We start from the raw sequence: 288,358 nt of genomic DNA, 5'->3' as shown, positions 1-288,358 counted from the left end.
TTTTTTTTCCCTTTTCCAGCTTCTAGAGGCTATCAACATTTTTTTATTCATGGTCCTCCTTCTTCATCTTCAAAGCCTAGTAGTATTGCTTCTCTTTGTTCTTGTATAGTACCATCTCCCTCTGACTCCCCCTACCTTATTCTTTTTTGAGGACCCTTGGAATTAGATTAGACACACCAAGATAGTCCTGAAGAATCTTACTACCTTAAATTTCATAAATTAATTACATCTAAAAGTCCCTTTTGCTGGGTAAGGTAACATATTCACAGGCTCCAGGAATTATAACATAGACATCTTTTGAGGGGAGGGGAGTTTTCTGCATATCGTATATGGCAATAAAATGATATAAGCATTCAACCTCCTCTTAAATTTAATAATTATAAAAATTAGTAGTTTAACTCTTATTCTAGATTTCTTGATTATTTGTTTTCCTTAAATATTTCTTTTGACTGTGGCCTTTAATATTCCTGTTCTTTACTTTGTAAACTGACTTTTCTAAATGCCCATCTTTGACTTTGAAATCTGGCATTGATTTCAGTTATCTTCTTCTGAGTTGGAGTGAGAATAGACAGTCCTGTGGGAGGACACTATATAATATCAGACTCCTATGTAAAACCTAGAGATAGAGATAAAATTTAACTACCTATCATTACATATACTCTATTACCCTTAGATGATTTATGTGAAAGAAGGGAACAGGAGGTTGGTATGAAAAGTAAAAGAAATTCAAGAGAGCCACACTTTGAATATGACAAAAGTAAATACAAACTCCAAATATAAATGATAAGATTATTCTTAAATTTTCAGTTGGTTTGGTCTATATTTAAGGCATTAAATCATGATTTCTAATACCATCTGTAACTTAAATTGATAGAAAAATATGTATGCATGTAAAACAGACACATATTTATACATGGATATTCATATATACTATGAATATATAAGTTATCAAGGAATAAATAAGGTTTAGGTTCAGAGAAGCTATTAATTGAAGCAGTTTTTCATAAGCTATTGTTCAAAGGGTGGAACTAGGAGGAACGTAAATGTAAGTTATGCTTGAAAACTTGCTTTGGCTAAAACCCTGAATTCTTTTTAACTGATGAAAGAAAAATGGAATTACAGTAGATATTTCCAATCCAGTTTTTTTTAAAATAGTGTTAACTTCTGCCTGTTAAAGATCATTATTTGAAATCTAAATCTGTTGATATTTTTGTTGGACATTGATTCATTAGAAGAAAATTCACAGGCAAGCTATTTCTGCCAGTTGTCGGAAAAGCAAACTGAAATAAATTGGCATGAGAGGTTTTAGGCAGGAATGAGAACTCTGCTTCTTGCTGCCTTCCAACATGTATAGGAAAAAAAATTGTGACATTATTTCCAAACTGGAAATTTTGGTCAGACTATACCCAGGCTTCTGCATTTTAAAGAAGTAGATCTGAAAGGAAAGTATCGACAGGGTTTTTAAACTATTACATGTATTTTAATAGAATATATTACTGGAACTATTAAATTTAAAGCCACACTTTGTAATGAACTCCAGGTACTTGTGACTGAGGTGGTGGGAACCATGCCATAAGACAAATGAGCAAATGAATGGGAAAACTTTCATTTGAAGAAAATAAATTTAAGAAGAGCATGGAACAGATTTATTCTGCCTCATTTTCTGAGCTACATGTCTCCTGATTGCCACTTCACAACCACTCTACCTTTCTAGACCCCAGGGCCTGCAATTGCTAAAATTTCTATCCTCTACGACTTCTAGACCAGTATAAGCAACCTTGTTCTATAAAGAACCAGAGATTAGATATTTAGACTTTGTGGACTATGTGGTCTCTGTCATGAATAATCACCTCTGCCATTGTAGCACAAAAATCAATTACAGGCCAACATTTTATATATAGAGAGAGACTCAATTTCCTACAGGGAGTTGTAGGTTGGAGTCTAGAACAGGAATGTTAGTCTGTGAAATTAAGTTTATATATGACTAGCCTTGTGATATGGGGAGAACTCAAGAAATCAGATTCTTAGAGTACCAGGGAAAAAAATTTTGTAATAGTACAAAGGCAGAGCTCCATTTTAAATTATAAGTTAGCAGACCTATGAAAAGACTCAGTTGTAGAGAAAAACAAGGATTCATTCTGAGGAATCCTTTTTTAAGCTTCTAAGATATACATATATTTAAGAAATAAGTAAAAAAAAAAAAATAAAAAAAAAAATAAAAAAAGAAGAAGAGGAGGAGTAGGATCCCTGACAAAGCTTCATTTCCAAGGCTGAGGGACACAAGGCCTGCCTACAAATGAGGCCTGAGCAGGACAACAGAGAAGCCCACTATCACTGCTACAGTAAATTTAGAAGATACCAAGTAACAGGCAACAAATTTCTGTCCCTGAAAAAAAGGTAAGAGAGTTGAGACTCCCACAATGAGATGCAAGCACAAAGAAAAGGCTGAAGGCTAAGGGTAGAGCAAGAACATTGAGGAAAAATCTTCTGGAAACACAACTCCCAAGATAACCCTGAAGGAAACAATAGTAGCAGCAAAACTCAGAGACTAGATTGACTCAGTCTCCCACACAGCTGATCAGAAGAGGAAACCCATTTCCCAGCATAACTATTATTTGCCTCAGTGCCTACTTGTGGCATTACACAATCATTGGCACTTAATTAAGCAATAAATATACATAAGACACAACTGAGAAAAAATAACCCACTATCAAGAGGCAAATCAAATAACAGAACCAGACTCAGAAATGACACAAACACACACAAAAGACACAAACGTTGGAAACATCACCTCAGAAATTTTAAACACCTATCATTAATAAAAAGTTATAGTTTTTAGCAAAAAAAAAAAAATGTAGGCAGTAGACCTAAACAGATAAGGAATTTAACAAAAAGATGAAAACTATGAGGAAGAGTCAAATAGAAATGCTAGAAAGACCTTTTAAAAATGATGAATGAAACAAAGTTTTTAAGACTAAGGATAAATCAATATTAACAGATCTGCATCACAAGAAATTTAAAACGAAAAGTCTTTAGGCAAAAGGATTATGATATTAGACAGGAACTAGAATCTAGACAAATATTTGCAAATGAAGAACTCTAGGACTGGTTAAAATGAAAATAGGTATAAAATACAGTTGATCCTTAAACAATGCAGAGAGTAGAGGTGCTGACCCCCTATGCAGTAAAAAATCCATATGTAACTTTTGACTACCCCAAAACTTAACTACTGATAGCCTACTGTTGACCAGAAGCCTGGACCTTAACATATTTAGTCAATGAACACATATTTTTTATATGTTCTATTCTTGTGAATATTCTTACTTTAGTAAGCTAGAAAAAAGAAAATGTTAAAAAAATCATAAGGAATAGAAAATACGTTATAGTACTATATTTATATTTTTAAAAATGTGTATATGTGGACCCATGCAGTTCACACCATTGTTCAAAGGTCAGCTACACGTTTTTCCTTATTTTACATGCTCTAGAAAAATAATTAAATATTGAAAGAAAAGTTAGTAGCAACCCATTAGGGATTTATAACATATGTAAATGTAAATGGATGGCATCAATAGCACAAAAGATGGGAGGGAGGAGTTGACTGTGCTGTTTAAGAATTGCACTCTAAATGAAGCAGCCTAATATTTGAAAGTGCATTGTTAATAATGACATACATGGAAAACCCTGGGGCAATCACTATTTTTTTTAAAAGGTATATATAAGCTAATCATGGGGAGAAAATAGTTATGTAAATTAATAAAAATTAAGCCAAGAAAAGGAGACAAGAAAGAACAAAGAACAGATGGAATAAATGGAAAGCAAATAGCAAGATGGTAGATTTCAATTAAACTATATCAATATTTACACTTTATAAAAATGGTTTAAATACACTAATTAAAAGAGAGTATTAGATTGGATAATGTCTTAGTCTGTTCAGGCTGCTATAACAAAATACCATAGATTGGGTGGCTTATAAACAAAAATTTATTTTAGAGACTGGGAGTTCAAGACCAACAGACTGTGGGATTTGGTGCGTGGTGAGAGAGAGCACAGTCCATGCCTCATAGAATAGCCGTCTTCTCTCTGTGTCCTTTTCTGGCAGAAGGTGTGAGTGAGCTCTCTGGGGTCTCTTTTATAAGGGCACTAGTTCCATTCATGAGGGCAGAGCCTACCTCCTAATACTATCACATTGAAATTTAGGCTTTCAACATATGAATTTGTAAGGGACACAAATATTCAAGCTTTAGCAGGTAAAAATCAAGATCCAACTTTACTTGTCTAGATGAAACCAACTAAGTAAAAGGAATAATGTAGAGTAGAAGGAAAAGAAGTCAAAAGTGATACACTATGCCAACACTAATTAAACAAAGCTGGAGTGACTATATTGATATCAAATAGACTATATATCAAGGAAAACTACCAAGAAAAAAGAGGACATTACATAATGATAGAGAGTACAATTAAACAATAAGACATAAATGTGTATGCATTTAACAACCAAACTTCAAATTACATGAAATAAAAACTGAGAGAATTAAAAGAATTCAACATTTCCACAGTTAATTTTGGAGACTTCAGTGTTCTTCTCTCAAAAATCAGTAGAAGTAGACAAAAAAACCAAAAGGATACACAAGCCTTGAAAGACACTGTCAATTAACTTCATCTAATTAACATTTATAGAACGCTCCATCCAGTGATAGAGTAAACATTTTTTCCAGTACTCATGGAACATTCACCAGTATAAATCACATTCCAATGTGTAAAGCATATGTTAACACTTTTAGAAGAATTTAAATCATATGATAAATTCTCCATAACAGGATTAAACTAGAATCAGTAATTGAAAGACATTTACAAAATATTCTAATATCTGGAAATTAGATAACACTCTTTTGAATAATCCATGAGGCAAAGAAGAAATCACAAGGGAAATTACAAAATATTTTGAATTTAATGAAACTCAAAGCATGTCATATCAAACTTTGTAGGATGTTGCTTAAGTGGAGCTTAAAGAGAAATTTAAATGTTAAATGCTAATATTAAGGAAGAAAAAAGATCTTAAATCTTTTACCTAGGTTTCTACCTTAAGAAATTACAAAGAGAAGAGCAAATTAAGTCCAAATTATGTTTAATCAGAAACATAAAAACAATAAAATGAAGACAAAAACTATTTTTGATTAGTGAAATGATAAAATTCTAGCCAGGCTAATCAGGAAAAAAAAAAATACACAAATGACCAACACCTGGAACTGTAGAAACAGCAAGTATTAAAGGGACAGTAATAAGCTATTAGTTCTATGCCCTTAGATTTGACAACTTGGAAGAACTGAAAAAATTCCCTAAATAACACTACTAAACTATACTGAAGAAGAAAGAGATAACCTGAATGCTGTGATATCTATTAAATAAATTAAGTTCATGGTTAAGAAGCTTCCAAGAAAGAAGACCCCAAACCTAGATGATCTCACTTGCAAATTTTATCATGTTCTTAGAAAGAAATTATGAAAATTCTACAAAAACTTTTCAAGGAAATGAAGTTAAAAGAACATTTCCATCTTGTTTAATGAGGCCAGTATTACCCCAATATCAGATAGAGACGGTACAAGAAAAGTACAAAATAGCCTTCTTGAACATAGAGAAGTTCCAGAACCCAATGAAATCTAACTCAAGAATGCAGGGTAGTGCAACATTTCAAAATGAATCAAAAAGGCAAAGCTGTATTGGTAGAAAATTGATCAGTGGTTGCCAGGGGCTGGGCTTGGGCTTGAGGGAGGAGTTGACTACAATGGAGCCTGGAAGCATTTGGGGTAGGAATGAAACTTAATGGTTGTGGCAGTTACATGACTATATGCATTTGTCAAACTCGTAGATCTATATGCTAAAAAAAAAAGGTGACTGTTGTTGCAAGTAAATTATGCCTCAGTGAATCTGGCCTCAAAAAAAAAAATTGTCATCTTACATTCAAATGAAATAAGTAAACAACAAATTTATTTCTGCAAGTATTTATTGAATGTTTGCTATGTAAATAACACCATTTGAGGACTATTATCTAGATACACCTTTTTCTTTCCATTTTCTTTTCAATATAACATGAATTGTATGTGACATGCTGATTTTTTTTCCAGTAAATTTCCTCATCAACATCAAATATTACCTTAAAGGCTCGATTAAAGTGTTATTTAAGAAAACTTTTCCTGCTTTTTCTTTTAGTCTGAACCCCTCCTTCTTATCGTGACAAATTTTAAACAGTTATGTAAAATCACAAACATAACTGACACCATTTTATTTGTTTTAAAAACTATGTCAGAAATTCACAGTGAGGTAAATGATGTTTTAATTCTTATTCTATTATTGGAAAGGAAAATTCTTATTCTAACCATCATTTTAAAATTAAGATAGATAAAGCTTTTTCTATACAGTGCTTTTGACAATTAGCATACTATCATATGGAAAGAGAAGTAGGAGTATAAACATCAGAAATGATGCAGGGATTTTGAATTACTCTTTTTTTTCCATGCAGTGCATTGTTAAATCATTCATCTCACACAATAGCCCACACTCCATATACTATAAAACTCATCACCATGAATTAGAAAGAAGTGAGAAATGTTAGTTTATCCTTTAAGTGCTAATGCTGTAATACTTGGCATCATTTTAATTAGTTGCCTTGTAACTTATTCATCATCTAGCTTTCACTGAAAAAAAAAAAAAAAAAGATATCTCCTGTATTACCACACATTGAAATAGATACAGAAGAATCTTTGGAAATAAAGGAAAACTCTATGTAGAATTTCTTTCTAGCTACATATTTGGAGTCACAAATTGTATGAATTTCAAGTTAAAATGTATTTCTAGAAGAATATACATGTTCTCATGCCTGAAGCCCTCTGTGCCATATGTTTTGGCTGATGCAGGCTGAAATTTGTTCAAAAGAAGGTAAATATGTCTAATATTGACTGGTGTGAATTGGGTCATCTCTGCTTCACAGTCTACAACTGATCATCCTATCCGTTTATAATATTACAGCTTTGCATGAAAGGGAAGAAAAACTCTACAAATTTTCATTTATTTTTATTTTTGTTTCTTATTATACAAATTATTTGGAAATTATAATTAAACACCAAATAAAAGGACAGCATTTATTCATAACCCTGTTACTTCAACAAATTAAACTTTTAAATTTTTCATATCCCTTTGAAACCCTGACAATTAGCAATAAAAATTTTAACGTAGCAACAAAGCCATTTATTTATCCATTCATTTGCCAAATGTCGATTAAGTGCCAGCATCATTTCAGGAGTTCACGATATATCAGACCAAAACAAATCTCTGCTTTCTTGTGGATTAAATTCTGGGGGATTGAAGACAACAAAAAAAGAAGTAAATTTGTGTTAACTCTTAGAAGATGAGAAATACTTTGGTTAGAAAATAGAAGATGAGGGTGTCTAGAGTCCCAGGGCAGGGGAGGGACATTATAGTTAGCATAAACGTAGTAGGTCTCCTTGAGAAGGTGACACGGGAACAAAGACGTAAAGGAAGTGAGGTAGTTAGCCGTGTGGCTTTCAAGGATGAGAGTGTTCCAGACACAGCCTGAGACAAGCTAAGGATTTGAGGCAGGAACAGGACAGGAGGCCAGTGTGGCTGAAGTGCGGGGAGCACTGGGGAGAGGCAGGAGCTGAGGTCAGAGAGTCGATGTGGGGAGGGCTCAGGGTAGAGCTTTGTGAGCCACTGTAAGGCCTTCAGCTCTTGGGTTGTATAATAATCTTTGATTTTGGTTGCTTATTTTTACCTACTTACCATCATATCAAAAGTATTTTCCATATCATTTTTCATCCTCTTCAACAGCAAGTATATGGCATGATAGAAAATAATTCCCTGAGTTTTATTAGCCTGGCCCGTGGAGTATAACCAACCCTCTACACAAAAAGATAGATGGATGAATGGATATAGATATATGGATTTATATGTATCTATATAAAGCAGAGAGATTCTATTTTTTGGAATCCCTCCTCTTTCTCCCAATTTATTTCAATTTATCCTTTCCCATTTCTGGTACCACATATAGGTGCCTAGAGGGGAAAATGACCCCTTCATGTATTAGAGACTTGATATTTCATGGGTTGTTTTTTTTGTTTTTTGTTTTTTGTTTTGTTTTGTTTTGTTTTTGCGCTGATATTGTTTTCTATTTTGGATGTGGGAGAAGCAATACTTAAAAGGAAAGTTCAAAGAAAGAATGTCAGACATTGGAACCTTCTGCCGTCATGTGTAAGGAAGACCCTGTCTGAGAGGCTGCTAATATGAACACAATAATTGTTGACTTAATGGAGGAGTCCTTAGTAAGCCAGTGTGTTTCCGTCCTATGAATGTGTGCAGCTAGAACTAGAATTCAGTCCAAAGGTGACTATTTAAAACCATACGATTTTGAGTCATATATTCTTTCTGTTATAGGTTTACAGAATTCCATCCTCTTCCCAGGAGATAAGTATTAGAATTGCTCTGTCTCACACCAGTGTTTCACATGTCTGTGCTAGCTATTCTGAGAGCTTTACTCATTTTTCCAAAACTATTGTCAGTATCCTTTGTATATGCAATAAATAGAAACCAGAGCCTACTCATTACTATGAAATGCTTTCATGATCTCATATTATTATTTCTTTTTAGATGCAGCCAGCTAAAATGTGTTTTTGAAATGTGGCAATTAAACAACAGATCCCAAATTTCCCTTTTCACTTTCAAGTGACTGGTTAATTAGATGATTTACTATTTAAATGCTACCCAACCTATGTGACTGTTCATTATATTTATTTCCAGCGTAAATATAAACTTAAAAACAAAACAAAACAAAAAAGCTTAGGCTAAGTATTGGTTACGTAAAATTGAATGCCTTCATTTCATTTTGTTATTTTGGCAATTTCATGTTAGATGCGTTTCCATGCAGAAGCACATTGGTTAATCGAATTAATTTCCTCACGTCTTCATCATTTATTCTTCATAGAAATCATCATTCCCAAGGAGTACAAAGGAAATATTTCAGATTTTGTTATACTTGATAGCCATGGTATATTTAGACAATCGTTTCCCTTTTAGTGCTGTCACAGCTGTCAAACTTGAGATACTATCAGTTTGTAAAAATATAGTTTCTGTTTCTAAATAGGTCTATACTTTATTCGTTGATAGAAATGCATGCATTTCAGTACACTTAACACTTGTCAGAGGCAGAATTATTTTGCTAAACAGAATAGGTATCCTCCTTTTTCCTCATTTTTGCCCCTAAAACATTTCTCCTGCAGTGATGCCGCCTTCTTTGAAGTACATTTTATCAGCCTTTCTTCTTCCTTTTTGCTGTCACCTACCAACTCCTGGCAACTGTCCTCCCCACCTGGATCCCATAGCTCCTAGTTGCTTTAATACGTGACTCACTATAATTGTCTTCATTCTGGTCATTTATTATCCACAAGAGTGACCCATCCCACACCTGGCATCTGTTCCTTGGCTTGCCCTCCTCAAAGGATTTTTTCCCCTTCAATAGCACTACTTTGAAAATCTCAGTTTCAAGCATTCCCCTCTCTGACCTTCAGCCTTTTCAATTCTGTTGTTCTGTGCTTGCCTTCTGGCAACCCTGACCACATCAGGTCCTCCAGTCCCTTCACCAGACTACTCTTCACCTCCAAGTCCTCTGGCCTGTCCCTATCCAGCGTGGATTCTGGTTCAGTTAAAATGAACGCACCTTTTCCCTCAATACCTTTCTTTGCCGCTCCATAAATCCAAAAATTACCTTACTTTTTAACCTACATCCCTGAATCTTAATGGCCATTCATACACTGCCAGGCAATTATACTTCTCTAACAAGCTGTCTGCTAGTCTCTGAAATGAATACTTCAGACCTGTGTCTTCTCTCTCTCTCTCTCTGAATTTCTGATCCCTGTCCTCAATCATTGGCCGATCATTGTCTCAGATTTAGAGAGAAAATCTATGCTATCAGATGAGAACTGCTTCCTCCTCCCATAACCCAAATTCACACTACATCTATACCCAAATTTCCATTGAAATGGAAGACATGTTTTTCTTCCTTTCTAATGTGAACCCTCCATTTGGGTTCTGGGTTAACCCGCCCTTCAGTTTTCTGAGGTGGTACCATGCAGTCCTTAACAGTGAAGATATGTTACTTGACTTGCGTGCTTTAGTTTTCTCATCCATGACTTGTGGACAATAACAGTACCTCACTCAAAGTGAGTGAAGATTAATTAGGTACGTGCAAAGTAGCTAGATTAGAGCCAAGCATAGCCAATACTTTACCAATGTTACCCATTCTTATTTTTTCCTCAAAGTTTTGTTCCTGCAATTTCCCCCATTATCCCCTGCATCATTTTCTCACTCTCACCTAGATCGTCCCTGTCACTATACATAGGTAACTTAAAAACTTCCTCTAGATACCAAAAAGCTCTGCTTCCAACTATGCCCTATACTCACCATATATATTCACTGTCTACGCTCCCTTGCCTCTACTTCCTCATTTTCAATACTCTCTTCAATTCTCTTTAATCAAGCTTTTGAACCCAGCACTGAAATAAATCTGATGAAGGTCATTATAACAGCACTTGACATGGTCAACTTCTCCTTGTATCTTCAAACTCTCCGTTTTATAGGATTTTCTCCCTCTATATTCAGTAATACTTCTAATTTATTTCTGTTATCTATTTCCTGTTGGGAAACATTCAGCACAAGCAGAGGAACTGCCTGTTTTCATCTCATAGTATTTTTTTCATGCATTTTTGTGTAGCAAATAGATGGTGTCTCTCCCCAATACAGAGTATTATACTACCCAGTATATATATTTTTTAAATGTGTCTCTCTGAGGTGGGAGTAAAAGAGGCTTACTGTCCATTGGAAAGATTTGAGTTTCCTAATTTCACAGTTCCTCAGTGTGGCACAAAGCCACTGCATGTACAGCATCCACCAGGACCTGTTTGCGTTACCTACCATGAAACTTGGGAGAAAGGGAAAGTGCTGCTAATATGCTGATGCTCATGCTCCTTGCTCTGTTTTGACTAATAAAGCTCTTTGGTTCTGACCCAGCAGCCTCATGTGTTCTACAAGGATTCCTGAAACTTTGTGAAGCTAACTTGTTAGCTTTCAAGAAGGGCAAATCTCAGGCCTTTCACAATTCTTGCCACTTCTTAGTAACCAAGTCTTCTTCTATATATTAGAATGTTTTAAGCTTAGCCCTTGTCATTTTCTTCTCTCTCCTAACATGTTCTCCGAAGTCAATCTTGCTTTAAGTCATAAGTCAAATGGTGCTGCTCCTTGCTTACAAATCCTATTTTATTCTCCGTAGAATAAAATCCAAATTTCTTACCTTGAATCATATGTAATTTGAAAACCTACAGGCAAGTATACTTAATAACTATTTCCTTCTTTTTTGATACTTTTGTTCATGGACTATATCATTTATAGGTATAATTTTACCTCTCACTTTTTAAAAAATTTAACAGCATTAATATAAGAATTCCCTCATGGGGCACCTGGGTGGCTCAGTCAGTTGAGCATCGAGCTCTTGATTTCAGCTCAGGTCATGATCTCAGAGTCATCAGACTGAGCCTAGTGTCAGGCTCGCACCTGGTGGGTAATCTGATTGGGACTCTCCCTCTCCCTCTGCTCTTCCCCTTCTCAGGCACTTGCTCCCTCCCTCTCTCTCTCTCAAATAATTTTTTTTTTTAAAGAATACCCTTAAAGTGCTTTATGATTCACAGTTTTAATGACAGCATAATATTCAATGATATGAATGAAACATAATTTATGTGACTAATATCCTAATGTTGGACATCTGATTTTCCTGAAGTCAGAGAATAGGATCTCCAACTAGAGATCTCTAACTAGTTAGACTTACTGCTAGAGTCTTGTGACACTTGCAACTCTTGCAAGAATATATATTTTCTAGCAGAATTAGGAAAATGGGAGGTATAGGTTTGGAATGGGCCATACCTAGATAACTAGTTCCCAACTGAGGACTCTCTAAATAAAGTTTGTTTACTTCATACACAGTCAGTATATGTATCGAGTTAAGTAGTTTTTATGGCATTTAAAATAACTGTTCTAATATATTTTTGAAGTATTTTAAAAAGAGGTGAAGCAATAAGAGGGAGCTGGGTGGATACATTTCTGAGGTGTATCCAATGTAAGACCTAAAGATCTTTCACCAGGATTAGTGTCTAAGACAGCAGAGCCTGCTATCACACTCAAATCAAATCAGGTCAAAATTGGGATGGTTTGGAGGAAAAGGATCTATCAAATATCTATACTGCCCCTAGACTTCAAAATGTATGGTTCACTAATATTGGCAAAGAATAAATTGTTACATTAGTATCATACTAATCCAGAATTTAGCAGTGATAGTAACAAGGATTAGTGCCTTTTGGCAACCTAGATTTCTTTCTTGATTTCTGATTTTAATAAAACATCTGTCCTGGAAATGCATATATGTATAAAAATGTAAACTTTTGTATACCCATTTAGGAGATCCAGAGATGCTTTAAAACAAATTAATGTTTAATCATTCCAGCTTAAAAATCACAATCAAGAATGAGTAGTATTCAGAAGCATTCTCATAGACAGAACCAAGCAGTTTCTGTAGCCTATTAGTGAAGGAAGAGTAAAAAAAGAAGGGAAGACATCTATAAAATAATCACAAGACCTCAAAAGGCATGGGAATTCATTGCAGTGGCAAACAGCTCTAAATATCCCACGTGAGAACTCCATGGTTGTTTAGTTGTACTTAAACACTATTATGACAGATGTTCACAGCACACTCCCTGAGTTATCAAGAATGTCTAAATCATCTCTCGAGTTTCTCTCTAAAAAGGCACCTCAGCAAAGGTTCCAGCAAAAATGACTTAGTTTTAGAGATTTTAAACATCACATGCTTAACAATTCCTCTGAAGAGACCCTTTCATTTCCCAGCGATGCCAGATAAATAAGTTGCTACTATTGGCAATATCGGTCTTTCAACATTTTAGCTCTTTCCTCACATCCTTAAAGTCTTTTCCTATGTTACTATATCCTTTCAACTGAGAGGCATTCAGGGGATCACCTTCTTATAGCTAAGAAATCTTTATAACTGTGCCAAAATTAAGATTTCTGTGATAAGGGAACCCCTGGGTGGCTCAGCGGTTAAGCATCTGCCTTCGGCCCAGGGTGTGATCCTGGAGTCCTGGGATTGAGTCCCATGTCAGGCTCCCTGCGTGAAGCCTGCTTCTCCCCCTGCCTGTGTCTCTGCCTCTCTCTCTCCCCGTGTCTCTCATGAATAAATAAATAAAATCTAAAAAATAAAAAAGATTTCTGTGATAAGTTACAGATGAACAGGAGAAGTCATCATTTAAGGAAGTCCTATGGTCGGCAACTTCTTCAAAAAGCTAAGCACGAGAATTTCACTCCCAGGTATCTGCCAGGTATATGCCCCAGGTAAATGGGAAACATTTATCCACAAGAGAACATACATGTGAATGTTCATACAATCAAAACATGTTCATAATGGCAAAAAAAAAAAAAAAAAAAAGGAAACAACCCAAACACTAGACAAACCTTGCTATGTCTATGCAACGGAATATTATTCAACCATAAGAAGATTCATGCTTCAACATAGATAAATTCAAAAACATCTTATTAAGCAAAACACGCCACACACAAAAGGACAAATATGTGATTCTATTTATATGAAATACCAAGATTATGGGCAAAAATAGGTAAATCCACAGAGATAGCGAGTAAGGTCATGGTTTCCAGAGACTTGGTAGGAGGAGGGAATGGGGAGTGACTGCTAAGGGGTGTGGCGTTTCTTTCTGGAGTCCTGAAAATGCTCTGAACCTAGAGGTGTTGGATGCACAACTTTGTGAATAGCCTGAAAATCACTGAATCTTACATCTTAAAATGTTATACATAGAATTATATCTCCAAAAAAAGTCATTTTTAAAATAAATTTAGATATTTCATCCATCAGCTCATGAAGTAAGCCACATCCACGTTTTATTTTTCCTGGTGTATGACACTTTGTAACTGAATCCAGGCACCTCCAAATAAAGGGGTAGTTATTAAAAAAAAAAGAAAGAAAGAAAAGGGACAGTAATTTTAAGGACTAGTCATAACAAAATAACACTTAGTAAATTGTTAGATAAAATATCTGAGAAGAGTAAAGACCCAATTAAGTCAGCGCCTCCTGTTCTCTCTCCCTCCTCACCCCCCTTCTCCTCCCCACCCCCCTCCAATTACAGCCTCCTGAGGGATATTTCGGTGGCAAAGTAAACATCTCTGCCAAGAAGTTGCAAGAGGGAGCTAAGCACTTTCTTTGGTACTCTATTTCTTCCTGATTTATGCAGTTCAAATTAAGTATTTGATCTTTTAGCTACAAAGCAAATGCAACCCGGCCTGGGGATGCTGAAAATTGTTAATTAGGAAAATGACAGAGGGAAGGCAAAGAAATTTAGCAAATACACTTAAGCTTTATATGCAGAAAAGTAATAAACTTCTACATAAACATCTGTGGTTTATGAGAACACTATATACTTTATTATTAAGCAAAAATCATGAGGCAGCAGAGAATACACTAATGATGGCATATATTTGCCAGAACTAGATAAATTGCCTGAGAATAGAAAGGTTACATTTCTTAATAAAAACATCATAAGATTATTTTATTATTTTCCCTCGGGGAAGGATTTTTCAATATTTTACGGAGTGTAAAGGATTCCCTCTCCTCACTCACTGTTTCAAAGACCTTGTGTGTTTTTATCTAATGGAAAAATAACACTCATTCAACGGCATAAACTATTATATAAACTCTGAGGCATTTTCCTCCTGGGCCTTAGCATCTGAACCATGTGTAATTTGTAGCTCTGTCATCAAACTACTGAAAGCGCCTCTCTTAATTCTCAGTTGACATGAGTGGACCTGGAGAGTTCTGGGTAATTGTCACATTGGAATATTGCTTCTCTTATGGAGTATTTTGCTATAATAATGATATGCTTGGTTACAGGGCCCAACCTATTCATTCTAAGTTCATCTGGGAGACATTTCCTGTTAGAAGAAAAAAATCACCTTTGTGAATCATTGTATCCATAAAACTTTGATGGTTGCTTGTAAGATGGTCAACATGATTCAGCAAGTTATGTGACAGTGTTTTGTGCTTAGATGTCTGTAAGGAATTATAGCCACGGTTGACATGCCTGAGACACGGAAATCACAATACAGAACTAATTTTAAACAGAAAGATGAGAATTTATTCAGAGCATCACTAAAAAGTTCCATATTTAGAAATTAAGACATGTAGTCAGTATTCCTTAAGGAAAGAGAATGTTCATTAAAAAAAAAAAAAAAAAAAAAAACAAGTACCACTGCATAGCTGTTTTGTCAACTCTATTTCTGGCTGTAAAGGAATGTGCACATTTATAGATAAAAAGTGTTTCTAAGTATAGAATGGAGGATTAATGGGATAAAGAGGGTCCCTGGAGGGGGTCAGTAAAATATCAGTATTTCATAATGTTAGTTCACATTAGTCATGGTTCAATAGAAGGCAAACCTGAGTTTACCAAATGATTAGGCTTGACTTTAGAAAAGGACAGAGATTTGGTATCTTGGAAATAGATACTGTGATAGTGACAGATATGGGAACATTTAATGTTAGTGGCGGGTTTATAGGACACATATTGAGGCAACAGAAATACCTCTCACTGATACACGAATATCAAGATTTCAATAGTGCTTTCTCCAATTTCTGAAACAGTTCCCACCCTCATTTCTCTAGTCATTTCTTTTCAGGCTCCTCTCTTTCTGCATGACTCAGCTCCATGATCAGCATAACTGCCACAGGCTACTTTGAACAGCCTTATTCTTCATTATACGAATGTGACCACGAATTCTTCTGATGTTGACAGAGAGGATCAGATACCACCAGGTCTCACTGCATCTAGTCAATGTAATAACCTGTGAAAAATGATGACAGGGTAATACTTATGTCAAATATTCTGTGAGCTACAGTCACAGTTCTTTGAGTACCTATGAAATAAAAAGGTGTATTAGCTTAAGACGTCGGTGATATTATTATTTATATCATCATTACTTAATATTAGGTGACTTCTCAACACTTTCTACAGTTTTATCTTTTTAGGTATGACGGGTTCTATTATCTTTTGAATGACGATTTTTATGTCACACCAGATGTGTGATCCTTTGAAAATAAGGAAGAGTAAGCAAGATATATTCAAGGAAAATAGTCCTAAAATAAAATACTATATTATGCCATTGGAAGTTTGAAAAATTATTTCTTAATGTTTTCTTCTGACGATATTTAAATCTATCCAAACTTAAAGTTTCACCCTGGTTCTTTAATATTTTCTATTTAGTCCTCCTTATCTGCTAATTTGCTTTAAGCCTCAGAGATGTGTGAGTTTGTTTATATTTTTGAGTTGATATCAAGTACAGAGTTGAGTTAGTTCTATCTCTCAGCTCTTTGCTCATTGTCATCATTGGTCAGTTTAAGGCTTCACACTAGTATTTTTTGTCTTATTTTTTTTAAGATTTATTTATTTATTTGAGAGAGAGAAAGAGAATGTGGGAGAGGGACAGATTGAGATCATGACCCGAGCCAAAATCAAGAATTGGACGCTTAACCAACTGAGCCACCCAGATGCCCTTTTTCTTCTTCTTTCTATGACTCTCATTCCCCATCTACTCATGGCTGCCACCCTATTTGTGATAGGAGTCTATGCATATATCCCTGTAGTACTATTTTTTAGGCAAAGTACTATATTTTTATTTATATAAAAATATATAAATTTTAAAATTTATATACAGGGTATTTTGCTGTTAAGCTTGTCCTGTTTCCTACTTTTCATATTTAACACCTTTGAAGTCACTCCACTGTGTGGTATATACAATCAGTTACTTGTTGTTTGTAATAGTTGGTTTTTCCATTATCTTCACAGTTTATGTTTTACATGTGCTTGATCAGCAGCAACCCAAGTGGTTTCCACCTTCTTGGCATCACATGTATGAATATTGTTATACACGTTCCCTTAGGAAGCTGTGTGAGAATTTCTCTGGGTACACATTCAGGATTTGTAATCCATGGGTTCTAAGGCAGATGGATGATTTATTCCAGTAAATAAAATACCAGTTTGCTTTCAGAAACATCTCAACCAATTTATATTCCTAACAGCAATACATGAGTGTTTCTCTTTCTTCTCATCTTTACCAACATTCGTTATTAAATGTTTTTATTTTACTTTTCTGATGAAAAATGATACCTCATTAATAGTAGCATTAAACATCCTTTCATATATGTTATTGTTAGCCATGTGCCTTCTCTTTCCATAAATTGCTTGTTCATCTCTTTTGCCCATTTTTCCTATTGAGATTCCTGTCTTTTTCTTACTGACTCATAAATAACTTTCTCTGTATTCCCTCATTCTCTTGACTTTGTCTATGTAGTCCTTCACTAGAAAGAAGTTTTTTATTTTGACGTACTAAAATCCGTTTTTAATTTTGCTTGATAGTTTGTATGTTTTGGGTTTCAAGAAATGCTTTCTATGCCTAGGTCACAAAAATATTTTCTACATTTTTTTAAACAATTTATTTTTAATATTTACATTTTTAACATGTTTTTAATGTGTCATCTATGCTATGATAATGTGCAAGTTTAGCTTCACTTTTCTTCATATATGAACCTGTTTTTTTAAAGATTAATTTATTAATTTTAGAGAGGGGAGGAGCAGAGAGAGAAAAGGCAGAGAATCCTAAGCCGACTTCATGCTGGGTGTGGAGCCTGACACAAGGCCTGATCCCAGGACCCTAGGCTCATGACCTGAGCCAAAACCGAGAGTTAGATATTTAACCAACTACACTACCCAGGCACTCATAGTGAACCTGTTTTCAAAATACCATTTATTTAGAGGGCACCTGGGTGGCTCAGTGGGCTCAGTGTCTGCTTCAGCTCAGGTCATGATCCTGGGGTCCTGAGATCGAGCCCCGCATTGTGTTCCCTGCTCTGCTTCCCCCTCTCCCTCTGTGTTCTCTCTCCCTCTCTTATATGAATATATAAACAAGTCTTAAAATAAATAAATACCATTTATAAATAATCCTTTCCCCCATTGCCTTGTGGTGCTATATTCTACTTCCAAACTCTATTCTTATCCATTGGTTTGCTTTTCTGTTCTGAAGTTAAGACTTTGTTAGTTTTTATCACTATAGCTTTGGTTCTGTCTTATCTGGAAGGGAAGGTCCTTACCCTGCCACCCATTCATGCCCCTTGTACCTTCTTTTACCTTCTTTTTCAAAGCTGACTTAGCTATTTATAGACTTTTATTCTTCTATATAAATTTTAGTGTGAGTTTTCGAATTCTTCCCCTCCAAAATCTTTTTTTTTTTAATTTTTATTTATTTATGATAGTCACACACACAGAGAGAGAGAAAGAGAGGCAGAGGGAGAAGCAGTCTCCATGCACCCGGAGCTCGATGTGGGACTCGATCCCAGGTCTCCAGGATCGCGCCCTGGGCCAAAGGCAGGCGCTAAACCGCTGCGCCACCCAGGGATCCCCAAAATCTTTTAAATATATCTCTTAATGATCATATATGGAAACCTAGTATTACATTTTATACAAGAAGCTCTTTTCTTAAGCCTTTAGGAAATGTTATTCCACTCTACACTCAAGTGTGCTTTTTTGAACATGATGCCAACATGACTTGTTTTCCTTTATGGATAGTCTGCTCTTCTCTCAAGAAACTTATTTTTTTTGTCTTTAATATCCATACATTTTACCATAATGTTTCTAGGTTTGGACATCTTATTCTCTATGCTTTTTTATTGTGAAGCCTTTGAATATGAAGTTTTCCATCCCCTTTCAGCTGGGGAAGTTTTTGGGTGTGATTTTTTTTGAAATAGTTTCTTTTGTGTGTATCTATACATTTTTTCTTTCCAAATGGGAATTCTTAAATACATATTTTAATATTTCTCTTGCTGACTTTATCTTGTGACTTTTTCCCCTTTTCTCTTGTTTCCATATGCTTTTCTGGGAAAATAGTCTAGCCTACTTTCTAGTACCCTATTTTATTCTTTGTATCCTTTTTTATTTAATACATTAATAATTTATTGAAACTCACATATTTCCCACACCAAGTATACCTACCTGTTCTTATTTTAAAAGGTGTGCTTCTGCTTCATATTCCAACTATTTCTTAATTCTCTGAAAATTTTCATTAGTTTTATTTCAAGTAAAAGAGAATGAATAAGCAAAAACTAAAAGCTGGTTCACTTAGTGTTTGCACTTGAGTTTGTTGTTTTTGTTTTGTAGCAGGTATGCTCCTCAGATATCTAGTTATTTTTTTCTTTTGTACTTGTTTCTCTCCACTGATTTTGTAAATAGGGAGTCCCAGGTTCGACCTTTTGTGGTTTCTGAGAGTTGAATGTGACTGGGAGGAGGATGATCCTGGGCAGAAAGCCCACCATACCGCAGTCTGGGCTTTACCATCCTCACCAATGCTCTCTCCTCACCAATCTTACCTACCCCCTAGTTGTTATTAGCTAATGGCAAAGATGCATTTGGTGAGGCAGTGGGATTTGCTATAATCACGGGGTCCTTTTGTTATCTCTCCTATCCCAGTTCAATCTCCTGTGCAGCCTGAGTATTATCTGCTGATCCAGTGTCACTGGGTAGGCACTGCTTTCCCTTGAGCTATCCTGTGGCCAGGATAGTTAAAAAAAAAAAAAAAGCTTAAAACTCTCCCCATCTTTTCCCTCAAGCATGGTACCTTATTCCTCAGCCACATCTCTATTTTAAAGTATTTCTGTCAATCTTTGTCTTTTTTCTTCAAATTCACTTTGTTTTACCTCTGGGACAACATCTGAGATGAGATGAGAGAAGAATGCCAACATGAAGGCTAATTCTCAGTTTTGTTGAATCCCATCCATGTTTGTTTTTAAATGATGAATATCAAAATAGTATCAACTTCAGTTGAATGCTCTCTATGTGCTAGGCCTATGCTGTGTTTTTATATGCATGATATCATCTCATCCTCACAGACCCTCTAGGAAATGGTGCTTTTATTATACTCATTTTACAGATGAGAGAATTGAAGTCTAGATAAAATACATCACACAGCCAGCAACAGAGCCAAGGTACAAATTTAGGTTATCAGATTCCAAAGTCTATTTTTTTAGGCTATATTGCATTTCATATTTTGATTTAAAATAGGTTTGTTTTGGATGAATGCCTTCATGATGTCCAAGAACCCCCTAAAAGTATGTTCAAAATTTTGTTAGTACATACAAGATAATTTTTATTAGATGTTCAAAGGCATCCATGAATTCCCTCCAGATGAAGAGCCACTTTAGGTAAAAACTTACATGGGGGCTTAGACTCTATAACTAAAGGCTCAGGAATACAAAATATGGTGCATAGTGATTTACCTCTGAAACTTTCTTAAATGAACTTCATATTATCTAGATTGGGCCACTGAAAGCTCAAAAGCACAAGAATCAATAGATTATTGATTTCTTAATATTAATATTAAGAATTAATATTTCTCTTTGCTTTTGGTACTGGTATTTCTTTTCCTGTAGCAGTGGAAAACAAGTTACTTTGAAATTATGATGGGGGCAGAAAAAGAGGATGTAAATAAAGGCCTCTCTATCAATAAATTTGTATAATTTTTCTCATTATTTCAATGTTCATGTAATGGAAGGTAACTCCAAATTGAGAGGGGAAAAAATGGCTCAATATCAACCTGGTGTGAAGAATAGATAAATAGTAATATGTTCAGTGTCTGGTTCTCCATGCCCTAAAGCCTGTGAAGACATCTACCAGTCCCAGGAGTTGTCAATTTGACCTTCTTGAGTACCCAACTGACCTTATTCACTCTGGTCAGAATTGGTGGATTTTCCATTCATAGACTTTCAGGAGAACAAGGCCTGTTATAAAAACTACTGACAAATTCTTTCTGGCTAATGAAATACTCTCTGATGAGGCTTAGATAACAATCTCCCTAAGATGTCAGAGGCTCAACTTGGCTTAGCCTCAGAGCTGACCAGAGCTCACAGGGCTCCTTTGTAGCAGGCGTTCCCCCAGTTCGATTTTCCCAAATCCATTTCTGAGCAGCTGGATGATCTATGCTCAAGGGAAGCCTGAACTGAACTGCCCTCTGGAAAGAGATAAATATACTGGGCAATTAGATCAACCTTTGCTCTTCTGAAGGAGGCTGTAAAGCACAAATGTGTTTCATAGAAAAATACTAATGTGATAGACATCTAGGTCTCTTAAAAATGTATTTCATATCAAAAGAGGGCAGCATGCATGATTTCTTTAATGGAAAGAGAGTACAGTATGCTAAATAAAATGAGAAGATGAGCTAGTTTACATGTCTATTTCAGAAATTGAGAGGGTAGAAAATGTCAAAACTTACTGTATGCTACTTTCAGAACTCAATCATGCATTTAAAATAATAGTGATTTATAATACTGGAAGAAAAGGGGGAAAAATGTCTGCCAGTTTCAGTCTTGAGATATTTTGTGTTCTCCAGAAAGTGTCAATTTATTGGTTTTAGTTTTCTGGTCCCACATGGACCTTAAATAAAACTCCTCTGTGAGATGTTAGCCAGTAGCTTGTAGAAAATGTTTTCTTGCCAAAGGCACAGAACGTGGATCTTGAGTTGTCCCATAAGGAGTAACTGACTCTGAAGGTGTCAGGAGTAAAATGACTCCATTTTATAATCTCTCCCAGAGGCAAGGAGCTTCTCACTTCCAGAATAAATTGATGGTGAGATCCATTTTCTAGCTGGCAGGATGATGATCAGCAAAGCTTTCACTCCAGCTTGCTGACAAGGGAAAAGTGCCTGTCCCAATTGGCAGGTGTATGAGATTTGTGAAATGGGAGGCTTTATAACCTGGCATGCACGATGGTTCCACTGAAAGTCTTTATGTGTTATAAGCACAACTATTTGCAAATTGTACTCGCATGGGGATACCACGTCCCCCTCCTGTGTGTGTGGGTTTGATTCTTCCTTCCTGCAGTTACCCGATGTGACACTGTCCCATCTGATAGCCTCTATGCATCTCATTCCATTCAAAATCCCAAATCTGGTGTTCTCATGCACAAACCTTAGTACAGCTTTGCATAAGCTGTAAAAGGCTTTCACATTTGTTTTCTATATCCATTTAATTCTGAGTAAATATCACCATCTTATTTTACAGCTGAAAACACAGACACACAGGATCGGAGCTACCATCATACAACAGGGGCTCATTTATCCCTCTATTGTTTTCACTATTTTCTTTAGTCTGGAGTTCTCAGACTTAAATGTATATAGGACTCATCCACACTGTTTGCTAAAAGTAATAGGAATGATGATTAATTCAGTACTTAATATGGGGGCCCCTGGGTGGCTCAGTCAGTTGAGCATCTGAGTCTTGATTTCAGCTCAGTCATGATCTCAAGGTGGTGAGATCGAGCCCTGCCTCAGGCTTCACGATGGGCTTGGAGCCTACTTAGGATTCTCTCTCTGCCCCTCCCCACCCCACCTCCTGCCCCACCTGCTCAGGCACATGTTTGTGCCAGTGCCCTCTCTCTAAAAAAAAGTGTGCATGTGTGTGTATATATATACATATATATATGTATATTGCTTCATACATACCAGGTGCTTTTATAAGCATGTAACACTTATCACTGGTTTTTTCCTCATAGCATCTTCAGTTTCAAAGGAAAGAAGGTAGAACTACAAAGAAGTTTTATCAGTTGTTCAAAATCCAACAGTGAATAGAGGCTGGAACTAGAATTCAAACTGAGGCAGCCTGGTTCCAGAGACTGTGCTTTTAGCCACTCTGCAGTGCTAAGAGGCCCCCTTCTTCCCTTTCCCAGAGATTTGGGAAGTAGAATATCTGGGGTGGGGCCCAGGAATCTGAATTTTCAACATACACTTCCCCCAGCCCCCAAATGACTCTGATAATAGGGGTTTTCAGACCATGCTTTGGAAAGCACTGACTTTGGGAATCCAAGACATGGTTTGGTCTTCAATGGTCACCTATTGCAGTGACAATTCCCCTATGAACTGATAGTTTGCAAAGAGTAGAGCAAATATAGGTGGGGCGGGGGATGGGACCTGGGTTGGTGCAATGGTTAGAAAAAGGTAAGAGGCGTCAAAGGAAGAAGACTATTGATGGTAAGAAAAGCCATGAGGGAAAAATAGATATCACCTACCTTATCATTTTCCTTTCAGATTTGCCTAAGACTGCTCAAATCCAAGTTTGGAAGTTAGTGTAATATTAATATAAATTTTTTTCAAGTGCTTTAGAGAAAAACCAGTGGAGATAATGGCAGAAGGGCTAATAACTAATAACTAATCTAGTTATTTACTAACTGGTAACAACTTGGGTTTCCTGCTTTGTAGGATCTATAGCTGCCCTGTCCAAAATGATAATCACTAGCCACATTATTTAAATTAGTCAAAATTAAATATCATTTAAAATTCAGTTTGTCAGTCACCCTTTGTTATATATCAAGTGTTTGATAACCACATATGGCTAGTGGCTACCATATTGGGCACCAAACAGATCTAGAATCTTGCCATCTTGGCGGAAAGTTCTGTTGGACAGTGCTGATCTAGAGATCTTTTCCTAAATGTCCCCATATCCTTTGTCTTACCATTAACAAAATCTTCTGTGTTAAAGTAATTGATGGACATTTAGCATTTACATTTATGCGTGTTTCAAGAACACCCAAAGGTCTAATGTGTAACTTTGCAGTGGTCGTCACTTAGCGTTGCATCTCAACAGGGATTTATTTTCCCACTTTGTTTTATATGGGGTTACATGTTTTATATGTGGGTTAGAAGGATGGTGGTCATGTGAGAATTATAAACCATGTCAGGGTTCCCTCAAATGTGAACAGGCTATCTTCTATGCAAATATCACAGACTGCAGGAGTTCCAAATGACATATATCCTAGAATGAATGTACCAGAAGGGGTGAGGACCACATCAACACAACGTACATGGCCTCTTACATTTCATATTTAGCTTGGATATGACTTTTCACTTTCAATTGTTATTGAAAGTCACAGATGGCAGATTTTTAAGATTTTCTGTCCTGATATAAGTCAGGAGTGATTTTTATTAGATTCACATACACAACCCACTGTCACACAAACTAAAGCATCTGCTGAATACTCCATGTGAGGGCTCTGGGTCTTCAAAGACTCTGAGCAGCAGGTTATTTTAGTTACAGCCCCCTTCCTCCCATCGGATAATGAGCTGTTGGCCATGATTCAGCCTCCCGTGGCTGGATGGCTCTGGCCTTGAACTGGACCCTAGAGCCATGAAATTGTTGCAGCACTGGCCTGCTATTTCAGGGTCAGATTCCTAGTGTTATTTTAGACACTTTCCTGGAAGTGTGGTTTAGCACATACATATCTGTTCTCTGGAGTGAGTTTTACAAGAGATCTGGTTAGCCCTAATACAGTAGACTCTGTGACTGGTGGCATAAGCAGCAAATGATTCTAGTAGACTTTGGTAAGGAAGAGCTCTTAGCTGTTAACTACATCAACACAAAATAGCTTTCCTTTCAGCTTCAAATATGAATTATTATACATGCAATTGTTAGCAACTGTTAATCATCCTGACCCTCCCTCTATCATCTTAAATAGCCCTAAATAAAAACTCAAAATCACTGAAACCTAGAACTGGAAGGGAATTTTGAGATTAACTACTCTAACCTCCTCATTTCTAAACAAGGAACTGCACCTCTAAGAAATTACCCAAGATCCCCAAGCTAATTAAAAGAATTAGAGCTGCCAACACATCTCTTAATTCTTGTTCAGTACTGTTTCTACTGTGTCATCCTTTTCTATGGGTAGAAAGACTTGCACTATCATGTAGATAGTATGGAAATGAGGGAAGATGTTTAGATCCCAGTTCCAGAAAAAGTACAGTTTAATAGCAGCTAATGCATATATGGCACTCGGTATATGCTAGGTACTGTCCTAAGCACCATGGATATATGATCTCATTTAGTCCTCATGACAACACTGAGATCCGATTATTATTCCCATTTTCCAGAGGCATGAGCTGAATCATAGTGAGGTTAAGTAACTTGCCTGAGAGCCTGTCACCAATACTTGGCAGAGTCTCAATTCACGCTCAGGAAATAGAGTTCTAGATGCCATGCTGTAACCATTCCGCTTTGCTGCCTATAAAGGTCATATCTGAGATCACCAACCAAAATGAATAAATACATGCAGAGGAGGTTGGGGAATAAACCTCTATCTGCATAGAATACTAAGTTCTAAGGCAAAATTTTGATAATATTTTATAATTAACATGAAAAGTAAAGGTGTTATTTTCATGAAAACATTTATTATTGAAGGCAGTGGGGTTTTTGTTTTTTAACTAAAACCTTTCATTGATCTTAATGTGTCCAGTGACCAAGGACACTGGGACCAGCACTGCAGACTAACGTGTTCTCGGCTCTCTGGGGTGCAGCCCTTCAGAACCCAGACAATCGGGAGGGATTTCCATTTGCAATGGTTCAGAGTTGTTAGGTGGGAAATTCTATTCCTGTTACCTGTGAATAGGTGTTGATATAACAATGAAGAGGGACCAACTATTCTGATAAAAATGGACTCTCTTATTTAATGTAAACATGCTGATTCATACATAAGGTAAGTCCTTGGGCCTTTCACAAAATAAGTTTTTAAGCTAGAGATTAAGGAAAAATGATTCCCAGGATGAGCCCTTGCGCAGTGTGAGGTATGTCATGTTTATAAGACGGTAACATGAGTATTTGACACTTTGAATTAAATAAACATAAAATGTGGAAAGGACAGTCTGTCCAGATTGTGAACTCCTTGTTGATGAGGATATGTGTCATGTTTCCTTGCTCTCTGCCTACCACCACACACAGACCCCGGCTTCGGTAGGTGAGAGGGACACATGGTTGAGTGCATAGGATTAGAGCCAGAGATGGAAACCCTGTAAGGAGGGAGAAGTCATAAGAATGGTTCTTCCTTGTTTATTCTTGGCTGTGGGTACAGAAGGAAGCTTTGACCCATGGTCTCATCACTGATTAGCTCTCCAGTATTTACCCAGATGTTAATGTCTCTCGATCTCAGTGCTCCTAATTAAAATGCTTATCCCATTAGGTAGTGATAAAGAAAATTTGTAAAATTCTTTGTAAAATCTGAAGCTACATAGAGGTTAAACTATTATGAAATCCTTTAATAATCAGATAATTAATGGAAAACAAAACTAATGTGATTAAGGAAGAACATATCTACCTCTAATTGCCCCCCACCCACATTGTGACTTTCATAACCCTGAGCACCTCATATCTGCATCTCTGCCAAGGCTTAATTATAGCCCAAGTTTCTTCTCTTCATACCTGTTCCTGTCGTCCGTCTACTCCATCTTCCAGAAAGGTCATGTATAATCTTCTGAAATATGTATATTTTTTCTCAGAATATCACAGAGAATAAATCTTGCATAAAACCCAAGTGACCAAATGTCCATTATCAGACTTTAATCACTTTCAATTATAGCAGCATTCTGTTTGCCAATCAGAATCACTAAAGAGCCTTGATAATATAGAAGGGGAGAAAAGTTCTCTGGGTAGTGAATTTTTAACCACACAAGTACTTGTGAAACTTTAATGTTCATACAAATCACCCCAGATCTTACTAAAAGCCAGAGGCTGAATGAATTAGCTCTGGCATGGAGCCTGAATTTCTAAACTCCCCAGGTGATGTCAGCACTGCTGGTCAGTGATCTACACTTTGAGTGACCAGAACCTCCATGGTGATTTCTAAGATTTCCAAGTATGAGGATACCCTTGAAAGTCTACATATTGGTGTTATTGTGATTACAAGTTTTAAAATACCTAGAAGCAAAAAAATCATAATCCCACTAACCAAAGACATTGACCGCAACTCAGTTGGCTTATCTATGGTATATATTGATACCAAATCAAACTTGACATCTTACTATTCACATTGTTTCAAAGCTGGCTTTAAATAACTTTAAAATTACTCAAATAATATATAATAATTTTAGAAAATTCAGAAAAAAACAAAAAGAAGATAAAAATCACGTGTCATCTCATCACTTGGATACAAGACACAAACAATATTAACATGTTAATCCATTCTGTTCCCTGTGCCTAACACCCAACCCCGACTCCATGGCGACTGTACACCTTGTACCGACATCATGGTAAGATTGATAGATAAAGACACAGCTAGGTAAAATTGCTTGAATAAATGGTTAGAACAAAATGTAGGAGATTTTTAAATGCACAGACTAGGGCATGAAAGAGTTTGCAAGCTTCTCAGAGTCCCCTGTGGCACTTACCGAGGATGGAGTTTTGTTAAAATTGAGTACTATTGTTTGCCATATCTCGTGATGTTGGAAGTTTCGCCTGCGAGGGGAGCATGCTGGGGATTTTAGGTTGCCTTTTCAATTCAGGGCATGTTGATGGGTACATGCTACTGTGAACACTAATGGCTTTTCTGACTTCAGATTTTACACATTTTCTTCAACAATGTAGTTATAGATCAATGTCAAGATAATGAATCACATCATAATTTTATGGAAAAGTAAGTGAGAAAAACTTACTGGAAGTGGTATCCTATGGGCTTAGTGGTTGGTTGCTACCATAATATGGCCTGCCGGAGGTCAACATGGGTTTCCCCTTATCCCTTCCCGGAAGTTCATGGTAATTGTGAAAACTAGCAATAGGTATGACAATAAGACATTCTCTCACTAATTCTAATTACTTTAAATGGAGGTGAAACAGCCACATCTTTGCAGTTTTCCAATTGAATCAATATCCATCAGGAAGTGGGAAGCCAACTGGGCAAATTTTCCTAAGTCCTAATAGCTAAATAACCCTCTATTTCCTCATATGGAATGATTACTTTTGATGCTCATTACTACTAAGTTGCTCTGAATTGGAGATAGGGATTTGTACTGATGAACAGATGTATAAACTAAATTCATACAAAACACAAATGACACGCGTACATTCACACCCACATTTATATGCCAACTCTTGTACAAAGGAGAGTTAGAGCCTTTTCTTGGCCCCAGAAATTTTCATGAAGCATTTGAGTTCTTGTGAACACCAGAGCAATACATTTGAGGTAGAACAAAAAGGTCCTAGAACCAGGATTCTGATGATCCAAGTCTAGTTTCATTTTTCTTTTTCCATTTTAGTATGTCACCATAATACTTCTAGATTTTCTAGCTCACGTGCTTCTCGGTCTCAACAGTGGTAGTCAAAGTGTGGTCTGGGGCTATTGTCCCATGTGAGGTTTGACTGGGGAAGCCTCCACTTCTATGCTACCATGGTTGTTGGAAGCACTCAGTTCCTTGTGGATTGCCAGATGGAGGGCCTCAGTTTCTTCTTTTTGGCTGTCAGTCAGAGGTTACCCTTGGTCCCTTTCAGATAGGCTTTTCTGTCATGGCCATTTGCTTCCTCAAAGCCAGCAAGAGAGGGACACTGTCAGCAAGGTGGATACTGAAATCTTATGTAATGTAATTATGGGCATGTAATGACATATGTCCCATCCCCTTTCTTAGTCACGAGCAAGTGTCAGATCCTGCCCACACTTGAGGAGACAGGATCACACAAGTTAGGAATACCATATATTTAGATATATGATTATAAATATAAAGAGGTTGACCTTACAGAATTGGCTCGTGAATTGTTGGGAATGGCAAGTCAGAAACCTGTAGGGCAGGGTAGGCTGGCAGGCTGGCAACTCAGGCAAGACAAGAGTTGATGCTGCATTTTTGAGGCAGAATTTCTTCTCCGGGAAACTTCATTTTTTGCTCTTAAGTTCACCTGATTAAGTGAGATTCACCTCATATATTTTTTTAAGGTTTTATTTATCTATTAATGAGTGAGACAGAGAGAGGCAGAGACACAGGCCAAGGGAGAAGCAGGCTCCCTCCAGGGAGCCCAACGTGGGACTCGATCCCAGGACCCCGGGATCTCACGACCTGAGCCAAGGACAGACACTCAACCGCTGGGCCACCCGGGCATCCCAAGAGATTCACTCATATTATCAAAGGAAATCTCCTTTACTTAGAGTTAACCACATCTACAAAATACCTTCATAGCGACACTAGATTAGTGTTTGATTCATAACCCAGGCAGACTGGCTGTATCCATTTGCAAGGGCTGCCCTAACAAAGTACCACTAACAACTGAAATTTATTCTCTCACCCTTCCAGAGGTCATAAGGCTGACCTCAAGGTGTTAATGGGAACACATTCCCTCCTCCAAAGCCTCTTGGGGAGGATTCTTCTCTTCTTCCAGCATCTGGTAGCCTCTCACATTCTCTGGTTTATGGTAACCTAACTCTAGTCTGTATCCACATGGCCCTCTCCCACCTGTGTCTGTCCCAATATTCCTCTTCTTATGAGGATACCAGTTACATGGGATTAGAGCCCACTAATCCAGTATGACTTCATTTTCACCTGGTTAGATCTGCAAAGACCCCATTTCCAAATAAGGTCATATTCACAGGTACCAGAGATTAGGACTTCAACGTATCTTTTGAGGGGGACACAGTTCACCCCATAACCTTGATCATCACAGACATTCATACACCATATCCCGCTTTGCACCAGTGGAGGACTCCTCGCAAGGCTATTAGCTCTGGCAATTCAGCTTGGCTTTTGAGTGTTCTACGCTTACTGAGGCCAGAGAAAACTGCCAGGAAGAGCTTGCTGACAGCCCTTAGCATGTATGAGAACAGTGAGTGCTGAAGGGATAAGAGCATGTGAGTAGAGCGTGAACACTATTCACTGCCCATGGAAGAATCGGCCAGCAAGCCTCCAGAGGTAACATCTACCAAAACATTCACACTGTGTCCTCACTGAGTTCATCAATGTCACAACAGCTAAACAAGGGCATGAGGTACCTTACACCCTGAAACTCAAATGACTAGAGAGAAGACAAGCCACTACTCTACAGCTCCTTTCTGAAATGGTATGATGAATTCCACCTGGGGAAGAAAACTCTTTTATTTGGGGCGAATGATCTAAGGGGCCTCTTTGGTTATACACAGATAAAGCCATGCCTTATCTTGTAATGATGAGGGTTGAGACAACTTCTCTCATTATTATCAGAATTACATCTTAACAGAACTCCCTTTGATCTTGGCTGTGAAGTAGAACTTATACCAGCTATAGAGAAAGAATATTTTTTCTTCTAATCTCTCATAGGGTATACAAGAAGGTTGGCTGTGCGGCCTAGACAGTAGGTAAGGAGAGCCCAACATCCCCGCTACAGAGAGTTACAGATTTATCTCTAGGTGATATGTCCTCTTCGGTGCAGTAGCAGGCTGGGGCCCAGCATGCAGCAGGACCTATGGAGAGGCCGAGTCTGGAAGGAGCTATAGTACCAGTACGCGTTTGCTAGGGCTGCTGTAACAAAGTACTGCAGACCAAGTGGTTTAAACCAGAGGAAGTTACTATCTCACGGTTCTGTAGGCTACAAGACCAAGATCAAAGTCAGGGCCCTGTTCCCTCTGGAGGCGCCAAAGGAGATGTGTTCCAGCTTCTTGCCCAGCTTCGGGTCATTCTCTTGGCCTGTGGGCATCCAACCCCAGTCTTCCCATGGCGTTCTCCTGGTGTGTTGGTCTCTGTTCAAAGTTTCCACTTTTTATGAAGACACCAGTAGTAATGGATTAGGGACCCAGTCTCCTCATACATAGCTTCATGCTAACTGATTACATCAGCAACAACCTCATTTCCAAACACAGTCACATTCTGAGGTACTGAGAGCTAGGTCTTCAATAAGTCATAACACTATCTTCATCTCATGACAATGCTTTCATGCAATTTTAGGAATTCTTTCCTTTTCAGTCTTTTTTTTTTTTTTTGGTTCTGTTTCATAAATGAGCCCATATCTTTAATAAAGTAAAGTAGGTTTGCTGTCAAGCCTGTGCCAGGCCTGTGGTGATGCTATAGAGGAACACCTTCCTCAGAAGCATGATAGCCTTGGGTAGGACACACAAAAAGCAACTGGCAAAAGAAACCTGCTGGTAGGGAGACAGACCACTGACAGGAATGGTAAGTGATAACCAGGACAGGTTTTAGGACTTGTAGATGTTCCTCAGAAGCTAAGAAGTACTCAGAGGGGGGAAAAGATGGGATCCCCTACCAATCAGGCAACATAGAGACCGGGACTGTTGTTATTTGCATTTTGAAAGGAAGAGTGAATCCGAAGTCTGGGACACTTGAGGGTATGTAGTTTTAAATGTCATCTTGCCAGAGTCCTTAGAAAAAATCCATCTCTCAGAGACAGACTCATTAATAAAGCTCACTGAGGAGGAGGTATATGTCAACTACAGTGTCAAATAATTAGCTTAGAATTACAATTACAAAAAGTACAATGTTAGGCAGACTAAAATACTTGAGTTGGCCAATTGGTGCATATACGCCCTGAGATTCATTTCTTATAGGAAGCCCACCAGATTGCAGATTTCCTTGTTTCCAAAAAAAAATATAACCCTGGGGAAGTTGGGTGTTGATGTCAGTCTTCCCATTGCCTTCTCTCTTTCTGGGCCAAAGGATGCCTGCCATGCGCAGACTCAGAACAAGGCAAGTGGGTATTATCTGATTGGACACTTGGGCTCCAGCTCTCAGGGCTGACCTGCCAATCTTCACAGAGGGGGATGGCTTTCACTCACACTCCCAGAACTCAGAACTGGATAGATAAGCAAATAATACAAATCTGTGTGGCCTTTCCTGATCTATCTTCCAGGGTAACTCTGCGTCCTCTGTTCACACCATTTTCCCCAATTCAGACTCCTTGATGACTGGTCACACCCTTAGTGTGTGAATTTTGCTTCTTTATCTACCAGAGAGCATCATGTCCTTCCACTTCAGGTCCTATAGGAGGAGAACACCTGCCTGTGACTAGCACATTCTAACAAGATTCTAGACATTGGAGCTCTCTGACATATGTACAGAGTAAGGAAGATCTTCTAAAGACTCAAAGTGATCTTGTGATCTAACCAAACCCTCTCATTTTACCAATCATTACTTGGGAAAGGTCTGTGAGATACTCACACACACAGAGGAAGTAAGTGACAAGGCTGAAGCAGACCCTGGCCTCTCTGGCTCCTGCCTGCTGCCTCCCTGTTTCAAGCCGCCTGTGGCTGTTGGGCTCCCAGGTTTCAGTTGCTTCTTCCATCTACCTAAGTGTTCTCACCGATAGCAATCTGTCCTTTCCTTATCTGCTGTTTTCCTTCTTCCCTTCACACAGGATAGAATGTCCCAGAACCAAATCACTGAAATGTAAAAACATTTAGAGGATTTAGCTATTTTCCCCCCCATTTCTTGTCTGGAGAAGAACGCACCTCTTTGTCATCAAGACAAAGTGGATTCTTTAAGAGGATTGTTTTCAACAAGCCTGCTCTGTAGTGGATATTGGCCATGACCTGCTAGAAAATGAATTGAGCCATTCAAACATGTTAGTGGCCTACTACTGAAAATTTATTTTCTCATTCTAATGAAAGATGATGGCTTCTTCAATCATAAACCTAGTCTGGCTTTATTTAAATATTGTAAGTGTCATCAGCATAGGATCTATTGTGCTGAGCTCCTGAAGAGAGAAGCAAATAGTCACTTACTGAGCTTGATTGGGCCTGATGTGATGTGATGTGACATGCAGGGTAATTTATTCTTTGCTTTAAGCCTAATTCAGGGGAAACAGTCCCCAAGACAGCAGAGGTTTTGATGACCTGGGTTTGTATGGATTACAAAAATGTCTTTTAGAAGGAAAATTTACTTTTAGATGGTCCATTCCACAGCTTGAGTCGGAAAAACAATTATTCTTAGAAAATGTACTGTTACTGATAAATACCAGAAGTCAGTTCCTATCTTTGAGTTAATCACGGCAACTGTAAGGCTGAATGCTCAGCCATCTTTTACTGTTCCAACAAGCATAAAATGTGAGAGGAGAATGTGATATCACAGAAATGGGGGAGAGCGTAGTTCTGGGGCCACACGAGCTGAGTTAGGATTTTACCTCCATCAGTGCTCAGCTGTGTGACTTTGGTAAGGTACTTGACCTGTCTGGACCTCAGTATCCTCATCTGGAAAATAAGGATGATGATGGGCTGTGTCCACTTTCAAAGTTGGTAAACTAATTGAATATTTTAGCATTATTATAGACAAGAATAGTGCCCGCTATTAATAAGACTACATAAACATCACCAGTACAATAATTGTAGTCACGTGTCACATTGATAATAGGTACTACTCAATCGGAGGCCAAAGTCCAATATCATTTAGGTGAGCCAGTATGAATCCTATAACTTCCTTTAACAGTATCGAAGTAACTTAAAATTGATTCAGGTTTTTATTTATATTGACTATTGATTTGCATTCATGTAGTAGACTTGCAGTTCAAGGGTCAAATCATGGCTCCCATTCACCATCTCAGTGACCGAAGGTTAGCACTATTGTGCCTATGTTTCTCTCTACAGAATGGAATAAGAATACTTGTCCACAGCTAATATTTACTGAGCGCTTACTACATATCAGACACTGATTTAAACACTTTAGATGTAAGAATTCATCTTAACAGCTACGCCTTGAGAGAATAAGCCCTTGTTCCAGTTCATACAGTTAATAAATAGCAGAACCGAGGTTGAAATTCAGGCAGCTTGATTCTAGAGCCCAAGCTCTTAATTAGCGCATGTATAATGCATTCATTCATTCCACAAACATTTATTTCATGCCTCACATGAAATAAATGGTGGTTTGGATATAGCAGCATATAAAATAGAGAAAATAAACAAACAAATGCCTTCTGACGAAATTTAACTCTCCGTGGTGACGCCTGAATTAATGTAGAAAGCAGCATGGTTCATTTGAAGTATAACATAACACAGCAAAGGATACAGTCAACAAAACTAAAAGACAACCTACAGAATGGGAGAAGATATTTGCAAATGACATATCAGATAAAGGGCTAGTTTCCAAGATCTATAAAGAACTTATTAAACTCAACACCAAAGAAACAAACAATCCAATCATGAAATGGGCAAAAGACATGAAGAGAAATCTCACAGAGGAAGACATAGACATGGCCAACATGCACATGAGAAAATGCTCTGCATCACTTGCCATCAGGGAAATACAAATCAAAACCACAATGAGATCCCACCTCACACCAGTGAGAATGGGGAAAATTAACAAGACAGGAAACAACAAATGTTGGAGAGGATGCGGAGAAAAGGGAACCCTCTTGCACTGTTGGTGGGAATGTGAACTGGTGCAGCCACTCTGGAAAACTGTGTGGAGGTTCCTCAAAGAGTTAAAAATAGACCTGCCCTACAACCCAGCAATTGCACTGTTGGGGATTTACCCCAAAGATACAAATGCAATGAAACGCCGGGACACCTGCACCCCGATGTTTATAGCAGCAATGGCCACGATAGCCAAACTGTGGAAGGAGCCTCGGTGTCCAACGAAAGATGAATGGATAAAGAAGATGTGGTCTATGTACACAATGGAATATTACTCAGCTATTAGAAATGACAAATACCCACCATTTGCTTCAACGTGGATGGAACTGGAGGGTATTATGCTGAGTGAAGTAAGCCAGTCGGAGAAGGACAAACATTATATGTTCTCATTCATTTGGGGAATATAAATAATAGTGAAAGGGAATAGAAGGGAAGGGGGAAGAAATGTGTGGGAAATATCAGAAAGGGAGACAGAACGTAAAGACTGCTAACTCTGGGAAACGAACTAGGGGTGGTAGAAGGGGAGGAGGGCGGGGGGTGGGAGTGAATGGGTGACGGGCACTGGGGGTTATTCTATATGTTAGTAAATTGAACACCAATAAAAAATAAATTAAAAAATAAATAAATAAAGTAGTCCTTGACATCAAAAAAAAAAATGAAATATAACATAAGCTGCAAATGCAGACCACATGTGTAATTTAAAATTTTCTAGTAGCCACACTATGAAAAGAAACAGGTCAAATTAATTTTAATAATATGTTTTATTGAACCCAAGTATCTAAAATATTATCGCTTTGACTTGTAGCCAATATGAAAAATGATTAATGAGGTCATTCTTTTATTATATACTAAATTTTTGCACTCCGATGTGTATATTCAACACAGCACAGCTTAATTCATGCTAGCCACAGTCTCAGTGTTCCATAGCACATGTGGCTAGGGGTGACTGTACCGCACGGAGCAAATCTACGGGATAAGCATGAGCCCATGAGAAGACCTTAGCGCAGAGGCTCTGAGTGGGGAAAGGGCTTTGTACTCAGGGGGGCTCAGGGCAGAGTGAGGAAGTGCGACAGTGGTCCAGGGGAGGTTTGGAGGCGAGGCAGGGGCCAACTCGTACAGAACCTGGTAGGTCATGATCCAGGTAGTCACCTGGGAAGAGGCAGGGATTCCTTTGCCCTGGGACTTGAAAGCACAGTTCCCTTTATCTTTGAGAGTCTGAGTCCTGAACCCAGTGAGTGTATAATGAATAACTAAGTCATCGCCAAATCTTGTTAGCAAAAAATTGTTTGTGGTAGTGTTCTTTTCACTGCGCTTGTTCATTTTATCAGGCAAACTGATGCCTCATTTCATCTGAGTTATAAGTGGCTGTAATACTGACTTCCAACAGAGCTTTCAGTGTGTGAGCCAATCAAGTTTCACCTTTGCAAACAGCATGCATACATAATCAGCTGTGAGATTTAATGTGAAATGAAGCATCTTCATCCAGGGTTGGTTTAGTTCATTAAAGCTGGCTTTGATTTAAATTCCAAGTGATACTTTCAGCTCCTGAAACGGTTAAAATGGAACGAAATTATCTGATTCTAAAGCAAGCTTCATCCCTTACTTTCAGTAACCTTAGACTCCAGTAGGTGTGTGGCATCGGGTCACATACAGTGTGAGTGTTTGTCAGTACAAGAATGGCATGATTCCTGTGTGATTTTTCTTTTAAACTTACGCAGCATGTTCAAGTTCATGGGTGACTTTGAAATTTTATATGCTGAAGAAGCTGGAAGCACTAGAGTCCACAGAATCTTTAAATGCTAACCATAAGCCTTAACTAACTGCTCGACATAATTACAGGTGCCTCTCCATAGATTGGCAAGAAGCATTCTTTATTTTTTTTAATACCCAATTTCTCATTGAGGCTTTTATTTTTTAAAGATTTATTTATTTATTTATGATAGAGAGAGAGAGAGAGAGAGAGAGGCAGAGACACAGGCAGAGGGAGAAGCAGGCTCCATGCCAGGAGCCTGACGTGGGACTCGATCCTGGGGCTCCAGGATCACGCCCTGGGCCAAAGGCAGGTGCTAAACCGCTGAGCCACTCAGGGATCCCCAAGAAGCATTCTTTATAAGCTATATAGATTTACAAAGCTCCTTACATCTGTCTTTTTGCATCCTTCGCAGTCTACTACCAAGGTAAATACTTCAGCATGGAGAGATTTTTATCTACATAAATGTAATGATGATGAGTTAAATATCAACACTATCCAAAGACCTATTCTCTCACTGGAAAATGCCGATTCCTGTATTTCTGTTTTAACAAAAGCCCGCCTATGCATTCCACTCCTACTACACCAGAGCAAAGTCTCCTTATGTAATTATCAGAAGACTGAGTTCAGACCTGCAGGTAGGAAGTGAAACTATTTGGGAGTCTGGTTTTTGCAAATGGACAAGTCGATGTCTTTCTCCTCATCCTTGCTCTCTCCATGATTCATTTATTCATTTGTTCATTCATTTGATATACATCTATAGAGCTTTTTATTATTTACTTACCTAGGTGCTGTAGAGTGTTTTTTGGGTTTGTGTGTGTGTGTGTGTGTGTGTGTGTGTGTGTTTGTTTTTTGTTTTTTTTTTTTTTAGTATCAGTGGCTCCTCATTGAAAATGCTACATATGGGGCAGCCCCGGTGGTTCAGCGGTTTAGCACCACCTTCAGCCCAGGGCCTGCTCCTGGAGACCGGGGATTGAGTCCCATGTCAGGCTCCCTGGATGGAGCCTGCTTCTCCCTCTGCCTGTGTCTCTGCCTCTCTCTCTCTCTCTCTCGTGAATAAATAAAATCTTAAAAAAAAAAAATGTTACATATATAACATGATTGAGAGCATGCTGAATGTCTCATAAGGTAAATACAAAGTGATAAGAACTTTAGAGAAAGGAGGGACTCCTGGTAAGATTCAGAGGTGTAGTTACTGAGGTTTGTTTTCAAGAACGTGTACACTTTCAGTAAGAGGATCTCTGAGGCGGTAGGCATTTGAGAGAGGAAACCTGTTCAAAAGAAGGATCACCATATTCTGTTTTTAGATGAAGCCCCCAAAAAAGGACGGTACGAGGGCAAGAATGGAAGGCAAGGCAAGCTGGGGTGTGGTTTCAGAAATCCTCAAATGGCAGCTAAGTATCAACCCAATTCAGTGGAAAATAGGAAGACTTTGAAATTGTTTCAGCCAAGAAACTACTATTCTTGAGACCTCTTTTTTTTTTTCCTTGCAAAACATTTAGGATGAATTGTACAGGAAATGGACAGGAAACAGACCAATTGCAAAGTAATTGTAACAGTCCAGTGGGAAAATAATAGAGGTTGAAGCCACCAATCTTAGTGACATTTTGGAATTTTAATCTCAAGACCCAGATCTTTCAGACAAGTGAGTGGAAAATGTTGATGATGACACATAAATTTCTAATCTGGCGGGTGTGAGGAATAGCAGGGTGAGTGAGCGGCTGGTTTATGTGGAGCATGACGTGTTTTAGACAAACTAAATCTGACAGTCTATCCATTATCCTCTCTAGATTGCTGACCCAGAAGCCAAACTGAAGTGAAAAGAGGAGTTGAGGAGAAGAGGCAGAGACATGACGTTCTAGAGATAAGATGTAGAGATCCATGACATTCAAACTCTTCCTCTCTAGATGAGACTAGGCCTGTTCTAACATAATTCAATACAGACCAATTTCAAATTGCAGCTGTTTTCTTTCTTTCTGTGATATTATGATTTACAGTAAGAATTACCTGTATATTTGGTCTTTGTGCCTGTTGCTGGCACAGAGCTCCCAAAACCCTTGGAATTTAAGAAGTGTTGAGAGTAATTAAGGTGTCTTCTGTTATGTTAAGGAGTGGCTTTTGGACCGCATCTAAGAATGAGGACTGGTTGCCGGTTGAACCAACCATGTGATTAGAAGATTGGACCTTTCAGTCTTTACCCCCTCAAACTCCCGGGAGGGGAGAAGAGTTGGAGATGGAGTTCAATCACCAAGGCTCACTGACTTAACAAATCAGGCCTATGTGACGAAGCCTCCATAAAAATTAAAAGGACAGGGATCACGGATTGGAAAGCTGCTAGGTTGGTGAACACATGGATACTGGAAAGAGTAGCATACCCAGAGAACATGGACATCCCACACCCTCTCCCTGTGCCCTGGGCATCTCTTCCATCTCTTCCATATGGCTGTTCCTAAGTTTTGGAAAAAACAAACAAACAAACAAACAAACTGATGATCTAGTAAGTACAATGTTCTTCTGAGTGCTATGAGCAAATCAAACCCTGGGGAGGAGTGGGTGATGGGAACTTCTGACTTATAAGCAGTCAGTCAGAAGTACAGGTAAGAACCTGGACTTGCATCTGGCATCTGATGTGCAATAGGGGGTCATTGAAACCCTCAGGTTGGTCAGAGGCACAGGTGACAACTTGAGTTTTCAACTGGCATCAGAGGTTGGAGCAGCTGTCTTGCAGGACTGAGCCCTTAACCTGTGGTTTCTGCTGCTATCTCCACCCCCCACCCCCCACCCCCGGGGTGAATAGTTTCAGAACTGAGTTGAGTTCTCCTTGAGAAACCACCCTGCTGGTTTCTGAGAAGTGCTTGGTGGTGTGCAGGGAAGTCCCCCCACCGGCCCCCGCCACAACCACACACCCTGGAAATGGTCTAAGATGACCAAAAGACATCCCTCATAAAAAAATGAAATCATTTTATTGCTTCAGAAAAATTTACACATACAAACTGCTATTTGTAGAAGATTTGGACATTGAAATCACTGACCTCAGTTTCTTTCTTTAAGCAGAAAAACTTTTCTTTTGTGACTAGAAGTGCAGTCTATGCATTTGTCCAGAGAATGGGTAGTGCACCTCCTCTATCAGAATGAAAGAACTTCGATTCCTTGGAAGTGATTTTAAGGTTATCCACTGCTGGGCAGCCCCAGTGGCCCAGTTGTTTAGTGCTGCCTTCAGCCCAGGGCGTGATCCTGGAGACCCAGGATCGAGTCCCACATCGGGCTCCCTGCGTGGAGCCTGCTTCTCCCTCTGCCTGTGTCTCTGCCCCTCTCTCTCTCTCTCTCTCTCTCTCTCTGTCTCTCTCATGAATAAATAAATAAAATCTTATATAAAAAAAAGATTATCAAAAAAAAAAAAAGATTATCCATCTACCCCGGTCGACAAATTGCCACCTCTCCTCTGCCTCTCCAAAACCTAGCCACTCTTCCAGGTTACGTGTAAACATACCTCATCCATGAAGCAGCTTCTCATCTACACTCATATGTTTTCTGTTCTTTTTTCTTTTTCTTTTCTTTTTTGCATTTTAGGATTTTATCTATTTATTTGACAGAGAGAGAGAAAGCACAAGCAGGCAGAGTGACAGTCAGAGGGAGATGGAGCCCAACATGGGGCTCGTTCCCAGGACCCTGGGATCATGACCTGAGCCAAAGGCAGCCACTCAACTGACTGAGCCACCCGGGCGCCCCTGTTTTCCATTCTTTAAATTCTTCTAGCAATAGCTGTATTGCCACTATTGACATTTACTTAATGATGTGCAAGTTCCCCTGTTAGAATCTAATATCTTTGAGAACATAGACCATCACTCATTTTCCCAACCTGCAAGTACCTTGCACATAGTGAAAGGTTAATAAATAATTGGTGAATTAATGTACGTGTCATCACCAAGTTTGCTGAGGACATTCACTATGCCAAGCAGTGTTTTAAGCACCTTGCCCATGCTACCTCATCTCACCTTCGCCACAACCCTATGAGGTAGGGACTGCTATTTTGCCTAAATAAAGGTGAGGGAACATATTTACTTACTGGCCATTAAGTAGCAGAACCAGAATATGAATTCAGACAACCTGCTTCAGAACCTATAATCTTAGTTATTGTGTATTACTGCTTACAGGTAGGACAGCTCCCAATTTGTTTACCATATACAGTAGGAAAGACAAAGAGGCAAGCGATGTTAGGACACTGACTTTGTAATTATGGATACGTGACTCTGCACAAGTTGTAAATGAACTTCTCAGGCTCTTCATAGAAAATGGATTAAGGGTAGTATCTATTTTACAAAATCGTTGTGGGCATTACATGAGGTAATGCACATTAAAAAAAAAAAAAAACGAACTTTTGTGATGATGGGGAGGGTATTCCACAGGTGTGATTCACATCATCTCCTTCCAGCTCTGGGAGTGATATTGCAGCATCTGCCTTTCTGTATTTGGTGCTATACTATTTGTCCCAAGAACAGTGATTTCTAGCCAGGTTGAAGCTACCCAGTAATAGTTGTGAAAATACAGAAAGTAGCACGCATGTACCATAGTGAGAATATGCAATAGGCCAAAAAGAAAATTAAAAACCTTATAATTTTATAATCGAAATAAATCAGGATGCCTGGGTGGCTCAGTGGTTGAGCATCTGCCTTTAGCTCAGGTCGTGATCCTGGGGTCCTGGGATGGAGTTGCGCATCAGGTTCCCTGAAGGGAGCCTGCTTCTCCCTCTGCCTGTGTCTCTGCCTCTCTCTGTGTGTCTCTCATGAATAAGTAAGTAAAAATCTTTATAAATAAATAAATAAATAAATAAATAAATAAATAAATAAATAAATAAATATCTTCCTCAAATGTTAAATTGTGAACATCTCTTAACGTCTTCTTACTGAATGATCATTAACCCAATAACCTTGTACTTCACTCAGTGTGGTAGTACATTGATACATTTTTCATTTTCTTTTCTTTTTTTTTTTTTTTTTAAAGATTTTATTTATTTATTCATGAGAGACACAAAGAAAGGCAGAGACAGGCAGAAAGAGACGCAGGCTCCATTCAGGGAGCCCGATGCAGGACTTGATCCCAGGACCCCGGGATCACGCCCTGGGCTGAAGGTAGATGCTCAACTCCTGAGCCACCCAGGAGTGCCTACGTTTTTCATTTTCAAGCAAACTGTTAGGTTGTATGTTGTCTCTAGCACTTGGATACGAAAGAAAGGTCATTTTAAAAAGATATTTTTGGGGTTTGTTTGTTTTAAAAAGACCTTTTTTTCTAGTTCTTTGAGATTTTTCTGAAAAAAAAGAGGTACATCTTCTCAAAATTTCAAGGAAAAACCGAAGATGTTAACTTCACTAAAGGGGAAGAGATTAAAGTGGCTTAAAAAGAAATGTATGCTGTAACTCTCTCTTATTCCTCAGATAAAGTAATGTATCTAATGCTAATATATGTGCCAAGCAATGACAAAAGAAAATAATCATTTTATTACAGTGGATCTTTATATGCAGAATTTAAGGGCAGGACCTATTCTTATCTTGGAGGGGTGGGGGGAAGTATCTGATTTATGATATCTACTTATCTCCTTAGAAGAATGTCTGGTGTAATGCTGGCAAGCCTCTGCATAGCATATTAATGACTTGAGAGTCAGGGTTTGTCAAGAGGTCTGAGGTTCATATTAGTTTTTCTATAACTTTTTTCTCACTTCTTCTGAATTATGGACATGGGAGCAATGTTTTAAACTGTTTGGTGGGCCTGTCACTGTTCATAGTCGCATTTGCAGTGTACGCCTTGAATTTGAATGTGTATATATGACAGCCTCAGCCAAATGGCCTAGAAGATATTATTCGTTTCTTTACACAAAATCTGCTAGGATTTGACATTTTGAAATTTCACGGTATAAAATACAAACTTTCAAAATATTAATTGAAACTCAATGGGAAGCGATGTAGCATATAAGAAGCATAGTGTACTGCTTTGAGTCGCAGTCTTAATAAATCTCACTATGCTAAAATGATGACTCTTGTATTTTGCCTGCATTAAAATCATTTTAGAAGGTAATTGGTTTAGCTTATTGTAATACTGCCTGATAATATTTCTTTTGTTTTTCAAGAGAAGAATAAGGTATCATTAAATTATTGTTGCATGGAGAAGTCATGTATTATAAATGTTAGTGAGTACAGAATATAAAACAGACTTGCAAAAAAATAAATACACTTCTTCACACGGGAGACTCACTACAGGTTTCACTGGATTATTTAACTCATTCAAATATATTTCTACTTGATAGACTAGAGTTACTTCATAACTCATTTTAGTTATTTTTATTATTTTTAATTTACTAATCGGTAAATACGTACGAATACATAAAGCATTAAAGGGCCTGTTTTGAAAAAGTCACGCGATTCTGCTTGAGTAATAAATGTGTCGTTACAACGTTTTGAACGTTTAAAGAGCAGAGTATATCACAGCTGTTTTGTTGATTCACCTGAAGAGAGAATGCCTAGGTTTTTATAATTTTGATGTAATTTTTTGAACATTAGAATTTCTGTAACCAGAAAAATTAAACTATTTTATTTTTTTTTTTATTTATTTTTTTTTTTTTAGAAAAATTAAACTATTTTAAAAACTGAAGGATTCTCATAAGTTATTTATAGGTAAATAATATATGGGTATCTATTTATCTATATACACACACACACACACACACACGTATATATATGTATATGTAATTGTATTTTCCAGTGATGGCTTTTTTAATGACTTAAAACAGAATGCTCTTCCGCTAAGCTGAGTATGTTTTTAACAATAGAGTCATCCAATCAGCTAAACATTTTCCTTCAGTACAGATTCAAAGAAAAAACATCAACAGCCTGTTGCTTTTTTTTTTTTTTTTTTCAGGCTGAGGTTAATTGGCTGAAGTGGCCAGTTCTGAGGGACAGGGTGGTTCCTATAAAGCTATAGTCCAGAGGCCTAAAGTTTCCTTGGCATCCAGCTTGATGTCACGCCTAGTGTGGTACCCAGTCTTGAATAATTCTAGCATGTGCTTCTCACTTAACCTGCTATTTCACTACATTACCCAACTGTAAGTTGGGGGCCAAGTGCCTTATGAACTGTTGGCAAAGTCTCAATTAGCTGAGCACACGCAGCAGTGTAGATATGTCAGAAGAGATATTGGATGCGCTGATGGATGCCTCCCTAGCAGGGAAAATCAGAAGCTGTTCTTCAGCTGGACAGACGAGAGAAATGGAAAGCAGGACAGGTTGCTCTGAGCTGGAAAGCAGTAGTCTAGCTGAAGCAAAGAGTAGTGGGTAACAATCCTGGAGGTAATTTAATGGCTCCCTACGATCCTGGAGGTAGTTGAAGGGCCCGTCCATAAATCTAAGCAACTTACCAGCTGGAGATGCTTGGGAAGGCAGAGGAATACAGGTCACCATACTTTTATTGCAACCTGGGTAAAATGAATGTTTAATTTTCAGAACTGATCAAAGACTACTTTCAAAGACTACCAGCATCTGCCATAATAAAATGATTACATATGTGAGTATCATACTCTGTTGGTTTGTCAGGTTGTGGAATGTGTGTGTTGGGTTTTAGGAAATTGGGTCGACTTTAAGACTGAATAAACTAAATATCTTGGTACATGCACATTTCAGAGCTAATTTATTTGTAACAAATAACACAGCCAATGCCTCAATCAAGAACCAGGAGGAAATGTCCAAAAGCTGTAACATAAACACGTAAAGCGCGTGCAAGGTATAGGAAATTTTAAGGGAGTTGGACATTTCAGTTGATAAGACAGAAAGGATGACAGAAGCCAAATCAACTTAAGGCAGAAAGTTCAAGTACCAATTAAGAGAGGGCCTAATAGAAACTATTTGTCAGCTATTAAGTGACTCTGCCGACAAGGAAAGTCTATTTGCTACAGAGATTTGTTCATGCTTTTAACTATATTTAAGTAAGAATTCTAAATATTTTCAGATTTCAGCTCAATAGGACTGTTAGTGGTTAGGATAAAAAAATTACTATTATAAAATTTAATTGTCTAGGCCTTTTTTTTATTTATACAGCTTTGGTTTTCTTTCTAAGATTCCGTTATTTTATATATAGTAATTATTTATGTGGTCAATTCTAAGTGCAGTCTTTCTTAATTATTTACCCTAATGAATGAAAGCAACGACATCAATAATTGGACCCCCAGTAACTGGATAAAAACAGTCCAAAAATATTTTATTTTGATATTTATTGTTACATGTAGAAAATTTGCCTGATTTTTTTGTGCACATATACTGCATATCTAGAAGAAAAATTTTTATTGCATACTGTATTTTGTCATCTCTTGGGTAGATTGATAGATCTCTCTCTCTCTACATATGTATATATTTAGCTGACCATGACAGTTGTAAAAAAAAAAAAAAAAAAAAGAAAGAAAACGTTGGTCCTGCCAGTTATGCCCTGGACTTGAACCAGATATCCCAACTTTTAATACAACTCCTTGCCTTGCCACACATACAGTCTTGATGAAGGCATTGAGTTTTCTGAGTCTCAGTTTCTCCATTCACCAAAATGAAGTGAAAAATGTCTTATTGATCTTGCCCTGAGGAGCAAACGAACTACGGTATATTACTCTACTTTGATAAATATATGAATTAGAACTCAATGGGCTACAGAGAAATATGTTCATTAAAACTCAACAGGCTCCATTTTAAATAAAATCCTAAAACAGAACAGAAAAGAAAGCAGAGTTTATTTGAAGGGATTAGATATATCTAATCTCCTCTTTCCTTGTTTCGTGGAATTCTTTTATTTTCTGGTCAGGAAAATAAATAATACTGTACACAAGCTTAAAGACTTTTGACAGAAACCCCTTGACTTTTTCATTGAGCAAGTTTTATAAATACAGAATGAATTCAAGAAAAAAAAAAAAAGATAAAATTTGCTGAGCATCTTTATCTATGGCAGTCACAGTGCTGGGTTTAGCATACATCGTCTTATTTAGTTCTCCTTACCTTGTGACCAGCCTCTGAGGAGCAGTAGAACATGCGTGGATGGAAGTACATTCTCTGGAACTAGAATAACTGGTTTAAATTCCAGCTTCTTCACTTTCAAGCTCCATGACCTCAAATAAGTCATTTACCTTCAAATGTGCCTTAGTTTTCTCACCCGAGGCATGTTGAGGGTATAAATAAAATGGTTTATACCTGGATTTGCAGGGTTATCTTGAAGATTAAGTGAAGAGATACCTGTAACGTCCCTTAGAATACTTCTTGGCACGTGGTTAACAGTCAATAAACAATAATTGCTAGCATTTTTGTGGAGCAGTTATCAAATGTTAACTCAGAAAACAGCATCTCCCTAAGTCTTTTGCCCAAGTTCCCATAGAAATAAAAAAATGGAGCAATGATTCAGGTCTCTCTGAATAACACCCACTGGCCTTTTTGGCTCCAACACTTTATTCTTTAAACACCTCCATGCTGAGCTGTATGAACTTGGACTCTACTGAAGGTGTAGGTGATGGAGCAGGTTTCTATTGCAGCGTTGGAACCAACTAAGAATGCAGTGTTTGATATTTCTGTGCTAAAAATTACTTCAGCCTCCCCAAAACTGGAAACTTCTCACTGAACATGATTTTATGCAATCTTGGCCTTCTATCATATTCTCTATTATTTCTCCTTTTCTCTCTTTTCTTGTCTCACTATTCCTCCTGTCTACTGTGATATCCCTTACCTTTACATTCCTGATCATTTCTAATACAGAGTGGTTTTGTTTCTATAGTGTTTACTTATTCTTTTTTAGGCCAATCTTTAGGACTTTATCTTCCACTTTGAAATAGTTATCTAAAACTTTATACAAAAACAAAAATAGTCTCTTAGGTTAGAGAAACTTTGGTATTAGCTGCTGGATATCTTCCACGTATTCGTGACCATTTTGCCTCCCTTCTTTAAAAACCTGGAATATTTTTGTTACATCCAGAATAAAATTTTAGGTCCTTCGTAGGGCATTAAAGACCCTTTGTAATCTGTACCATAGCTATTTTTTTTTTACTGTGACCTTCATTCATGTTTAAAAAAAGTGAAAAAAAAAAGATAAGAAAAGTGAAGACAAAATTTTTTAGAAGAACCCCTAGTATCCACCACCCAAAGATAAGCCATGTTATTTCTTCATTGTGTAGCCTTAGAATTACATTTTATGTATATAGATACATATACTTTTATTTTATAAGCATTTAAACTTACTTTATATACCATCTTATGACCTATTTTTAAGAAATGAACAATAAATTTTTCCCTAATGTCAATAAATATTCATCAATAATATTCTTAAGGGCTGAAAAGAATATTGATAGATTCCCAACATTAATTTTACCAATCTGTATTAACTAATATTTAGGTTCTTCCCAAGTTTTTGATACCATATGCAAGAATGTTATATGTATTCTTAGTCAAATCATTGCTTATCTCTTTATAATTTTTCATATGAATTTACAAATGTAGAGTTGGTACGTCAGTATATAGCTGCCAAAACTGTGTTTCCCTCAGTCCCTATAGGGTAGAGAACAGAGGGCTGTATGTTTTCAAATCCCTGGGTGGCTCAGCGGTTTGGCGCCTGCCTTTGGCCCAGGGCGCGATCCTGGAGACCTGGGATCGAGTCCCACGTCAGGCTTCCGGCATGGAGCCTGCTTCTCCCTCTGCCTGTGTTTCTGCTTCTGTGTGTGTGTGTGTGTGTGTGTGTGTCTATCATAAATAAATAAATAAATCTTTAAAAAAAAACAAATTGTAAATATTTGTCACTTTTTTTTGTGAAAATTTTATCTCATGACTGCAACCAATGTTGCATAACTTTTTCCTAGTGCCTAGCACATTTAGGTATTTATTCACATATATTTAAATATTTCATTTTAAGCTGAGGAAAAATGTTCTTACATATAGCACTTATGAAAGCCAGTGATCAGTCAGTGCTCACTTTGGCAACACACATAATAAAATTGAAACAATACAGAGAAGATTAGCATGGCCCCCTGCACAAGAATGGCACACAGATTTATGAAGCATTCCATCTAAATTAAGAAAGAAAGAAAGAAAGAAGAAAGAAAGAAAGAAAGAAAGAAAGAAAGAAAGAGAAAAGGAAAGAATCATACTTTTAAGAGAACAATTTATAGTTGATCACAACTAAATACAGATATCAGAAAATAAAACTGTTCTTATTTAAAAGTCTGTCTTTGTGACAGTCTCAAAAGTAATTAGAATTCTGATATATATATTTATGTGTAATAATAAGTTAAAAGTAGAAATTTTTTTTAAGTAGAAAATTTTTAAAGTTACACCTTTCTTCATGCTGAAATTAATTTTAGAATGGGCAAAGAAATATAAGAAATATATAGCATTTTCATTAGTCATAATCAAAAGGTCTCGGGTCATTGACATTAATTATAAACTAAGAACTGGTGGTGGTCACATGAACGTTAGGTGTTGGTCCATTCAGTGGCTGGAGTTGTAAGTTGGAAATAATATTATGTGGATTCTTACAGAGCTAGTGTTTTATCAGATAGAAGTATATCATATGGCTAGGTAGAAGGCAGTACTCTAGGCCCTGCAAATGATCTCCTCCTGACCTCCCTGGGATGCTGGGAGTACTGGGACTAGTTGGTAAGACTAGGCGATCTGCAGTCCATGGTCATCTGTCTACCCTCCACCATGGTCATCTGTTTACCCTCCAGGGTGAAAGCTCTGGAACAGTGGATCTGTCTGAGATACTTGGTAGGTTGGAAATTGTGATTGTGACCAGCCCATTAGGAAGGTCTGGAGCAATCAGTTGTATTTAGTCACTGTATTAGCATACACACCCATCCTCCTGAACATCAGGGTCCAGGGTAGCCTGCGTGTTACTGTGGCCAGAGCATCAGTCTCTGTCATTGTACATGAGGCTCTTCAGGAGACCCAGGACCAGCTCTAAGTGCCTCTAGAGTACTCAGTATATCCCAGCCATCCAGTTGGGAGAACTTTCCAAAAAGTCAGGGTAGCATCCATATCTTTTCTTTATTCCCAAACCTCCCTCAAGGTGTATGTGAAGCTCAGTTTCCAGTTAGGAATGCAACTGTTATCTAGGGGAGGACCCTAGATGTGGGCTTCTACCCTCTTTCCTGTTTTTAGTATGGGGGCAGGACGTGAGGTTCCACCCAGAGCTCATATTAGCTAAGTAACAGGCTTGAAAGTGGCATGAACAAAATCTTTTTAATACTTTAATTGTACCGCTCTTATGGCACTTCAATATTGCATTTGATAGACTTTAGACTCTTTAATATGACTGATAAGGACTTGCATTATGTGGCCTTGTCTCAGAGTGGGTTCCCCAGAAGTAGACACAGAAATAAGGATTTGAGCCCATGATGGAAGCACTGGGAGAGAAGTAGGGAAATGAGATGCAGAAGAGAAGTCAGCCAATAAGGGGTATCTTGTCAAGACAGTTGCCAGTGAAGATGATTAAAGCTTAGTCCACTGAAGACAAAGTAGCTTCCATTCTATGTGCCTAAGACCTAAAGGAATGTGGACAGGTCTCATGGTATCTGCCATAGGTCCCTTCTTAGGTCCCGCACCTCACTTCTGTCTTATGCCACATACTGTAAGAATTTTTACCTGCTTGCTTGCTTACATTACTCCGGGCATTTCAGAATGCATACGATGTGCTAAGAACTAGATACTAGGGATTTCAAGGGAACAAGATAGACATGGTCTGTGAATTCAAGGACATGACACTCTTCCTTTTTTCTAAAACACTCTTTCTTCCCTCACCCAATAAACTTATTATAAATGACTCTTCACCTGTCTCTACTCCCCCGCAAAAAATGAACGCTCGGTGGAGGCTGAATTCCCAGGCCATGCCAAGCTCTTTGGCATGAGTATGTGTTCAGTATATTTCTGTTGACTGTGTTGTACTATAGATAGCTATAAATAAGAAGATTGGCTGAGCTAGAGGAGGAGCCACTCATTTGTACCTTGTTCTGCTTTGTATCTCTGGAATCTAGCGTGTCTCTGGCACATAGTAAATATTCAGTATTTTGTAACAGAGTTGAATTAAGTTTAATCAGAGCAAATTATTGTTCAGAATACATTGACCCAGATATACTAGCAACTTGACATCAAATTTCATAAAGAATTATTGGAAGAATTGGCAATATTTCATACGAAAAAGACATGAGAAGGACATGTACTTGTCTTCAAATATAGGAAAGACTGATAAGGAGAGACACTGGGCTTGTTGTATCTGTCCCAAAATAAAATAGATTGTAGCACTGAATTAGGGAGAACTATCAGACTTAGTACGTTACTGACAAGAGCCATGTGTTGCCCATCATTGGAGATGCCCAAGCAAAATCTAGGGGTGTAGTAGACAAAATTTAACACTGATATATATAGTTGATGTAAGTGCCTAGGAAATGAGATTCCATGGTTGTTCTAGATAAGTACAAAGTAATATATTTCTTCAGTCCTTAATAATTTTATGAAAGGGGATCCCTGGGTGGCGCAGCGGTTTGGTGCCTGCCTTTGGCCCAGGGCGCAATCCTGGAGACCCGGGATCGAATCCCACGTCGGGCTCCTGGTGCATGGAGCCTGCTTCTCCCTCTGCCTGTGTCTCTGCACCTCTCTCTCTCTCTCTCTCTGTGACTATCATAAATAAATAAAAATTTAAAAAAAATTAAAAAAAAAAATAATTTTATGAAGGGTGTTCTGGAGGTAAATTATATCTCTTTATCTCACAAGAAGGTCATGTTTACAATTAATAATTGGATTGCTTTATACTTTACATGTGGCCTTCATATAGTCCTTGCAAAGATCCTTTGAATAGGTAGACCAAGTATTATTATTTCCATTTTACACAAAAGACAGAGGCTGTATAGATTAACTTATTTGTCAAAGGTCACACATGTAATTGATGTCAGTAGAACTTGATCGCACACCTCTGTGCCTCTTTCTTCAGAGCTGTCTACTGCACCATGCCACTTCTGTTATGACTGAGATGAGAGAGGAAAGTCAGAACCTCCTTTGCAAGTACTAATGCAGATCTTCCATTACAGAAGGACTCTGACAAGCCCCCTGTAATTTACAGTTAGCCTAAGTTTAAGTGGTATGATCAAGAGCAATGGACAAAGAGAAATAAGATCCAGTTAAGAACCCAGGGCTCTTACCCTATGTTGCTATTTGCCTCGCAGAATCTGACTGTTTTTCCTGAGAAGGAATTATAATGATGCTTTTATGTTCCTGGCCAGGAAATGTTTATAAATCATAATGTACCATTTGCAAGTGATGTTACCTTATGAATATTAAAAGATTAGGAAATGACATTGGCTTTTGTTGAAAACCTTGAGTGACCCTGTAAGCAGACACAATAAATGATTGCTTTTATTGCAGTGCCCTCTAAATATTATTAAAACTCTTTATAGTAGGCAATAAATAATGGCAAACGAATGCTTGATTTATAGCAATTACAGTACAGATGAGTTGGATTCATGTGCTGCACTGTAATGAAAATAATAGCTCAGAACACACGAGAAACAGTCACTCAGTGAAATATGAGCTGATTTGCATGATCCACGTCCCTTGAGTAACCTGTAATTGGCTATTATGAAATGGACTAAGGATGATTTGGTCTGCAAATAAGAGAAGTGGTAACAAATTACCATATAATCTGTGTGGATATCTTTTATTTTCAACACCAAACTATTTGTGTGGCACATCGGATCTGTGCTCCCATATCTAACATGTGTGAGTATTCAACAGCTAAGGACCAGTCTTCTCTAACTCCTTTGAAATGTTTTCTTTGAGGGTTGCTGTTGCTTCAACTTTATCCAAAGGAAACAAACAAACTTGCTTTATTTTAGATCCAATGTGCCATGAAAATAGTACAACATTCTTTCCTACCATCCCTTTTAAGAATAGATTTTGGTAGTGAGGCTGAAATAGCATCATGGAATTCTTAAACAAAGGGATTCAGAGTATATGTGTGACTTGTTTTATTCAGTAAAGCACATTTAGTTAACTCATGTTAATATTTTAGATCTCAGGAAATTTCTAGAGACACTTGGCTTTCCCAATTTTTTTTCTTTTTCTTTTTTTTTTTTTGGTGCCGGGGGGAGGGAGAGATATTTGCCTTAGTCTCTCTTTGACTCCTCCTTATAGATAACCTCACCAAAATCATAACAATCCACATGAAACTTATTATTTTTTTTTTTTTGGTGGAATAAGCTGCCATTTTTCAAAAGCAGTGAAGGGAGCTGTGCCAAAACAGTATTTCATGCCTAGACCGTCTGTCATGCTCCTGAAATCTCATTCTCATTATCACACAAATAACCCAAGGGATAGAGCTAGTCCCACTGGCAAGGGGGATCATCAATGTTTATCCTAAGCTGCTGTTACAGTGGCCATAATGGGAAAAGGTATACCATAATTAAGAGCTATAGCCAACTAATTAAGTCAAATTACATCTAATTATAAATCCAATAATCTATGCCAAAACTAGTTGTTGATAGCTAAGGGAAAAATATACAGTTTTAATTAACCTTCATTATGGATTGGTGTTTAAAGGCATTTTTTAATTCAAAAAAAAATTTTTTTTACAAAATAAATGCTATGGTTCTCTTCTACCTAATATTTTGATTTAGGAATGGAGCAACTAAGAAAATGGAAAATCATTTTAGCAAAGAAAAATTGGCCTTTAAAATTTATAAATTATGTTAATTATTAAACATTCCTAGAAAATTTGAAAGAAAATTATAAGATAATACTAGTGCTGGATAATTACTTATGCACTATAATAAAATATTCCTAAAACAAATTAAAAGGATATATAAAAACTGGAAATGGCCAACAGTGGACTTATTAAATAATAAGATGGAAAATAAGGTGCACATAATGAGAAAAATTGAAGCTATGTAATCTCCACATTAAGTTAACTAGGGACAAATTAATAACTGTCTTCAAATAAATGAAAAGTATAAATAAGGAAATAAGAAAACTGCTGACAAGCAGTTTTGATTTTTCATCTTGCATCTGAACAAAAGTACATTGAAAACATTAGTTTCACATAAGGGACTTACTGATCATAAAGGTGGTTAGTGTTATATAATCTCCTGCAGAAATCTATGTTTTATCTATGGATATCTTTAAAAATAATGTGTGTGCCTATACATACATACATATACATGTATATACATGAATATAAATAATAGCTCTAAATGTCTCTCCCTTCTAGTGTTGCTTGATAATTTAAAGAAAAAAAAATTGTAGACGTTTTTAACTTTAAACTTAAAATAATTTAAAGAAAATAAAACTTGCTATTTGGCTTATTGTGTATTCATTTAGGGATAAGTTGATTTTGAAATGCAGGTGCATGAGACTGCCTTCTTCTAGGTAAAAAAACAAAACAAAAAAAAAAACAACAAAAAAACATGATAGCATAACCACAGAAATCTAAAAGAATGTGAGCTTTCTCAAATGTTTGTGCTTCACTACTCCTAGGATATGACAAGGCTATTATCTTGGGACCTGGGATTTTGCAACTGAGTTGTTAGAGCAACTTTGAGCATAATGACGCATTCTTGCATTTATTAAATAAATATTTATTGGCCATCTACTACATGTCAGCCATTATGCTGTGTAGAATACAGAGTTGAAAAAGACTTAGCTTTTGTCCTCAATTAACTTATGAAATAGAAGGAAAGGTAGGATTGGTATATAAATTAGGAAAATAAAAAAAAAAAAAAAACAGAGGTATTATGAGAGAGATACCAACAAAGTTCTGTGGTTTCAAGGAGGAAATAACCATTTCTTGGAAGTGATGTATTGGGAGGTTTTATAACAATTATGCTATTTGATGATCATAAATTAGTGGGTAGGCTTTTGATAGAAAAGAAGGTTGATCAGGATAATTTTTTGCAAATCTAGTGAGAGTGATGAGCTTAAAGAACTTTATAATTAATCATTGTCTCTTTTGTTATTATTGTCCAATTCAGTCCCATATGTTTTTACTATATGCCAGGCTCTAAAACAGAGGCTGGAAGTTTATAAATCCAATTTTATCCTTATACAGAGCTAACCTTTATTGAATTATGAGTTTTGTACCTGTGAGTCTTTCCTCTTGAAGAGCATAGACATTTTCTCTCTTCACTCTCTCCTCTTTTCTGATATGATCCTATTCAGACTTGTGACTTTTATTATCATCCACAAAGCTTGTGAATTTGTTTCTCCAACCTAAAACTCCCAGCCATATACCATATGCCTAATTGATATCTCATGCACCAAACTAAATCTACTTAAAACAAAGTTTATAATCTTGCCCCAAACCTGACTTTCCCCCTGTATTTTTTTTAAGATTTATTTATTTATTTACTTATTTATGATAGACATAGAGAGAGAGACAGAGACACAGGAGGAGGGAGAAGCAGGCTCCATGCTGGGAGCCCAACGTGGGGCTCCGGGATCGCACCCTGGGCCAAAGGCAGGCGCTAAACCACTGAGCCACCCAGGGCGCCCCTCCCCCATATTTTCTATCTCAATAGGTGACACCAATATCTATTTGGTTATGCAAATCTGAAACCTAGGGATCACCCCAACTACTACCTCTCATTATATGCCACAGTAAACTTACCAATCAATTCCAATAATCCAGCTTTACTATTAAAAATCTCCTAAATTTATCCATGAGTCTTCCTTATGTTGTCCCACAATATGTAAACTCTCATTACCATTTTCTTTCATATGGACTATCATTACAATACATTATTTCCCGACATTGATCTTTGTCTCCTTCCAACTCATCCCCCAAACTGCAACTGGGAAGATTTTTGTAAAGCAAATCTCATCATGTAAGACCTCATTTCTAAGTAAGTGTCCAAAGTCTTTCATTATCTGACCTCTGTCTAGTTCTTCAACCTGTTCTCAAAAGTGGACTGTCCTTCTGTCCTGAGTGAAACCTTCCTTCGGGTTGTCCAGTGCACCATTCTCCCTCCCCCTCTGGGGATTCTCTGCATATGCTTCTTCCCAGCCTGGAGTGCTTCCTGCCATGTCCATTGCTTTACTTTCAATTGATTTAACTTCTACTTATTTATCAGCTTTCAGCTCAAATACCACTCCATTAAGAAAACTGTCTATCACCACCAGTATTTTTCCTTTGTGGTCTTTTTAACCTACTCACATACAACTCAGGTGAGAAGTAGTATTAAATACTATGAAGATGGATTTTTAGTTTAACAAGGTGAAAAGCATATACATCTATTTCTTCTCCAGCCTCCAACTTCTCATCCAAAATGTATAAACACACAGGAACAAATAAAATAGAACATGAATCAATAGTAGACTGGAGAGTTAAACCAATTAATTAGAGACTGAAAGTGACCTGGATGAGTAGAATCTATTTTCAAGCAGAGCAGGGCTGACTATCACCTAAAAGATTTTCGAGAAAAATGCCAAAGAATGATAGATTACTTGTCATCCACAGAAATCCAGAAAGTCTCAGGAATTGGGAGACACCAAGTATCATAGAAGCAGGGTAAGGTGAGTGGCTGAAAACAAAGTCTGCCTGAAGAGTGTTGGGCAACAAAGATACGACTTCTTTGCCGCAAGCACATTAAGCTGCCAGATGATGAAGCCACTCTCTCCCTTTAGATGAAACCAGAGAATTATAGTCTAGAGAATGTAAACCAGAAAATCTCTAGATTCAAAACCACCTGATACTCAGATCTAGGGGATGAGGCACTACACTGGAAGGAGTTAAATAAGAATCTACACATGAAATATTGAGAACCTTGTGCCCTCTTGTTATATTCAGCCCAGAGTATAAGCAGAAGTGGAGAGAAAAGAATACTTATCAGGCCAAAGATGAGAACTGATCAGCTCCAGATAAAAAGCCTATAGATAGTGATGTTTGTGGATTCCCAAATAAAAGAACTTTGTCTCTAAGCAATCACACTGCAGAAAGCTCACCAGCCACGTCATAACCATGAATACATAGCTTCTAATCAGCTCTTTGATGCCTTACTCTTCAAGTTGATGGATAACTAAGAAAACCAAATAATTAAGGAATGTCTATAACATGAAAGGCAAAGAACAAAGAAAGGCATTCATAGGAAACAGAAACAAAGCAGGCAACAGAAGAGTGTGTTTTAGAAAATCCTCTAATTACTGCAATGAAGACTATGCTTTTGCATACGAGAAACAAAGGAACTCAAGGAACATTTTGGGAATGGCAATGTATTGGGTAATGAAAAATATGATACCCAAGCTGAAAAAATCAATAGAAGGTTTGGAAAATAGCCAATGAAATCTCCAAGACTCTAGAATTAAAACAAAAACAAAAACAAAAACAAAAGAACAAAAAACTGTGGACAATACATGAGAAAAAATTAAATTGGAGAATCCAGGAAGACTAACATCTGGCTAAGAGGAGTTCCAGAAAGAGAACAGAGAAATCGGAGGAGCAGAAATTATAAAAGAAATAATTCAAGACTATAAAAGTGTTTTTCTAAACTAAAGAATCTGAGCTTCCAAGTTAAAATGGTTCACCAGATGCTTGGGAGTGGAGGATGGGTGGAGGCCTTAAAATACTTTGTTCACTCTGTAGCACCACCACACCCCCCGCCCCCCCCCAGGGTGACCGCCATCCTGGATCTTATGTTATTTCCTTGCTTTTGCTTATAATTTTGCCACCTAATGTATGATTCTTTTAAAAATACATTAAGTTTTGTTGAAAAACTTACATAAAACGGAATCATACCATTAAATTAAAGCCCTTTATAATTTCAAAATGCCAGGGAGAAGAGAAGTTCGTAAAAGCGAGATCACAAAGAATTGTTACAGCCTCAGGTACTGGCAAGAATGAGGGCTAATGATTAAAAATTACCCCCACTTTATTTCTTGAACTAACCGATAAACAAGCAATGCAAAGATACATACAGGACAAGGATACAAATAAGCAAATATGGTTTGTCTGGCTCAGAAAGACACTGAAAGTTATGTGGGCAGGGCAACCCACAAGAGGGAGGAGAACCAGGTGAGAGGAGCTCAGCAGTACAGGCTCACTAACGTTGCAACGTTGGACTAGAATTGGGCCACATGAGCACTCAAGGGGCCATAATTAATAGCTAGTAATGCGTGATGGAAGTCTTGCTCTGCCATCATCCCACACTTTAGTGTTCCATTTCTTGTTCCTCTTTAGGCCCACTTCTGGTCTGGCCATGGCCTTCCAAACAAATGAAGGCACAGGCATTGAATAACGTCATCTCAAAAAAAAAGTATCTGGAAGAAAAAAGGAATTGAAGCAAAAACTTCAAAATTCTAAGAGAGATTGACCTCTGACCCACACTTTATAACCAGTGTGACAGGCAATAAAGTATGAAAGTAGAATAAAAACACTTGCAGACTTGTGAGTCCTCAAAAATTTTATCTCACATGAATCCTTTCTCAGGACGCTGAGGATATACTCCACCAAGAAGCAAGCTTCGGGATTTAGACAACCAGGGATCCTACACAGAAAAGAGCCAAAGGGATTTTCCAGGAAATATCAAAGGAAAACCTCAGGACAGACGAGAGCTGTGTAAAGATTCTGGTGTGAGGACAGAAGGATTCGGGAATAAAACAGAACTGATTGATCACCTAATTAACTTGGCCTTGTGGAAAATAGTACATACAACTGAAAACATTTAAAAGGCATTTTCAGTTTCAGCAAGAGTAAAACAAAGTAGAAAAAGGGAATGTAATCATGTCATTTCACTAAGCAGTCAATGTTATTGAAACTGTCATAATATTATAAACATTGGGATAATGAGTAAGAGGTCATAAAGCATAAGAAGGCCAAATTCTTGTCTTCTGAAATATGCATTTATCCTTTGACCCTGTGATATCATTTCTAGGAATCTGTTTCCAAAAATATATATTGCAAAAAATTTTTAATGACTTATGCTCAGGGTGATTTACTCTGACATTATTTCCAATAGCAAAACAAGGGGTATGATCCAGTAAAGAATTCATTCAATACATGATGGGACATTCTCACAATGAAATATTATGCAGCCGTAGAAAAAGAATAAGGATGATCTCCTAGACCTATTGTTAAGTGACAAAAATTAAGGTAGAGATGTCATTCTTCACAGAACGATTATGACTAAAAATGCAGGGCAAATACCTGAATCACACTTTTGTAATTCTCCATGGAATAAACAATTCAGGCCAACATCATTGTCCCATGAAACGATTAGAAGAAGGTTGTGCATTGAATTTTACAGTGGAGAGATTAGGCTGTCATCCCTTACATCTGAGTTTGAATCATCGTACCTCCTAAGACTGGAAAGACCAGATCTCCTCCAGACATTATATACCTCTGGAGATCTGGAAAGAAAAGCCAAAATTGAATCTTAAATTCAATTTTTTCGACTTTTATTTATCTTAAAATTTTCATATAACTAGTACAGTCGACTCTGTAATATGTGCACTTGTTTCGATAGAGCGCTATCACGGTTAATTACCTGCCACGAGCAAAAGTGATGCTCCAGAGATATGCACTTATCTCTTCTGTTGTTTTTCATACATGTTTTAGCTTAAAGTTTTTCACCATCAACTCATTAGCCTGTGTTAAGTGGGAAAGGGGGAGGAGGCAGGGAAAGGGAGGGTAAGTGGGAGGGGACTCAAGGCGGTTTAGGCAGCATTTCCAAGAAGTTTGGTGATAAAACCAGAATTGGGGAGAGTGTCTAGGATGATACTAGGAATGCCTTTTTTGCCAGGTTGCTTTTATTTTAAGACAAGGAAGACATAATTAAGATTGTTAGCAAGTTAAAAAAGGTAAGTGGAGAAATAGGGTCTGACAATGATGGGGCACACAAACAGTAAGAAGGAAAAAGAAATAGAAGAGAATACAGAAAAGGTTGCTGAAAATACAGTAACCTGGTAAGGTGATTATGGAAGGCAAATATTTAGTCAGCTTTTCAGCAAAAAAAAATAGGTGGGACTCACTGCTATATCCAGCTCCTAAACTCTAGTCTAGAGTCTCAAGAATTAATTTACCTTTCTGTAGACAGTCTTAGTCTATTTTAATTTAATTTCTCTGTATAAAAATTATATTAACCAGGGGATCCCTGGGTGGCTCAGCGGTTTAGCGCCTGCCTTTGGCCCAGGGCGTGATCCTGGAGTCCCGGGATCGAGTCCCACGTCAGGCTCCCAGCATGGAGCCTGCTTCTCCCTCCTCCTGTGTCTCTGCCTCTCTCTCTCTCTCTCTCTCTCTATCATAAATAAATGAATAAATCTTTTTTTAAAAATGATATTAACCAGCTTTATTGAGTGCTTACTATGGACCAGGGACTAAGTGCCATGGATGTAATTAACTCACACAAGTAATATTGGGTAGTATTTGTATCTCCAGTTCCTGGGTTAGAAATGTTGATAGATCAAACTTACACAAGTCAAACATTTAATAAGTTGTAGAACCAGGATTCAAACACAGATATCCTGGCTCTGGAACTTGCATGTTTAATCAACCCTAATATGAGCAGTCAGTTTTGATGACTTACTTATGCATCATCATTGTGAAAATTTTACAATATTGTTTTCTGACTTCTAACACATCTTTAAAACAACACCAACCTGAAGCAAATTGAGTAAAATTAAAACCAATTTAAACCACTTTTTAAAGAAAAAAAATTAAAAAGAACTTGTATTTTTAATGAAGAATAGACCTTTTTTTTTTTTTTTTAGACCGGGCCATTCCTAAGAGAAAAACAATACCATTCGTGTGTGGTAACTTACTAATATAAATATAACTGGTTAATCTCAGAATTATGCAAGATGACTGGTCAAGGTCCTAAATGATCCATGGAAAATTAGTTTCACATATAAATTCAATTGTGTTAATAATGGTCATTAATCAGTGTCAACAATGGCAAGTGGAATAAAATTGGCGAGTTCTATTAATAAGTAAGCAAAAATTGGTATTTTCTATTACTGAACAAAGATTATGTGAAACATTAAGTTGCAAAAACGCTTGTGGTCATAATATACATAGTTTTCCATCTTACTGGCTTCCATACTTAATGATAAAAGGGCTGATACTTATAACTAAATATGTGGTGGATGTAGTAAACACTCTGTTGTAAAAATTTATGGCACGTATAACTACAGACATTATTTAAGAGAAGTTGTTTTAAAAGATTTTATTTACTTATTTGAAAGAGAACACGAGCAGAGGGAGGGCAGAGAGAGAAGCAGGCATCCCGCTGAGCAGGGAACCCTACACCGGCTTCAATCCCAGGACCCTGGGATCATGACCTGAGCCGAAGGCTGCCATGGGGCTAAGCCACCCAGGTGCCCCTTAAGAGGAATTGTTTAATTGCATTTTAGACATTTTGCTATTTGAAAAAGAAAAATCTTTTTACTTCCTCTTTTTTTCCTTAGTGTATGTACTAAAAGCTAAATTACTTAATTGGGTGGAAAAAAAAGTACACAGGAACCTTGATTTCCTTTTAAATAGAATAAAAAGTTCATATCTTCTATAATGGTGCTATCAACTAAATCTCCTAAGAATAATATAATTGAACTGACATTTAACTTGGCAGTTAAGGAAATTACCATAGTTTCATGTCCGATGTACATTGAGAAGCTGATGTTTTTAGGTTAACTGAGAGTTGATATTTTAAACGGTGGCAAACTTCCAGAGTCCAATGGATTCATTCATGCAAGACTACTGCTTCAAGCTGGAATAAACTAGCATAGAGTAGATAAGAGGTCTACCAGAAATCACCAGAAAATGTGGATTTATCTATCTATAAATATGTATGAAGATAAATATAAACATATTTATCTATAAGTAATATATATTATATAATATGTATTATAATATATTGTGCTATATATTAATATAATATCAAATAGTATTATATAAATAAATAAAATTTATTTAAATATATATATATTTAAAGGATGACAGGGCTTCTGAGGCAAGCAACCCTTGAAAGAGTAAGATCCTAGAGGAAGGAGAACAGAAAGGCGAAGCCACTTTTTTCCTGTGAGCGTCTGCATATCTTGGCTCTGATTTAGAGACTGAGTCCAGGCAGAAAGCCATGGGGAGGTGTAGAGACACCAGCAGAGCCCAATCTCACACGACAGGAGAGAGGGACAAATGTTGGGACGTCAGGGTGCTGTGATTAGAGGGGCCAGGATGCTGGTGAGATGGGAGGCACAAAGTAACTCCGAACCTCAGAGGTTTTTCCCTCTAGACATTCGCCTGTTTTTAAGCTTCTCAGAGAAAGTAGTAAGAAGCTAAGGAGAAACCCACTGAAAAGCAGAGTGGAATTTGAAATCATAAAATTTACAAATTCACTGGATACAAGATTTATCAATGAACTCTTGTGTTATGGGGTGAATCGTGTACCCCCACGAATTCCTCTGTAGAAGTACTAACCCCTAATACCTCAGAATGTGACTATGTTTAGAGACAGTCTTTAAAGAGGTACATAAATTCAAATGAGATCATTAGGGTGAGTCCTAATCCAATATAACTGGTATCCTTATAAGAAGAGAGGATTCGGGGGCACCTCTGGGGGCTCAGTGGTTGAGCGTCTGCCTTCGGCTCAGTTCGTGATCCGGGGTCCTGGGATGGGGTCCCCATATCAGGCTCCCCACAGGGAGCCTGCTTCTCCCTGGGCCTATATCTCTGCCTCTCTCTATGTGTCTCTCATGAATAAATACATAAAATCTTTAAAAAAAAAAAAAAAAAAAGAAGAAGAAGAAGAGTAGTACAAAGAGACACACAGAAGGAAAAAGCGAATGAAGACCTGGTGATAGGCCAGCCATCTACAGAAGAAACCACCCCTGTGGCACTTCGATCGCATATTTCCAGCCTCCAGAATTGTGAGAAAATGAATTTTTGTTGTTTAACCATCTGTGCAGCTTTGCTTTGACAGCACCAGCAAACTAATACATCTTATATGCCAGCAATTAAATAAAAATTGTAAATTCTAAAGCAATAATTTCAGTAACACCAAAAATCATTAAAACCTAGGAATATAATAATTAAACCATTCTTTCCTATGTGTGTACTCTACCTCATAGTCAAAAACTACTGTCTTAATCCTGCTTTTTGGGGGGCATTTTATAATTCTAGGAGCAGTCCTATGTGAAATACATCTTCATCAATTCACTAGGCTTTCATTCTTCCAGAAGTTCTGAGTCACAGAAAATTGAAATTGTTCATATAATGGTCAGATTTTCCAGCTTCTTTTCCCCAAACAGTAATGACTATAACATTCTCCAGGGTTAGTTTAATGGAAATAGTCCTTGACTAAATGTACAATTCTTTTTTAAAAAAATTATTTATTCATGAGAGACACAGAGAGAGAGGCAGACACACAGGCAGAAGGAGAAGCAGACTCCATGCAGGGAGCCTAATGTAGGACTCAATCCCAGGACCCTGGGATCATGACCTGAGGTGAAGACAGATGTTCAACCACTGAGCCACCCAGGTGCCCCTAAATGTACAATTCTTAAGAAGACTGAAAGCAAAAATGATAAAGATATTGAAAGAAAATACAGAAAACTGTGTTCACGATTATCATATAATATTATTATAATATTGTAATAATATTATTATAGTAATATCTTCCTAAACGAGAAATGAAACCGTTATGGAAAATATTGACAGATTTGGCATCATGAATATTATTTTCTGTGCATCAAAAACAAAACAAAACAACAAAAACACTTTGAACAAAGTTAAAGGCAAGTGAAAGAACAGCGAAGAGTATTTGCGATCTATACCAAGAGTTCTAATACATGAATAAGGAGACTCTCAATTCTCCATATCGGATGCAGTGTATGTAGACAAGATATGATATTCGGTGTGTTAAGTAAGCTCTGAGAAGCCAAAGAAAAATAAGGCAGAGTCATTGTCATCCAGAGGCAGATAATCTGCTAGTGGAATATTTGAATAAACAGGTGTAAGACGGAGTGAACTGTTAGACGTTCAGGAACAAATTGTTATGGGTATAGAGAAGTGGGAGGGCCTCACCTGAATTGGGGTCGGTGCATTGTGATGTGGAGTAAAAAAGCAAAAGGTGAGGGATGATGTTGCCCTGCAAAGAAGACATATCAGCAGTCTCCCAGAGGTGAAGGAAGAAGAAACGAGGAGGGCAAAAAGTTGAAGGGAACCTGGAGCAAGGCAATAATATATGAATTGAGGAAAGACATTTCAGACAGAGGGAGTAACCAGCAAAATATCAAGTGTTTTGGGCTGTTTTGGAGGGGAAAACATGCAGAGATTTCAAAATAACTTTCTATCACAAAACAGAGCAAATTTTCATATCCTGTGTGTAGGAGTACGGGCCTTCTGTATCGTCCGCCTCCACTGACGGTGAAGAGCTGGGATCTGGCATAGAATATTCCTGTGATGGGTGGACCCATACAGGCCTTAAACTGATGAGGATTCATTTCTGATATTTATTTATTTATGAGAAACACAGAGAGAGAGAGAGAGACAGAGACACAGGCAGAGGGAGAAGCAGGTTCCCTGGGGGGAGCCCGATGGGGGACCTGATCCCAGGACCCTGGTATCATGACCTGAACCAAAGGCAGATGCTCAACCACTGAGCCACCCAGGCACCCTAACCTGTTACTTCTCATGTTACATTTCTTCTTCTTTAAGTACTGACCCATGTCATCTGTTCTTCAACCTTCAGCTCCAGCCCTGTTTCCAATAAATGGGGTATTAAATACTGTGCCACTTACACACACCCTGGGAATCTACATCTTTGGCAGCACAGGCAATTCTTTCAAAAAGTCACAGCAAATTTTTAGGGTGTTTTCTTAAAATGTGTCTACATAACCACAACAAACTGCATTTTAGAAACACAAGAGGAAGAGGAATGGCAATTATAGAAAGATTTTCTTCGTGCTGTTTCAAAATGACTCATCCTGTCTGGTTAAGTAGACCTCAGAGAGGCAGACTGGGTCATTGGTTACTATCCAGTGGAGTTTGTTAAATGGTCACCACCGCCTCCTCCTCCTCTTCTCTTGTGGCACAATGTTTTCTAAAGTTAAATTACAATATGATTAACTTCCAAACAGTTACTTTGTGAGATCTAATCATAAGCCTTTAATGATAAATTAAGTATTTACATCCTCCATAAACAGCAAATTATGGCTCAATCCAAAATTTTAATGGATTAAATCAGTATATTTCCTACAGTTTATATTCTATGTTCCATGGTGTTTGTAATCACCCAAATTATAACACAAAGAAATAGGAATTCAAAGATTCTCATAAAATTCTAGTGACCTAACTTTTTAGTGAAAATGCAAAGCCCTAAAATTGATTTAGTTAACAAATATTTGTTAATTATCTTCTATTGTCATTGGAAAATAAATCCCCTAAAAAAGACATTTCCTTGAAGAATAATAAACATAGTTTATATGCAATTTCCTTTTTCTAAAAACACAAACATAATCAACTTCTTAATATTGTATCCGTGAAGAATTCAAATTGGCTAATTTTAAAATGTAAAATTCAACTATATAAAAGAAAAATGGTTATAGTATGGTAAATTTTTAATCTTTTATTTTGATGTATAATCAAAATATTACATGTACTTGAGCATGTGTTTTCTGTGAAGAATACGGTACACAACATAATAAAATCTGAATTGACCAAATGTTACATTATTCTACCTTTATTTTATAAATGGAGCTGTATTGTCATATTATCATGTTTAAAAGCGAAAGGTGGCATGGCAATTTAGCTGATTATCACCTATCAAAAAATGAATAATGAATATCAATTTTAAAGCATCCTAACTCATTTGCATGATACTGTGTGTAGTTTCTCTTAATTCGCTCTACGTGTGATTTTATGTCCACTAGAGCTATAAATTTTGTTAAATGTCAAAAATGGATTTCGTAGTAATTTAATCACTAGCAAGTCAGTTTTCCAAATCAAATTAACTCCAACATATTGGAGTATGTACATTTAAGGAATGGTTCTATTGACAAGAACCAAATCATTTTTTTGCTTCAAATTCATATACATTGTTAGCATCAGTGAATTTAAGCCCACATAAACATATGGTCAAACACAAACATAATTTATCAAATATCACAGTAACAATAAACATATATTTATATCAATGTAAGTAAATTCCTTAAGAGGATTTTGAGTGTTTGAAATTCATTTTCGAATTGAATGAGTTACCATTTTTGCCTCGGGAAATGTACTCAATCTCTAGGGAAATGTAGGCAACCCAAGGTACTCTGTTTGTGCCCAGCATAAAAGGCAGAACTGGTACTTTCTAATCCACCTTGTTTCTGTCGCCGTGCAGCAAACGTTTTTAAGATGGTCTATTATGGCCAGGTGAGCTGGGGAGGCCCCAGGCCCTCAACACAGCCACACCCAAAGGAGTCCCTGAGGGTTCTCGGTCTTGTCACAGGAATGACTTGAAGGATAGAAACGCAGCATGGGGTGGGGGGACGAGTAACACAGGTGGGAAAGTTTACTGAAGCCACAAGTATTCTCTTGAGAGCAAGCAAGCTCCAGAGGGAGAAGAGGAAAGAAAGAGAGAGACAGAGCTTGGGGAGCTGCACACCTACAGGTTGGGTTTCTATCTTTTATTGACAGTTGTCATCAAGGTGGCAAAATATTTATTACTTGGGGTGAGGATTCTTGGAAACAGGGTTTCCATACCTTTTCTTCTTTATTTGGTCAGGGCTTTCCTGTCATGGAACCCGCCATCTTAGGCCTATCTGGTTGGATCTGGTTTCTTGGTGAAGTGCTCCCAGGACAGGCCCCCGACCTTCCTAACGGCTGCCATGGTTTCCACATTGCTAGGCTCCAGGTATCCTGTTAGAACCTAACCGCCTACTTGAACACCGTCCTCGCCAGCAGAGCAGATACGTTTTCCTATAAGTTAATAATGACCAACCTCAAATGGACCCTCAGTACAATTCAATTCTAACGTTCTAGTCACCTTTTTTCCCTTTTTCTGGCAACTCTTTTAACTGATTGCCCTTTCCTCAAACATCCAGCCTCCCTGTGCCTCACCTTTCTTTCTGTATTGTCTTAGCAAATAATCTCACCACCTGTTTTACTAAGAAAATATTGGGCCACTTGATGGGTGTTCCTTCGTCTTCAAATATGCAAGCTACCTGTATCAGCATCTCTTTTATTTCCTCCCTAGCTGTTGCAGGGAAGGACATTTTCCTCCAGCTACCTAAGGCCAGCACCTGTCACCATACTTCGAACTCTCCCACTCTTGCTTTTCCAAGAGTTCACAGAAGGTTTTCCCTTCTGTCTGTGGAATGTTTAGCCCCTACTCTCCACTTTGATCCTTCCCTTCAAGCTTTTAGACATTCTCCTATTAAAAACAACAACAAAAACAAAACTAAGCTGAACCTTCCCTTGACCCCATAATCCCTTTTCTCCCATCCCTGCCAACCTTCCTTAGAGAGCTATCTACATTCACGACCCTGTTTTCATTTCCTCATACCCCACACCCTCCTTCAACTCCTCTATCACTCCATCCGAAGAGTTATCTCCAGATTCACTGGTAATCTCTACATTGCTTAATCAAGAGGGTACTTTTTGGTCTTCATACTTCAGTCAACATCTGATAATTACTTATTGAGCCCCTGCTGGGTTCTAGGAATATTCTAAACACTTTGAAACATATCAGAGAACAAAAGTAAGATCCCTACCCTTGTGGAGCTATATTCTTGGATGTGTCATGAGCGTGACATGAATGCTCTAAACCACTCACTTCTTCTTGAAGCATGTTCTTCCCTTTGTTTCCTTAAAGCAACAGTCTGGCACTTTTCCTTCCACTCTGTTGCCCATTGTTCTCCTGGTTTATCCTAGTGTAACAGATCAATAAATTATGAAGTTCCTCAAATGTCAATTCTATTCTTTCTGTCACACTATTCTCTTCTCTGAAATCTGGAACCATCCATCCAACTGTCAACTTGATATCTCTCTCGGATTGTTGAAATTACCTCAGATTCAATAAATCACAAGTTGAACTGATGATACTTCCTCCCAAATCAGTGTTTTCTGCTCAGAGAATGGCACCACTATCTATTTATAAAATCTTGTTATCTTCCTTTCCAGTCCAAGATCAAATTCTTCCAATGATTAAATTGTATTCTTAAATGATTAAATGTCAAATACTTAAATAAGATTGTTTAAATAAAGCTGAAATTTAATTTTGAATTTATCAAATCATATTAAATAACATAAAAATGAAGAAGTTGCAACTCTCATATTCAATGTCCATCTAATTACCAATATAAAAAAATTGTATTCCACTTTCTCTACATCTGTTTAACACTGCAAAATGTTCCTCAGCCACCATTTGCTACTTTTGCATACATAATGCTAAATCATGAGTACCTCTAAATCATAAATTTAGAACACAAAGAAAAACAGAACAAAAAGAAAAATAGATGGAGTGCACTACTGGGAAATGATACTTCATTATGCAAGAATGTATTGTATTCATGCTATCTGGGAAGAAGGATTTGACAAGTTAATTAATTTGACTTTTCTTTTACCTAGGCATTTTCATGGCTCAGATTCTCCCCATGTCTCCTAACCATTTCCATCTCCACGAACGTTGCGGTTTGAATGAAATCTTTCATTTCAGGAGCATAGGGCAAGATATGTGGAAAAGACTGCCTGGTTCCTGGTTGGTGATCGGACCTGATATTTCTGATCATAGATGGTATTAATATTATCCTAATGCTGAGTGCAAGGCAAGCTCTTGAGTCCCAGGGGGCCTGGGAGTTTAATAAACATGTGCACGTGATTGTGTGCAGCAGATGTGAAGGGCTCTCTCAAGAGGCTAGGGCAAAGGCCCTCTTCTTTCCATCTAAGGCCAGGGAGTGAGTGTGAAGTCTTTCCTTAGAAGGGTGCGGTTAAAACTGGTACGTGAAGATTAACTAAGTTGACTCCATAAAGAGGTGGGTGGGGTGGAGAAGAACAGCTTCAACAGAGTGAACACCAAGTGTGGCACGAGAGCTCATGCTTGGTTCCAAGACCCGAAAGAAGACCAGGGAGCAGGTGCACAGAGAAAGAGGAGCATACTGATACTGATAGATGCGCAGGACCAGTCTTCACTGTTCAGAAGCAGCCAATGATAACAAAGGTTCTGTGGTCCTGTCAGATTTTCCAGCCTTTATAAAGCAAAACTGAGCAAATCTCCAGGTTCTTAGACTTGTGGGGAAAAAAGAAGGCATGTTCTCAAGATAGAGATACTAGATTTCCTTCTAATAATGTGGTGGGGCTTAGAGTGACTGATTTGGAAAATTTAAGGACAGATGGCCATCATTGTGCCCTGAGCTAGTGAAATGGTTCATGATGAGTCCAGAAATTTATTCTAAAGAGATTCCTGATAAATAAAAAAAATAAAATAAAACCTCCCTCCCTCTATATGGATATTTGGCACAGTGTTGTTTATAATGGTGATAAACCTGGAAACAACCCAAACAAATATCCATTAATAGGATTTCAATTCTTTGAACCTCCCAATGGCAAATGAGTAAATCCTGGACTTTCTTATCCACTTGCCCAGATGTGGGGCAGATGGGCAGGGGAGATTAGCAGAGCTTGAAAACCGTCAGGAGTGAAACATCAGAAATCAGACTTTTTGCTACAAATGGAATGCTTAAAAATTACCATGACTATACTTATATTCGCATGGATAAATCTAAAAAACAAGGGCAAGCAAGCATACAAAAGAGATTTGAAGAATCCTTGAAGATTTGAATAATTTGTTTGAAGCATGATATAGAGAGACATAAATGTGGGATTTCCAGCAAAAAAAAAAAAAAAAAAAAACATATGTTAAACACATTAAAACCGATACTGTATACTGTTTGTGAAGACATGCGGGCACAGTAAAATTACAGGAATATGTGTGGGAATGATAGACATCGGGAACGAAGAGAAGGGGATGAAATTAAGGGTAGTTAGGTTACGAGGAGGTCTTGAAAAATGTATCAGTAAAGATTTATTTAAAGAATGTTGTGTCAGAATGTTATAAATGTTGTAGTTTGATAAAGCTGGGTAGTGGGTAAGAATGGTTCATGATATTATTCTTCTCTATATGTTCAATTTTTTTTTATTTAAAAATTGGAGGAAGAAACCTTTTACACTAATGAGAATGGGAGGCTTTTGTAATCCAAAGGGGGGAGGGTCAATCTAGCCTCCATGCCTCAGTAGAGCTACAAAAGGGAGTTGATCCAAGTACCATTGCTGCTCGGGGCCGCACGGTCTTGCCACAGAATCTGGCCCTGCTAACAGACTGCTACAGTGAGGTCTCGATGGTTCAGGTACCGCATGGATCCCTCCCGCCAGGTACCAGTTCCTCTCTTTGTGCCAGTGTTCTGTTTTCCCCATCTGTACACTTTAATTTGAACGTCTTTTGGTTCTATACACATCTACTCTCATGGGCACCCAATGGCTTCAGGAACATTAAGTAGGGAGTTCTGGTATCCTCCATCTCGTAGACCTAAAACCGTCATCCTTCTATCTTTCCTTGGAATCCACGTAGGACAAATTTCCTTTTAAACCTTCAAAACGCTTAGGCCGTAATCGTTCCCCCTTTAATTCCTCCCAAAGTAAATGACCTTCAGTAATTCTTGGAGCCCTCCCATCAATCCTCTGAGTGTACGACCAATGGATCTAAGGGGAGTTGCTTTCTTAGGCAAAGTCCTCAATAAATTTCAGGACTTCTTGACCTGCCCTTGACAGCTCCTTGCATTTTATATATATATATATGTGTGTGTATATTTAAGATTTTACTTATTTATTAGAGCGCACAAGCAGGGGGAGTGGCAGGCAGAGGGAGAAGCAGGCCCCCCTCGGAGCAGGGAGGTGGGGCTGGACCCCAGGACCCTGGGATCATGACCTGAGCTGAAGACAAAGTTAAGCAAACTGACTGAGCCACCCGGACACCCCGTTCCTTGCATTTATTCTAAAGTGTCTCTCTTGCTCCAGAGGAGAAAAGAACCACGTTCAATCACAAGCAGAGCATTATCAAAAGTATTTTAACCATCATGAAAGTAAAATTAAAATTCTCTATGTGTTTTTAGGGAAAAAAAAAATTAAGCTTTCCATTAGCCTCACGGGCACTCTTCTCAAAAGGACACGTGCACCTGTACCACTTTGCTCTAAACCTTTCTTAGTCCCTCATCCCTGTCAAAGCTGCAGGTTCTCCCGGCTTGACCAGTGCCTTTAATCCCAAATTGCTGCAATTCCAAAATAAGAGTGTGTGGCACTAAGATTTGAGCAGGAAGCCCAAGAACATAGTAATATCTTGGGTCTCCGATTGAGGTTCCAGGAGAAAAAAAAAAAAAAAAGAATTGAAATGTAAGATGCAAATCCAAGGAGAAAGAAGGGGGCAGGAAGCAAGGGCTGGAAGCAGGAGCTGGAAGCAGAAAGAAGATTTGGAGGAGCGTCCAGGGTGCCTCTGCTGCTCGGGCTTAAGTCCATAGCGTGCGCCCCGCAGTGGAGGCCTGGCCTCGTCCATCACGGCCTGGCTGACTTGGGAAGCTCTAACTGCGACTCTTCTTCGGAAAATGAAACAGGGACACACTGACTAGCTCAGAATCTGAAGGTTAAGATACACCACCACCACCTCTCGAGGCTGTCTTTCCATCTACTTCCCCGTGTTGAACCGCACTGGGGGAGATACCTGCGCATACACTGGGAAGGCCTCGGTGGGCATCTCCAGGCAACCAGGGCACGCATGTGACCACCAAGGCAGGATGTTCTCTGCTTGTTTGTGGATGCTGATCCTTCCCGCCACCAGATTAGTAACTAGGTTACCTGGTTGTGAGCAGAAGGCTGCAGGGTGCTCAGTAAAGGGATTTACAGCCCCAAAGTCTCTTGTGAACTGTTTTTTATATGTGAGACCAGATGCTGAGAAACACACACACAGGGACAGAAAAAAAGGTGTTTTTTTGTTGTTGTTTTTTTTTTTTTTTTACTCAAAAACAAAACTTGTCTTCTGCCTTCCAGAGGTAAAGGTTTTTCTTTTCTTTTGAAAGAACTATTTTCTTTCTAAATTTCAGAGATCTTTATTCCATCTCTCCTTTTTAAGCTTTATGATGAGTGGGTTTCCTTTCGGAACGTGGATCCTTCCCTGAGACTTTTCTGTTCAGATCTGTGATCTTGGTCAGTAAGTTTTGAGATTGTCAGTATCTCCCCGTGTCTTTTGAAGCTCTCGGGCCTCTGTCTCCTGCTTGGACTGTAGCATTTCTGGATCTTTTGGCCCAGGATATTGTACTGTTGACTGGCTGCTGGCAGGGAACTCAGCGGTGTGATGACTGATGCTCTGACTACTGGCCCGATGCAAATGTTGACCTCTGTCCATCCTTCTGGGCACACTGTCTCCAAACTGGGACTGTTAAGTCCTTCTTTTCATCCCTTCTCCCTCCCTCCCGCTTTCACATAGGATTTGGAACAGACACTTGAAGGAGCCTCTATCTCAGTTCATCGGTCCAACATAAAAATTCCTTCTGTCAGTAAATTTTCACATCATTTTGACTTAATGTCATACGTAGACACCTTGCTTCCAAAGCGATGCATTCCCATGTCTGCTTAAACAAATTATTATTCTCGTCTCAAAGGACTCATGTGCACAAAAATAAGTTTTCATGCCAAAGTGTGACAGACCCAAACAACTCTATTGGCCAAAAAGAAAACACACACATACAAATCGTGACATGTGTCTCTGTGTTTCTTGCTCTTTTTTTTTTTTTTTTTTGGGGGGGGGGGCAATGTGTGTAGACCTGATCTGACATTCTGTTTAATACAGGTGGGGGTACCCAGGTGGCTCAGTGGTTGAGCATCTGCCTTCGGCTCAGGTCATGAGCCCGGGGTCCTGGGATGGAGCCCCGCATCAGGCTCCCAGCTCAGTAGGGAGCCTGCCTCTCCCTCTACCCCTGCTCCCTGCTCAAGATCTCTCTCTTGTGCTCTCTCTCTCTCTCAAATAAATACGTAAAATCTTAAAAAGTATATACATGTGCCCTGGGAGTGCAGAGCTACAAAGGACAAGTGATGGCAGCTCTAATTACACAACACGCAGAAGATAGACTGGCCAGGCCATAGCAGAAAGGGAGGGCGGCGAGAAACATTTGACAATTTGCGATTATCACTGTCTGCGGTATCATTTTATTCTCCCCCTTCCCTTTTTTATTATTTTTTTGATTAATTTATTTGAGAGAGACAGAGACAGTATAAGCAGGGGGAGGGGAGAGAGGAGGGAGAAAGACTCTCAAGCAGACTCCTCCCTGAGCACAGAGCCCTGCAGCCTCGTCTCACCATCCTGAGGTCCTGACCTGAGCTGAAATCACGATTTGATGCTTAACTGACTTAACTCACCCAGGTCCTGCTCCCCCTTCCCTTTTCAATCCCCATGTGGTATCTTTTTTTTTTTTTTAAAGGTCCTTTTCCTCCCTGTCATCCCTATAAACAGTGCATCTGGCATAGCATGGAGTATTACTGGAATATTAATACCTTCGTTTGACCTTTCTCATAGCTCTAGAGGCTGAAGTCCAAGATCAAGATTTGGTGTCTGGGGAGGATCTAGTTCTTGGTTCATAGAGAGCTGTTACCTCCCTGTGTCCTGACTTGGCAAAAGGAGCAGAGTTCCCTAGGGTCTCTTTTATAAGAGCGCTAATCCCATTCATAAAGGCTCTACCCTCATGACCTAATCACCTCCAAAAGCCTCATCTCCGAATACCATTACATTGGGCAATAGGATTTCAACAAATAAATCGAGGGAGACACATTCAGTCTATAGTGAGCCCCCTCAACTTCCCATTTCCCTTCCCCCACATTAGCAATTGTTTGGCTCTAACTCAGTTGCCTTCAGGGAGGATGATGTCAGCAGGGGTCAGATGTACAGGGAGTTCCCCAGGCTATGCTCAGAGGAAGGAAAAAAATTAAGGATAAGAAAAAAGTCACTGTCTGAGGCAGAAGCAAAGGAGCAATTTACTCCCCCTTGAATGAATGAATGAATGAATGAATGAACACACAGATCCATCCATCCGTCTATCCATCCATTTTTTTTTAAGATTTTATTTATTTATTCATGAGAGACACAGAGAGAGAGAGAGAGAGAGGCAGAGACACAAGCAGAGGGAGAAGCAGGCTCCATGCAGGGAGCCCGACGTGGGACTCGATCCCACGTCTCCAGGATCAGGCCCTGGGCTAAAGGTGGCGCTAAACCACTGAACCACCCAGGCTGCCCCTATCCATCCATTCTTAGGGGAGGAAAGAGGACCCTGAGGCAAACTTCCTCCCGTTTGAACAGATTTGAAAGTAGAAACGAGACTCTTTCAGGTTTGCTACAGGAAATACATGTATTTTACAGAACACAGTAAGGCTAATCATAGCAGTCATGGTCACATTTGTGAGAAATTCTCTGTATGCCTTTCACTTTGCCTGCATCTCTTCTATCTGAGGGCATGAGCAAAGTCACACCTATCATAGTTTTCCTGTATTTTCTTTAATTGTAATGTTATAACATGAAGTACGATCATCAGCCACACTATCAATGTGTGTTCTGAACTCTTCAACCCAGAAGGCATTATAATTAATTCAATACCATTGATTTCAAAAACCCTTACACTTAAGGCAAAAAAATCACTAGTTTTCAGAATGGCAACATTCCCTTTTTTTATTATACTCAATTTTCCCATGACCTCCGAATGTTCCGACATGCATCTGACTACAAATGGTGTGCATTTGATTCCTTGACCTCTAATTAAATTCAAATATTTCCAGATTGTTGGCAATACAGGAAGAAATCATTAGGCATTCAAAAGAAAGAGTTGTTTCTTTTATTTTAGATAAGTCCTTTATGAACATCCAACAAGGCTCACTTTTTCTGTGAGAAAACACATGATGTATCAAGCTCCTTCTCTTTTTGAGGTCAAAACCGTGCTTTTTCTATACCGAGCTGAACCTATCTACCTTCCTATACACGTCCTCTCCTGCTGGCATAATGCCTAACTTCCACCCCTGAAACAAGGTAAATAATTACAGCTTACAGAGGGCCCTTTCCTTACATGCTGATAATCTGTTTCCAAACCTTTGTGATACTTGGTTCTTCTCCATACTATAGGAATATTCTTGTTCAAGACCCCTTATCAATTAAGCCTGGGTACATAGCAGTTCTATATCTAAAAACCTACATAGCTAGGCTTCTTTTCACTTACCTGTTGAATTATCATACATTTCAGTACTGGGTGTTATACCATATGTTGGCAAATCGAACTTCAATAAAAACAAATAGTAAAAAAAAAAAAAATCATTTCAATTTGGGTGGGGGGAGGCTCATTCTTTCCCAATGAAATGGGAACAGTATTTTGCAAATATTCAACTAATGTATTTTTATGTCTCCGGTATATCACATTCCTTGTTGCCTTTGACCTCCATCGCTGAGCCGTGATGTGACCTTCTCCAAGGGAGGGCAGTGACAAGTATCCACAGAACAAAGAAGTTACTGTCAAATGTAACAAGACAATAGTCTTGAAAAAAGCTTATTAGCTTTGTGGAATTAGAAAACATATTCCTAAATTTCAGAGTTCTTCCTTTTGTGTAACAAATGCCAGGACCTAGAGGATTTGGTTATTGTTATCTCAGCAAAGACCCAGCCATGTAAGAAGTGGAAAGCCTCTCCCTTTTTTCTTTAGGAAAGGTGAAAGGGAAGCAGCCAAATTAAAGGTAGTAGCAGCAAGTTTCCCTTGCTTTCCCCCCTCTTTAAATGGAATCATCTATACATATTATATAAAAAGCTAAAAAAAAAAAAATCTACACCCTCCTTTTTCTCCTTTCCACAATACCTTGGAGGGAGGGGACTTGGCTACTGGAACACTTCATTGTTTTGCCATAGAAAGTTTACCAATGGCCTCTGAGCATTTGAGGAATTTGAGGAACAGCCCCAGAGTGGCAGTGGATTTAGTCAGAAGCAAGCCTGAGTCAGTCCCTGTGGCTCTGCCTGGTGTGTGTGGCCTTCAGGAATTTAGAAGCGCTTCAGTAATGGGCCATACAAGGGCTGAGAAGTTCGGTGGGTTGCACAGGGACTTTGTGCCCTGGAGGATACTGCCTTAGACCGCCTAACTGAAAGGCGGATCGTGGGTTTTTCATCCTATCTGAGGGCTCAGACAGCTTTGAAGAACCAAAAGCTGTTCTGACAAAGCCAGCTTTTTACCTTGTCTTAGCTCGCAGAAGAATGCTAGGTGAAGGCTTCACAACCCTTTGAGACCTCCCTTGTCAAGCTGCACAGTGAGGACACATCAAAAGGCTGGTATTGTCAATTATAAGTGCTGACCTGGCTCCCTGACTGGAAGTCCATAAACTAGCCTACTTCTGCAAAACTCATTTTTGACCCTAATTGCCACTTCTGTATTTCTGATCCCATATAAGTACACCCATTGACAGGTGATTCTAGACATGGGAGCAGAAAGACAGGATTGATGACTCAGAAATAACCCTATGACTGACCTGGGGCTTAGGACCTAGGTACCTGCTAAACATCTTTAATTCCTTTGAGAACCAGAGGCTGCTCACAATGTTCTTCTCTATTCGCCGCCACCCCTCTCTCCATTTACATGTGACTTAATCTTCAAGACTTGAGACACATGTCATCTCCTCTAGGAATTCTTACCCGATATCCTATACCAACTGTGACTTAGGTGCCAAGCTCTCTTCACTCTATGCCTGTTTCTATAATAGCACTTAATTGTACTATAATTGTCTTCAAATTTTCCTGTCTTCCTTCAAGATTTACAGAGAATGGGTCTTTTATCTCTATATCCCTCTCTATATATTAGCAGAGTGCCTTGATATTATTCAGAAGCCTCCATGCAGATTGTTACATGACCATACGATTCAGTGAACCAATAATAGGAATGTGCAACTGTTGTGTCAATCCAAACATTGGGAATTCAAAATGCTATGTTAATTTGGAAGAAGTTTTCATTTAAAAGCATGAAAGGATGTGATCATGCAAAAGACTCCCCTATGCACATTATTTTGCTTGAAGAGAGCTTCAAGCAAAGTTGGAGATTAAAAAAAGAAAGAAAGAAAGAAAATAATCACGAATTAGCTTCAGGTACATGTTAGTAGTAATACCAAATACAAGGACTAAGACTCTATGTATCTTATTGGAACAAATCAAGAGAGGTAATTTAATGGTCTGCTGAGTTGTATGTCATCTTCCCCTGGTGAGGTCTCCTTTGTGGTGTCATTTCATTACCTTTACCTGTTCACTCTTTAATCAATTGTCACAGAGCTCCAGGGCTCTGTGGAGTGAATATAAAGCTATCAAACTAATTCTGGGGTCTGATCCTATCCAAGTAGACCCCTTCTTAACACTGCTGTTAAGTCCCAAAGCAACAAGGCTTTGAAAATGGGGATTTGGAGATGAGAGGGGAAGGTTAGAGTTACTACTTCAAAGATTATACAGAGAAAGGTCTTCCTATAAAGTCAGTGGGTTATCTTGGTAGCAGTTTCATTATAAATGAAGCATTGCTTTAGGTTGTTTCTTGGGATGTAAGGGCGTGATGCTTAAAAGAACACCTAGTGGAAATCCTTTCTATTATGAACTATATACCACTATATAGATAGATGACCATAGGTGAGTTATTCCTATTTTAAGCTGTCCTAAAAAGTATTTTTAATTTTAATATCGTTTAAAATTTAAGCCAATTCTATTTAAAACATCAATATAGCCATAGCTTTTATCCCCTCTTGACACATTATACATTTGATAACTATTTGTTTACTTTCTCTGCTCACTAGAATTCCAGTTCTATGATATTTTGTTGAGTATCTAGGAATAGTAATTTTTCAATAAATAGCTGTTGAATGAATGGTACTTTTTTAATAATACGTTTTTACCTCATCTTTCTCATTATTTCACTTTCTCCCTCCCATCCCTCTACCTTCCTTACGTTCCTTTCCTAATGTTCAGTTTTCAACCATTAACTTCCAGATTTGTCAGTCATGCCAACAAGAAACATTTCTAAGCATGATTTTTTTTTACTTAATACCAAAAAAATATCTGAATATGAGGCACTTCTATATATTGTGTGTATTCAGTATCAAACAACCAATTGAATGGAAAGTAAATTGATCATATGGCATATTGTAGAAAAATTCTGCTCCAACATAAGCATGCATACGAATACACGCCTACTCCCTTCCAGTTATTTAATTTTCTTCTTATACTCTTTTTTAAACAAACCGTGTTGATATTGCATAAAGACTGATTCACTTGATCAACATTGGGAATTTCATTTCCTATGTAAGGAAATAACTAGAGTTCCTCAGCCTGTATCCAATGAAGTCTTCTCTCAATAAGATATTAACATCAGAATTTTAATATGCAGGACTTTAGAAATGATGGCTTTTTGAACCTTTACTATTCCCTAAATTCAAACAATACAGCAAGGTTGGTACTAGTCCTTGAGGACATACTAGGTCCCTAGGCACTTGACACTTAGAACGCTGGAAGAGTTGACAGGGTATTTAAGCAGTTGGCACAAGCTGATATGAGAACTGCTTAACTTGCAGAGTATCTAGTGGAAAGTCGAAGTCTGCTGAATTGGATATCAGAAATCCAGAGAGCCAGGAATCCTATTTTAGTTCTGGTTCACACCGTGAAAAGCTGCATAGCCCTAGGCAACTTGGCACTTTCTTTCGCCAATAGCAGAAATGCCCACTGATCTCAGATGTGTGGTGATAGTTGATACTTTGGATATATCTTGAGGTCTAGACACGTATGTTTTGCTGCTAGATGTTTTTTTCATATATTTATCAATCTTAGACTTCCAGGCAGAAATCTTTAGACTTAAAAAATTATTTTTGTGTCCTTTCTCTTTCCTCTCCTGCATTGATCATTTGTGGCTGATTTACAAAGACAGTATTTTCCCTTTTATTTCCAACAATCTTTATGTAGATGTAGACCTGTTAGCTCTTTTTATCCCCCCCCCCTTTTTTTGTTTTTGTTTTTTTGGCCTGTCAGGAATATTCCTGAAACCCACATTCTAATGAACTTTACAAGCAGCTGGTCAGCATACCCTAATTCTAGATCACCCCAGTTAGTTGTTGTCTTCCCAAAAGCCCTTAAAATATTTTTAAGTTGACATGAAGTGGGGGAGTGCCTATTCAGAGGATAGGCATTTGACACTGAGTATGAAGAGATACTGAGAGAGGAAGAGATCCATCAGCTATCCCACACTGAAGGACCCCTTTGGGACTGGAGCTGTGCTGGGGTCATCTCTGTATAGTACTTGAGACCTAGCATAAACTTTTTTTTAGTAGGAGAGACTTAAAAATGTTTGAAGTCACTTGATTTAAATAAATGCATGTAAAATACTTTGCTTTCTTTGATGATCCGTTAAGATTTTTCAAATATGGTTTTGAGACTTTTGAAAATCCTAGCACAGATTATGTGAATGAATCTATTTGTGTGTATAGAGTATAGATGATTATTCTATTGCAGGAACTGACTTATAGTTCTTTTTTGATTTACAGCTCTTTTCTGCCTCTTAAGCAACTATAATATCCCTTGGAAATTCTAGATTCTGCCCTTTAGGTATTGTTTTGGAAATAAGACTATCCTGTTTCATGAGTTTCTCAGAGAAACCAGTAGGTCTTCTATATATGGACTTAGGAAAATGAAAACAATACACTAGAGGGAGGTAATGTTGATTTAGGTCTTAAAAGACAAAGATTAGAATTACAGTTAGCAGAAATGTAGCATTTCCTATACAAAGTTGAATTCAGATTAAGTTCAGTCCAGGAAATTACTATTGAAAATTCTTATGGACACATTAATCTTGTTCTAAATCAATCTCACATCCATGAGGATAAAGTTTTATTGTACTATAGCCGTATCTGGTCAATATAAAGTATTCAAAATTATAATATATAATCCATGTTACCAAAATATTTTTCTCTAGACTAGTTGTGCTGTTATATTAGAATCAGTTGGTTACTCTAGACTTAAAGGAAATTTTTTAAATATTATTTTTAAACATCTATATAAAAAAAAAGTTGGTGTATCTATCTTGTGGATTTTTAACATAATCAACTTTTAAAAAATGTTAATAAGTAGGGTTAGTATAACTGTCTTAACTCTACCCCAAAATTCCCCAGGTACATCAAATTTGATTGATTATCTGTAATTTGAGCAACACTGCCCTATAGAGAAGGACTTGGCTGAAGTAGGCAATCAGAGTCCATTAAACTGTGCCTTTAAAAACCTGCTACTCATTCATATGCATTCACGTCTTTCTCTCACTAGCTTGTAAGCAGTAGAACTCCTCTTTTCCCTTTTCTTTCTTTACCCCTCAGACCCCAAATCTGGCTGTACCAAACTACTTGCCATCCAGACACACGCTAGCTAGCCTGTTTCCCAACAGGGAACATTCGCATGGCTTACCTGTTTACTTAGAATGCTTTCTATACTTTATTCATAGTTAAGTCCAGTGGTCTTTCAAGGACATTAGACATAACCCCCTTGGAGAATCCTTCCCAGATTTACCTAGTGTGGATTATTTGGTGTCTTTCTTATCCCAGTGCTCAACACTTAATACCTTATATTGTGAAGATTTATTTTCTTGTCTCCTTAAGAGCAGAGACTATGTCATTTATCTTGCCTTCCATGGCACATGGTGATTAATCAGTAAATGTTTACTGAATGCCCCTCTGAATGAATGAATACCTTTTTATTTTAAGGCTGCCCTTGACATCCATTTTATCCAGAAGAGATATTATCAAAATAAATGGTATAAATAGTGAGGGTTGCTCCCACCTTTTCACAGCCAGGGCAGTCACTGGGGACATGGACAAATGATTATGGGTTCCTGTCCCTTGTCCATTTAATGTTAGCACTTACTTCATGTGACCATGACAATGCTTGTTTCACAAACAAGTACTGAGTCTCTGTGATTAGCCTGGCACTAAGGATACAAATATAAAGATGTCTTTGTTCTGAAGGAGTTTAGAGCTGAGATGAGATGAACATTAAAACAAATAATCAGTGTTCCAGTGGAAGTATGTTCAATGAGGCTACGTGATGAAAGAACGGAAGAGGGAGCATTATTCTCCACCTCAGAGAGACCAGAGGAAACTTCACCCAGCAGCTAACACTTCAGCTGGGTTCTCCAAGCAGAGAGAAGCCGTATTTCCAAATAAAAACCACAGCACTTGCAAACGCATGAAAGAGTGAAATTGCTATAGTGTTCATGACTTGCCTGAGACTCAACCAAAATATTTTTCAGCTCAGGCAAACACCTTATAAAGTTGGAAGAATAATTTCCTTCTTTCCTCAGTGCTCTTCGAAGAGGCCATTATTAAAGAGTAAATTGCATTTAGTGAGTATTTAATATTTTAATATCATGGCTTAGAAATATGTCTCTACTGCATTCAAAGGCAAAATCTCTTTGTGGCGAGTGTGTGTTCTTACTAAGGCATGAGTGAGGAAGGCCACATGGTGGGGAGCACCGACTGGGCCCTGCATCTTCCATCTCCACCGACCAGGTCCGTATCACACCCCTCCCCAAACTGATCCCATGCCAAATTTTGAAATGGCGTGTGGTCCACAGAAGGTATTTGGTAGATCTTCCTGACCGTATTATCAGTGAAATAGAACCTCTAAACAAAACTGACTGCTTTTAGGCATTTTAATTAGATATTAAGGAAGAGGCAAGAATAAAAGAAGATATGTTGACATAGTAGAGGAATTAAATTATATTACAAGTGCACAGTGACTTCAATAAATAAAATTCAGAACCAGGCATGATATGTCTGTAGATCATTGGTCCCCACAAAGCACCCATAACATCATGGGAAGTATATAAATTTTTCTTAAGTGAACGTATCAGTGGGTTCTGGGGTAGAGAGATGATGAAGGTGAAATTAGCTCAAGATAAAGTTATTAAAAAAAAAAAAGATTTTATTTATTTATTCATGAGAGACACCGAAAGAGAGAGAGGCAGAGACACAGGCAGAAGGAGAAGCAGGCTCCGTGCAGGGAGCCTGACGTGGGACTCGATCCTGGGTTTCCAGGATCATGCCCTGGGCTGAAGGCAGCGCTAAACTGCTGGGCCACCAGGGCTGCCCTCAATATAAATTTCTTACTGAATAAGTAACTCAGTTGGAGAAACAGAGAGAGGAAGTACAAAAGTGATTTAACAACATCACAAAACTACCTTGTGACTTGTCCTGCCATCATGAAATACCTCACAGGAATCATTGAACTCCTACGGGTCAGAGAGCAGACCATGTGTGAGCCAACCCCCTTGGGCAACAGTGTGCCCAAGAGCACGTGTCAAGGGACTCGGACATGCCATATGCATATTCTTTCTAGGTTTCTGAGATAACCATGACAAATTTTATAGCCAAACCATGATTCCATGTTTTGGAATGTGATAATCCCGAGCATCACCATAACAAAACAAGCTCGTTTTGTTTCCCTTCTTCCTAGGTTTTTACTTCCCTTCATAGGCCAGAGTTGCTCTGGCCAATCACACTAATGCTATATGAATAGGATAAAGTGGGAGTCACCATATTGTCTTGGATTTAAAAATATGAAGATTTTCCTCTTGATTTATAAATTCCAAGGCTTGTATTTGGGAAACTGGCTGTCAGAGATTAAATTTGAAACATCACATTGTCAATTTTATCATTGCTTTTCTAGGTATAGACACATTAATCAGTGTGGTGACAGGCTGCATGTTGATAGGCTGCCAAAAATGGTCTACACTGCTTTTGGTGGAAGAAGAGTGATGAGAGGAGGTATTAGGAATTTGAGAACAGAGTGTTCTTAATGAGTTGCTGGTCCTGAATTCTTCCACATGTTCCTTTTGGATAGAACGCAGGGATTCAAGTTTGTATAAAAGACCAAAATGGTATAGTAGTAGTAGTTGTTGTTTAAGGATCTGGCCATGTCACCTGAGAAACGCTTCATTCTTTGTGACATTTCAGCATTTTGTATTTAGGATTACCCCTGCTGAATATTTTCTGTCGTGATCTTTTGCTGTCCACTTACTCAAATCCTCTCCAGATACTCATATAGTATGGATTTCTCATTGCCTGGCATAAGTCTATGAAGCTCTCCCTCATTATTCCAGCTTACGCTGATGATTTTCTTCCTTCAGCAGCTATGAAGCTTCACGCTTACAATACCTAGTATTTGATTATGATATTCTTAATTGCTTTAAGTGTTTTAAGGTTATATTTTATCATTGAGAAACCTTATTATACAGGTTTCATATCTTCCATGTGTCTAACAAGGTCTTACTAATTTCTAGACATTGAGCTTAATAAATTGAATCTTTAGAGATCCACAAGAACCATATCTTGTATTCATAAAATTCCTTTTATATTTCAAAACATGTTTGTGTATTGTTTCATTTGATTCTTAAGGCAATCTCGTATTGTATGCAAACCAGATAATTTAATTTCTGTGTATAAAATACACACAGAAGCTAACAGTGATTCCATGAATTGACAGAAGTTCCAAAATTTGTACGCGGGAAAGCCAGGGCTAAATGATAGGACTTCTGACACATGATAATCCAGGGAGAAGTATATCTAGCCCCAATTTGTAGTGTGTCTTATTGAACTAATGTTACAACACTGCCATTAAACTTGACTTCTGGACATTTAAAAGGACATTTTGTGACAATGAAAAATAAGTGAGAAAGTTTTATGTACTCTAAGAAGGAAATGCTTATAGAAGTCCTTGCAGAGTTCACCCAACTGGGAGAAACTTAAAAGCTAATTTGAACATAGTCCCAATTTGTCACATTATTATTTTTTCCTCAGAAATTAAGGAAAGAACTATATGTAATTGCCAGGTCAAAATAGCACCAGATGTGTGTGACCTACAATGGCAAATTGTGGCAAGGGCTTTCCAAATGCTACACATAAGGAAATGTGTCTTATTAAATCCATATTACCCAAGACAGATTAGACATCCATGGCACAAAGTAAAGCTTTTTTAAAAGCGGAGACAAATGGGAAACAGAACTCTGACTTTCTAAAGAGATCAGCTGCAAAATGGCATTTAAAGCAGAAATCTATGTTAATTTTAATTGATCTTTTACAAAATCATTGTCATATTTTAAGGTTATGTGAATTCCAAATGCATTATGTAAGCTTTTTCTCTCTATAAAATTCAGCGCAATTATTGTCCATCATGCTCACCAAAGAAAATGTGGACCAATTCACTATCTCGATTTTTTTATACATTGAATCTTATTCTTTGAGCAAAGAGGATGCCTTTTGTTTGATAATGCCACATCGTTAGGCTAACGAGTACAGTTTCAATCTAAAGCTGACAAAAGCTATCCATAAGTAGCAAACTTTCCTAATGTAGGTCATTAGGGCTTCCACTTCCCATAATATCATTCAGATGGAGAGAGTAAGCAGCATTAGATTAGTGGCAAAGATTTGGGTCCTGAAGAGATCACAAACAAATATACTCAAATTTCTAAATATTTTAGCCATAATTATTGAGTCATACGATATACAGCCAAAAAAGCCACAGGGTATCAGTGAGTTCAAACTTTTCATTTTCAGATGAGGAGACAGAGGTTAAGAATCTTTCTCAGGGACAATACCTTTGAACGTTGTTTGAATCTCAGCGTATAAACCTGCACCCATTTTTAATCCAGCATTGCACGCACACACCCAAAAAACGTTCCCCTGAAAAATGATTGGTGATTAGATTATGTTTGTAAATAGTATATATTTCAGCCTCTTTAGATATCCACAGCTCTCATTTGAATTTTATTACAAACTCACATATGTACCTTGCGTTTCTCACATTTGCAAATTTACATTAATTTACATGATCATTAAATAGATGTCAGTCTCCTTTCAATGGGCTGAAAGCTACAAGAGAGCAAGGATTATTTCTGGTTTTGCCCACTATTGGATCTCCAGCATGTAATATGTTGATATACTGACACATATCAATGATTAATCTTGTAGTTGTTGTACATATCAAAGGCTCGAAGAAGCTGTACAATAAAGAAAAACAAACGTTTAATTGTATTTAGCTCAAGATTTCCCGAAGCTGTTTGACCAAACATGTGCTTAGTTTTCATTTAAAACCTATCAATAGCTTGCTTTTATCACGAATGAGCTTAACACTTTGAGTTGTATGGAAAACACAAGGAATATAAATTTATAATGCAGTTTTAATGATTTTTTTTTTCTTTCCTTACTCTAAGTCACACACACCCTTATTTATACAAAAGCAAGTACAGTTTAAACATAAAGTGGAATCCCTTTTAAAACGGAGTCTGTCATGAATACCCAATTCCTTGGTTAGTTTGGGATTAAAAATTTTTGTATGCATGGAGGTAGTCGCTTAATTGAGAAATCATATATTGTAAAATGTAGGCCAATGTCACTTTGAGATTTGAATGGAATGTAAAGTTTATCTATCGAAGCACCCTCACTTAGGCTAGAAAAGAGCCTTACTCGCCATGACTTTATTAGAGAGTACAAATCCAGAGAACAGAAGGGAGATGCAGAGGTGGTGAAGCAGGAAGGAGCAAGAACCCATATGGAGATGTTTAGACCAGCTGGCCAGACCCCCTGATCCAAGAGACCTCACCCCCAAAGTGTCATGTAAACTGTGTCTCGGGACCTTCCCTGTGGGCCAGGGAGGAAGACAGGTGAATAATTTCCCACTAACTCCCGCTTCCCCTTTCTGAGTTGTGCATGCTTGGGTACCCCATATGGTTCTTCGGGGCTCTCCCATCTGCAGCAGTAGAGAAGCATGGGAGCAGTAAGGCGGGGGGCGGGGGAGCATTAGGCTACACCACGTGATGCTGTCAGCAGACTGCACCTGTGTGAGGTTGGCTGGAGCCCACTCGGAGCTGGCCTCTGCAGCGGTGTCCCGGGCGATAGATAGCTGTGTCCAAGGGAATCAGAAAGGTGTAGACTGGTGTCTGATACATCTGCAGGAAAGGGGACAGTCAGAAGTTAAAATGTCAAATTTCTCAACCCATTCCTGGTTTTTGGATCATGTTTCTCTATTGCAAAGCTGGACATGCTGATGGAGACAGTCTTAGTAGGGACACCTGGAGTGTCCTCCAAGGATGTGAACCCTCTAACAAAAACTGCCAAGTGGGAGAAGCGATAAGTATTCTTGGCTCCCTCCCCTCCCAGTGGGTCTCTACCATCACAGGACTTGGACATGGGAGGAGAGAGGAAGGGGGGAGATTCAGAAAGGAAATGAGAGTGAGGGCGTTACAGGCCTCATTTCCTGAGTATTTGTAGGGCCGCCAACATGTCCCCACTGTCAAAATATGGTAACTTCTCTTTAACAGCTGAGGGGTCCTCTGTCTAAGTGACCATGTGTCCTTGGACAAGTCTTTTTACCGGAAGTGGCCATTGACTTATCTGGAACCCGAGGGATGTGCACGTCCCCAGAAGATGTGTAAGGTGCTGCTCAGCCATCCGACAGCAAGTGTGAGCTGGTGCCAACGGCGTGACTTTACTCCGTGCGAACCCACTCAGTGATGCTTGGGTAAAACTCACTTAGGGATGCGTGGAGCTGGCAGCAGGGAGCCTGGCTGTCTGTCCCTCTGAATGTTCCTTGTCCCAGGGCCCAGGGCATTGAGGGGCCCCAGCCCCGGGGGAGCCCAGTTCCGCTGTGGGCCTACACACCTGGCCCCAAGGACACCACAGCTTGTTATCTGCAGAGTCTGGTTCAGCCATGTGTTGCTCCAGAAGCCCCTGGGAAAGGCCTTTGCCTCTGGTCCTTAGAGCTTACTCTAATAAAATCCATCTTGGACCAAGATTTTTACAGTCTTACCCTCATTGTTGTTTGAAAGAAGAAAAATCAGAACAGAAGGTGAGAACTCAGAAAAGGTTTCTCAAACGAGACCCTTCTTTGGCTTTATGGGGTTTTGGCTTTTTCCCCCTTGGAGAAATTTGACACCCATGTGAGGATGTGTGTTTCGAGCTGTGTGTCCCCCGCGTTCAGTCCTAAGTTCCCCACAGAGTGAAACTGGGCATGACCCTCCAGCAGTTAGAATGAACTTTCCACATTAGAATTAGTGCCTATTTCCCCGTGACCTAAATCCGAGAGTAGAAAAACATTAAGCAGAAGCAAATGAAGTTACAGCCGTGTGGAATCAGATGCGGGCAGAGCTGCTGTGAAAGAGTCAGAAAACCAGGGAGTCACGTGCCTACAAAGTCAAGGCAATCAGCTGCAAATGTCGGAGTTAATGGATCCCCCTGATGTGTTGCGTGGTAAAATTGTTGTGTACAAAAAAAAAAAAAGAAAGAAAAAAAAGAGTTGATGCTCTCAAAGCAGGAGATGCCTGAAATCCACTTAAATGGTAGATGCAACAGAGCTGAAGCCCCCGCTGCATGTACCAGTTTAGGAAAGGAGCTTTGGTTGCATGTATGGGAGCATTGAGAGTTCCTCGATCTTTCTTGAAGTCTTTCCTGGTCCGTGGCCCACAGTTGCAGGGCAGCTGGCTGGAGGGCAGGGTGCCATCCGTGACCGGAGAGTCCTTTTCCTCTTCTGTGGGCATCAGACTTGCGCCCTTGGCTGCAGTAGCATTCTCCTCCAACAAAGGAGGCCCTGGCCCTGGTTGAGCTGGAGCCCACTAGGAAGCTCCAGAGAGAAGTCCTGATCCTTTATTATTCCAAGATGAAGATGTGTCCTTCAGGGCTCTCCATCGGCTCCTACGTAAAGAGAGCCCTTGGTTGATTTTTGTGTCTGTTCCAAATGAGTAAACCTGGACGCGGTAGGTGTTCGGCATGTGAGGTGGAAGCTGCACTGCAAGTAGTTCAAGTGTGCAAAACGTCCTTAATTCAGTGCTTTAGAGCACAGCCTTGAAAACAGCTGGGACTCTAGGGCAGTTGCACTGAAGATCACCTTAATTTAGTTCTTTAAAAAAAGACAGAGAGAGAGAGAGAGAGCTCTTCTTTGGGGAGCTTGTTCGCCACAATGCCTGATTTCATCCAAGGCACGAACACTTATCCATCAATATATGGCCACAAATATTTATTCTGAAATCTGTAAGTAACTACTTGGACGGAGGAAGCAACATTCTCGAAGCTCTACCACTCTGTGCCCTCGCTCTTTCGAGATGGTGCTGGTGAAAGAACTTCTAAAAGTTTTCAAGTGCCACAGGAACACACGAGAATACTATCACCACAGAGTGCCTGTTTATGTTTTTAACTGAGGGAAGACCTTGAAATCTCCACCTAAGAAGTCTGGAAAATGGGTATAATGTACGGGCTAAAAAAATGCTGTATCTATTTTCGTGTAAAGCAGGAGTTCTTGAAATTTCTTAGAGAAGCAAGGGCAGCATCACTTGGGGATTCTTGATTAAAATGTTGATTCCTAGGCTGGACACTTCAGGCCCTCCGCACCACAATCTCTCAGCTCGAATATCTGTATTCTTTGGGACCCCATGGTTCCCTGTGCAAACCCAAGCCAGAGAATCATTGCTCTGAGGGGAGTCAAGCTCGTAGTTTTCTCCTCAGTCACCCAAGGACTAGAAATGCTCAAGTATTAGACACATCCCAGGACATTCCTCTGAGCAGGATGACAGAGTTCTCTGTAGTATTGTAAGCTACTAGAGATTAATATTTTTTTAAGATTTTATTTATTTGAGAGAGAGCACGAGAAAGGGGGAGGGCGGAGGGAGAGGGAGAAGCAGACTCCCTGCTGAGCATGGAGCCTAATGCAGGACTCGATCCCAGGACCCCAGGATCACAAGTTGAACCAAAGGCAGATACTTAATCGACTGAGCCACCCAGGCGCCCAAGGTAAATATGTTTAAAAATGTTTTCCTCTTAAGACTGTACCAAGGGGGCTCAGACTGCCGTCTCTGAAGTCATCTCGGCCATCCCTCCAAGTCCCTTGTGATTGCTCCCTGGCAGGCGAGGACAGTAGAAAGGGAGTCTGGGTTTGCTGATGCCGTCATAGCTAGGCTCAGAGGACTCTCAGATTAGAAGGGGTCATTAGGGTTTCGGGCAGTGGTTCTTACACATCAGAATCATCTGCAGGGTTTATTAAAACAGAGATTACCTGGCTCCATGCCCCCCCCCACCAAAGCTTCCCGTTTAGTAGGCCCAGGATTTCTACAAGCTTCCAGATGATACTGCTGGTCCACAGACTGTGCAGTTAGAACCGCTGCTTTACCATAGGGCCCTGAATGCCAGCACAGCAAAACAGATATTCCAGGCAAAACGCAAAGAAAAGCAAATTTCCTCGCTAACCATGAAGCTCGCCACAGAACAGCCACAGCTGTACTGCGCCAGTTCGTCCTCTCGTCCTGTTTTGGCTTTGGAATTCCAGTGTCAAGCATTGGAAGTTCCTACCTGGTTGGTTGCCCTAAGTTCTGTCATCGTTTACCTTCCTGTTGGCCACGACACCACTTAGGTCAGCGGCACCCACGCCAAGTCCACCCCAGGGGACTCCCGTAGATTTGCTGCAGCCAATCTGGATCATTCCAACCATGTGCTCTCAATTTATTCATTACATAAATCATGGTCTTGGGAAGGTTGAATGTAGGAGAGTTGAAGGGAAACCAAAAGACGAAACACGCAGGCACACACATCCGCACACACATCCACGGAACAGCGGGGTCTTCCGAGAGTTTATTTCCTGATCGGGGCCCTCAGGGACCATGAGCTAAATCCTTTATTGTATTTGTGGGTTTCAGAAACCTAGAGTGTGGCAGAGTTAAATACTGAACAAATAAAGAGGGATAAGGCCCTTATTACGCTGCGTATGAGTCATCGGCCTGGGTGCAAATGGAAACAGAACTCCATGGAATTACCTCGTCCTCAAAGATTTAGGAGGAAATCAAAAGATCCACGGCTGGAACGCTTGGGCTCCGAGAACCCTGTTTGCTCAGGAGCGGAGGGACTACCCGGTGAAGGGCAGAGACCCCTCAGAGTTGGTCCTATGCACTGACACCTATTGTTGGGCCTCTGGAAGAAAAATCTTAGGAACTGAGTGAGGAACGAAATCAGCTTAAAAATCCAGTTTGATCTCACGTAGGAACTCGGGGGAAAGTAAGAAAGGGAGCAAAAAGAGGAAGCAGCAGTTTTAACCCTTCACACGGTAGAAAAGAAACCAACCTCAGAGGTGGGCCAGGTTTAAAAACTCATCCAGAGAGAAGTCGGGACATCCCGGAGGAAACAGTAAGGAAGCATCAGACAACACAGCCCCTCCTTCCATGGAACTTTCTAGTTCAGCCCAAGGTGCCCCTCACCCGGTTGGGTGATGTCTGAGAACATTTTTTTCTCTGCCCCTTCCCCCACCCCACCACCAACATAAATAAATAAATCTTTGGAAAAAAAAAACATCAAACCTTAAGTAGATAGGACTCGAGAACGGGAGCATGTAAAGCAATCCTGGTTTTGAGTTCGAGCTCATTTGCCGTGACCACACTCGGGCAAAAGGCCTCCTCTGCTCACTGCATACAAACACGTATGGCTCAGACCAGCACACTGGCATCTCACATGTGGGGGGCAGTTCAGTTTGGGGGCCATTTCTTAGCATATTACATTCCTTTGCTTTGTCTTATTTTCTAATTATCTGTTTTAGTCTGAGGACTTAAAGGTTGCATTTTAGCATTCTTAAATTTTCTTTGCTTAGATGCTATAGGGTTAGAAAACTCTTGTACCATAAGACTTAAAAATTGCATTTGCTCCACTCAAAAAGTTTCATTCTTTTATTTTTTAAGAGCTATTTATTTATTTATTTAGCAGGGGGAAGAGCAGCAGGAGAGGGAGAATCTCAAGCAGACTCTGTGCTGAGGGCCAAGCCAGACGTGGGGTTCAATCGCATGACCCTGAGATCACAACCTGAGCCAAAATCAAGAGTCAGGCACTTAACAGACTGTGCACCACCCAGGCATACCAAAAGTTTCATTCTTAATATGATTTTGTCACTCACCTGATTATAGCCACTTATCTGCTAAAGTGCTATTAGGAAAATAGTAGCTTTTTTTCAATTTAGGAAAACTGTTAGGCCATTTCGTCTCATCTACCATAACTCAAATGTAAGTCTCTCCTGATAATACCTTAGCACATGCAGATAACGGATTCTCGGTTAAATTTGAATTTTAGAAAAATGACCTTTTTCTTTAGGGTAAGTATCTGCCATTCAATATTTGGTGTATACTTATCCTGAAAGATTATTCATTGTTTGTGAGAAACTCAAGTTTAACCAGGCACTCTGTTTATCATCTGGCCACTCTGATATCAGGTCTCCACAACCTACATCCCTGATCCTCAACGCTGACTGCACGTTTATATTCACGTGAGATACTTTTAAATAAAACTCATGCCAAGGATCCACCCCCAAACAAATTAAATCAGAAAGGGCGTTTATTTCAAAGCTCTCAGATAATACTATTTTGCAGCCAGAGTGGATCATTACTGGTCTATATACACTTTACACATTTTCCTCCATTATTTTCTCTTAACTGCTTTCAAATGTCCTGGTTATTTGTAGTTTCACACTTCCTGTATCTTGGGTAGCTTTTTGACTCCTTGAACACTTAGAACCTGCATTGTTGGTTGGTTGAGATGAAGACCATAATCCTAACTCTTAAAGCAAGAAAGTGTGTGTGTGTGTATATGTGTGTGCACGTGCACGCACAGGCCCATGCACGCACCAGATGTGGATGGGCTAAGTAGAACCTACAGCAGGGACCGAGACCCATGTGCTGTTCAATAGACAGAAGTCCAGGGCAGTGTCTTTGAGAACATGATAGCGTACTTCAAACTGCACCAACCGCATAGACAGTTCAGTGCCCACATTCATGTGAGAAAGTGTGTATGAATATTTACATAGCGAGTAGAGGACGACTAGCAACAACTCCATTATTGAAGACTGAGCTTAGAGTTCTATTTGAAACTGTAATAATATACTAATGGCAGCTGGGGTCTCTTTAGTTTATTAATCATCCCGTCCAATAATGAAAGATCATGTGTTTGAACCTTACACGCATTCGTAGGAATTGTTAGGTTCAGTCCACAGTTTCATATGGCAGTTATCAATGCATAAGGATATAAGAAGATTATCTTTTACAATAGGACTGTAGATAGGAACCTCATTTAAGTGAATGTGCTAATAATTCTTTTCTAATTATGGCCATTAGATGCTGATAATCTTTAAAAATCCATTATAGAGTTCTCACTGTATTTCTCTACCTAACCGACCGCCCTTGCACTTGTGTGAGAAAACTCCAGAATTGAAAATTAATGGTGCTTATGTTGGAACTCTGCCTCTCTGCATAAAGGAGAAAAACTTTCCTTAGCTGTTAATGCTCTTGATAGTCCAAGCCAAGGCAGGCCTTGGAATGAGAGAGTGAGTTCCAAAAAAGAAGAGATTTAACAGATTTGGAATGTTAGGCCCAATCAAGGCCTGATAAGACAAAAGCTCCTTAACCTCAGCTGTGTTGTATGAGAAGACATTCGTGTATCACAGAAACTTGTTTTGGTTTCCGAGTTTATTTATGTGATACTCAATTTATTTAAGTGAATTCTAAAATTTTATAACATTGAGGCCTCTTTATGTCATTAGATTGCATCCTAAATAGATTTATTAGATATGAACAACCTCAAATATCTTATTTTTTATCTCAGATAAAATCTCACTTTTACCTGTATAGTTTGTAGACAGTTTGTTCTATCTAAGTTTTAAAATCTTAGTATGATAGTGTTTTATGACACACATAAACTAAAAAAAAAAAAAAAACGAACATACAATATTTCTTAATCAGACATGAGAAGAAGGATGGAGTATTTTCAAACATAAAAACTTCATTCCTCTAAATTATGACACCTGTACTTTAAGCTCCTCTGAAAAGAGGACGGTCTTCTGGGGAAGATAGTTCATAGGAGGGAAACAGAATCTATCAGAAAAGCTGTTTACAATAAAACATTTTGACAGCTCGAGTAATTAAACGGGTTTCCCAGGTGCAAAGCAGTATCTTAAATGCCCCTCTGGCTATAATAGTACACAGATTTATCCTTCAGAAAAAATAGAGTATACTGTGAAAACAAGTTAATGAAAGGGAAGGAAAACTTACTAAAATAGTCTAAAGATGTTAGCAACGTAGTTAATAAGACACATGTAAATAGAATGAACTGGTATCTTGCTTACCTGAAACAGTGAACCTTGAACACGGGAAAACTTAGTGTCTGTTCCTTTTGAAGCATGTGGAAGGGGGGAAGAGATGTCAATTTAAGCCATAGATTTCTTGGTAAGCATGCATACCCTCACCTGCATGAAGCCATGAGTTAGGACTGGCACAGAAAATATTCGGACCTCTCCATTCTCTGGCTTCCAATTATGCATATTTTAAAAAGTAATATGCAGAACCATTCGCTGCTTCTTCATAACTGAATTTGGTACACTGACCGTGGCATCCCCACTAAAGGTAAGGATTACAAAGGGAAATATGGTAAAACCCAACTACACGCAGACAATTGAATTGACTGGTTAGAGTTCTATTGCTTTTAGCCAAAGGCTATTGTATAGCTCATCTAGTAAAGGATTTGTTGCTCGTCGTGCAGTAGGCATTCAATAACCATCTAATGAATGAAGGAACAGAGCACAACAATGTTAGGGATTCTAAGGAACTGCAGTTTTCTTTGTATTCTCATGTTTCTCTGTTTCATTAATGAGGGATTTGTAGGAATAATCCCTTTATTTAGGCATGTCATGTTTGAGAGATAAGGCTTTTGTGTTTTTAAAACATATTGTTCGTGGCAAGAGTATTCCTTCAACAAATATTTATTAAATGCCTATAAGGTATGCGTTTCGGTAATGTGTGTGTGTGGTAATCCCTCTGACAGTCACGTCTTCTATGTGTGTGTGCACAAGCCTAGAAAGGGAACGAGAGAGAGAGAGAGAGAGAGAGGAGTTTGGCTTTTTTTTTTTTTTATTTTATTGCTCAGTTAACCATAGACAACATTGATAGAGCGTATTGAACATGCATAGGAAGCTGAGCACAGTCATAGCAGTTTTAAAATACTGTTTCATCTAATCTGTCAGAAAATGATATAAAGTAGTTTGTATTTTTACCCGTTTCTCAGAGAAGAAAACTTAGATGAGGCTTACATCGAGCAAGCTGTCCGAGGTTGCACAATGCTGGCATTGGGGTCTGTAACCTGACGTCCTGACTCTAGAGACCAGGGTCTTCATCCCCACGAGATACTGCAGCGTACGAGAGCTTAGTTCATGAGAATAATGCCACAGCGAGTGCAGATTAGTTTGTACGGTAATTATGATAGGTTTATAGAAGAAGAGCTAGGGAGTCATAAAAGAGGAAAGGGAAGTTGGAGCACACAGTAAAACTGAGATGATTGCACTGATGCCTGACTTTGCAGAGCACCATAATAACTGCTACAAGAAAACAACCTGCTAGTGGATAGCGGATAGGATTTTGAAATAGCAGATAATTGACTTGAGTCTTAAAGTACAAATAGGTGTGTGTCCGTGGACAGTGGAGGTTTCTGCATACCAGTCAGAGCAAACCGTCTGCCATTGGAAATCACCTGGGTGGTTCTGACAATGCGAGTCTGACATAAATGAGAGAGAAGAGGAAATCATGAAGGTGCTGTGGTGGGATGTTAGGAACTCAGCACTCCAGTCAAGCAGTAAATGAGATGACAGAGACAAAGGTTGTGAGCCCAGAAAATACAGCTCCAACAAGGAGTCAAAACAGAAGTAGATGCATATGTTTTGAAAAATTCAGTCAACAGACACATGCCGAGTACCTGCAGTATGCCATGCATTGTTCTAAAATCCTTTATGTGAGGTGCCTGCTTCTTCCTCTGCCTGTGTCTCTGCCTCTCTCTGTCTCTATGAATAAATAAAATAAAATCTTTAAAAAATAAAAAATAAAATCCTTTATGTGAATTAGCTATCTCAGTCCTCTCGAGAGTCTTATGAGCAGGGCACTATTATTATTTTCATTTTACAGATGGGGAAAATGAGGCACAGAAGTCACATAACTAAAAAAGTGATAGGAGGCACCCGGCTGGTTCAGTCTGTAGAGTATCCAGTCCTTGATCTCGGGGGGTCATGAGTTTAAGTCTCATGTTGGGCATAGAGCTTACTTTAAATAAAATGAAAAGCTTAAAACATTTTAAAGAATTAAAAAGTGATAGAATCAGTATTTGATCTCAGGTAGCCCCTCCAGCCCTTCATGTTTAACAACTACCGGTTGCCTCCTCTCAAGCAGCTCCCTGTCTTTGAGGGCATCAAAATACTGAGTGACATAGCTTAAGTTGCAGACAGCACTACTTGAAAGTGTCTTCTGCTTTAAAAGAATGCCCCCGAAGGTTAGAATGCTCATAAAGTTCACGTGCCTTCGTTTTCTACTGTGTATTCGATATTTTCCCTTGACTTCTATGCCCTGCTTACTGTGAAATTAATATTTTAGCCAAAGAAGTAAGAAGCATTCCGTAAGAGGGGATTCAATGTTAGTGCCTGGTTTTTGTCTCCTAAGATATATATTTCAATAAAAACCAAGTGAAGAGGGAAGGAGACTTCATTCTTAAATTTACTTTTCACTGATAAGTTAAAAGAACCTTTGGGTTATCAGGAACATTCCCTGTAAACAGTTCCAACTGTGGCCTCAGGGTAAAGTTTCTAGACCCTCTTGACAGTTGAGCCTCAAATATCCATCATCAAATTTCCTCTAGATCCTTTCAGCTGCTTATTTGATTGCCCAGCTGACCCAAAGTTCAGCATTTTAAATCTCTTAAGTCTCTTTTTACCTAAGGGCATTGAGAGGGACTGCTTTAATTTATTCCTCTTCTTGCTGCCATCCCCATAATACGCTCTCCTAGCTACACGGGATCATTTTATCTTCTCATTGAAAGTCAAGGAGGCTGCAAAGCCAGTTAGCTTATCAGGGGCAGGTGGTACCAGGTGTTGGAATATATGACTCCATTATTTTGGGAGAAAATACAAATCACCCAGGAAGGGTTCTTGGGTCCACAGAGCAGCTGGGCCAATAAGGGATAGAGGTCTTAATAAGGGAGCAATTTTTGTTTTCAGAATGAATAATCTTTCACATGGCATCTGTTTATGTTTTTCTTCTTTAAAAAAAAATCACAAAGCAACTAGGATTCTATCATTTGCTAAGTGTGATACCACAGTTTAGCAAAAACAGTCTTTGACTCAAGTTTGATTTTCCTTGACCTAGTTAGTATCAGCTGCAAACATCATTAAGCTCACTAGCTAAAGTACACACTTCTCTTTCTGAAAACTTTCAAGGAAGCGTAGTAGGTTCCTAATTATATGAAACAAGAGGACACATAGGTCCCTTGTCAGCAAGTCCAGCTCATAGATGACCCCAAATGAGTTGCAACACTAATTTGAATAATAACTACTAATTATGTACTTGCTATGAGTCAGGTAATGGACACAAATGTGGTTTTTCTAAAATTCTTGATGTATACTCTACACCCCTGCTTATAAATGAGTCAGTTGAGTCTCAGAGAAATTAAGTAACTGACAACCAATTCAGCATAAGCCAGGTCATTCTGATTCCTGTGATCTTGGTTGCATGCTGGTTGCATGATGCAGTGGAAATTCCTCTAGGATGTGCAGTAATACATGGCATTCGGGGTCACCCTGTTCAGATGGAATGGAAGCTTTTGTTTTCTCTAATGGAAGAGTTCTAGGCCCTTAAATCCCCTTTAAGATAAGTTTGCATTCCTTCTCATGACACAGAAAAGTCCCACTCATCAACACTCAACACGATAACTGTTGATGGTGTCTTGCTAGCAAAGTGAAATTGGAAAGAAAGAGAGAAACGTGGCTGGAGAGGAGGAGATTATTTTTATACGAGTTTGTACAAGGCACTATGCTCGATGCAGAGACAGAAGAGGGCATTAGGGACACATTACTCTTCGCTGCCTGCATTTAGCATTAAAGGAGACAAGTGACATGTTAATTATCTGTAAAAGCATGGTTGGGGATAAGCAATACTACAGAGGTACGAGTAAAGTTACACGGGAGTTATGAAGACAGGGGAAACACTTGATTCTGCTGACCAGGATCAGGGAAGACTTGCAAAAGGAATGACGTTTGAAATCAACCTGGAAGGATAATAAGGAATTTGACATGTTAGAGAAGGTAAAGAAAAGGATCAGATCTTATGTTGAAAGACCTATTGAGACGGCACTGGAGATACAATGATGAATAAAGGCATGGCCTTTTCTGGATGGGAGACATTTAAGATAAGTTGCCTCTCACCGTCTAGGGCCATACAGCTATTGAGGAGGCCTGGTATGTGTGGGGATCTTACAATGGAACTCTAGGGCAATTTCCTTGAAGGCCCAAAGGCCAAGACCAAGTACTTCTACATTTTAAAGTGAGGTGCTGGACCATATCTTCAGGGAATGATGGAAGAGTTGATATAATGAAGTCTGTAGCAGTGATGATCAGCAACCTCCAGGAGGGAGAGAGAGAAGGGGGTGGGGGGAGACAAACAGCTAAAGAGAGAGCCAGAGACAGAGAAAAGAGGAGAGGAACAGAGGAGTGTGGAGAGAGGATCTAGGAGGAAGGAGCAGTATTGAAGTACCAAGAAGGAACATTTCTTTGGAGACGCCTTTGCATACCTTTTTAGAGCTCCCATTCTTGACAGCCAATTAAGTATTTCCTAAAGCCTGAGGGACTAGAGTCTGATTCTTAGTAAGAGAATCTAAGGAAAAGTGATTGAGGCTGGACTTGCCACTGCCTGAGAGCCAGATCCTCCCGTGAGAGGAGGCTCCTTTCAAACATTTTTAAGACTATGCAGAGGAAGGCAGCATGGAGACAAGAAAGCCCAGCAGAGAGGTGGCTGTGCCTGAGGGAAGAGAGCCTTGAGTCAGAAGGAGGGGACATGCTTTTCGTCCTGCTCTTGCCCCTGGAAGTTCCCAGCAAGATGTCACCCTGATATCTCCAAAGGGGCCCCTGTGAAATTAAAACAAAAACACACAGCAGTGTTGTGCCTCCCACAATGTACCACACTGTCCATTTTTCACTGCGTCTCTTTCTTCCTAAGCTTAACCCTGGAGTGGTCGGGAGACTGGGGGAGAGCCTAGAAGGCTCTGAGGAAACCACAGGGAATGCCATGCTGTTCCAGGCCAACTTCCAGACCTTAAACTTTGCATCCCTGGTGGTGGGGAGCAAGGGGAGAAGCTTTCATTTGAACAGAGTTTGGAGTTCTGATTATTGGTGTGGATTGGAACATTTAAAAGCCTGGGATGAGGTGCTTTTCATGAATCAAATAATCAGGAATAGAAACAGTTTAGGGAGCTTGAATCTAAAACAAAATCTAAAGTATCTGGGAGTCATGTTTATAAGCCCTGGATACCTATACAATAACCTTGGAAACACTGGCAAAATCCCAGGGCCCTCCAGTGAACGAACAGCAACTTTCCCAGTAAGCTTTCGCCTAAATATTCCTCCCATTAACTGAACTTGACCCATAATGTGGAGCAGTGAGTCCCAGAGCTCCCTTCCCCGTGCTGTCCTGTGGCCATGTGTGTCGGGGTCAGGCTTCTGTTGAACGCACCCGTCAATGCACATAGGAATCATCTAGGGTCTTGCTGCCTCGCAGACTCGGGATCAGTGGGCCTGCGATTGAACCTAAAATGCCTCCAGGTAAAGCCAACGCTGAAGTGTTCAGAACTCAGATTTTGGGAACGGACAGTTGGAGCTGGGTCAGACTTCAAGCTCTGTCATTTGTTAGTTGTGTGTCCTTGGGCAGGGTCCTGGACCGCTCTCTGGCTTAGGGTCAGAACCCCCAATGGGGTCAGAACTCCACTTCTGTAGAGTGAGGTTACGGCAGTACCAGTGCATCACAGGAGTGTTGTGAAGATTAAATTAGTTACTAAATACGAAGTGATCCAGGAAGAAACCACTATGTGTTTGCTATTTCCTTACAGCTGAAATCAGGGCTTCCCCTAGGAAGCTTACGTATGGTTTACGTATCCTTTTTGTATGTTAGCAGACCACTTAGTGTATCCATATAATTCAAGATTCAAAATACCCTAAAATGAAGACCTCTTGCCTTTCTTTTCTTCCCTCTCCTACTTGTCCTGATAATTAATAAACATTACCAGTTTAAAAGGATTATTTTTTTTTGAAAAATGGGTTTAAAATCCTTATTGTATGGATTTCAAAAGCCTAAGGACGCTAAGAGCCTAACTTCCTCACCCACTAACATTTCTCCATTAAAAAAAAAAATGATAATAATATTTGGTCAATTTTGGTCGTTATCTGAGACAAATCAAGGTACACAGGGCAACAGCCAAAGCTGGGACTTTCCATATCTTTAAAAGAGAACTTAAAAATAAATTAAATAAATAAATAAATAAATAAATAAATAAATAAATAAATAAAAAACTTAAGCTGTTAAAGTCATTGTAGGACAGTTAGTTTGCAGGCCTCAGGCCATGAGGTTGATCCCAAACTTTTATACCTGAGCCGGAAGACCCAGCCCCAACCTATCTATTCGTACCTGCCACCCGTGGATGTGGCATTGCTTTTGCTCATGGAGCTCCTCTGGCCATAGGCCAACTCCACTTTTCCTGGGAATGACCTATAATTATTCTAATTCCACTGATTTCTTAGCGAGCTCCTCTCCCGGGCAAGAGTCTTGATGCTAGAAGCCAGCAGACTCCTTGCTCCTAGGAGGTCGCTGGCCATCCCTCACTTAGTGAGGGTTGAGATGGTTGGGAGATTTAGGATGAGCTACATCACCAGGATCAGGGCTTTTCAGGGATGCCAAGGCCACACTCTCACACACACACACACACACACACACACACACGCAGTCCAGTCCTTGGGCTGAATGCTTTTGTTTCTGAATGACTGAAATGCCTTCTCTAGAATATTGTAGGTTGAGATCATTAAAAATTCAGCGTGCTGAGGAAATGAGCTCTGTAAATCCATCTGCAAGACATCTGGGTTCTGAGAATGCATTTCATGGTATCCCACGTTACCGGCTTTGGTTGCTGTCGTGGCCCTACCAAGACGAGGGTGAGTGGGCCCCACCTTTCCCTGTCAACCTTCGGGGAACCTGCTCCACATTCTTCAGCTCAGGTAACAGGGGCCTGTTTTCTCTCGTTGGGATTCAGGTCTCCGCTAAATTGGATGTGATTTGCCTTAACATGTCCACAACCCGCCGTCGAAGTGCGTGCTACCTGTTTGGACGCCTGGCCACATTTTGAAGATCTTTTAACCTTTATTTGTTCTGTCAAGTTAATTATCTCTGGGGAGTTAAATGCCAAGATTGGCCGCAGTTCCAGTAGGACGTGACCTGGACCCGGTGAGAAGTTCAAGAATTGCTTTCCTCTAGGGAGGAGATGCAGTGAAAGGATTGAATCTGGAAGACCCTTTATACATATTTCTGACGTGGAAGTCAACACCATTGATTGAATAATAGTTTGCCCTGCTGCCTTAGGTTGACTATCTTGAGCGTGATAAAAAAAGTAATCCTTTTCGTCATAATTTCACTTTAGCAGACAGTCTTCTGGAACCATTTTCCACAACTAGCTCCCTTCCGACATTAAGGATATGAAAGGAAATGAGGGGAAGGAAAAAAGCTTTCAAATCTTATTAAGGGGGATGCCTGGCTGGCTCAGTGGTTGAGCATCTGCCTTAGGCTCAGGTCATGATCCTGGGGTCCCAGGATCGAGTCCCGCATCCGGCTCCTTGTGGGGAACCTGCTTCTCCCTCTGCCTGTGTCTCTGCCTCTCTCTCTGTGTCTCTCATGAATAAATAAAAATCTTTTAAAAAATCTTATTAGGGACCTTTTATTATCCAAGGAATTTTATCATCCTTATGTTATACACAGGTTTAGTTTTTTTCAAGGAATTCTGTGTGAGCATTTTGTTTTTACATAAACATGTATTTTTATTTAATTTGTTGCTATTATTTATTATTAAAGGCTTCCTGATGATGAACATTTTAAAAATGTGGATTCCTCTAGCTGAGTTTGTCCATTTCAGGGTTTGACTTGTTTCGTTTGTTTAAGCCATAGATGAATTATGACATATACGCTAAATGCGTACCTCCCCCGGTAGAACAAGGGGGATGGGGCAACCTCTAAGGCGCTCCTTCCCTGCACTCTCCCCCAAAGGCTCTATAGAAAACAGTTCAAAAACGATTGCCGTGAAACGAGTGTAATATGATGCAGCTTACCAAAATCATTTCGGCATCGGATTGTGAGAAAAACTTCTGTTGAAGTTTGACAAATTGGGACTGTTCCATGTGAGTTGCAGTAACTCGATGAGCAAAAAAGGTGGTTCCAGAATATGTCATTTTTAAAGTTTGTCAGTCTTTGCATCTGCACACTGTAAACAATGAAAATTGCTGATACTTTGGAAGAAATAATCAATGAGGAGTGTTTTTTACAATGACACAGTGTAAGGAGCACATTAAGGCAAGCTATTTCTCATCACATTTCCATTCTTTCAAAATGCATTGCTTTATCATGCATCCATTCTTGTTTCTACAGAAACTGATTTGTACTTGCAAAATAATAAATATTCATCTCATATGGATTTTTAAAGGTGACTGATTTGTAAAAATCAATAACTGTCTTTTGCCAGCTCGTGGACTGACATGATTGCCTTCATTTTCAAACATAAAATGACTGCATTAAAATAACATTAAGCGAGAAGCATTGGCTGACACAGGAAGAGAAATTCTTAAATGAAAACTGCTCCAGCCAGCTTTAATCAGTTCCTATCATGCTTTTTATTATAGTGCAAATGGGCTCTATTAAAAGGAAAGCCAATTCCAGATGATGATGCAAATAATTATAGCTGCCTTTAGCTTCTAGTTAGTGTTATTAACTAATGGTTTCAAAATATGAGATTTATTTCAGAAAGAACGTTTTCCTTTAACAAAGAAACAGAAAATTGGGCTTTGTCTATCTAGTGGCAAATATGCAGATAAAAACTGAAAAAATAATCAGTCTATTGTTTTGGATATTTTTTAAAAATTGGAACAATTGACTATATTACTTCACATGAGTAAACTTCAAGTTCGTTAGTTCAGCAATTCCCAAACTAGTTTTGGTTCTATGTTAAATGTGAGAAATTCGGCATACTCCATTTATCCTGCCCCTTCTTCCCTTTGAGATTACAGTGAAGGCCCTGAGAAATTTTGCAGTAAAGATCCACTTCTATCTGCTTTATCCTTTCTTTCTCTAATTAGCTAGAGCATGGAAAAAAATTTTAAGACATATCGGTTAATATTCTGTGTCACAGTGACTCATGGAATTCCCTTTTGAGAAACTATCAGTGAATTTATAATCTAAGGGTCTACTTTTTAACAAGACACAACATAGTCAATCAAATATCCAGCCACTCAGTTATAAAACTGAAATTATGGAATCAGAAGCTTTAACTAAGTTTTACAAACTACTTTAAAAACAAAACCAAAAAGATTGTCTAAAAAAAAATGTTGAACATTGAAACATGCCTCTTGAAATACCTGATTTTTTTTACTGTTCTAAATTCTAATGAGATTCAGATTGGCTTGTGCTCAAATTACATCTCTTAGCATTGATACATTAATTTAATTCCTTTAGCTTATATATACTTCTCTTATTTCATGTGTCACATGAATTGTACTTTTTTTTTTTTTTTTTTTTTTTTTTTTTGGCCTTTGCTTCACAGTACAAGCTATTGAAGCCTGCTACTCAGTTGTTCCTTCAAGGAGAACTTATTCAAGGAGAACTTATTCAGCTATAAGGAATGTTGTGAGCTGACAACCTGAAGCCCTTAAACCTTTGGGATTAAGACCAACCCTTTCCTGAGTGATCTAGTTCTCTAGAGGTACTGAGGGAGCCAGTACCTCTGCCCAATTTCTGCCCAGTGCAGGACTCCTTTAAACAGGCAGTGGTTGCCTTGAGCTCCCCGTGTTGACCATGATTTTGTCAGATTTGCCTCATGACTTGAGAGCCCTCCCTGCCCAGTTCCTCTTCTTCCTCCTTTTACAACCCGCAGGCGTCACTTATAATAAACCTTTTGAACTCCTAACTGTCCCAGCATCTGCTTCCAAAAGGACCCGACTGATGCTCCCCTATGAGTCTCCAGGATATTTTTAGAGGGAGGGTCATGTCTTTACCATTTCATTTTAAATATCTATTATACAAGGGTTAAACAATAAACAATAATCAAGTCGACTTTCAGTATAATTTAGGTCAAAAAGGAAGCAGAGATCTAGGTGCAGATTCTGATGGAGATGCCATATTTGAATCATTTTTATTACCTGGGATTGTGTGTATATAATTGCATGAACTAATACTGTGTAGAAATTAGTAGAATATTTGTGTAAAAAAAGTTAAATGTATTATCTTGCAACGTGCCCTTCACCCCTTTTTCTCAAAGGATTTCTAGTCTGGATGACCCCAATGGAGAAAATTTAGTTCCAACAGGTGTTTAGAATATCATATTCCATGAGCACAACTGGAAATCATTGTAGGTATTTTAATTCAGGAGGCAGATTTTGAAAAAGATATCATAGGAAGATTAATTTAACATTTGTGTGCATAACCAATGAAAGAAACAAGACTAAAAGGAGAATCATTCTAGAGGACAATTAAAGCAATCATGATTTTTGATTATCAGCATCAAAGAGATACTGGCTATTGCCTATAGCATACCTGATATTTTACCTATCAGGTATGTGTAATCTTCGGGAAAAGCTGAAATATAATAAGACTGAGGGAAGACAGGCTCAGGAAAAAACAACAACAACAACAACAACAAAAAACACTCTGTTAAGTTCTTTCTGGTAGAAAGCTGGTAACCAAAGATTTGAACCTAGTTCTGACTCCAAAGCCTATAGTCTTTTGTGGATGTCAGTTTACCTCTTGTGTGAAAATGGGGATTTTTTTGAGACTAGCATTGTTTTTAAGAACTTTATCTGGGGCACCTGAGTGGCTCAGTCAGTAAACCATCTGCCCTTGGCTCAGGTCATGATTCCAGAGTTCTAGAATTGAGTTTCGCATCGGGCTCCTTGCTCAGTGGGGAGCCTGCTTCTCCCTCTCCTGCTCATCTGCTTATGCATTCTCCCTCTCTCTCTCTCTCTCCAATAAATAAATAAAATCTTTAATTAAAATAAAAGAAGTCAGAAGAATAAAAGGGAGGTGCAGTGTGGCTGTAAATCGTTGCTCTGAGACTTGGGCGCCAATACAAATAAATTAAGAAAGACAAGGCATCACCTGATGGGTAGTTGGAAAACAGGTGATCAGAAAGTCACTGCCAAGAAGTCTGGAAATCTAGAAAAATGAAAGTCCATATAAGGAGCTAAGTCATGGTACTTGGAGAAGGCAAGAGAAAGGTTAAAAAAAAGACCATAACAAATGAACTGAGTTCAGACAGGACAAAGCAAGAATATAATGAGAAAAGTATATAGATCAAGTTCAGAGATTAGAGCAATCTTCCAAAATAGGGGAGGGGAAATTGTGACCATAGGGTCGAAGCTGGCCTGCTCTCTGTTTTTGCAAATAAAACTTGAAACACAGCCATACTTGGTTAATTACTTATTATCTATGGTTGCTTTCATATTGCAAGAGTAGAGTTGAGTAGCTGCAGCAAACACCACGTGGCCCAGAAAGCCTAAGTGTTTACTCTCTAACCTTTACAGAATGTTCATTGACACGGACTCTAGAAGGCTCTTAGAATTGGGCTTGTGATCTTAGATCTAAAGCAAAGGTGAGCGAAACATTTTCTGTAAAAGGGCCATATAGTAAGCATTTTGGCCTTTGGGGCCAGAAATGGCCTCCACTGCATAATCTTTGTGTTTCGTTTATTTCCAGTGATTTAAAAATGTGAAAGTATTCTTAGCTTACATGCAGTACAAAACAGGCTTCAGGCCAGATGTGTCCCGTAAGCCATAGTGTGCTGATTCCTGATCTAAAAGGTTTCTGTCCTCTGCACTTATCTCTTGCTTCCTATTGACACATGGGCAAAAAACAGGTGAGTGCCTTCAATCCGAGAGGCAGTGACATTAGCTAGTGCTTGTGGTTTTGGATTACAGCTGAGGCAATAGACTAAGCCATTTGGTAAAGAAAATTTTGCCATAATAACCCAAATTCTGCTTTTATTTTACTGGTCACATGAGTATATAAAATGGCTTTCCTCTTAATTGGATTAATCTATATGTTATAGGGACTTGAAGAAGTAGGTATAAGAGTTGAGATTTTATCACCACCTCATGATGTATATCCATTCGAAGGTTATTCCACCCTGTTTCATCTTTGAGACTCTGATATTGCTTCAGCAATATGGGTTTCGAGAATGCAGGACCCTCAAAGAGGGATGTGACTCTGCATCTTTGGGGAGCAATCAGCGTCAGCCTGGCTCCCATCCCATCCTTTAATCGCCTTGCAGGTAGCAGGCACAGTTAAGGGTCAATCCTGAAGTCTATCCATGTCCTGCTCCTCCAACCTGCCAGGGGTCTTATTCTATCAAATAATCACCTCTTCAGAAGCAAAGCTCAGTGATCTAATAATTGGGAAAGCAGAAAGGCAAGAGAAATCTTAATCCCCTGCCAATATCTAATCACTCTGCTCTTCTTAATGATTCTTCTTTATGATTGCAAAACCTGTTTATTGTTGAATGTACATATGAACTGGCAGTTCATCCTACAGTGATGATATAAATAGCTGAAACTTATTAAATTCCATGTACCAGCTACTTTGCTTTGTGCTTTTTGTGTATTATCTCATTGTCTCCACAGGGGCCTCCCTATTACATGGTCAGTGTTCTTATCCCCACTTTATATATCGGTAAACTAAGGTTCAGAGAGATAAAGCAATTAACTCAAAAATCTAGCAAGTAGCAGTGCTTGGATTTTGGCACAGCCTGCAGGACCCCAGTGACAGTCTACTCCCCACTATACTATACTGCATGTGTAATGAAGGATAGTGCCTTTTGTCACTCTGATGCCTTACTTGAGGGATTTTATGGCATTTTATAATGACTTTCAGATATCATGAAATTTTAAAAATTAGGCAAAAAAAAAAAAAAAACCCAACCTGGAATATTTAAATAATATTTTGATAGTTTTGAGCAAATAAGTATATGAATTATCTTACTTTTTTGGAGGTTAATTGGTTAATTTTATTTAAGTTACAGAAATATTCAAAGTATGTAATATAGAACTGAATTACTGTTGGATTAAAATGTCCTTTACTGTGTCATTAATAATGTTTCTCATATCCTTTAATTCTGAAAAAAACTGAATGTTTTCATGAAGCATTCCTACCTTGTTATATGTATCACCTTACAAAAGACAACAAAAATAGCAGAGACCAAGTTATTTGGAAAGAATTCAGACTGATGCTAAAAAAATTGAGAGTCTGAATTAAATATGGTGAAATTCAATAAGAACAAATTCAAGGCAGTACACTCAGAACTGATTCATTCTCCCACAAATATAAAATGGCGCTGTATTCTGAATAACAGTATATGATAAAAGACTTAAGAAGGACAGCAAACCATGTTTTGAATCATAATATATCGATTCTAATCATATAGACTCTTCCAATGAGGATACATTGATACAAGCAGAAATATTTTCTTAATCTTAGGTGTTCAAAACTCCAGAGGAAGAAATATGGTAATGAGTTGATAACCATGACTATAAAGCATAAATAGAGCCTTACTGTATATAAGCTATTTTGCTTTATAATTAATATAGATTTATCTCATTTGATTATTACAAAAACCCTACATTATCTTCATATTTGGGGATAAGTAAACTAAAGCTTAGAGAAATGCATGGGTACCTTGGCTAAAATATGATTATATAAAGGAACTGCATTGAAATCATGATGGTGTTGTCTTCTTTAGTGATGCCATAGTATGAATTTTTAACCATTAAAATATGACTGTGTTAAAGGGTAAACTGAGGCATATTAAAATTTTTAAGTTTATTTGAGCAAAGAATTGATTGGTATTGAACAGTGCCAAACCAGAAGTAGTTAGAAGTGTTCCATCAGCAAAAGCTAAGGGAAAGACATTTATAGACAAGAGATGGAAGCAAAGCAAGGAAATGATTTGATTGGCTATGTTTTAAGAGGTTGCCTTATTTCGGAAAGCTTAGTTGGCTATTTGTGATAGGTCATCCTTAGGTTTTAATTCCTTATCTTTGAGACATTTCAAGCTTAGCTTTTGGTTCGCTGACATAGGCTACTGAGGCATTAAAACCACCTCAGTCTAATGGCCTCTTTGTTTAAGTAATTTAACAATTGTTACGCATATATGAAATGAACACACCAAAGATTCATTAAGTGATTAAGGTGTGATTTAATAAGGAAGTAAAGCATTTTTAAAAACTAGGTATTTATAAGCATGTAAAAGGAATTTTTAAAGAAGACTTCTAGGGTAGCTATAGAGAAATTTTAAAAATTGTTAAAAAAAAAAAAAAAGCAACCCATAACTTGGGAGCCTAGGTGACTCAGTCAGCTAAGCATCTCACTCTTAGTTTCAGCTCAGGTCATGATTTTGAGGTCCTGAGATGGAGCCTCCCGCCAGGCTTCACACTCAGCATGGAGTCTGCTTGAGACTCTCTCCCTCTTTCTCTTTTCCTCCCCCTTTAGCGCTCCCCCCTCAGATGTATGTGCCACCTCAAATAAATAAATAAATACATACATACATACATACATACATAAAATATTTAAAACAAAATCATAACTTTTGGAGTTATCTTTTGTACTAAACAAATTTATCTGCATTTCTACCAGACAGGATCTACAAATTAACATGTAACTTCACCAAGTCATTGTCCTTAAACAATAGCAGGCAATAGTCAAACAAAAGGGCATTCCTTAGGCACTAAAATAATTTTTGGGTCTACAGTGTGATTACCTGTCTTGGTTTTCTAAGAACTCAGGGGTTTCCCAGACATTGGGCTCTCAGAGCTAAAACCAGGAACGTTCTGGGCAGGACATTGGGTCTCACCAACAGTGCCCCAGTGTAACATTGAAAGTACATGCCGCATCCTCTTGACCTTATGCCAAGGTCAGTGAGATTGCAATAATGGCATTATCTTGTTCAAACAAACCTTGTTTAACTTTACAGTGACTTAAACAAGTGACTTCAAGTCAATAAAGGACTTTAAACCTTGAGAAAGATTGAAATAGACATTTTGGGGATTTACCTTATTTTGCATTGTACCTACTCACACACACACACACACACACACACACACACACACACCTTTCTTTTTAGTTATTTATTAAAATGCTACTGCCCAGGTTAGCAAGATCTGTAAGAAGTGCTATCCGAGGTTTCTAACAGCACCTGAGCAAAGTCTGAATTTTGTATCCAGTGAGGTGCAATACACATCTCTTAGTTACCCACGTGATGTCCAGCCTCTCATACTTTATGTTCATCTGCCTGCAAAGTTTACATGTTTTATAGTGATCACCTATGATTTACTTACTATCCTGAGTTTAGTGGGAAGAAGTGACCCAAGCTAAACTAATGTGACTTTTCAGGGATTTTTTGTTTTGTTTTGTTTTGTTTTGTTTTTTTAAGAATAGAGGAGGAAAGCCTATGAGAACTTATCTAAAGCCAACAAATTCTGGAATATTTGCAGTTATTAAACTTCTGATTATCTATTTTTCCTATGCATTTTCTCCCCCACCAACTCTACCACTCCTGCCACATATTCAAATGTCCTCAGTGTTAGGCTTCTCTTAATGTCATCCTGGAAATTTGATGCTTCATAGGGAAGTCTTGAGCAATAAATGGGTAATGACTGTGGGAGGAACAAGGCAGATGGGCCCACTGAGAGCAGTTCAGCTTCACAGAACCCGAAGACCTTAGGATGGTAAGAATTATAGCTGAGAGTTCCTGAGGCCCCTCGGGAGGTAGAAGTGCCCTGTAAGGGCTGAGAGTTGGCCAACTGGAAGAGGCCCAGCTATGTTGGCTCACTCTGAAATTCAGAAATTCTTCTCTACTTTCCGCCAAACTTCTATACACCACTCTTCTGGTTAATGGGCCTGCCTCTAACAGATACTACTCCTGATGGAGGGCCATCTTTGTTCATCCATTTTTACTTGAGCCTACTCATTGCCATCTCACTTCCATATCCCAAAGTGCTCATCAAACATTTCTTCCAAGTCCTCTCAGCAATTTTTCTGAGTATAGATATAGTAATATAAATATCCATCTCACTGCATAATACAATTTGAATCAAATTACAGGATGTCACCAGTTCTTGACAGAGCAGTGCAAAAAAGTAGAAGAAGAATAAGGGAAGGTAGAAGGAATTTAAATAAAAAAAAAAACAACCCACCTTGCTAATATCCTTCAGTTGGAGAGTGAAGATGAACAAGGGCGGGCTGAGGATAGAGATAGGTATTCCCTTCCGCTGTTATTGTTGAGGATCACAAATAACAACAACAACAACAACAACAGGTGTCCATGTAGGAATAATAAACTCAAAAATAAGAATCTGAGGCATCTCTGCAATTTAAATTCTTTTTTAAAGTTTTTATTTATTTATTCATGAGAGACACAGAGAGAGAGGCAGAGACATAGGCAGAGGGAGAAGCAGGCTCCATGCAGGGAGCCCGGCGTGGGACTCGATTCTAGGACTCTGGGATCACTTCCTGAGCTGAAGGCAGACACTTAATCACTGAGCCACCCAGGCATCCCTCCAATTCAAATTCTTACCAACTTATCAGTCTATTCCAAATTCCAGGAAATAAAAATCTGAAAAGCACCCAGATCAAATTTAAAGGGAATCCTCACTATGGCTGAGCTAGTTCCCAGTTTTGGGGGAATTTGAAGGAAAGATATATGAAGATACAGTCTCTAACCACAGACCAGAGAACAGAACACAGACCATAGTGTCTATAATGAAGCCTACAGCCCAGTGTCCAAGAGGTGGAGCCAAAGATTACCTGGTCAAAATGGAAAAGAATCCTCCCCAGACTATTTTTTGGCTCACAGCACTTTTTAGAACGCAACCTCAGTTCCTGATCACTTTCCCAGTCTACCCTCTTTCTACACACTTGGTGTTTAGGGTTACAAATTCTGAATGTATGTAGGATAAGATGGCATAATGTCTAATCTAATCCTTCCAAGGGCAAGAACCACATAGTGGAGGGAAAACAGCCTGTACTGTGTCTGGAGTCAAGCTATGATAGAGTTGGGGTTAGGTCTGGGAAAGGTGGGTCCTGAAGGACCTTCCTACTCTTTTCAAGAGTACCAGTCTCAGAATTTTATTTCTTTCATTGCAATTACCAACCTGGCTAGCCTTGCAGTGTAGACCTCTAAATCAGGGAGAGGTAAGTTGTCAGACCTAGTTGTTGGTACCCTTGTGACTTGTGGGGTTTTTTTCTGCCTTTTTAGGAATGTTCTGAGGAAATTGAGCACAGATGCCAGGGATTACTAGACAAATGTCATTAGTTGGCTTTAAGTGGTGTGATATTGTCACTTGATATTATTTGCCCATTAAATATCTTTACACAGGCCAGGAAAATTGCATGTTATGCTTACATCAATCTTTGTTCCTAAGACCAGTGTTTTTCTTTATTTTTTTCTGGTAGCCTCTAATTAGGAGAGAAATCTATAAATAAATTGTTTTAATTAAATTTTTTAAATGCCACCTTGAAGAAAAACGTTAATTGGATAATTTTTGTCTTCAAAGCTTCACTTGCTATTATAAAGAAAACACAAATGAGAAGAAAAACTGTGGATCTAATGAGTAGAAATACTATTTAGACTAATCTTAGAAAGTCACAGCATGAGTGGGGGATATTGATTTCAAATTTAAATTTGTTTCTACTTATTTTTCCCAAGTAGGTCCACATTGTGAGTGTCCTTTGTACATGTCAGTAGGTCTTCTTTTGAGGCCCTATGCCTTTGCTTCTTTTGGTTTTTCCCGGTTGGAATCCCATCTTATATCAACTGACCAGATCTTGGCCCTCGTTTAGTGCCTAACTCCACCTTCCAAACCTCCAGAGAGCCTTCTCAATTGAAACTCATTGTTGCTATTATTTTTGTTCCATGATGATTATTTAATTTATATTACTTCACCTCTCCCTCTTATATTGCATATATACTCAAGGTATACATGCACAACACACACAGAATTTCCACCAAATATAGGAAATATGTCCTGGAAAAAGAACCAGTTCTTTGATATACTTAAATTCCTAAAAATATCCCTTAATACAATGTATTATTTTTTCTGGATTTGTAGAATAATGAGTTCAAAATAAATAGACTTTCCAGATAACTTGAGTTTCTATTCCTGTAAGTTCTAAGTTAGAAAAACGGTTGAAAATAGAGAGATGATAGGCATGTCCAAGGATGTGACTTAATTGGGCTAGATGCTGGCTATTTCACTAATTCCCCTCCTTTCCTGGATTGAAGGTCACCTTTACCTTAAGTTATTTACTTGAGCTCATGGTTTTATTCTTAAAGCAGAGTTGAGGAGACTCATGGGACATGAGACCAGATTGCAATTCACAGATTTTCAGTTGAGCATGATGCTTGTAGCAAAACTGAAAAAACTCAGAAGTAGGAATGTGGTAGTGTACAGGAAAAGAAATCAAGCTAGATAACAATTCAACCCAAAAAAGGTGGATGAATAAATTACAGTAAATCTTACATCTATCTGAGATTTCTCCTGGATAACCTGGTTTGGGTTTTCATTATTTTCTTTTACCTTATAAGTTCCAAAATCTCAGGGACAAATTTTAATTTGTCTCCAAATACTGAGTATAAGCATAATTATTCTAGATTTAGGAATCAGAACATTTGTGTTAGAATCCTAGCTCTACAACTTAAGGGCTGTGCGTCTTTAGATAATTCATTCAACTTATTTGACTTTCAATTTCTTATTTGTAAAATAGGCCTCCTAAAATTGGGAGGATCTTACAAAGTAATATGAGAAAATACCTTGAAAACAAACTTCTGTGCAGGTATGAAGACTCTTATTACATACTTTTTAAAAAAGATTTATTTATTTACTTGAGAGAGAGTGTGAACAGTGAGAGCGGCAGAGGGGGAGAGAAAACCTCAGGCAGACCCCATTCCAAGGATGGAGCCCATCAGGGGGCTTAATCTCACAAACCTGAGATCATGACCTGAGCCAAAACCAAGAGTCAGACATTCAACAGACTGAGCCACCCAGGCATCTCTGTTATGTATTTTTAAAATTTAATATGGATGTTTCATTGTTACCTCAAATTTAGCAAGTCTGAAAGCCCATTTAATAGTTTACCACCCAGAATAGGTTATTTTCCCTTACATTTTAATGCTATCAGTTTTCCATTGTTGTCTTACCCAAGTATTATTAAAAACAAAAAAACAAAATAATAATAAAAAAATAAAAAGAAATAAAAACAAAAAACACCTCAGGGTTATTTTTTAATCCTTCCCATCTTGAAATGTTCCCTAAATCCTGCATATTCCTTCTTTTTTTTTTTTTTTTTTTTTTTTAAATTTTTTTTTTTATTTATTATTTATGATAGTCACAGAGAGAGAGAGAGGCAGAGACATAGGCAGAGGGAGAAGCAGGCTCCATGCACCGGGAGTCCGACGTGGGATTCGATCCTGGGTTTCCAGGATCGCACCCCGGGCCAAAGGCAGGCGCTAAACCGCTGCGCCACCCAGGGATCCCTGAAGTTGTGGATCCCTTTCCATTTTTACCATTTCAGTATCTCTGTTTGTCTAGGATATTTCGTCATGCTCTTTTCATGCGCAGTTCAGCTCATCTACCTAAACCACTGCTCTTATACCATCTTATCTCTGTTTATGGATTCTTTCAGGAGTTCTTGCATTTAATATATAGTTTTCTTACCAAGTCTTATGACCAGCCACAATAATGCCCTTCCTTAACTTTTCAGAATATTCACCGTATGGATCCTCAGGGCCTCCAGATATTTCTTTCAGTCTAGAATAACATGGAGAGTGAGTCACGGTGGTATAAGGAAGGGTTGGGCTCAGGACCTGAGGCAACTGAAATGACTATGTCAGGAGTGGTAAGATGGCAGCACAAAACAGAGCTTCCTAAGTTTACCTGTGTTTTGCCTATTTTCTATTTTGTTCATATTTAGAAATAGTCTAAATAGCTTTAATTTATTAAAAAATGTTTTGGTTCTGGGATGCCTGGGTGGCTCAGTTGGGGTGTCCAACTCTTGATTTCAACACAGATCATGATCTCAGGCTCATGAGATAAAGCCCTTGTGTTAGGCTCCATGCTGGACTTAAAGCCTGTTTAATAAGATTCTGTCACCCTCTCTCTGCCCTTTTCCCCTGTTCGTTCTCTCTCTCAAAAAATAAAATAAAAATAATAGTAGTAATAATTTTGGTTCTAACCAAAATAGTAGACTTAGATCCAAAAATAATACAGGAACTTACATACAGAGGGTTAAAACTCATCTAAATTAAGTAATGATAGTTTTCAATACAAGGGTCCTTATAAAAAAAAAATCCAGGGGCAGCCTGGGTGGCTCAGCAGTTTAGTGCCTGCCTCTGGCCCAGGGCATGATCCTGGAGACTTGAGATTGAGTCCCATGTTGGGCTTCCTGCATGGACCCTGCTTCTCCCTCTGCCTGTGTCTCTGCCCCCACCCCCTGTATGTTTCTCATAAATAAATAAATAAAATATTTTTAAAAAATCCAGTCTCCAAACACACACATACACACACACACACACACAGCCTTTTAACATGAGAATCTTATTTTATTTCTCTGAGTTCTGCTAAAAATAATACTCAGCAGCATCATTGTAGCATAATAAGTCCTAATTTTTAGAGTGCTAACCATTGCCAATTTGCACCAAAAAGAGAAGACTTATAGTTGATTAAAAAATTAAATAGTTGCAATATAAATTTGATTTTATCACAAACAACGATTTAGTCCCTGTCATGCAATGTTTCATCTTTTGTTAAATACCTCATTGAACTCTATCTTGTTTTTGTTGGCAGTGGTGGGAGTAAAGCATATTGTCCTACTATTTAATACAGACAAGTCATTGTTAAAGATACCTCAGTCCAGCCTGCCAAACTGATTCCTGGATTATGTCAAGTCTACCTCAGAGATGGTTCCAAAATAAGGGCTACCTGTCTAGAGATAGGCCAAAAGAATGCCTGTAAAGCATAAATGAGTTTCTCAGACAACCACTATTCCACTTTCAGCTTATGAAGGTCTCAAAGTTTTTCACAGGCATGATGATTATTGACTGAAAATTTTCCAAAGCAAGAACAATCAATAGTCCAAGGGCACCTAAAATTGTCCCCAACCCCTCCATTGGAATGAAAAAGTACCTAATTAAGATATCATAATGTATTTTCACTAAATCTCATGCCTAATTTAAAGGTCTTGCTGGTAACAAGTTCTATTCTGAACTACTGGGTAGTTCCACACCTGGCTCCACACCTGGCTGAGATGGAGATAGTAAATATAGTCAGGCCTCAGGAGTGGACGCTGCAAGAGATGTCGCTTTCTTCGGTTACCTTTGAGTCACACAGGAAGACACAGAGCACACAGTGTGACTAGGACCTGGAACTTAGTGACAAAACATAAATTATGTGCTGCAGATCTCTAAGTGGTTGTTCATAACCATTGAAAAACAATTGATTCAAGGGGGTTTGCAGTTATGAGTCACCAGAGTTGGGGAAGGGGCTCAGTGGATCTTAAAGTTACATTCAGCACTATTTATTTGATGCCAAAATGTAACTGAACATTGTTTATTGTAACGTTATGAAGCTAAGCAAAATATTATCTCCAGGTTCTTCTTTGCCCCTATGAATAAAATTCAATTCTCTTCTTTCTTGTCTCCTTCCATCTCTTTTTTCTTTTTCCTTTTTTTCGAAGTATAGATAGTAGGGCGTCCTGGCCACGAGTTGTTTGCAAAAGTATATTGTCTAGGAAATGCCCTGGATCGTAGATTGCTTACAGGTGTTCATACAGCTTGTCCACAGTTGGCTTATTCATCAGGCCTTCAAGAAATGATACAGGATGTTGGTGTGACGCATTCTTTCCTCCTCCATTGTTTTGTGTGTTTGTGTGTGTCTGCTTTATCGATGAAAAGGATAGATTACTTCTGGGTTTCAAATCATCAATGTAATGCTTGCAGGCATTTATATATTTCAAAGCATGGGCCAATAGCCAAGGAAAGTATTCCCTGTTATGATGTTACTGCTTAACAGTAAACCACTGTTAGTCTCTCTAAATCCCTGGGTGGTACTAGGATTAAGTCAGCACACCTTAGCTGTGGGGAATACATTTAGATGGAGTTTTATTAGATTTCAGTCCCTTATTTCGCACCGATTCTAAGGGGAAGCAAATACACAGAAAGGATATTGCTTTTCAGTACATCATTTTGAGTCCTCAGGGTGGGCTTCCCCTCAACTGCTTGAGAATATAAATTTGTCACAAGAGTGCCCCAAATCACTACTGGTTGGACTAGTTTCTTCTGTAGGAACCCAATACTGACTAGGGGCACCAGTTCCTGATTAAGTGGATTGAGAGCTCCTTGAGGAAGAAAAAGAATATGTCTTTCTCAAATGCTGTTATCCCTTAACTCCCACAACAGTGTTCTGCATACAGTAAGGGCCTACCAAATGCACCTGTAAGGATAACTGTGTTAGCTTTTCAGAAGACAGTAACAGCATTCTGTGGCTTCTGTCTTTTGCAATTTTTTTTCTCCCTAAACACTAATCACTTGCAAAACCATGACCAAGTAAAAATCTGAGTACCAGTCTAGTAAACAGGGTGGTCTGTGTGGCTGCTGGTGAGAATTTGTCTCAGTGCTCATTAGAGACTTCGGAAGACACCACCTCTTTACTGCTTTGTCCTTGTTGTTGTCATTTGGTTTGTGACACGTAGAATTTCCCTTACGGCTTCATCTAAAGTTTATTTGGCAATGATGGTAGTGCTTCTGCATACTGTAAATTCTTATAAACATCTGTTATGTGGCTAATTTTATTTTAGACCACAGCAAATCCTTGAATAGAATAATAGTTTAAAAATAGTGGTACTTTATCCTCTAAGCCAATTAAATATTTTGTGTATATTTGTGCTAGGTTGGGGAGTCAGAGAAAACAAGGAAAGAAAGAGGTGGCTAAAATTCCAACCCAGGCCACCCAAGATGATGAGTTCATTGCAGCGGGAACTCATCAGGCCACGGTTTGTATGACTGCTAAGGAAGACGAGGGGTAGGCAAAAGCATGAGTTTGGAAATCAAAAGATCTCTGTCCTCTTTTCAATGAGCAGTGCAATTTGGAGAAATCATCAAACTTCCCTGTGCCCCCATGTTCTCCTTTTAAAACACGTTCTCAGTTATAACACAACAATTTTTCTGAGTATACTTTCTCCTTCACAAAGCACTGAAGTAGCTAGTAAAGCATTCCCCTGTGCAGCACTTGAGACAAGAAAGTATGTTCATAGACGAATCTCTTTAATTTTTTGTTGTATTCATCTGTAGGATGACACATCTCAGCAACCTCAAAGGCAGAAGGTGGAAAAATACAGCACAGAGATGAGCAGGCTCTTTAGTCAGGCTCATGGCAAATGCAGCATGCCAAGGCTAGCACATTAGAAGACTTCTAGAATTTGTGAGCATTTGTGAGCATTGAAGCTCTTTATCTGATTTTAAATCTGAAACCTTCTATTTTATTATTTTGGCAAGCGGAAGCATTTGCACTCTAGATAAATAAAAAGGTACCAAGTGTCCTTTTCACTGCCAGATTGGCTGTGCTATAGAAAGAGGAGAAATATGTCTTTATGTCTGTTTTATCTGTTGCTGTGATCATCTCACACTGAAGATGATGTGACATGATCATAAACAATATTATCTGGATGATTTGCCATACTTTGTTGAGCTGCATTTAAAAATATGGATATTTTCTCCATTTGTTTAAGTCTCTTTCCTTTGAAAACTACAACAAATAATGTTTTTATTAAGAAAAAAGACAGATCTTAAAATGTTAGTCATTTTTAACCACTCATGCAGAAGAAACATCTCAAATTCCTATCAAGGTGGAAAACAATTTAACTTCCTCTTGTTACACAAATAAAAATAATAATCATGGAACCTAGGAAAGGTATAACGGTTTCTGATAAATTTTTCACAGAAGAAAAGTGAAATCATCAGTGTAATACTGATAATACCTGCTTAGACTTCAGAAATAAATTTACCAAAAAAAAAAAAAAAAACGTTCTTTTGGGGGCACCTGGGTGGCTCAGTTGGTTAAGCATCTGCCTGGGTCATGCCTTGATCTCAGGGTCCTGGGATTAAGCCCCATGTGTGATCCCTGCTCAGAGAGGAGTCTGCTTCTTTCTCTCTCTCTCTACCTCCACTCCCCACCCACTTGTGCTCACAATCTCTCTCAAATAAATTAATAAATCTTTTTTTAAAAACATAATTTTTAAACTTCTTTTTCCCTAAATTTATTGTAGGTGATATTTTTGGTTATATTAAATTTTTTTTTCATGGTTTTCAGAGTGCCCATCTCTTGTGAGACTCAAAAAACTCTTTGTTTTTTTTTTTTCAAAAGTTTTATTGGCCCTAAAAAAGATGCTTACATTTTGGTAGAAGATATTGTAGGGGCAGAAAAGCTTTTCTTTCTTCCCTTCCAGGTTCTGTGGCTAGTTTAATGATTAAATCATGTAAGATAGGACAACAGGAGTAAAACAAACAGAAGTTTAATACCATGTCTACCTCCTGTATACACGGCAGAGACCCAGGAAGACCATAAGTCTCTGAGATGGCTGAAGCCATCTTAAATATCATCTTCACTAAAGACAAAGGGTGTTGAGGATGGGGTTGTCTTATGCAAGGTCACTAGAAAAACACAGCAAATGTAAGGTTGTTACGCAGATTTAAGTCATTGCCTTCTCCTCTGATAAGTTTCTAGAAGCACCAAGTTTCTTGCGCACCTAAGGTCATATAACATTGCGTGTTAACTGTACCAGCATTAAAATAAAAGATGTAATAAAAAAAAAAATAGTTCCTAAAGATTGAGTTACCCTGTCTTCCTGGCACAGTAAATGGAGATTTCCCTTACAGATTGTAAATCTCTTACACAAGGCTAGCTTCTACTCAGTTTTTAGAACTTGTTTCACATCTGCCGCTTTGAGAAAAATAACCAGCTTAACATAATCAATATGCCAATGAGACATATTTGGGGGTAGCAAAGTCTGTTCCCCTTCAGTTCCAGCTTTGAAACTTCAAATAAGACATTTCATGGTCTAGAAACTAAGTTGATATGTTGTTCCGTAGCTCATTGAACCAGTCTCAGTCTTGAGAATAGGTAAGTTGAGTTGAACGGTTGTATCTCCTTTCAGGAGGCAGGTGATGCAGGTGGGATCCCAAGATTAGGCCTATAGCCTGTAAGCAAGCAATCGGGTATTTAATAAGAAGTATTTCTATAGAAACAAAGAAAACTAGAGTTTGGAGGTCAGAGCAAATTACGGACACAGTGTCTGAGCCCTGAGAGCTACCAGTCGAGATTTCTAGATGTCAGTCTGGAAGCATCTCCAGATGGAGCGAGAGCAGAAAGTGGCAGTCCGAGGGATTGTGCTGGTTTGCAGTTTGAATGTCTCTGGTGATGTCATTGGGGGTACCAGTAAAATTTTTTTTGAGTGACCCCGACAGCAACGGGCACAGGGAAGACTGTCTAAACATGAGCTAGTGTGGTGTTTTCTTTGAAGTTTGTCTCAAATCATCCAGCTTCAGTTTTCAGGGCTTCAGGAAAATGAGCAGTGATCCCAAGTCAAAAGGTGGAAGAAAATTGCAAACGTTAATTTGTAAAGTCAGAGCCAGATATGTGAGGAAACCACAGGAATTCAGGATCCAGTCCGGTTTATAGGCAAACAACGAATTCTCAAAGACAATCAAAACTAGAACCTAATATCCACAAAGGTATGTTACTGAAACATAATTTTCCTCTCTAAAATCACCTTCATTTCTATCAAATATGGCCAAATTAAGGCAAGTTATTTTTGTAAAAGTTTAGTTTTAATAAACACGATCTGATTATTTACATAAGTGCAGCAAGAATAGCAGTTGGCCACATAGGCTCTTTTTAAATCTGCTTTGCTGGAACTTTTCATAAGGAGTCTCCGACTGAACTTTTAAAAGCCTCTTAAGGCCAAGAAACCAAGCCAAGGACTTGTCATCAGACTTGTCTACAATATCTATATATTTGGGTAAATTCCTCTCTCTTCAAGATGCCAAAAATAATCCTGAGTTCCCACACCTGATGCAAAGTAGCCTTCCTTAACTCACCTGGTGACATTCCTGGGAACTCTAAGCAAACGTCCTGGTGACGTTTTTGGAGGGGCTTTATTGGCTCCATAAAGTCAACCCTAGTTGTTTACGGCAATCTGGTCATATCTGAGGCTATGCCTGCCTGTCTTAAATATGACATTCCAGTCAAAGCCTTGGTAATAAAACCAGTGTTTCCAGTTGTATCCTAGTACACAGAGAATAGATTCTCACTGAACTTATGCAAAAATATATATATATTTATTGCTATGACAATAAAAATATAAGAATACTCAGATTTTTTTAATTCTAGAGGGATCAAGTAGGGAAAAAGATAACTTCAGTTTATTCACAAAGGTATATTTTATCAAATTGCTATAAGTCATAGTTATCTTAAGAGAAAAAGTTTGGGGGCACCTGGATGGCTCAGTAGGTTAAGCACTGCCTTCAGCTCGGGTCATGATCCCAGGGTCGTGGGATTGAGCCCCACATCTGGCTCCCTGCTCCGTGGGGAGCCTGCTTCTCCCTCTCTCTCTCCTCTGCCCCTGCTCCCCCCACCCCGGCTCTCTGTCTCCCTTTCTCTCTTTCACCTGCTCTCTCGCACATGCACGCTCTAATAAATAGAAGTTTAAAAAGAGAGAGAAAAAGTTTCCTTAAATCTGGAAAAAAAAATAGTAAAAATTCAAGAATAAAATAAAAAGTCACATGGATGCCTGAGTGGCTCAGTCAGGTAAGGGGCTGACTTCAGCTCAGGTCATGATCCTGGGGTCTTGGTATCCAGCCCTCCATTGGGCTCCCTGCTCAGCAGAGGAGCCTGCTTCTTTCTCTCTCTTGTGCTCATGCTCTCTCTTGCTGGCTCTCTCTCTCTCTCTCTCAAATAAATAAATATCTTTAAAAAAAAAAAGTCAGCAAACACTATAATCATCCTCATCAGCTCATTCAGTCCCATGTTATTAATTTTGTACTGCTTGAATCTAGTTTTTCCATTAGTCCTGAACATTTATTCCCAATTCAGTTTTATGATCCTAAAGTTATCAGAAGCCTGTATTCTAGAGCACTTTCCAGGGGTCTCCATGAAGATGCACTTTGGCAAAAGCATCAGAGTGAAAGAATAACTCAATATAAGTGACAAAGACTTAAAAGTGGCCATGGTTAAAAATCTGATGAGAGGGGGCACCTGAGTTACTTGGTCAGTTGCATCCAGGTCTTGGTTTTGACTCTGATAGTGATCTCATGGGTAGTGGGATGACCTCCCAGCTTTATGCTCAGCAGGGAGTCTGCTCAGAAAGATTCTTTCCCTCTGTCCCTTCTTCTACTCATGTGCGCGAATGCACACTCTCTCCCTTTCTCTCTCTATAATAAATAAATAGGGACACCTGGGTGGCTCAGTTGGTTAAGCATCTACCTTTGGCTCAGGTCATGATCCCAGGGTCCTGGGATGGAGCTCTGCATCGGGCTCCCTGGTCAGTGGGAAACCTGCTTCTCCCTTTGCCTCTGCGGCTCCCCCTGCTTGTTCTATCTCTCCCCCCACCTCCTTTTGTCAAATAAATAGATAAAATATTTTTAAAATAATAAATAAATAAATCTTTTTTAAAAATCTGATGAGACTTCATTACAATGCCGTTAACAAGAAAATTTGGTTATTTCTGTGACACGCAGCACTTCAAGATAATTAGAATTACAAGTGATAACATTATACCAGGACATATTAGATTTTTAGGAATTTCATATAATTTGTAGAACCCTTACATTAATAACATACTGATGTTAATAATTAATATATTAGTAGCGTGTATCTGTACAAATATAACCTAAGAAAGTTTAACATCACTTGACAATGCTTCCCATGCAATTTAACAAACCAAATAAGCCTAATTAGTTTAACAAATCTTTCTATATATTCCAGGGACCCTTTGGATTATCCCCAAATTTCTTCCAGTTCAAAAGGACTTCATGGAGAATTTGATTTGGGGAAGTTTGTCAAAAATATCACTGAGCTTTGTTCTCATGACTAAATAGGATCATAGATCACTGTGAAACAATACTCATCTATTTAACCAAAGTGACAAAGATTTCACAGGCAAATATAGAAGGTTACATAGTTCTGAGCAAAATTTAGTTCTTTTAATATTCAGAGAACTAGGTTTACTTAAGTAATCAAAGATGTGATAATAGAGATAACATGAAACACAAGGAATTATTCTGATCAAGTACAAAGTCTTCACTTTCAGGCAGATTACTTTAAAAGGTAAAGATAAACCTTTTATAGTCTCTTATCAAGAGCAGACTACTAGTTCAAGATAACATTATCCTTTTAACAGAAAGAAAACCAAATTCTAATTTTGCACCAGCTTACTTTTGATATTAAAATTCATTTACTCATTTAAATTCATTTCAGTAGTATCCAGTCCCAGAGATGCATAAAATTTCCATCTAAAGATTCCTTTCCACAAACCTACAAGTTTCCGATTTCGTCGTGTTTTTCCTATTTCCTTTTGAAATAGCCAGTTTTGCTTTGGGGCAAATTTACTCCCCCCCCCCCACCCCCGTCCAAAAAAAAGTATTTCCATCCCGTATACCTTCCTTAGCTAAAAACATACATCCTACTTTCCTTACATATGGAGATGTTTCCATTATCATTTCTAGTAGTTTTCATTACAGATATTAACTAGAATCCTTAGCCATTAGAAACTTTAATTTCTAGTGAAAACTAAAAAGGAAGTTATGGTGAACAGTCTGGTGCACCAGTATTCCTTAGACTGGCAAATTTATGAATACATTTTGTAATTTCTAGAAGCACATGCTACTTCATAGTAAATCGTTCAATAAAGCACAAGAACTGTTTACTAACAGACTCAAATTTATCTTGAGTTTCTCTGTAGTCCAGAAGCCAGAAGTAAATACACCAATGTTCAGTAATTAATGTTTTTCTATTATACTTTATTTGGAAATGATTTATATGTTAATGAATTTCCATCATTTAAGTTAGCTAAACTCTAAAGGTTCAAGTTACCAAGAAGATTTTGGAAACTATTTTTAAGTACACATACCATAAAATGTAACTAGAGGTAAAAAGTACACCCAAAACCTCTTATCCCAGTCACATCTCCCTAAGTCACTTTCACCCAACAATTATGTTTAGACTACCCATGAGAATTTCATGACCCATTAGACAAAATCAGCCATATTCCCAGGCTATTTTTCTTGCTGACAATTTTCTGTAACAGAGATGCAAAACATGAACTTATTTGACTAGTAAACCCAGGCAGAAAGAAGTTTTATATCTGCATTACATTCAATGTTGATAACTCTAAAGACATGTCAATTTTAACAAAACCAATGAACTTAAACTAGTTTTAATACTGAATATTAAAAAAAAAAAATACTGAATATTTTTCCAGATCACATGACCCACAAAGTATTTGGGTTCATTTCTGTTATACTTCTGAGAACCTAGGAACACTTAATTCATAAGCACTTAATTTTAAACTAAGTAAATAGAGCTCTTTACAAATTAATTTTGGCAGTACCATCTAGAAGTAGAAAAATACCACTTTTACCTACAATATTCACACATAAGCATATAAACAGACGCAGTGACCCCATAGCCGTTGCCTTAAAATTTGAGCCATTAGTCAAGCACAACACAAAACTCACTGGTTTATTTGTTGTTTCTAATGGCTGAGGAATATTCCATTGTATACATAGACCACAGCTTCTTTACCCATCATCTGTCGATGGACACCGAGGCTCCTTCCACAGATGGGCTAGTGTGGACATTGCTGCTAGAAACATCGGGGTGCAGGTGTCCCAGCGTTTCACTGCATCTGTATCTTTGGGGTAAATCCCCAACAGTGCAATTGCTGGGTCGTAGGGCAGGTCTATTTTTAACTCTTTGAGGAACCTCCACACAGTTTTCCAGAGTGGCTGCACCAGTTCACATTCCCACCAACAGTGCAGGAGGGTTCCCCTTTCTCCACACCCTCTTCAATATTTGTTGTTTCCTGCCTTGTTAATTTTCCCCATGCTCACTGGTGTGAGGTGGTATCTCATTGTGGTTTTGATTTGTATTTCTCTGATGGCAAGTGATGCAGAGCATTTTCTCATGTGCTTGTTGGCCAAGTCTATGTCCTCCTCTGTGAGATTTCTCTTCATGTCTTCTGCCCATTTCATGATTGGATTGTTTGTTTCTTTGCTGTTGAGTTTAAGAAGTTCTTTATAGATCTTGGAAACTAGCCCTTTATCTGATAGGTCATTTGCAAATATCTTCTCCCATTTTGTAGGTTGTCTTTTAGTTTTGTTGACTGTTTCTTTTGCTGTGCAGAAGTTTCTTATCTTGATGAAGTCCCAATAATTCACTTTTGCTTTTGTTTCCCTTGCCTTCATGGATGTATCTTGCAAGAAGTTGCTGAGGCCAAGTTCAACCTGGATGGAACTGGAGGGTGTTATGCTGAGTGAAATAAGTCAATCAGAGAAGGACAAACATTATATGGTCTCATTCATTTGGGGATTATAAAAAATAGTGAAAGGGAATAAAGGGGAAAGGAGAGAAAATGAGAGAAAATGAGTGAAAAAATCAGTGAGGGTGACAAAACATGAGAGACACTTAACTCTGGGAAACAAACAAGGGGTAGTGGAAAGGGAGGTGGGTGGGGGGTTGGGGTGACTGGGTGACAGGCATTGACTGAGGGGGGCACTTGGCAGGATGAGCACTGGGTGTTTTGCTATATGTTGGCAAATTGAACTCCAATAAATAAATAAATTATATATATATATAATTTATATATATATATAAACTGACTGGTTTATAAAGAACAGTTGGATGCAAATTTTGACAGTAGGAATAAGTTAAGTTCACCTGCTCAGATAAAAAGTTTTTCTACTAATTTTTGTGGAGAAGACACTTAAGATTTTTCATTAGTCCAGCTTCTAAATACTTCCTAGTTCTGACTCCCATGCTTTTTTTTTTTTTTTTTTTTTTTCCTTTTGATAAGAAATATCTCCTTCTAAAGTTTACATTTCAAAGGATGGCTTTTAGGGCCTAGAGAAGACAAAGATAATCTACATAACAAAGGCAATTCAAATTTTCTCCAAGATGAAGTTTGAGGACTATATTGGACTATTGTCAGAAGTCTAGAATAATTACTATTTATTTATTTTTCTTTCCTTAAGGGCAAGACAATTCTGTTTCCAATGTCCTGATCTTTTTCAAGATCTACAAGCATTTTGAGATCAATAGTGGAGGTTTTGGGATTGGCTAGCATAGGTGAGATTTGAGTGGCTTCTAGAACCACATTTCTGGTTTCATGGAGATTTCTAAGGCAAAGACAGTTGTGTCCAATTCACCAAATAACTGGATTACAGCCTATCAAGGAATAACCCGCCTTTCCAAATACACTTGCTACTTAGAGCCCAGAGATCTCTATCTAAGATATGGATCAAAAGATTTGTGTCTTTGTAAAGTTTGTTTAAAGTGTTTTAACAAAAGCTTTCTTTGTGAGTGTACAGCTCAAACTTAGCTTCTATCAGCCCCCGAACAGATCTTCAGCTGATAATTTATAGGAGGGCCTAAGAACAATTTTGGTCATCTGTTCTTTCTGTGAAGGGGGTGTGAATGGCCATTCATCTTTCCAATTTATCTCTGCACTTAGTAGGATCTTCTGAAAGAGAAAGTTAAAGGGATGTATAATTTAAAAGATCTGCTGCGGGGAACCTGCATGGCTCAGTTGGATAAGCATCTGTCTTCATTCAGCTCAGGTCATGATTCCAGGGTCCTGGAATTGAGTGCCTCATTGGGCTCTGCTCAGCAGAGAGCCTACTTCTCCCTCTCCCTTTGCCCCTACCCTCCCCCCACTCATGCTCTCTGTTTCTTGCTCTCTCAAATATATATATATTTTATATATACATATAAAAGATCTGCTGTCCAGGGACCATCAATTCTTTGTGATGGAGGTCTCATATACATACTCAAAGGACATTGCAGAGGAAAGCCTGAAGCTGGCAAAGCCTGACTACAGAGCTCTGGGAAATAGGAGGTATGGTGTAAGGGGCAGCAAAGCCAGCGCCACCACACATCTTGGGTGCTTCTGCTAAATTTACTTCCTGGCTTTCGGCATTTACATGTGTAACTTGTATACTTTGTGCCTAGAGATTAGGTAGTGTGCTCCCCGTAAATCTTGTAGAAAAGAGGAAGCTTAAGGGGTGGGTTTTGAGAAGGGGAATGTACATTGGATGTGGAAATTCATTTTTGTCTTAAGTCTAATTTCTGTCCTTTTTTTTTTCGCATCAAGAGAGTTACTGAAAATAGCCGTTACGCTTCTTTGAGTCCACGTTTAAAAAATATTTATTTATTTATTTATTTATTTATTTATTTATTTATTTATTTATTTGCAAGAAACCATGAGCCAGGAGAGGAGCAGAGTAAGAGAGACAAGCAGACTCTATGTTGAGCATGGAGCATGGTGTGGGGCTCAATGGGGGCTGGGGCTCAATCCCATGACCCCAAGATCATGGCCTGAGCCAAAATCAAGAGTGGGACACTCAACCAACTGAGCCACCTAGGTGTCCCTGTGTCCACTTTTTAAATTTGGTCTTTCTATAGGTACCAGTAAGACAGTTACTTAGGATGAAGGCTCCGAAGAAGGAGGAGGAAAGGAGGAGAAAGAGGAGGAGGAGAAGGTGAAGGGGGGGGAGGAAAGAAAGGGAGGGAGCATGGGAAGGAAGGAAGAAAGAAAGGAAGAAAAAAGAAAAGAAAAGAAAGAAAAATTTCAAATATCAAAGTTTGTCCAATTCAAGGGATCCATCATCTGGCCATTTACAAGCTGGATCTTATTTTAATCTCAATACCAAGTCAAACCAATAAGCCTTTTTATGGACTAACCAAGAATGCAAGAGGCATCTTTAAAGAAGAATGCAAAAGTTGCAGGCCTCACAAGATCTAGAAATTTCACTCTCAGGGTTAGCCTAAGAAAGCAAAGGTCTTCCTTTCACAGGAGGTAAGAATGGTACAGTGTAAGCGATGTCTCTAGTTTCCCATGAGACTGTGAGGAGCTTCCAGTTCAGATGTGTTAATCTGCGACGCTGAATCGGTACTACTGGAACTGGGACTTTTCCAGAGCTAACAAGGCCATGAAGGTTGAGATGACAAAAGCCGCTATGGATCCAGACCCCTTATGACAAATCCCCTGAGACCTGGCACAGCTGGACAAAGGGAGCACTGTCTTTGGATCCATAGCCTGCTTAGGTGTCCATCAAATGTATCCTCCATACATGCATCCTCCAGTTGGCAGAAACTAAGGAGACTATTCTCACCAGTCACAAAACCAAGTTCTCAAGACATAGAACAAGATGAAAGAGACAAAAAAGCAAACAGTGACTGTCTCTGGAAAGGGACAGGTGGAAAGGGATCAATAGGAAACAAAAGTACTCATAACTAATTATTTACTAAAACCATTACACCCAATGAACCAGTTCACCCAAATATTTTCTCCTGTTACCTAAATTTAGATGAAGGAAAGGATGAACCACTGTTGCTTCCATTAAACTCTGCAAGCAGAGATCCAGGATTGTTATGATGAGAATTCTTACCTTCTGTTGGCTTTTTGTCAGAGATCCCAACATCTCTCAGCTGCCATGGCTCTGGAGTGAGCGGAGTCTAGCCTGTGAAGCTCCCATCTGGGTCATCAAAATAGGGACAGAAAAGTTTCCTCTTCTTTCCTTCTAGGTTCTTTGGCGGGTCTAACAATTAAATCGATATAAGATCAACAGGAGAAAGGCAAACAGAAGTTTAATACCATGTCTACCTCCTGTATAGATGGAAGAGACCCAGGAAAACCGAGTAAGTCTCTGAAATGGCTGAAGCCATCACCTTACATACTGTCGTCGGCTAAAGACAAAGGGTGTTGGGGTTGAGGAGTCCTTATGGAAGGTTGCTGGGGTAAAACACAGCAAACAAGGATAAGGTTGTTTCACAAATTTAAGTCATGGCCCTCTCCATTGATAAGAGTTTCTAGAGACTGAGTTATCCCCCTTTTCCTGGTACAGGGAGGGGAACATCCTTACAAATGGAGATTTCCCTTATTAATATAAATATCTGTTACAAAAGGGTAACTTGTCAGCTTTTAGAGCTTTCTCTTTTTTCTTTTTTTTTAATATTTGCTGTGCCTTTGAAAAATAACTAGCTTAAAATACATGCCAAAGAGGCATATTTGGGGGTGGCAAACTCTGCTCCCCTTCACTGTTGAGATTAAAGTTTGGGACTTCCTAACATACACAATGTTGGCATTATTCTTTGTTCACTAACATCCGCGGCTCTACTTGTGACAGGCTGTCAAGAAACATGTCTCTGGAAAGACAGGTTTGCTCCTCAGAGACACTCAGTGATGCAATTCCCAGTGATGTGCTACAGCCCGCCAGAGTGCCCCTTGCCGTTCCTGTGTGCAGTGATGTGATGTCTGAACTATTTGTTGTGCTCTGCCATAAGATAGCATTAGCAGATGTAATGGGAACAGATCACTCATTTGTGGAAATATTTATGGTAGTGCTTTCAAAGGAACATTCAATCCACGGTTGCAACTGATGAAGCATGTAGCAAGGACTATTTCTAAAACCATGTGGGCTAAAATGTCATCCTACAAGGCAGTTAAAATGTGTTAACTTAATATGTGTATGACCAGGGATTAGAAAACACTAGCTGTCATATTTGAGCAGATCCAATGCATGTGCATTTTTAGTAAAAGAGAAGTAAGTAATCACCTTATGTTGAAAAGGCCAGGTTAAATTGCTTTAATTTAAGAGGATGGCTTCACTACCACATATTTCATGCTGCCCAGCAAGGAACCATTTTCTACCCAAAATGCACCTTCTTTTACCTGGCGAAGCTTTTTTTAACACTATAGATATTGTTTTCTGAGCAGTACTTAAAATCACACTGCACAGCTTTTGAATGCAACACGTTGAAATGTTTAACTGAACCAATCTTACTCTTTTAGACTGCTGATAAATTTTCTATCAAAATGAAAAAACCATAGAAGATGAATTAATTTAACAGATGAACCTAAGTGTGATGTTGGCCACACACAATAGCTTTCATCCCTTGTAGGCAGCATTGCATTCTTTTGCTAAACACCCCACTGTGCTCTAATTATTGAATGTCTTTTAGTCCAAAAGCTCCCTAGAAGCAGGTCATAAAATATTATGCCCAGTCAATGGATGCTGGCAAATCTTTGTCAAAATTTGCCAAAGGTATTGAGAAATCCCTGAAAGGATAAGGAGAGAAGGCTAAATGCATTCAGCTAAAAGCTCAGGAATACCACAGAGATGTAACTTCTGGACACTTTTTAATACCTTCATTACTTTGGGCTACTTAGAGCAGTAGTAATTTACTAAATAGGAGCAATTTAATAGAGAATCCAGAAATGTAAAAGAATTACTGCATCTCTGAAAAAAGTACATAGCATTCGCTCTGAAAAGATGAGACCCAGCATTTCCAATAAAGTTGATTTACTACTTAATGCACATCTGAAGCAGCATGGTGTTGGTTCAGAGAGCAGTTTGTAGCAATTTGATTTACACTAATCAAATGAAATGGTGCATTTTCCTGACACATAAATGAAGTACACATTTTTAAAAATTACTTAAGAAAATAGCTATTCAAAATGTTTAGTCATCATGATGGAAGCTAGTGGACATTTCACACTTACATTAAATTGAGGTTTAGTTGTCTCTAAAGATATATCTTTGTAATCATCCATCTTGTAAGTATATTTTAAAACATAAAAAGTTCATTTTTCTAATTTTATTTAACTTTATATCAAAAATATTTTTAAAAGATGTAAGAGAGGAACGCCTGGGTGGCTCAATGGTTGAGCGTCTGCTTTCGGCTTAGGGCGTGATCCCGGGATCCCAGATCGAGACCCACATCAGGCTCCTAGCAGAAAGCCTGCTTCTCCTTCTGCCTTGTCTCTGCCTCTCTCTCTCTCTCTCTGTCTCGCTCATGAATAAACAAATCAAATACATAGATGATAGATAGATGATGATGATAGATAGATAGATAGATAGATAGATAGATAGATAGATAGAATGAATGAAGAGACATAGAAGATAGAATGAGCAACTCCAGCCAAATAGGAATTCTAAATGGAGAGGAAGTATTATACGAGAATTGCTACCATTAAATGTTTTTCTTAAAAGACAGATTGAGTGTTTATGTGAGGGCAAGAATTCTGGAAGGTTTGCATTCCACACTTAGATGCTGAGCACCTGGTTTATGCCAGGGACTGTGTTAGGACCTTGAAATACAAAACTATTTACAACGTGGTCCTTTTACTTAAGAAACTCAACTTTATTATTGGGGTTAACTTAGTATTATGGAGTCATGTAGGAGGGCATCCGAACCAGATCCGGCAGGCTAAAGCGATTTCTCAAAGCTTGAGCTGAGTCAAGCTAGAAGAATACATATTTCGTCATTTTTCAGATAAGTAGTAGTGTGACTCTGTTTGGGAGCAAGGGGACAATGAGCCTGGGAGGACCCCAGGCACAAAATGTGGCTTGCACAAAATCATGGGTCTGCAAGTGAGTACAAAGATGTCACACCATGAAGGACTCACAGGCTTTGTCAAAGAACCCAGGACTAATTCTGAGGGCCCTGAGGAGTGATAGAAGGCTTTTAAGCCAAGCGGTGACATGGTCATATTTGTTTTTTAGGAAGAGGAGTGAGGAAGAATTAAGATGGGTAAAATAGATGGAGGCAGGGAAGTACGTATAGAAGGCTGTTGATGTAAAAGTGAAGACCTGAGCTAAGTGATTCACAGGAGGAGAGATTTATTATTTTGACAGATACCAAAGTGATGAAATGAAATTCAATTCAAGACAAATTCTATGTGTGAGACAGATGAGAGAGAGGGCATAAGTACAAAAATCCAGTTTGGCTCTCATGCTTCACAGACAACGTGATACTCTATGTAGAAAACCCAAAAGACTCCACCCAAAAATTGTTAGAACTGATACAGGAATTCAGCAAAGTTGCAGGATATAAGATCAATTCACAGAAGTCAGTTGCAGTTCTATACATACAATGAGACAGAAAAAAAAGAAAACAAGGAATCGATCTCATTTACAATTGCACCAAAAACCTAAGAATAAACCTAATCACAGAGGTAATGGATATGAACTCTGAAAACTATGGAACACTTAGGAAAGAAATTGAGGAAGACAAAAGGAATGGAAAAGCATTCTATGTTCATGGATCAGAAGAACAAATACTACTTAAATGTCTATGCTACCCAGAACAATCTACACATTCAATGCAATCCCTATCAAAATACCATCAGCATTTTTCACAGAGGTAGAACAAACAATCCTAAAACTTGTATGGAACAAATAAAGATCCTAAATAGCCAAAAGAATGTTGAAAAAGAAAGCCAAAGCTGGAGGCATCACAATTCCACACTTCAAGCTGTATTACAAAGCTGTGATCATCAAGAAATGTGGTACTGGCACAAAAATCACACACATAGATTAATGGAGCGGAATAGAGAACCCAGAAATGGACCCTCAACTCTATGGTCAACTGATCTTTAACATTTAACTCAAAATGGATGAAAGACCTAAATGTGAGACAGGAATCCATCAAAATCCTAGAGGAGAACACAGGCAGCAACCTCTTTCACCTTGGCCACAGCAACCTTTTACTGGACATGTCTCCAAAGGCAAGAAAAACAAAAGCAAAAATGAACTATTGGGACTTCATCAAGATAAAATACTTCTGCACAGGAAAGGAAACAGAAAAACTAAAAGGCAACGTACAGAGGGGAGAAGATATTTGCAAATGTCTTAACACATAAAGGGCTAGTATCCAAAATCTATTCAAAAAGTTATCAAACTCAACACCTAAAGTCAAGAAATGGGCAGAAGACACGAACAGACATTTCTCCAAAGAAGACATAAAAATGGCCAACAGACACATGAAAAACTACACCATATCACTGGGCATCAGGGAAATACACATGAAAACCACAGCGAGATGTCACCTCACACCGGTCAGAATAGCTAACAACTCAGGAAACAACAGATGTTGGTGAGGATGTGAAGAAAGGGAACCCTCTTACACTACTGGTGGGAATGCAAGCTGGAGCAGCTACTCTGGAAAACAGTGTGGAGGTTCCTTGAAAAGGTAAAAATAGAAATAAATACCCTAACTCAGCAATTGCACTACTACATATTTATCCAAATGATAAAACATAGTGATCCGAAGGGGCACCTGCACCCCTATGTTTACAGCAGCAACATCCACAATAGCCAAACTATGGAAAGAGCCCAGATGTCCATCAACAGATGTATAGATAAAGAAGATGTCACACACACACACACACACACACACACACACACACACCAGTGGAATATTACTCAACCATCAAAAAGGATGAAATCTTGCATTTGCAACAATGTGGATAGAACTAGACGATATGATGCTAAGCAAAATAAGTCAGAGAAAGACAAACACCATATGATTTCATTTATATGTGGAGTTTAAGAAACAAAACAGAAGGGGAAGGGAAGGAAAAGCAAAATAATATGAAAATTGAGAGGGAGGCAAACTGTAACGGACACTGAACTCTAGAAATGACACTGAGGCTTGCTGGGTGGGGGAGGTGGGTGGAGGATGGACTTAATGGCTGATGGGCATTAAGGAGGCACTTGATGTAATGAGTACTGGGTGTATATACAAGTCACTAAATTCTACCTCTGAAACTACTTTTTTTAAAAAATCCAATTTGGAGTTTATTCATTTTTTAAAGATAGCTGGAGAGATAACATTGACCCTAACCAAAAAAAAAAAAAAAAAAGAGAGAGAAGGAAGAGGAGGTTTTGGGGAAGGTGGTAATTACCTCATATTTTATACAGATCTGGAGCTTATCAGAGAGATCTGGGATGGGGTATAGATTTTGTTATCACTGGAATAAAGAAAATCATGAATTTACAGATATAGGAGATATCCGAGAGAAATATGTAGAAAAGAGAAACAGCCCAAGGCAAGAATATTAGGAGAAAATACATAACTTAGTTCTATTAAAGGAGTGCAAATCTATGGAGCTAACTTTAACAAGACATCCAGAAAAGCCCAGGGGGAACAAAAGATACTTTATAGAAGACCAGGAGAAAGAATTTCAAGAAAGTCACAGTCATTTCAAGAAAGTCACAGGTATTCAGAGTCTGCAGAGAAGTAATTTAACATGACTATGGAAGAAAGTCCATCAAAATAAAGGCCTTTCAGGGGAGGCCGGGCCGGGAAACCTGAAGGCTGTGGGCTGGAGAAGGAAGAGGAGAGGAGAAAATGATGCCGTAGGTGTAAGTGAGCCAGGGGCGGGGGAGGAAGCAGTTAAAGAAGGAGGTAGGATCAAGGATGTTTTCATTTTGAGGGGCTCCTGGGGGGCTCCTGGGAGGCTCAGTCAGTTAAGCATCTGACTCTTGATTTTGGCTCAGGTCGTTGACCTCAGGGTCAGGAGATGGAGCCCCATGTCGGGCTCTGCACTGGGCATGGAGCCTGCTTGGGATTCCCTCCCTACCTCGACCCCTCCGCACCCCACCCCACCCCGGCTCTCTCGCTCTCTCTCCCACTCCCACTTTCCTTCTCCCTTTCTCTCTTCCTCTCTCTCTCTCTCAAAAATAAATAAATAAATAAATTAAATAAATAAATAAATAAATAAATAAATAAATAAATAAATAAGTAAGTAAGTAAATAAATAAATAAATAAAATATTTTTAGATTTAAGAATAGAGGGGCTTGGACAAGTTCATATTTGGGGATGATACTTGACAAAGAGGTTGAAGGAGGCCCAAAGGAGCAGATGACGATGGCTGAGTGTCTGAGCAGGTGGATGATGCCTGGGGAAGGAACCACGAGGAACAAGGAAGAGACTTGGGTGCAGACTAGGTTGAGGAGTGAGAGTGTCAGGGCTGTGGGTGGGGGTCAGCTTGGGCAGTGACACAGACGTGAGAAGACCGGTGTTATTACAAGTGAATAGTCTCCACAGCCAGCCAGATCTCAGCACTCTCTCAAACTCCATTCCGTGCCTCCAGCAAGGTGCTGTAACCCCGGCGTAGGGCAGCTCTGAGGGTGGCTTTCTACCCTGGCTCTTAGAGGTTTCCCATCTTACCCAGATTTTGCCGAATGTGGTACCTTGTGTGATAGCGAGTGCTTTGTTGGGTGTTTCCCCTTTCCTGTGCCTCTTGCCCACTCCCCATAGAATCAACTCCCCAACTAACAATTTTTATTTAAGTCCTTTTTTTGGGGGGGATTGGCCTCCAGGGAAGCTCCAACTAGAACAAATAAAGCGCTTAAAATAATACCTGCCGTATAGGAAGCACTCGTGATGCTTTCCTGGATATAAATCAGGGCTGATGGGAGGAATAAATATTATCCACATAATATTTAGTAGTTTCATTTAGTGCCTGGAACGTAGAATGCGCTTTATAAATAGCCGTATTAGTGTCGGGAGCTGGGAAAGGCCATTCAGTTTCTAGGAACTGTGCTGCAGAGGGTTTAGATGCTCCGCTCCTCCTCGGGCTGGTGAAGAGGAGCAGGGATGTCCAGGCGGGGGGCCTGGAGTGGGTTGAGGAATGAGGGTGGCTGCACGCAAATCAAGGCTTCCTTAGGGCTCTCCTGGGCAAATTTGCGGGGCTGGCAGGACAAGCTCCTGTGCACATGAGCAGGGGAAGACAGAGGAGTAATCAAAGGTTTGCATCTTGGGTGAGGGACCAAGGATGACTGAAAGGTGAGTCCCAGCAGGATGTTCTGACCCCATGGTGCCACATAGAGGTGTTTCACCGGGTCCCAGGCTGGGACGGCAAACCTGAGGGAGCTCGTGGTTGACAGAGGACTAGAATTTGTGAGCAAAGTCCACAAGGTCGGGCGTAACAGTATACACAAGAAGGTGGGTGTCTGCAGGTTGAACCAGGACAAATGTGATGACGTAAGGGAAGAGAAACACGGTGCGTTCGTTCACCTGCACCTTCTTTTGGTTCGGTTGTGTGTAGTGATCACACTGGGCTCCCGTGGCAGCGCATGCCTTGAGAGTAAATAGCCTGTAGTTGCAAGTAAATATGGACAGAGCTCCCACTATTGCAAAATCAATTATGAGCTGGGGTCCCCTAAAAACACCAGTAGAGGGGCACCTGGGTAGCTCCCTCACATAAGCATCGGATTCTTGACCTGAGTTCAGGTCACAATCCTAGGGTTGTGAGATCGAGCCCCACGTTGGGCTCAGAGCTGGGCTCTGAGCTGAGCGTGGAGCCTACGTCATACTCTCCTTCTCCCTCTGCTCCTCCTTTCTGTCTCTCTAAAAAAAGAAAACCAACCAAACAAACAAACAAAAAACACCAATAGAGAAATTTGAACACAGAACCAGAGGTGCAGGAGAGAATTTAGTCCCTACGATTAGAATATAAATCCAAGCCAGTGAAATCAGCCCCACTTGGCTCTCCTCAGGGGGCCGCAGGGCAATGATGACTGAGCAAGCATTTATTTTGCACCTACTATGTGCTGGGAACTTTGCTTATGTCGTTGCATTTATGAAATGTCTTTGGGTGGGAGCCACAGCTGGAAGAAAAGGTGAAGCCCCACAGCGTCTTCAAGGCAGTGACAATCCGAGGATTTTGCCCCCGCCCTCTGTCCAGCTGGGACAACCTGCTGTGCTCCCCACCAGGCCTCTCGGCAGCTCCCCCACTTCACGTGTTGGATTCCTCTGAAGTGACAAATTGCAGAAATAAGGAAAGGCAGAAGGAGAAAGGCTGAAAAGAAGATTGCAAAGAGGAAAAAAAGTGAGACAAGCAAGGAAAAGTAAAATAAAAATGAAGACTCAGGCGTGACCCAAAAAAGTTATATAGCAAATAAGAAAAAGACCGTGTTTGAAAACAAGCCTTTTGCTCGTCAGGATACTTATTTCTACACCTAAAATGCGTACTCGACCTCAATGACAAAATAGTATGTAATCTAGTCGCATGGGGGAAGGGAACTGGCCCATATTGTCCCAAAGCCATTATGGAAAATGTGACCAGCAGAGGCCTGGTATTTCTTTTCCTGTTCCCAGTCATCTTTGGAGTCAGAGAAGGTGGAAACAATGTTTAACATTTCTAAAACTATGTGGGTGAAGAGAGCTGGGTTCTGATTTCAGGACCTAAATCACAAGCTCTTTGCATTTAATTGTGGCGAACATGAAAGGTTTTTATTAGGTAGGTGTTTATAAAGAAAAATTTAAATAAGCATTAGGGGATTTTAAACCCCTGATGAGGTAGTTACCTGCTGCATTATTTAGAACACTTGGGACTCAAACCGCTGCCCTTTTGTGTGCCAAGCTGCCACTGACTGATGTAAGGGCCTCAGAATTTTTCCCTTAGGAGGTATAATCAATGAAAATCTTTACCAACACCAGTCCCTGCTAGACATCTAAGGGACAAGTTTTCACAGATCATATTAATTCACTAGCACAATAACAGTAGCGCTCATTGTAAGTTGCTAAATTTTGCAAATTAATGAGTGACAAGATGATGGCATAGGTCAGTAATACATATTACGCTTAATTTTCATCAAGTGTTTGATTTGCACGTTACACCTCTGCCTGCCTGAATAAAAAAGGTGATGAGCGTAGAGGCACCAAACATCATTAGCCCTCCATGATTATATTACATTTTTGCATAAAATGAAATGAAACTTTCTGATGTTTTATAATTGCTGCAGTGTATTAGCAAAATTTTATTATGCAATTAAAACATTAGCTACAACAAATATAAATATGTTCATGTGTTCTTAATTAGAGCACTTTAATAATTACTGTTCACTTGTGTATAAGTAGTTTACATATGATTAGAAGCACTTACATTAATATAAAAGTGGGATTTCAAACTTTTAGATCTGCCTTTTTTTAGAAATGAGAATGATTATATGACTGAAACGTCTAGTCAAAGGGGTAAATCTGACACTGAACAGCAGTAGAACCCAGTGGTTCTGGGTGCCCGGATCCTGGGTTCAAATCCTAGCCCCGCCACCTATTAGCCTATACACCTGCCACAAGCTGCTTTGCCACTCTGTACCTCAGTTTTCATATTAGTGAAATAGAAATGCCAATTATAATTAAAACGCTTCCTAGGCTTGTTGTAAAGATTAAACGCATTGATATATCATGGCATTTAGAATGGCACCTGACACATAATTAGCGCTGCATGAGTGAGGGTGAGTAATATCATTATTACCGCTTGATTGTCAGAGGAGCTATTATTCTAAATTATCAAGATAGGGGTCTTTAATAAGCTTTCTCAAAAGATCTCGAAGACCTCTTTTGGTAGGCAAAGCAAGAAATCAACAGGACATTTTTTTTTTTTTTTTTTTTCTGTTAGAGATGCAAAGTAGAAGCTTGCTGAATCTTGTCAGGCCCATACTACAGGTCTCAGACTTCCAGGCCAAAGGTATAATGAAACAGTACTTAAGAGTAAAAGTGGAGGGCTGCTGAAGAAGGAAAACTTTTCATTCTTCTCCTCCCTGAGGAATTCCTCCACCCTTTCTTCACTCTTCCTCTGGAAGAGGAGCCAATGAGATAGAGTTGAGGGATCTAAGGAGGCCATCTTCATGGGGAATCAGGGAATGGGGCCACTGTGCATTGGGGTCTCTGAAAGCGCAGATAAATGCCTTGACCTAGGGCCTATTTTCTTATAGCAGAACCATCACTTGCACTCTCTTCTTCAGCCAGCCAGAGTGTGGTAAAAGACTGCTTCAAGGTGTCAGGTAAGGAGAAAAAAACTCCCTTGAGCTTTGTACTCCAGCTCAGCTGACCACAGTGTTCCTTGGACTCTGGGACAGGAGCCCAGCTAACAGTGAAGTGATAATCTGCTTCCTTGGGCCATCATTCCTTGCTTGTATCTATCTGTCGCAGTTGGCTGTTGTCTGGGGTAGGATTTGGACATTCCTTGGGTCCTTTCACCAAATTCCATCCAAAAACATCCCAGTCTCAACACAATCTCTAACATCATCCAATGGAGAAACTAAGGCCCATGGAGAAGAAAGCAACTTGCCCAAGATCACAAAGTAGTTAGTGGGGGCACTGTGGCTTGAAGTTGTTTCTTGATTCCCAGATTATTATTTAAAAATTAGGTATAATAGTTATAATAATGTGGACAAAATACATACACACACAAAAAAAAACAAAAACCCTAACATCTGGAAATAGAATCTTTAAAGTGCACAAGTATACAATCTACTTTTGTATAGAACTGAGGTCTTAGCCATGCTTTATTTATTATTTCCAAAGTCCTTCTCAGAAAAGCCTCATTTTCCTAGCCAGATTCCCACTTAGGCAATTACATCCTGCTCGTATAAACTGTTTTTATATCTCAATTGGACAGAGCACACTTCCATCTAATTTATCTTGCTCCCCTAATTGGCTTTGCAGGATTGCTGTGTGAGCTTTGAATTGCTGCACTTCCTGTCTGCATTCAGGATGTCCTTAGGGAGCCATTATGTAAATTACTTTTTTCTGTGTGCTAAATGGTGCCCTAGTGCCCTGAAAGAGTTAATTCACCTCAGAGAGGTGAGCAGTTATTCACCCAAGAACCAGGACTGTTACTGACCCAAAGTGGGCTGTAACAATCTGGGCATAAGGCCAATTAGCCGCATGCTGGCTCAGTAGACGTTCAGTGGGTAGGTGCCCAACCATTGTGCATGCCCCATTAGAAACGACTTAACCATGGGGAGCACATGACTTGTTCAACTGAATCCCAGGTCTCCCTAGGAGTAGAAGTTTGAAGTAGATTTGCTTAAGAACACCTATTTAGATTAATGCCTGACTTCTGGGTGGGGGGGGAGGGCAATCTATTTCTGTTCACAGACGGTCCTAGGAACTCCTGAATATACAAGTTGGTTCTGCAGTGGCCCTTCCCAGACAGGATATCATATTCCCCAAAGGAGCATCTCAGGGGTTCCAACTGAAGGAAAAAATAATTATAGGGTGTTATTCCATCTACTAGGGCTGTTCAGTAGAAATATAACGTGAACCACATATATAATTGTATGTTTTCTGGTATCCATAATAAGTAAAAAAAATAGGTAAAATTAATTTTAATCATATATTTTATTATTTAACCCAACATATCCAAAATATTGTCATTTCAAGATGTAGTTATTATTAAAATATTATTGAGATATTGTATATTCTTTATGTTTGTATGAAGCCTCTGAAATATGGTGTGTATTTTGCAGCTAAAGCACATCTCTTTTTGGTACTAGCCACATTCCAGGTGGTCAGTAACCGCATGTGGCTAGTGGCTGCCATATTGGACACGCTGAGCTCTGAAAGTTGTCTGAGTTTGTCTAGCCCTAAAAGAAGGTCACATCTTCTTTCCCTTCCACCTGTTTGGTTTGGTTTGCTTTCTTGCCAGGCAAATTCAAATCTCCTGAGCTTGCTCAATTCTTTCTAAGTTTGATCCAGCATATCCAGAATGCTTTGGAGACTTGACCAGTTTTGTTTTGTTTTGTTTTGTTTTGTTTAAAAAAAAAAAAAAATTTGCATCATAGGACGTTTGTATGCTTTTTATACCTCAGAATCTTAATTCCTGTAATAAAAGCTAGATTGGAAAATAATGGAAATAGAGCTACATAATAGCCTTTCCAGAAATAAGGAAACTATAAGAGGCAGAGAATCTGTTTCTTTTGTTGTTGTTTTCCTGGAGGTAGAGGGGAGGTGAGAAATACTGGGGAAAATTAATTAAAATGAAGGCCAACAGTTCCATAAAACATTAAGAAAGCACTATAAGCTATGCTCTTAAAGCACAAAGATGAGCAAGCCATAATCATAGCAATTGAAAAGCTTGTGGTTTAGCGGAAGAGACCATCCTGAGGGTGATTTGATATAATATAGAGAAGGCATCAATGAGACTAAGAACAGACTCTATTTGAGCAGTTTGATGTTTCACCTGACCTGGGATGCAAAGACACTTTCCTGGAAAAAAAAAAAAAAAAAAAGAGTAAACTTTGAATGCCCCAAAGGAGAATCACCAGAGGTAACCAGAGCATCACTTGAGCCCTGAAGCTTCTAAATCATGTTATGAGCTCAGACTTTTTTCTGTAAGTGATGGGAAGCCATGGGGAGTTTCTAAAGGAGCCACCCTATTAGGTTGTAGATGGATCAAATGGATGACTCTGATTGCCTACGGAGGATGGACTCAAGGGTTAGAAGAGGGAGTCTAGTAGGTAGAGCCCTGGAATAGAGGAAAGGAGACAAAGTATGGGGCTGATAGAAGAGAGCAGGGCATTGACCAAGGGACTGACCAAGGGGGAGTTATGATGGACATACATGAGGTAAAACCAGTAGGTCTGGGTGATTGGTTAGATCCAAGGATAACACTGAAAACAATTAAGCAGAGATTACAGACAGAAAGTCAATTTAGAGGTCAAGATGGTGAGTTCTGTTTTTGAAGAGCCTGAATGTGTTGTGTCTCTGCAACACCCCCTGGATTTTGTCTACAGGCAGTTACTTACACAGGGTTGATGCTTGCATTTGTAGGTAATAAATAACACCTGTTACTTATAGATCACTTACTGAGGTCAAGGACTTTATGTTTGTAACCTTAGTAATGGCCAGAATGAACTTAGGAGACATAAGTTATTATGATAAATTTTACAGTTGTAGAAGATCCAGTATAAGTGTTAACAGTTAGGAGCCAGGATTGAAACTCCAGATTCTCTGAGACTGTGACCTCAAATTGTATTCAGAATTTTATCCTGTGTCATCTGGTTATAATACCATAGAGGAAAATTCGTAAGTGAAGATGATATCACCCAAGATGAAGATGGAACTAAATCTAAAAGTACCTCACTCTTCACAAACATTTAAATACATGAAGATGATGTATTTGCTTACAAATTTACTGTTTGAGTTAAAGGCTTGAAAGAATAGATTGCTCATTATTATAACATTATCACTTAAATATGTTTTCTTTCTAACAATTTTTTATTATAAAGAAAGGTTTAATTAATTGTAAATATTATTTCATTTTAAATATATCCTTTTTTGTAACAAATGGTTCCATAGTCTAATATTTACAATATCTAGAATCCCTTTGCTTTTGCTAATTTATGAAGAAGCCAGATTTTTTTAAAATTTATTTATTCATGAGAGACACACACAGAGAGAGAGAGAGAGGCAGAGATACAGACACTGCCTAGAGGGAGAAGCAGGCTCCATGTGGGGAGCCTGACGTGGGACTCAATCCTGGGTCTCCAGGATCAGGCCCAGGCTGAAGGCGGTGTTAAACTGGTGAGCCACCCGGGCTGCCCAAGAAGCCAGATTCTAAGAACAAAAGAATTTAGCTGATAATACTCAGCTAAAAAAGTAAAAAAAGAAAAAGACAACTTAAGACTTGATAACTTCCATAATGTTAAGCGGTCACAGAAGACTGTCACAGTCAGGAAACGAACTTCTTCCATCTACTTACCTGCCACCAATCCCTACATCTATCTCCCACCACTCTTATCTTTTCAATGGTAAGAAAATAAACTATTATAAAGAACTAATGTAATGTAACTTTCCCATGGGATGGTTATCTAGGTCTATTTGTTTTCAGTTTTGGCTGCTATCAGCTAAAACCCAGTGCTTTACAGAGCTGGAGGTCCTCACTCTACCTTCTCAGCCTCCATTTCTATTTTCTCTCCTAAGAGTTTGTTGAGCTATTATTATAGGGTTGCTATCTAGACAAGTAGTGAGATACCCCTTAGGACCTCCTCCCTGTCACCCACTTTCCAGGTCATTGATTACCACCTCCTTACACTAATACTATCCTGACCCATTTTCAGTGGCCTGGCTAGAACCCATTTGACATGACCTTTGGGTGTTACCATTGGATGACTCTCAAGGTCTAGCTCAGCCTGATGAGCTTCTGAGAAATATCCTTACATATTTCTAGCTTCTCTCTTTCAGCACCAGCCTGCCATGGAATTCTCAACCTAGCTCGTGGTCAAAGACGTTCATCCTTCTCTTAATTGATTTTGGCATGTAGGGACTATAATCACGCAGCAGTGTATCTATTATATAAAAGCTTCCCTTTTTGCAGGCATTTCGGAAAGTATTTTTGAAGAGGTAAATGCCAGATGACAAAATAAATGAAGCTTTTCTATTTTCTCAAAAGTCATAAAACAAAAAAAGTGGGGGAAGTTAAAGAAAGTGAAAATGACCTTAGTAAGTCACCGCTAGAATCTCTCCTAAGATTCAAATAAGTTATAATTAAGTACAGGTTGGGTAACCACAAGGGGAATGATCAGTTTAATCAGCTAAGCCTTAATAAAGGCAACTACCAAGGCTCAATCCAGCTCTATCTGTCTTCAGGGTGACAAATAGTGCCCTCAATAACTCATATCTAGTCTGAAACAGATTTGGAGTCCTTCTTCTGATGAGGATGGCCAGGCAGCTGCCCAAGTGACATTTTCGGAAAGAGCTCAGATCTAACTAAATCACCTCATATGCCAGCCTTCCAATGCATCTAGATGCAACCACCATTAAGTAGTACTGGGAACAAAAACCTATGACTTAGCTAATAGAGAGAGCTGTGATTCATTAGCAGGAGTAACTACCTCTATTTACCCCATTACAACCTACTGTCACCATCACCAGAAGTAGAGTCTCATTTATTTTTAGAATTAACAAATATTTGTAGATTATTGCCCATACCTTAGGCACTGCAAAGGCCCTGATACAACCCAAGGGAACATGACAATATGGATAGTCTCTGCCCTCGAGGGGTCCATCTTTTCATGTATTCTGATGGGAGGGAGAAGTACCAGATGCTGTGTCAGTCACAGTATGCGTGAGGTTATGCTACATACACACACACACACACACAAAACAACGTATCTCCCAAAGTTACTGGTTTCTGAAAACAATAGTTTATCTCTCATTTTCACATCATGCCTTTTGCAGTTGAGCTGGAGCTCTGCTCCACATTTCTTCATTCTGGGATTTGGGTTAATAGAGTAATCACTATCTCAAACATTACAGGTCGCTAGAGTCTGACCAAAAAGCACCCTAGAGGGTCTTGCATTAGTAATTCAGTGCCTTGGCCTGGAAGAGATACCTCTTGCTTCTACTCCCAACCTTATAACGAGAGCTAGTCATGTGAACTTACTGAGTGCAAGGATAATGCCTGGGCGGAGAGAGCTGGCGTACCTGAAGAGCTTTAATGACTTCCAGAGACATGCAGGTTCTGAAGTTGAGGAGGAGATGGGTAGAGCCTTGGGGTGTGGCAGCTTCCTGGGCTCCATAGAACAGCACTCTTGGAGCTCTGGGCATCCAAGAGGAAGCCTAGAAGTTGAAGGCCCTGGATAAGGGGATAAAAGAGCAGAAAAAGAAGGGATTCTATTTATTGATTACATACTCTGTCTCAGTCCCTTTCATTTCATTTTATGTTTAAACACTTAAATTTAAGGGATTGAGAAGGAAAACAAAATGTTTAGCCATGAACAGGGAGCTAGAGGTATTCCAATGGTAAACTTGGCTCACTGAGCTGATTTATTTTTTTTTTAAGATTTACTTATTTCTTTGAGAGAGAAAGAGAGAGAGCAAGGGGGAAATGTAAAGGCAGAGAGAGAGCATCATAAGCAAATTTCCCACTGAGTAAGGAGCCCAGCGTGGGGCTCTATCCCAGGACCCTGAGATCATGATCCGAGCTGACATCAAGAGTTGGGGACACTTAACCAACTGAGCCCCCCATGTGCTCCTGAGCTATGATTTAAAACATGGTACCAGATATAACATGGTACATGCAGACTGACAGCTGTGACAATTAATACCTTCTCCAAGGTTCACCTGCATGGATCTCCCCAAGATCTAAGGAGAAACTATAACAATGTAACTCATTTTGGAAATACCTAAAAAGAATAAGGGTTATTCTGTTTTCACCCCCCATGGCTTTAGTTCAGAAAGGTATGAGTACTTTGTGTGATTCTGTGTGACTTGCCTCCAGCCTTCAGAGAGATACCAGTATTTTTTCTACTCCAGGGTACAAAATATTGAAAAACAAAGGCATACAGCTTGGAATGAGGCCAGCAAGAACCCTAAGTTTCTTTTTCTTTCTTTCTTTCTTTCTTTCTTTCTTTCTTTCTTTCTTTCTTTCTTTCTTTCTTTCTTTCTTTCTTCTTTTTTCTTTCTTTTCTTCCATTTAGTTTCTTCCACACTTAGATTCTTATATTGCTTCTTCCCTAGATCTTTCTTTCTTCCTTCTTTTTTTTTTTTTTTAAGAATTTATTTAATTATTTGAGAGAGAGAGAATACGAGCAAACATGAGTGGCAGAGAGAGAGGGAAAAGCAGGCTCCCAGCCGAGCAGGGAGCCCAATGTGGGGCCCAATCCCAGGATCCTGAGATCATGACTGGAGCTGAAGGCAGCCACTTCATCAATTGAGCCACCCAGGTACCCCTCCCTAGGTCTTTTTGATACTTCCTTCTCACTAACCCATTCTGCTCATCCTTCTTCTGGTATTGAAAGGATAAAGCACTTGTAGATTTTAGCTTATAATAACAAGTCTCTTTATTTGGTATGTGTGGGGCTTTTTTTTTTTCAACTTTTCTTAAGCTCTTTTATATGTATTGCTTTGCTGTCTTAGAATTAAAGAATGCAGTAAAAAGTTAAAAGATATGGAAGATGTTTCAAAGTGAACAGTTCTGGAGTACATAATTAATATACTAATATTCAGGTAGCTCTAAGCATTTGGAAACCTTTCTCTAGGTGAAGATCTAAATTTTCCCCCCGTTTTTTTGTTTGTTTGTTTGTTTGTTTGTTTGTTTGTTTGGAATTGAGTATTAGAGCCACAGACTTTGTGAATTGGACAATTTCAATTGCCACAGCAGTATCACATGGAAAACAAATAAAACTATATCATAGGATCCCTGAAATGAGATGAATATTTTGGAAGATAGAACTGGTCAAAATGCTGGGAAATTTATATTTATATTTTTGAGGAGATTTGGGGAATGACATATAATGACAGTCAATACTTGATTATCAGAGATCATCTTGGAGGGTGGGTGGAAACTAAGTTACAGATAATCCAAAACCACACTAGTTTAAATACAGTCACCTCTTTACTGCCTCAAAGTAGAAAAGCCAGTTTGCAGATCAAACATTGGATAATGCACAGCTGGCATCTGAAAAGATCTCATTTTCCAGTGAGGCTAAATGATTAAGTAATTATGACATTGGAGTTGAAGGACAGCTCTCCAAGGTGCAGGAGCTAAGGAGCCAAACTTTGGCTAGGGCTGTTAATAGAGTAGATCAAGTGTGATTGTGGGACTCCAGACCTGGAATCCTGTCCTCCAACTCCTGGGGAACTGATCATCAGGACTAATGCCCCAGGGCTTTATTATATGCCTCTATAGGGGAACTGACCTAATCCCAAATCTCTGCTGTATGTTAATCACCTCCATCTGGAAACAGGCTAATCTACAAACCCATTACTCCATAAACGATTTGATCCACCCTCAGATAAACAGGAATTAATGGTATGTGCCCATGTGTATGCTCATTCTAAAAATAATTTTAAAAAATAAGCAGTTTTCTATAATTGAAGGCCTAGAAATTCTATTTAGGACATAAAAAAAACCAACACATTTCTTGGTCCTCATCTTTTAAACCAAATGTAAAAATTCAGATAGTATTGAAAAGCATTCCTAACTGATTTATATACTCCCAAATCTGAAAAAAACTTCTAAGCCTTGTGAAACTCATGATTATATCCCATATGAACAGAAATTTACTTTTCAATAGATATCATTATTGACTCAAATAATGTGTGTTGAGAACCTGCTGTACATCAAGCCAAAAAGCACCTACTGTTAAAGAATATAATGTGTTATGGCTTTGTAAAAAGAGCGCTATATTCTTTTTTTTTTTCTTACTTTTAAACTTTTTATTTTGAACTCATTTTAGACTTATAGAAAATTGCAAGGGTAACATAAGATTTTTCTAATGTAAACATTTTACATAACTATAGCACAATTACCAAAACCAGAAAATTAGCTTTGGTACAATCATATTAATTGTACACCATTTTTAGTTTCACCAGTTTTTTAATGAATATCCTTTTTGTGTGTATGTTCCCAGATCTTATTCAAGATCTCACATTGCATTTACTTTATTATTATTTATTATTATTATTTTTACCTGTTTATTTCTTTAGACTACAAGTATCCCAAAAAAGTAAGCAATGTGAACAATGACAAAAGCTGGAACTTTTTTTAATGGATAAATTTAACATGTAGTCTTGTATAAATTTAAGGTGTACAGAGTTTCTTTGATACATTGTAATATGGTTGCTATTATAATGGTATTTAGCACATCACATACCTGTAATTGTCTATATTCAATATACTTTATATTAGATCTTTGTGGCTTATTTAGTATTTGTTCAGATTTGTACCCTTTAACACCATCAATCTTATTCCCTCACCTTCCATCCCCTGGAAACCACCATTTTGCTCTGTTTTATTTTGTTGTTTTGTTTACAGGTTTGACTTTTTTTAGATTCCACATATGCATGATATCATGTACTACTTGTCTTTCTCTGACTTATCTCACTTAACATAATGCTCAAGGCCCATGTAGGTGTCACAAATGGCAGGATAACCTCCTTTCTCATGGCTGAATAACATTCTATTGTGTATATACTCTACATAATACCCATAAATAGGATTGCTGGATGATATGGCAGATCTTTTAGGAATTTTTGGAGGAACCGCCATATTATTTTCCATAGTGATTGGACTAATTTATGTTCCCCCCAACAACGTGTAAGGATTTCCTTTTTACCATATCTTCACCAGCACCCGTTGTCTCTTGTTTTCTTGATAATAGCCATTCTAACAGGTGTGAGGTAATAATTCACTGTGATTTTGATTTGCATTTCCCTTATGATTAAGGATGATGAACATCTTCTCAAGTGCCTGTTGGCCATTTTGATGTCTTCTTTGGAAAAAATGTCTATTTTTTTCTTCTGCCCATTTTTTAAGTCATTGTTTATTGTCATTAAGTTGTAGAAGTTCTTTATATATTTTGGATATTAATCCTTTATCCAATATATAGTTTGAAATTTTTTTTCCATTCCATAGGCTTTTAGCTTTATTGTTTGTTTTGCTATGCAGAAGATTTTGAATTCAATGTAGTTCTATTTGTTAATATTTACTTTTGTTGTTTGTGCTTTTGGTGTCATGTCCAAAAAAAAAAAAAAAAAATCATAGCCAAGATGAAATCAGTGAGTGCCTTCTCTACATTTTCTTCTAGGAGTTTCATGGTAGTAGGTCTTATATTTAAGTCTTTGCTACATTTGAAGTTAATTTTTGTAACTGGTGTGAGACAGGAGTCCAATTTCATTGTTTTAGATGGATTTTTTTTTTCCAGTTTTCCCAGCACCATTAGTTGAAGAGCCTATCCTTTCCTCATTGGGTGTTTTTTGGCTCTCTTGTCCAGGATTAATTGACCAATATACTAGGATTTAATTCTAGGCTTTCCATTCCATTGTATTGGCCTATACATCTATCTTTGTGCCAGTACCATAATGTTTTTATTACTATGGCTTTGTAGTATAGTTTGAAATCCAGAAGGGTTATACATTCCAGCTTCATTCTTTTTTCTCAGGATTGCTTGGCTATTCAGGGTCTTTTGTGGTTCTACATAAATGTTATAATTGAAGAAACCTATTTTCTCAATTCCAAGTATTTAGGATATTATAGCCAAAAGCTGACAAATACAACACAAAGCATGTACTGGGCAAATAAGAGTTAAAATCTATAAAAAAAAATTATTTTTTGTTTTAAACACTACAAGAGTAATGAATCGAAAGGTTTATTTTCCAAAATAAAGAATGTGTTGTAAAAACAGATTTTATAACAAAGGTAAATTCAATTAGTATGCCAAAATTTCAGTATTATTGAAAAAGCTTTTCTACTTATGATGAAAGTGAACTGATTAATAGTATTAGCCCATACTTTTCAGTTTCCTTTTCAGACTGACCCTTCTCTCCTCTTATCTAACTCAAGATATCCCCCTTGGGGTATCCTAACTTAAAAAGTGGGTTGGCAAAACTATGGCCTATGAGTCAAATCCATACCTCAAACAAAGAATGGGCTTTACATTTTTAAAAGATTATACAAAATAAAGACTATATAAGAGGCTGTATATGACTCACAGAGTCTAAAATATTTATCAGCTAGCCCATTTACAGACCTAATTCACTGACTCCTTATCTGGAATATCCCTAGACTGCTCCATCTTCTTTAATCCTCAAATCCAAATTAGTGTCCACTTCCTACTATCTCTGCCACAAATCTTTTCTCCATTCCTCTTCATAGCTGTCCTAGTTTATGAATCCATTGCCTCTTGCCTAATGTAGTTCTCTGCCTCTAATTTCTAATTCACTAGAATATCTCTAGCAAAAGTCTTTTATTAATTTTTTTAAAGATTTTATTTATCTATTCATGAGAGACACACAGAGAGAGGGAGGAAGAGACACAAGCAGAGGGAGAAGCAGGCTCCATGCAGGGAGCCTGACATGGGACTCGATCCCGGGTCTGCAGGATCACGCCCTGGGCTGAAGGCGGCACTAAACTGCTGAGCCCCCTGGGCTGCCCGCAAAAGTCTTTTAAAGAGCAAAAGTCAGGTGTGCTTGGTGGTGCCATCAATTGAGCATCCAACTCTTGGTTTCAGTTCAGGTCTGATCTCAGGGTTGTGGAATTGAGCCCCACATTGGGCTCTGCACTCAGCAGAGTCTGCTTGAGACTCTTTCTCCCTCTTCCTCTGCCCTCTGTGCTGGCTCTCGCTCTCTCTTTCTCTCTCTCTAGGATAAATAAATAAATCTTAAAAAAATAAAGATAGTAACATCACCACATCTTTCTCAGTAAATCTTTTCTTGACATCCCAAGACCATCACGTCATATGCGCTTGTTTCTCCAAGTCCCTCCTCTTCTGCAGATGTCTATATCACACACTTCACTTTGCAAGGAATTTATTTGCAGGTTAGCTTTCACTAACCTGGAAGTCCCTTGACATGTGTCTAACACATGTCACACACAAGCTGCGTTAAAGACTAAGCGAGTGAATGAGTTTAATACACTGTTTTCTGAGTGTAGATTTTAACAGGGTAGAAAAAGTTTCCAGGACCATGGATATCTTTGGAAGAAAAGAGGAGATAGGTATGAGCTATCAAGAAAAATGTTTGGCAAAGAACAGTAAGACTAGGAGAACTAAAAACCAACTTCTCATCTGCTTTTCATGCTAATGTCTCCCTTCATGAATGCATTTGAATACATAAAATTTTTTAAATGTTTAAATTATGCACAAGACTAAGCTGTGTACTTTATGTGTTTTCCCAGTTATTTTCATTTTATAAAGTTGGCATATGTGTGAATATAGAACTGAAAATTGACAGGATGCGTGCATTTTTTTGTATGTGGAGAACAAGGATTAAAGGAAGGCAGGAGGACAGAAGGAAGATAGGAGAGCTTACAGCTAGCTGCCTTCCCTGCTTCTCATTTCTTTCCCCTAGCTCCAGAGATAAGGCAATCTCCTTGCCTAGTTGGCATCCCTTTTCACAAATCAGGGTAGACTACGCTATGCTGCAGTAAAAATTCACCCTGAAATCCCACGGCCTAAAATTAACTAATGCTTGTTCTTTGCCTATGTTACATGCTTATTTTGGGTCAACACAGGGCTTTCCTCCATATGGTCAATCAGGACTGCAGGCTGATGGCAGCTCCACCAACCAAACCTATATCATCTGGGATATGTGGTCTTGGTTTTGTTTGGTTGGTTGGTTTGGTTTTTGTTTTTTTAAAGAGAAAAAAGTTTATAAAGACCTCTTCTATGCTTCTTTCCATTGCTCAGAGCTAGTCACATGACCTACCTAACCCTGAAAATTATAGCCTTTCAGGTAGTAGGAATGAAAAAAGAACCAGATATTTGTAAGCATTAGCAACATTTACCACGCTCTTTCATATGACCTAGCCATCTTGGGGAAGACAAAACTATCCAAGTTGTAGTATAGAATTAAAACTTTGGTTTATTTAGTTTGGGAGATGCCCTACTCAGTGGCTAGTAATTTTATACATGTTTTGCCAGCAAGCCAATAAGCTCTTGTTTGGGTTCCAGTCCCATCTTCCTTGCATCTTCAGTTTATGTTGATTTTTTTTTTTTTCTAAACACCCCACTAGCTAGTCAGGAAGATAGTAAATATTTACTCCTAGAACAGGTACCTTCCCTGATAACCTAAGAAATAGTTCTCTGTTAATTCCCCACTTTTCTTGATTTCCCTGGGATAAATGGAACTAGAACAGAAGCCCAGAAATTAGAAATTCGAGTAGTAGCTCAGGATCCTGAATATTGTATCTGATAAGGATTGAGATGGTAGTTAGGGTTAGAAGTGGACTATTGGGAGCTGGGCAACCATGAGATATATCTCTGCACTTCCTCATTAGTACAAAAGCGGGGACATAGCCACTTCGTACACCAAAGGCTTTATGTTAATCTTTTTGGAGTCCTTCTTTTCCTTTCTTGGCTTTCTTAGATGTTCATTTTAGCTTACTCTTACCTATACATGTTTAGATGGAGAAGGCCATGCGTTGTGAATTTTCATGGGCTTCTCAATCTTGAAGGACTGAATTAGAAAGACTTTTATTTTTTTTATTCATATCATTCATTCTCTGGGTCCTGCCAGATGTCTGGAAACCTAAAAAGTGGAATGAATATGTGTTGAGTAAGAGGAGATTACCACAGTTTAGATAAGCCTGTGTCGAAAGCATATATAAACATAATTTATTAATCATATGGACTCAAGTTACTGTTTCTCTTTAGAATCGTTAAGGTCAATTCAGTACTCATCTGGGGCCAGACTTCTGGGTAATCATGCCTTCTGGAGAGCAAGAAACCAGAAAAGCCTACCAGCTTTAAGAAGGGAAAAATAAGAAAACAAGTGCATAGACTCTGTTAGCAACACAACCTATTTCTCGGGGGAAAAAAAAAAAAGTCTTCCTGCCTCCCAAGAGGAAGAAAATCTTATAGGAGTTAAGAGCATAATGCACTTGTAAGAATCCCAAATGACAGCCACCAAACTAATCTATGGATAAACATTTCTCTTCTGCTTGCTGTATTTGGTCATAGATCTTTTTCTTCTCTCCTATGTGTCTGCAGATGGACTTGGGGTTACAGCGTATTTGTGAAAGTCTCCCCAATAAGTCTCTCCTCTGCCCTCTCTTGAAAGGTCTACTGAGGAGATAACAGGGGCCCCATGTGTACTGGTAGTTTGGCCCCCACTGTGTCAGCTTGCACAGTATGTGCCAGAAATCTCGATCAGTTGCTGATGTTTAAAATTCAGAAGATTTCATATAAAATTCCGGATGCCTCACTACTCTGGTAATACTAGAACCGCATCTCCCCCATTGCAACTTTTGGCTGGAGCTAGGTAGCAGCTGCACCTTCTAAAGGAAGCAAGAGCCCCCAAATACTCTAGTCTCCCTATTCCCCATTGCCTCGTTAACAATGAGGCTGGCCATTTAATATCAGATTTGCCTTTTTTTTTCCATGGACCTCTAGCCTGTTTTATTTAATCATTTTTCCTTCCTGGCTCCTTTACGCATTTGAATTTATACCTCTGACCTGCAGGATCAAGTTTCAGTCAAAGTAACAGAGTTGGTGTGTTTTTAGATATATTTTACATGTCTTAGAAGGCCAAGATCCAGGTATCAGCTCAAAGAAGAGAAATCCAGGAGGCCATTTACCTTGCCTCAAGCTTAAGCAAAAAGAATTCTGAAGGCCCACGTGTGGCCGAGCCCAGTATGTGAAGGATGCAGGGATGTGGAATGAAGACCTAGCTAGTGAGCTTTTGACAAAAGAGTTGCATGTATTATTACCCGATTTGTTATGTCCTTTGGTGGCATGTAACAACAACAACAACAACAACAAAAACAAAAACATAACCCAAAAAAGTGTAACCAAAAAGGGAATCTGTTGGGTCTATAATTGAAAAGTATAGGAATTAATCTGGCTTTCAGGATAGCTACACCAGAGGTGCAAGTAACACCATAACTTTGAGTCTTTTGTCTCTATCTTTTGGCTCTGCTTCCTCTGATTTCATTCTCAAATAGCCACCCTGCCTGATGGTCACAAGATGGTTGCCAACATTCCCAGTACGACATCCTTTCAGCTCCTGTATCCCACAGTGGGGAGTGCTTCTGTTTGTCCTAGCATTCCAGCAAAAGCCTAAATATATCACATCGCCCCTGATTGGGATAGATAGGTCTCAGTCTCTGTAGCCAGGGAAATAACAGTCAGGCACCAGTGAGATAAGTCAGATACTCCTCTAGAAGTAAAAATAGTGGGGGGCAGGGGAGAAGGGGAAGGTATAGTCCCCCAGATGGAAATTGGGCAATGGTTATCATGAGAAGAGTAGTGAATGATGGATAGCATCAGGATCTGAGATCAGCTATATCTGAGCAAATTCCCGCTGCCCAGGTGTTCTGATTCATGAGGTGTGGATCAAGCCCCGGGAATCTTCTTATTTAACAAGATCCCCAGGGAACCTGGTGCAAGAAGTTATTAATTCAAACTTTGTGAAACACTTTAAGACCGCAGGATCTTATTACGACTAAAAATAAATTCATTATTATATGCCAGATGCTGTCTTAAGCATTTTAGAGGCATGATTCCAAACAATCCGTAAACAACTCTGCAAAGTAGGTGACATTATCATCCTTATTTTTGAACGAGGAAATGAAGCTTTAGAAGGTTAATAATTTTCCAGTGACACATAGATACAAAGTGGTGGAGTCCAGATTCAAACCCAGAACCGTCTGACTCTGAAGTCAATGTCGGTATTTTATTACTCTGTTATAGTATCTGCATTCCTTCAGATTTCTGGGCTTGCCGTAGATTGAAGGATGATTTATGAATCAAAGAGTTTGATCTCGCTATTCTTTGACATAAAGAGCAGACAACTTACTGATATCCATCAGTGTGAGTCACTGTGTTTGGCGAAGTTATATCAAACAGCGTATCGTTTCTGTGCTGCTATAGACTATATATGGCCCGAGGCAAGTTGCAGCAGCCTTCTCAACCTCAGTTGCCTTTTCTACAAAGAATTATTTATTTCACTTCATAAGACTGACATAGGAGGAATTCAGTGAATAAGTATAAGGGCGAAGACTATACCCGCTCTCAGTAAATACTGGGTATTTTTTTTCCATCCATGTGTTAAATCATAAACGATTATAGTAATTTATGTTCCTACCACATTGTCGCTGTCGCTGATCCATGGAGAAGTTCCACTGTGGGCCCCTCATCACCCTCAGCATAGGCTCCAATAAATTCTGACCAACTTGTAGTTTTCAGAATGTTCGTGATGTCCTTGACGGCTGGTGTTTCCATTTGAGAGGGGTGGTCAGGGATTAGAAAGAGGAAAGAACAAATATTTATTAAGTGACTACTGTGTGTGGCGGGCATATTTCTGGAAATATTTTGCTAAGCTTTACCAACAATGCTACAATGTCCCCAGTGTAGATGGGGACTCTGGGCTTGGAGAAGTTATTTGTCTAAGATCACTCCACGAGGCAGGTGGGGGCCCCAGAATTCATGTTTTATGCTAGTGACTTTCCAACCTGTGGGCTTTTCTGCATGTATTATTCCTTGTGAAAGTGAAGCCCTTGTCACAGTTAGCTATTCCAGTTAACTATTCACCTGGTAATGACTCTACTTGAATGGATTTTACTAGTGACAACCTTGGTAGGCTTGGCATATTAATGCTCAAAACCAGAACAGAAAGAAATTGTCAAATGTGAAGAATCACGGGCAGTTTTAATGATGAGATTTACGATATTGATCATGACAATAATAATGCATCTTCTTTTAAATGTAGTCCTAATTGACCCTTTTTTACTCTAGAGTAGGAATTAGGCATTCCAACTAATCAAATGCTAATGTAATAAGGAAAACATCACATAATTTTGAGTACGTGTAAGGTTTTTTTCTTTTCTCCAAGAAGAGAAAAGCCTTCTGAAATCCTCAGTTGAGTTAAAACAGGTTTTTATTAGAGAACTGTAATAAATTTATGACAAAGATAGGGCTTCATAAAGTTGCCTTTCTCATTTGCTTTGCATTCAATTCTGTTAGAAGAATGCTGGGAAAATTCAATTGAAGAGAAAAAAAAAATTCACCACAGTTCCAAAACTTGATCAATTATCTAACAATATTAAGAAACTGAATATATTTTCTTATGTATTCCATTTTATCTTTCCAAGTCAGTTATCATTGTTCTTTTAGAGGCTCAGGAAGGCTATTTTCTGGGTTTTTCTAAAACTTCCTAGACCTTAAATAGTCTATCCCTTTTCTCCATTGGCCATCAATATTTTGAAAGTGGCAATACTTTTATTTTCAACCAATAGAAGCCACTCTCACGATATACCTGGAAGCAACCCCAACATCCTTACCAAATAATGCGTTTCAAATGTTGACTCAAAATATATTGCCATTGTTATGAAATGCTGAATAGCAGTAACTTACACATCCTCAAAAAGAAGACAGTTCTAAAATTTTAGCAAAGATATTAGAAGATGGTACAGACAACATGAATGTTATGCTCTTCACAGCCCAATCTCAGATTTTGAGGAGTGTATACCCCCTACCCCCTCACCACACATAAATTCTACTCTTGAGGGCTATTGTGTTTCTCAGTGAAATCAGGTATTCTAGTGTTTGGAAAAAGCAATTAAAATAGTGTGAGAGACCCTGTTTAATGAATTATGTTTAATGAATTATGTTGAATTATGTTTAAAACTCAGCATTTAAAAAAAATTAAAATAAAAAAAATTAAAATAAAATAAAAAAATAAAAAAATAAAAAATAAAAAATAATAAAAAAATAATTTGAAAAAAAAGGGATCCCTGGGTGGCGCAGCGGTTTAGCGCCTGCCTTTGGCCCAGGGCGCGATCCTGGAGACCCGGGATCGAATCCCACGTCGGGCTCCCGGTGCATGGAGCCTGCTTCTCCCTCTGCCTGTGTCTCTGCCTCTCTCTCTCTCTCTCTCTCTCTCTCTCTGTGACTATCATAAAAAAAAAAAAAGTCTCAGCGTTGTTTATGCTTTTGTAACAGTGTTTGTAAAAGGTAGTGTACATTAGGCGACATTTTTCACATCCTACCTCTACTGGGTTGAAGAGTTACCGGCACGCCCCAAATTACTACCTCAGAACAAGACTTCATTCAGAAGTAAGGTCCTTAAAGATGTAGTTAGTTAAAATGAGGCCCTAGGTCTTACCATAGCAGAGTGGACTCTTATCCAATGACTAGTGTCCTTCTAAGAAGAGAAAACAGACACAGACACAAAGGGAGAAGGCCATGGGGTGGTGGAGGCAGATAATAGTGATGCATCTACAAGACAAGCACCGTCAAGAATTTCCAGAATTCCTTGAAGCTAGGAGAAAGCCATGGGATGGATTCTCCCGCAGAGTCTCCGTAAGGAACTGACCATGCAGACACTTTGACTTTGGATTTCTGGTCTCTTGAATTGTGGAAGAATAAATTTGTTTTGACCCACCCAGTTTGTGGGACTTTGTTGCGATAACCTTAGAAAATGAATATACTACCTTTCCAGTCTTACTTTCTACTCCCTCTTTCTTATCATCTCCCTGGGAAGCAGCCTCTGATGAAGAATAGTTGGAAGAAGGGCAAGCAGGGACGAGGCCCCCCACCCTAAGAGGAACCCACCCTTAAGAGAATTTTATACCACCCTGGAAGGAGCCCTCCACCCTTTCCCACGTGATTGACAAAAACCTAATAGGATGACAGGTACATGGAGGATAAACAGATTAAAATAGGCCTCCAACAACCCCATAAAAACCCCTAGACTTAGAAATTCCTGTGGCAAGCCTCTCAGGTCCCCTCCCTTTTTGGGAGCCTTGTGCTATCGCTTTCCTATCGCTTAGTAAACCTTGCGTTGCTGCCCACCACTCTGGTCTACCTCTTTATTCTTCAAAGCTGTGCGACCGAGAACCACAGGCACCACCAGAGAAAGAAATCCTGTAACACTTCCATATCTCCCCTTCCTCTATTCACCCTTCTAGGCGTGCCTTTTCTCTTTCAGCCAGTTCAAATACAAGTGGGCACCTGGGTGGCTCAGTGGATTGAGTGTCTGCCTTTGACTCAGGTCCTAATCCCAGGGTCCTGGGATTGAGTCCCACATGAGGCTCCTTGCTCAGCAGAGCATCTGCTTTTCCCTCTGTCCCTCCCCTGCCTCTAGTGTGCATGCATTCTCTGTCTCTCTCTCTCTTATAAATAAAATCTTAAAAGCAAAAAACAAATCCAGATAATCTCTCAAGGTCCACTTCAAATGGGACGTTTTCTATGGCACCTTCCCTTACCACTCAGCTCAAATTCTCTTTCTCTGAATATCTACAGTAAGTACTATTTATTATGTAAACGTGTCCTAGCATCGTGACACTCAACGGTACACGTGAACTCTATTTTTTTTCAAAGATTTTATTTATTTATTTATTTATTTATTTATTTATTTATTCATTCATTCATTCATGAGAGACACAGAGAGACAGAGGCAGAGACACAGGCAGAGGGAGAAGCAGGCTCCATGCAAGGAGCTTGATGTGGGACTCGATCCCAGGACCAGGATCACACCCTGAGCCAAAGGCAGGCACTAAACTGCTGAGCCCCCCAGGGATCCCCAGTTGATATGAACTCTTATTAAATTATGTATGGTATTTTAAATTTTGTACTTTTATATATTACCTCCTCAACTAGGGTTATAAATTGTGCTGTAAGAATTAACCTTGCCAAGGAGAAGTCTGGTCTTTGCCTTGGTTCCTGGGAGTTCACCTCTAAACCCTTAGAATATCCTCCCTGATTGGAATGATTCTGTTTACTTGGGGCCTTGGGCCATACCATAATCTGTGCTAACAAATCCAATGTGTGGTGAAAGGCCTTGGACCATATGGTATCAGCTTAACCTCTGGAGGAACTGGAGACTAAGGTTAGCCACGTGGGTGATGACCAAGCCACTATAAGAAGTTCAGACACCAAATCTCAGGTGAGCTTTCCTGATTGGCAATATTCCATGTGCATTTTCACGTATTGTTGCTGTGAGAAACAGGTTCTATGCACGTGACTCCACCGAGAGAAAGCGACTGGAAGCTTCACAGCCCTTGTGTCTCCTGGGTCCTCCCCACATGCTTTTGTTCCCCCCCTGCTGATTTTAATCTCTATTCTTTGGCTGTAATTAAGTGTGTATATGAGTCTAATTGCTATCTGAGTTCTGTGAGTGCTTCTAGCAAATTATTTAACTTAAAGATGGTCTTGAGGACCTTGAACTTAGAGTTGGTGTGAGAAGAAAGGGTAATTTGAGACTCCCGAAATTCGCGTACGCTAATAAAGGGAAGGGAATGGATTATGGCGCGTTTATACACATACATGACCATAACACAGAACTAGTATCCATTGTTGAATAATTAATTAATTAGCAGTTTACTTTTTATTTATTTTATTTTTTATTTTTTTAGCGGTTTACTGTTTAATGATTCTTTCCCAAAATCTACTCCCCTAGCACATGATATAATTACTTAAATATAGGACAGTGAAGAGCAAAAAGAAAAAATTGAGTAAATGTGCTGAGTGTACTTCTACATGACGGTAACAATGACCATTCACAGAGAACATATGAAGCACCTTGTATGTAGTCTTTTGTTTACGGCACTTCTTAATTCTCATAGCAACCATTGGAGGTATTCTTGCTAATTTTTCCTCCTTCACAAGATAGAAAATGTTTAATAAATTCATGTAAGTAAGCCACTAACATTTCTAAAAGATCCTTGAATCCCCTATCTTTTTCTATTTTTATCTTTTTATCTATTCCTCCATGCTGCCTCACAGCCAATTTCACTGAAAAATTTCTCCAGCAAGTTGACTACATCCCTCGTCTCCGCTTCCTCACTTCTCACACATTCCTTCACTTACTGCAACTTAACCTATTCCTACCTTTCTATCGAAGTGGTTCTTGTCAAGGTCTACAAGTATCTTCACGTTGCCAAATCAAGCCAAAGTGCCTCCATTTTCATAATACTCAAGCTCACCAATTACCATGTCTTCCTTAATATTTCTTTTCCTTCTGATCTTTTGCTGATCCTAATTAGTCTCCTCTGATGAGACCTGTTCCTTTATCTAAACTTACTTTTAAATGTTAGCATGACCCAGGGCTTCCTTTGGGGCCCCATTCTATCTTTATTGTCTTCTTAGGTGATCTTATTCCTCAGATTTGCAAATATCTGTACTCTTATAATGCCCAAGTTTCTAATACCAGCCTTGACTTCTCCACTGTGCTCCAGACTCAGATATCTGTTTCCTCACCTATCCTTCTTGTCAATACCACTGTATGCAAGAGAACCTCACTGTGCTGGTGCTTCTGTGACTTGGTGTAGCATCCAAGGAACATTTTCTTTCCTTGTTCTGACTGTCACCTAGAATATTGCATTCAACTGGAGTTGATAAGAAAACAATGAGTTGACACAATTTTTTAATAGTTAGGCAAATGTTCATGGACAGCATATATATGCACATGCATAATATTCTAGAATTTTATGCATTTCATAGTCTTCAAATATTTAGATACCATTCAGCTTTCTAAAAATCTGTGTGACAGCCAAGCAAAGTCACCATTTTTTAAATCTCCATCTTAGAATAAAATTCAAACCCCTTTTAATAGTTTTCATTGTTATCAAGTACAGCTCTTACTCCACCCTCCCCCAATCCATATTCTGGCCACACTGCCTTTTCTATTTCTTGAACGTTATATCCTGCTCAACATGTTGGCACTTGTTTTCCACTGACTGGAATATACTTTTTTCCCCCTGATCTCAGTCTTCAAGTCTCAACATCAGGCTTTTCATGACCCTTGCTCCAACTTTAGTAGGTAGGAGCCCCCACTTATCTGGTATCACAGGACTTTGCTTACTTCCTTTATAAAATTTTTTATGCAGTCTATATTTTTCCTTGTCTCCCCATGTCCCACTCTCTTCTAGCACTATTAAAACATGAGTTCAAGAATAGTTCTTTTGGTCTGCCTTACTCAGTGCTGTACTTAAGCACCCATAACAGTGTCTGGTGCACATCTGGCCCTCATAATTAATTTAGTCAATTTGGTTTACCTAGCACTTGTGCCAGAATGTGAACTTGAGTTGAACTTGACTCAGGATTCAAGCTCTTAAATATTCTCCTTGACTAGCACTTCGTCTAATACAATTGACAACAGTGAAGGATGACAATGACTGGCATCCATCAAGGAAGACTTCTTAGAGAATATGTGAATGATTTGGCAAAAATGTAGAGGAGAACATTTCAGACCAGGTGAACACATAGAAGAAATAAACTGGATTTATGAGGTGGGTGACAAGGAAAGCTTAATTATGAATTTAATTGTAATTATAATGGAATTGATATTGAACAGACATAACATGACCCTCTGGTGGAAAAGTTTAATTCAATCCTAGTTTCCCCCAGTTTCCATGCCAAATTTAAGTTTCTTTTTGAGCTGATGAATGCACTTACACATTTATATGTGTATAGTAGGCAAAGCTGCAACTTTCAGAATCAGGTCAGCATTTTTTTTTTAATTTTTTTAAATTTCTTATTTATTTATGATAGTCACACAGAGAGAGAGAGGCAGAGACACAGGCAGAGGGAGAAGCAGGCTGCACCAGGAGCCCGACGTGGGATTCAATCCCGGGTCTCCAGGATCACGCCCTGGGCCAAAGGCAGGCACTAAACCCCTGCACCACCCAGGGATCCCCAGGTCAGCATTTATTATAGGAGGTGAGAAAGGACCTGCTGGCTGCCACCATTATTATTTAAAATTTTTTAAAACCAAAAGCCAGTAACTGGGAATCTTCCTCTTTATTCACATTTGCTTTGAGCTATTCCATGGTATTCAGCATGATTGACATCTGGTAGAAAGAGCAATGGGAGTTGGTGACAGGGGTGGGGGCAAGGATTGAACAAATAAAGTATTTTTACTTTGCAAATAAATTTAAGCATTCTCCAAAATGTTGCAGTTTATATATGTTCATCTGGTTTCCAAGAATATGCCACTTTCATTTTGCAGTCTAGTGTTGTTAAATAGGAAAGCCTAAAAAATATAAAAGAAAAAGTATTATTTACTTCACTCAAATGCTTCGAAAAATATACTTAGCTGTACCACCCATGATTCACAAATGAAGCTGAGGTCCAACTACAAACTACAACTCCCACTCAGAGATAATGAAGCATGAAATGGCACTTTAAAATTACATTGAGAGAAAGTGCCTTTCCAAAACTCAAGGAAAAAAGAAACGTATTACATGTTGAATACATAGCCAATAAATAGTATGTTGATTGTAGGAGTTATTTACCCTCCATTTTATGTGAATCTTTGCTTTACCTAAATGTTACAACATTTCCTAATATTTTCTTTTGGGAACAATTTATTGATAGATTTGATTTAAAATCATTTTCAGAAAGAAATGCATCTGGGCCTGGAGTTTTATTATATCAGGTAGCTATTGTGGTCAGGCTCTAAACATAGGTTCCGTTGGTTTATTTGAGGTACCCTCATAAAACATTTTAGACCTTTCTGCTTCCTGAATGTCATGTGTTTTTATGTTGCTTGAATGTGTTTACTATTCTATCAATAGTAAAACTTCAGCTGTTCTCTAATTTATTCCAAATATTACAGAAATTTAATCATGATCCATAGGTAAACAACTCATATATACAAAGCCCAAAGAAACTCTTCATGGCTCTCTGATCTTAAGTGTTAACCAAGAAAGAAGAAAAATATCTTTATTCAAATACTGTATCTTACTCTTAGGTATATCATACTATGCCTGAAAATGAATTTCATTCTTCTTGATTTTGCTATTATAATCATATAAAAATTACATATACCTATTCATGAATTTTGCTGATCTAAAGAAATATTTGCATGAGAATAATATGGTTTGTGTAGTAGAATATAAAAAATTAATAGTGATTTTATTTTTTCCCTAAATAACAGGAAATGTTTCCAATTATTTTTTAGAGCAGGACATTTGGTACAGATAATGTTGCTATAGCAACTTTAGAACAGACTTAATTTGGGCCACAGTGAGTGCACCCACTTGTTTTAAATTCACCATTCAGTCTAATCTAGCATTTACATGAAGAGCTGCATTTACAAACACTGTAGCAGGAGTGGCTATGTGGAAAGTTGTTTAGGGATACTATGCCTCAAATTTCTACTTGCATTCATGGCATTTATTAAGAGCCTATATCACAGGGTTACCAAGAGCTATAATATTTATTCATTAAGAAAAAATAAAACCTTATTCCAATTTTATTCGGGATTAAAAGCTTTGAAAATTAATTTAACCTTAACAGATCTCGAAAATGTTTTGACATTAAAATACACTTTACTATTTAGTGTTAAGCCTTATAAAATCTTGGAAAGGAGATAGTAATTGTGTTTGCCTGAAGAAAGATAATTTGACTTAAGTCTGCATTAACTTACGTCTACTGTAATGGATACCTTGTACCTCTTAGAATTTTGCCAGTATCGACACATATTTAGGATCAAGATGGTTTCAGATGGGAATACATGGGGTTTCCCAGTTGAAGGAAAATATGCTGAATGCACTGCTCTTCGGGTTTTAGTCTCATGAAGGAGAAACCTTTAATTTATGATTTCAGTTAAGACTTAATCTCTGTTACAACTGAGGTATTGCTTTAGAGGCAGCAATATCTTCACACCTTTTTTTACCTGTGCCTAGAATTTGTTAACTATCCCCTTATGTTATAAGATTCAACTCAAATGTTAGGTCCTCTGCCAAACCTTCCATGATTTGCACAGCAGAGTCCTATTTCTCCAGAACACTGGGTCTAGACTGGACTCTGTTATTTATTTCACATACTTACTTGCATATTTCTCATTACTAGACAGAGGAATACTTTCTTCTCTTTCCCCCAAAGCAAAGCAGCATGTGATAGACAGCAGGTACTACATACAAATTCAACAAACATTTGTTTAAATGAATCAACATATAGCTGTTGACCACTTACCATGAATTATAAAAAATGTTATGGACTTAGTATTTTTATCTGGCCCTTAGAACACATATATAAGATAAGGCACATGAAGACCTGAAATGATACATGAGAGTACAAGACCATGAAGTCATCTGTAAAACTACCAAGACCCGTAGGAATGATAAACTGTGTAAGAGTTTAAGAGACAGCAAGAAAGATCAGAGAAGGTTTTAGGGAAATAGGAAGATTTGAGCTAACCTTGAAGTATAATCAGAAATTAGAGAAGTAGTCAAGAATGTGGAAGTGTTCTTCAGAGAAAAACCAGGAGCAAAAGCAATGGAAATAGGATAATTGATCAAGGGACAGTAAATAGTCAAATGTAGCTGGGTCTAAAGCTATCTGAAGGAGAGGGGATGCCTTAAGAATGTTTAAGATTCCAGAGAGAGGTTAAGACCAGGTGTCTTTTTAAAAATGACTGTGGAAATTATCCAGAAATGTTTTAAATTATATACTATAGGGTTCCCGTGTCCAGTCTTAGAATTGGTTCTGATGTTTATTATTAATTATTTATCTTACCCTCAGAATATTTTTATAACAACTATAAGTAAGAGTCATGACAAAGTAAAATATGAAGTATCCAATTCTTTTTCAAATCCATTATCTCCCCGTAAGACTGTATTTAGTAGACATTTCACACAAGACCGGAATGTAATGAAACAATGTCTTTTAAGAAAAGGTAAATTCGGTTGATATGTCATCTGCCCTGAACTACTACGAGTGCTATACCTTTAATCTCATTCTCTAATCTCTTCATTGACATGACAGAAATACCCAAAACAGTAACAAAAAAAGTAATTATTTATATGAAGGAGAATTGAACTAATGATAGAGAAAAGATTTGAAGATCATCCTCATGGTTCAAAAAATATGACAACAGGAGGCTCTTAAACTTTGTATTATATAACTATTATATACCAAAAAAAATAAATTTTCTAGAATAAAAATAGGCTGTTGACATTTCAAAGATCTGAAGTAATCATGTATGCTCAAAGGTTTAAAAAACAGGGAAAATTCAAAAGAAATAGGGAAAAAATGGTAAAGGCTATAAATCTAATGTAATGAGAGATCAAGACATGTAAGTTTGTATAAAAGACTAATTCTGAGTGGAAACACTAAATAAACATAGTGTGGAAGTCAACTATTACAACAAATGAAGATTGGATTAGGAGAACAGTCAGGAATGCAGATGTAGAGGTGACAAATGAAACAAATACAAAACCCTAATGTTTAACCTTTTAATCAGTGATCTGGGACCCTAGAACACATGATAGTAGGGCTAAAAAGCATAAATAAAGGAGCATAAAAATCCATGTACCAAATTAACAAAATATTATGATTCAGGATCAAAAATTGCTAGTATTTAGTCAGCGATAAGAAAAATAAAAGCTAGGGAACTCAGTTTTAGTAACATGATATTAAACCAATTATGAGAAGTAAAGGCAATGTAAAATGGGGTAGGTAATCCCATACTCTTGCCTCCCAAGCACACTGAGGATTAATGAGAAAGCAGCACAATTCCATTTGATGCAAAAGGAAAGTGACAAAGCTTCAATGGGAAAGTGTCTTTATTCATGAAGAAATATATTTTGTTTGAACATTTAACAATCCTAAGCTTGGAAGCACCTGGGTGGCTCAGTCGGTTAAGCAGCTGACTCTTGGTTTCTGCTCAGGTCATGATTTGAGGGTGGTGAGATTGAGCCTCCGGTAGTCTCCATACTCAGTAGGGAGTCTGCTTGAGACTCTCTCCCTCTACCCCCGCCCCCTGCTGCTTGCACACTCTTGCTCTCTAAAATAAATAAATCTTAAAACAAAAACAACTAGAGGGATGCCTGGGTGGCTCAGTCAATTAAGCATCATCTGCCTTGGTCAAGTCATGATCCCAGGGTTGGGATCGAGCCCTGCATTGGGTTCTCTGCTCAGGGGGGTCTGCTTCTCCCTCTCCCTCTGCTCCTCCACCCTGCTCGTTCTTCCCCCCACCCCCAATAAATAAATAAAATCTTAAAAAAAAAAACCTAGAATGAAATACATAGAAAATATAATAATGGTATGACATCTATTAATCACTTTAATGTTAGCATATTAAACATGTTTCCTACGATACCTCATATGATCATTAGTGTGAATGTGCTGTTTATCAGTTCATTTGCTTCTCAACTCCCCAATCTAGTCTTCATTCTCTGTTGTGAAAAAAAAATAGAACCGAACTCTTTAAATATTTTTCCTTTACAAAATAGCACAAGGTCAAACTTTGTCAGTAGAAGTGGTGGGGGACATTGAAGGAGGAAGGGAATGTTTCTCTTCCTGGGTCTGGCCTGCTCCCTTCGCCAGGCAATTGCAGTGAGCGCACCTTCCCTAGCACTTGGCTCCTGCTAGCAGCACCGGTGGCCACTAACGTTCCCCAGCACCCAGTCAGTCAGACAGCTGTACTGCCAAACCCCAAGGGAGAAGCACCTCATGCACTTTGCGGCCTGCAAATCCCGCTGTTCTTCCCTGGGTGCTGAATCTCAGCCCTCCCCTACTGGCTGCTCTTTAGAAATGGCCTTTGCCATTCCTAAAGAGTTCTCTGTACTCACTTGCCACTCCTCTGCTAACTCCCAGGCCCCTGGTACTGCTGGTAATCTTTTATATTAAGCCCACTCTGTTCAGGTAACTGTGAGGTTTCCGCCTTCTGCCTGGAACCTGACTGACAGGGCTTTTAGGAGGTAGCATTGAGTAAGCCCACTTCACTGGTAGGAAGGAGACAGAGGAGCATCACCGCTCCAATGTCCTAGAACTAATAAGTGGAAAGATTGGGATTTGAACCTTGTTCTTCCTAACTCCACAGCTCAAGTTCCTATTTACAACCATGCATAATTAAAAATATCTCCCCCTTTTATTCTTAGAAGTGTCCCAGTTTTGTGTGATAAATTACCTGGCCATCCTAATTACACTAGTCTGTTTCTCCTTTTGTTTAAACCAGCAATTCTCTCAAGCCTTTTACCTTGTGACAGAAATGAGAAGAGTCACACACATGTCACACTCTGTCCAGTCCCTTTAGCTCCTTTTCTCACACTCCAGGAAGCACAAGCCAAGACAGGCCCGAGAGATGTCAATACGGAGATAATTTTAAACCACCTCTAAGTTATCATAAAGGCAGGTCTTCCATATGTTTGGTACTTTGTCTACTACCAGTGATTAATTACTTTTGACAAATTACTACCGATCGAGACACTAAATGTGTTGAAAAAAAATGGTTATTCGAATCCATTCAGTAAGGAAACATTCTCCCATGTAAGCTAAAGCTTCTCGGTTGCCTTATGCAACATACAGTTTATTATGTACAATATCATATACAAATGTTAAAATTCAGTGTGTGCATATTAATATAAAAAACACTTCGTTACTAATGTACTTTAAAAAGTGGATTGTTCTAAGGGTACCAACTTACATCTCAAGCAGGACAATCACTTTGTTGCGGTATCACTATCCTGGTTATTAACTTTTTACACATAAATAGCTCAGAATAGGGGTCTAGACAGCAGACGCACACACAAAACTGAGAAATAAATTTTCAAAAATGCAACTGGACCTTGCCTTTGTATCTTCGGATAAACTATTCAACATTTCTCCCAATAAACCAGGAAGAAAGATTCCTTATTAATATGCTAAAAATTTCCAAAGCTTTTCTAGGATTATAAGATATGATTCACTCTAGCTTTCTATCTGATGACTAGACTGTGAACACCATTGGCATTGTAGTTCTCTCCCCTAAGTTTAGAAACCAGGAGGTTTGGAGGAGGATTGTGGTCATTTGAGAATCAGATACCATGACCCATCGTCGATGCTCAATAACCAAAGAACAAATAAATGCGCGGAGTGGATAGATGAATCCTGTTTCTTCCTACAAGCATCAGCTGCAGTTATCCACTGTGCTCACTCACCTCAGTATCTTGTAGCCTAAACATCTAAAATGTGCAAGTCACGGGCAGTTCCAGACTCCCATTTGGAGTGAGGAGGAGCACTGTGAGAATCCAGCCTTATTAAGGATTGTGTGGCTCATGTGCTTGAGTGGGGATAGCGCACTGGCATCGGGCCTCGCTTCACCAACAGTCTAGCCTTGAACTAGCAGCTGTGACCTATCACTCTGAGGTTTTGCCTACAGGCCTCTTTGGCTTATGTGAGCCTCTGCATCTGCTTGCTGCATACTAGTGAGATTTGCCTGCCTTAAGATATTTAATATCTATCACAGAGGCACCAGATGCCCAACAGAAAAAGAATACTAATGAATGCCGTAGAAGCAGGTTCAGGAAAGATTATGGAAATTGTTTACAGAAGACTTAAAAGGGATGTGATACTAACTGCTGGCGTAGGTTTCATTTGATTGTTTCTAGAAATAAGATACTGTTCGTGTGATTATTTGGTACCATTTGGCAATTTGGATCCTCTCCAGGTATTCCAAATATGCCAGAGTTCCTACTCTTTCCTAGAATCGTGAAACAGTTAATAGGATTGATTCTTCCCTGAATGTTTAGCAGGGTGCCTCTAGTTCTCACCTCCACTTCTCATAAGGAATATTCACTTGAAAAATGCTTTGCATACTTTGTCTTGGTGAATGTGCAGATTACAGTGTTTGAGTTCAATGATTATGCAACCCTGTTTTAGTAATATGTGTTTTTGAACACAGGGCCACAATATACTTGTAATAAAAATAAATATGTACGCAGTTGGCAATACATTAAATGTGTCTTTTAGAGATACTTGTTTCCAATGGAGTGTTTGTTTATGAAGTTCTTTGCATACTTAGAGCCATTATTCTTGCAAATTACAATCACTACTTTTTAATTGAGATATAATTGATATGAAGCATATTAATTTCAGGTCTACAACATAATGATTCAATATTTGCATATATTGCAAAATGATCACACATTAAGTCTAGGTAACATCCATCATCATACATAGTTACAGAATTTTGTGTGTGTGTGATGAGAACTTTTATGACAATCAACAATTTTTTAGGAGAAAATTGGAAATCCATGCTATAGATTGTATAGGGAATAATAAATTTAATATTACCACAAGAGTTAACAAATTTACCCAAGGCAGCTGGAAGGTATTAAAATAAAGTTTTAAAAAAGTAAAATAAAATTAAAAAATCTTAGTTGGATTTGATTTTTTTTTAAATAGCTTTATGCCTTTTATTTCTCTGTAAATTAGTGGATACTTTCTTGATGGTAGACAAAATAGCACTAGAGAAACAAGCTGTCAATGCTTTTCTTGTGCCACACTTTTACTGAGGTGATAAGGGAGTAACCCTCAGCACATTTTTGGCACGTGGGCCTGATGCTCAGACAGCACCAGTTTGTGTTTGTTCAATTATTTCAGCGTCAAAGCTACGCCTGGATGCTCCAAGCTTTTCAGCAAGTAAGAAGGTTCAGGGAGAGGACGAAGGGAAATTTTTAAAATGCATCTTACCAATAGCCCTGGCGTGGAGTTGGGGGCTCCAAGACATGAGTGCTTAAACTGTTAAAGGGGCTGAAAAAAGCAACAAGCAATTGAGAAGTAATAAAAAAAAAAAAAAAAAAAAAAAAAAAAACTTTCAGGAATTACTAGTCTCACTGCCTTGGTCGTAACACGCAAAATATTTTGCATCCTATTACATATCCTTTGCTCCACCCCATCCCCCATGAGACAGAGATTAATGCTGCAATACCAAAGAAGGAAAATGTGATTACACCAGATTTTATTGTAATACCATTATCGATTTGTTGCCATAATAATGTAGGATGCACATTGCTTTACTTCAGTAAGTTTTTATTTTTCTGCATTTCTTCCCCCTGAAGATCTGAGAGTCTGTATGTCTATAAAATTGCAACCTTGGGTCGGCATTGGGAAATCCCATCTATTGTTCTAAAGTTACCTTCAATCTGACTATCCAGGTAGGCATAAACTATCAGGTAATAGCATGTATATTCCTACTACTATAAATTTTTTTACCGCCTTGCTACTGTCCGAAGAGTTCCTTAATATTTAAGGTGTACCTAGATGCACAGAGATTTTTTCCTCCATCTTAATCACTTTTATTTGTGGGATGAAATGATTTCTGCCGCACTATAGATTTCAAACTTAAACATCCACAAAGGAATGATGCCAGCCTTCTTCACACTGCTCTCTTTAAAATAGAAACATATTTCAGTTAGTCTTGTTAAAACAAAACCAAAAGGCTTTGGAGCTGCTTAGAGCTTTCTGTCTTCCCATCACTGATTGCCATTGAAAAGACACCTTTTCCTCTAACATTTTTTTGCTTATTCCTTTGCTAGTGCTAATATTTTATGAATACAATCAAATTTCCTTGTAGATTATGACTTAATATGTGGTAAATCCTCCTGAAATATTTCATCGTATGTAATGAGAAACAATTGTAACACAAATATTACTCCTTGTCAATTCTTCTGCTCTCTACCTTCACTCTCTCCCCAGGCCACTTCATCTATTCCTACAACTTTATATGCTACCTACGTGGGGAGAGTTTCCAATTTGTATTTCTGGCTCACATCTCTTCTTGAGTTCAAACTCCTGTGGTCAGCTGTCCAGTTAACACTAGATGTCCCAAAGGCATCTCACTCCTCACACATCCAAAGTGAAGCTCTTGATTTCTCTTCAAATCTGCTCTTTGTCCTCTTCCTCATCACAACAAATGCCATCATTTTCCATCCTGCCATTTTGGCAGAAATGGGATCCTCCTCCTCATTCCCCACATCCAATCTATCTGAGTTCTGATGGTTCCATTACCCAAATATATTCCAGATCCATCCACTCCTGTCCTAGTCACCACCTAGTGCCTCCTGACTCTTCTCTCAGTGTCCATTGATGATATCCTCTTAGCCATTCCCCATGTAGGAAACAAAGTAGTTTCTCTCTTTTTTTAAGATTTTATTTATTTATTTATTTATTTATTTATTTATTTATTTGAGAAAGAGAGAGAGACAGTGAGAGCATGAGCAGGGAGAGAAGGAGAGGGAGAAGCAGACTCCCCGCTGAGCAAGGAGTCAGAAGCAAGACTCACTCTGATCCTGGACTTCAGGATCATGCCCTGAGCAGAAGGCAGATGCTTAACCAACTGAGCCACCAAGATGCCCAACAAAGTAGTCTCTTAAAATATCTTTTAGATCGCGTCACATCACAATTTCACTTAGAATAAGATGGAGAACTCTAGGTATTTTATTTAAAATGAAATCTAAACTTCCTCTGGTTTTCAAAGTCTAGCCCCTGCTGACCTTGGGAACGTCACTGTCTGCTGTCTCCCCTCTACCAGATAAGCACCTGGCCCACCCCCTGGCCCCCTCGGGGGAATGGGAATGTGCTGTTCCCCTGCTGTGAATGCTCTTCCTCCTGTTCTTTGAATTCCTGGCTTCTTTTCACCCTCCAGGTCTCAGTTTAAATAGCATCTGCCTACAGATTTTCTTCCTGGCCACCTTATTTACCTATGATGCCCAGTCCTGCCTCAGTACATTATTTTCTTTTACAGCTCCCCATCCCCCTATTTTCTTCACAACACTTTTCAAGAATCTATAATTATTTAATTAATGGCCTATCTTTGTGTCTGGACTAAAAGTTCCATTAAGGCAAGGATATTGTCTACCTTGTTTATCCTTACAGCCCCAGAACCTAAAACAACAGTGTTAGTCACGTAAAAAAATGATAAATAAACAGACTAACTTATTTCCCCCTGGATCATCATTCACTGCAATCTTGTCTATCACTATTTATTCACTTCTGTCCTTATCATTTACTTTACTTTACTCCTCATTGTGGCTATTGCAGGTTCTATTACCTTATCTCTATTCCCTTATAATTCAAAAAATAACCTTAAAGATGTTATTATTTTACTAATATTTTAAGTATTTTCTTCTGTAACTTAGCTCATTTCTTCATACGCTAGGTATAAGTTTGTGATCCACAAACCACAAAACTTCAGTGGTTTAATACAAAAAAAAAAAGTTTATTTCTACTCTTGTTCTATATCTTAAGCATGTCAGCAAATGTCTCTGCTCCACATAGTCATTCAGGTTGCAAATGGGCAGAGAGAAATCTCACTACCCTATGGCAGCATAGTGTGTCACAGTGCCTCCTCAGTTTTCACGGAAGGAAAAGAGGGAAATAAGAAATTGCTCATACTTTTTCTGTAATCCAGAAAGAGCATACCACACTTCTGGTCACACATCATTGACCAGAATTTGCGGCACAGCCCTGCCTAACTGCAAAGGGGCCAATAGGTGAAAAACTCACCAAGCATTTTTCTCTCTGCCAATCTTTCTATACCATCCATATGGTATAACTACCAATCTTAAAGTGCCTAGAATGTTTTTTTTCAATCATTTATTAAGGGTGTGTGTGTGTGCATGTGTACATATATATTGCTCAAATGATATAGATAGCACTTAGTTGTAATGTGATTCAGTTTAGGAGAGAATGTTTTTTGTAGCAGTTAAGGTACACAATACACATGGAATAAAACCTTGGAAGAGTGTCTGTTTTATAACATACTGTGAATTAATATAAAAGCAATAGAGTGATCATGGGTGGGAAAAATAGAAGGAAAATTTAAAAAAATACTTTATTCAGATATAAAAATAAATGCTATCTCAAGTATAAATCATTCTTTTTTAAGATTTATTTATTTATTTTTAGAGATGGGGAGAGAGCACAAGGGGGGCAGAGACAGAGGGAGGGAGAACCCCAACCCCAAGCAGACTCCACACTGTGTGTGGTACCAACATGGGGCCCAATCTCACGACCTTGAGATCACAACCTGAACTGAAACCAAGAGTCAGACACTCAACTATACCACCTGGTCACCCCTCAAATGTAAGTCGGTTTTTTTAATCTGGCAAAAAACATATATGCATCAGCATATGCAAGAAAAAAGATCTAGTGGATCCCCATTGCTCTCTCAAACAAATATATTCACTTAAAAGTATCTAAAATATATATTTAATATGTAATTATTTAATATATATTACATATTACATATATTTAATATGTAATTATTTAATATATATATATATAAACTGTCAAAGTCTTCCTATCAGTCAATAATACCTTGTCTGCTTCAGTCTTTCAAAAGTAAATTTTTATTTGTGGTAAAGACTTGGCTTAGCACTAGCATTGGAAATCTGAAAAATATATGGTCTCTGACTTTAAGAAGTCCATTTAATGAGAGAAGGCTGACTTATAAATGGTTAAGTACAACGTGATAATGCTTGCGATAAAAGCATCTACAAGTGCTATAGGAACAGAGAAGAAGGTTGGAGAAACTTTATAGAAGTGGTAACATTTGATCAGAAGCTTAAAGAAGGATGTGTTGGGAGCAGGGAATGGAGAATCTGCTACAGATTACTGGACCACGTTCCAGAAACAGGGTTGTACGTATCACTACGGATCCCAGGCACACATCTTAGGTCGCTGTTGTTGCAGAACATTAAAAAGGAAACATTGGCAGCCCTAATGAGGAGAAGCTCATTAGGTACGGAGAAAAGTTAAAAGTGCTCTGAAAGAGAGCACAGCATGAATAAAGTAACAGCAAAATTAAAGAACATGGTGTAGGGGTGCCTGGGTAGCTCAGCAGGTTGAGCATATGACTCTTGATTTCGGCTCAGGCCATGATCCCAGGGTCATGAGATTGGGTTCTGTGCTCAGCATGGAGTCTGCTTGAGATTCTCTCTATCCCTCTCCCAATGCCCCTCCCACGCTCTCTAAAATAAATAAATCTTTAAAGAATGTAAAGAACATGGTGCATATCAAATTGACAAATACTCCGTGACAAGGCTGTGAGAATACAGACCTCTCACACATTACAAGGATGCAAAGGCAAAAAGTACAATCCCTGTAAAGAAGGATTTGGCAACTTTGAGCAAAATTGCATACACATTATTGATTGTACGCAATTCCTTTTCTAGAAATCTATCCCAAAATTGACACTGGCAAAAATGTGAAAGGACATTATGTACAAGTCTATTGATTCCAGCACTATTTTTAAAACCAAAAATATATAAATAATAACTGTCAACTAAGAGGACCAGCTGATAAACTATGGTCCATTCATACAACATAGACGAGGCCCCTGGAGACGTTTTTATCTACTACAATGGAATATCTCCAACATGTATTTAAGTGAAAAAGCAAAGTGAGGAAGAGTGAGTATAATATGCACCATTTATTTAGGAAACTAGGGATATGAATATTTACATTATATAGATTGAACATACAAAATTGCCATTTTTAGATTAAAAAGCAGTCATATATTGGCAATTTGATGTGGTTCTACTTAGTGCACATGCCATATTTTGTTTTAAATGTAAAGGTAACAAATGTGAACCATGCCTTCAAGATGCAATGACACATATCTCCATTTTTGCCCCAGATAGTTCTGGTTTATATTTGCTTCCAAGGTGTAATTGTAACTATAACCCCCTTTCATTCTTGCAAGTTTCCCAATTGAGACTAAAATCTTATTTTCGTGTAGTGGAATGGAGGAGAAAAAGAGGTGAAGAGGACAGGTGAGGAAGAAAAAATAAGGATGGAAAGGACAGATATGGAAGTTTGACTTCTTTGAATATTTTTTTTCTCAGTTTGAGAAAAGGTAAATATTTTAAATCAAAAGTTAAATGAAATAAATCTAAATGTGTATTCAGTTGGTAGCATAACCATACAAAAACAATTTAAGGTAACATAAAAATGCAATAATAGCTCCCTACTGGGGGAAAATAAAGAACTGCAAACACATCTTTTATGAATTATATTATTGTCAATTCTGTTGGTATTATTCTGAGATAGCTTCATGTGTAGTGCAGAATAAAGCAAATGGATAATTGTATTGATGTCATTAAAAACCAGGATTTTCAGCATGAGAGAAAAGATGGCAAGGATGTGAGATCAATAGGTTCATAAGTATCCAATGGTTTTCAATTTGAATTAAAAATACTAGTGTTAATTCAGGATATGTTATATCCTTTTTTTTTTAAAGGACTTTTTTTTTTTTAAGATTTTATTTATTTATTCATGAGAGACACACAGAGAGAGGCAGAGACACAGGCGGAGGGAGAAGCAGGCCCCCTGCAGGGAGCCTGACGGACTCAATCCCAGGTCTCCAGGATCATGCCCTGGGCTGAAGGCAATGCTAAACCGCTGAGCCAACCCGGGCTGCCCGACTTTATTTTTTTAGAGCAACTATAGGTTCACAGTAAAGTTGAGAGGAAAGTACAGAGATTACCCATATACTATTTGCCTGCACACATACATAGCACACACTATTCAGTTTCACTCACAAGAGCAGTATACAGTTGACTCTTAAACAACACCAGTTTGCACTGCATAGGTGCACTTATATGCAGATTGTTTTCAATAAATCAGAACAGTATTTTCCTTATGATTTTCTTAGTAATTTTTTTCTAGCTTATTTTATTATGAGAATAAGTATATAATACATGTAACATACCAAATATGTGTTAATCAACTATTTATGTCACTGGTAGGCTTCCAATCAACAGTAGGTTATTAGTAATTAAATTTTGGGGGAGCCAAAAGTTATATGTGGATTTTTGACTGTTTTGGGGGTTGGTACTCCCCTAAACCCTGCATTTTTCAAGGGTCAGTTATATTTCTTACAGTTGATAAACCCACACTGATTAATCATAATCACCCCAAATCTGTAGATTTCATTACTCTTGGTCTTACATATTCTATGAGTTTGGACAAATTTACAATGACATGTATCTATTATTATATTATGTACAACATATAATAATTGTATATTATAAATATCATACAGAGTGCTTTCATTGCTCTAAAAGTCCTCTCTTCTCTGCCTATTCATCCCTCTCCACTCCCATACCTGGTAACCACTGATCTTTTTTTTACTGTTTCCATAGTTTTGCCATTTCCAGAATATCAAAAAATTGGAAATATACACTATGTAGTCTTCTTGGATTGGCTTCTTTCATGTAGTAATATGCACTAAATTTTCCCATGTCTTTGCATAGTTTGTTAGCTCATTTCTTGTAAGTGCTAAATGCTATTCAATTTTCTGGATGTATCACAATTTATTTATCCACTCAGGGATTATGTTTTTACCATGCGTTTTGTATTTATACCTGTAATGTTAAATGTTACATATGTTTCCTGTAACTAATTTTCTGCATCATATTAATGAAATGACCCAAATCTGAGGATCTCAATATATCTATAAATATTAGTTCATTTAAGAAAATGTTATAGCCTAGAAGAAATGGATAAATTTCTAAAAACACACAACCTACAAAGACTGACTCATGATGAAATAGAAAATCTGAACAGACTGATAACTAATAAGGAGATTAAATCAGTAATCAAAAACCTCCCAAAAAATAGAAGTACAGGGCCAGATGACTTCACTGGTGAAGTCTACCAAACATTTGAAGAATTAATACTCATTCTTCTTGAACTCTTCCAAAAAAGAGAAGAGGAAAGAACTTTTCCAAACTCATTTTATGAGGCCATCATTACCATGGTACCAAAACCAGACAAGATCACCATAAAAAAAAAATTATAGGCCAATATATCTGATAAACCTGGATGCAAAAATCCTAGACAAGATATTAGCAATTCAAATTAGCAATACATTAAAAGGATCATATATCATAATCAAGTGAGATTTATTTCAGGGATGCTAGGATGGTTCAACGTCCACAAATCAGTCAATGTGATACCACATTAACAAAATGAAGAATAAGGGATCCCTGGGTGGCGCAGTGGTTTGGCGCCTGCCTTTGGCCCAGGGCGCGATCCTGGAGACCCGGGATCGAATCCCACGTCGGGCTTCCGGTGCATGGAGCCTGCTTCTCCCTCTGCCTGTGTCTCAGCTTCTCTCTCTCTGTGTGACTATCATAAAAAAAAAAAAAAAAATGAAGAATAAAAATCATGATCATCTCAATAGTTGCAGAAATGCATTTAACAAAATTCAACATCCATTTATGATAAAACTCTCAACAAAGCAGGTAGAGAGGGAGCAGTATTTCAATGTAATAAAGGCTATATATGACAAGCCCATAGCTAACATCATACTCAATACTAAATGATGAAAAGCTGGAGGCTTTTCTTCCAAGGTCAGGAACAAGACAAGTATGTCTACTATCACTACTTTTATTCAACATAGTATTGGAAGTTCTACCCAGAGAAATTAGGCAAGTCAAAGAAATAAAATCCATAGAAATTGGAAAGAAAGATGTAAAACTGTCACTATTTGCATATGACATGATATTATAAATGGAAAGTCCTAAAGACTCCATCAAAAAACTCTTAGAACCAATAAACAAATTCAGCAATGTTGCAGGATACAAAATCTGTTGTGTTTCTATCCTCTTATAACAAACTGTCAGAAAGAAATTAAGAAACAATCCCATTTACAATTACATCAAAAAGAAAAAGAATAAAACAACTATGAATAAATTTAACTGAGATGAAAGCCCTATCTACTAAAAACTTCAAGATATTGATAAAAGCAAAGACTCAAATAAATGGAAAGATATTTTATGCTCATGGATTGAAAGAATTAATATTGTTAAAATGCCCATACTACTCAAAGCAATCTATAGATTCAGCGCAATCCATATCAAAATTCCAATGTCATTTTTCACAGCGATAGAACAAACAATACTGAAATTTTTGTGGAACAGCAAAAGATTCTAAATAACCAAAGCAGTCTTGAAAAAGAAGAACAAAACTAGAGGCATCAGCCTCCTTATTTCAAATTATATTGTAAAGCTATAATAACGAAAACAGTATGGTATTGGCGTAAAAACAGACACACAGATCAATGGAACAAATAGAGAGCTCAGGATTAAACCCACAGATATATGACAAATCAAGCTACAACAAGGGAGCCAAGAATATACAATGGGCAAAGGACAGTTTTCAATAAGTGGTGTTGGGAAAACTGGACAGTCACATGCAAAAGAATGAAACTGGATCACTATCTTATATCATATACAAAAGTTAACTTAAAACGGATTAAAGAACATAAAGTCTGAGAACATAAAACTCCTGTAAGAAAATATAGGTGGTAAGCTCCTTGACAGAGGTCTTGGAGAGCTATTGAATCTGATACAAAAGCAAAGGCAACAAAATGGAAAATAATAAGTAGGACTACATCAAAGTAAAAAGCTTCTGCACAACAAAGAAACCATCAAAGAAAATGAAAAAGCAACCTAGAGAATGGGAGAAAATATTTGCAAATATATCATGTATCTGATAAGATGTTAATATCCAAAATATCTAAAGGATTCATGCAAATCAGGGGGGAAAATCCAGTTAAAAAATGGGCATAAGATCTGAATAGACACTTTTCCAAAGAATATGTACAGATGGCCAACAAGTAAATGAAAAAATGCTTAACATCGCTCATCATCAGGGAAATGCAAATCAAAACCACAAAAAGATATCATTAACACACGTGTCAGAAAGGCTATTACAATAAATAAATAAATAAATAAATAAATAAATAAATAAATAAATAAATAAATAAGGCAAGGATGTGGAGAAAAGGGAAGCCTTGTGCACTGTTAGTAGGAATGTAAATTGGTGCATCCACTATGGAAAACAATATGGAAGATTATCAAAAAATTAAAAATAGAATTACCGTATGGTCCAGCAATTCTACTTCTGGGTATTTATCGAAAGAAAACAAAACCACTAACTTGAAAAGATATATGCACTCAGCTCATTAAAATATTATTTACAATAGCCAAAATATGGAAACAACCTAAGTGTCCACTGATGGATGAATGGATAAGGAAGATATATGCAATGGCATATTATTTGCCAAAAAAAAGGAATGAAATCTTGATGTTTGCAATAATATAGATGGACCTCAAGGGCATCATGTTAAATGAAATAAGACAGAGAAAGACAAAGATCAGATGATCTCTTTTATACATGGACTCTAAAAAAAAACAAACAAACAATGTCATAGATAGAACAGACTTGTGGTTGCCAGAGGAGGAGAGTCAGGGGAGGGAGGAATGTGTGGAGAAATAAAAAGGGTAAAAAGAAAAAAGTAATAAAAATAAAGAATAAGCCCTGTAATTCATGATATTAACAAAATAAATGTCTATGATCCACTTGATGTGGACAAAGGACTTAACAAAATTTAATATCCATCAATGTTAAAAATCTTCCATCAAAGTAGAGGAGAATACCTTACATTTTATCAAAGGAATTTATTTAAAAAAAAACAAAAGCTAACTTCTGACCTAATTGTGGGACATTGTGCATAAGCTCTTAGGACAGTACCTGGTATAAAGTAAGTACTACAAAAAGATTTGCAAAAATTAATTATACAAAATGTTAATTTATTTGTCACAACTGCTATAAGCAACTATGTATCATGAAAAGTTATGATAGGCATATTTAGCTTTTATCCTGGCTAAAATTGCAAGTTCAATAAATGTTCTTTCTTTTGTCCAATACATGTTTCTTTTCTGCACTTTGGGAAAAAGTAAAAATGTTTATTATAAAGCTAACCTGTACCTCACCCCATGTATCTGATGGCATTCAGGGCACAAAGAATATACTGTGCCCATGTTGTCCCTTCATCTTTAATATCATGGAATGATTTAGAAATTATTCTAAAGCTTCTATCTTTAGGAGATTGTGTAGAACTAGCAGAATTTCTTCCTTAAATATTTGGCAGATTTTACCAGTCAACCCTTCGGGGCCTGGTGCTTTCTCTTTTGGAAGATCATCAATTATTCAATATATAATATAGGCCTATTTAGATGGTCTAGCTCCTCTTGTATGAGTTTTGACAGGTTGTGTCTTTCAAAGGATTGGTCTAGTTCATCTAGGTTATCAAACTTACAGGCACAGTAATATAGTTATTCATAGTATTCCTTTATTATCCTATTAATGTCCATGGGGTATGTAGTGATGTCCACTTTTTCATTTCTGTCATTACTAATTCGTGTCCCTTTCTTTTTTCTTTGTCTGGCCAAAGGCTTATCAGTTTTACTCATCAGAGAACCAATTTTTGGTCCTCAGCTCATTGATTTTTCGCTATTGATTTCCTGTTTTTCAATTTCATTGATTTCCATCCCAGTTCTTGCTATTTCTTCTCTTCTGCTTGCTTTGAGTTTAATTTGCTCTTCTTTTTCTAGTTTCTTGATATGTTATATCTTGAAAACCATCAAACAAAACCATATTTCCTAATTCTATACATTGAAAAGATCTAGAAACAATGACCAGTTCAGTAGCTCTGAGCAGCCCGCCTGTCCCTACTGTGGTCCCTACTATATATTCTTCCTAAAAGGAGCCAAGGATTTTTGGAGAAATAAAGGTCTAGGTCTAGGGTAGGAAAAATCCAAAGTAAGTTCAGATTTCTTATTATGCCAGAAAGCAAAGAAGTTACCGGTGATTTACTAAGCTATCAGTTGAGGGTCTAGGAAGCAACTTAAATAGGCTCCCTCTGGTAAATAGGGGCAGAAAGGGGAAAATCATGCATTTATTCTGCCTTTTTTTAAAATAACTATACTCTAGGGTAGTTACTTGATGAGAAACTTCCTTTTATGAAAGTGTCCCTATTAGGAAGTAAAATAGAAATATAATTAGTTAAGGAATCTAAAAAAATGATCATCAATAGCTAAGATTATAAAAGAAATTGCAGGGGATCACTGGGTGGCTCAGTGGTTTGGTGCCTGCCTTCGGCCCAGGGCATGATCCTGGGGTCCTGGGATCAAGTCCCACATCGGGTTTGATCGAATCCTGGGATCGAGTCCTGCATGGAGCCTACTTTCTCTCTCTCTCTCTCTCTCTCTCTCTCTCTCCTGTCTCATGAATAAAAAAAATAAAATCTTAAAAAGAAATTGCAATCAGATATAACTCCTATGGGTATTTACACAACACCATCTCTAAAGTAATCTGATAATGCATTTAGATCTAACCATAAATCCATAGGAAAAGCAGGGGACACCATAGGGATGCAACCAGCACAATCCAGTGGGAAATTCTATAAGAAAACTACCTTGTGTGTATGTTGGGAGGTGGGGTGCCCTGGCTGGCTCAGTCTGTAAAGCATAAGATTCTTGACCTTAGAGTCATGAGTTTAATCCCCATGTTGAGTGTAGAATTACTTAAAATAAATAAATAGATTTTTTTTTAAAAAGACAGAAAACTACCTGGTTTTTTAAATGAACAAATGAAAGGAAAAAAGAGAGAGAAAGGTAGGATCTATAGACTTAAAGAAAATTAAGAGATATGTCAAATGATTGCAAAATGTGGACTTACTTGGATATTGATTCCAACAAGCAAAATGTATAGAACAAAAAAATGTAAGTCACCTACAAGTTGAAAACCAGAGAAATGGAAATGATAACTGGATATTTGATTATTAATTATTATTTATTTGTGATAATCGTATTTTGGCTGCTTTTTTAAGAGCCTACACATTTTCTATTTTCTAAAACTATTCTGAATAACCTTCCTCTGGTAGCTATCTGAGGAAATGGCTACTTTTCTTAAATTGCTGTAAAAGACACTGTTCTGGAGGTCTATCTCTAAGTAACACAATCACTTCAAACATTCAGCATAATCTGATCTTTATTATATAGTTCATAGTTACAACATATAACTATGGTTAACATACTTTGCAGACAAACAAAACATTCACATACTCTAATGGAAATGCCTAGAGGTCAAAAGAAGCAAGTTTTTCTTTTACAGAGGACGTGCCTCCATAAAATGGGTTTTGCCCCATTTTCTCCTCCTGTAGTTTCCTGTCTCTGTGAATGACCCAGAAGGTGAATGTCAAAAATCAAAGGTTTAAACCTGGGATGACTGTGAGCAGTAGAAAGTTGTGGTGCCACCTTTCAAATAGTGACCAAAATAAAAATCCTGAATATCTGAGGATAGTTGAATGAGATTGCCAATTGGAATATAGGAAACTCAGTTTACATACCAGAACGAGGGGTTACAAATAGGACAAAAGCTGGAACAGGTGTTGAGTAACTAAGTTTGACTGAGTAGTAAGAATGGAATCTAGGTTAAAGATAGAGTCAGGAGAAACAGATGGAACAGAAGTTGAGCAGTAAGCAATGTTGAATAACCAGCACAAGAACAGTGTCAGAACCAGAACCAAAAAAAAAAAAAAAAAAAAAATACAGAAGTCAATTCTCTGAAGAAGCAACAGACACCAGAATCTGATAGGGCTTGCTAGGGAGAACACCAAACCAAACCAAACTTCCCTGAAGGCACAGGGTAATTTTCGAAGCATTGGCCAGCAGCTTTTATTCAAAATTTCACTTGCCTTTAAAGAACTTTGGTTCCGGTCAACCAGGAAATCATACATTGTTCACTACACACAATTATATGTATTGGCTGTGGGAAAACTTAATAGCATCGTATCATAGGGTTTAGGTAAGGATTAAATAAAATTAAGAGTTAAAGGATTTAGCACAGTGTTCCATAAAGGTTATCTTTAAAACAATAACCACCTATACTAAAGGGAGGTTGTGTTTGTAAATTCTATCGTATTGAAGGAGGTCACTAACTCTTGACACTTCTAATGATTTCTCCTTGACATCTCTGTTGACATGACATTAGTTTAAGCCAGTATTTCTAAAGTATAATCTAGGAGACCCTGTTATTTCAAAATAATATTAAGATGTTATTTGCCTGTTTTACTCACACTGTCTTCCAAATGTTCAGCAGAATTTTTCAGAAACTACATGACATGTGGTGACATCATTAGCCTGATGACTAACAGCATATGTGTTTGTATGCTCTTGTGCTTGAAAATTTCCTCACTTTTTTTTTTTTTGGTAAAGATTTCATTTATTTATTCATGAGACACACAGAGAGAGAGAGAGAGAGGCAGAGACACAGGCAGAGGGAGAAGTAGGCTCCATGCAGGGAGCCCGACGTGGGACTCGATCCCGGAACCCCAGGATCACAATCTAGGCCAAAGGCAGATGCTAAACTGCTGAGCCACCCAGGGATCCCCCACTTTTTGTTTCTAATATGGTAAAGATCAGTAGGTATAACCCAGATAACCATAAGTTCTTTGAGGTCTTCAATTATTTTTAGGAGTGTAAAGGGATCCTAAAACCAAAAAGATTGAGAAATGGCACTTTAAGCCATCATTTGTTGCCTTAACCTCCTAATGTATCCCTACCTCTTTCTGATTTCTTCAAAGTACTCATTCAAAAATACAAATATGACTATATTGCATCTCTGTTTAAAAGTTTTATATTTCCTATAACCAATACTATGGAGAAATACAATAGCACGATAGAATAAACAAGCAAACCTTTGGTTTCACCTAGGGCTGAATTCAAATTCCATGTCTGTCAGACCCTGCTGATAGACTCCCCCAGGAACCATTGCTCTTTCTTCATTTTTGTAATAAAACCCCTGAATTTGAGCTTAGCACATGCCATTACCCTTTTGAAACTACTTCCTTAATGATGAGTGTGGTCATACAACAGTGGCTACTAGGAGATGAGCAGGAGTGATATATAGAAAATTTCCAGGTCAGGTTGTCTTATAAAGGAAGCTGGTTTCCTTCCATTTTTTCCTCTTTCCTGTAAGCTTCGAAAGAAGGGGTAGAGGGTAGAGGATGTTCAGCCAACTTCCACCATGTGGATGAAAACCATACATATTACCTCACATTGTCCTTCCAAGTCTATATTTTTTTCATGGAAAAAAAAATAACCTCTATCTTGAGTCAGTTTTGACCAAGCGAGCAAAGACTTGGGCTTAACCCCAATCAAGTGCCTGCATGAGCTGCATCTCTGAGGTAAATTTGTTTAAAAGACTCTATCTAGATATTTTTAAGTTCCTACACCAGTTTCCCAGTAACCTGGGCCTGCTCCAAATAATCTTTCATTTTTTTCATCTAGTCTTTCATTTAATATTAATGAAGTACACTCGGCACTGTGCACAATAGTCTAGCACTATTTCATCAGCATTCAATGTGTGCATCAACAATGTGAGATCCAAAATGAAAAAAAAAAAAAATCGTGTCCTGATAGGCAGGCAGAGCAAAGCGACAGGGAATCAGAGGACCAATACTGTGGAACTGAGTCACATAGTTTCTGCGTCTGTCCACAAGTAGCCAGGACCTCAATAAATGGCAGAGTTGCAGATTTATTAGAGAAGGACAATTAAGAAGAAAGTGGCTCTGTTAGTAAAATCAGGAGTGGGATCCATGCAGAGGGGTCCCCGTGTGTGACTAAAGTAACATAAGCGTATTTTTCATCCAGCCTGGACTATTCTAGAATCCAGGGCAAGACTGGAGTATGCAAGTAGGAGATGAGTGATCCAAGCTCATCAAGAGCTGTAGAAGCCAAATACAGAAGAATGCTTCCACCATAACAGAGGAGATGTGTAGGATGTTAGAATTATACCTTTGGTAGACATACTTTTCCATGTACAAGAAATACATGTTTTCCAGGTCATTTTTATTTAAAATGGAAATGTGGCCCATTTGGAGATGGACCACGTTATTGTTACATTTTTTTTTTTTTTTTTACTAAAAGTAATTTCTCATTTTATATTCTTTTTAGGCTGAACCAAATGAAATTGCTGGTTTGTGGATCAAAGGTGGAATTAAAGACTCACACAACTTCAGAAAGGTAGGAGGAGCGGAAGCCCAGGAAGGCCTCTTTTGGGAAATCTGAATATGTAAGAATTGTAGGAAAACCACCACCAGAGGTCTCAGAAACCTGTAGCATCAAAGTGGCTGGTATGCAGGAGGATAGTGAGATGCTAAATTAGGTCAATAAAACCTTACTTCTTCCGTCTACCAAGGGTCTGTCTAAAGCTCAAAGATAATGGCTATTGTTCTTTTTGTGTTTCTTCTTCCTTGCAAATCTCATGCAAGTACTTCTCCTAGGTAGTTTCTGCCCAAAATCCTGCTGGCAGGGAAGCCTGCAGAATGTAGGCTTTAGACCTTGGGGGTATGTGGGAAACCCATAAGAGCTTGAGGCTGTGATGATGTCATTTTTGTTAGAGTCTGGGTAGAGTTTCTAGGGCAGAATAAATAAGAGTTCAAAGCAGAAAGAGAAGGTTGAGGAGGTATGTCTCAATTCGGACGATTTTTCTTTCAAGTGGTTCTTTTCCCTTTGCTCTTCTACTTCTCTAGCACCCTCTCTATGATGGATGAATGGATATCCTGCTAGCACTCATACCCCTGGTGTGTGTGTGTGTGTGTGTGTGTGTGTGTGTGTGTGTGTGTGTGTACACTTCCTGTACGCTCCACGAAAGAAAGACTTTTAGAGTTATGTTTCTGTTAACCTCTGTACCTTCCTTCATTCAATGAATGAAAGTCACATTTACAGTTTTAAATTGAGGGAGTTGGAATTGTTTGAAAACATAAAACACATTAACCAGGAAAGACAGTTATCTGGCATTCTATGCTATGACATTAAATACATGCTTTATTCATTAATGTCCATTTAAAAAAGAAATCAATGTGTAATTGCTAATGAAAATATAATTTTCCATTTGGTAAAGATGCCCTAGACTCACTATTTCAGCTTCTCAGATTGATTATTTAAGAAAGCAGTGGCAGATCTAAGCCATGGGGCTTTCGTTGTAATTAAATCTGATTCCTGGACATTATATTAATGCTGGATGTTAGTATAATAATAGCCACCGATATACTTTTCATTTGTGTTTTTGTAATAGCATGTATCTGTGGAAGACACCTAATTTGTCACAATGGAAAGTTGGTGTTTTTAAAATATATTTTAAAAGAGTAATTCCTTATGACAGGACTGCAATAGTTCATGTCATAAAATTGTATTATTTTCTTCAATAAGTCAGTGTTAATCCATCTCGCAATCTGTTTAAACCTGGTTTGGTGGTCAGTCGTTAAAGCTACAGTAGTCAAATATCTCATGCATTGCCCTTACAATATACCTATAAAGAGATAAAATTTTAGGGGAATTATCTGTGAAAACAGTTTAGTGTTTCTTGAAATTATAGAGTCATTCATACTGATATTTGACATAATGTTCAACATTTTCTTTTTTAAAAAAAAAGAGAAAAATTACTTAGGAGAAATACCAGTGCACATCTCTCTTCAAATTACTTCCTTTTACTTTTTTTCCTGACTGTAAATATTTAGGCCCATTGTAGAAAGTATACTTTAAAAATGGAAAAATCAAACCATATATAATTCTACTATCTAGAAACATGACCATTTAAAAAATATATCCTTCCTCTTTTTTTCATTTTATCTGTGTGTAAGAGTAGATACAGATGTGTGTCAGGTGTGCACATGTGAGTAAGGATGCATATGTTTCCAGTAAGAATTCAAATTAGGAACATACTGTATTTTATTTACCACTTAAATATAGGAGACTTCATCAGCATTTAGTGTTGGAAGATGAAATCTGAGGGCAAATTGATTTTTTGTGCTTTGGGATTTGTTGAGATGGTGGATTACAAAAATAGATTTTCCGATGTTAAATCAGCCTTGCATCCTTGGGAAAAAAAAACCCCACTTGATCATGATGTGCATCACCTTTTAGATATTTCTGAATTCTACTTGCTAATATTTTGTTAAAGGTTTCTGTGCTTATGTGAGGAACATTGGTCTTTAGTTTTGCTTTGTTTGGTTTTATACTGTCTTTGCCTGCTTTGGTGTGAGGTAATTACTGGCCCCATGAAACAAGGGAGGCAGCGTTTCTTCCTCTTCTGTATTCTGAAAAGGGTTGTGTAGCATTCACGTTAATTCTTCTTTAAATGTTTAGTAGACGTCTCTGGGGACACCATTTTATCCTGGAGATACCTTTTGTAGGAGCTTTTAAATTGGGAATTAAATTTCTTTAATTGTTACATGGCTATTCAGAGTATTTCATATTTGTGGAATTTTGGCAGTTTGTGGTTTTCAAGGAATTGATCTGTTTCGTCTAGGTTGTTGAATTAATGAGCATAGACTTGTTCATGGTATTCTTTTATTATCTTTTTAATGGCTGTAGGAATCAGTAGTCTTTTTTTTTTTTTTTTTGGAATCAGGTAAGCTTTACGAGAAAATAAAATGCACAGTTCTGAACAGCATAGTTTGATGAACTTTGACAAATACATACATGATTTGATCTTTCAAATCAAAATGAAGACTATTTCCACCACTCTTGAAAGTTCCTTTGACCTCCTTGTCAGTCAATAAGCTTCAAGGAAACCATTACTGTGATTTCTATCATTCTAGAACAGGGGTTAGCAAACTACAGCTCAGGCTATTTAAATAGGGCCTACTACTTGTGTATGCAAATAGGTATTGTTGGAATAAAGTCACACCTTTTTTTTTTTTCCATAGTATTTTGTGCTGCTGATTTCATGGCTCAAACGCAGAACTGAGTAGTTGAGACCCAGACGTTGTGGCCTGTATTTGGGCAGTCCTTTTTGGATTTTTTGGTGATCCTACAGAGATCCAGGCTCCTGAGCAAAGAAAAATTGGCCCGGCTATAAAGATAGAGAATGCCTCCTTTTGTTCCCTAGAAACGTTTGCTCTACACATTTGAAGGGTATATATTTACATTGTAAAGGGAGAGGAAATTGAGAGCTATTTGTTTTCATTTCAAAGGATTGTAAACTAGAAACATTCCTCTTTTCTTCCTGGTCAAGATTTATGTCCTTTAGGGAGGTAAGATTTATGTCCTTCAGGAGTGGAGGGCGGCTGCATTGCAGTTTCTATATAAACTCTCAGATTCATAATTATAGGGCTCCTCTCCTGTGATACAAAAACCTCCTTTTTGTATTACAGGCCTAAACTTTTGGCTTTCATCACGTTGCTCTAAAAGGAAGAGGATGGGGAGTAGGGAAATTATCCATTTATTGCTGCTGTAAGTAGTAGTAGTCTCCTTTGATCCAGAAACTACTTGTTTGCTTTCTGGACAAAAACAAATGAATATAGATAACTAAAAACTTAGCAGCACGAAGCCTTAAATATTTAATATCTGGCCCTTTACAGAAGTTTGCTAATCCCTGTTCTACAGTAGTATTACTGTTCTTCAATAAAATACATGGAATTATAAGCGTACCCTCTGCCTGGCTTTTTTCGCTCAACATAATGTTTTAGAGATGTATGCATATTGCTGTGTGTATCAATAGCTATTTTAATTTCTAAGGAAAGTCCGTAATGTGACTCTTCCACAGTTTGGTTAATGATTTCCTGATGAGGAATGCTTGAGTCATTTTTAGTTTTTATGAATAAAGTAATTATGAACACTCTTATACAAGTCTTGTGGTCATATGCTTTCATTCTGGAGGGTATGATTTCCGAGTCTTAGTAAAAGTGTATGTTAATTTTATTAAAAATTCTCATTTGCCAAAAGTAGTTGTATCATGTTACACTGTCAGTGTATTAGATTTCCAGTTGATCAACATTGTCATCGATATTTAGTATGATCAACCTTTTTGATTTAAGCCATTCTATGAATGTAAAGTAGTACCTTCTTGAGGTTTTCATTACATTATTTTGTTTATTAATCATGTTGGACTCCTTTTTATGTACTTGTTAGCCAATCATACATCTTTGGTAAAGTGTCCATTAAAATGATTTAATTATCTATTTTAAGTCATATTTATATAAGACTTGTATATGTAATAATATTTATTTTATATCTTTTATATTTTGAATAAAAGTCATTTATTGAATATATATTGTGAATATCTTCCGCCAATCTGTGACCTGTCTTTTCATTTTCTTAAGAGTATTTTTTGATAAGTAGGTTTTAATTTTGATAAAGTCCTATTTATCTATTTATTCTTTTGTGGTTAATGATTTCTGTGCCTCCTAAGACATCTTTGCCTACTGTACAATTAATAAGATATCCTCTTGTGTTTTCTTCTAGATCTGTACCTTTTTAAATTTTATATTTAGGCCTGTGAGCTACTTTGAGTTAACTTTTATATATGGTGTTAGGAAGAATGGCAAGGTTTTTGTTTGTTTTATTTTTCTACAGACAGTCCAATTTTTCTGGCAACATTTGTTGAAAATATTTTCCTGCTTAATTTCTTTGGTAACTTCATTGAAATGCGATTTACCATACGTAAGCGAATCAATCACTGAACTTTGTTCTCTCTGCCGATTTGTCTTTTCTTATAATAATAGTACATTAATTTAATATTTGTGGATTTATGGTATATCTAAAAGCTAAGTTGTCTTTCAACTTTTTTCTTCTTCATCATTTTCTTAGCTATTCTAGTTCTTTTGCATTTCCATATAGAAATTCAGAATCAGCATGTCTGTTTCTACAAAATAGTCTGCTAGGATTTTGATTGAATCTATAGATAAACTTGGGGATTCTTAAAATCTAGAAATCCTAAACTTTTTCTTTCTCTTTTTCTTTTTTTTAATTTTTAATTTTATTTTTTAAATTTATTTTATTTTTTTAACTTTTTCAATCTATTAATATATCTATTTATTTATTTAGACCTTCTTTAATTTTTCTAAGTAATAGTAGTTTTCAGTGTATAAGTCGTAATAAACCTTTCACTAAATTTATTCCTAAGAGTTTGATAAGAAATTTTTAATGCATTTTCCCCCCCAACTAGTCATTGCTAGAATGTAAAAGCACTATTTATTTTTGTAAGTGGGCTTTGTCTCATGCAATGAAATTTACTTATCAGTTCTATAATTTGTTTATAGGTTTATCTGGATTTTCTCTCTACATAATAATATCTCCTACAAATAAAGACAGTTTTACTTTATTCTTTCCAAACAAAACTATATGTCTGGATTCAGCTCACAGGTCACCAAGTTGACACCCTTAGGAATCTAAACTCTGCAATGTTTAGATTTTAAAAACTGAGGTCCAAGAAACGATATGCTTAATTAGTAAATAGCTGAGCCAAGAACATGGTCCTGTGATTCATAGGCCAGGAATTTCTCTGTGACCAAACTCCCATTATGTGAATGTAGGACAGATCTCAGAGTAAATGTCTCACTTCTATTCTTGGCCAAGTTATGTTTAGCTACCTTTCCAAAGCAGTCCCAATCCTAGGATGCTCCTCAGCAGCGTCTGTTCCTCCTGTACTGAAAAGTTATGAAAAGGATATTTTCCTCAATTCTTATAAATATTTTTCTGTGTTCTTGGAATTTAAAAAAAAAAATCATAGAATATCTATAGGTATAATGAGTTTATTCATTTTGCTTCAAACTAATGTTCAGTCCACATCTGTAAATCTTTTTTTTTTTTTAAGATTTATTTATTTAAGAGAGAAAGAGGGAGAGAGAGAGAGAGAGTGCGCGCAAGCTGAGTGGGGGGATGGGGGCGGGGGGGGGGATCAAATGGAGAGAATCCTCAAGCAGACCCCAGCTGAGCATGGAGCCTACTCAGGGCTCAATCCCATGACCCATGAGATCACAATCTGAGCCAAAACCAAGAGTGGGATGCCTAACCTACTGAGCCATCTAGGCACCCCACATTGATAAATTTTATTTTGCTCAAGAACTTTTCTTTGCTTATTGTTAATTTTTGTAAATGTTCCTTTAATTGTTGGATTTCAGTTCTTGCTAGCTACTTGTATTCATTCATTCATTCATTCATTCATTCAGAATATATTTAGGCTATATATTCCTGGCACTCTAGTAGATCCTGGATTATAAAGTATCAGCAAAAACAGGTCCATATCCTGCCCTCATGGTATGTAAAGGTGACTTAGGGGACCATTATTCAGTTTTGTATTTGGTTTAAATTCTCAATCCTTAAGCTTTAGGTCAGAGAATAGAAAATTTAAAAATACCTCTTCCTGTCCCTATCCCCCCTTTTTTTTTATCAAGGCAGGTGACTTGGCTGGGTCACAGAGGCAAAGTATATGCTGACCATTATTCCCATGCTTAGTGAATCTTATCCCCAAATTCTATTAAGAACATGTCTGGCAGCATTGCTGTTTGTTTTTTGTTTGTTTGTTTTTTAGTATTATTGAGAGTTTCTATCTCTTTTTAGTGGGAAACCCAGATATATCAAAACCTGTAAGACAGACATTATTTTAAAATAGAATCCATAAAGACTTTTTAATGTAGTCAATTTATTTTCCTAAATATTGTTCCTAATTTCTAATGTTTTCTGATATCTTTCATTAGATTTTATTTTAAGTTGCCGGAAATGAACATCTCCTTGTTCAAACCAATTACCTTTTTTGAACAATTTTGGAATGTATTGTTATTTTTATTTTTAATTTTTTTTTGTATTGCTATTTAAAAAAATAATCCACTCTTCTGTAACTATTACTATCAATATTTCTAAAATGTATTCCTTTTGTTTGAATCAAAAACACACAAAAAAATTACTTTGTGGTGGAAAAGAGCTCAAACCAAGAAAAATGATCTGCAGAAGAGGTTAGTTACAAAAGTCAGAAGTCTTGATACAGAGTCACTTAGCATTGGATTTTCTGCTAATTCCCTTTAGTAGAGTACTTATTTCCAGTGGATAAGTTTTATACTCATTTTTTAAAAATTACAAAATAATTGCTGCTTCTATAGATAGTTTTGAACTCTGGGTGAAAATGTTTCGTGCATCAATTTCAAGTCTTTTGGCAGCCTTCTCTTCATTTTAGTACTAAAATAGATTATTATTTACAAAAGAATTATATGCCGATTATTGCATGTAGTCCACTTATTCTTTTTCAGATTACATATTTCTCCCTCAGTTCTGGAATCATTAATATTATAAAAGATAGTACAGGAAGGAATAATTAATTTGCTTTTATTCTAAATACCAGAATCCTCTGTTAATGCTGTCAGTGTTTTGTCCATTGGTAGCTCACCATCAGCAATGATAATAAGGTAAAAGGAACTTCCTCTGTCAAAGAAGTCTGACCTAGAGTTCTAGACCATCATCTAGTAACAGTAGAGCATTATCTTGAATTTAGTTAGCAGGAGAAAAAATGGGAGAGAAACGGAATAACTTGATGTAGTTTGATGCTAAAGATTACTATCTGAGGGGTGCCTGGGTGGCTCAGCGGTTGAGTGTCTTGGGCTCAGGGCAAGATCCCGGAGTCCCAGGATCGAGTCCCGCATCGAGCTCCCTGCAGGGAGCCTGCTTCTCCCTCTGCCTGTGTCTCTGCTTCTCTCTGTGTCCCTCATAAATAAATAAAATCCTTTAAAAAAAGGTGTTGTCTGAAAATCTGCTCACAGTGGAAGAAGAGATCACATATTTCATCATTTAAAGAATTTGTTAATTAGATACCATCTCCTCCCCCCCAAAAAAACCTCTATTTTTTTTAAAGATTTTATTTATTTATTTATTTATTTATTTATTTATTTATTTATTTATTTATTTATTATTAAACCAAAGTAGGCATTAGCTTTCACATGATAGGAGTATCCGTGACTATATAGAGACAACTTGGTAGTGTGTGGGGAGATGGGGAGCTAGAGAACAACGTTAGACTGAACGAAGGTTCTCCAAAGATGTCCCCATCCAGAACCCCAGAACCTGAACACATTGTGGTACAAGGCATAGAGGAATTAAGGTCACACATAGAATTAGAGTCACTAATTAGCTGTCCCTCAGGGAGATTTACCCTATCATCATATGGTTTTAAAAGTAGAAGGGAGGGACAAGGCCGGTCAGCACCAGAGGAGGAGATGTGGAGGTAGGACATTGGAATAATGCAATGTGGGAAGGACTCAGCTTGTGACTGCGGACTCCATTGCCGAGAAATGCAGGCAGCCTTGAGAGAACAGAAGGGTCAGGGAAATGGATTCTCCCCTAGAGCCTCCAGAAAGGAATTCAGTCCCCCTGATACCTTGATTTCAGCCCAGTGTGGCTCATTTGGGGACTTGGGCCTCCAGAAATGAAGGAGCTAATAGATTAGTGTTGGTTAAGCCAGCAAGGCTGTGATAATTTGTGACAGCAGCTGTCAGAAACAAATACCACTATAGCAATCACAGAGGATTCTCTGGACAGGAACTCCCGCAATGAGGAAACTTTTGAGGGTGAGGAATATGCTGCTTTCTTAATTAATTATGTTGATGGCTTCATGGAGGTAGACAAGTGTTGAAACGTATCGTCTTGAACACTTTAACTATTTGCAGTTTATTGTACATCAGTTATACCTCAGTAGTGCTGCTCTTAAACAAGTGAAATGTGGATTCTTCTGATTTTCAAGTGTCTCTCTCTCTCTGTGCCAAGCCTAGCAGTGGGCTCAGAGGTATCTCTGGTGCTGCCCTGTGATGTGGGCCATGAATTTCACACGATCCACAGCTTGCTTCCCAACATGAGGCCTGAGCCGCAGCTTCTTGGCAGCGATAAAAATGAGATCTGGGGTTTCACTTGGCACCTCATTTTCTTAATGTAGCAATAGCTAATTCTCTCTTTTCCCTTGATAGCTTTCCTGGGGGTACAGAGAAGTAGGAAAGTGTGCCTCCTCCTGAATTTCCATTGTCCTCGACTGTCATGACCAGGAGGGAAAGGCTGCCCTTATTTTTTTTTTTTAAAGATTGTTTTTTTTTTATTATTTATTCATGATAGTCATAGAGAGAGGAGAGAGAGGCAGAGACACAGGCAGAGGGAGAGGCAGGCTCCATGCCGGGAGCCCGATCCCGGGACTTGGGGATCGCGCCCTGGGCCAAAGGTAGGCGCTAAACCACTGAGCCACCCAGGGATCCCCAAAGGCTTCCCTTATGTAGGAGAAGTTTGTGGGAAACAAATTAACTTGGGTTAAGTCCATTCATTGACTATCAATCCTTGAGGGCTCTACTTCCTTTCCAGAATTCATAGTTCAAGCTGCACACAGAGACGACCTCTTTGTAGTGCCATGATACTGGAAGGAGCAGACTTCTTGCTTTCCTCTTTTCTGCCTCTAACCCCCAAGGACACGTCACTGGCTTAGTTTCCAGCTTCCAGGTTCTACAGCTGCAATAGTGAGCTTTGGGCTCATCAAAGCATGGAATTTATTTGCCTGCACCCACTCCCTAGCCCTTTCCATGAACCCAAGCAAGTCAGTTTTTATTCTCTTATCCATAACCATGGGAGTGATAGGACCCCTTCCTTCTTCACACTGATAAGTGTGATTAGAAATGGAAGCTGAGGGGAATGGGATAACTGGGTGATGGGCACTAAGGAGGGCACGTGATGGGATGAGCACTGGGTGTTATACTATATATGATAGCAAAGTGGATTTAAATTTAAAAAATTAAAAAAATAATGGAGGCTGAAAATATCCACATAGTTCTAAGATCCTCAGATTTATGGTTAAATAGACATTATGTAATACATATAGGGGTTCGTCACAGACACGCCTAATGAAAAGAAGAGGAAGAAGAAAGCTAAATGGAGAAACAGAGTGCTCTAGACATTAGGAAGACTTACTACAAATTCCAAAAGTCCCTTTTAAAGCTGAGATTAAGCCTGAGTCCCATTAGTGAAAGTGCCTAAGCCACTCAATCACTTAACCTCTGGGAGAGCCTGATAATAGTGCTGCCTCTTTGAGTTTCTTTTGCTTCCTTTGGATAACCCCAGAATTTTTTTTTTTTTTAGGATTTTCACAAAAATAGTTGTATGCAGCTTGATGCTTTTCTCTTTTTCATCATATTTCTCCCTCAAATATCAACTGTCTTATTAAACAGTAGCCTGAGTAATGTTAGACTCACTGTGGTAGTTCAAAATTAGATTCTGTATTAGTATATTCCAAAATTGCACCCCTAATCGCTTTTTAGAGGCGCAAAGAAGGGTAGCAGTTGAAACAAGGCCATGAGGCAAACTTTTTGCTCTCCATCTCTCTCTGATAGACACGCATGTGTGCATGCACACACATGGACCCACCCACCCCACCCCAGTGTTAGGTGGCTATCTGTTGAACTTGAGAAGAACCTCGGGTACCGCTTGGTGTTTGAAATCATTTATATTTGCTCATGCCTTTAGAGTTCCGTGTTATTTTTATCTGCTCTCCTCCCAGATAATGAAAGAGATACCCGCAACATTCTGTATATTAATGCCATAAACGTCTGCCTCTGGCAAAGCCTTAATGTGTGAACAAAGAAAGGAATTGTTCGCACAGCAAAACATACAATGAGAAGTGAATATCAGTGGTGGAAACCTCTCTGTTAGAGGGAATTTCAGATCATTTCAGTGTTTACATTTGCAACTCAAGCATATTGACAGAGCAATGCAAATAGATGTACACTAGGAAATGCAGAAAGAAAATTATTTGCCCAGATACTGCAAAGATTTTCTAGCTATGTGAGAAATGAAAATGCATTTTTGCCGTAAATGGTAAACTGAATGTTATTAACAGGACAAACCTCATGTAAAAGGGAGATAAGCAGAAATTGATTTGAATATTATTGCAGGGCAAAGTAAATAATCACGATGCATTCAACCTTTATAAATGTGCAAAACCAGATTAATTTTCCCAATTACAAACCTTAATAATATTAAATGACTTTTAAAACATGAAATAGGATAAGAGATTGATGGTAATGATAATCCACAAATGTGTTCTAGGGGATATTAATAAATATTTGGTTAAACAAAGTGGGGGATGGATGGGGAAGAGAGCGGAAAGTACCGTGTTAAATAAAGTTAAAGAGATAGCCTCAAGACTTCTCAACTCCGAATCTCTAAAGAGAAATAAAGTGTGTGATGCTTCCAAACTTTTTAGACCCTGAAACTCACAAAGCACTTGAGGAACTAAAAGTTCAGAGGAACAGGGATCCCTGGGTGGCTCAGCAGTTTGGCACCTGACTTCAGCCTAGAACATGATCCTGGAGTCCCAGGATCGAGTCCCATGTCGGGCTCCCTGCATGGAGCCTGCTTCTCCCTCTGCCTGTGTCTCTGCCTCTCTCTCTGTCTCTCATGAATAAATAAATAAAGTTTTTTTAAAAAAATTAAAAAATAAAAAATAAAATAAAAGTTCAGAGGAACATACAGTGAACCGAAAGTCTCCCCGATTGATTCCAACCCAGAGTTAAGTGCAACTCCACATTCTAGTCCAGTCACTGCTATGATGGCCAGTGTTGAAAATCTGATTATCTACAAATCATAAAGGGTTCATAGAAATGCAACTAGAGACATCATTGTTCTAGCCTGTTCTTGAAACCCAGGTCTTGCTGCTATAGTTGTAGAGGTTATGCCAGAGGAATGCGAAGCAGATCGTCACAAAAAGCACTACCAGATGGTTCACAACACGTTGATGAAGTCACCATAATGCAGGCCCAAAACTCGATTTGGTCATGGCCAGTATCATAATACCAACCCCAAAGGTACAGACTCAAATTACTTCTTAAAAATTCACTTATTTATAATGAAAAACACAGTTGTGAAGGCAGCCAGGCATCCATAGTCTCTGCCTGGCATCTCTTCTCTTTGTAGATTCCTCTATGTAGGAAGCCAGATTAAAATCAGAAGGTTATTTGGTAAGAGATCAAAGCAAGAGGAGGTAGCAAGCAATATGACCCACATCACTGAAGGCATCATATCAGGCCTTTAGAGCCTGATCCACCATACTCCAAGGAGAGCCACAGTCCCATGCGTTTCAGCCTCAGGTATGGTAAAATACTGCATGAGCACTGCTAATTGCTTCACCTTTCACACTGCTCTTTAATGTTTTTTTGTTTTGTTTTGTGTTTTTGCTAAAAACTTCATTTTGACTAAATCCATGATTATTAAGTCATGATAATGCAGTTTAATCTGCATCAGTAGCTTAGACATAATGTTATAGACAGGATTCACCTAAATCTATACCCTAATAAATAAGTTGGACAAGCTACTATCACCCACTATAATTTTCCATAATAACATTCTCACAGCGACCTTATTACCACATTGTAAGAATATCTGGCCACGATATCTTTTTATTTGTTACAGAGAGAAGCTGGCAAATTCAGATTTTTTTCACTGCACTATCACTTGTCTGAAGGTGTTAATCAAGTAGACATTACCGTAGATACACATGTGGAATATGACCAAGCATGCACCACTTCCAACCTTTAGGATTTTCTCTGGCCACAACCAAGGGGAGGAAAGACCAGAAGTGCAGAAGAGCTAATACCTCTGGGAATAACCCATAACCAGTATCAAATTCCAGCCTCTTCATCCCCAGATATGACAACTCTGGAGTTTATTTTATATCATCACCCAAGGACTCCCAGTGAGACTGAATCACAATCACCCAGTTTCCTAGATTGTTCATTAAGCACATCATAGACTATCTTCCTTTCCCTGTCTCATTCCTCCACTTCTTGATTGGTGCTTCCTAGGATCAATTCCCAAATAAGCCACCCACACCTCAAATACCAGTCTCAGGGTTTCAGGGGAACCCAACTTAAGATACTGGGTAACTCTAGAGTTGATTAGCAATCTGCTCTAGACCCAGAAATGTTTACTTTCTTCCTGACAGCTCAATTAACTTTGAATTATTTTAATTACCTATGCCTGGACTTGTGCAAGTCTGTAGAATTTCAATTTGCTTGTATATTATTGATCAGTCCATGTCGTGTAGTGACTACTATACCTTTCTTGGAAAAAATCAGCCTTGTATCAAATGAGTCACCATTCTCCCTATGGTTTGGTCCAGGTGTAGAACCTACTGATTGTGTCTTGAAAAAAAGCCAAATGACAGCATTCCAAACAGGCTGACTAACAGTGTTGGTGATTTGGTAATAAAATAGCTCTGAAAGGTTCAATTCCTTCTTTCTTTCTCCCTTGCTTTGGGTCAAATTTTCCAAAAATATTTTTTCAGTTCCTAATAGTGCATTATATTTAATAGAACATAATTTTTATGTTGTTATGGTGTTATACATGTTTAGGAGTTAATTGCATTTTTTTTTTTTTTTTTGATTTGAGCAAAAGGTAGATAAATGCAGCCTGGGATGCGTTGAGGTCCAGGCACTGTGCTGGCTGTCCACAACTGTTACCTCACTTAGACAGAAGGAGATTGCATTCAGTGTTTTCTAAGGAATCTTTTAACTCTAAAATTTTAATTTCTGTGATTCTAACTGCCAAAAATTATTGATAGCTATCGTCAAATTGATAGAAATTGTTATTAAAAGCACAGGGAAAGATTTGCTTCCAGATTTTAGAAGCTAGAATATGTGTGATTATTTACATTTTTTTCCATTTGAAAATTAGCTTTAGGCTAACAATATTTAAAAAATAACTTCCGGGGCCCCCCAGGTGGCTCAGTCAGTTAAGCTTCTGACTCTCGGTTTCAGCTTAGGTCATGATCTCAGGGTCATGGGATCTGGCCCCGTGTCAGGCTCCACCACACTCAGCACAGATTCTGCTGGAGGTTCTCTCTCTCCCTCTCCCTCTGCCCTTCCCCCTGCTTACATGCACAATCAATCAAGCAATCAGTCAATAAAATATTTTAAAAAAATAAAAATAATTTCTGATTTGGGTCAGGGTGGAACATCAGAAAGAACTTTTTTTTTCTTTAAGATTTTATTTTTAAATAATCTCTATACCCACTATGGGGCTTGAACTCACAGCCCAGAGATCAAGAGTTGCATGTTCTACCAACTGAGCCAGTGAGTGCCTCAGAAAGAATGTATTTCTGTTTTATGTTTTAAACTTAAATATCCAGGGGCACCTGGATGGCTCAGTTGGTTGAGTGTCCAACTCTTGATTTTGGCTCAGGCCATGATCTTGGGGTTGTGAGATGGAGCCTCAAGTCAGACTTTGTGCTGGAGTGGAACCCTTAAGATTCTCTCTCTCCCTCAGGACTAATTTATGACATGAAGTAGCCCTTACAATAAAAAAAAAATAAACAAGTAAAGAATCAGAATTGTTACAAGGCTCATAAAAATCTTTAAATGACTCTGAATTCCTTTATGCTTATTAATCAAAAATACCCAGCTATCATATCTTCATTTGTTTTAAAGATTTTCTTTATTTATTTGATAAAGAGAGAGCACAAGTAGGGGCGAGGAGCAGAGGGAGAGGGAGAAGCAGGCTCCCCACTGAGCAGAGAGCCTACCTCGATAGACATGAACTCTGGGATCATGGTCTGAGCCAAAGGCAGATGCTTAACTGACTGAGCCCCTCAGGTGCCCCCACAGCCATCATTATCTTTAAAATACACTTTTATTTTTAAAACAAAGAACTATACTTTCCGGTTTTCTTAAGTCAGTTTCTTTCTTTTCTTTTTTTTTTTTTTTTTTAAAAGGCAAAAAAAAAAAAAAAAAAAAAAACCCTCATGATGTTTAAGAAGCTATAAGCCTGCAGGGAGCCACTCAACTAAATAGAACTCATCCTTTGAAAGGTGCTGTCACTGATGATGGGAGACTGTGGCATTTTATTTTGTAAGCTTTAATCTTCCCCAGAATATGAAAGACCCACTTTGAAGCTGGTGTTTCCCTCTAGCCTGCAAGTAGAAGGTGGGTGAGTAAGAGAGGAACCCAAGCTACTGTTCAGTGACCTGAGGGAAAATTCTCTTTTGACTAGATTCCAAATAAAGCTCACCATTGAACTAATCAGACATCTTTTGAAATGCCCAGTGGCCTTGGTGGCGACTACTTCCAGTTGTGTTGCTTTCTGGTTCTTCGTATGTCATGCTTAGCCCCACTTCTCTCAGCAAGCACCTGCTCACCCTACTTTGTTTTTCCAAATATTCCAGTATTTTAACATCTTGTAGCAAAATAACCCTGTTCTTTTTTTGGGAACATTTGTTTGTGCTTCTAGACTTTTTCATGTATGAAATGTAATTACAGAACTACTTTCTGGATACTCCTTGACACAGGAAACAGATGCTGGGCAAATGGATTCAGAAAACAATTAGTGGTGAAAAGCAATAATTATTCTGAAATGCTTCAATCTCATATAATCATGAGGCTCCCACGGTCTTTCCTCATTGCCTAGGATATATGAGAGCATTTTGTTAAAGCACTGAAGAAACAAATTTATGTGCCTGGGCTCTCATAAATCCTAGATTCAATGATAGATGTTTTTTATACAGAATAACTCTACCTGTTTTTCTTTCTTAGACTGTTTCCTAGAAGTTGCTCACCATTATCTTGCTAATTTAAGTTTCTCAGCACCCGTGACATCCTAAATTTGGTTATTGTATAATTTTAGAATTATAGTTTCCTTACTGCTCCAGGGGTTTATATATCTGGATATAACCAAACTAGGCTAGGTAATAGTAGCAGGAAACCTTTATTGAGCACTTATTATTTACAGGTACTATGCTAAGTGTTTTCCACACATTAATCTTCTCAAGAACCATATGAGGTAGGTCTTTATTAATTAACCACATTTACAAATATGACAACGAAGGCCTGGATTACAAGTATCATGCCCAAGGTTGCAGGGCTAGTCTCTTCTAGAACTGGAACTGAAACTCATATTGACTAAAAAGCTCGAAATAAGGATTTCTATCTAACTTCTCAATCCTTGAGTAAATAATTAAATGAAATATACTTGGGAAATATTAATAAACTAAAAATAGAAGTAAATTACCAGCTGTCATGATCCTCTCAGAGCTCACAGATTGCACCCTTCTAACATATAAATACACATCAACAACAAACATTTGGCTATGCTCCAGTGTCAATTAGAAGACATGCAGAATAGAGAACTCTCCGCGAGCATTTAAAATTCCTAATCATATTCTATTATTGTCCCCCCAACAAGTGCATTTTTCTCCCTCAGATCAGTGACGGCTAAGGGTTATTTAATACACCATTCCTTTCTTCGGTCCTCCTCCCCAACCCTTCCTCTCACCTCTTTTTGCTTTTCTTTTCTTTTCTTTTCTTTTTTCTTTTCTTTTCTTTTCTTTTCTTTTTTCTTTTCTTTTCTTTTCTTTTCTTTTCTTTCTTTTCTTTTCTTTCTTTTCTTTCCTTTCTTTTCTTTTCTTTCTTTTCTTTTCTTTCTTTTTCTTTCTTTCCTCCCTTCCTCCCTTCCTTCTTTCCTTCTTTCATCTCAGGTCATGTTTGTCAAACATTTTCGTTGGCCTCTTCTGTATCATAAGTGACTGAAATGATCACATGAATCAATTGCTCTCCGCTGGCATGCTAGGGCTGCTAGGGCGTATGCCCATACACCACAAATGTTTCCCGAGCGTGTTGCCAAATTTTGAGCAATGTGTAAAATGTAGTTTGGTTACAACTAAGGATACATATGGTCATTGAGATGTCTTTCAGATGCAATGAGAGGTCCCGGGATTTGCTCTGGAGCAGGTTAGGACTAAAAGCTGATTGGTGTGTTTCCAAACTGGCTTCAAAGTGGGAACATGGAAGGTTCCTTAGTGAATTCCAGATCTTTGCTGCCTGGGTTTTTTTAATTTAATTTAATTTAATTTTTTTAGCTGCTTGGGTTTTTAAGAAAGCATTCATCTCCAGTAATCAGTTATTTTCAAGCGGAGACACAGTGCTGGAGGGCAACACTTGAATCCTGTGATGACTATGGCTGATTTTATAGGTTGGTGAGATACTGTCCTACTGTAAAATGTGATCGTGTGGTAATCACTGCGAGCGGTGACACAAATCCAAAAAGTTCAAGAACCACCAGAATAGACTGATTTTTGAATTTTGTATGTAGTGCTGATGTTAGAAAAAAAAATCTTTCATCCTTTTCCTTTTGGTGACTTTCTTATATTTTAGAAAATGTCTTGCTACCTTCAAATTTTCCACGTCCTCCCTTCTATCCCACACTGGAGTCTGACCTCCTGAATAGTATCTTTATAGTCTTACTAGTTTCTGATTAGATCGCAACCCAAAACAATTTAACTACTTGAAATAATTGACCACCTGATAGTCCTTTAGCTTTAGTGACCTAAATATATGAGCTCTATGTATTTCATAATCAATTCTAATTTTTCACTTAGACAAAACAGTCAGACTGATTTTTGTGTGCTTAATGCTAACATCGATGAAAAGATCCAAGCTACTAAAATGATCAATCCATACACATGTATATATAGTTAGTTATTGACACATGTATCAGACACATATTTTCAACTATCTACTATTCTGGGGGAAAAAACAATAAACCTTTATATCTTTATGAAAAAAGTCTGATTTTTAACTACATTACAAATGTTCTATGACTGAATATTTTTCAAATACTGGAAAAGAACATGAACACCATTTGAAATATCAAAAACATGAAGCATGTCCAGCCATCTCTTTTTTGTAGAAGATCGCATCTGACATACTTGTATACCTGCCTCCACCTATCTTTATAGATTTCTTTTCTTTCTTTTTCTTTTCTTTTTTTTTTTTTTTTTTTTTATCAAATGCAGAAACTGCTTGGCAAATGTGAGCCTACATTTGCCTATAAATGTAATGTTATTCTTAGCCAAAAAGAACAAAATTATATTTGTATGGCTCCTCTCCAAATCCTACTAGCTGCCCTCAGTGAATGTGCTAATTGCATTTCCCTGCTATCCATTTTCTTATCTTAGCCTTTGTGGTTTCATGCACATTTTACTAGATGTTACACTTTCTTGTGTTTAGGTTTTATTTGCATGACACCAAAGTGTGAGTCAGTTGGCTCATTGCATTTTGCATACATTGCGCATAATGAATGCTAAAGTGAAGATTATCTTTTCATGGAATAAAACTGAAAACATGTGTTTCTCTGCCAGATTGGCTTTGATGAAACAGAGAAACCTAAATTGTTGGGCAGTGTATGGTAAAGTAATCTTTCTGCAATCCAGCCTCCTTAGCCATGGAAGACTTTGTTCCTTGCCTTCTTTTCCATGATACGTACTTCATTATTCTTTCACGTTGATGAGATCAAAGAAAAGCATGCTTAAATTCTTTAATGAATAAATTTAATGAAACGTGAGGTGTAGCGTTTGTGTATGTCTGTTTGTGTATGTGTGTGTATTTGGTTGCCATATTATTTTGCATCTTGATACAATATGCTATGTATGTTACCTCAAGTAATTCAGATTTATTCTAAAAAACATAGAAAAGAGAAACCATCCTAAAGAAAAAAAGAAAAAAGAAAAACCCAAAATCTTAAGAGCAGCACTCGTATAATTTTTTTTAAGTACCAGTTTTTCTTATACTGAGTTCTCATCTGTAATAAGGTCTGTCTACTTGAGACTGTCTTTTCACTATTTAAAGTTCACAATATGTTTTAATATCTAACACTGCAAATATTGCCCTCACAACTTTGAATTGAATTGCATCGCACCTCTGGAACCATTTGGGCACAAACTTTCTGCTACCATCCGATACAGAAAAAAAAAAAGAAAAAGAAAAAGAAAAAGAAAAGAAAAGAAGAAGAAAAAAGAAAAAAAAAGAAGTCCTACCTGGGCATCTTCTGTTGCTTTGACTTCTCCCTTCAGAAAGAAACCCAGCCTGCGCAGTCCTTTTTATTCTTGGAGAAGCACTTCCATTGTGGCTGTTGTGGTTTCTTTTTTTTCTCTTCTTCTTCCTTCTTCCTTCTTCCTTCTTTTCTTAAATCTGTCTGCTGACTTGCTTGTTAAAGCCCCTGCAGCCCACTCAATGACTCTGCCCTAACCTCATCAAACTGTGGACTATTTGGGTTTCCTCAAATTATTTTGCAGGCACCCCACCATTTCACAAGAAGGAGAACATAATCCTCTTTAATCTAGGTCCCACTGATTAGTTCTGGCAAAAAGTCCCTGAAGCTTGGGGTCTGTGGATGGTAACTTTCAAGCTTTACAGCATGGGTGCCCATCGTGGGAGGCCAAATAACGGCCCCTGAAAGATGTTCATGCACTGGAAACCTGTAAATATGTTCGCTTGCATGGAGAAAGACAGTTGGAGGATGTGATTAAATGAAGAATCTCAAAATGGGAAGATTTTGCTGGGTTATCCAGGTGTGTCCAATCTAATTACATGGGTTCTGGAAAGTGAAGCTTTCACAGCTGTGGTCAGAGGGAGGCGTGAGTAGGAAAAAGGCTCAGAGAAATGCTTTGAAGACCCAGGAAGGGGCCACAAGCCAACCAATGTGGGAGGACTCCAGAAGCTGGAAATGGCAAGAGATCGGACTGTGAGTGTCCAGGGAGGAAGGCAGCCCTGCCGACACCTTGATCTTAGCCCAGTATTGGAGACCTGTATTGGGTTTTGGATTTGCAGAACTGTACATAATAAGTGTGTTGTTTGTAAGCCACTTAAGTTTGTAGTAATTTGTCGCAGTGGCAATGGAGAACAAATACACAAGTTTTCCTTAGTTTTTAAGAATTCTGTTGAATATTTTCCTGGGATTGCTGGTGGGACAGTAAAGTATCCTCCAAACGGAGAAGGCATTTGAGACCAAAAAACGAAGGAAGCCACTCCTTACCATTGACACAGTTTTATTTAGGGTAGTTTACTAACAGGTCGGGTGGACAGAGGATCCAGGTACTACGCAGCTCTTTTCCCCCTCACCCCCCATGTCTGGACTTTAGTCTACAGCTTTTATAGGGTGAGGGGCATTGTGCTGAGGTCAAAGGATAGTTATCTGAAGTGGTGCCTCCTGTCTACCAGTCATCTCTGCCGGTTATCTTTGGTGGCGCCTCCTGTGCACCACTCCAGGGAAGATCAGAACAAGCCCTCCCACATTCCAGTCAGGGCATACATTAACCTCCAAGGGGCCTGGAACGTGTAGCACTGAGGCAGGTCATCACACGGGCACAAACAGGGTGGAGGGCCAAGGAGGGCGTCGATATTGTCAGTACTCCTGCAGCTGAATGGAAGAGGAGGTGCAAGGGAGTTAGATACCCATGCTCACTGACCCAGGTACCCAAAAGGTCTGTGGTAGGAGCGTTCAGGAAGAAAAGGAGGGGAAAGGGAGGAAGGGTGGAAGGGAAGGAGGAAGGAGAAAGGAAAAAGGAAGGGAGAGGAGGGAGGGAGGAAGGAAGAAGAGAGAGGAAGGAAAGGTCAAAGGAAAGGGGAGAAATTCTTCCAATATCCTGGTTACCTTCCAGTTGTAGGTTGGTTTGCCCCCCAGAACTAGAAATATGCCACATAACCTTTATAGTTTTTGGAGAGTCTTGATCTGATGACAGGGCAGCAGAGTGGTCTCTACAGTCACCGACAGAAGGCTGGAAGGACCCTGTCCTGCATTGTCATGCATACAGACTTTTCTACTCACCAATGCTTGTGATTGAAAGGATTCCTGGATTCTTTCATTTATCATACTGAAATCTACAAATATTCTGGTTTCCAGGTTTATCAACATGGGTAAAATTTGTGTCACAAATTACGAAATAAAATTATCTTGCAAGAGCTTCCAGAGAGATATTCTTTGTTTTATGATAATAAGGAGTTCTCATTTTTAATTTTAATTTTTATTATTATTATTATTCTAAAATATTTTATTTATTTATTCCTGAGAGACACAGAGAGAGGCAGAGACACAGGCAGAGGGAGAAGCAGGCTCCATGCAGGGAGCCCGATGCAGGACTCGATCCCAGGACACCGGTATTATGCCCTGAGCCGAAGGCAGATGCTCAGCTGCTGAGCCACCCAGGCGTCCTGAATTCTAATTTTTTTAAAGTATTATCCTAAAAAATTCTAAAATGCAGCAGTCCTTCCTTTCTATTAAAAAAAAAATTATCCAAAACCTGAGAAAAAGAAAAAGAGTGGCCACGAGTCATATCGGTGTTGACTGAGCAATGTCTGACAAGGACATGCAAGCACTAATTCAAACCTATACAGGATGTACTTTTGTTGCACTTAATATTTACTATTGGTTAAGCCCAACACTTAAAATTATATGTTAAATTATGCATTTTTGCTCAAAGGAGATGCAAATTCTTTCCAATAGAAAATATAGCCACAAAGATTGTTTTTTTGCTTTAAAAGACATTAATCAAACTTGCCTCTAATTTAGCTGACTTGTGGAATCACTAAATTCTACTCCTGAAACCAGTATCAGCCTGTATGTTAACTAACTAATGTAAATTTAAAAATTGATACGAAAAAAATTTATTTCAGCATTCCTTTATTAACTAGTAATATAAATGCTATTTAGAAAAATTCTCTTAATCAGCTTTACCATTCTGCTCGTTTACTCTTTAATTTAAAAGATAAAATATTAAAATTTTAAAAATCTGTAACGTGTTTATTTTATATGAGTTACGTTTCTAAATTTTTTTAAAAATTATATTTTGGCATTTCAAAATATTTTCACTGTGTGTGTGAATTAATGACTAGTGATGTCATTTAAGCAGTATTAATAAAGGGATTCTATATGTTTCAATTATATATTCAATTATGTAGAGTGTATATATATATATATGTTAGGAATATTAAGAAATATTAGAGAAAGTCTAGACAATACTTAATGTCTGAAATTCAGTTGCCAAAAAACTGATTAATGTGAATTATGTAGTTATATAGTATTTCTTATTCTGGAATAAAAATATTTATAGAAATATTTTTTGAAAAACCAATTGGAATTTAGCTTTTGAGTTTGGGGTCTGAGAAAATTATTTCTTGTTCTCTTTTTATCCTTCTTACCCTTTTTGTTGCATATATAGAGTATATGCAACAATTTTTCATCAATTTATAATTTATAATTAAATACTAAGCAATAAAGAGATTTACATAAAAGATTTTATGGCAGTAGTCATTTGCAGTGTAAAAAATGTGGTTTCTTATTATTTCTAGCTCTTAAAATGTTAATGTAATACATAGCTATGTAATTTTACAGGACAGTTTAATTTCCCTTGAAAATATGGACCTCGGGGAAGGGCCCAAATTAAAAAGAAATTAATATATTTCAAATATTAAGTTATTTTTCTGGTCCTCTGAGTTATATAACATGTAGGCCTGGTAAAAATTTTTATTTTAAGAACGCTCCAACGAGCAATCCTTTTGGAATTTTTCACATTACCACATTACCAATTTTGGAATGGATATTCTATATTTATTTCATTATATTAATTATAATCAAATATCATAATAATCAGTTCTGTTGACATGGTAACTGGTAGAAACATATCTGCCAAACATACTAACTTTTTTTTTTTTTTTTTAATCAGCTCTCCCCTACATAGAATAAAATCTTCATCATCTGCTCTATTGGGAATCTTTCTAGCTTGGGACATGTTACTTAGAAGGTTAAATTGATTCATACATGCAAAAAATTTACCTGGCAGGTTTAAATATTAGATATTCAAACATCAAGTTTGATATACTCATTTTATAGAAGCAAGAATTAAGTTGAAATTATAGTAACAGATTATAGCTTTAATGACAAGTTTGGAAAACCTAAGATTCTTGGCCTGCACTGTCCAATGTGGTAAAACTAGCCAAATGTGATATTTGTACATGAGATTAAATTAATTAAAATTAAATAAAGTGGAAAATTCAGCTCTTTATTGCACTAGCCACCTTTCTACTGCTCAGTGTCTTTGACGGCTTTATCTGTCATTGGTGGCTATTATCTTAGTGCAAATATAGAACATTTCCATCATTGCAGAAAGTTTTATTGGACAATGCTGTTCTAGACTTGGGTCATGTTGATCGTGCTTCTTTCTGTTTTGGAATGTTAAATAAAGGTAAATGTGATCTCATCTAACACATGAGCAATATAACAGTATGATACCGTGCGAGACAGCAAGCTGAGCATTCCTAATTTATTGAGCAGGGAATTTCATTGTGTCTCACATTATGTCATGATGCTTTGTTTTCAAAAAAGCTTTGCCAATTTTCTTCAGTACATCTGTGACTTCCATTTCTTATACAGATTTCAGTAGTCATTAATCATATAATGATTGAACGTACTATCACCAGGAACCTACCTCAGCAAGAATGAAAGTTTAAATCAGTGATTGTTCCAAGCATCCTTTTCTCCATCCAGTCTAATCATAGGCAAGTGAGTCACACTGATAATGATGATGGCTTTAAAATAATTTAATTTAAATAATTGTTATAAAGTAAAGATAAAATGGAATATCTATATTTTACACCTTGCAATTTTCCATGACATTTATCATTTCTTAATATTAATCTTGTTTTAATCTTTCTGTAGATGAAATTATGCTTTTATTCAACTTAAAGGAAAGAATATAAAAACTATGTAAGATTCCTGATGAAAACCTTTTTTAATGAAAATTTATAGACTATTGAGCATTTAATAACAGGGATTTGCACTAAAATTAATAAAACTTGATGAAATCTGGAAAAATATGTTTTCAGTTTTCAGGCAGTCAAGGGAAAACTGTGATTTTGTTGAGAAAAACATGAAGACAGAGATGTTACTGATATCTTACCCCTCCTAGAATTGAGATAACCCACCAGTATATGTGAAGAAAAAGATAATTTGAGTTTTGATTATTTACATGTTGTTTTAGGAAACTGGATGCATGGTAAAATGATAACAATTTATATTTATTTTATGTGTATATTTGTTGAATGTAATCTTTCATGTAAAGAGAGCATAATTTAGTAATTTTAATACCAAATATTAGCAATGGAGGAAAAATTTAATGTAAACTCAAATTAAAATATGTTTTTCATTACATTTTATAGATTTAAATAAAACCATTTTCATTCAAATCACTAATGCTACAGTGAAAGTTTCATAAGCTTACCTAATTATAGCAATCCAAAAGTGAAGTTCTGAGTCTGAGAAAATGATGAAATCTCTTATTTCACATAATCTTGAGTTAAAAGCACTCTAATTTCCAACCATGTATTTAAAACAAATGAAGCGCTGGCATGAAAGAATGGTTAACTATTGGAAGATGTATCAATGTAGTTAACATTAAGCAGACAGAAAAATCATGTTATCATTTCAAAAGACACAGGAAAAAATATTTGCTGTAATAGACATTCAATCATGATTTTAAAAATGAAATTTTAGGGGTGCCTGGGTGACTCAATTAGTTAAGCATCTGTTTCAGCTTCAGTCATAATCTCGGGATCCTGGGATTGAGCCCCACATCATTGACCACTGGATCTGCAGGGAGTTTGCTTCACCCTCTCCCTCTGCCTTTCCCGATCCACTCCCTGCCTGTACTTTCTGCTCCCTCTCTTAAATAAATAAATAAAATAAATAAAAATTAAAAAATAAATTTTAGTAAACAAGAAATAGAAGGAAAATAAAGGAAATAGAAGGAAGATATATTTATAAAGTATATTTAGCAAAAACCTATGGTAGACTCCATAGTAAACAATGGAATTTTAGAAACAATCCTATCAAAACCAAAAAGATAATAATTATGACTTTTCGGTCCAGTATGATAAACATTGTACTGGAAATTCTTGCCAGAAGACAAGGAAAAAAGAGTAAAAAGAAAAAGGAAGCAAAATTTTTGTATTCAGGCAATATAATTGAACATAGAGAAAATCAAAAGATGCTCATAAATAAACTTTTATTAATAAGAGAGGACAGCAATGTTCTTAGATGCAAGACTGATGTTCAAAAATTAATAGCTTCCCAGTACACAAGCAGAAACTAATTAGAAAATATAACAATCATCAGAAGGAACCTAGCAGAAGATGAGTAAGACTTTTGTTGAGAAAATTGCAACCTTTGTTGAAGGACATAAAAGACCTGAAGAAATATCAAGATGTACTAGAAGTTCACTAAAGGAGTGACTCAATATGGTAATTAAGTTAACTCTCCACTAACTCATATGGAAATTTAACACAATTCAAATGAAAATCCCCTAGGATTCCATGTGCAACCAGGCAAAGTGAGTCTAAAACTCATATAAAAAAATAAAGTTCTGGGATGCCTGGGTGGCCCAGTTGGTTGAGCATCTGCCTTTGGCTTAGGTCATAATCCCATCGTCCTGGGATCCAGTCCTGCATCAGTCTCCTTGCTCAGCAGGGAGCCTACCTCTCCCTCTGCCTGCTGCTCCCCCTGCTTGTGCTCCCTCTCTTTCTCTGACAAATAAATAAATAAAATCTTAAAAAAAAATAAAAATATGAATGAAGTTCTAAGAATTGGCTGAATAATTTTATAGGAAACGAAAAGAGAAAACTTGCTTTGGCAAATATCAAAATCTATAATAAAAATATACGAAAGAAAATAGCACATATTATTTCTTGGAGCAAAGAGCCAAATATGACAAGCAAAATAGAAAACCCAGAAAGGCCCATACTTGTGCATATAACAGGAGAAAATGTGGGTGACTTTAGGTATGGTGTTGCCTTTTTAGATACAATATAGAAGAGATAATCCATGAAAGAAATAATTGTTTGATTTCATTAAAATAAAACATTTCTGTTCTGTGAAAGACACTATCAAGAGAGTGAGAAGATCAGCCACAGACTGAGAGAAAATATTTGTCAAAGACCTACCTGATTAAGGACTTTAACCAAAACACATAAAAGACTCTTAAAACTCAACAATAAGAAAGCAAATGACCCAATTAAAAAATGGGCCACAGACTTTCACAGATACCTCATCAAAGGAGAAATACAAATGGCAAACAAGTATGTGAAAAAATGGTCCACATTATATATCCCCAGAGAAACAACAAAATACTAGTACCCACCTATTGGAATGGACAAAATTTCTTTTTTTTTTTTTTTTTTGGACAAAATTTCGAATACTGACAGCACCAAATGGTGGCAAAGATGTGGGGCCAGAGATACTGTCATTCATTGCTGGTGGGAATGCAAAATGGTACAGCCACTTGAGAAGACATTTGGGGGTTTCTTACAAAACTAAACAGACTCTTACCATATGATCCAGCTACTGCGGTCCCTCGTGTTTACACAGAAAGCTGCACATAGATGTTTATAGTAGCTTCATTCGTAAGTAGAAACAACTAAGCACATGAAAGGATAAACTTTGGTATACGCAGTGGATTATTATTGGGTGCTTGAAAGAAGTAAGCTATCACGTCATGAAAGTCATGGAATAACCTTAAGTGTGTATTACTAAGTAAAAGAAGCTAATCTGCAAAGGCTACTACCATATGATTCCAACTGCATGACATTCTGGAAATGGCAAAGCTATGGAGAGAGTAAAAATGTCAGTGTTTCCAGAGGTTAGGGGAAAGGAAGGGATGAAAAAGTAGAGCACAAAGGTTTTTATGGCAGTGAAAATACTCTACCCAGGGTGTGATCCTGGAGTCCCGGGATCGGGTCCCGCGTCGGGCAACCTGCATGGAGTCTGCTTCTCCCTCTGCCTGTGTCTCTGCCTCTCTCTCTCTTTCTCTCTCTCTCTCTGAAATAATAAAATCTTAAAAAAGAATACTATGTAAGATACTATAACGATGGACATATGCCCCTTACACATTTGTCCAAACCCCGAGAATGTACACCACCAAGAGTGAGCCCTAATGTAAAGTACAAACTTAATTTAATAATGATGTGTCGATGTAGGCTCATCAGTTATAACAGGTGTACCCCTCTGGGGGGGAGATGGGGTTGATAATGAGGGAGATGGTGTGTGAGTGGGAGCAAGGAGAATATGGGATATCTATATATACCTTCTAGTCAATTTTGCTATGAACTTACAACTGCTCTTTAGAAGCTGTCTTTAAAACAAAAACAACAACAACAACAAAAACTTAATAAAATGCCCAAGTGATGAATAAATATTTGAGCTTTAATATATGCTAACCTATAACAGCTCCCCATCAATTATCATTAAGGTGCAAACTCCTTAGGGCGAGTCTTTAAGATTATCATTTGTATGAATCTGGTTTACCTCCTAGTGCTTTCCAATTTCCAATACATCCCTCCCTAATCATCCGCTCAGCTGAGCTATGATCTCAGAGTTCCTGCCTCAGTGCTTTTCCCAGTGGAACTTCTACCTAGACCCCTCCCTGTCATCACTACCTATCAAGGTCTCGCCCATTCTTCGATGCCCAATTCACCTGGTCCCTCCCCCCGAAGTATTTCTCTTCTTATAAACCCAAAGTTGTTTCGCTTCCTTCACCAAACATCCTTTCATTGCTGCTGGACCTCTTTTATGGCACCAAGAGATAAGACACTCCTGTGGGGTGTATATGCACCCCATATGTGTCTACGTGCGTTTGGTTGATTTTTGTTTATTTTTTTATCTCCTAGCAGGTTTCCTGGTACAGAGTGAATGAGCAATAAATATTTATTAAATAAAATAGCATCAAAAATTGTGTAGTGCATGACTTTTCTTCGTGGATCATAGTTTCCTACAGAGAAGTAACAATTTCTTGGAATTTTAAAAGAGATTTAAAATACTGCATTGCAAGTGGTATGGAAACACCACAGTGTAAAGATAGTAGCCTGTTCAGTACAACTGTAATGAACATAGGAAACACAGCTTTGTCATTTTTTGCGTCATCTGAAATATTTTCACAAAATTAAGACATTTAAGAAATACTTTGTGGCATGTTTGGAATGCTTATCCTTAGCAATGTTAAATATAATCTTTCTAGTGTAATATGAGGGAAAATATAAATAAGATAGTTTGCTGTGCACACTAACAAAGAATGATTTTACGTGTATGTAAAAGGAAGTAAATCAGCATGTTGGTTATCTGCATTATCTGTAGATGACTGTCATAGTTCATATCAACTAATTTACTCTGTTTTGCTCCTTTCTGTGAAGTAATTGGTCAATTTTCATTTTATTGGAACAACATGTTGTACTGTTGGTGCTTTGTTCATACATATATCACAGGGTTAATTAAGTTAAGATCTAGAATAAAAAGATTTCTTTTAATTTTGTAGATAGCCCAATTATCAATCACTCATCGTAAATTGTAATAATATTGAGATATAATTCAAGCATTTACATTAAGAATAAGATGTTTATTACATTTAGTAATTAGACATTTTAACCACCTAGAATGCTTACAGTCTTACTATTTTCCTCATTATTACTTTAGTTATATAAGTTAACTTGGTATAAATATAACAGTGTGGATCCTTTGGGTAGGAATATTATTCTATTTCTGGAGTAGAGTTCTTCAGATTATGTGGAAGAGACAAGAGTGTTACCCTCTGAATTGTTACTAAAAATGCATTCTCAGCTCTGGGAATTAAATGCCTACCAAATACAAAATACCCCTCGTTGTCAGGATAATTGGCTTTACTTGAGTGTGCCTTAGTTGTCTTAGTTACTTTCGATGGTCTGTCTGAATTAAATGCTTGTTATTTTTTCCAAACTGACACCAAGTAGAGCCAACATAACATTAAGTTCTTCTGCTTTATTAACTTCAGCAGTCTAAGCGTATCTCAGAGCAATACTGCCACTAAGAAGTCTAACTTGTCAGGCTTGAATCCTTCTCCTATCCAAATGCTTTCATTCATTCGTTCATTCATTGACATAACAGATATTTATTTGTACCTAATATATCCCAGGCACTGGGATATAGAAAATTCCTAGTATTCAAGAAATTCAATCTAATGGGGGAGATATACTAACAGAAAAAAATGTATTAACACTGTAATGTGGGATGTATAATTCATTAAACTATTCAACAAAAATTATATTGAACTTCACTCTGTATATCTGATATTGTGATACTCAAAAACGAGAAATAGCATCACAAGCAGACAGATGTGGTAATTGTCCTTATGAATTTAATATTCTAGAGAGTTATTTAAGAAATAAATAGAAGACAAAATTGGTAGTTATTGGCAGTTATCAATAGTTAGGTCATATAATGGATGAATGGAGGCTTGAGGTTGAAGAATACACAGTTGCTTTCAAGATTCCAATATGGATTTTTGCTTGGATTATTCATTTATTTATATTTAGCAGGCACCCATAAAGAACTTACTGCATGCTAGGTTGTGTTCTAAGCCCTTATGAATGGATTCAATCCTCCATAACAACCTTACTATTGTTTATTCCTCTCTTGGGAATGAGAGGCCAAGTAACTTTCCCAAGGTCACCTAACTATTAAGTGATAGCACTGGAAATCCCACCCAGGCAATCCGACTCGTGAATACATACATCTAGCCACCAGTCTAGACTGCCTCTCATGTGTGACTTGTGACCATAGGCATGTTTCATGGCCTGTTGCCATGGAGAATATAAAGGATAACTCTGGTGGGGGAGATGACCCCCCCCCTACTCAGAGAGCAGACTATTGGGAAGTAGCTTGTCAAATGTGAATCTTAAATTGAAAAAAGGAGGCTCAGCTAAGGATATTGATTCAATAGTTGCCCATTTATAGGTATTAATGAAAGTCTGAAGGGTAAGGGAGTTCACTTAGTGACTCCCAAACACCAATCCACAGACCATTTCAGGACCATGTTGAAGCTTCTATTAGATTTTAGCAAAGGAGAGAAATAAGGATTGTTGAGGGGTGCAGTGCCTAAGATGGTTATTTTTATGTGTCAACTGGACTGGGCTGTGGGTTGCCCAGATAGCTGGTTAAACATTATATCTGGATGTTATCCGTGAGTATTTCTAGAAGGGATTACCATTTGAATCGGTGGACTAAGCAAAGCAGGTGGCCCTCCTCTATGTGGGTGGGCCTCATCCAGTCTGTTGAGGATCTGAGATGAACAAAATGGCTAAAGAAAGTTGAATTCTCTCTCTGCCTGACTGCTTGAGCTGAGACATCAGTCTCCTCCTACTCTCCGTACTCTTAGTTTTCAGGCCTTCAAACCTGAACTGGAATCTACACCAGCAACTTTCCAGATCTCAGGCTTTAGAACTATACCATAGACTTTTCCAGGTCTCCAGCATAAAGCAGACAGATCGTGGGAGTACTCAGCCTCCACAATCACATGGTATCTTATAATAAACCTCTTTCTAGCTAGGTACCTAGAGATAGAGATAAGAGAGATAGAGATAGAGATGATAGGGATAGAGATAGAGATAGATAGAGAGATAGATATATCACCTATTGGTTCTATTGCTTCCCACTTGAGGGAGGAGGATGTAGAAGGTCTAGAGAATGGCCAGTCCAAGAAAAACTTAAGGTGACCATATTATTAAAGTACTAATATGTTTAAACATACTGAGTGATACATAGACACTTGGGCAATAGCTTAGAGCTAATAAACTAGTGACAGGACATAGGAAAAAGGAAAAGGAAAAGGAAAAGGAAAAGGAAAAGGAAAAGGAAAAGGAAAAGGAAAAGGAAAGGAAAAGAAAGAAGAAAAGAAAAGAAAAGAAAAGAAAAGAAAAGAAAAGAAAAGAAAAGAAACACAATTATTGACCTATGGAAAATATAGTTGTCATGTAGCAAAATAATTATAGTGTATTATGTGTCCAGTTTTAAAAGATGTAATAATGTGGATAATGTATTTTTTGTAACCAAAATAATTATATAACCATTTTGATGGAATGGAAGTGGAAAATTGGGGGTGGGGTGGGGTGGGAAGACTTATAATTGGACAGAAGGGTAAAAGAGACCTAAACTTTATGTCTTTCAAATTAATCAAAGATAGTGTCTAAAATGCAAAAAAAAACAAGAACTGACACTTTTATTTAGTATATATAGAAAAGTATACCAAATAATCAGTTAAGAATTGAGAGTGGTGGTTTCCAATAAGAAAGTGGGAAGAGTTGGAGGCCTACTCTTTTTCATAACACAGTTTGTGGTACTATTGAATTTTATTTAATTGTGTACACATGTAATTTTGATTTTAAAGCTAAATGATACGTGAACCTGCAGGGGAAAAACAAAATGAAAGCCAAAAATAGCAGAGTTTTTAGTGATGAAGATTGATATAGTAAGTTCTTAGAAGTTGGAGCTGAAAAAAATTCACCAGAGACAAAAAGTTCCAATAACCAGAAAACAGGAGTTTCTGGAGAAAAGAAAAAAAAAAAAAAAAAACACGATTAAAATAGATAAAGTGAATTCTTAGTGTGACAAAAATGATAACAAATTTTCTATACCTGAACTCATTATAGTGAAATTCAAAGATAAAAGTTTCTAAAAGAGAAAGAGGAGATCACTCAAAAAAAAAAAAAAGAATGATAATCAGATTGATATCTGACTCCCTAATGAAAGCCCTAGAAAGATGACAATGGATGAATATTTTTAAAATATGGAAGGAAAAAAACTCTGATTTTAGAATACTATAATTTTCCTAGACTGTCATTTAAGTGTAACACTAAGATTAAGACACTTTCTGTACTTAAGACTTCAGAGATTTGGTGTAACAAAGATCGTCTGAAAACATTCTTTGAGAAAGTACTACAATAAAAAACAGAGTACTACTAGAAACATGAAAAAAATGAGTGAGCCTAGTAAAGTTTTATCTTATAAAATAGCAAGGACCAAAATTTTTTTAATAATAAAAGGCAAGCAAACAGGAAGAAAAGAAATAAAAGAAGGAAGTGGGAAAAAAAAGGAAATCCATTTGACACAAAACTAAAATTCTAGAACTTAGAATAGTAGTAGCAGAACACCAAAAGTGGAGCTGTGAAAAGGTACAAAATACTTATTTTATTTGAGTGAATATATACATATTGGTAAATTTATAAAATTGGCAACAAAAATTAACCTTACATTTGCCTTGAGATGTTAGTGACAACTGAAAAAGAGGAAAAATAAATATGTTGCATCTTAATCAGCAAAAGACAATTTGTTTTCTCCAATGCAAAGCAAGAAAAAATAAAAACTAAAAATATGTAAAGAGAAAATATAAAGATGGAAATTTTAAAGTCTCAGCATAGAAACAAGTGCAATAACTATAAATAAATGCAAATCTCCAGACTGATGGAGAAAATCAGATTAGATTTAAAAAGCAGTATCCAGCAATACATTGTCAGAGTATTTTAAGATAAATGTACGAATTCTATGGCACTTTTTTCTCAACAGCAAATAGAAAATATATCATTTTCAATAGCAGCAAACACTGCATAGATAGGAATTAACAAAGAATTTACAAGACCTCTTAAAATAAGTTGTCAAATTCTATGGAAAGACACAAGACATCTGAAGTGGAAAGATATTCTGTGCTTGTGTAAAGGATGGCTTAATATTATGATATCTATTTTCCATAAATTATGTATCAAAGCAATGCAATCACAATTGAAATCTAGCCAGATTTTTTTTAAAAGAATACATGCTTGAAAAAAAAACCCAAAATAACATATTAAAGATCTATGAATAAATGTTAACCTTTTAAAAAAAAATAGTTTTGGGGGTAGTGGAAGGGGAGGTAGGTGGGGTTTGGGATGACTGGGTGATGGGCACGGAGGGGGGCACTTGGTGGGATGAGCACTGGGTGTTGTGCTAAATGTTGGCAAATTGAACTCCAATAAAAAGTTTTTTAAAATAGTTTTTGTTTTTTAAAGATTATTTATTTATTTATTTATTCATGAGACACACAGAGAGAGGCAGAGACACAGGCAGAGGGAGAAGCAGGGTCCCTGGGGAGCCCGATGTGGGAATCAATCCCAGGATCCTGGGATCATGCCCTGAACCAAAGGCAGATGTTCAACCACTGAGCTACCCAGGTCCCCCCCCCCTTTTTTTATATAATGAATTAAACTAGTGGAAGAGGGTTGACATCTGGCTTCACAACATCCAGACATAGAGATGGTCTTTAAAAAAGAAGGCCAGAGTATAATCTTTAAGTAGAAATGTTTATATTAATGTGTTTAGATGCATAAAAATAAGGATATTTGTTCAACAAAAAGAATATCTCAGACAAAGCTAACAAACAATAACACTATTGGAGAAGAGATTTATTTCTCTCATCTAAAATTCACAAAGGAATGACATATGCTGGAGGGTAAGAGGAAAACAAGAAAAAGAGAAGAAACCCAAACTTGCCAGTCATTTAAGAAAAAGGGTAACCCAAATGTTAAATAATTGTATGAAGAGATACTCAATTTGATTCATAACGAGAGTCAAGTGAATAAAAACAATGAGAGCCAACTTGAAACTCTAAAGATTGGAAAAAATTAGATATGGGGGAACAGAAACCACCATGCTTCCACTGGTGTTTTGTAGAATGGTGTAGCTATCCTGGAGAGCATTGTGACAGTTCTTAGTAATATTAAGGAGAAGTATAACCTTATGCCCAGAAAATCCTCTCCTGGAATTCCTTCCCCAGAGAAATTCTCAACTAGGGACATGGGAGACCATGTTGTTGAGGACATCTAGATATTCCTCACTTGGGGGAATGGAGCAAGATAAAGATGGGGGGAAGCAGCATACTATAGAATGCTTTTAAGCATTAAAAGAAATAAACTTTTGGAATGCCTGGGTGGCTCGGTTGGTTGACTGTCAGGCTCGTGGTTTCAATTCAGGTCATGATCTCAGGGTTGTTGGATCAAGACCCTCGTGAGGCTCCATGCTCAGTGGGGAGTCTGCTTCTCCTGCTCTCCCTTTATCCTCCTCCTGTTTGTGCTCTCTCTCTCTCTCTAAAATAAATAAGTAAATATTTTTAAAAAGGAGAAGAAATAAACTTTTTGATGTGTGTCCTAAGAACAAAGATGTACCTTATAACCCAGTGTGGAAAAGTAAAAAAAACAAAATGGGATCCAAGTTGAAATTAACTCTGTAAATTTAAAATATATGCAAACTATTAATATAGTTTACGTACTAAAATCAATGTCCATTCGGGAGAGACAGCTGGAGGATAATAACATAAGAAGGAATATGCTAACGGAATGCCTGGGTGGCCCAGTGGTTGAGGGTCTGCCTTTGGCTCAGGTCATGATCCCAAGGTCCTGGGATTGAGTACCATATTGATCGGTCTCCCCACAGGGAGCCTGCTTCTCCTTCTGCCTATGTCTCTGCCTCTCTCTGTGTGTGTCTCTCATGAATAAAAAAATAAATAAAATCTTTAAAAAAAAAAGAATATGCTAACAAAACAAGAGAGGGGTCTTCTGTGGGGGGATTTGTGCTATACTGTACCGTGAACTAAAAAGAATGACTCCACACCCTTCAGCTGAGAAGGACAAGGAGAAAAGAGGGAAGGAGAGAGGGATAAGAAAAAGTAAAAATTTAACAATTCAGATCCCAAAATAGATCTCATTTTCTAATTAAATCATTCTGGTTATTTTCAGTTTACAATGTTACTTGTGCATATGTTTTCTTACCTTCAAAAACTTAAGGAGTTCCCAAAATACCCAAATTTCTGCTACACCATGATCATTGTAGACTTCTGTTTTGACCCGAACAGGGGGACAAGGACCTCACAATAGACAGTGGACATTACCCTCATAAGGTTGCCATGTAGATAAAGTCCAGAACCTTGAAGCAAATGTATTAACAGAGTCCCCAAAACAATTAGCCTATGGGCTAATTTAAGTCCTGGAGTTCCTGATCTCTGGATGTACTGGCATGGTTCTGTGTGATTACTGGGCAAGGCAGTAGTTTTCTAAATTATGTTTTTGTTCAAAATCTTAATTCTTAAATCCTTCCTGAGACCATCTTTTTGGATTAGTGTAGGATCTTGCCAACACTCCTAAGATAACAAATTGTGTTCAGTAGTCATTATTGCAGGATTATGCTTTGATGATGGAGGTTTCAGATTCCAAAATAAGTGGTATGACCTCATGAAGGGATTTCCAGTAGCAGACAAGGGCTAGCGGGAGCCACTCGAAACAAAGAATGGAGACAGAGAAATTCCAGCAAGCAGGGGAAATTTTGACAAGTAGGCAAAGGCAGTAAGGCGAACATTTGCAAAGAGAGGGTATTAATGCAATGAGAAGACAGGAAAAGAATACGCATTAGGAAATAATAACAAAAAAATATTGAATAGGGAAATGGAAAATTAGGAAAATATTTGCTTAGGAGAATATTGTACTCATTTCGTTCAACAACATTTATTGATTGCCCACTCTGTAACTGGCTCTGTGGGAACTCGGCTGTGAATAAAACATCACGTCAGAACCAACAGTCCAGTGTGGAAGACAGGTTGAAAGATAATGAAGATTCAATGTGTTAAGCGTTGTAATAAGGGTATAAAAATGCTATGGGAAGACAGTGGAGGGAGTAATTAATTCTTACATGGGAGTTAAGAAAGAATTCACAGGATGGCATTTGACCCTCAATTCAAAAATTAGGAGCAAAGATTGAGGATTAGCATTGAGTAAATAATATATTCTTATAATTTATTACTATTTTATGCTTACTAAAGACTCCTAATTTGAGGGTGATCTGTATTTAATGATCTCTATTCTAATTCCATATGAATATAAAACTTATTTGTAAAAGACAGTTATTTTGCACTATACAAATTGTATCTGATTCCTTTTTTTTCCTTTTTTTTAGATTTTATTTATTTATTCATGAGAGACACACAGAGAGAGAGTCAAAGACACAGGCAGAGGGAGCCAGATGTGGGACTCGATCCCGGGTCTCCAGGATCACAACCCAGGCTGAAGGCGGCGCTAAACCGCTGAGCCACCCGGCTGCCCCAAATTGTGTCTGATTCTTAAATGGAAGAATAATTTTGAAAGATGGATTTCTCTATGAAATTCTTACCATGATGTTTGACCAAATTTTCCATAAATTGGCCTAAAAATCACTCACTTCTCTTTTTAAAGAGTTAGAAAATGTATTTCTCTCAAAAATAAGATTAGTTTCATTTTAATATAACAACTCCTAGGTCATTACTCCAATCAATCCAACATAATTCTAATCAATACAATTTTAGTATAAAGTGATTTAATACCATGATGTTGCCTCAGCTTAGCTTTGGGGATAATTGAGCAAATGATAAAAATACTAAAAGATCAAGAAGCCATCGGATCGTTCCGGCCTAGCACAGTGCCTGACAGGCTGCAAATGTTTACTGATGAAATAAATAAATTATAATATATCAACATAAACAATCATTTAAGATGAATTTACTAAATTGGTCAAACCACTTACTGAAATGAATTGACCATTTGTCTGAGTAACTCAAATATCTAGTCAGATCCCGTAGTCAAAATAATTTCCCATGTAGATGAAGATTTAGTCTTTATCCCCGAGTAGAAAATAAGCACTAACAATAATTAACATTAATGGAGACTCAGAGTGCAGGAAGGAGAAAAGCTCAAGTCCTTTCTGAATAACAACAGCCGTTGGTTCCCTAGTCTCCACCACTACTTTGGTCTAAAAACTGTTGAATTTTCATCTGCCAGCTTAAAAGTAAATAACAGTAGTAGGCAATCTGCTGAATTTTACCCTCGATGAGAGCAAAACAAAAGAAAAACACACAGGAGTTCTTGTGAGCACAAACCTAACGCAGAGCAGGAAGTATAATACGTAAGGATGGGGAAGATGCTAGCATCTCCCTTTGTAGGATTCAATGCCTGCTTTCATTACAAAAGAAGATATTACGACAAATTCAAAACTCCCTTTGAAATCAAAATCGAAATGCTTCAGCCTAAACCGAAAAATTTGTCCGCCAAGTTCCTTTTAGAGCAAGAAAATCAAGCGACTGTTTGTTTCCACATTGTGTTTAGGTTTCCAGGAAGACAAAGTAAAAGGGGGAGAAAAGGGGGCATTTTTTTCCCAGAAACCACAACAATTTGAATAATTTTACTTTGCTGTTGTTTAGAATGAAAGGTTGTTTAAAAGATAACACGAGGGACTCTTGCAGGGAGGACGCTGAGGTGTGAAAGTTGCCTATCAGAAGATGGTCTCATTTTCTACCCTGATGTAAAATACCTCCTTCAGAAAACAGAAATATAGCATAAAAGTACACTTGTTTGGTAACGGGGACCCTATTTCCTTCTGAATGTTAGTAAAAAAAAAAAAAAAAAAAAAAGCTTTATGTCCTCAGTGATTTCAAAACTCTCTGTGTTCTGAGATTCTAAAAATATATTTATAACACATATGTATTTACATGCTTATTTCGTTGTGTCATCATACTCAAGAGTTAGAGAAGGCAGAGGTGGGGCTCTTAGTCTTTGTTCTGTCAAGGATCAGATCTACGACCTGCACAAAGCGGGTCAGTCGAGTTTCCCCACTACCGTAGTAGCTGCCCTCCCACAGGTACAGGTTAATGATTGTAGGGTTCACGGTGCAAGCAACAGGATGTGCGGGCTGTCCCTGTCCCAAGTGGAAAGCAAATGGGCAAACTGGAGAGACGTGGTTCTGGAAAAGGGGAGACCCGAAGAGGGATTCTGGGGGTTGGGCGGCCTGACCATTGTTGCCAAGACACTGGCATCGCCCACAACTGGACTTTCAGGGCCAGAGCACATCACACCTTCCTTGAAAGTCCCTCCTACTGCTAGTTCTATCTGCCTCCCCCCCGCCCCAGGGTGAGCAGATGGAAACTTTCCCACTCAGCCTCCACAACAGAAGCAGGGCCCTGGACCCCGCTGACACAGTGCCTGCTGTGGTCGTCCTGAAAAGCCAGGCAGATATTAAGATGCTGCAGAGAAACAGAAGAAAAATACAAGGAAGGTGTCCATGGTGTTGCTGTTGTTGTCCCCTCTTCTCTAAAAGGGGGTGAAGCATGAAGACAAAACCAGGAGATGCAAAGGCCTTCTTTTTGGTTCACCTGATTATCTCCCAGAGCCTCTGACCTTGTGTGCATTGTGGAGGATAATTTAAATGACTGCGATGCATTTGAACGTCTTTGATGAGAGACAGTGTTCAAAATATCATTTCAGTCAACTGGAATTTCAACAAAACCTCAAACATAATCTATTTACCCACATTTTATGAATGACATGGCACTAAACTGGCGGATAAAATGTGGAAGAAGCAATGAACCAACAGATGTTCTGTTAACGTGGTATTCATATGTTTGGAAAGGTACAAAATGACTTTGGGTATGGAAGATCATTGAAATAAATCTCTATTTGTAGACAAAAAAGATGGAAACGTTGAAGAAGTTAAAATCGCATAAATAGGGGTGCCTGGGTGGCTCAGTCGGTTAAGCGTCTGCCCTGGCTCAGATCACAATCCCAGAGTCCTGGGATCAAGTTCTGCTTTGGGCCCCCTGCTCAGCCGGGAGCCTGCTTCTCCCTCTGCCCTTCCCCGTGCCCCTCCTCCTGCTTCCTCTCTCACCAGCTCACTCTCTCTCAAATAAATAAAGTCTTAAAAAAAAATCACATAAATACATTATAATCAATAGCATAGCAGTCCAAAATGCTTCCTAATAGATGAACTAAAACAAAATCTAGTACAGCTAGAGTCCTTCGGAATTAAACAGAAAGGAAATCAATCCATAGAAATAATTCTCAAACTTTTTTTTTTTTTTCCTAACTGCTCCTAAGGAGTGCTCTAGTTGCCTGGGTTTGAAAATGTCAGCCCAGGATGTAAAATGGGTGACGGGCACTGAGGGGGACACTTGTCGGGATGAGCACTGGGTGTTATTCTGTATGTTGGCAAATTGAACACCAATAAAAAATAAATTTATTATTTAAAAAAATAATAATAAATAAAAATTAAAAAAATAAAAATAAATAAAAAAACCTCTATATTCAAATCCAGTCTCCACAGAGGAACCAAAGTGAACTTTCTAAAACAGAAATCAGATCATCTCATTACCCCTCCTTAAAACCCTCTAAAATAAAAAACAAAACAAAACAAAAAGCCTCTAAAATCTTCTCCTGCCACTTAGGATATAATTCAAACAGCACATCACAGCATCCAGTACCCTCTACCCTCTGTTTCTGAAACCTCACCTCTAGGCATTCTTCCCTCTGTTTTCTGTTTCCTGGACTTACTGGCAGTTTAGTTTCTTGAGCAACCTCAAGCTCTTTCCTACCTCAGGGCCTTTGCACACATCCTGTTTTCTTTGCTTACAATGTTTTTGCTTCTGTTCCTACCTTCCTTTCTCATGACTAGTTTCTTCTCAACCATCTGATCTCAGCTTAAATGAGTACCCCGTCCGCCCCCCACCAAAATCAGCAAAACGTAAAATCTTCTATTTGTTTATTGTCTAACCCTCCTCCCCCCCAGGACTATATACATCTTGAGGATAGTGAACAGATCTTGTCCCCGGCTGTACATTTCACAATATCTGGCATGTAGCAGGCAGTCAGTTAACATTGGCTGTACAGATTAATGAGCTCTTAATAAATATTTGATTCTATCGTTTCCTATTTTTCAAAAAGGTCAGTTGTTTTATATAGCACTTAATTATTATTCTATTCATATACAGTATTTTATAGTGTTTCATTTCATGATTCGTACGAATGCTTTCTTAAGCAGATGTGATAAAAGTATGAATCATCAGGTTCACCAAGGCAAACTAATGGGCTGCAGTTTCAGACTAAGGAGATGTCCTCTGATGAAGAGAGAACTTTTAATGGTAGTGGAGCCCAAGGGGACAGGCCGATTGGGTGGAAATCTGGGTTGAGCCAGGTATTTATGAGCTTGTGGGACCCTAGATAAGTTACTCAGACACTCAACTTCCCAATCTGAAATCTGGGAGAAATAATCCCTTCATAGGGTTGAGAGGAAGATGAAATAAAATGCCATACAGAAAGCATCTGAAATAACACCTGACGTATGGTGAGCAGTTATTATTATTACCCGAGTAAAACTTCCAAGTTCAGTGGGCTTTAGTACATTGAAAATCGCAACATGTTTCATAATCATTAGACCTTGACCCTGCCTAGTTGCTTGCCAAGTTGCCCTAGTGATGAAAATCATTTTAGAGTTGGTGTTATGCTGTCTTTCCAACCCCGTGCCAAAAAAGCTCTGGTTATGTGGAACTTCATCAGTTACTTCAGGGTATCTGCCTTAGCCAGCTATTCTGATCAGGTTCCAACTTTAACATATTTTGGTTATTGGAAATGTTGGATTCAACATTTTTTAAAGGAAATTGGACCTGATGTGCACCTGGCATTGTTTCTTACTCCAGATTATTTGAATCGCATCCCATTTCAAACCCCCCATCTGTAAAAAGTTCTGGCAAGCAGAGAAAAAAAAAATGGAACTATTACTTGTTATAATATGCTTTCTCCTCCCCTGAGCCCTTGTCCTTACATCCCATGGCATAATTTCAAAGTTATTTGGAACACAGTATCGGTCTAATGATTGCCTACTCATTGTTATCAAATATTTTTCAGGAAAGAAATACTTTTATAATAAAAAAGTGAAAGAAATAGATTTAAAGATGTCTGTATGAAAAATGAAATGGCTCCTTACCTGAACTTTTAGCAGATGATCCTGGTTATTAAAGTCATATACAGAACAACACATGAACATTAATGGCTCCTTGTAATCCCTGTCAGCCAAAGTTCTATAGCTATTGCTCCTTCCTTTCTAATACTCTGGAGCCCACCTTTAGCTTATTTTAATCTTACTCTATATGCTCAACCTACGAAAGCCTAAGTTGTTTCTACCAGGAGCTTGTGAGCAATGTTATTAAGCGAAACACCGTTGTTCGCTGTGCCCAGACTTAAAAAATACCCAGAAGTGATTTTTACTTGTGCGGAGGAAAGAAAATTGCAGAGCCATGGAATGTGCACTCGAATGGGACCTTGGGGGTATTCTAGGTTCGCCTCCCTCCCAAAGCTGGAGACTTCTGTGCAAAGCACTCACAGTTCACAACATCGCTCACTCTGTCTCCGCATATCTTTGCTAAATGGACTTGTTTGGGTTTAATTAGGTTCAAATGAGCCTTTCTGAACCTTCCTGAAACTGGAGAGCTTCACAGCATACATCTATCTCATCCTTTTACTACGTGTCATTCCGTAAAGAAGAAAAGACCACAATCATATCACCACCCCTTCCCCCCCCAAGATATCTTAGTGTCTGAAATATTAAGTGTGTTATCTTCAAAAGGAATTTGGACCGAGTTTGCACCCCTTAAGCTTCCATTTCCACAGTCTAAATATTTTTAGGTTCTTTTGTTGGTGGGGGCTTCATTCACAATTAAGAGTTTACTTTTGGTCTCTCACTTAAGAAATGGGAGTTCCAGAAATCAAATCTCTCTGGGCCAATTCTAGTCTTCATTTAATTTTAGAATTCAGTAATGTTAGAGCCTTTACTGGGTAGAATGGCAACCCCCATAAGGTATGTGTATAACCTAACTCATGAAACCTGTGAATGCGATCTTTGGAAAAAGGGGTCTTTGCAGATATAATTGAGTTAAGGATTTGGAGTTGAGGTCAGCCAGGACTTAGAGTGGGCCCTAAAACCAATGACAGGTATTTTTTTTTAATTTTTTAATTTTTTTAAGATTTATTGATTTATTTGAGACTGAGAAAGAGAGAGAGAGAGAGAGAGAACATGGGGCAGGGGTGAAGGGAAGGCAGAGGGAGAAGTAGACACCCTGCTACTGCAGAGCCCAACGCAGGGCTTGATCCTCATATCATGATATGAGCTCAGATCAAGAGAGAGTCAGAGGCTTAACCAACTGAGCCCCCCAGATGCCCCTTATTGACAGGTATCCTTCAAAGAGTCACACAGAGAAGAGACATAATTCAGAGAAGGCCACAAGAATAGAGGGGCAGAAACTGGAGTGATGGCACCGCAAGCCAATGGAAGCCTAGAGCCACCAGAAGCTGGAAGAGGTGAGAAAGAATTCTCCCCTAGAACGCTGAGGGAGAAAGTTAACTTTATTTCTAATTCCTGGACTCCAGAACTGTAAGAAAATAAATTCCTGTCAACATAAGCCACCCAGTTTATGGTACTTTGTTACGGCAGCCCTAGGAAACCGATAGAGAGCTGTCTCCTTCTGCGTCCCCAAATCTGTTAAACAGAGTTAGCTGCCAAGAGAAAACCTCTTCTCCCTTGTCTCAGACTATCTTCACCTTCCCCCTTTCCTTGGTTGTCACTTAAGAATCATTTATTTTTCATTTTTAATCTCACTTTTAATGCTTCCTATGAGGGGGAAGATCCAAGAGATCCCCTTGGATTCCAGATGCTGACTAAAGCTCAAGTGGATCTGGAAGGTCATAGGTGTGTTCTCTTTGTGTTATAAGCTGTGAAACACTCATGAGCTGAAGACACGAGAACCCAAAGTAAAATAGGGACAAATGTCATATCAGAGGCTCATTTCTTCCTGTTGGTGTTGGGTTTTTTTTTTTTTTCCTTCTCCCCTGACTGTGCTCCTGCTGCTAATCATGAAAAGTGGGTTATTAGAGGATGAGATTGTGAAATTGTGCAAAAGAGGAAGACAAATGTGTACCTACAGACCCAAATATGCACAATTTTATATACAATTTTACATATCAAACATACACAATGTAAGAGTCAATAAATAGCCCTGGATTAGTTTGCTAGAGCTGTCATAACAAGGTACTACTACAAATTGGGCAGCTCAAACAACAAGAAGTTATTTCTCACAGTCCTGGAGGCCAGAAGTCCAAGATCAAAGTGTCAGCAGGCCTGATTCCTTTGACAGCTGGGAGGGGAATCTGTGCTGTGCCTCCCCCAGTTTCTGGTGGCCTGCAGGCAATCTCTGGCATTCCTTGGCTTGCAGGAGCACCTGCCCGGTCTCAGCCTGCATCTTCACACGCTGTCCTCCTTATGTGCTAGCCCCAGACCTCCCCTCTTTATAAGGACACCGGTTGTATTGGATTAAGGTCCACCCTATTTCAGGAAGACCTCATCTTTTCTTTTTTTTTTAAATAAATTTACTTTTTTATTGGTGTTCAATTTGCCAACATACAGAATAACACCCAGTGCTTATCCCATCAAGTGCCCCCCCTCAGTGCCCACCACCCAGTCACCCCCACCCCCTGCCCACCTCCCCTTCCACCACCCCTAGTTCGTTTCCCAGAGTTAGGAGTCTTTCATGTTCTAGGAAGACCTCATCTTATTACTTCTGTAATGACCCTGTTTCCAAATAAGGTCACATTTTTAAGTACTGGGGCTTAGGACTTCCACAGATGAATTTTGGGGTGACACAGTTTAACCCACAATAGCACCCCAAATTAATTACTCTCGAGGAATGAACTATATGTTTGGAATGGTGATCATTGTCATATGAAGTAGAAAAATGGTGTCATGATTTCTATTCTCAAAGAATTTCCTTGAATGGACATATGAAACAATGACTAAAAAATTAAGATCATTTACTTTGTGTGGCATGAAGACAAATACTGTAGGACTCTACTTATGTGTGATACTTAAAGTAACCAGATTCAGGGCGCCTGCGTGGCTCAGTTGTTTGGACGTCTGCCTTCAGCTCAGGTCACGATCTCCAGTTCTGGGGATTGAGCCCGACGTTGGGTGACCTGCTCAGCAGGGAGTCTGCTTCTCCCTCTGCTCATGCTCTCTCTCTCTCTGCCTCTCGTTCACTCTCTCTCAAATAAATAAATAAAATCTTTAAAATAAATAAGTAAAACCTTTTAAAAACAGAAAGTCAAATTCATAGAAACAAGAAATAGAATAGTGGCTCCCAGGGGCTGGGGGAGGCATAAAAGGGAGGTTTTTAAATGGCTATAGAGTTTCAATTTTGCAAGACAGAAAAGCTCTGATGATCTGTTTCACAACAATGCAAATATATTTAATGCTGCTGAGTTGTACACTTGAAAATGATTCAGATGATAAATATTGCTGTATGTTTTTACAACATTAAAAAATAAATACAATAAATAAAATAACCGAAGCAAAGAACTAAGTAGATGGGCTCAGGAACAAATGAGACATACACCCTAGAGTATGAAGAGAAAATAATAAAAATGACAAAAAATAAGTGTTTGTGAAAGTCGTGAAAGCCAAGAAAAGGTTGAAGAAATATTAAAGGCCAGAGGCAACTGAAGAGGTAGATCCTAAAATCAGAAAAAGGATATTAGTGAAAAACTGAATAAAATAAATTAACTTCTTAAAATAAAAATAAAATCTTAGTTTACTTAATAATTTTATTCCAAAGTTGCTTTCCTGTTCTTGATAAGTGTATATATGTTAACATTAGAGGGAAAGGGGGCTAGAGCTATAAGCACCTTCTTTGATCTATTTTTGCACCATATTCTATAAATCTAAGTTTCATAATAATTTTTAAAAAGACAGAATAAAAGGCACTTGCAGCACAGTATATATACTGCCATGTTCTAATCCAATTGTTACCACTCACCAACTGTGTGATTTTGAGAAAGTTACTTAACCTCTCTGGTCCTGGTGTTTCTCATATGTAGGCTGGGGAGCCGACCACCATATTCTTCACATGGTTATAATGAAGATACTTAAGTGAGTTCATATTAGTAAAGTGCCTGGCACATAAAAGAGCAAACACTCTAGAGAAGTAATAGATAAAAAATAAGTTATTACTAAGAAGTGTTGGGTCGTTAAGAATACAATTGGGTGGACTTGCAGTTGATTAATAAAATAACCCAGGTCTCTGAATAGAAAGCAAAGGAGAAATGAATCATTGGGAAGAGGCTCAGCTTTGGATGAAATAAATGATATTTTTTTTCCCACTGAGGCCAGAGGATAGAATAATGTACATTAGTGGAAATAGGAAGTCAAAGGACTTTGCTACCTAAGAGGTGCTTTATTGTTATAAAATAAGAAAGCAAGATTCTTAATTAAATATGGAAGATGGAAGGAGTTAAAGCTGTTACCTGTGTATGTTTGTAGTTGGGACAGAGGAGACTTCTGGGAAAGAAAGAAGTCAGGTGATGCTCATAGACATGCTGATAGCTGAACCCCTTGTAAACAGACGGATGATATTTGCTAGAAGAGCCCTTATCCCTGGAATCCTCTCAACAGGATGACTCCTATTTTAGGATTGCTCATGATAAAGGGACCTAGGTTGCATGGATTTGTGAAGCATGGTTCTCTGAAAAATGTCATGCAAACGAAGTAACTATTTGGGATACGAAATGAAGCTACCTCATAACTTAAATGTTCCCAACCCATGGGTGTTTCTTAGAGACCTCATCTATTACTCTGGTGAATGTCTAACACAGGAATGATGACCATGAGGGCTATGCAGGATATCTTAGGCCTCTGCATGCTTCGCCTGTGCCCCTTGAATGCTCATATGCTTGAAAGTATTAGTAAAGCTTGATACCGGAGATCTCTCATTTATGCGAGTCAATTTGGCAATCGAATCCTTGGAGTCAGCTAAATGAAAGGACGTGGCCGAGCAGGAGGTCTAACGAAATTAAGTTTGGAAGAGAGAAGGGAGCTGACAAAGGACACACAACTGGGTGGTGTTGAAGGCCCGGCCGAGACTAGAGACAATGAGGGGTGGTGACACCATGTCTCACCGACATGTGATGTCGCCAGTAGTGCTCAGCAATTCAAAGCCAAGAACGGAGAAGGTAGATGGGGTGGCTAGTGGAACTGGGTCTTTTTAAAGGTGGCAGTAGCTGATAAGACTGGAAAATAAAGGAATTGAGGGCACTAGGAAAAAAGAGAAGGTATGTGAGAGACAGAAGTTGAAGTGAAATATTGCAAGATTAAGGTGGAATATGCAAGGGGGTAAGAACATACGTAGGCTCTGGAGCAACTAGACCAGAATTTGAATCACTGTCCACCTCTTTCTCTTAAGCAATGTATTCAGCTTCTGTATGCCTCAGTGTCCTCTTGTGTGCAATGGGATAGTGATCTCTACTCACGGGAACCTCATACGGTTTAAGCAAGATCATGTGTGTGAAAGCACGTAGGACAATGGAAGTGCCCAGTAAATTGTGATCCATGTTAGGCAAATTGGCTGAAAGAAAACAAAGAGGTCAAGAAGATGGAGGTCTCGATGAAGTCAAGGCAGGATTAGCAGGAATAAATAGCTGAGAGGTCAAGTCAAAAGAATCTCAAGTTGGTCCGAGACAGGATATTAGAGTTTAGGACAAAATAGTTGTAGAGAATAAGAAGGTCCAGGACAGGGACCCAGGATCTCATGGGCAGCTAAGGTGCATGACTGTGGTGGCCACTGTCACTGATTAAATTCTGGAACCTTGAGGCTTCTGGGATGGATCCCCACAGAGGCAGTTTTATCATTTTTACTCTTCACTACCATAACCATCATGCAGACGCAACTCTACCTTATGAATTCTTAAGCAACACTCTGAAATTTGTGTTGAGAGTAGATCGATTTGGTTTTTGTTATTCCCTATGTAATGAAAACACTGGTGAGGACACCTATATTGCTGTTAGGTTGTTAACCCCTGTGGATCCATTTCCCCACAAACAGCACATTAACTGAGGTCCTTTAAGCAATGAGCCAAGAAACACTGTTTAGTGTGATGGCAGTTTTCATTTAAATTATATTATAAACAATATTCCATTTGGCTAATTTACAAGATCAAAGCATAATTATCCTAGCATAGTTTCTAAAGAACAAATTAATTCAAATCACTAACAGATTTGCAGAAATTGGTTATGCAATATAGTATTTCAACAGAATAAATGATTTAAACTAACATAACTTGTTGAAGTTAATAGTAATGCACTTGAGAATAATTCACAGAGATGTTTAATCAAAGGAAAACATGTAAGGATGGGAAATAGGCAAGGTTTAGAAATATACTAATATCAATGTGAATGACATTAACATGGTTCTGCTATATTTTAATGTTAGTCCAGAAAATATGTAGTAATTAATGATGAAGAAAGATAATCAGAACAGTTAAAATTGCTAATACCATGACCAGTGTTCTTGAACATAATCATAAAAAAATTATAAACTGGCAGTAAAGTCTCACCCTACGTATTATATTTATGTGATACCCATGTAATTTAAATATTGATTAGGATCCTATTTAGAGGAAAAATTTCATTTCTACTGCAAATATACTAAAATGTTAGGTTATATTGACAAGTAAGAGGGTTTTTTTTTTTTTTTTTTAATCCAGCCTATTCTGTGAAATACCAGGCACCCAAATATTTACAAACATTGGTATGACTGAATAGAATAGAAATTATATATATATATATATATATACTATACATAGTAACATTGAATGCATAGTAATATATCAATATTATGTTTTCTTACTTTATAAAATTGTAGTTGGTGGATTTTGTCTTAAGTTTTCATCAGAATGGCTTATTCTTTCAAGAGAAAGAAAGGAGTGGTTTGACAGATACAGAAACTATCATTGTAGACCAGTGGCCAAACCCACTCTAAAGAGATAGTAAAAATAATGCTTCTGTCCATCACAAAGTTAATATGCTCTTGTGTAACGTGTATCTTAAAGGTCTAAATGCACTTCATCTTCTTTTTCTTGCTTCTTCCCTCACATCTGTCTTTTTCATGCGGGATTTTAGCCAAAGTCCTATCCTCTGACCTCTTGTGCTTTCTCTCCCTTAAAATACATTATTACAATCAAAGTCATGCATGCTCATTATAACTACTCGAATACACCCAAAATATATGCTGGAAAGCAAAAATATCCCTCTACTTTTCTCCTAATCCCACTCATATTTCTCCGAAAGAACCTCTTAACCCTCTGTTTTAGTAACTAATACGCTTCCATATACATCAGTTTATTGTTCTAACAACTCTTGATGCTATCTATTGATTCAGCACTGTGAGTTTTGAGATTTACCATATTTATACTCCCTTTTTTTTCACCTTTGCTTTCTTCTCCCAATGTTTATAGTTAGATCATTATCTTTAATTCTCCTAGCGCTTGCATTTATCACTTTAAATACTATCTTTAAACCCTGGTTTCTTGTTCATTAATTTTAGGAAGGAGCTCTTAAACTCTCCTTTATAAAATGAAGACATCGGCTCCCTGCCCTTCCTTTCATTTTTCTTCCATCCCTTTCCACATCCCACCTTCTACCACCTACCTTTTATTTTTATATTTTCAAAGTTAACATTCATCTTCCTTCTCATAACCCAAGCCCAGCTTGCTGTGCTTTTCCAGATTGATTGTAGATGTAGTGACCCAGAAACAGCATTTACGTTATCATTAGTATGTCAATATTGTTCAAAGTTGTATCAAGTACCATACTAAAATTGTATTTCTTTTTTTTTTCTTTTTTTTTTTTTGTAGTTCTAATGTGACAACTCCCACAGACACTCAGAGGAGATTGTGGTGGCTATGGAATGTGTCAGTGTGTAATGCGATGGGCTAAGGCTGAACCACATTTCCCAGAATTTCCTTCTCTGTCCGATCCACGGTTTGAGTGGGCCACAGAGAGACACTTTGTGTGAGATGCTGAGGGCTGAGGTGAAGTAGTCCTATTGTCTTTATGCTCCGAGGATGAGGCAGGGGCAACAGGGGCTGTCACACTCTCGCATGTTTTTTTGCTTCCTTACTGGTTCACCTACTTGGCCAGGAGCAGAAGCCTGGCCATTGGTTGTTGCATTCTTCCCTAGATTTTTCAGATTCTTTGACATCTAGGCCAGGTGGATGTTGTTTACCTCTTGACAAAAGGCCCCAGCTTATCCCGCAGAATGCCCACATCTTCAAAGTTGGAGATGGTGAAAAATGGGCACAGATTTTCAGTCTGTTCCTGTAGATCTCAGCTAGGGTATATTGGTTGTAGTATGTTTCCTCTCGGCTATTTTTTTTTTTTTTTAATCTTTCCTCCCCCCCTGGACTTCCCTGAAGATATCTTTAAGGTCCAACATCAGCGCCAGTTGCTTTATGGTGTAAACAGCCTCTGCAAGTGTGCGTATACATCTCTCTGATACAAAGATGTTTCTAACATCGATTTCAAATGAATTTTTTAAAACATCCTGCAATTGCTTAGCATTGTGTCACATCTTAGTTTGCTTCATAGTTTTCTCTGAAATTTCTCATTGCATTCTTTGTTCCTTGAATTTGTGACCTGAGCACACTCACATTTTCCATCCTTCTCAATCATATTGACTACAGAGTTCCTTTTTTTCCCTTCAGAGATCAATTTCCTAGAGTTCTCTCTCTTTTCTGCTCCAATCTGATACTATGCAAAGCTGTAGTTCTGGGATTTCTTTGAACTTCTTTGTCAAAATTTACTGTTTCTGGAACTCATATCTCCTTTTTATAGTGTACTTTCCTGTTTTGCTGGACTATATCCTGTAGTCATTTTACAGAGAAAATGTTGATGAAGAATAATTTTTTTGAAATTTTGCATGTCTAAATATATTCTCAGACAGCCCTCATATTTGCCTAATAGTATGAACATAATTTTTTTCCTTAGAAACTTGAAGAACTTCTTTTCGAAGCTTTTAGTGTCTTTTATATTTGTCACTGTGTAAAATTTCACTAGGATATGTCTTCCTGGGATTTCTTTTTTTTTTTAAATAGTTCTGGACACTTGGACCTTTTACTTTGACTCACATCTTTTTTCCATTTTGTATAATTTCCTCCTATTTTTGTCCTTGATAATACTCCCTCCTCCACCATCACCAACACTCACACTTAATACACACACACACACACACACAGTTTTTTGTCCTTTCTAGGACTTTAATCAAAATTGAAATGTTCCATATTTGAACTCTATGCCTCATCTTTTCACTAACATTTCCATATCTTTCTAATTTTCATTAACTTTCTGGAGATTGTCAATTTTTCTTTTTACTTCAGTGCTCATATTTTAATCTCTAGGAGCTCTTTTCTTATTCTCTAATAGTTCCTTTTGCATTACTTTTCTGTCCTTGGATTAAGAATGTAATATCTTTGTAAATCTCTCTGAATATATTAGATACTTAGGGTATAATAGAAAAGACATCTGGATCTTGGTTACTTAATTTGCTAAACAAGAGTAATATCTATTCTAGGGATGACTGGGGGGCTCAGTCAGTTAAGTCTTTATCTTTGGCTCAGGGGATAATCCCAGGTTTCTGGGATCAAGCCTAGCATTGGGCTCTGGGCTCAGCCGGAGTCTGCTTCTCACTCTCTCTCCTTCTGCCCCTCCCTGTGCTCATTTTCTCTTTCTCTCCCTCTCAAATAAATAAATCTTTAAAAAAACATTTAAAAAAAAGAATAATAGCTATTCAGTGGGATTATTGTGAATATTAAATGAGATTATATATTAAAAATGCTATTATAAAATGTGTAAGTATAATATTTTTTAAAGACCTTTAAATTATATATCTCCACATGATAATGTCTCTGAGCATGGCAAATTAATGCTTTCATTAACCTAGCTTTATAGGCTTACTCCCTTCTCTATTGTTCCATACACAGAATTCCAGCCATGCCACACAAAATTTTCCAAGTTATTTTTCCAAGGCTTTTGCTCTTATACTTCTATGCTTTGCCTTTTTTCTTGTGATAGGGACTACTGTATATCCCCAGTATACATTCTCTGCATCTTCCTCAGTAATAAAATCCTCAATTTTTAGCAAGACACATCATCATTTTTCCACCTCTCTTATGGTTGATTCTGGGAGTAAATAGAATCAATGTATGCAAATTTAGTTAAGTGTCTGGAAATAAAGGGGGTATGTATGCCCTTCTTCCCTACCACTTCCTGCTCACCTGCTGGCTGCACCCCAGTTGTGATGACTGGAAGTCAAGCAACCATCTTACAGCTTGAGTTGGGAGTGACATGCAGAAGACAGGTGGAAAAACAACATAGAGGGAGCACCCTGGATTCCTATCCCTGGAGCACAGTACTAATGCTAGACTAATTTCTTTTAAGGCAATTTCCTAGCTTATTGGAGCAATGTTATTTTGAGATTAATCTAATCCTAACTAATACACTCCCCATCAATGCATGACACTATTTACTCATCTTTTTAAGACTCAATTAAAATATCACTCATTCTAGTAAACTCTGCCTAATTAGACCTCCCCAATTAAACTTAAAACTTAATGTGTCATCTTTAGAGGATATTTTTCATGAGACCAAGAACCCTGTTTTTTTTTTTTTTCATTCTCCACGTTATGCCTAGTGCCTAGAAAAACATATGGGACATATTATTCACTCTGTAAGTATTTGTTAAATATACATAACTCTATGGCCCTTAGAACTTTATGGCTACCTCTATTATAACATATATACTTTACCTCAAGCCACTGTTCCAAGTCAAATTGTAACCTCGCCCCTAACCATATGTGGGTAAAACTATGTATGTCACCTATTTTTGCTCATTTATATATATAGTACACGTCTGACAGTCTGATGGATTGAGTGCTTTAAAATGACAATGAATTTAATAATATATAGAAATTTCCATTTTCAAACAAAATTTACATAAAAGTATTAAGATTTGGGGTGAACTACATCAAGACTGCCATCAAAAAGTCTCTCCCAAGACAATGTAGTGATTCTTTCTTAAACATCATAAAGCAGATCACAGCCTGTGGGCAATTTATTGAATTCTTCAACTTCCATTTTTTTTTTTTTATCACTATTGGGAATCAATATCTATTGCATTTGTTATCTTGGACTGTGCTTAACACATGTGCTAAGTTAAGTAGTAGCTACAATTCTTATATTGACAAATAAGACACATTATCTTTAAAATTTATAGAGTTAAGGTTTTATGTACCTTCATTTATTCACCAAATATTTACATTGGTCCCTGATTCTGAGGATTCAGGGTCTATATTCATCCTTTAGGAAGATAGGCACCAAACAAAAATTACAAAAGTGGTAAGTGCTGCCGGGGAAGAGTTAGCAGAAGTGGGCCAGATCGCGGGTACATTTAAGTGATGCTGAGGACTTGAGGAAGCTATTATAGGTTTTAGGAAAGTGTGAGGGACTCAATGGGTCAGGTTTACACAAAAAGATTAAAAAGATCACTCCTCCCCAGACGTCTAGTCCCTTGCCTTTCAGTTTCTATTCACCCATAGACTCAGCTCAAATGACATTTCCTCAGGGAAGCCCTCTTTGGTACCACAGATTATATCTGGTTTTCCTATTATACACCTGGTCTTTCATCTTCAGAGTATCATGAATAGAGTAGTTAATAATGTTTTTTAAAAACTTTCATGTAAATAGGATTTTAAAAATAAATCATTCCAGGGGCACCTGGGTGGCTCAGTTGGTTGAGCATCTGCCTTTGGCTCAGGTCATAATCCTGGGGTCCTGGAATCAAGCCCCACATTGGGCTCCCTGCTCAGTGGGGAGTCAGCTTCTCCCTCTCTTTCTACTGCTCCCCCTGCTTGTGCTCTCTGTCTCTCATTCTCTCTCTCAAATAAATAAAAGCTTTTAAAAAACTACTAAACCATTCCATATGTAACAAATTTGTTATTCAAACAAATTCTGTCATTAATTTTTGAAACACAATTGCCTCTTAATTACATTTTTAGTTGAGCAGGTCCAACTTTTATAATATCTTGTCATTAAAAATCAACACTTGCAGATATGTGTGCATATAAGTGTATGTAAATGGGCATAATTTCAAATATAGAAGACTCTAATGCATATATGCTTTTAACACCTATACTTTTAAGATATTAGGTAGCACCACTACTGGAAATTATATTCTATTTGAAGCAAGACACTAAATATACAGATGAGTCAATTATTTAACAGCATATATTTTAGAATATTTTCAAAGTTAACATCCTTTTAAGACTAAACGTAATTTACTGTTTCTCTTAAAATCATGATAGTAGCTCTAAAATCCTCTAACTCATTTCTTTTTGTTGTAACACCTACCATCTTTCAAATATCGAAGAATCTGTTGTGAATATGTTTTTCTCATATGTAAGACAAACTAATTGATTTTCTTAGCAACAAAATCAGGTCGTGGGAGAAAAAGGAAGGAGTTTGATGTATTCATCCTAAAATGGCAAGGCTAGTGTAAATGAGAAGTAAAAGGTTATGTAAATGAAGGAGGTTAAGACCCAAAAGGTTATGACACAGTTGGATCATTCTCATTACAGAAACATTAACATAGATGAGTACAATCTGCAGACCAGCTAAATCCAAATTGCACAACTGTACCCGAGGGAACTGAAATGATTTCAATAGTTGCCTTAAACATAGAGCTAAACAATTTGAGTTTGAAAGGGTTGCTAAGTTATTTAGAAGAACTGTTTAATCTTTAACAGTAAAACATTAAACCAAAGAGATTTTTTGATCTATTACTTATTTCCAGAGAGCAATAAATTTATTATTCACATACTCTGAATGAGCTTGCATCAATCACTACAAGACATTCAATCAAATTCATCTTGAAAAATGAAATGGCAAATGCATTTAAATTCAGGAAAGCCAATTTGGGGCAATTGACTGTAATTAAGAACGTTCACGGGGATGAGGTCTACTAGATTCATGCATGTATAAGAAAGAGCCTTGAAAACACTAAAAGTTAAATGCCAGAATTGGGATTTTTAACATCCAGCTGAAAATATGATTGGAAAGGTTTGTGTGAGTGAGTGAGCGAGTAACTGAGTGGGTGACTGAGTATGCGCGCGTATTTAGGGTATTTTAGGTATTTTTAGAGGTGTGTTTAGAAATGTGTGTGCGCGCGCAGGTGCACATGTGCATGGGTGAAGAACTACAGTTAAGATTTCCCGAAAGGGGGATGCCTGGGTGGCTCAGTGGTTGAGTGTCTGCCTTGAGCTCAGGGCATGATCCTGGTCTGGGGATCCAGTCCAGCGGTTGGGTTCCCTGCAGGGAGCCCGCTTCTCCCTCTGCCTGTGTCTCTGCCTCTCTCTGTGTGTCTCTCATGAATAAGTAAAATCTTAAAAAAAAAAAATTCCCAAAAGGAGGAATTGTAACTCCTCCTCCCTCCCAATCCCCAAGCCTGACCATCATCAGACAGTGATATATTCCTCATCTTTACTCCTCTTACAAAATAAAGACTTGGGATCCTGTGAGTTTCTGTTAAAACTATGGAAAATTGACAGGAAAAGCCTTGAAGAGTATATGTAAGAAGAGTATGCCGTTGAGGTGTAGTATCAGGAAAATTCACTCCCTGAAACTACGCCTTCAGGGAGAAGCAAAAGGTTCCCTGCCACCCTCTTGAACAGACACTATTTCAGCAAAGAATATCCACAGTTAGCATTCCTGCAACCACAAGACAGAAAATCCAGAGCAGACGGTGACTGCATGTGAAACAGGTCTTTTCACCATTAGTTTGAAGCTTAAAAAGATTGTGTTTTCTGAAGTGCAATTAAATGTGATGGCCTGAGCTGGCTATATAGTCCCAGTAACACCTTTGACTGGCTTCTTCCCAGGGTGAGCCATATTGATGTTGCTGGCAAGCACTGTTGCCAATTTAATTAATACTTTTGACTGCACAGTCTTCAAAAGAGTAGTTCTAAATTTAACCAAAGCACTTGCCATGATGCCAAAAATTAACATATTTGGTTGCCTTCACTCTTCCAACAACAGTACTTGAACAGCTGCCAAGTGCAGAGCACTTGGGTAGGTGCCTCAGGAATACACAGCCACGTACAAGAGTGGGCTGTGGTTTAAAAAAAATAAAGAAAGTACAATCAACTAAAACACAAGGCAGAGTGTGGTAAATGCCAAAAGTTAGATTCAAAATCAAAGGCTTTGGGTGCCCAGCCGAGGCAGATAATATATCCTCACTTCTCTTTTGCCCACTGCGGTGATGCGCTTCCAAACACCTGCTCTCCCCGTCCCCCAGCCCTGCTCCAGGTCGCCTTCCTTTCCAGATCAGCATAGGCCCCGGTTCAGACTTAAGCTCCCAGGTTCTTTCAATCCCCTAACCATTCTGGCTTTTACCTCTTCCACCCTGCAAATTCTCAACTGGAGAACATGCCAAACTTGCAAGGTGTCTGTTCCTAAAAATACGTATTCTTGATGGGAAACCTCACCTAACTGCAGAGAATCAAGACACAGTTACAAAGCTAAGGTGTCTCAACTCAAAGGGACCTTCAGGAAACCCTGTTACTCCTTTGGTTTTCCCCAACATTGACCTCTCTTTTCCTCTTCAGCCCATACCCAGAACCTCCAGCATCTCTGGAGGTTCCCGAAAGGGGACTATTCAGCTGTTGCTCCTTGCTCTCAGCAGGAGACACTCAAGGTCACAGAGTGTGAACTCCCTAAGGGTCTGATTCTCCTGGGTGCTTCTTCAGGCTTTGTTCCCTCACACGCTCTTATCCAAGCCTGATTTTTCCCCGTCCATGTCCAGAGCTCAGCCAGGCTCCTCTAACACCTCCCTTCAGCAATTTTTAGGCCTTTTCACCGTCAGTTGGTTCATCTCCACTGGCTGTTTCCATTCAGTCTGCAAATTTGTGTAAATAACGCATTCTTCACCATCTTTTGACTTCACTGTATTGACACGTATGATCACTGTTTTTTTTTAGATCACAAAGGTTCACAGTAAAATATTTGAAAAATGCAGAAATGTATAAGTAACTTGAAGTTACTATAATCCCATGGTCCAGAAATTACCGTTTTAGTTAATTCTTTACCATTTTGGTATATTCCTTCTCGTATTTTATATTGTACATTTATATGTGTGAGGTTTTGTATTTTATAACAAAATTTTAACTTAAGTTTAATACTGTCTAAATCCTAATTATTTCATCTTATTGTATCAAGAATATTATTTTTAAAAAGAATATTATATTTGTCAATAAGTATTTCTTGAAAAATAAACATTTTAATAGCAGCAGGTTATACTTACTGCCATAGTATACATTTTTTTCCTCATACTCTAGGGTTAACAGTATTTAATAATACTGGTTATTTTAATGGACATATAAATGTATTTTTACTTAATTCTTTATGACTTTGATTATTGGAATTTGAATATTATTTTATCTAGGTTTACTGGTCATTTTATATTCTTCATAGAAATATCTGTTGGTGTGTTTTGCCCACTTTTCTATTTCTTTATGAGACTTTTGGTGAGTATTAAACCTTTTTCATATGTGTACCAGTAATTTTCCCACTTTGTTATGTGCCTTTTAACTTTATTTATGGTATTATTTTAATTTTCAATGATCAAAGTTTCTTTTAGATTTATTCCGTTGCTTTAATGCACTGTGAATCATCTCCATTCCTGAAAATATATATAATCTTCCTTTTTTCACAGAGACATCAGTTGTTTACATTTAACTCTACACATCCTTGTAATTTATCTGGGGCTACAGGATGAGGTGAAAATCCAATTTTACTTGATCTTCTTCATAATAGGGTAACAAGGATGTCCCTAGCATTTATTAAACAATCATTCCTGTCTACTCTGATTTGTGATGTCATCTTTATTATGTATCCTACTATGCCAGCCCGTTGGCCTTCTTGCCCCTCTGCTGCTCTGCTGTTATCTCAAGCAAGCTGACCTTCCCAGACTTTTTCCACACTCCTTATTAACAGGCCATCAGCACTCCTGCTGGGAGGCACTGAGAGGAGGAAAAGAGAAGTCAAGGTACTTTTCCCCTCTTTCTGCTTCAGGTGATGTCTTGGGCAGAGGTTGTACTTTTCTGGCACTTTGTCCCGGCTTGGACAGGTCACCGTCATTTCACCTGGTTCCCTAGTTGACCCGGCCCAAGCTCAAGGAACTGCACCCCCTTCTTGTGTGATCTTCCAGCCCCGGGGCATAGCAGCTGCAGCTGTGTGGTTCATCTCAGGGTAGCTTCTCTGTCCCTTTTATCACCAGTGTAACCCGTTGCCTGCATTAAGTTGCTTCTGCTTTAAATATTCAGTTTCATTTCACTTTTCGTATTTAGAACATGACCGATAGAACTGTCATTCCTAGTCACTAATATATGTGTTCTTTTCTGTACCAGGGCTACGATTCTAGTGATTGCAATTTTTATAAAACATTTTAATTTTACTCAGCTTTTTTAAAACAAATGCTAGTCCCAAAAAATAAAAAATAAAAAATTAAAATTAAAAAATGCTATTCCCTAATTTGGTTTTGGAAAACCTAATTATTTTGCCTATTTCTTTTTTTTTTCTTTTTTTACATTTTATCTTATTAACATGCTTAAAGAAATACTCATGTGAATAAACAAAAATACCTAGGCAAAGTGTTTGCTTAAAAATTGTCTGTACCAGTAAAAAAAACTGAAAGCAACCAATGTTAAATACATTTACAATGTATTTACACAGTGTGATACTCTAGGTCTTTAAAAAGAATATGGTACACACACTGCTATGGCAGCATAAACTGCTATAATTATTTTGAAAAACTCTTTGGCAGTATCTACTAAAACTAAATATATGAATACCCTATCACCTAGCTCTTCCACTTCTAGGTATATATCCAACAGATATATATACACATGTTCATAAAAAGATGTACAAGAATGTTCCCAGCATCTCTATTCATAATATTCTTCTGGGAACACTGCAAACATCCACTAAATGTGTAAATTGTATTATAGTCATGTAATGTAATATGGCAGTGAAAAGCCAAACTACTGAATGACTCCAAAACATTGCATATGACACCAGACACAATAATAACATACTGCGTGTTTCCGTTTATGTAAAGTTCAAGAATGGGTGACATTAATCAATGCTGAAAAAAAGTCACAGCAGTGTTTACCTTTAGGGAATTATGTTGGAAAGGGACATGAGGGAGGGACGATTTCTGCACTCTTTTGTATGTATGATAAATTTCAATTTTAGGCGTTTAAAAATGTATAAGGTAGATCCATATGTATTGATGTAGAAAGATATCCAAGTTATGCTGCTAAGTTAAATAAAATAGTTGTTGGAGGGTACATAAAGAAAGAGTCCATATGTGTTAAAAAAAAAAGACTATCATATATATGTGTGTGTGTATAAATATATATTCATATGTGAGTACTTACACACATACACACACACTCAAGAGAAAGTAAGAGAATGAGAGACTTGGTTTGAATTTTTCCCCACAAATACGAACCATTTTCATAATAAAAAACTCAATGGAACATTGCATTGAAACTATAAGTTAATTTAGGAAAATAATTTTGTCTTACAATATTGTTTTCCTAGTCAGAAATATGGTATGTCTCACCATGTGTTCATCTCCTTTTATACCCTCCAGTCAAGCTCTTAAACTTTCTTGTAAGACCTGCATGACTCTTGAGAGGTTATGCCTGTGGGTTAGTTATTTATTTACCATTGCTCTTATGAATTAAGCTAATAGCTAAGCTTCTCAAATGCAAAGTCTAGCCTTCTATTTCCTTATTTCTCATTCATTGCTAACCTGCTCAACCCTAATTAAGCTTTTCTGGGAGAGATTATCAGTTGCCAAGTACAACAGATGGCTCCATTTTTTAGCATGACACTTGTAGACAGTCATTAATTCATTAATTCAATAAATATTTGTTGATCACTTGATATATGCTAGACAAAGTGCCATCACTATAGGTTAAAAGGTAACCACCCCAACCCTCAGATTATTTATGTCTTACTGGAGCAAAGAATAAATGAATACTTACAACACACTGTGTTACATGCTGAAGTAGAGATAAGCACAATATTCTATGGACAGACATCACAGGGCCACTTGCCCAGGCCTGGGTTATTAGAAATCACTTCCCAGAGCAGATGTTGTAGAAGTTGAGATGTAACTCTAATGAGAATGATGAACATTCTAGATGTAGGTAAGATGACTTCATTATCTGCAGAAGGTCACAATCCAGATTTCAGCACAACCAGGAAATGAAAATAATTCAACACGGCTAGATTACAGAACACGAGGTAGGTAATTGGAGAAAGTTAGACCACAACAGTAAGCAAAGGCAGATCATAAGGCCTTTCATTGGTGTCCTAAGTTCAGAGATCAATAACAAGCCACTCGAAGTGTTTGTTTGTTTGTTCATTTCACTAGAAAATTCTATCAGATATGTATTTTTTTAATTTTTAGAATATTTTTCTTGAAATTTAATTAGTATACAGTGTTACATTCGATTCAGGTGTACAGTATAATGATTCAACAGTTCCATACATTTCTCAGTGTTTGTCAAGATAAGTGTACTCTTAATCCCTTTTATCTATTTCACTCATCCCTCCACCCGCCTCCCCTCTGGCACTGAATGTTTTAAAGATAGGAGCTGATATGATCAAGTTTGCATTTTAGGAACCAAATGAAGCTGCATAGTGAAGAGCAGATTAGAACGGCATAGGTACTGGAAGCAAGGAGCCCCTACTTGCTTTAATGATCTAGGCAGTGAAAATGAAGGGAAGTAATAAGATACCAGAAATTACAAACAAGCCAAAGTAGAAGACTTGGTAATTAACTGGATATAGGAGGTAAGGATTTCAGAGATGAAAGCAAGGTTCTGACCTGGCAGACGGAGTCAACTGTGGCTCCACTGACCTAAATGAGACAAACAACAATTTTGCCAGGGCACGGTGTGATGCGATGCGGAGTTTGGTTTTAGAAATGTTGGTTTTGAGTTGCTTGTGCAAAGCAGCAGAAGGCAGTGCAGTGTGTGGGCCTGGTCTTCAGGAACCATATTTGGGGAGGAGCACTGGGCTTGAGAACCATGAGCATTTGGCAGGGGATTACATGCAAGTGGATGAGATCGCTGAGGGTAAGAACCCAGAACAAGCAATTAAGAGACAGTCTCTGTTCAGTCAGATTTGGGTAACTTGGTTTTGCTTTGGTTATCTTTGGCATCTTGCTTTTGCGACCTGCTAGCTCTGGGGCCATTCTTAGGCCTTTAACTTCTCTATAAGGTGAGCTATTAATAGTATCCACCTTATGGGGCACCTGGGTGGCTCAGCGGTTGAGCATCTGCCTTTGGCTCAGGGCGTGATCCTAGGGATCCTGGGATCGAGTCCCACATTAGGTTCCCTACAGGGAGCCTGCTTCTCTCTCTGCCTATGTCTGCCTTTCTCTGTGTGTCTCTCATGAATAAATAAATAAAATCTTTAAAAAAAAAGAAAAAAATAATAGTATCTACCTCATAGGGTTTTATAAAGAATAAAATATCATCTTTAAAAAGCATTTAATACAAGTAAGAATTTGATGAATATTGGCTATTATTAGTATTGCTGTGGTTCTTATAAGTTTGAAGATAAACTCTGATGACCTGACAACTTTTAATGGGAAAACAGAAAATTTACTCATGAAGGAATTTGAGAAGCAACAGCCAGAGAGTTTAAGGGGAAAATTAGAGAATATAATGTCACATAGGCCAACATGGGGAGAGGGAGGAAAGGAAGGAACATCTCAAGAAGAAAAAAGTAGACAACAGTTTAAAATGCAATGATACAAGTAGAAGAGGGGCTTATATAGTCTTATCAGATGATCAAAGTCTGATATCAAAGTCTTATCAGATGATCTTAACAAGCACAGATTCATGGCTATTCTAGAAACAAAGGCCAGATTGCAATTAGACTGAGGAACGAATAGAAGGTGAGGAAAAGGAAGACAGTCTTTATAGTCGTTGTTTGTGAAAGAGAAAGATGGATGGGGGAAGAAGTTTGGCTGGTGGTTGTTATAAATGTGAAGACTTGACCATGGACATGCCGATGAGGAGAAATCTTGCAGTGAGGGTTCTTGTAGATAGTGAAGAGAAGAGATGGCCCACCCATCATAAAGATAAGGATGAGATGAGAGAAGATGGCTCTAGTTCACAGGAGTAGGGAGGTCCTCCATGAGAAAGATGAGCATCTGCTCCACGGTGACAGAGGGAAGGAAGGCAAGAGAAGGGGGGGCAGGAGCTGGGAGGTTTGCAGAAGGAGGAGTCTGAGGAAAGCTCCATCTCATGTTGTCTATTTTCTTTGTAAATTCTCTGCTCAAAGTGCAGTGAGACAGAGAAAGATCAAAGGTTTCAGGGGAAAGAAAATTTAAAAAAAGATCTGCGGGAAGTGAAAAAGGGAACCAATTAGAGAAAGAAGATTTTCCAGGCTGACTTCAGGACCCAGTGGTTGTTGAAGCTGTTGATTTGTCAGGCCATTCGTCTGTGCTGGTTTTCTCCGGCGGTACTTAGAAGCTCAGGAAGGAGGATGGAGAATGTGGGCAATGAAAGGGGTTTTGCTGGTGGAATTGGGGAGTGGTCAGAGTTGAGTGAAATGGCAAGGAAGGAGTTTAAGTGTTGGAGCTGAGATAGAAAAGGAAGGGACAAAAGGAGGGAACTGTGGGTAAAATATAAAAAAGAGCCGGGAATTATAGATCCCAGTGAGATGGTAGAAAGACTGATGAGAAGATCTAGAAGGATAGGAGTTTGTGGCACAAGAACAGTTGTGACTGTTTCAGAAAGGGGGCACGGTCTGATGAAAACATGGCCTGGGCTGGAGGCCAGGAAGTTGTGCTCTGAGATGGAGCGGGGGGGGGGGGGGGGGGGGGGAAGGCAAGCTAACGAGAAGCTGAGCTGTCCGCGGGGAGACCCAGTGATCACTGAAGTGACCCTGGAAAATGGTGGGAAGAGGGGCAGAAAGGAAGATGCATCAGGGGCCAAAATATGTGCTGAGTCAAAGTAGTGACTGAGAAGCTCATGAGAGCAAAAAGGGTCTGGAAGATTATACCGTAAAAGCCTCTGAACCTGCAAGAAGGAGTGAGCCAAGGAGATCCTACAAGTCTGGCTTGGCGCTGAGGCATGAGAATGTTGACACCCGCTTGGTGTGGGAAATGGGTGGCATTCACTTAAGACAGATGCTGGAGAAGCCAGTTTTCAGGGAATGCCAGGGGATGGGATCAAGAGTTTCTGCAGAAGATGAAGATATGAAAGAGGGAGACTGCATCAGGAGGCATCTCAGAGGGTCGTGTGGAAGGTCTGAGGGGACGGGGGCGTGCAGAGGAGAGGAACCTTTTCGACATGACGATGAGAATACGGAAGACACACCGTGGAAAGCCTTAAATTAGGAGCAGTAACCACAAATGGCAGGAATGTGAGGCACGATGGGTTCACTGATTCTACCTGTAAACACTCCACGCCTCAACTCTTGTAACAATCCCCAACTGGCCGTTCTGCTTTCAGCTTTGCTCTTTTAAATGCATTTTGCATGATGTATCTGGATTCGATTATATAAAATGTACTTCTAATCCTGTCATTCATCTCCTTGATTAAAATCCTCCATCGTTTTGTTTTGTCTTTTAATTAGGCCTCCAGTGCTAATTGCAAACTCCTAAAATTAGCACTGTGTATAAGTCTCCCCAGTTACCTGGCTCCTGTCCACCTCCCCAGGCTCCTCTCCTCGGAGACCCTCAAGTGTTGTACCCTGTCCCTCAGGCTAAACTACATGAAATTCCCCCATATCTCCACACACTCTGAATGGAGATAAGGGAGAAAGAATATTCCAGGCACAGTAAACAGCTTAAAAAGACATGAGAGCTGGGAGCTTTGAGAGATGTCAAAAGATAGAGGAAACCGAAACGTAATTAGATGATAAGACATGAAAAATAAAGATTGCTCATAGCTTTGATTCTTGAATAAAGTACTGCCTTCTGTGAAATGTGTTACAGTGTAGGTGCTGTTAATTTCCCTCAAGGAGTTGAATTTGATGCACCTACCAGACTAAATATTTTTTATTAAGATATACTTGTCTGATGTTCCTATTAACAATTACTATACACATGACCTTTTCCCCATCTTTCCAAGCTTTATATATTCAAACGTGTGATGTTGAGAGGCATATTGTTTAAGAGGTACTCTTCGCAGCATGTAATTCATAACAGACACCTTGCAAAAAATGTGTGTGAGTTTGTATATTTTTCAAAGATAATGAGCAGAAAGATTTAAAATCTGTTCAAATGTTTTCTGGCAAAATGTACATGAATCGTGCCAAAAGGAATTGCATATTGCATGCCTTCAATCTGTTTTCGAAATATTTGTAGATACAGGCAACATCTGTTCCACTGGACAGAGATATACTGTAAGTGCTAATAACTTTGGAAAGCCCTGATTTTAAAAGTTTGTACTTGAAAATTAAATATTTTTTAAACAGATGCATGCCAAAGCGCTCTAAATGAACTTCATTTTTTTAAAAAATTACAGTAATTATAAAGAAAATTTTTTACAAAATAAACCAAAGTTTAAAACTTAGAGAATTTTGAATGATTTAATCGTATGTTATACATATATCTACTGGCAAAATATAATATTGTAGCCCAGCTCTGTCAAGGATTGCTGGGGGTGGGGTGGGGTGTGGAGAGAGAACTAAGGGACCTACCTACAAATATATAAAATAGATTCTGATTTGAGGCAAAGCAAAAAATGTGTAGTCCTGAGAGAACATGAATGTGAGGTTACAAATCCCAAATATAGGAACGTCTGGGTGGCTCAGCAGTTGAACAACTGCCTTCGGCTCAGGGAATGACCCCGGGGTCCTGGGATCAAGTCCCACATCGGGCTTCCCGCAGGGAGCCTGCTTCTCCCTCTGCCTACGTCTCTGCCTCTCTCTGTGTGTCTCTCATGAATTAATAAATGAAATCTTAAAAAAAAGAAAAATCCCAAATATAAGGGTGTCTGGGTGGCTCAGTTGGTTGAGTATCCAACTCTCGATTTCAACTCTGGTCTTGATGAGAGTAGTGGGTTTAGGCCCTGCATTGGGCTTTAAAAAAAAAAAAAAATCCCAGTGTTGGGAAAATGATGAAAAATTGTAACTGGACAACAAGGAACAGGGGGATGATTTGGTGGAGATCCCTGATCTCGCCAGCACACGTCAAGACTGGCCCTGGATAAGGATTAGTAAACACTGTAAGTGCTGGTACATCAGTAGTGACCAGATTTGTCAATTGGAATAATATTGTTTCAGAAAAGTATAGGTCTGAATCAAAAGAGATGAAAATAAGAGGCACTTTTTAAGAGAATCTGTCTTGTGATAAATTATATGAAATAGTAGAAATTTCTTTTTTATGGTTATAGGAGGAAAATCTTTGACAATGTGCTTATTGCCACTAGACAGTATTTTTCAAATTTCAAGGAACCTCGCTTTAATGGATCGTGAAATCCATTTGAGTTGATCATAACATTTTTAAAATGAAAAATAATATTTAAAAATGATATTGCATTGCAAATAATAGGAGTAAGAATTGTTAACATTCTGTTTCAAATTGTATATGTATGAGAAACATATGAAATGTACTTTTCCTTGTAGATCACAGTCCAAAAGAAAAAAAAAAAAAACAAAACAATGTTATGCTTTCTCCTCTTTGGTGGCTGACCTAGTTGCAATTCAGTCTAAAGAGCAGATATAAATCAGAGAACATCCTGGGCCAGATAAAGTCTTGGGCCTTAGAGGCTCCCCCAAGGGTCAGAAGTGCAGAGAAGTCAAGTCCACTAGGGAAGAGTCTAAGGAGGGTGACGGAGAGCAGGTGGGGTGGGGGGTGACCACAGTAGCCCGACGCCTATGGTTACAACCTGGGGAGCCTAGACTAGACTTTGGAGGAAGAGGGGTATTTCTGTGCTTCTCCATAGAACTTTCACCCCATTTCATTATAATACACTAGAAATAATAGCAAGGGAATACTTGGCCGGTTCTATGGTCAACAAAGGAAAGTGCATCTTAATAGCTACAACAAGTTGTGGAATCCAAGGTCCATAGGTATTCCAAGGTCCATAGGTATTAGTCACCCAGATGCTAACCATCTCATGTGATTTAGGAATTCACATGCCTAAAGCAAGGAACAAAAACTTGCATATCCAATGAGGTGAAAAGCCATTGTTGTGTAATTGCATGACAAATATAGCAATACTTTTCTTATCTACCCTGATCAAAAAAAAAAAAAAATGAGGTGTTGAAAGGCTGGTCAGGATGGTTGATCAGGCGAGGAAAACAAGGTGGCTGAGAAACAGGTTAGGAGGGACACTTTATTTTCACTGAATGCACTTCTGCAACTCCAGAACTGTAAACCATGTGCATTTTACCAGTTTAAAAGAAGAGTAATTTGTATTTAGGAAAATATAATAAATGTCACATTGGTGAAATTTTTAGAAAAACTAAAGTAGCTCTGTGGGGGACACTTTATTGGGTCGTTAGCCAAGGAGCCATTCTCCTGGATCCTTTTTGTAAAAAATGCCTGATTTTTCAGCTGGTGGTAGTATGTCCAAGCCCCAGAGGATGAATGAAGTAAATTAGCCCACACCAAGCCAGCGATGGCAGGAGAAACCAGAACCCTCAAGTGTGGGAGAGCCTGCTATAAGAAAGGTGCTGCTTCAGTCTTAAGGGATGGGTAGAAGGTGCAAGAGGGGAAGCTGAGACAGTTAGTAAGGAGCAAATACACCTGCCAGGGTGACTCTTCCCACCCTCCTCTCGTGGGCGAAGCCACTAGATAATAAGTATCAGTCAACAGCTAAAGCAGAAAATGTGCACACATGCATACATACACACACACAAAATCGCTAAATGCAGGCAAGGATAATCAAAATTAGCTTTCACATACAGGTCTTATCAAATATACACATAAGAATACTATCAAAACTCACAGGTTTGAAGGAAACCTATAGTGAAAGGAAGCAACAAATAATTTAAAGAATCATAAATATTTCCAGGATATGAGAGGCTGTCTTATCCATGAAAAATAACAGGCTGAGTTATAAATCTTGAAAATAAAAAATATGTGGCTGTTAGTAGAAAAAGAAAAAAAGAAAGAAAGAAAGAAAGAAAGAAAGAAAGAAAGAAAGAAAGAAAGAAAGAAGAAAGAAGAAGAAAGAAAGAAAAAAGAAAAGAGAAAAGAAAAAAGAAAAAAAAAGAAAAGAAAAGAAAAGAAAAAAAAGAAAAGAAAAGAAAAGAAAAGAAAAAAAGAAAAGAAAGAGATGGACTGAATAGCCACCATATTGTGCCTGGATGGGTAAACTGGAGAGCTAGACTATATGGCAGTGGATTCTCCTACAGTGTGGCCCAAGGCGACAGACTGGGTGAGGAAAGAAAAAAAACATGGAAGAGACATCCAGAAGATCCAATATTCAGCCAATATCATTTCTCAAAGGACTGATATGAGAAAACAGTCAAGATTAAAAGGAGTTGGGGATGCTCAAAACTGAAGAAAGATAAGAATTTTCCATTTAAAACGGACCATCTAGTGTGAAGCAGAATGAATAAAAAGGACAAGCACCAGGAAACACTTGGAAAAATGCAAGCGAGAAAAGAGAAATTGAAAATCCTTAAAAGTTAAGAGACAGGGACCCCTGGGTGGCTCAGTGGTTAAGCATCTGCCTTCGGCCCCAGGATGTGATCATGGAGTCCTGGGATCAAGTCCCACATAGGCTCCCTACGTGGAGTCTGCTTCTACCTCCGCCTGTGTCTCTGTCTCTGTCTCTCTCTGTGTGTCTCAAATGAATAAATAAATAAAATCTTTAAAAAAAGTTAAGAGACAGAAGTAAAAAAATTTACAAAGAAATGAGATTGAGATAAGACTTTGGTTAAAAAAAAAAATGTAAAAAGACAATGAAACAATTCTCAAAAATTCCAAAGGGAAAAATGTCTGAAACTAGAAGTTTAGGTCAACAAAAATAATTCATATTAGAAAAAAATACTGAAATAATAGAAGGCAGGAAAAATATGTATATGATAAGAAAGTTTGATAACTATAATTTTTTTTAAAACTATACCAAGAAAAGTCCAGACAGAGTAGTTATAGGACAATGTAAAAGAGATATGTGCTTTTATTGAAAGTCGAGATTTTCAAATTTGGTAAAAACAAACAAACAAACAAACAAAAAAACACTGTATCTAAATGTGTGATGTTTACAAAAAAATGTTTCTAAGGCAGCATGATATAAAAATATTTGAAAAGAAAAATAATAGAGAAAAACATTACAGAAAATTGCTAACAAAAGGGGCAGATGTAAAAATGTCAACATCAGGCAAAATAGAAATCCAGACAAAGCATGAAAAGGAAAAAGAATTGTACAGAGTTGAAAGGAACAACATAAAAATAATGTATACTCTACACTGTAAGTTCTTAATAGTAGAAATATATAAAACAAAAAGGGAGAGAAATAAAAGTAAAATGAATAAATGCATAATAGTCAGAGATTTTAATATATCTTCCTCATAAATTGACAGATCAAGTAAACTAAGAATAATTAAAGCTATTTAGAATTCAAAAGCACAACTTTCAAAATTGGTTTAAGAAATAATAGAAATGTAGGGAACTTTGTATCCAAGGGAACATTCATTAAAATTTTCCATTTTTCAGTGCACAAAAGAAATCATAGGCAAAATTCAAAATTCTCTGATCTCAAAGCAATAATATCATAGAGCCAGTCACAATTGCAAAGTGTTTGCTATGTGTCAGGCGTTATTTTAAGCTGTGGTTGCAGGTTCTAGCAAATAAAGGTACAAGATGCCAAGTTAAATAGAATTTAAGATATACACAGCATAATTCTATGGAGATTTTAGAACTTTTGGAAATTTTAGAGATAATTAGCTTTCAAAGCATTGGGGAGAAAATGAAGAAAACTTCCTGTATCTTACTAAGATAATTTTACTACCTTGATACCTAAATTAGACAAACATGGCATAAAAAATAAAACGATAGGCCAACTTCACTTTTAAATATAGCTATAAAACTTCTAAATGAAAATTTAACAGATTAAATATAGCAATATAATAGAAGTTGCTTGACATCAGAAATGCAAGGAAGGTTTGACACTATAACATGCTTTCATGTAATTATTTTTTAATAGATTAAAGAGAAAAAACACAGTGATTTTAATTATTTTATTAAAAATGGTATTTTTTTATTTGTTAAGTGCATAATACAAGAAGAAACTTTCCTGACTTGATGAAGTGTGTCTAAACATCAGCAGTGACAAATTAGAAAATATAAAGGAAAAAAAGCCCTAGTCATAATTGAAGATGATAGAGAATTAAAGAAAAGATCTGGGAATAAAACTAATGCAAATGTGTAATGTCTATAGTAAAAACTGTACTGTAGGACATGAAGATATAGTTTATTTTTATTTGTTTTTTAAAGATTGTATTTATTTATTCATGAGAAACACACTGAGAGAGGCAGAGACAGAGGCAGAGGGAGAAGCAGGCTCCATGCAGGGAGCCCAATGCAGGACTCGATCCCAGGACCCCAGGGTCACACCCTGAGCTGAAGGCAGTGCTCAACCATTGAGCCACCCAGGTATCCCAAAGAAGTTATAATTTAATAGAGAAACACTCCCTATTCTAAATGGAAAGAAAATATAGTAAAGGTAGTCGTTCTCTACCAAATAAATTGCAAAATAAACATAATCCCAATTCAAAGCCTAACAAAGTTGTTTGTTTGTTTTTTTTTAAGGATTTTATTTATTTATTCATGAGAGAGACAGAGAGAAAGAGAGAGAGAGAGGCAGAGACACAGGTAGAGGGAGAAGCAGGCTCTGTGCAGGGAGCCTGACGTGGGACTCGATCCCAGGTCTCCAGGATCAGTCCCTGGGCTGAAGGCGGCACTAAACCGCTGAGCCACTGGGACTGACCCCTAACAAGATTTTTTAAATGAAACTTGACAGTCCAGTTCTGAGAAAAGATGCAAAATTCGCCAAAAAAAAAAAAAGTATTAACAGAAAGAAAAAAATCAGAGAATTTACCGAATTTCAAAATAAAGCGTAAAAATGTAGCAATTAGAATTATATGACGGTAATACATTAATACATAATAAAAACACAAACGTCTAAAAGAAAATTCTGGAAGCATTCTAAGGGAATGTGTTTGTAGTCTTGGAGTACGGGAGACCTTTGAAAGATACAAGTGCATGTGCTGTAAAAGAAACTATTGATAAACTTGACATTAATATATAAAACGTGTACAAAAAAGCGAATAGTATTTCCACCATTATTATTAATTTTTGCCCTTGAGCAATTTGGAATCTTCAGAAGAAATGGCTCAAGACGCAGAAAGTTCATGGTTGACAGGGAGAACTGCGAGGTGTTCAAGGTCCTCCGTGTAAGTGCTATCAGGCTAGGGGCTCAGCATAGGCCATCCCGTTTCACCTTTGAGAATCCCCATCAACCCAAGAAGGACGGATTACTGTGGTCCCATTGCTGGGGAAGAAACTTGCCTTTAATCCCGTATCAGCAATCGGCTGGAGTAGAATTCAAACCCAACACTTTCAACACCACCTTGACTCCCTGCAAATCAAGTAAGCAGAAGAAATTATACAGGGGCGCCTGGGTGCCTCAGGTGGTGAAGTGCCCCACTCCTGGTGTCAGCTCAAGCCGCGATCTCAGGGTCAAGGGACTGAGCCCCGCAGCATGCGCTGAGTGTGGAGTCTGCTTGGCATTCTTTCCCTCTTCCTCTCCCTACCCCTCTACCCCCTGTCCCCCTCCCATGTGTGCACTCTCTCTCTCTCTCTCTCTCTCAAATAAATAAAATCTTTAAAAACAGAAGAAATTATACCCCAAAAAAGTGCTGAGGGCTAAATCGTTTGCTAAAATAGTAAATCTATTAGAATTTGGTAGATTAATTTAAGGTGGAAATATGCAGTTAAAATGCACTCAGTGGAAACAGTAACGTAGTGTGGTGTGCGGTAGACAACAGTAGATCATGAGCCACCTGGGTGGCCCAGTGGTTGAGCGTCTGCCTTCAGCTCAGGGCGTGATCCTGGGGTCCTGGGATCGAGTCTCGCATCATGCTCTCTGCAAGGAGCCTGCTTCTCCCTCTGCCTGTGTCTCTCATGAATAAATCTATAAAATATTTTTAAAAAAATAGATGACAAGAAAGCAGGAAACTCACTAAGAGGCTGTTGAAAAGTTTTAGTGTCACACTGGTCGGGCCTGCACCGCTCTTGCGAGCATGAATGAATCTGAAGAATGTTTCAGAGTCCTGAATTACAGCATTTAAAGCCAAATTCAGCTGTAAGAGAAGTCATCTGACTCTACTGCCTTGGTTTTAAAGTCAGGCTGTCGGTGTGCAGACAGCACGGACCCTGCCAGTGTAGACTCGTGGTATTCAGCTAAAACCGTGACCCCAGCTGCCTCTCCCGGAGTCAAGGAGATTGTCCCTGAGTCTGTGCACCTGCATCCTGGATGCCACACGCAGTGATTTTGCTTCTCTCAAGGATCTTGGCCTACTGAGTAGACTCCGCCGAAGCTTTGTCAAAAGGATTCTCTAGGAAGGGATTCGGGTCTGACCCCGAATCGGAATATCTGCTGATTCCCAACCTAAAAGAGTGCATCTATATCAAGAAGAGAAGATTCCATTGCTCGAGGTAGCAGGTCCCAGGAGGATTTGCTCAGCGTGTTTTACGTGCTTTTCTAGGAATAGTGTCGAAGCATTTACATTGTCTGAAGTTGGGTCAGTCCCTGCCCCACGTGAGACGTCAAGAGTGGAAGAAGCAACCTCAGGCTCCCGGGCCTCCACCGCCTCATCCCTGAAGCAGCCCCTTCACAGCCCTGCAGTGTTTTAAGAGCTTTGCAGTGAACGTGGCCATTCTAATGACAGGACCGGGGACACCTGGAGTGACATCTGGGCCCAGCACACTAACTACCTTGTGAAAACCTGCCTGGTATGCTCTCCCCTCTATGCCTCACGTAATACGATGTCTGCCTCAAATTTCGTTTGCTTCCATCCAGAAAAAAGCAGATTTTGTTTGTTTTCACCCGTGTGGCCAGGGCCTGGCAAGCGTATGGCTCTTCCCAGTCTCCGGCAGGACCTTACACGGCATCCCTCCCCAGCACGACTGGCTTTCTCATGAGCCAGGCGTCTAGAACCCTGAGTACTGCTACCTCTGACGGTTCCCATGTTTGCTGAGGTCCCAGCCCCTCTCTTGAGAAGAAACATCTTTCACAGATGTGAGCCATTCCCCACTAATAAATCAGGGGGAATTATCTGAACTGAACAAAAGGGGAAAATTAAAGTGTCCGTGTCTGGTTATTATGGTACATAATATCCCCACTATAAACATGTAAAGACATTCATTGTGATGGGTTTAAAAAATCTTTTTAGAATTTATACTGTTTGCGGTGGCCAAGAGAATCCTTAGCTGTTTCCACTTTGGACATGTGAGTTAGAATGTGACATTTGTGGGTAAACATCAGTTTAGACAGATGAAGTCTGCTCAAGTCAGATGAAGCTGAAACAGAGTTTTCCATTGAAAAAAAATTGGAAAATAAAACCACATGGTTATATATTTCTGAGATTAAAGCCATCTAAAACAAGGAGAAAAGAATGAAAAGAATGAGTCAAAGCTTTTCTCCTCCAATAAAGACCTGTAAACTAGAAATTTCTTTGTTTTCCTCTCTGACAATATACTCTACTGTGTTGAATAGGTTGTTGTTGTTGTTGTTTTTTTTTTTCTTCTCAACACATAATTGATTCTTGGAATGACATTCACTTTGAGTGTGGACAGTTGTGCCTTTGGGACGGAAGCAGTCGTTTCTACATTTGTCGTTTTGAACAACAGCAATAGTAGAACTATTTTCTCCCCCAAATTACCACTTAAGAGACCTGGAAAACTGATCAATGTCATGTTGTATGTTTATAAAAGACAAAGCAGTCTTCCTACTAAAGCAAGCCAAGTAGAGGAAAAAAGTGGAACTAATGGTATCTTTATCAGTGGGACTATACAGTGTCATTAAAAATAGAAGTATGTGAAATATTTAAGGATAGAGTTGAAGATGGTGGTATGTTGAAATTTTTGAAAAAGATTCAAAAATAGGAAAAAGTTTTGCAGACTAGCAAAAAAATTAACGGAACTTTTTTTTTTAAGACTACAGATAGAAACACTGTTTCAATGTATTTTTCCAATCTCTTTTCTTTTTGCAAAGAGGCCTTGTATAAAAGAACAAAGTGTGCCTCACATAGGAACACTGGAAAAGATAGATTATGCATTAATTTATGACTAAGTAACTTATTCTCTTAGCTGTAATGATAAATGACCCTTTTTCTCTACAATTGATTCACAATTCTCATGAGTCAAGATGGTTAGATCTAACCAGCTATAGATAAAAATTCAAAATCATATAACTTCAATACAAAAATATATAAACATCATGGCTGGGGAAAAAAATTAAAATCTAAGGGTCAGTTAAGTGTTATTTAAGTATAATTATATATCTAGTCTATACTTCTTTCTTTTCCTTTCCCAGGGTTTGTGCGTGGATTTAGTGGTTATGAAATGAACATGACTAGTAATGACCTAACTGAACAAGTATATTAAAATGAAATATGTTTATAAGCAATAAATTATATCAACACACTAATGAGAATGTGTACCATTTAATGTCAAACTGACATTCCCTTAAACACAAAATTTAATGATATTGTACTTGTTAACCTACAGTAAGGTTTGTTGTTTTTATTAATTATTAATATTTTACCAGGTTTCTTAATAAGCCCTTTTATCTTTGTCAAGTTAGATTCTAAACGACATGCTAAAGTTTATTTTTAATTGTCCTCTATTATTTTCACCATATATTTATCAGTATTCTAAGTCCTCAAAAACTTCCAAATTTAGTCTTTTTAAACCTGAAACTTGTTTACCTAAGCATCTGAAAAAATGAGAAAGAAAAAAGGCAATTAAGTGTGTTGGCAAATTCTCCAAATTTATACACAATTAAAAACTTATTTATAAAAAATTTAGTTAGAATGTTGACATTCTTAAAATTAAAAAGTTAAGGTCCTAAAAAATGTTATAGCTTTCCCTCCAAATGTTTTCAGAGGATTGTTATATGATTAAATATATTTTTCTATTATAAAAATAATGTATTAAATCTTAACCTAAAGATATGAGGCATTAGGAAATAACAATATCATTCATAAAAGAATTCACTCTAAATTACCTAAAAATATTTTTTCCTACTGCATTTCTAATTCAACCTGAAAAAAAAATCTGCACGCAATTTTTAGAAGTTCAACTATTCAATAATGTATCATAAAGATGCATTTTTCTCACATCATGCTCACAAAATCAGCATGAGCTATTTATTATATCCCCTCTCTGCATAAGAGAAAATGGAAATCCAATGAGGTCATGCCTTTGCCTCATCAGATGCAAAACAGGTTCATTGTCCATGTTTCCTAGTTTACTGATATTTTCATTTCAAAGAAGCTCATATTCACAGCTTCATACTTGAAATAGCCATAGTCTAGAAAAAAAGTTTAAATTAAAATGAAATGACCTTTAATATTGGTATTATACTTCTAATGATCACCGTCATCAAGCGCATTACCATTTCCATAGGAGCACGTGAATGGAATACAAGCTGGCAAATATTTTGTGCAGAAAGAAAAGAAGTTTAAACCTATAAACAAGATATTATGTGTCCTACTCAAACTTTTTTTCTATGTCTAGGTAATATTTTTAATAATAAACCCCAAAGCATAGAACTGAACCTTGGGTAGTATTTAACAGTGTAAAAAATCTCTTGATCTATGAATCAACTAGGAAAGGTTTTATTTGTATAGCAGGGTGCATGGTAGGCTAAGCTTTTCCCTAGTAAGCAAAAAAAAAAAGTCAAATTTGAGCCAATTTTGAGGAGGTGTGTGAAGGAAAATGTTTGCAGGGGCTCAGTGGATGTGCATGTGCAAAAGGACAATAAATATAAGGTAACAAGGATAGTGGGACAGGTAAGGAAGAATGTCTGAAAGCACGTAAAAGCATTCACGTGCAAAAATTTCAAAATTCTGTACTAGGATTGACCATGCCAGCTCAACAAAGGATCTCTCCACCTGGTAGCCAGCAGCTCGTGAAGCTTGTGTAGGTGGAATTCAGAAAAGAGAAGTCACCTTGGAGCATTTATTTGTTTCAAGAGTCGCCGGACTGGCCTCTCCTATTTCACAGATGCCAGTTGGACACCATTATTCCTGGGGAGGAACGTAAGACATCTAATTTTTGGTTTGATGAAGGCTGCTACTCCTAATGCCATCTTGAAATGCAGGGCATCCGAGGGGAGGAGGGAAACAATGGTCCTATCAATAGAGAAAGCTACTGGCATGAAAGAGATTTCAACTTAACTTCTTCTCAGCCCTCAGGATTTGAAAGGGTGTGATGGACAGTCACCAAGGACTGTGGAGAGGACCTTACCATGATCCAAGGGAGGAGAAACTCAAGGCTAGGACCAAGAGGCTCATGAGTAGTAACTACAGCTAAGACCAGAAGCTAAGACTTGCCTTTAAGCCTCTTTGCTTCATCTCTTGGGTTTGAAGTAAGTATCCTGCACATGGATGTGACTTTGAAAAGCTGTGACCTGGATGCCAGGTACAGGAATGTGATTTAACAAAGGTTTCATGACTGAGTGAGAAGGGATAGTCCTTGCTATGCTCGCAGGAACAAATTACAATTGCAACACTCCGTAGCGGAGACAGATGCAAGGACAACCAGAACGGCGACCTACTTGAACTGGTCACAATGTCCCACTGCTCAGCACCTCATGCTCAGAAGCAGCTCCAACAACTTTGGGCTTGAGAATGCCCCAGAAGCTTAGACGCCTGACCCAATGATGTCTTGAGAGGGAGATTCTAGACTTTAGCTTTTGGGGCTGAAGGAGAGAGAGGAGGAGTCAAGTATTTAAGGAAAGAGAAGACACACCATGTTTGCGGTTATGGCGGAAGACGTGGGCCTTTCTGATTATGTCTACCTCATTAAGAAATCAAAGATTCTTGCGTACATTGTTCAGGGAGAAGAATCAAATTCAAATTCTTATTTAGAGCTCATGATAGAGCTTTTCAATACAATTTTTCAATACATGTTTTTTAAAAACTACTCATAATTCAAAAAACATGTGGACACTTACCTTTAGAATATTTCAGCTCTATTTAATAAATAAAATCTAGTGATGAAGGTAAGATTTTACATTCGCATCACGTATCATTCTGCTTATGCTGTTTCTTTTCAACATCGCTGCACCCCTGTGAATTAGGCCAAATTAGAGTTTGGTATTCAGAACTCGGGTGATCCTTCGGACCAAGTTACTATGTGCAGAAATAATGGAGAACCTCAAATAATCAGACCTTAAAGGACGTTAAGATTAAGTGTATAAAGGGAGTTGATATTTCTCTTCCCCCCCACCCCAGCCAATGTCCATTTCAAGTACCTTCCTCTTTGAATTTGGGAGCAGAAAGAGGAAAATGGTAATGCTGCCTCCCTTCCTTTTCCCAAAAGGTGGTCAAAGGGCTCTTGCCTCAAGTCACACGGGGGCTTATTTCTGGTAAAGAGCCCTGGGTGGGCCCCTAGAACCTGTGCCTGGGACCTCTCAGGTGGCCCCTGGGGATCTTCATTTTTAACAGCCTTCTCAGGGGTCAGTCTGCACACGTAGCTGTAAGGCCACTGCCTGGTCCTTGCAAGGACGGCCTTACAGATTGAAGTCTTATGGTCAGGGTTATTTCATTAACAACATTTTTATATATCACAAAATTCGTCCATGAGGGCCTAATCAATGAGTCTGTGGTTAAGTCATTATGAATCACAGAAAACTATTTTCTTCGCATTTTTCCATTTCCTATAGTTACCAGAAATGGATCTGCTTATGAATTGGCTTTTGAAATAAAGGCCGTGTTGTTTTTAAATATTTCCCTTCTGTTTTCAACTATTAAAATATGGTATATAAAAAAACAAAAATAAATAAATAAAATAAAATAAAATATGGTATAAAAAAAATAAAAAATAAAAAAAATAAAATATGGTATAGCCTGAGAGAAATACATGAAACATCAAAGGAGAGGTCAATGTTGAAATCAGCACCTCACAATAAAATGGATATGGAATATTTGAACACGCTTTGCGTGGCCTAAATCCTCCAGAACTTCAGTAAGTCTCTTTCATTAAGTCAGACAGTTGCCACAGTTCTAAATAGAACGTACCCAATTCTGATAAAAGGCACTTTGGTTAAACAAGATTGAAAATTTTGAGTTTAAGTAGTTGTTTCTTTTCCTTTAGAAAAGATAATGTTCAGGGAGAAAATACTTTCAAAGCTATCTATGAACTATTACTGAATATAAATGGAAAACTGATAAGTGAATTCATATGAAAGTCATTTTTTATACAAAAGACCAATTTTCCTAATATCATTTATTTACTAATACCTTCTTTTTCCAACTGAATTCTAATGATCCCTCTATCACATCCTCTAAGTGCTCACAGATGCTTAACATCAGCTCTCTACCATTTTATTCCAATTATTAAGCTTTATATTGCCATAGAATATGCTTGGAAAAGAGCCCCCCCCACACACACACACCTTGTTCTACTTCCCCAATTTTGACCATGACCCACCCATACAGATTTCGGAATCAGCTTGTCTGGTTCCATGTAAAGTTCTATTAAGAGTTTTATTTGAGGGGCACCTGGGTGGCTCAGTCAGTTAAGTATCTGCCTTCAGCTCAGGTCATGATCTCTGGGTCCTGGGATCGAGTTCCGACGGTGAGCTCCCTGCTCTGTGTGCATGCTCGCTCGCTCTCTTTCTCTCTCTCTGGATCTCAAGTAAATAACATCTTTTTTTAAAAAAAGTTTTATTTGAATTGCACTACATTTGTGGCCTCACGAGAGGGAAATCTGACATATTTCTCATTTTGTGTCTTTTCATCCATAACCACGGCACATTCTCACATGTATTGTGTCCTTCAATAACCTTTTGTCATTTCGTTCATGCAGTTCTTACACATCTTTTGTGATGTTTACTTCTGTGTGTGTGCTTTTTGAGTAGTACCTGTTTTCTGGAAGATTTTATATTTGGTTATTGTTGATGCACAGAATTATTTTTGTGCTTTGTGTGTGTGTGTGTGTATGTGTGTTCAGAAATCATTTTATACTCCTTTTTAGCTCTAATCTGTGTCTGGATATTTTCTTAAACTTGATGTATACTCTATCATCTATCACCTACAAATGAAAATCACTTTGCCTCCTCCTTCCCTATCATTATGCTGTTTTCAAAAATTTTCTGGTTTTAATGCATCAGCTAGATTCTTCAGTAAAATATTGAATAATATGCTGACAGCATGCCTCCGTGTCCTGATTTCAATCAAACTGCTTCTAAACGGGGGTGCCTGGGTGGCTCAGTTGGTTAAGCATCTGCCTACAGCTCAGCTCGGGTCTCCAACGCAGGGGATAGAGCCCCCCCGCCAGCCCTGCTGAGCAGGGAGCCTGCTTCTCCCTCCCCCGCTGCTGCTCCCCCTGCTTGTGCTCTCTCTCTCTCTCTTTCTGTGTCAAATAAGTAAATAAACTTTTTTAAAAATTGCTTCTAAATGTTTTGCCGCTAAATATTATAAAGGATGTCGGTAGTTGTTCTTTATCAAGTTAAGATAGTTCTATTCCTAGCTTGCAAAGAGTTTATGTGTAATAACTCCAATTCTATCAGTTTCTTCTTTGGAAACGATTGAAACTGTTCTGTTTCACCATTTCGTGTGCTAATACAGGGTGCTGCTGTGATGGTGTTTCTGACGGGAATCCGTCTCTGCATTCCTAATATAAGCCTTGTCGGCCATCGTGAGTTTATTTTTTAATACCAGTGGATTTAATACAGTGATAATTTATGGTTTTCACACCAACATCCATACTGTGGAGCCTTTTTATTGGTCTTCCCCCACTTTGGTGTCTTCCCTGTAGTGTATTTGCCACACACCTGCTACTGATCCCTCTAAAGCAGATCATGTTACTGAAACTAAAAACCTAAGTCCTTAACCTGCACTTACAAAACCCTTATAGGCTGGTCCCTCCAGCCTCCCTCAGCATGTCACCTGTCCCACATGTCCCTGTCCTGTTTCCCTCCTTCAGTCCTTGCACACCCTTGCCCTAGCTCTTCCTCCTACCTGAAGTGCTCTTTCTCCCCATATCTGCGTGGCACTCTCTAATTTCTTTTAGGGCTGTCACATGTCACCCCATGAGTAAAGCCTTCCCTGACTCTATATAGAATAGTGCCCCCTTCTCTGTTCCTGTCCTACTCGACTTACTTTGTTTTTCTTCATAGCACTTGTCATCACCAGACACACTTTCTATGTACGCTATTTATTTGTGGCCAATCCTCAGACAGCTAAAATATGAATTCAGTGAGAGCAAGGATTGTTTTTTTTCTCATTGTTTGTATCCCCAGCAGTGCACATGCCTGGACCAAGTAGATGCTCAAGGAAACTGGAAGTCGTGTCATGTTAGGTACCTGCCTGTGGTACCTGTTAGAAGAAACAGCGTTCACTCAATCATTCAGTAAATATCACTCACCTACACTGTGCCCGGACCTGTGCTTGACATTGCTGAGCCTACGCCCAGGGTTGTGCTTCTGAGAGTGACTTTGTGGTCACTCTTACAGGGACAGGTCCAGATGCTTAGTCACTTGCCCACGCCAAGACATCAAGTGCTTCTGGGCACCGTTTCCAGTCAAGACGGTCCTTTCCTAAATCCTGGCTTTGTCCTAGTATTTCAACTCTAGCTCTCTGACTCCAAGGAGCCCTCACGTAAGATGCCTTTTCCACTCAAGTATTAGGACCCATAATGCTCCCCGGCCCCGCACAAGCGTGCCACCCTAACCTAGGTTTTGTTTTGTTTTTATTAACACCTAGAATTTCACCCCGGCTCCTGCCCACTCTGACTTTGAGCTTCTTCTTAATTTCCAGTACATGGGATTTCTCTCTTGGATTAATGATTGGCTGTTTATTTAAAACATGCGTTAGCTTTTAGCCAGCATGTCCATGTATTGCTGAAAAGAGACACAGCTTTTTGCATTGGCTAAAATTTTGTCATGGGAACTGAAAGGTTCTTAAAGAGCTGAGAAACTGTGCTTATAGCCCTGGCTGGTGTGAGTGGTGAATAATTGTGTAGATTCATTTCTGTGGCAATGTGCCCTCAGTACTCTGATGAAAAATAAAAATCCTGGTTCTTTTTATATTGATTTTTCACTTCATTGTCCTTAAAAATATGCTTTTAAATGCCACATTTCTAAATCCTCCATAACTATTTCATGACTGCTTTTATGAATTGTTGGTATTTCATAGCCCTATGAGTGTAAATTATCATTCCAAAGATCATATGTTATATCCAGTGTATCAGACTGGAGTCGTAGGCGTGGGTGATTTTATTGCATCTCGAGGTGCCTATGAAATATGCTCGGAAAAGGTTTCACTAAAGATACCTTAGTAGAGGAATCTCTTAACGTGAGCGAAGATGAAAAGACTCAGAGAAAGTAAAAACGCATGGGAGAGCCGTAGGTTAGAGACAGAATACATTTTTAACTGAATAATGTTTACAAAACCCAATAGAAATTGAACAGAGTGATGGTCTCCCTGCCTTTTCTGCGTGAATCCTGCAATGCCACTGTCAGAAATCCTTGTCCCCAAGAGCCCAGGTCTTCTCATTTCATTTAACAGCTGAATGTATTTACCACTTAGTATATTAATTTAGCATCTTTCTTTGAAAGGGAATGCCCTCCAAAGTTTTTTCTTTTCTTTTTTCCAGTTTCAGCAGCTTTTTTTTTTTTTTTTTTTTACAAATAGCTTTACATCAGGAATATAAAGTATGCAGGGGAAATGTCCCGGCATTGTTTCCAAATAGCTCAGTAATTACTTCAGAGACAGTGTGAAAGCTAGCATGTTTAAATTTAACAGTCACTCACGTGGCTTCTGTCTACATAATGTCAAAGTAATACTAATAAACATGTTCTTCCCTGAAACTGAGCATTGATGAATAAACCAGTTGAAATGATCTTTGCCGTCTGGGATAGGCAGAACAGAGCCTGATTTGGTTTAATGGAAGATCTAAAGATTGTCTACATTATTTTTTACCATCTGTAGGAAAGCCACTTTCGAGTATTTTCTTAGCTTCAGACATAAAATCATGATTGATGGACTTATCATTCTTTCATGATGCATGACAGTAATTTAGAGTCCAAAGAATGCACTTGGGCCTTCTCTGTTCAAATTTTGTACGAGGTGGAATCAAGCACTAGCTCAGAGCCCAGACGCTAAAGCTGGGCCGTCTGGGTTCAATCCACTTACTCGCGGTGTGTCTTGAGAAAGTTACTTCCTCTGTAAAAAGTTTCCTTTTGATTATAACAGTGCAAGGTTGTCAGAGGATGAAATAATTATAGCTATATATAAATGCTTAAAACGGGGCCTGGCATATGCAAGGATGTGTTAACTATGAGCTTACTTGCTTTTGCTCTCTTACCCACAGATTAGAGTCATAAAAAATTATGTCTCTCACAACGATGCTATATACATGCACCAACATAGTCCAAGATCATGTTTATCTTTACTCACAGATCCTTAGTCAAGGGATATGTTTAGAATTAAGACGTATTAACCTTATAAAAAAATACCATACCGGACCCACGTTAGTCTGGCATTGCTTTTTCTAGATTTGACTCTCATTAATCCAGTCCTTATACTAGCTCTCAATTTGAGTGCATTTTCTATTTAAGGTGATAAGCAGCAGATCAATAGAACTACTCAGAATCATATAGTCTAGTTATCCCTCCAGCCATTTCTTCTCCAAAAATGATGAATAAAACCAAAAAAAGTCTTGACGAAACACGAAAAAGGTAGTATCTTGGACAAAAGATTTCCTATTCGCTTTCCACGTTTCACTGTCAATTTCTCTCCTCTCCCTCCAAATATCCAGTATGGAATCTACATTTATAAAACCTGGAGATGGTATTATTGCTATCAATAATTGATAACATTAAACACTTGCCACATTTAAGAAGGCAACGCTTCTTTACTAATGTAGAATTCCTAACACATATCTTTTTTCATGTTTACAACATGAATAAAAAATACCTTAGATAGTAATGAAGTGACTTAGTTTAACACCCAGAAATTTAAACATACACTATTCTTGGATACCAAGTAGCATAAACAAGTTAAAAATCCTCCAACATAAAATACGCTGGATATTTCATCTCTACTTTTTTCAAAACAATATAAAAACATTGGTTTTCTGACTTGTGACCAATACAGTTACAGAAATAAAATACAGTCGGAATATAGTCTTAGCCCATTTGCGCTTATGTGACTTCTGATCGAGGATATATCATTTAATTTATGATTCACATAGAGCACATGGATAGACTCAACTGAAAAGTAGTCCAACTTCGGAATAAATTTTCAAGATGATTTTCTAGAATTTGTTTTCTATCTTTGAAAAATTTTGTCCGTATGAAAATGTTGTCATTGAATCCAAACTCTGAAAGCAAATGTTGCTTTTGACATATTCAGAAAAGTTTTCCTTTCCCCTTTCTTAGGGCAGGGTGTCTTTCATTCTCCCTATAGGTCCGCTCTCCACTCTTCACTGTCCGCTCTCTGCTCTGGGACAGCGATGTTTGTGGACTGTAAGGGGATCCCTCGCCCACTAGCTTCCTTTTGGGTTTGGTGAGTAAAGAACGTTGGCATGAGGTCCAAAGAAAGGAAGAGAGTCGAGTCTGTACCACAGACTGACTGGTTCCTCTACCAAGAGTCACAGCTCCTTTCAGGCAGACCTCCTCACCAGACCTCCTGTCTCTGATTTTTTAGAGACCGCTCTCTTCCCCCCTTATCCCTTCCTGTGTTGCTGATACTCTGGGCTCTAGACATCATTCCCTCCCCTTCCCCTCCTTGCCTGGTAGTAGTTACTGCATCACTAGCCTGCTTCTCGGAGTCTTCCTCATGGTCTCCCCACACCCTGCCCTTAATAACCACCCACTTCATGAACTGCCCTCGGATTAGTGGCAGCATGCCTTTCATCACACTCAGCTCACGTTTCCTGCCAGGACCATGGCCGACCCCCTCACCTAAAAAATCTTGTGAGATAATCCAAAATACATGCTCTGCTTTTGCTCTAGAAGACAGAGCTTACGGCTAAGCAGAATCTTTGGGTTTTGCTCATTCTTAGTGCCTCTGAATATTTCATGTTGCCACCTTTCTTCTCCTTCGTCCTCCCAAGGCACCTGATGCAGGCCCTTCTGCGGCTCTGCACCAGCCAACAGTACTTCATACCTAGAGCCTGTCTTCTGTTTTCCCACACATCTGCGTTTACCTATCTTAGTCCCATTTCCTTGGGTACCCACTTACGTGTAAAAGTCACTGAGCTGTGTCAACATGACTTTTGGTCGGTTAGCATATTTTCAGGTTGATAGAACTTTTCTGGAATCAATGCCTTATCTCAAGGAACTGTAGTAGATTTCTGGAGAAAATATTTTGGGATAGGCAGGTTTTGCACTGCTTCAAAACCAGTCCCTAGAGGTGAACATTTTAGTCTGCCTGAAAATGGAGTCAGATATGTTGTATTCCGTAGATATCTGTTATTAACAAAAATTTGAGGATTATACAAGTGAACGCAGCAACGGTATTCATCATATTCTAATGGGAGATTAAAAGGATTTTTGTCTTTGCAAATAAATGAAGACACATATTGTCTAACACCACCATTCTGCTGGAGACTGTTGAAAATCCATTATCTATAATATATGGGGAACAAATTCCATATTCATTATTTTCATAGCATTAAAAGATTGAAAAGGGATTCAATTTAAAGATATACAAAACTTATAACTTATTTTTATATGACTGGATTTTCTTGGTGGTCGTTTTGTGGAGATAATGTTTTTTTTTACTAGGCAATCAATTTAAAAAATATCCAATGTTATTTTCTCATGTTTAAAGGCATTCCAGAAATGTACTTTAGTAGCATTATTTGTCTCCTCACAAGTAGTAGAATATCACAAGCTATTTAAGTCACGCTGAAGGTAAAGTATCCATCTCTTTACATAAAACTGCCTTCAATTTTTCATGATCAGAATTATAAAATGATAGAGCTCTCATATTGGTTTAACAGATGAGCTGTATCTCAGTGTACAGTTTTAAGTCCTTGCAATTCAATTCCCAGCTCTATTTATCGGGATTGATATTTAAGTGATGGTGAGCAATGAGAATCCAGATTGAGTGATGAGAAGTGGTTTTGATAAAGTGCTGCTAATACAAACCCCAGCCCTGGTCAAAAAAAAAAAATCTATATTCTTTAATAATTAAATATATATAGTAGTTCTGCGATGCTGAGATTTGGGAAATTATTGTACAAGAGACAAATGTTGTATTAATGAAGCCAATTTTTTCAAAAAATTGATAACAATGATAGTGTATTTCTCTCAATTACTTTCTCATCAAGCTTTAAATCATACCCAAATCTACAGAAGCAATATCTATGTCTCGATAAGTGGGAATAAATCATGCTTACCATGAAAGCAGAGTGCAGAGAAGCTTGGAAAGAAAGAAGGAGCAAACTTTAAACATGAAAAATAAGGTACAGTTATATGATCAGAAAGAAGGGGAAATTTATGTTAAAAATCACCAGGTGGGGATCCCTGGGTGGCGCAGCGGTTTGGCGCCTGCCTTTGGCCCAGGGCGCGATCCTGGAGATCCGGGATCGAATCCCACATCAGGCTCCCGGTGCATGGAGCCTGCTTCTCTCTCTGCCTCTCTCTCTCGCTCTCTCTCTGTGACTATCATAAATGAATTAAAAAAAAAAAAATCACCAGGTGGAAATATTTCTGGCTGAACTGTCTTAGGACTGAATTTTTTTTTTAACTGAGATATAGTTAACCCACAGTATTATATTTGTTTCCAGTGTACAACATAGAGATTCAACATTTATGTACAATATAAAATGCTCAGCCCTGATAAGTGTAGTTACCATACAAAGTTATTAGAACACTTTTTACTATACCCCAAATGGAAGTTTGTACCTCTTAATCCCCTTCACCAATTTCATCCATCCCGCTCCTCCCTCCCCTCTGGCAACCACTACGATATTACAAAAATAAACTCAAAATGGACTTAAAGACCAAAATGTAAGACCTGGAATTCTGGAACTGGTTTTGAATCATCTCCTCACCATGAGAAGCCCAAATGTGAGCTGTCATGATACAATCTGCTCCAATGAATGTGCTGATTTGTGCGATCCGTAAGAAAGGAGGAAGTCGTGAGGTGAGGCCCACGGCTGTGCTGATTCCACCGGGAGACCATTTCCTGGCCATGGCAGAGAAAGCAAGAATCCAAAAAGATCACGGAATTCCTACTGACCTGAGGTGGAAGAGATTGGAGAGCAGAGTGGCTAAAATAGCTGCAATCTTAACCCAGACTCAGCAGGTTAAGCATCCAACTCTGACTCTTGATTTCGGCTCAGGTCATGATCTCAAGGTTGTGAGATCCAGCCCCGCATGGGGCCCTGGGCTGGATGTGGAATCTGCTTAGGATTCTCTCTCTCTCCCTCGCCCCCTGCCCTCCCCCCTCCCCTGCACATGTACTCTCTCTCCCTCTCTATTAAAGAAATAAACAAACAAACAAACAAATAAGTAAATATAATAACTGGAATCTAAAAAGCAAGTTAGTAGGAGGAAATGTATGGAGAAAGACCCAAATCCTACATGCATCCCCTGTGAGTGTTTTCTGATGATTGCATATTGACGTTTTAGAACGATCTGGAGCTTACAAGAGAGTGGCTGCTACAGAATTGAGAATGGAATGCACATACCAGAGGGTGGGCTAGATCTTCATTCATGTATATATATATGGAAGATATCTATATGTCTATATGTATCCATCCAGAGGAAAAAAAAATAGCATGGGATTCTACATCTCCGGTTTCCCTACTGCGCCAGAGCATCTTCAGACATGAAAAGAGCTGTACCCAGGACACTCTGCTGCTTTTCCCACAGCCCGACATTGTTTCAGTTCTTACTTGGGAACATATCCAAGGCCTGAAGCAAGGATGTTCTGTACATGATTTTAAATAAAATACTTTTATTATAAAAAATCGAAAAAGGGCTGGAAGAGGGAAACTTATCGTACTCATCGGCACTTCTATAAATGCACAAAAGACTGCATTGTGCTGTACCCAGTAATTATTACTAAGCATTTGGATAGAACTTTGTATTTACAGAGTGCTTTGTAGTCCTTTATATTATTATTCCTCACAGCAGCCTTATGAGGTAGGTTGGTATTGTTAAATCTATTTTACCCCACTTCAGGAGGTCGCTCTTTGAAGTACTTTGAAATAAACCTTGAAGAATCAAAACCCTTCAGTGTGTCTGGAAGAACAAGGTGAAAAAAAACCCATGGTGAAAGTTTGTGTTAAAAAAGAAATCCCAAAGGGACCCTGTGTGCTGGAGAAGGAGATCAGAGACCAAAACAGGAGCTGGAAATTACATCAATTTGATTTGGAAATAAAGCGCAGCCTGAATATAGAGAGATTCGTAGACTAGGCTAGTTACGGAGCCTGTTTTCTCCTTGGCTTTTCTAGAAAACTTGGTCTTGGATGTCGATAAATTGTCAGTAAACCCAGTATTTTTTTAACATGCTATCCAGATGAGATTGGTGAATGTGTTTCATCTTCATTTTCTGTATTTTTATATCATACTACATATAATCATAAATGTTGAAATACAGGGCAATTACTCACTCTGGGTCCTACTCTTATCCAAACATTAACTAATCACACAGGAAGAAATGTTATTTGTGTAGCCATGGAAGATAAATTTTATCTTCTTTTCCCATTTGAAAAATAGTTCATACTTGTTTGGAAAATTTGGAGAATAAATAAAATTTGGGGAAGTTGGAAATTTTCATACATATTCCCAATAATACCCAAGACAATTGATATTTAAAGTGTCATACTTCCTTCACACTTTTGTCTGAGTATATTTTACACTATCATAGTTATGTAATGCTTATAATTTTGCAGGTTCCTTTTTATTTAACATTTTAGCATAAGCATTATGCTGTGTTTTGTGCAACAAACACTATGACCAGCTACTCTTCTAAGCTTGCAGAAATTTACTGAGTCCCATAAAATGCAGAGATTTTAGCATTATTCTAAAAAAGCATTACCTTAAAAATAGCATTACTCTTAAAATCTAATATGATAAACCTCCCTAGCAATGGCAGAAAGCTGTCACATTTGCATGAAATGGATCATCAGTCTCACAGCTTTGGATACCATCCACATGCTGATAACTCTGAAATTATATGCTCATGTCTCTCTTCTGAATTCCAGACTTGTATAGTCAACTGCCCACTCCGCCTTTTCCTTTGAATAAATCAGTCTCCCTTCATACCCCACTAAGCCTACTCCACTAGGGGTCCTTATGGCTGAGTTAATGGAAACTCGACAATGTTTCCAGTTGCTCAAGCCAAAACTAGGCATCAATCTTTACTTCTCCATTTTTGTCACACGCCAACAGCCATTTATTAGTAAATCCTCTGGGCTCTACCTTCAAAATCTAACCACTGCCCACAATCTCTACTGATATCACCCAAGTTCAAGTCACTGGTTTCCCTATGCTTGATTGCATTAGCCTGCTATCTGGTTTCTGCTTCGGCTCTTGCTCCTTTTAATACTACCATCAATCCAGCAGCCACCAGAATCCTGTTAATACCTGTGAGATCACATCTCTCCTCTGCTGGAAACCTTGCAGTGGCTTCCCATTTCACTCACAGCCTAAGTCTTCCTTGGATTTAAATCTACGTGATCAGCACCACACACACCCCCACACTCGCCCACCCCACTGACTCCCCGCGCCAATTCCTGGTCTCTTGGGCTTCATCGCTGACTCCTGCCTAGGGAGTCCTTCTTTCCAGCTGCCCTGGACTCCTCCTATAGATACCAGAACTCTCCTGCCTCAGGATATTTTTACTTCTTGTCCACCTATTCTAAAATGCTCTTTCTCCAAATAATCACACAGCCCCCTCCCACAGCTACTCCTTTCCTAGTCACCCTATCCAAAATTCAACAGCTACTTCCAGCTCTAGAAACCATCCATCTTCCCTCCCTACTTGTTTCCTCTTTAGTATTTACTTTGGGTGGCCTTGCTATATAGGTTTCTTATTTATCCTGTTTAATATATTCTTTCCCCACTAGAATGTAAACTAGAATGTAATGAAAATTTTTAAGGGCATGGATTTTTGTCTGTTTTGATTGTTGCTACATTTCCAGGACCTAAAACAGTATCCAATGCACAACTCATGCCAAATAAATATTTGTTGGCTAAACAAACCTTCTGAGGCAAATTATGTGGAAATCTCTTATACCAGAGATAGCTAATTTTAAAATGAGGGTATAGTGGGAAGTAGCAAGTAGAAGGTATTCAGAGACAGTGCAAAGCAAAGTAGCCTCTACAATGATGAGGTGCCCCTGAGCGTCATTTGCCAAAAAAGGTAGCAATTCTTCATTTTAGGAAAAAGTCATTGACATTCCAATTCAAGGTTTTTCATGGATTCCATTCTCCCTCTAAAACTCAGGGCAGGGTTGCATGTTAGGTTCTAACGATAGAGCCCTTCCTGTGTGTCAATATGTAACTCGGGAACTTTGTGTAATACATAATTCTCTACATCTGGTTCTCATACCATTTCTAAGGAAAAAGTAAATCACAGAATAAGAATATTATGTGTCTAAGGTGTTGTATTGTCAAACGAGCATGTGTGAAATGTAAGTAATTATGAATATAACAAAGTTAATTTTGTGCGGTGACCTATTGATTTTCAGCATGATCATTTGCACCAGGCTCTATTCCAGTATTCAAAATTTATATGGTTTGTATAAGAGTTGAAATAACTAAAAATAAATTTTAAAAACATAAATATTTCCATTTTTTATTAAGTGCCTCCTAAGAATAAATAGAATTAAAAAAAAGTCCAATAATAAGACAAATTAATGTTCCATAATAATGAAAAAGAGAAAAGTTTAAATCTGCACAAAAGGATTATTAAGTGAGGTTAACTTGTCAAATTCAGTTGTCAAAACAAAGCTGTCTAATAATAATTTTAATTGTGTATAGTGGGGAAAATTTGTAGACTTAGACACACACACACATATATGTACATACTAAACTGCTTATTCAGGTCATATTCTAAACCTTAAGAAATGAACTTAAATGGAAGCAAAAGTTAAGACTTCATTTCTATTTGCTAACATTGCTCCACTACAGGGACAATTTCTTATTTTTTCTGAAGGCACTAACACAAATTTTGGTGATTATTGCTGTATGCCAGGCCATATGCCGCACGGCATAGTATGGCATTTGGTAGGCTAACTTTGTAGCAATACAATTTTAGATTTTTGAAGATATACACACATATGAAAGTTATCATGATAGTAACTGAATTTTTACCCTGATGAATTATCTATATATGTCACTTCAAAACCCATCCCCTTAAAAATAGACTGTATATATTTTACAAAAAAGTAGTACAACTTATAGCTTTTAAAATGCCATTTCCTATTTATCGTGCAAGACCATATTCAGTTTTCTTGTGCAGTTTTTTAGTGGCTAATTACTGAAAAAAAATTACAATTGTAATCATCTATGAGAATATTATTGTTATGTGGAAGCTAGACATGAGCAGTAGAAGGAAAGCCCCGAGGCAGAGTCCCAAGTCCTTGAAGAGAAATGGGAGAGACAGGAGCTGGAGGCAAGGACAGTGATTTAGAAAAAACAAAAACAAAAAACAAGAAACTACACATTATATGTCCAGAAGCTCAACATCCTGACCTTATTGCTCCTAAGACCTTGGCCTGACAGATCAAGAGCCACAGATGCCTAACAAGCCCTCTTCTCTTCCACCTCTGCCCCAGGGTAACCCCTAGACTCTTTATAATGCTTTTGCCACCCTCCCCTCTTATGGAGAAAGGCTACCATGACTGTTTGGTACTAACCTTGTAGGGTCAAATACTCCCCCTCCCAACCTGTTGGGAGGACTTTCCCAAATGATTGGAAACAGCCTCCATTAGAGACTACCCCACTGTAGGTCACAGCTCCTTCCAGAGAGACCCAATAATATCCAATCCCAAAACAACGTAGGGGCCAGTTTCCTCTAATCTGCCCCTTCTGAGCACAGATCCCCACATATATCATCTCTTGGGGAATTCAAGGACCAAGACCTCTGTTCACACGATATAGAAGGCCTTTCCTCTCTAACATTATGATATGAAAACACTCTGCCAAAAACTGATCAAATTGAAGAAAAATACCATTATGAAAATAAAACTCCACAATATAATGTTTCTTTCTTCAATCAGTAATTTTCCTGAGTCTATCATAGACAGTTGAAGTAATTGCTTAATCATCTACGAAGACATTAGTAACATCTGGGAATTCTCTTCAAGATATGAAATCGCTTCTGTTAAAGTTAAGGACAAAATATGAAATGTTTGTTCTGTTCCAATATAACAAATTTCACTATCTCTTTTAAAATTGATCATCAAAGAGCTGAGCCTTAGCTAATCATACACCATCACACCCCTAGAATCCTACTGTTCGACCTTGTTAAACTTCTAGAAATTCCCTTCCTGAGATTACCAAATAAATTTATACTTTAAGGAGAATTTTTGTCAAATTGAATCTGTACAGACATCAAAACAAATTTGCATCCCTTACTCTATTTAACAAAAATGTATTGAGCCCCTTGATGTACTTGTCATTCCTGTATTCCTCGAAATCAAGAGTCAACCAGATAGAGGTGAAGCAGGGAAGATGGAATTAAGTAATTATGAACTTCCAGTTAGCCAGACTGAACACGGCCGTGTTTCACTGCTTCCTCCTGAGCGGCCACTCGGGCAACAGTAAACATACACAAACGCTCAAGGACAAAGGGAATGAGAAAGAACAGGTAACAGTATGATTCAACAAAATTGAGAAAAATGGAAAATAGGTGGAAAATTGGTAACTGGCTAAGGTTTCAACCTCTCTCTGCTGAGGGCTAGGATGGGTAGGAGAAGTGGATGCTGGGGGCAGTGGGAGGGTCATTTGGAGATAAACTGAGGAGCACCTCAGAATTTCACAAAAATCCTGGAAGAGATAGCACCTCTCACCTGGCATCAGGTGTGTAAGTCGGGGCTGAAGACAACTGGATTGATTAAGAGGCCCTTGTAGTCTCTCTTCCAGCCAGGTGGTTACTCTCTGGTGATCTGGAACCCATGAGGCCCTACGGGGAGACAACAGGACCAATGAAGGGAGGAATGAAATCTTTTCTGCTCACTGGAAGATACTCTGTCCCTTTCACCTCAGCTCCCAGAACTCTTATTGCCTACCTTATACCGTCCACCCCCCTGTCCCAAGGCAGGAGGTAGAAAGTTCCCCCTCTGAAGAAGCTGACAAGCCCAGAAGAAAATACCCATCAATTCTGGCAGTGGGGGGTTGCCAGAGAAATGGTCTGCTATGCCAGTCACTCACAGTGGGTTTCACCACTTGGCAAGGTCCCTAAGGCACACGGAAGTTCCAGTTTGCCTTCTAGGGTCTCACTTTTAAATATGAATGGATGGATGGCGAAAGATCAGGAGATGTAAGTAGAGGGGATCTAACTTGCAAGACCAGAGCAAAACAAAGAAAGAAGAAAAGAAAACGGGAGAAAACAAAGACCATATCATGAAACAGAAGATACTTTCAAGCAACTGTAATCTCCTTTGAGAGATAAGAGACGTGGCACTCATGAAAGGAGGACAGATTGCTGCTTTGAAAGAAAGTGAGGTAGCATTCAGAGAATAAAGAACTCCTATAAATTAAAAATGTGAAAACAGAGCTTATGAAGTTTGGGAGATAAAGTTGAGTAAATCTCTTGTCAAGCAAAACAAACAAAAACTGACAGTTCACAAAGACGAGGAAAATATTCACGGGGGGAAAAAAAAGGTCAGTAAGAGAATCGTTTCAGGAGATGCAAGATGTCTAACAGGAATTGCAAAATGAAAGAACTGAGGAATAAGAGGCGAGAAAATGATGGATAAAATAACACCAGAAATTTTCTCAGAATTGAAGTACACGAGTTTTCAAATTAGAAGAGACCAGGGAGCTCCCAGTCCAATGAGTAAAAACTGGCCTCCCAACAAGCTCCCTCATTATTAAATTTTGAACACCAGGAATAAAGAGAACATCTTCAGAAAAATCTCTTCATGTGAGAGAGAAGAAGCACACAAACCAAAAAGCAACAGGCCGCACCCGAAGAACGAAGAGTCAAATGACATCATAAATTCTCAAAAACAGTAATGGAGACAAGCCTTCAAAATTCTGACTAAAAATATTATCTCCAACCTAGAAGTAGGTACCCAAGGACACTATCAAGCAAGCGTGAGAGGGGAACAAAAATAAGTTCATTCACAGCTTCCATGATTTTTTGCAGAGATCTACCCATTCTGGGGAGAGTTCTGGAGAATATACTCCCGCAAACTTAACTGGGTAAGCCGGGGAGGAGGTAGGCCTGTGATCTGAGAAAAATCCCAGGCCAAGGCTGAGGAGAAGAGCCGGGGTGCCAGCGATGCCCCAGGCCTGGAGAGGAGGCCTAGATGGAGGGAGAAAGCTAGAGAGCACCCGACACGAGTGCACCCAGGCCCCGGGCACAACTCCAGGGCCGAAGAGGAACCGATCTGCTTTACCAGGGAGGAGACCTTTCCCATACAGTTCGGGGATGAACGAGCCATGGGTACAAGGAAGCGAAACAGACCAAATTTTATCTCCCCCCCCCCCCCAGACCAAATGTTAAGCTATAAAAGGAAATTACTAACCTTCGGGGGGAGGGGGCAAAAGAGGTTGTTTAAGAGAGGAAAGGAAGAAACTAGAACCCACCCTGCAGCTGTGCGGTAGAGATTCTGATGGCAACGGTGTAGACTAGTGATCAACTCACGAAGACTGTTCATTTTTCAAATTGGCCGATGAGGGTGTGGTTATCAGGGAGTGAGGAGGACCTTAATCCCTTAGAGTAGGGGGGTCAGGACCTGCTGCCCACAGTCTTCGAGTCCACGAAGAGCCGGGTGCGCTGTCACCAAGGGATAGGACGGGCCCTGCTGGCTCCACCGTGAACACCGCAGTCCTATTTAACTTTTTAAGGTTAAAAAAAAAACTTTTTAAGCCATAGGTATACGGTAGTGTTTGAATAAGAATTAAAATTGTGTAAATGCCAAGAGCATTATCGTACCACGTAGGAAGGAGGCGTATTAGGCATCAGGAGAGGGAGCCCTAAGGTGACAGAAGGAATATATTGGTTTTCTCTATTTTAGGTTGGATTCCCAGTGAGAGGAAGAATTGTGGGGAATATGGGGGGGATGTTGGTGGGAACGACACCCTGAGGGAGGAAGAGGAGCGGGACAGGCCAAGGGGAGTGAGGCCCAGAGAGCCCCGGGTTGGGGTGGCTCTTCGAGGGGTCCCGAGTGAGCAGGGGAGCTTTGGACGCCCTTGGCCAGTCACCAGATGAGGCCCGAGCCTGGAGAGGGGGGGATTCCCATGACATTTAAGTGAGGTGGCTTCCTCTGAAGGAAGGAGATTCCTCGAGGGGGGCTCTAAGCCATCGGCCAGCAGGGCCAGCAGCTAAAAATCAGCGTGTGGCTCCTGACCCCCGCTGCGGGTGGGTTTGGGGGGCACCTGCGCACCTGCGGACGTCCTTCTCTCGTTAATGGAGCAAGTTGCAAAGTGTTAGACGTCGATTTGGGGACATTTATTTATTTTTTAAAGATTTATTTATTTATTCATGAGAGACACACAGAGAGAGGCAGAGACACAGGCAGAGGGAGAAGCAGGCTCCATGCAGGGAGCCTGATGCAGGACTCAAACCCAGGACTCCGGGGTCACGCCCTGAGCCAAAGGCAGACGCTCAACGACTGAGCCACCCAGGCGTCCCAATTTGGGGCAATTTAAAATCCTTTTCCGGCAGTCCTGGTGGCTCAGCGGTTTAGTGCTGCCTTCAGCCCAGGGCGTGACCCTGGAGACCCGGGATGGAGTCCTGTGTCCAGCTCCCCGCAGGGAGCCTGCTTCTCCCTCTGCCTGTGTCTGCCTCTGTCTCTCTCTCATAAATAAGTAAATAAAATCTTTTTAAAAAAATAAAATCCTTTTCACATCTTTTGGGACAACAGCTACAAGCCCTTTTGACATCGTAGAAGCTTTCAGCGACGCAGCGCAGTGTTGGTGGGCTCCGAGGCGCTCCGAGCGTTCCGGGGCCCGTGCTTCTGCGGGCTAATCCTGGGGGAGCACAGTTTCCCTTGGGAACTGCCCCCCGCCTGCCCACGGCCTCATGTGCACCTGCCGCCCGCCAAGTCAGAGGGTGGACAGGTAGGGACACAGGGGCGGGGGGGAGCGGGCCCTGAGCTTCCGCAGCTCGAGCCTTCCCTGGTGCCCCCGGCCTCCCCCCTCGGCTGTTGCTCCCACCAACTCCCTTCACCTGGATGGGCTCCTGGGGTGGGGGACAGTCCATCCCCGAGGCTCCCGGGTGCGTCTTGCGGGTTTATAGAGAAGAGAGCAGAAAGGGGGAAGCCCCAAGGTCTGCAGCCGAGGGAATGCCACCCACTGACCTGTGGTTTCTGGGAGATGCTCATTTTGGCTTAGCACCTGTTTACGGATTGGCCAGCACCTGGCCTTCCTTCCCTAGGCCACCGGGAAGGGGGCCAGGGGGCCAGGGGGCCTCTACCTCACCCACCTGCTCTGGAGGCACAGGGTCTGGACACTGGGGACTGCCTGTTGGGAGAAAACTGGCGCTGCTGCAGCCTCGCGGGAAGGCCGCAGGACGGGAGAGCCCCCCCTTGCACTGGGCACTGCCGGGGCACCTGGGGAAGGTATGGGGCGAGTAGTGAAGAAGGAAAGCTCCCGCTCAGCCTGCCCCGGATCGGCAGGAAGGAAGCGCACAGTAGGTCCGGGTCACTAGGACGCACAGCAGCGGGCTGTGGGCCCAGCCGGAGCTTGCCCTCAGCACGAAGAGAGCTGAAAGTCCGCTATAACTTTGTAGCTACCTGCGTGCACGCGGGATATTTGCTTTGATGAAATCAGCTAATTCTAAGTGGATGAACCGGCATGTTCCTTGGGGGGAATCTCAGTTTCTTTGTTTTTCATCTCCCAACACTCGCTATGCATGGGCATCCCCAACAGTAAGAAAGGTGTGTATGTGTGCGCAATCCTCCCACACAGCAAGGCCTTGTCCTGAATATTTAGCTGCCGGCTCATTCCAGAACCTTTAGAACTCCTTTAAGCGTTCTGATCGCCTGGTGGATTTTGATTTTTAGCAAAATGCTATTTACAAAGAGTTTTAGATAAAAAGCCGTGCATGCTTTTGAGCCATCTTAGAATCAAAGGGCCGTTAAAAGTATTTATCCAAGTAACTCTATCACCTGGTGCTAGATAGGCCGCTCCAAACAATTAAATAGTAGAGGTAAACGTATTTAACATGAGTTTGATGGTAAATGGCCCAAAACATCCAACGTGCCTAACTTCAGAAGAGCCCCGGGGTTAACAATATTTCGTGTAAAAGTCAAATTTCCTTCCTCCCTAGTCATAGTTTTGTCCGTCTCTATCATCTGTTGCCAATATTTGGCCCTTGTCACATTTTCTCCCATTGCTAGACAGTTCTGTGATGAGTTTATCATTGTTACTTTATTTTGGTCACAAAGCATGAGTAATTCGTTTCTCGATTGATCGGTGCTGCTTGGAAGTGCCACATCAACTGCAGCCGAAGCTCATCTTTTGCACCCTGACAGCCCTGGTACCTAAAGCACCATCCGCCGTGAGGAATTGCTGAGGTCTGGGTGGGGGGAGCTCTCGACTGACCCCATTGACCAAATGCAGTCAGCGACGCCTTCGCACAAGTCCACGCTACGGAAGCTGCTCTTACCGTGAAGCCAAGGTGCGCGTGTCTCGCACGTGGCTAGCTCAGTGTGCAATCAGTACACAACCGTTCCACTGCTTTTGCGTATCCGCTCCATGTGCTACGCAGACGCTTCTGCAAATGCCACGCTCCAAACCACAAAGTGGAGAAAACTGTCTCCCTCCAAGAGATGCTGAGAAATACACGCGTCACCGTGGCCCATCGCTTGCAAAATCGGACTCGTGTCAGGTAGGAAAATGCACACCCACGTTGGCACCGGGCGAGTGCTGTATTGTCGGTAGGAGGGGGCTCGGGTGTCCTTATCTAGGAAGTGGCAGGTGGTCTAGCAACACCCCCTGCCCCGTAAACAACTGGCAGCTCAGTTTACCTTTTGCAGAGCGTCGCAGAGCACAATAGTCACCTGTGTAGGTTGTGGCGCTCAGACAGGGATGGACCTTATTTCCACACCATTCCGCGGGGGTTCAGCAAGTTGTCTCGCGTGCTCACACCGAATACCATTCGGAGGCCCATCCCACTCAAGTATTTATCTCTACCAGTACCCAGTATTAGTAATAATCCATTAACTATTAACAACCCTTTAACTACCAGTACCCGGTATTATTAACAATCCGTTAACTGCTCCAGGTTTTGTGAATACCAGCATACTCGAGCTTCTGTAGGCATGGTTACAGATGACCCTCTACTCTCTAACTTAGAACTGTGGACTCTATGAAAAGACACCCACACTGTTCACTGGAAATAAATAAAGTGATGCCTTGCATTGAGAACTATGTACCATCTACCTGAGAGGAAACCGTAATGCAATACACTTTAAAAACCTCAGAAGGATGGTTCTGGTACGAATTGACTAAGCAACGCCTCCTTGTGAGGATGTAGCAAAGCCCTTGGCCACCAGGGAGATGCCCGGGGCTGCGGCAGGCTCCCTGCCTGCTGAAGGTCTGAATCCCACTCCTGCCTCCTTCAACAAGATCAACTCTGTCGTCGGGGCTTCTGATAGCAGATGCAGAAATTGTCAAATTCTCTGTCTACGTCTGCTCTACAGATTCTTTATCAGTGTTCTAGAAAGACCAAAACGGTGGTGATTTATCTGAGGTTGTTTTCATAAGCAGAGCTCTGCCCTCTGAAAAGTAAAGAAAAAAAAAAAAAAAGTACACTCTCCTCATTCATTTCATTTGAAGCCTTGACCAACTTTCAGGGGAATGACCCCTCTCTGTTTACCGTTTTGTATAATCCCCCCCCCCACACACACACACCCCTAAGTTTTAAAGTAGCAGCTGGAGGAGTTTTATATCTCATCCTGACTTTTGGCAGGATGAGAACAGAACAGCTTCCAAGGCTTGATATAAAATAACAAATTCACCCTTTGGGATCCTTCTTTTAGACTTGCAGGTTTGCCTCCCCGACACCATCCCAGCTCAGGTGACTTGGGCCTTATTGTTTAACCATTTGGTGAGCACTTTTCCAAAGGCTGCCTATGTAGAAGCAGAATGGTTGGAAATCAAAATTATTTAGATCTTAGTGTCAGCCCAAGCAACTGATTCTCTTTGGTCTCTTAAGAGCTCACAGGCATTAGAGTCACGTGGACTGCCACACAGAAGGAATCCATTTGACCAAATTTTGGCCACGCAACCAAAAATTGGTTCCATCAGAACCTAGTTCAGTTAACAGTGTTTGTTCTGTAAAACAGAAAGACACAAAACTGTAATTTGTCTCATGGTCTCCTCTCCTCTTATATAAACATCCACTGGCTGTCAATCAAGTCAACGCTTAGAAACTTTGTAAGGAAAAATAAACATTCGCAAACTGAACTGAAACACAAATCACTTCGATAGCTTCAATTTGTACCTCGGAAAGTGTCAAACTAAACTAATCACAGTAGGAATTGCTAGAGTATTAGCTCTGGATTTGAAGTTATTATAATTTTTCAATGTCTGTCTCACATTTTTGGCTGTCTGTCAGATATAATTACCTTGGAAATCCCATCTTCGGTGTTCTCTGTTGAGGGCCTCAGGGGAACTGCTATAAAAATGAATTAGTCCCATGAAAACAGAGTACTTATGGGTGTTTTCTGCATGGTTCTTGGACTACAGAGTAGAGGTTCTATAACCTTGACTTGACAGGAGCGCAAGGTGGCAGATGCACAATATTGGGGAAGGCAATGAACACAGACTCACAACGATGATTCTGCGTTGCTCCCTCCATCCCGATCCTGACTCAAAAGCCTATAAGGAAACATGGGCACGATTCTCAAATTATACGAAAAATCAGTTTACTGCCTTCTTCTTTATTTGGGATCCGTAAACTTCATTTTAGACAACTGCCCAAAAAGGGAAAATATCAGTCTTCTTTCCTATTTCATTTAGTGCTGTTTTTGTGCTGTCGCTACTAAAAATTCTTCCTTCCCTAAGCACCAAGTTCTGGAGGAATAGAGCAAAGCGGTTAAGACCAATGGTTCTTTGGCAAAACCGAAGCTTTCTTATTGTATGACCTTGGGGAAGCTATTGAACCATCCAACCTCAGTCCTCTTATCTGTAAACTGAAAAAAAATGATAAACTGAATTCACAGAAATGAGGTTAAATGAGATAAGGCATGCAGAGACTTAGTGCAGTTCATCATCACTAATTTTTTTTAACAAATCTAAATTATGAAATATGTTCCTTCCAGTACAGGTTGCAGGACGCCGTATTTATTTTTTTAAAGATTATGTTGAACTTATGGACTCTTCTAGTACTTATATAGGCTAGGAGGCTTTTGCAGTGAATGTGTTCCCATTTACTACCTCAATTACGTAAATTGCAAAATCCAGTTTCTCTCTATATGGCAAATTACGTACAATAGATATCCCATAGGTGTGCGATGATGCCTCCTTATCACCACATTTTCACACAAGACAGTAAAGATGATATTAAGCAAGAAGAGTTGGGAATGCTGCCCGTTATGCGGTCCCAGTTCTGTTCTGGGCTTCTCCTCAAGAAAGTATCCATCGCTTTCAAATAATAGCATAAAAGGATAACTGGGGTATGTTGTGCGAAGCCTTTAGGAGATACAGGCCCCCATCTAAATAAGCCCGGATTTAGGTCGACTCATCATATACACTGAATAGGTGGCCTAAGTTGATGACGTGCCCGTGTGTCCTCAAATCCACTTACTGGGTGGCTGGTCTGGTCCTGTGCTTGGACTGGGCACAGAAGACAGGCATACTGGAGGTTACAGCCCAGCGTCAAGTGGGAGAGACAGATAGTAAACAATGTATGTTGTGAGTTGTAATATGTCCTGTGAAGAAAACAACCGGGGCACGGCGGATTTGCACAAAGGGTAATCACCCACCATAAATAGCCCGAGAAAGCTTCTATGACATTGACATTTAGGTTGAGATCCGAAGGCTGGAGGTGTCAGCGATGTGACTCATCGGGAAGGAGGTATTATGGACTGACTATTGGTGTCCCTCCAGGATGCACGTCGAAATCTTTGCCATCTAGAGGATGGTATTAGGAATGGGGCCTTTAGGATGCGATTAGGATTAGATGAGGTTGTTAGGGTGGCGCCCGCAGGGATGGATCTGGCCCCCTTTGCAGGGTTCCGAGAAAGCTGGCTTGACCTCTCCGCTCTGCGGGGTGGACGGTGAAAGCCTGCGGCTGGCCACCTGGCGCCCTGCTCTTGGCCCTCCCACTCCAGAGCGGTGACATACGAAGTTCTGTGGCTTGTAAGCCACCAGGTGTGGAAGGGGGGCGTGTGGGGGGCCTGTTAGAATAGCCCAGATTGACTAACCCAGAGGCTTTCTGCAGAGTGCTGAGAAGCCAGGCAGGAACTGCTCCCTGGGTGACTCGCTTGCACAAGGGGGGTGCCTTCCCGTGCCTCCCCGGAGTGTCACAGCCCCGTGCTCCCAGACCTCAGTGTCATTGCAGCTTCCAGTCTAAAAACGACTTGTCTCACCCAACAGGACAATTAGAAAGTGTAACCTTCCCCAGAGACGGTGAAGAAGGCTGGGGCTGGAGCTGGTTTCCAGAAGGCGCTGCGGGCCCAACAGAGCCAGCTGGCTGCGATCTGCAGAGAATTCAAAGGCGAGCAAAGCCTCCGTTTCAGTGAGCCAAAGGCTGTACCTTAGTTAAGGTTTCAGAGCCTGCGAGTGGGCTACACCACCAGGAGCCTCAACCGGGGCGGCCCGTCAGAGTAGAGCGCCAGTGCTCACGAGAGAAGTTGCAGGCCTTGGATCACTGGGAAGAGAATCATTCTTGCCAGCTTGCGAGAAGGGACCCACAGATAGCATCACTGATGCAACAGATATTTATTGGGTCACATCAGGGTACAAAAACCCACCAGGAGACAAAGATATCTGCCCCCAAGGAGCTTAGACTGCGGGACTGGGAGGGTGAGGGGTGAAAAGATGGGCATCAAGGTTTAACCACAAATAAGTAAATGACAGAGTCTGGGAGGGAAGGAAGGAAATTATAAAATGAAAAAGAGCAGGAGAGGGAAGCTGGTGCTGGGAAGGGACAATTCGCAATAGTAAACAGTGGTTGAAGCCGGGCATCCTGGCAAAGGGGCCGTTTCAGCCAAGATCTGAAAAAGATGAAGGAATTGGTCAAGGGTGTATCTGAAAGAAGAGAAAGTTCTCGGTTAAGAGTATGCAGCTCAGGGCAGCCCCGGTGGCTCAGTGGTTTAGTGCTGACTTCAGCCCAGGGCCTGATCCCGGAGGCCTGGGATCAATCCCACATCAGGCTCCTTGCATGGAGCCTGCTTCTCCTAAAAAAAAAAAAAAAAAAAAAAAAAAAAGAGAGAGAGAAAAGAAAGAAAAAAAAAGAGTATGCAGCTCAGGTATTGTTGTAGGCACTTACCCTTATGTTTTTATGTAGCAGAATGAATATTTCCTTCATTCACATGATAATTATACATATGTTAAAGTACGTTTAAAGCACGAATTACTGTTTTCGGGCAAATCCTTTTCCTGCCTTCAAAAAACGCTAGGTGAAAAAACCCTTCCAGGAGTCATTAGAGATGGATTTCCATGGCTTCTTGGACCTTAACTAACAACCACCAGCGAGATTCTGGATCCCAGAGCAGGCAAAACAAAGGAAGCAGCACCCCTTACAAAATACTGCTTTGTAAAGGATCATTTCTGTCCTGGCATGTTTCACATTATATTAGGTAATTTAGAGGAAATAAATATGTCATGAGCCCTCCCTGAGGAGTAATTAAAAAGTCATTTAACCTCACATCCAACTTTCACTTTTGACTTTGTAATCACAGGTAAATTCTGCTTTCCCCAGCTCTAAGGCAACTATTAAAAGCTTATGAGGAGGCCTGGAGGAGGGAAGGACAGCTTCCCCACGACCTCTTCCTGCCACCCCAGTTGGGGAGGTTGTCGTAGGGAAGTGGAGGCTAATTCAGTACCTAAAACGGGTTCATTCTTGGACCAAGATGTGTTACATGTTTTTTCCTGCGTAAACACAATCCGGTCAACCACTGATGCTTCAAAAAAGAGATCTGTAGGTTTTTTGAATGGTGGGGGTGGGGACAAAATGTGGTAACCCGAGCAAGAACACGGTGTCATTGTCGAAAGAGCCAGTCAAATCTTAAGGCAGCATTCATGGAGATACGGTGTCCAGATCCCAAAAATAACATACTCCCTGTATTTTGCATCCTCCCTGTGATGTCTAATAAAGGTTTTATGAGCATCGCATTGTAAAAGAGACGTTAAGGAATAGCGGGTTTATAGGATCACGACACCAGTGACGTAGGAGTACAGAAACTGCCATATAAAGGAATGGTTAATGACCACAGTTAGAGACAAGAGAAAGCAGAACCCTTAAATATTTGGAGGGCTGTCATAATGGTCATCACGGACCTTTTTAGTACATTCTGTATGACAGAATGAGGCCCCGTGGTAGGCAGATAAGAAGCAGCAGATTTTGGCACAGGGTAAGAAGAAACTCCAAAAATTTAGAACTTTCTAGATAAGAGCGTGACTTATCAGCTCGTGAACTAACCTCTGGTTGTTAGAAACATTCAAAAAGAATCTAGATGGTGACCTATAATCAGAATTCCCACATATAATGGAAGCCTGTTGTGTAGGGCTTGACCTCTGAAGCATTTTCCCATATTCACGTTCCTTGATCTTATGATGTAAGACACAAGCCACAGCTAATCAAAAACCCCTCCTCTTCTGAATCCTACGTGTCACATAAAACTTAGTGTAAATTTAGGAAACTTGATTTATGTTTCTGTTGGTATTATCATCCAAGCTATCATGCATCAAATAAAAACTCTCGAAGTGACTGGTGAGCGAGTCAGCTTTCTCTAATGACAATGATAAAGTGGGTTGTTGTAGTTCCTGATGTATTGTCTTTTATCTCCACGCACATCCCTTTTGCCCTGCTTTGTGATGCCAGAACTAGGCCCCGCAGAGCCCGCGCTCCCCTTTGCCAGCTGGCTCTGTGCTGGGTCCTGCCTATAGAGGGAGCTGCAGAGAGACTGCAAGGCGGGAAGAGGCAGGCGGGGCGTCCGTCCTCCTTCTGCAGTGCTCCCTGCCCCAGCTGGGCATCCACCCAGCAGCCACTGGGCTCCTGCAGTAGCCACGGCCTCTCTTCACACATCTGGATTTCCCCCTTTCTTCTTGAAGCTCCTTTCTATTTTGCTCTCCCCTAAGTTCTAAGAATCCTTCTTTCTACCGTGGCCACCTCAGAATGCCTTTGGTTTTCCATTTACCTGTTGGAGGATTTAACCGTCTTCAATCTAGTTGACAATTCTTTCTATTTCTGTTTTCCTGCTCAAATCACTCTTGGAGTTCCCCTGCCCTGATCGTGCCCTGACTCACACAAGACTCGACAACAAAAATACAGCAAAAGCCAATTCAAAGCCTCTCAGTATTGGTTCCCCGTGAAGCTCTCACACAGTAAAAGGGGACGTTATTCTCCTTCTCCTGGTTTTGTGATGAGGGGGTGTGTGGGGGGGTGGAAGGTGGCTGGAAATGGTTTAAAACCTGACTCACTGGACTTCAGTTCTGTCCTAACAGAAGAGCTTGATGAGTATCATACACGTCCATAGTCTTACTATAGCGTACCTGACTGTGGCCCCAAAGGACGGCTTACAAATATTTGCAGCCCTTATTTGTGGGAGGCCGAAGCTTGATGTGATAATCAGTCCTGTAAAATCTCATGATAAAAAAAGAAATTAATACACGTCAACACTAGCTACTTGGGTGTCAGATTTAACTACATCCAGTGGTTATGGGAAGGACGCTGAAAACTCAGGGTCTCTTTCAAGTCTATGTATCAGAGAATATATTAGGAATTTGGCAGAAAATATTGTGTACTCATGTTTGAGTATAAACATATACAAAGTAGAAATGCCCAGTCACCTCTATGGATCTCAATAAACTCTAGGTACCTGTAACTGACCCAAAGTATGTGACACGAGATAATGATGTCCAGAAACAAGTGATATGAGAGAAGAGATAAGAAACTTTAAAAGCGAGGTACCTAGGGGGCTCAGTCAGTTAAGCATCTGCCTTCGGCTCAGGTCATGATCTCAGGGTCCTGGGACTGAGCCCCACGTTGGGCCCCTTGCTCAGTGGGGAGTCTGCTTCTCCTTCTCCCTCTGCTCCTCCCCCCTGCTCCTGCTCTTTCTCTCAAATAAATAAATACCATATTAAAGAAACTTTAAAAGCCAAATGTTTACTGTCTCTCTCCCCCTGCCTGCGAAAGAAAGACTGAGTTGCATGGCTAACACTTGTTTGTTGTGTTGACCTAGAGGCGTGGTGGGACTGGAGGTGACAGGTACAGACATAGAATTCGAGAGGCGAGATGATTAGAGTGATTTGGCTCTGCAACAGAATGAAGCCTGGGGAGCAAAGAAGGAAGCAAATAAAAGGCCCTTTAGGTGTTGAGAGAGAGAGAGAAAGCAGAAAGGTGGGTAAAGAGAAGTAGAGATTGATGTAGACGATCAAGGAAGAGACCAACGTTGGGGAGGGGGAGGACTCAGAGGGGAGGTGGGAGAAATTAAAATAAAGGTAGGGATGTAGGGGAAAGATATAAAGAAAAATTTAATATGTTTTCCTCTCTGATGCCTGTTTAATACTGCCCATAGTGCCCTCAATAAAATGTAATAAAGTTTTCTATCGCTTTTCAAGATTTTGTCTGTTTTAGTTGAGGTGACGTGTTTCTTTTGTATATAACAGGAGAAAAGAGGAAAGTCTCAAGATGGCCCAGTTATATTCAAGACCCAATTGAAGAGGAGAAAAAGCATTTCCAGACCGTGGTACACCTTTCTATTACACACTTTTGTTACATATCAGTTTTCCATTAAAAAAAAAAAAATCCTACAACTTGAAAAAGTAGTGAATAACTGTACCTCTTTGTCCTATGTTTGCTCCTTTATTTCTATGCCGGCTTCATAATACAATTCAAATGTATCCCTTACTATCCAAAGATGTCAAAATAGTCCATATGTAAGAGCCGGAGCTATTTAGGATATTATTTGAGTTACAGGGTGATCTATTGTGAAAAATCATAAGACTAGTGTTTGGTAGCATTATTTACATGGTCAGGATCATAGTCTTCAACAAAATAACAAATACTAAAATCCAAGGGAAATACAGGAACACACATTAGTTAATATATTTCATGCTTTATTGTGCCACGTTTTTTTTCAATATCTGGAACAAACACCTAACACTTGCTTAGGGGTCAGGGGACGAGATACCAGGAGGAGGACAAGATGAATAGCACACAACCCTGCCGTCAGTCTAACGGGCGAGAACGGTTTAACTGTGGCCCGGCAGAACTGATGAGCCTTTGTAACTACAGTGTCTGATATTTTATAAACTGAGGTCTTCCTGTTGCATGTGTAAGAGAAACTATGCAGGCCGTTTGGAGGCCTTCACCTTTTATTATACAAAACGACCGCCTCCCAGTATTGTGGGTTCTGCTTCCAGTGATAGAAAAGTAGTTCATATAACAACTAACAAGGAGAAACTTTGGACAAAAAGTTTTTTTTTGTTTGTTTGTTTTTTTTTTTTTTTTTAAGTTACCAGGGCTGGGTCTAGGGTGAGGTGAGGGAGGCACTCATCTCAGGTACAAAATTTAAAGGGTTCCCAAAACTCCATAATCAAGAGAAATACTCTTCTAACGTGGTATGCTTTAAAAATCAAAACCAAGGGGCGCCTGGGTGGCTCAGTGGTTGAGTGTCTGCTTGTGGCCCAGGGCCTAATCCTAGGGTCCTGGGATCGAGTCCCACGTCGGGCTCCCTGCATGGAGCCTGCGTCTCCCTCTGCCTAAGTCTCTGCCTCTGTCTCCGTGTCTCACGAATAAATAAATAAATAAAATCTTAAAAAAAAAATCAAAACTAATGCAAAAACCCCATGATGAATGTAACACCAAAAAATTTTTTTCTAAGATTTTATTAATTTATTTCAGAGAGCAAGTGAGAGAGCGAGCATGAGTGGGGAGAGGGACAAAGAGAGGGGGAGAAACAAGCTCCCCACTGAGCAGGGAGCCCACTGGGGGCTCGATCCCAGGACCCTGAGATCATAACCTGCGCTGAAGTCACACGCTTAACCAACTGAACCGCCCAGGCGCCCCCAAAATATCAAAACTGTAAAGAAAAATAAGATCAATGTTACTGATTTTTTTCCCCTCTGCCTCCTAATATGACTCAGCACAGCACTGTTACCGATCCCGTCCTTATTTAAAATGTTGACATTCCTCTCACTTCTAAGCTAATCACAGTTATTCCTCCGGCAAGTGTCAAAAATGTGAGTGTGAATGTTAGCATTTCAGCAGTGCCGGACGTTTCCTGACCATGTAGGTTAAGTACCAGTTTCAGGGCTTTGCCTGGCAATTGGTGTTTGGCCTGGCCTGGCCTGGCATAACTCTAGCCTGGAACACTAGCCGAGGGCTTGACAATCTGAGCCAAAACCACTGCAAAGGGAGTCATTGCCTCGTGCACCACTGAGGAAAGGCTCCAAAAAAGTAGGGACAAAAAGCTTTCAGAAACGGCCTCTCCCCTCAGGTTATCTGAGTGCAGTCCTACAGAATTGGGGGATGGGAAGTGGGCCCAGAGATGCCCTGCTGGGTCCTTCTCAAGGAAGCATTCGTGCCCAATGCAATCGGCCTCCAGGGGTCACCTGCAAAGGGAGGAGCAACTCTCCCGAGAAGGCCCGCATCTGCGGGAGGACCAAGGCAGGAGCTCAAGGGCCCCGGCATCTGGTCCAAGGCAGAGGAACTGGAAAGGGCAATAGCCCCTGCCCACCCCTGCTGCACTGGTCAAAGACTTGTTCAGTTCCTGCCTCTGCCGGGTCCGGCCTCCTCTCTGTCCTTTGACACCTTGCACTCTAAAACCCATCTCGTTTGCCTCCGGGAAAACCTGACCCAACAGAGGCAAACTGGATGACATTTTTCTTTTTATGATTAGTATTTGAACAACAGAAAAACTTATGCAAAAAAAAATGAATAAACATACAAGTCTATTTGTAACATAGCTCTTTGAACACTCTCGATTTAGATCTGAATTATCATAGTTATAATTAGCGTGCATATGTGATTTTAGATTTCGATTTCTCGATTGATATCAAAGTACAATACCTTGTAGCAAATCCGTCCACATGTTTGTCTTTTGTAATGCTCTTGTGGTATTCCGTGGTGGATCTCTTAGCTGTCTCCAAATTTATGGCCCTAAATTTTTTTTTTTTTTTTTTTTTGCTGCTTAAAATAGTGCTGTTATAAATATTTTTGTACAAATTGCTTTCTTTTTTGATTAATTCCTTTGACGATTGCTTTTCTAGAGTTGGACCAGACTCTTAATGAATATCAGCACTGGGACCAGTTAGCAGAGGAGAATGAAAGAATAAAAGGGAAAAGAACAAGTTATCACATGACCACCAGCTTTTTCTTCTTCACATGTGAAGGATGTATATAAATGGGGTGTATATAAATCTAAGACAACCTGAAATTCCATCAGGTCCTGGATAATTTCATTTTCCCTATGAATCTTCTTGAATAACCCCACTCGGCACTAATTTGTACTTGGAATATGGATATTGAATCAATTGTAGCACCATTATCCAAAAGTCTAGTTCACAGAGTATTAGTTCACCAGTGTTTATTTACTATGAAGGGGGGGAAAGTTCAGAAGATGAACAATTTGTGGAAATGTTACACATTAGGTTATCTTCTTAAAGATTAATAATGTCGAAGGGACTATAAAGGCAAAATTCTTGCAGCAAAGAAGCTTACAAAATTTATTTAATCCACTATCCAGTACAACTAATATTATAAGAAAAACGGTTCATGAAACGATGGCATACATGGTGTCATAAAAAAACTTTTAGAAGGAATTTATTATACATATATAAATAATATCCATGTAGCTATCTTCCTAGGAAAGCCCACTTATGCTCTTACGTTAGTACCCCCTCCAGCACCTATCACCCATCCAGGAAAATTTTAGATGTTTTGCAAAGGTTTATGAAGTTACATTAAACATCTGTTAAAAATCACTTTGTTCATCGCTAGACATTTATATAATATAGTTTTGAAGAAAGATAACAGCTGAGGGGAGCTACAGAAAAAAAATAGAACTTATGCTGAATTATTTTTTCCTTGTACATATGAAGTTTCTCTGTGAGAACAAGAGCACTCAGCAGATGTACAGATCCATTATCTTTTCGCATGGCAATATGTTCCTCCTTTCAGTAAATTTGAGCAAGTTTGGAACATAAAATATTACAAATAGGCTGAAATGCAAAGCAGAGAAAATGAAAATGATTGGCAGAAAATCATGGAACAGTCATAAGAGATGCGATAGGTGAGCTTTAATGGGGCATTAAGCATGAGGTTCACCATCTAACGAGGCATCCACATACACAGTAACCCTGCTGGGTAGCTGGAGCGAGTTCCAGCTCATGTATCCCCAGGCACCTCCTACACTAAGGCCACATGACCATGGTCTTCGCATCTTGTCATTTCAGCCTGACTCTCTCAAGGCTCATGAGATCTTTCCATGACGCGCATAACCTGTGTGTTCAGAAACAGGTTTTCGTAAATGCACGTCTGATGATAAATTTCAAAGGAAGAAGATGAAGGTTCTAGACCGGTCTACTTCGTTCATTCTCACTTGGCACCGCCACCACCAGCTGCACCACCCTGCTGATAGGACTCCGCGGGCTTCAGAATGCCCCTCCTACCTCGAGATTCCAAGTTGCATTTCTCTTTGTATGCTTAGGTATTCATACAGTTATTGCTCAAGGAAAAAGATTTGAAAAAATCAAGATTGACCCGACATTTTGCGGTTGAGAAAACTGAGAGTCAAAGTCGAAAGTTTTTGCTTGGATTCAGAAAATGAATTTTGTAGTGATTCGTGTAAAAATAGTGTCCCGTGGCTCCGACCACAGTTTTTTCACTGCATTATTCTAAGAAACTTTGGACGTATAGTTCAAGCAATATTGTGTTACAGTTAAAAAGCGCAAGTTCTGGAATTAGGAAGACCAAGGTTACAAAGGAAATATTATTCAACCTCTTTAGGCTGAGTTTATTTATTAGTAAAAGAATTATAATATTCTGTATGACATACTATTGTGGTGAGTTTTAAATGACCTTGAACATAGTTAAGTGCCAAAGAACTATTAACTATTATCATGATTACTTATGTAGGTAAAAACCATTTTCTATATATTATCATAGTCTTTAAAAAACGTAGGTAGATTTTTTAGCAAATTTGGAGGTTAGTCTCCTATAAGGTACAAGCCAGGTGTCATATCTGAAATTCATGCTGACTTCTGCTCCTGGGAGGATGAATAGGGTTGCTTTTCATATTCCTCCCACTAGGCCAAACTAAAACTCCTGGGCATTATTATATAAAACAAACAAGAAGATTTTGAAAGGCAGAAAGAAGAAGGCAGGCAAACTGGGGAACTTAGAACCTGAGGAACTATACGATGAATTCCCTGGACTTTGTTTTCATCTCACACATCCCAGACTGCATGCTGAGAACCGCCCCAAACACTAATGACGAAGAGCCAAAAAAAACAAAGCCCCAAGAAAAAGTCTACTCTCCCTTGCCAACAGACCAGGGAAAGCACAGCCTAGAGTGACAGACAACAGCCATTCTACTCCAGCCAAGTGCACAGAAAACACTTGCAGTCCACTCCCCGCAGGCAAAAGTCCAGTGGAGAGCCTAGGGACTGCTACAGGTCTCTCCCCACCTCCAGGGTGGTGTCCAAGGAGGCAGAGTGGGAAGCTGAGACTTTCATTTTAGCAGGTGGTAAAGAGGCTCCGTCCATTACATCAGTGTGAGAGTCAGGGGGCAGGGAGGGGGGCTTGGACTCACACCCCCACTGGGAGGTAATAGGCCTCCCTCTCACTCCCCACTGAGGTGGTTTCAGAGATGCCTATGGGAGAGTCAGGACGTTGACCACCGCTGGGTGTTAACAACAAGGCTGGCCCCAACAGTGCCGGTGGAGGCAGGTGGAAAGCAGTACAATGTCCCTCCCAACCCCACCCAGTGTGGTATCAACAGAGGCCTAGTGGGGACGTGATTTTTGCCCAAAGTGCAGAGGCAGTTCAATGGAGAAAGAATAGGCTTTTCAACAAATGGTGCTTGAGCAACTGAACATCCATGGGCAAAACAATCTAAACCTCTATCTAAACCTCAGACCTTTTACGAAAATGAATCCAAATCATAGATTTAAAGATAAAATCATAAAACATATAAGACTTTTGGAACATTTGGGAAACCTGAGGCTTAGTGAAGAGTTCATAGACACGACACCAAAAATAATGATCCCTACAAGTGAAAAAAAAAAACAGTAAATTGATTTCATCAAAATTAAGATTTTTTTTTTTTTTGCAAAAGATCCTGTTAAGAGGATGAAAAGACAAACTACAGAGTAAGAGAAAATATTTGCAAACAAATGTGACAAAGCACTCATCTAGAACTTGTAAAACTGAGCAGTAAAAACAAATAATCCAATTAGAAAATGGGCAAAAAAAAAGAAAAAACATAGAGACATTTCACTGAGGAGAATATATGGACGGCAAG

General features: G+C 38.6%; 2 long non-coding RNA genes and 1 other non-coding gene across 6 annotated transcripts; 2 read left to right on the top strand and 1 right to left on the bottom strand.

Annotated features, from left to right (window-relative positions):
- The first annotated feature begins 47,008 nt into the window (after positions 1 to 47,008).
- Positions 47,009 to 47,116, top strand: LOC140624626 (U6 spliceosomal RNA). The gene has a single exon (XR_012024085.1). It is a non-coding gene; the product is annotated as a U6 spliceosomal RNA (small nuclear RNA).
- Positions 47,117 to 120,160: 73,044 nt separating this feature from the next.
- Positions 120,161 to 270,101, bottom strand: LOC140624473 (uncharacterized). 4 transcript variants are annotated; one of them, XR_012023950.1, is made up of 10 exons: positions 269,922 to 270,101; positions 269,561 to 269,673; positions 248,858 to 248,927; positions 238,353 to 238,535; positions 157,436 to 157,547; positions 150,660 to 150,783; positions 147,966 to 148,103; positions 140,559 to 140,709; positions 124,942 to 125,091; positions 122,937 to 123,014 (listed from the first exon to the last, which is right to left on the bottom strand). It is a non-coding gene; the product is annotated as an uncharacterized lncRNA (long non-coding RNA). The 4 variants fall into 4 exon arrangements; XR_012023952.1 differs by lacking the exon at positions 147,966 to 148,103 and adding an exon at positions 254,532 to 254,646 and having other exon boundaries at positions 269,922 to 270,100; XR_012023951.1 differs by lacking the exons at positions 122,937 to 123,014; positions 147,966 to 148,103 and adding an exon at positions 120,161 to 121,789 and having other exon boundaries at positions 269,922 to 270,096.
- Positions 270,102 to 282,053: 11,952 nt separating this feature from the next.
- LOC140624474 (uncharacterized) lies at positions 282,054 to 285,505 on the top strand. The gene is made up of 3 exons (XR_012023953.1): positions 282,054 to 282,231; positions 282,501 to 282,580; positions 285,105 to 285,505. It is a non-coding gene; the product is annotated as an uncharacterized lncRNA (long non-coding RNA).
- Positions 285,506 to 288,358: the final 2,853 nt, after the last annotated feature.

The sequence above is a fragment of the Canis lupus genome, chromosome 34, assembly GCF_048164855.1.
Source record: "Canis lupus baileyi chromosome 34, mCanLup2.hap1, whole genome shotgun sequence".
Taxonomy (NCBI): Eukaryota; Metazoa; Chordata; class Mammalia; order Carnivora; family Canidae; genus Canis; species Canis lupus.
Note: the sequence above shows the minus strand (reverse complement) of the source record. Positions and strands in the feature narration are given on the sequence as shown.